This window comes from Saimiri boliviensis, chromosome 15 (assembly GCF_048565385.1).
Source record: "Saimiri boliviensis isolate mSaiBol1 chromosome 15, mSaiBol1.pri, whole genome shotgun sequence".
Classification (NCBI taxonomy): Eukaryota; Metazoa; Chordata; class Mammalia; order Primates; family Cebidae; genus Saimiri; species Saimiri boliviensis.
Window position 1 is genome coordinate 7,513,049 of NC_133463.1, and position 245,932 is coordinate 7,758,980.

Consider the following 245,932-nt stretch of genomic DNA (forward strand, 5'->3'; position numbering starts at 1 on the left):
TTCCTGCAAATTAAAACAGTTGGTCCCAATGTTAGCTTTCCTCTTTTCTATTCGGATAAACAGAAACAGCAGTTTTCCAAATGAGAGACAAACGTTAGAGACCTTTCTAATGAACCAAACACTGGGATAACAAAACCTCTAATCCTTAGGGCTCTCTTGGTGGTGATGACGGTAAGGCATTTGGAAAAAGACAAACCACTATATAAATGTACATTGCAGGAAGCTGTTTCTCCTGCGCTGCCCCCTGGAATGCTTTCCTTGCTGGTTCACTTGACTATCTTATCGTTTCAACATCTGCTTACATGTTAGACCCAGAGAGTTTTCTTCTACCCTGACCTCCAATCTAACACGTGATACTCCCTCCTTGAATTCTCATCACTGTTTGGATCATTCTTCTATGTTGACCTCCAGTCTCAGACGTGGTATTCCCTCCTTGAATTCTTGTCACTCTTTGGGTCACTGTCTGATATTTCCCTTCTGCATCAGTTCCCAGTTGCTGCCCTCACAGGCAGATCAGCAGGACGTGGTCCATTTCCATCACTGCTCAAACCCAGATCCGGAGAAGTTCACCGTAGATAATTGCTGGATGTTGCATAAGCCTATCAAAAAGCTGATATTTTAAAGATTTATTTCCAGGGCTCATGACTCCCTGGGCTTACTGATTTTTCAATAAATATTGATTGAGCATCTAGCCTGTAAGAACCATCCTACATATCAACAACACACTAGTAACAAACTAGAAAACCAAAATCCCTACTCCCATAGAGCTTGTGTTGTAGCACAGAGAGACAGATGAAAAGTCAACACAGTAGGTAATCGCAGGTTGTTAGATCTGGAAGAACAAGGTCGGGGTGCTGAGAGGGAGAATGAATGTCCATTCTAGATGTTTTAAGCTTATTTTATGTCTTGCTTTCAAGTTTCCAAAGAATCTTCAAAATGATCTCATTTGGACCTCACCATAACCCCATCCATATACATTCACGAAGACTAGAAGAACAGCTCTAAGTATCAGCATCCCTCATGCAGTTTCTTCATGGCTTTAACCAATTCCACGGATTTGGTGGAAAACTCTGTCTGGGCCTCGATTTCTTCCTTTGTAAAATGAGAGGGTGAAACTATACTCTAAAATTCTGTCCAGCCCTAAAAATACTATAATGACAATGTTAAACTTTGCTTGAGCCCTTCGATCCTGGGAAACAGAAAATGTTGAGAAATCCCACCCCACCACCCACCTCATCTCCACCTCCCACCTCCCACCCACCACCTCCCATCCCCACCCACCTCGTACCCCCCAACACCCCCCACCACTCACTCTCCACCCACCCCTCCCACCTGCAGCAGGAGGATAGATTGAACCCGGGATGAGGAGGCTGCAGTGAGCTGTGATTGCACCACTGCAATAATGCCACCCACCCCACCACCTTCCACCCTTCACCCCACCTGCCACCCACCCCACCACCACCCATCACCCACCACCACCACTCACCCCACCACCCACTTTAACCCAAGAGTTCAAGACCAGCTTGGGCAACATAATGAGATCCTGTCTCTACAGAAAATTTATAAACTTGCTAGGTGTGGTGGCACACACCTGCAGTCACAGTTCCTTGGGAGTCTGAGGCAGGAGAATCACTAAAGCCCAGGGACTCTATCTCCATACCTCCAGCCTGTAGAACAGTGCCAAGGATGCGCTCAAGAAATGTATTTTGAGGGAATTTACATGAGTGAATTTGCTTCATCAGCCTTCAGCTGGCTCTGCATGGAAGTGTCCTGACTGTGTAACACCTCCCCTCTCGATCTTACTCCACCATGTCACAATTCCACGACACCTTAGACAGTTATCTTCCAGGACACAAGGCTTTATTGGATGATTGGAATCTACCCCTCCAATTTCAGCAGTCCTTGCTCCGTTGCCACAGTTGGCAGCACCTCCTTCCAGGGACAATCAGCCTCCAAAGGGGTGGCCAAGCTCTGCAACTGTCATTGACAAAAAATGGTGACAATTCTGGGGAGTGGAGAAACAAATCAACAGACCCTCAGTATTGGCAGCATGTGAAACTGGGAAACTCTGCATGCTATACATGGATTTTAAGCAGCCCAACGCATCTTGATGGAGCCACAAGGGGGATTGTTGCCCTAAATCCTGTCAACACCAATGCCTGGTCAGGATGGAAACAGATGCTGCAGGTAAGTTGAAGGCACCATGGCTTTGGGGCTGCCCACACCTGCAAAACACTTTCTTTTCTTCTTTTTTTTTTTTTTTTTTGAGACAGTGTCTGCCTCTGTTGCCCAGGTTGGACTGCAGTGGCATGATCTCGGCTCACTGCAACCTCCGCTTCCCAGGCTCAAGCAATTCACCTGCCGCAGCCTCCCAAGTAGCTGGGACTACAGGCACCCACCACCACGACCTGGCTAATTTTTGTACTTTTAGTAGAGATGGGGTTTCACCATGTTGGCCAGGCTGGTCTCAAACTCCTGACCTCGTGATCCACCCCCCTCAGCCTCACAAAGTGCTGGGATGACAGGCGTGAGCCACCGCGCCTGGCCCTGCAAAACACTTCCTATGAATGACAGAATTCTCTATCACAAGGTTTTATAGTAAAATTATCCTGTGAAGTTATAGCATAGATAGAAGAAACAAAAGTATCACGCAGTTTTAGGGGAAGCAGTGGGTCCATGGCGCTCCCTGTTCTTTTGTTCCTGTTGCTAACACACTTGAGTCTGGATGTCTCATGCTACGTCATTCAGTGCAGCACTGCCCAGATCCCCACGTCCTTACAGGAAGGGGTGTGCCTCGCTGAGGGCCTGTCTGAGCTCCAGGAGCTCCCTGGTGAGAGACTGAATATGCAAATGATTCTTATGGGCTCCGTGGAAGCTTCAACCTGCAGCCAATTTGAACCTGTTCTTTTCTGTCACAGACTTTGCCTGTTGGAGGACACAGAGAAGAGGGCGACTGGGAGAAAGAAAGGTTTGCAGTAGGTCTTGTCAAGTGCTGCAAAGTCCTCATCAATCCTGTGGTTACTTCGCCTGTCAAACTGCCCGCACTGCTGGCTTGACAATTCTCCATCCAGGATTCTCGACTTGCATAAACATATAAATGTGCAAGATGTACATTAAGTGTTATTTAAAACAGAAAAAAAAAATAGAGAGACAACCTAAATGTTGGTTGTCATGGGGACGGTTAAATAAATGATGATATGCTCGCATTATGCTATACCATGCAGCCATTAATGTTTATGCTATAATATTGAAGGTTTTTTCTTTTCTTTAAAAAAAGAAACATAGTGCATATTCTGTGAGAGGAAAGGCTTGGCATGTAAGTGTGTGTATGGACAGACGAAGTGGTTCATTGTAGTTTCCTTGAGGGAGTGAAAAAATGGGGATCATGTTAAAACAGACAACGTCTGCCTTTTACTTTAAAAACATCTTTATTGTCTGATTTTTTTCTGTAAGAATTATCTCATTTTATAAATTAAAATAAAATTTCAAACTAAGCGGTAAGAGTTTTTAAATCTCTGAACTATAGATGATATAGAGAGAAAGATCTAGATTTGTTCATAGTTATTTCTAAGATAAATTTACTGAAAGTTGGCACCACCGGATTTGGCTGATGTGACAAGAAGAACTTGAAGAAAATATCCTTTTAGGATTAAAAGAAAAAAGCAGCTGATTTCGAGTCATCTAGGTAAAATGAATTAATACACCTTGATGGAAGTTCACATCAATTTCAGATTGGCTGGTCCTTCCTCTGCACTCTCTCCTTGCTAATTGGCAATTTGCTAGGGATGAACAAGGCACAAGATGCCTTTCATCAGCAGGAAATTTCGCCTACCCTTTTCAGGAACTGCCTCAAATACGGTTTCAACCAATTTAGCACTGCCCTCAAAGAAGCTTGAAGCTGGGAGTTCTGAGGATTTTGGACACACCAGCAAATACAAAGGGAGAGAAAATGGTCTCTAGTCACAGAACCCCGCCTTTGTTTAAGATCAAGTCTGAGCTGGCAAACTTAAAGGTTGGAACCTCAGGCCAAAGCTTTTATCAGCACAGAAATTTGTTCTTACCATGTCTAGCCTACTTCCTCGGAGACTCTGTTTCCACAGACCAGGAAAACAGCACTTGGTTTTAGGCTCTTCTTTTAGAAATGAAAGTAATACAGAATCGGAACAAAACTTCAGATGACGTAACGGTGTATAGAGGGACACACCTGCAAAACTCCCAGAAGATACAAATATGCCACTATTATTGGATATGTCTCCTTTTGCATATTTCCTGTGCTAAATATGGCCAGGTAAGTGTATAATTTATGTCCATAAAAGACGTTTACAAAATAATTATGGTATTCACCAGCCTGTCTTCTTTTAAATAATGCTTCATCCCAGATACTTTTTATCTTTATCAGTCTGTAAATATCATTTCCACCATTATTTTTAGCAGCCACATGGTATTTGCATGTATAGATAGATGATCATTTATTTAACCTATCCTCCATGGATTTATTACTTTTAACAGCAAAGACCACAATTACTTTAGTATCAACATAACACATTTAGGATTTTCCTGCTAGTGATTTACTGTACTGTAATGAGCATCCTTGTACCTTTTTAAAAATATATTTTCTCAGTAATTTCTTTCTTTCTTTTTTTTTTATTTTTATTTTTTATTTTAGACCGAGTCTCACTCTCACCCAGGCTAGAGTGCAGTGGTGAGATCTCCGATCACTGCAACCTCTGCCTCCCAGGTTCAAGCAATTCTCATGCCCCAGCCTTCCAAATAGCTGGGATTACAGACATACACCACCATGCCTGGCTAATTTTTGTATTTTTATTAGAGACAGAGTCTCACCATGTTGGCCAGGCTGGTCTCAAACTCCTGACTTCAAATGATCTCCCCACCTCGGCCTCCCAAAGTGCTGGGATTACAGGTGTGAGCCACCACGCCCGGGTCAGTAATTTCTTTCCGTTCTATTCATCGGAGTAGAATTGCAAGTATATTTTGTACTTTAGCGCACATCAAACTGCCTTCAAAAAAGATGTACCTGTTTACACTTTCATCATTTTATCTGTTTACATTCTTTTCAGATACTTATCCTACAACTTGGACTACTAAACAGTGGGTTCCAATAGTAAAAATGGTGACACGTTTTGTGGTCGTGCTAGCACTGATTAATTACTAAACCTTCTGTGCAGGCGCAGTGGCTCACGCCTGTGGTCTCAACACTTTGGGAGGCTGAGGTGGGCAGATCACCTGAGGTAGGGAGTTCAAGACCAGCCTGACCAACATGGAGAAACCCCGTCTCTATTAGAAATGCAAAATTAGCCAGGTGTGGTGGCGTATGGCTGTAATCCCAGCTACTTGGGAGGCTGAGGCGGGAGAATCATTTGAGGTTGCGGTGTGCTGGGATCCCACCATTGCACTCCAGGCTGGGCAACAAGACTGAAACTCTGTGTCAAAAAGAAAAAAATTAGTAAACCTTCCATGTTTTCCAGTCAGTATCCACGTGGCCTTCCGTTTATTTTCCTAACATCACTTTTCCTATCCCAGGCCCTTTCTCTTCTTGTCACACTTCCTCACGTTTCTTGTGAACCTCTGCATTCCTCCCTCATTAAACTTTAGTGTAATCATACATACATACAATCACACAATCACAAAAGCATCTCTAATCAATTAACACATCTCAGTCAAAGATTGATATGGGACTCTTATAAATAACCAATGATAGAAACTCTGTGTATTGAGAGAGTGAAGAAGAAGTGGCAGTAGAAAACTATTTAAATGACAGTTTTTAGCTCATGTTTAAAAAGAAAAATCCTAATTTGTGTTGCAAATAAAATAAGCTCGGAAATATTTGGATGTTTTGAAATTTAGAATGGAAATTATTTAGGGCATGGCGGCTTCCAGGAGAAATAAGAAAGTGAAATTGATGATGTTATTTCTATTTTATATTATGTGAAAGATGATATACTCTTATCGCAGTGGGGTATACATGACTGATAACAGCTTAAACTGTTACCTCCATCAAGTTATTTGGGCTTTTGCAGAGTGCATTATCTAAGAAATGACTCATGTGGAGGACAGCTGAGCTCCTTCAATGGCCTAAAATTGCTGCTCGTGCAAAGCAGCGAGCGACATATAGCACAATTGCGTATTGTCCACTCACTACATACTCAAGAGTCCCGTAATTCCCAATCCAACACATTTGTGGGGCCAGAGAAACGTGCCTGTAACTCTAACAATCACACTGTCAGTAATTCCAGGGACACTAGTGCCAGCAGCTTGGTGCCGTTGACACTTCCAGGTCACTAGTCTGTGGTCCTTGATCGTCCCACAGCTCTTGGCATGACCCAAGGATGTGTTGACATAGGTCAGACCCAGTCATTCACCCCAAAAGCTAGACTGTCTGGAACATTACTCATAAATTCCTTTTTCAAGATTCTCAACAGACAGCCAGCAGAGGTGGGGAGAAGATCCGCCGGGGAGGGATAAGGACAGGGAAGGAGCACACGCTGTGTGTCAGCTCAGGTCCTCAGAGAAGCGGGGGGCAAGGTGGCATGAGCCACGCCGCGCACAGGTGGGCGGAAATGGTTGCAAAGGGGAAGGAGGAGCAGCTGCGGGCAGGGAAAGCCTGCAGACAGCTAGCTGGCCTAAGGCCTGCGCAGGGAGCGGGGGCAGGAGGGAGGATGGGGAGGAAGCGCTCGGACCACAGCACAGTTCTCAGACAGCCTCAGCAGGGCCACAGTGGAGTCTCTGAGCAGTTTGCCTCTTAGAGGACCCCCAGGTAGAAATGAGCCTCCTCTAGAACCCTGCCACCTTGCCACTGACTGGGAGCCACCCAAGGGAGCAGGGGGCCCGGAGGCTCAGACACGGGGGGCTGCCAGCCAACTGTGCTCCCCTGTAAGGTCTCTTGGAGGGAGATGTGATGGGTGCATCTCACAGCTGCCACCCCATGTGTAAGTGATTGGGAGAACTTTCATGCGAGGGGAGCATCCCCATAGAGGTAGACGGAGGGCAATGAGGTGAAAAGAAATAGGTCTGCCCAATTGTACAGTCTTGCATGTCCCCCTAGAGATTGTGCATTTCACCCACTATCAGAGGCTTTAAGAAAACAGGGATGTGTGTACGAATTCATTTTAGAAACACGTTTTACATGATTTCCTGCCTGGAGATTCATAGAGCAGAGTAGCATATTAAAGGTTCTGAAACATCTTATGGGAAAGAAACCTATTTAACTTTTTTAAACTCAGTGTTTTCCAGACCCACCTAACACGACACTCACAGAATTCCAATGGAAGGTGCTTTAGCAACCCCGTGCTACAGACCACATGATCCCAGCAAGGTTTTCGATTAAAGGTGCAATTGATGTTCAGCTCCTCTGGTGGCAGCCTCCAGAAATAAACTGAGAGAAGAATATATTAGAAGCAAGAACAGCAAAGGCCCAGCCATCAATTTAAAAAGGGTCAGAACTAGGTGAGAAGCTGTAACAAAGCGCCAGAGGCTGGGCAGTCTACACAAGAGAAATGTACTTTCCTGTGGTTCTGAAGGCCAGAAGTACAAGGCTATGGTGACAGCAGGTTGCATCTGAGGGTTGTAAGGGAAGGGCTGTACCTGCCTCTCTCTGGAGAGCAGACGGCTGCCTTCTCATTGTCTTCACACAGTCTTTTTTCTCTGTTGCTCACATTCCTAGTGTCTCTCCCTGTAAGTCCTAATTTCTTCTCATAAAGACACCAGTCAGGCTGGGCACAGTGGCTCACGCCTGTAATCCCAGCACTTTGAGAGGCCGAGGCAGGCAGATCACCTGAGGTCAGGAGTTCAAGACCACCCTGGCCAACATGCCAAAATCCTATCTCTACTTTAAAAAAAAAAATACAAAATTAGCCAGGTATGGTAGCACCTGCCTATCATCCCACTACTTGGGAAGCTGAGGCAGGAGAATCACTTGAACCTGGGAGGCAGAGGTTGCAACCAAGATCACACCACTGCACTCCAGCCTGGGCAACAGAGCGAGACTCCATCTCAAAAAAAAAAAAAAAAAGAGAAGAGGGCACCAGTCAGCGTAGCTCAGGGCCCACCTTAATGACCTTGCTTTAACTTAACTACCTCTGTAAGGATCCTTTCTGGAGATACAGCCACATTTTAAAGGACAGAAGGTGAGGCTGGCAGCACATAAGCCTGACGTGGTGGAGGGCACAGTTCAGCCCTCAGGAGTGCAGTGGAGATCACTGCAGCCCGGAACACCTGCCTCTGCTCCCTCTCCTGATCCAAGGATGACTACGCTGCCCAACACCCCTGCAATTAGGAGGGATGATGTGACTTGTTCTGACCACAAGGCTGTGAGCACAAGCATCTGATGTCACATCCAGGCCCAGCACTGAACAGCCCTGCTCAATCCCTGGCATGGAAAATGCTGAGCCGTGTGCAGGGGAGATGGCCAGGTAAGGCAAGGGGGCCTCTTCAGCCTGAGTCCCCGAGGGACCACATGCAGCAGAGACCGTGCAGACCTGCCTCGGGTGCATCACAGAAGGGAGAAATGGACTTTCTCTGTAGTGAGCCGGTGAAATTTGGAGATTAACTTTATACTTCAGCGTAACCTAGACTACTCTTACTAAGTGATCGGAATGGAGAGAGTGCACTGCCAAAACAAGATCACGCTGTGAGCAACTCGCTTATCCTGGAAGAAAGAAGGAGAGGGTGATATTTCTGGGTATGTTGACCGAGTGGATAGCAACATCATTACAGAGAACAAAGGAGATGAGACAGCTTTGGAAATAAATTAAACTTGGGCCATGTTACGCGAGGGGTCCTCAACCAGCGATGTCCAGTAAACAAGTCAAACCTCACGTCTGCAATCCAAGAACAATGTCTAAGCTGGAAAGAATAATATTGGCATTCAGCTGTGGGCAGTGGCTCACGCCTGTAATCTCAGCACTTTGGGGGCCAAGGCGGGTGGATCATGAGGTCAGGAGTTCGAGACCGGTCTGACCAACAGGGTGAAACCCCGTCTCTACTAAAAATACAAAAGTTAGCCGGGCATGGTGGCGGGCACCTGTAATCCAAGCTACTCAGGAGTCTGAGGCAGGAGAATCACTGAAACCTGGGAGGCAGAGACTGCAGTGAGCTGAAATCATGCCACTGCACTCCAGCCTGGAGATAGCAAGACACCGTCTCAAAAAAAAGAAAAGAAAAGAAAAAAGAAAATCGGCATTCATCTGCATACAGTGACTGGTGGATGGGAGTGGACTGCACTGCCTGGAAAGAGTTGGTGGCGTGAGGAAAAAAAGAGCAAAAAAAATCTTGGCCATTAGGCAGCTCTAACTTGGCGAGAGGAAACGCAGGAAGTGAGGCTGACAGTGCTCAGAAGTCACTGGACTTATCCCCTTGCGTGACTGTCTCGCCTCAGGACCATAAGAAGTTGGCAGAAATGACACTTTCCACCCTCGTATGCCTGGTGCCAAGTCCAGAGGCTTGTACTTCGTGGCCTTTCCATGTATGCACCAGAAAAGTTTGGATCGTGGAAGGCCTGCCGGAGAGGGTGGGGGAAGGATGGAGAGTCACACGTGTCCCGAGCTGTGGACAGAAAGAGCACTGAGAAGAGAGCTCAGCCATGACAGGTGTGGGAGTCAGTCAGAGCCGACCTTTAAGACACGAGATTCAAAACGTCCTTCAAGACAAATGCCATGCTTCACACATTGGGGGGGTGCAAAAGGAAAGGTCAGAAGTGCAGACTGATTTTGTAGACTATTCTTTGAAGAAGCAAAGGAGAGAGATCAAGTGGTAACTCGGGAAGACAGCAAATTTAAAAACTCATGTTTTTGAAAGGACGACCCAAAAGCATGGCTATTGATAATAAACAAGGGGCCTATAGAGAAAGACTGAACACAGGCCAGAAGAGGAGAATGGTCTCCACAACAAGCCTGGAGGAGATACGGGAAGAATTGACCCAAAGGACAAGCTGAGCTGACAGACTTAACACGAAAATGAAATGACAAACTGACAAGGTAGGGAGTGCCCTGTGGGACAGCAGCTCTCTAGAGCTTCATCTTGCTCGGCTAAAACTATATGCCCACTGATGGGCAACTGCCATGACCCCTCTCCAGCCCCTGACAACCATCATGCCAGTCTTCACTGCATGATCGTTGACACGTTTATCTATATTATATTATATTATATTATATTATATTGTAGCACACTTAAAATTTGTTAAGAGGATGGATCTCATGTAAAGTGCTTTTACTACAATAAAATTTTTTTAAAGAAAGGATCAAAAAGTCTGGGTGCAGTAGCTCACGCCTATAATCCCAGCACTTTGGGAGGCTGAGATGGGTGGGTCATCTGAGCACGGGAGTTCGAGACCAGCCTAATCAACATGATGAAACTCTGTCTCTACTTAATACAAAAAATTAGTCAGGTGTGGTGGTGCGCACCTGTAATCCCAGCTACTCAGAAGTCTAAGAGAATCACTTGAACCCGGGAGGCGGAGGCTGCAGTGAGCCAAGATCGTGCCATTGCACTCCAGCCTGGGAGACAATAGCAAAACTCCGTCCCCCCGGCCCCCAAAAAGAAAGAAAGAAAGAAAGGACCAAAAATTAAAGGAATCATCCTTTCTTTGAGAGCGGAAAGAAGGGGATAATGGAGAAACACATGTGTCTAAGCCAGAAACCACCAAAAAAGGAAGTTCATGTCTGGGGATGTGTGTTTTTGCCAGGAAATGGGAGGAAGGGTCAAGTGAAGGAAGGGGAGAGTTGGGATGTAATTCAAAAGGTGGCAGTTAGGACTTAGAAGCATTGCTATGAGGAACAGCATCGGAGGCCAACTTAAAACACAAATTATAGGCTGGGTGCAGTGGCTCACACCTATAATCCCAGCACTTTGGGAGGCCGAGCCAGGTGGATCACAAGGTCAGGAGTTCAAGACCAGCCTGGCCAACATGGTAAAACCCCGTCTCTACTAAAAATACAAAAATTAGCTGGGTGTGGTGACAGATACCTGTAATCCCAGCTACTCGGGAAGCTGAGGCAGGATAATCACTTGAACTGGGACCCAAGAGGCAGAGGTTGCAGTGAGCTGAGATCGTGCCACTGCACTCCAGCCTGGGCAACACAGCAGGACTCCATTTCAAAAAAAAAAAATTATATATATATATTTCAGAACAGCGTTTAGAATCCTGCTGAGTTTTGTTTTTGTTTTGCTGCAGTTCTAAGGGATTTGGTACCATCTTTTGAAACTAATTTAGACTTTTAGAAAAATACTTTCAGCTGTGAAATCACATTTAAATAAATACACCATATATATTCTTCATAAAGCCTTGCTTCTGTGCAGGCAACACACAAACCTGCAAGAGGATTGTTTAGGGCTGAAATTTGTGTCCCTCTATGACATAAGCAATACGTGTTTGATCTCTGCCCTTGGTTCCTGATGCAGAGCTTCTAAACCCCTTAAAATTGCAAGGATAATATAGGTATCTTTATTCTAAGAGGTAACTCTCGGTGGCCTCCTGGATAGCTTCAGGATGGGGACTTTGCACCAGAGATAACAAGCCATGGTGAGAAGCTTGAAACATTCAGCCCTACCCCCTTATCTTCAGAGAGGGGAGAAGGACTGAAGACTGAGTTAATAATCCATGATACCTACGCAATGAAGGTGAAGATCCCTAAACCATGGGGTTTGCAGAGCTTCCTGGTTGGTGAGTGTGTCTATGTATCTGGAGGGCGGTGTTACCCAACTCCATGGGACAGAGCTCCTATGCTTGGGATCACCCTGGACCTCACCTTAGGTGTCTCTTCATCTGGCTGCTCACCAGTATTCTTTAAAATGTCCTTTATAATGGACCAGTAAATGTACGGAAGGTGTTTTCCTGAGTTCTGTAAACTATTATAGCAAATTGGTGAAACTTAGGAGGAGGTTGTGGGAACCACCAGTATGTAGCCAATCAGAGAGAAGTGTGGGCACCATGGGGACCAATTACTTGTGATCGGCATCTGAAGTGGAGCACAGTTTTGTGGCACTTACCTCATAACCTTGGAATCTGCACTCAGGGTGGTGTCAGAAGCAAATTAAATTGCAGCACGTTCACTAGTTTCTGCAGAGATTTGGCGAACTGCTTGATGTAGGAAAGTTGCTCATTCACTATTCACAATACCAAAGACAAGGAATCAACCCAAATGCCCACCAATGACATGGATTAAGCTGTTGAGCCATCATCCTCAGGAAACTAACACAGGAACAGAAAACCAAACACCGCATGTTCTCACTCATAGGTGGGAGCCGAACAATGAGAACACATGGACACAGGAAGGGGAACAACCCACACCAGGGCCTGTCAGGGTTGGATGGGAAGGGAGAGTAGCAGGGTAAATAGCTAATGCATGCTGGGCTTAATGCCCAAGCGATCAGTTTCTAGGTGCAGCAAACCACCATGGCACACGTTTACCTACGTAACAAACCTATGTGTTCTGCACATGTGTCCTGGAACTAAAAATTTTAATAACAAAGAAAAATAAAAGCTGCTCACTAATTTCACAAGTGTTGTAAGTAGAGAAATCATTTTTCTTTACCACTCCACCCAAATTCATGTGTTGAAATTCTAATTCCTAATTGACGGTAGTTGGAGGTGGGGTCTTTAGGGAGTGATTAGGTCATGAGGGCAGAGTCCTCATAAGTGGGATTAGGGACCTTATAAGAACAGAGGGGAGAACTTGTCCCCTCACTCTGTCTCTCTCTCCATCTCTCTGCTGGCTCCTTCGCTTTCTCCTCGCCTCTTTCTCTCTCTACTCTCTGCCATGTAAGGATACAATAATAAAAGGACTGCCTCACCAGACACTGAATATGTCAGTTCCCTAAACTTGAACTTCTCAGCCTCTGCAACTGTGAGAAGTACCTCTGTGCTGTTTAAGCTACCCATCTATGGGATTCTGTTAGGACAGCCCAAACTAGATAACATAAGGATCAGCCAAAGGAATTAGGAGCTATCTCATCCCTGAAATTCTTTATCACTGAATCCCCACCCACCCCCCCAAAAAAACATAAAATGTATCTAAGCAGTGATCAGCCTTCATCTTTTCTCTCCTTGGTCTACTTTTCTCTGCAGATCCTCTTGGATCAATGCCTACCCTTCAGTTTTCACCGAGCGGTCTCATTCCACACGTGACCCCACACACATCCTCTGCATCTCTCTTCACTTGCTTCTGAGATGACGCAGCACAGCGAGGGTCACAAATGAAGTAAAGAGACTTCCATCCCTCTCCTCCTTCCCAGCTCCTTTCTCAGCATACTGACACCTGCTGATCCATCAAGGTTTATGTCAGGTGCCACCTACCCAGTACCTGTCTGTGGTAGTCTAAATGTGTCCTCCTTTCAGGAGCAGTTTTTCCCACCCCGAAGGTCTTCATTGATGAATTTTCCCCCCAGGCATGTGTTTTCCCTCAAGCACAACCCTGTGTTGTAAACTTAATCCCCAATGCAACAGCGTTGGGAGGTGGGGTCTAATAAGAAATGGATCAGGGCGAGAGGGCTCTGCCCTGGTAAATGGATGAATGTCGTGTCTCAGGAATGGATCTGTCCTTTCAGTACTGGGTTCCTCGTAAGAGGATGAGTTCAGTTCCCATCAGCCTGTCCCTTAAGTCTCTTTGCCTTTGTGCCTTCTGCCATGGAACGAGGTACAACGAGGCCCTCATAAGATGCCAGCCACTTGCTCTTGGAGAAATAAATGTCCATCTTTATAAATTACTCAGTCTGTGGTACTCTGTTACAGCAGCACAAAACAGATCAAGACGCTCTCGTAGGGGCCAAGTCAGAAGTAACTGAAGCTCCCTGCTTTGGGTGGTTTTAGCATCTGTCTCCAACCCCAGATTGCAAACTCCTTGATGATGGAGAACACATATCCTTCCATCTCTGGAATCATAAATGCCTAGTCCTAGCACTGTGAATTCATTACATGTTCGACAAGTATTTCAAACAAGTTAATGTACTATTTATTCTAAAACCTTGGTTTTTGATCTGCTACTGCAAGAACCACAGATAACAAATTAAAACATCAACCAATGAGATGAAAGACACAGTACGATGCTCTCAAATCTCTGCTCTTCTTTCTCACTAGCAACCTCCCTGGAGGTGAGCCTCATCCCTGGCCCCATGGCATAGCTTATGCATAGCCGAGACTCAGATCCCCAGTCCACATGTGGATTTTCTGTGTGCCAGATGCCTTCACAGAACCCCAAGCTCATCAGCCCCTGATCTAGGGCGATACCAAATGTGACTCATGTTCCAGCTCCACATGATTGCTTCTTTCTTAACAGCATCCCCAAGTCAATGGCCACCTCTCCATTTCCCTGCTGTGTCAGGTCGTATGACCACTTTCAGGTCAGTTTCAGGTCTCCTGTCAGCACTAATAACCTTCAAAATGTTAGGGAACAATTAAGTCCTTGACATTAACTGTCTAGGCCAAGTGTCCCCAAACTACGGCCTGCGGGCCGCATGTGGCCCATGAGGCCATTTATCCGGCCCCTTGCTGCACTTCAGGAAGGGGCACCTCTTTCATTGGTGGTCAGTGAGAGGAGCACAGTATGTGGCGGCCCTCCAACGGTCTGAGGGACAGTGAACTGGCCCCTTGTGTAAAAAGTTTGGGGACGCCTGGTCTAGACTTTCAAGCAGAGGAGCAAAGGATGGAAAACAGATGTGCATTACATCATCTTGCAAGTGAAGTCCAGGGCCTTGTGGTAGAAAGGGCACCAGGCAATCATCAGGTGGGTTCCGCCTTTATTAGCTGTGACCACTGCCAGCTGTTGTAAGTTTAATCGTACGCCCCACAGATACATGTTACTGTCTTGGTGCTGGTTCCTGTGACATAATTTGGAAACAGGATCTTTGCACGTGTAATCAAGTTAAAGCCAAGTCATCGTGGATTACAATGCCCCAATCCGATGTGACTGGTGTCCTTGTAAGATGAGAAGAGACACAGAGAAGGTGGACACGTGAAGATGGAGGCAGAGGATGGAGCGCAAGGCAAGCAGCGCCAGGACTACCGGCGAACCACCAGAACCAGCAGCCAAAGCGGACCCTGCCGACACCTCGTGTTAGACTTCCAGCCTCCACGACTGTAAGAGAACAAGTTTGCTGCTTCAGGCCACCCAGTTGTGGTAGTTTGTGACACTAATATACCACCCTATTCGGCAGCATGCTTTTCTAGAGTTTCACTCATCCTCAGTACCTCACAGGGCAGGCATTCATACTCTGTTTTACAGAGGAAGTCATGAAGGATAAAGCACTCTCTCAGCATCACTCAGCCTGCTGAGAGGTACAGGTGTGCAAGACCTCAGGTGTGCTGATTCCTACCTTAGACCACTCTACCTCTGTGAACCTCTCTGGATCTATGTCTCCATGTAAAATGAGTGACTTGATGAAGTTCTCAGACCCCACCTCAGACCTGCCAAATCAGAAATCCTAGGAGTGGGTCCAGCAGTCTGTACTTTATCCAGCCTTCCAGGTGACCCTGATTGATGCTTCACCTTGAGAACCACTGTGCTAGGGGAGCTCAGACGAAGAAGCTTCACCTGTAGGTTTCATGGAAGGATAAGCCTTAAATGAGATTCTCAAAGGATAAGTAGAAGTTTAAAAGTCAAAGAAATGGGAAAAAAGGTTAGGCAGAGGAAACATTATATGCACACACAGAGAACACACAGTGCATTCAAAGAATTACAAAAGCTTGGGAGCAAAACGCAGTCCATGAAAATGGAAAGGGGCAGTACCTAGAGGGGTGTGGTGACCCAATTGCATCTTGTGGGTCAGTTTTGTCTTTTAAGGCTGACCTTTGAAAACGTTCATAGGTTCTCTGTGATGAAGAGGTTTTGTAAGAAATATGTTTGGGACACTGTACACTACATCAGTCTACACCTTTAGACTCATGGCACATAATAACACATTAAACACTTAGAATTCCTACAGGAAAATAATTGTTTAGACCAACATTTCTTAGACTAAATTAGAATACATTTTTCATGGGAAACCTATTAACATCTTGATGTGCAGTCTCTATGTACATTAGAGATCATGGAGAACTTCTGAAGTTTTTTTTTTTTTTGGAGACAGAGTCTCCCTCTGTCACCCAGGCTGGAGTGCAGTGGCACAATCTCAGCTCACTGCAACCTCCATCTCCCAGGTTCAAGCAATTCTCCTGACTCAGCCTCCCAAGTAGCTGAGATTACAGGCATGTGCCACCACACCCAGCTAATTTTTTTTTATTTTTAGTAGAGATGGGGTTTCACTATGTTGACCAGGCTGGTCTCAAATTCCTGACTTCAGATGACTCACCCACCTTGGCCTCTTAAAGAGCTGGGATTTCAGGCACGAGCCACCGCACCCAGCCTTCTCTAGTAATTTAACTAAAAAAGATATTTTTATTTTTAGAAGATTCTTGTCATGGATGTGTAGTGGGGAGATGGAAATATGGCAGAAACTGGACTCTCCATACTGGACCAGGGGTCACAGTGGATGAAGTCACAATTTCATGATTACACTATTTCTCCATTCAGATAAAATGATGCAGCCCATATTTGAATACAGAGAACTATGAAAAACATAAAGTAAATATCTGCTACAGACTTGCTTTATGGTCAGGATGAATTTCTGCCCAATAAACTACCCTGAATATTAAACTGATAATTATTTGCGCAAGTAACAGTTTTTGAAAGGCATGAGTTAATACACATATGATCTGAAATCTCCAAAATAACCAATAATGCTATAATGAGTTTTTCTTATTTTTCTAGGGTGTAAGAATATGCACATCCAGGCCGGGCACAGTGGCTCAAGCCTGTAATCCCAGCACTTTGGGAGGCCAAGGTGGGTGGATCACGAAGTCAAGAGATCGAGACTATCCTGGTCAACATGGTGAACCCCGTCTCTACTAAAAATACTAAAAATTAGCTGGGCATGGTGGCGTGTGCCTGTAATCCCAGCTACTCAGGAGGCTGAGGCAGGAGAATTGCCTGAACCCAGGAGGCGGAGGTTGTGGTGAGCCAAGATCACGCCATTGCACTCCAGCCTGGGTAACACGAGCGAAACTCCGTCTCAAAAAAAAAAAAAAAAAAGAATATGCACATCCCCTGAAAAGCCAGCTTTCCCTTTAAAACCATATTATGTGAATTGGTTTTTGATTTTGATCATGGTTTGTCTCACTTTCCTTGGATTTCTTCTTTCAAGTTTTCCAACAATAAAGTCTCCAATTTTCTAAAATTTGGAAGTCCTTTCTGCTAGGTGACAATGTTTTTGTCACCATCTGAGAGGCCAGAGATTAGAATGAGGATGGTGCCTGCTCTGCCCCCTTTGAGCCAGGGCATTTTCCCAGGAGGAAGAGTTGGAAGGTAACCAAGATCATGGGATTTTAGGACTTCTTCTTATCAAAAGCCTCAGACAATTTTAAGGGCAAGAAGTTTTGCATGTATATTTTTATTATAAAGTACAATTCATTAAAAGGATTCAGTTTGGCCAACACTTCAAATATTAGGATGTGCTCATCTAGGTCATTTTTCTTCTTTCGTTCTCAAAAAACAAAGTTTTGGCTCTATGCCTATCTAAAAGTGTGGGTATTTTTTGAAGAGTAACTGATGCCATCTCATTATTCCTTGTCATTCTCAAGCCAAAATCTTTCCGATGGATCTGCGCGTGCTGCCGATCTTCACAGTTACTCTACGGCACATAAGAGTGAGATCCACACCACAAAACAAGCCATTCAGTCATTCTCACAATATTTCAAACGTTTTATTATTACTATATCTGTGACGGTGATCTGTGGTCAGTAGCTTTTGACGTTACTATCAGAATTGTTTGGGAGAACTACAAACCACATCCATATAAGATGACAAACTTAATCAATAATGCCATGTGTGTTCTGACTGCTCTGCCTACCAGCCATTCCCCCATCTCTCTCCCCATCCTCAGGCCTCCCTATATCCTGAGACACAGCAATATTGGATTGAGGACAATTAGTAACCCTACAGTGGGCTCTAGGTCAAGTGAAAGGAAGAATCGCACGTCTCTCACTTCTAAATCATAAGCTCGAAGTGATGAAGCCTAGTGAGGAAGGCACGTAGAAAGCCAAGAGAGGCTGAAAGCTAGGTCTTTGCACCAAGAAACCAAGTTGTGAATGCAAAGGGAAAGTTCTTGAAGGAAATTAAACTTGCTACTCCAGTGAACACAGGAATGATAAGAAAGGAAAACAGCCTTATCGCTGATATGGAGCAAGTTTTAATGTTCTGGATAGAAGACTAAAGCAGCCACCATATTCCCTCAAACCGAAGCCTAACCCAGAGCCAGGCCCTAACTCTTTTCAATTCTATGAAAGCTGAGAGAGGTGAGGAAGCTGCAGAAGAAAAAACTGAAGCTAACAGATGTGTTATCCTCAATTTTTTTTTTTTTAATGGGATGTGGGGATTAAAAGTATTTGACAACCTCTAAGTTCAAGGCCCCAATCTGATCACTTGCGGATCCTAGTCCTAACCCTGGGCGGGGTCCTAGAAGGCCCCCTGCTGTCCCCTGCAGGAACCATGGAGGGAGTCCAGAAACAGCTCAAGAAAGGGCTTTTTTTTTTTTGAGACAGAGTCTCGCTCTGTTGCCCAGGCTGGAGTGCAGTGGCACGATCTCGGCTCACTGCAGCCTTTGCTTCCCAAGTTCAAGCGATTTCCAGCTAATGTTTGTATTTTTAGTAGAGATGGGGTTTCACCATGTTGGCCAGGCTGGTCTCGAACTCCTAACCTCAAGTTATCCACCTACCTCAGCCTCCCAAAATGCTAGGATTGTAGGCCTGAGTCACCTCGCCTGGCTAAGGAAGGGCTATTTACCGAAAAGGGTGGGGCACATTTCACATTAACGTCAGCCCAGGTCCCTCTGTGATTCACTCATATGTCCTTCTGTGGGGGCGTGTCTTTGAACACGCCTAAAACCATGTCCGAATCTATGGCATATCCTCATCCAAGGCATTGTCCTGGTTACGGGCTGACCCAGGCCCCACCACCCTGCTCTCGCCTCCATCCCACCCAGTCTAGTGAGGACTTGGGTCCCAGGGACAAGCAGATGACAGACTGTACGAAGCAACTATAGGAAAAGGCTGTATTGCAGGGGAGGTGGGAGGGGGCAGGCAGAACGCTCCTCCTTCTGGGTCTTGGGGCCCCGGAGCAGAGCCCAGGGACAGGCCGAGTGAGGGGCTTAGCACTCTGTGGAAGCTGCAGCTGAGAGAGCAGCAAAGCGTCAGCTTCACCTGCAGGAGAGCGCGGAGATAGCGTTGGACCAGTCTCCGAAGATGCCCCGGCGGTACTCCTCCAGGCGCGGGTAGGTGCCGGTGGAGAACTTGTGCGTCTTGCCCTCCTTGCCTTTCTGGGACCACACGGTGAGCTCGCAGCGCGGGGCCACCACGAGCGGGGAGGCGGTGCTGGCCCAGTTGGAGGGCAGGGAGGGCAGGTCGGCGCCCGGCTCCAGCGACAGCGCGGCGCCCCCGCAGCAGGTCTCATAGTAGGGGTCGCTCTTGTCGTAGAGCTTGGCGCACGTGCGCGTCCCGTCCGAGGGCTCGAGGTCGGCGGGCACCGGGCAGATGTGTTCATGAGGTGTAAGGAAAGAAACCATATCCATAACCTCAAAGTGCAAAGTGAGGCAGCAAGTGCTGATGGAGAAGTTGCAGCGAGTAATCCAGAAGATCTAGTAAAGCTAATCAATGAAGACTACCACTAAACCCCAAACAGCAGGCTTCCCAGCTAGAGGAAACAGCGTTATATTGGAAAAAGATGCCATGTGTGACTTTCGTAGCCAGAGAGAAGAATTCCATGCCTGGCTTCAAAACGTCAAAGGACAGGCTGACTCTCACGTTAGGGTTTAATGCAGCTGGTGACTTTGTGACTCCAATGCTCATTTATCATTCAAAAATATCGTAGAGTTCTTAATTATTACCCTAAGTATCCTCTGTCTGTGCTCTAGAAATGGAAAAACAAAGCTGGGATGATGGCACAGCTGTTTACAGCAAAGTTTGCCAAATCTTTTAAACCCACTGCTGAGACCTGTGACTCCAAAACAAAAGTCCCTTCAAAATATCACTGCTCATTGATAATGCACCTGGTCACTGGAGAGTCCTGACAGAGAGGCCTCCAAGCACAGCATCCCTTCTGCAGCCCATGGTTCAAGGACTAATTTCAACTTTCAAGTCGTGTTATTTAAGAAACAAATTCCAACACTATCGCTGGCATAGATGGTGATTCCTCTGATGGACTGGAAAAGGAAACTGAAAACCTTCTGGAAAGGATTCACTATTCTAGATGCCATTCTAGAACATTCATGATTCAGGAGGTCAAAGTATCAACATTAACTGTAGTGTGGAAGAAGTTGATTCCAACTTTCACGGATGACTTTGAAGGGGATCAGGGTTTCATTGGAGGAAGTAACAGCAGATGTGATAGTAATCACAAGAGAACTAGAAATGAAGCCTGAAGGCGGGACTGAATTTCTACAATCTCAGGATGAAACTTGAACAGAAGAGAAATTGTTTCTTGTGGAGGAGGAGCAAAGAAAATGATTTCTTAAGATAGAATCTACTCCTGGAGAAGGTGCTGTGAACATTGCCGTAGTAACAACAAAGGACTTAAATACTGCATAAACTTAGTTGATAAAGCAACAGCAGAGTTTGAGAGGACTGGCTCCGGTTTTGAAAGAAGTTCTATTTTAGGTAAAATGCTATCAAACAGCACTGCGTGCTACAGAGAAGTCTTTCACAAAAGGAAGAGTGTGGCAAATTCCACTGCTGTCTTATTCTAAGAAACTGCCGGTCAGGTGTGGTGGCTCATGCCTGTAATCCTAGCACTTTGGGAGGCCGAGGTGGGTGGATCACAAGGTCAAAAGATCGAGACCATCCTGGTCAACATGGTGAAACCCCATCTCTACTAAAAATACAAAACATTAGCTGGGCATGGTGGTGCGTGCCTGTAATCCCAGCTACTCAGGAGGCTGAGGCAGGAGAATTGCCTGAACCCAGAAAGCGGAGGTTGCAGTGAGCCGATATAGCACCATTGCACTCCAGCCTGGGTAACAAGAGCAAAACTCCATCTCAAAAAAAAAAAAAAAAACTGCTAAAGCCACCGCAACCTTCAGCAACCACCACCTTGATCATTCAGCAGCCGTCAACATCCAGGCAAGACCCTTCACCAGCAAAAAGATGATGGTTTGCTGAAGGCTCAGATCATCATTAGCATTTTTTAGCAATAAAATATTTTTAAATTAAGATGGGTACATTACTTTTTACACATAACACAACTGAACACTCAACAGATTATAGTTCAGTGTAAGCATAACTTTTATATACACTAAGAAAAATGTATGTGACTCGTTTTATTGCAATGTTTGCTTTACTGCAGTGGTCCAGAATGGGACCCACAAAATGCCTGTCACAATCTGTGCTTATATAGCACTTCATAGTTGTAATTTATTTCATTATTACAATAGCCTTATGATGTTAATGATGTTAGTATACTATTGTCCAACTTTCACAGATAAATACATTGATGCACAGACAGGCTAAACACATCACCCCTGAAAGTCACACAACTATTAAGAAACAGAGCTGATTTGGAACCCAGGATATCTGGCTTCAGACATCATGCACTTAACACCGTGCAAGGTGACATTTATTGACCAACAGCGGGTCCACCTCGTCATGCTTTGCGTAATTTCTCATTTGCTTTTAGAGTACTTCACAGCCTCCTGCAGGCACCTGCCCGCCTCTCCGTGGCGCTGTTGCCTGGGCTGGCTGGTCTGCATGAAGGCTCTAGGATCACATCATTAGTGACTGGCTAAGGAGCCCGTGGGATGTGGTCATTAAAACAAAACTTGGCTTCTGGTGCTGGCCTCATGATGTACTCTAGCTGCAAGCCAGACAAGTTTCTCTAGGGCCGGTTCCCCCTTACCTGTTATCCCCAGAATCTAGAGAGCTGCTCCCACTTCTCAGACCTTCCACAAATGCCACTAATGACTGGGTTCCCAAACACCTTTCAGGGGGTCAGGAGGATTAAAGGAGATGTGCTCATTAGAGCAGTTAAAAATCTGGAAATCACAAAGCAACTCTATGTTATTATAAAAGTTTTATGTTTTTATAAGCCTCCAAATAGAAAGCATGTGTTCATACAAACATTTATTAAATCATGAATCAATACATATATTCACCATGAGCTGAAAATGCTTCAAAACTTTTTAAAAATCTAAACCATAATCAAGGGCTTCTGATAGTAGCAACAGAGCTCTAATGTGATTTGGGTGACTTTGGAGTACCTATCTTTACTAACATTTACCAAACTCAGACTCACATCTTAAGAAATTAGAAAATAGGCCGGGGCGCGGTGGCTCATGCCTGTAATCCCAGCACTTTGGGAGGCCGAGGTGGGTGGAACACAAGGTCAAGAGATCGAGACCATCCTAGTCAATATGGTGAAACCCCGTCTCTACTAAAAACACAAAAAATTAGCTGGGCACGGTGGCGCGTGCCTGTAATCCCAGCTACTCAGGAGGCTGAGGCAGAATTGCCTGAACCCAGGAGGCGGAGGTAGCGGTGAGCCGAGATCGCGCCATTGCACTCCAGCCTGGGTAACAAGAGCGAAACTCCGCCTCAAAAAAAAAAAAAAAAAAAAAATACACTCCATCTTTGTTATTCGCTGATTCGAGGTTCGTGAATTCATCTACCTACTAAAATGTATTTGTCACTCCAAGGTCAATATTCACAGCGTTTGTACAGTCCGTGCAGACATGGACAGGGAGGCAAAACATTTGAGAAACGCAACGCACACGCCCAGCCGAGGTCAAACCCTCTGTCTTCTTGTCTCAGCTCTCATACTGCAAACGAGAATCCTCCCCACACTGTATTCGGTACCATGCTTTTTGCATTTTGTAGGGCTTTTTGTTGATGTTTCTGCTGTTTAACGTAACTCCCTAACTATAGTGCTATCTCGGGTTCCTACGCGCAAGAAAGCTGTGATGTTATTTGAGGGGGAAAATACGTGCATTAGACAAGCGTCATTTAGAGCTGTTCTCCACGACTTCCATGTTAATGAATCAATGATATGTATTAAGTAAGGTGCGTTTAAATAGAAACACACATAAAGCAAGCTCATGTATTGATTGGTGGACAAAAATGTTTTGACTACAGGCTTGCAGTGACCTAACCTTGTGTTTTTCCTGGGAGCAATGCTTCCGTATTTACTAATTCAGAGTACACAGCGACCTTATAGAATACAACTGACACGAATGGGAAGAAGCAATTGTATATTTCTAAGAAAATAATCACAGAACAGAAAACATTTATTTTTTTTTTAAATCCCAGTAGCTAGCAAGAATCCTTTTCTGGAAAAAATCTGTAGTTCAAGCATCTAAATCCCCGTATCATAATTTATCCCAGGGTTTATATCATCCACCCTCAAGCCAGCCCGAAAGCAACCTGCTCTACAGTGTTCTGCTGCTGATGCCCAGTTCATAAGAGTCCCTATTATACAGCTACTCAGAGCTGCGATTAGCCAGCCATGGTGTCTCAGGACTGTGGTCCAAGTCACAGGTCCAGGAGTTCAAGGCTGCAGTGAGCTATGAGTCAATGGCACCGTTGCACTCCAGCCTGGGTGACAAAGCATGACCCTGTCTTTTAAAAACTAAAATAAAATAGCTACAAAGAGTATTTTGTAATGTATCATCATCTCAAAGGTAGCGGGATAAGAAGTTAACATCTAATTCACAGCCCAATTAAAGGGCCATCTTTGATGAGGTGTTTTCTGGGTGGGACTTGGATTTTCAGACGCCTATTTCTCCTCTTCTCTTTCTACTCATCACCCCATAGGCCCGGAATCCTCTGAGTCCGTCTAACACTCAATCCACCTCTAAAGGCTGAGCTCAGGCTCCTCTTTCATCTTTCCTCCCTCCCTCTTTTCCTTCCTTCTCTGCTCAAACGAATGATTATTGAGCAGCTAATAGATGCCAAGCCCTGCTCTAAGCACTAAGGACACAGAAAGTGAGGCCCCTGAGCTCTTGGGCTTCATTCCCTGAAAGGCAGACAGTAAAAAGCAAGGGCCATAAAGGAAATGAACAGGAGCCGAAGCTGCAGGTGGGGATGGGAGGAGGGAGGACAGCAGGTGGCAGGACAGTCTGCGTGAGGAGGCAACGGAACAGGTCAGCTTTTGGGGCTGGATGAGGCCAGAGGCAGGAGATGGGCACTCCAGGAAACACCAAGTGTGAAACGTCAAGGTGGGCAGGAGCTCAGGGCGGCGGAGCACGTCCGTGAGGGAAAACCAGGCACGCAGTTCCGCAAAGGAAGCAACCGTCATCCCTGTCTCCATCCACACGTCCCATCCCATCCTGACCGCGACTGTGCAACCTAGAACTGGTTATGCTGCCCCAGAGTACTGGGGTGAAATGTCAGTTTTGACCGGTGTATATTTTGGTCACAGCTTCATTACCATGGAAACCTGCAGACACCGTTTTGGCCTTGAACCTGGCGGTGGGGGGGGGGGGGGGGGGAGGGTCTGCCTGGACGCCTGAAGATGGCCCTCGTTTTCAGCAAGGTTAACAGCTTTGTGAGGATTGAATTCAGGGTCAGCAATTCTTTATCTGCTTTTCCTTGAGCATAGTGTGATCTTTCCACCCACACACATGGCTCTTCATGGAGGAAATTTTGGTCTTATTTTATATTCACATGATTATTTTCCTGTCCCATTTGGTGAACTCTGTCCTCCTAGGACTCTACCGTTTAGTCGGATTATTTCGTCTTCTCTATCAATTCCTTTTTGCTCTGAATGAGTTCATCTTTTTCAGGTTCCTCTGGGTTCCCTTTGATTAGCTGAAGCCAGTTATTTATGATTTTGCGTTCAGCTGTGCCTATTTTCCTCTAAGCTTTTCTCAATATAGGTAATAGTTCTGGGAGAATGTAGTTTGGGTTCATAACCTGTTTCTTTAGTTCTGTGATATTCATCCAAGTTTTATCAACTTTTCTTTAAGGGCTTACCTTATTGAACGTAAGTTTTTTATAGTTTTCTATAATGTAAATTACTGGAGTGAACTTGTCCCTGTTTGGGGATTTTCCACATGATGTGCTGGCCCCTCACTGTCCTGGGGCATTTTTCTTCATGTTCAGAACCTATCTTGTGCTCAGGACCAGACCCTACCTGCTGACATACAGTGCAGGAGGTGTCTCTTTGTGTCCCCTCAGCACTATAGTTTGATGCCTAGGAAGACCTAGCTGTGCACTTTCCTCTAAGCTGAAGGCACAGGAGAGCAGATGGGCAAACCCAGCAGAGCCCCAAGGCAGGCTCTGTGGGGACGCCTGGGCTCCACTCTCTCTTCAGAGGATAACAGCAGGTGGTGGATCATGCCCCCACCTCAGGGTAGGGCCTGAGAATGTGCTTCTCCCATTTCCCCAACATTTCTGCTGCCCACCAGACAAAAGAGAGCAGAAACAACGATGCCCACATAGTTCACTTTTATCCTGAGTTTTGGATAGGAGTAGCCGACCCTTACCTAGGGGTACCACATGCACACGCTATCTTAATCACTTTAAATGTATTAACCAATTTTAACCCTTACAGCTTCGCTTTGAGGTGGGTACCATTCTCATCCCCACTTTACAGATGAGGAAGCTGAGTCACTGAGAAGTTAGGTGTTGCACCAAAAATCACATAACTAGAGGTAGAGGCTGTCTGGCTTCAAAATCTGTGCTTGCAGATACTGTCCTAGGCTGGGTCCCAGGTTTGGTCTTTCTCTTTCATCAGCCATCTTCACTGTGTGAAGCCTCACCCCCCCATCAGCCAGACTGCTCCTGGATCTTAGTCCAGACGCTTCTAGGAAGCAACTCCTCAGGAGGGTGGTAGCTGTGATGCCCTCCACTCCTTCATTTTTCAGACTAAATTCAATAATTCTTCCTCTACCTGCCACTAAACTTCCCCATCATCTGCATTCCCTAAGCTCAGTGGTTTCACCTGCTCCTCACTTAATGTCGAAACTAGAAACAATAGAATAATCTTTGATTCAGATTTCTACTATACCTTCCTGAATTAATCACCAAGTGACAAATATTTTACTTTCTAAAATTTTCTTAGACGTATCCCTTTCTCATCTCTCCATGCTTGATACAACTATGTTAGTAAAAACCTTCGTGAGTTCCCATTTGATTATTGTAACAGTTTTTCTGCCTCTTCTCATGTAACTTGCAAATCCTCTTTCACACAACAGCTGGTGCAATCTATTTCAATACAGTCTGAAGTCCCTTGACGAAAAGTCTTTGATGGTTTTCTATAGCTGGCACCTCCCCTAGTATGGCGTCTGCAAGGCAAGCTTGACTGTCTTCTGTATCTCTCTAACCTCATCTCCTTACTCGAGGGCTGGGCTTTGGGAACTCTGGAATAACTACAGTTGTTGTGGAGTTTTGGTTTTTGTTTTTGTTTAATCAGACAAGGTCTCGCTCTTTCACCCGAGCTGGAGAGCAGTGGTGCTATCACGGCTCACTGCAACCTGGAGCTGCCAGACTTAAGTGACTCTCCCTCAGAAGGATCTTCTTCCTTCCCCTGTTCATCACTTTCTGAAGTCAGTGGCATTCAATTTTGCTCATTGTCTGACTTCTAGTGGTAAAGTCGGGGGCAGGAAGGAAGACTGTTTAGAGAAGCTGAGCCTTTGGGGTTTATTTTACAGTAATGACCATTTTACTAGGTATTAAGCGACAGAGATTCTATAATCCATTTTTATTCTGCCATGTTTGCCCAGATGTTTCCAAGAGAAGTCTTTTTGTCTCTTTTGAGGGTATAATAGGGATGGATGGGATAAAACAGAAGCACACAGGCAGGGCTCCTACTCCCTCAGTTTTGTCTGATTAGGAAAGGCTTCTTACAAACGTGGCTCTTGAGTCGAGACTTGAAAGATACACAGGAATCAGATAGGTGAAACCATTGTAGGTATGTATTTGAGAATGATGTACAAGACAGAGAATCTAGAAAAGGCAATTGTATAAACGGAACAAGGCCAGGGATGGTGGCTCACAGCTGTCATCTCAGCACTTTGGAAGGCTGAAACAAGAGGACTGCTTGGGGCCAGGAGTTCAAGACCAGCCTGGGCAACATAGTGAGACCCCTCCCCACCACTCTACAAAAATATTTAAAAATTCACTGTGTTTGGTGGTATATGCCTATGGTCCCAGCTACTTGGGAGGCTTAGGTGGGAATATCACTTGAGTCCAGCAGTTCGAGGCTGCGCTGAACTGCAATGCTACCACTACGCTTCAGCCTGGGTGAAAAAGCAAGACCTTGTCTAATTAAAAGAAAAAACTGGCCTTTCAGCTGGAACTGCCATCTTCCAGTAATTCACCAAAATGACGAACACGAAAGGAAAGAGGAGAGGCACCCAACAGATGTTCTATAGGCCTTTCAGAAAACAGGTGTTGTTCCTTTGGCCACGTTCATGCAAATCTGTAAGAGAGGTGATAGTGTAGATATCAAGGGAAGGGGTGCTGTTCAATAAGGAATGTGCCACCAGGGTTACCATGGCAAAGCTGGAAGAGTCTACAGTGTTGCCCAGCATGCTGCTGGCATCGTTGTAACAAAGAAGTTAAGGCAAGATTCTTGCCAAGAGAATTAAAGTACATATTGAGCACATTAAGCACTCTAAGAGCCTAGATAGCTTCCTGAAACGCATGAAGGAAAATGATCAGAAAAAGAAAGAAGCCAAAGAGAAAGTACCTGGGTTCAGCTGAAGCACCAGCCTGCTCCACCCAGAGAAGCACACTGTGAGAACCAGTGGGAAGGAGCCTGAGCTGCTGGAACCTATTCCCTATGAATTCATGGCATGTTCAGTGTGAAAATAAAATAAAATAAAAGACCTCTGGACTATAAAGATGTTTCTTTTCATTAAGTAGAAGTCAGGTGTCTCTTCCTCCAAAGAAATATTTAAAGCAAATTTGAATTGTGTCCTAATTTATTCTGGAATGTCTTTGCTATTCAAGTGTAATGTATTTCTTCCTGAAAGATGTGAGGTGGCTTATTGTGCAACAAATTACTCAATTGGTTAGAAAACAGTCAGATATTAATTATGAAATATTTGAACTGATTTGAAGATAGTCAGTCCCTCTAAATCATCATGGAAGCAATAAAATAATTTACAAAAAGAAAAAAAATAGTTATTTCAAAGATTCTAAAGCCTAGCTCTTGAGTAAGAAGATGAGGCTAGAAAGATACAGAGAACAGGTCGAGGTTGGCTTTGCACACAACGTAGTAGGGAAGGCACCAGCTACAGGCAACCAACCATCGAAGACTTTTGATCAAGGGTCTTCGGATTTTATCTAGATATATCACACCAGCTGTTATGTGAGAGAAGATTTTTCAAGGCACAAGATAAGAGGCAGAAAAACTAGTTGATAAACTGTTGCAATAATCTAATGGATAAACTCATGAAAGTTTCTATCAAGATACTTGTGCCAAGTATGGCAAGAACTAAATAAATCCAAGAAAATTTTAGAAAGCAAAGTATTTATCACTTGGTGATTAATTCAGGTATAGTAGAAATCTGAATCAAGGATGGCTCTATTATTTCCAATTTCTAATTTAAGTGGGTAGCAGGTGAAACCACTGAATATGGGGAATGCAAATGATGGGAAAGTTTAGTGGCTGGTGAAGGAAGATTTAGTGAATTGAGTGGGAAATGTACAGATTATGTTGCCTATTGCATATGAGATATCTAAGAAGAAATATCAGCCTTTATTCAGAAGTGATTTCTTACTCCAATAACATTTTTACATGAATACTTTTCTGGTATTTATCAAAAACTTTCTTACATACACAGTGTATATTTGGGTCTAGTTTTTCTTGCTGGATTTCAAACTTGATTATAGGAGGCATATTGTGTAATTTATTTTTATAAGCCCCAGAGTGCCTGTGTAGCACAAAGGCTTGCATGTAATTGGTGCTTAATTTATGTAAAGAGTTAAAAGATGGCTAGAAGGATGGATGCAGGGATGGATGGATGGATGGTTGCATAGATGGATGGATGGATGCATGCATGCATGGATGGATGGATGCATGCATGGGTGGATGGATGGATGGATGGATGGATGGATAGTTGCATAGATGGATGGATGGATGCATGCATGCATGGATGGATGGATGGATGGATGGATGGATGCATGGATGGACTGATGGACTGACGGATCATGGATGATCATGGATGGATGGTTGGATGGATGGATGGATAAATGGATGGATGGATGGATGGATGGATGGATGGTTGCATGGATGGATGGATGGATGGATGGATGCATGCATGCATGGATGGATGGATAGATGGGTGGTTGCATGGATGGATGGATGGATGCATGCATGCATGGATGGATGGATGGATGCATGCATGGATGGATGGATGGATGGATGGATGGGTGGGTGGTTGCATGGATGGATGGATGGATGCATGCATGGATGGATGGATGGATGGATGGATAGTTGCATGGATGGATGGATGGATGCATGCATGCATGCATGGATGGATGGATGGATGGATGCATGCATGGATGGATTGATGGACTGATGGATCATGGATGATCATGGATGGATGGTTGGATGGATGGATGGATAAATGGATGGATGGATGGATGGATGGATGGTGGATCATGGATGGCTAGATGGGTGCATAGACAATGAAGTAATGGCTTCAAGCAGACTCTAGAAATACTAGTTGACATAAAAATATGAAAAATTGAACCCAAGTAATAGAATTCTAAACTGACATTTGCTACCAGAAAATATGAGTTTTGTTTTGTGTTTGTTTAAATTTATAGGCTGGGTGTCTTTCAGAGAATTTAATTTATCAAAGAATCAGAAAAAAGAGAAGTAGTCTTAAATCATAAAGTAAGATAGATTTATGTAGCTGCTAGGAAGCATTTATTCTTATGAAACACATTAAGGGTGAGGCAACATGATTAGCAGTGTTAATAGCACTGAAGGTGATTTCTATGGTAACTCAGTATATAAATTCTGTGCACATTATTATTTCAAAGATAATTTTTCAAACTACAATCTCATAGCCTGTAAAATTAAAATATCCATTCAACAGCTCAATTACCTCTCCCATTTAAAGGGTAGCTAGGTTTCCATTAAAGATTCATGTTCAGTTCGTTCTTGTTGATGATTTTCCTCTCGTACTTTTTCACCCTCCTTTAGCTTTGGATCACATTCGTGACAAGCTCCCTTTTTTGCATGAATATACATTGCATAATTATTATTATTACAGAAACTATGTTTGACCTGATTGCTCTGTAGGAAATGAACTGCTCACCTTCTAGAATCAATAGCCATTTAATACATCAGCAAAGTAATTAGCTAAATAGCAGCCCAATACCCTGAAGCTACCCATCCACCTCTGAAAGGTGGACAATTTATTGCCTCTCTACTAGTGAAGTGGGCCCTCCTATTACTTACAGAGAGAAATCCTTAGATTTCCAAGCAATTAAATTCAACTGCTGCCCTTTAGAGTCAAAGCTAGTATTTCAAGTGAAAGCGCATCCCACCCTCCTTCCCAACACAGCCACCTTTAGAACAACTTGGGCTTGAATTTTTCACACTTTTTGACCTTGAGCAAGTGTCCTAACATCTCTGAGACCATACTCGTATCCATAAAATAATCTTATAAGGTTATTGTGTGGTGCTCATGAGACAATATATGCAAAGACCAGCATATAGAAATGATCCATCAGTGTCACCTGGAATAATGGATTGTGAGATTAAATCTACATAGACAGACTCTCCCTCATGGAAGCAGTGCCATTCCACTGCCAAATTTAACTGATGTCATTTCCTGGTTTCTGATTTCAACCCGCAGCACAGACGAAGTCTTCTAGCCTGGTTTGGTTCTAGAAGGATCAACCAAAGCTCCCCATCAGATACAGACAGTCTACTTCCACCCCCATGCAATCCTCCCCTGCCCACCAAGAACACATCCACATTAAAAAAAAAAAAAAAAAGACCAGAATCGGGTCACAGTTATAAGGCGGCCAGGGCAGCAAAGCGAGAACCTCAGAGACCTGAGCTGACCCCGGGTCTGCCCCTGCCCCGCACTCTCTCGAGGAGTTAGAGAAGTCCGGTTGTATCGGAGTAAGACGGACGATACCTTTGGTTGCGAATGTGATGAGCTGCAGCCACCTGATCAGTAACAAAAGACATCTTCTGTTAACCAACAGCCCCCAGGGCTTCCCGTTGAAATATACAGCAACAAAGGAAGCAAAGAAACAAAACGGACGTAATCCCTATCAGCGCCTTAGAAGGATCCTGCTCAGGACCAGTCCAACACCGAAAGCATCTGTACTGTGACGAGAATGTTCATACAAGCCTGTTGTGTGCATACTTATTCACATGTTTGTTAAATGTTAAATCATTTAGCACAGTAATCTGAGTGCATAATATGTCATTTCATGCCGTTTGAGTTTCTTGAGTGTTTTCTTTTAATCTCTGCGGAGTTACTGCCCCTTTCTTGAACTATGAGTACTGCAATCTTTTTAATCCTCAATATGAGTAGAGCTTTTTGAGCTTTAAATCTACGGGAAATTCAACAGGACTGTTTGGCATATGCAGTGAACATCAAGAAACCATCTTGCTGTGGAAGCATAATTATTTTTCTTCTCCCTTTTTGAAAGATATTTCCTTTTGATGCCAGTTTTCTTGCTTGTTTACACAAATTCAACAATTCAAAAGGAAAAGGCAACAGTAAGGGTTTTCAGAATGGCAGAGAAATTTGGAAGTCTCATGAACATTCATGGTTTTGATCTGGGTTCCATATATATGGACTTAAAGCCATTGGGTTGTGGAGGCAATGGCTTGGTTTTTTCTGCTGCAGACAATGACTGTGAAAAAGAGTAGCCATCAAGAAAATTTTCTTTGTTGATCCCCAGAGTGTCAAACATGATGTACGTGAAATCAAAATTATTAGAAGACTTGATTGTGATAACGCTGTGAAAGTGTTTGAAATTCTTGGTCCCAGTGGAAGCCAATTAAGAGATGATGTGGGCTCTCTTACAAAATTAAACAGTGTTTACATTGCTCAGGAGACTTGGCTAATGTGCAGAGACAGGGCCCTTTACTGGAAGAGCATGCCAGGTTTTTCATGTATCAGCTGGGACTAAAGTATATTCACTCTGCAAATGTGCTGCACGGAGATCTCAAACCAGCTAATCTTTTCGTTAATACTGAAAACTTTGTGTTGAAGATAGGTGACTTTGGTCTTGCATGTATCATGGATACTCATTATTCCACTTTGTGAAGGGTCATCTTTCTTAAGGATTGGTTACTAAATGGTACAGATCTCCATGTCTTTTACTTTCTCCTAATAATTATACTTAAGCCCACGTTTGGGCTGCAGGCTGCATCTTTGCAAAATGCTAATTGGTAAAACCCTTTCTGCAGATGCACATGAACTTGAACAGATGCAGCTGATTTCAGAATCTATTCCTGTTGTACTTGAGGAAGATCATCAGGAGCTTCTTGGCATAATTTCAGTTTACATTAGAAATGACATAACCGAGCCACACAAACCTTTAACTCAGCTGTTGGCAAGAATTAATGGAGAAGCACTGGGTTTCCTGAAACAAAATTTGACATTTATCCCCATAGATCAGTTAACACCGGAAGTGCTCTCTCATCCTTACGTGAGCATATATCCTTTTCCAATGGATGAATGAATTTCAAGTCATCCTTTTCATATGGAAGATGAAGTTGATGATGTTTTGCTTATGGATGAAACTCACAGTCACATTTATAACTGAGAAAGGTACAGTGATTGTCAGTTTTCAGAGCATTGGCCTATACATAACAAATTTGATATTGATGAAGTTCAGTTTGATCTAAGATCTCTGTCTGATGTCACTGATGAAGAAGTACAATTTGATCCCTGAAAATGTTTGAAGGGAGATCAGCAAAAATATCTGGAGGATCCTGCTTTTGATACCAATTACTCTACTGAGCCTTGTAAGCCAGATCATCACGAAAACAAATATTATGATCTGGAGTGTAGCCATGTCTGCAACTACAAAATGACGTCATCATCATATTTAGATAACTTAGTATAGAAAGAGAGTGAAGTTAGCCATTACTATGAACCCAGGCTTATTATAGATCTTTCCAATTGGAAAGAGCAAAGCAAAGAAAAAAATCTGATAAGAAAGGCAAGTCAAAATGTGAAAAGAATGGATTGGTTAAACCCCATTTAGCACTAGAGGAAGCACCACACAACTGGCTGGAAAAGAAAGAGAAAAGAATCCGGGATTCGACTTTGATTCCTTTATCGCAGGAACCATTCAACTTAGTTCCCAACACGAGCCAACTGATGTTGTTGGTAAATTAAATAGCTTGAATAGCTCAGTGTCCCAAGTAGAATTGAAAAGTTTGATAACAAAGTTGGTAAGCCAAGAAAAACAGGGAAAAGGAATGGCAAATCTGGCTCAGTTGGAAGCCTTGTACCCATCTTCTTGGGACAGCCAGTTTGTGAGTGGAACGGAGGACTGTTTTCTCATCAGTTTTGTGAGGTAAGGGAGAACGAACAAGTTGAGAAGAAAAACACTTACACTAGTTGGATAAGTTCTTTAACAGGAAAGAAAATCCTGAAATGCAAGAAACTGAGCCAGCGAAGAATGGGAAGGTTGGAGAGAGAGGAAATGAGGAAGGATTTCTGATTCACAGTAGGGAGTTCCTCTTTAATAAGCAGCTTTGATACCATAGGCATCCCGCAGTTTCACAGTCCACTGAAGTCCATACAGGTCACATTAACACCTTCTGCCATGAAATCTTCCCCTCAAATTCCTCATAGAACATACAGCAGCGTTCTGAAACGCGCAAACTAAAACACTCAGCAGACATTTATCTTTGTATTCTTCATGAAATGTGATTTGTCTTTTCCTATTACTAGTATTTAAGTCATTTTTCACTTGAATCAGATGGTGTCATTTAGTGAGAATCTTATTCGTTGGTTTATTTTATTATTGGTTTTTAAAATGCAGACTCTCTTCTACATGTGAAATAGTTTTCATTTTAACTGGCATGTCATTTGCACACAAATTAAAGAATGGAGCAAAATAATGCAAGGCAGGAGGAGGCAAAAGAAATGCACTAAGACGTGTAAAGAACGTTCTCTCATAGAACGATGATTTGTTTTACAGGAAATAAACCTTCCCTTGAAATTTACACAGTGAGACTGTACATAATTGCATGAAAATATCTATTTTTTTCCCAAAACATTTTTCATTCATGAGTATTTTCAAGTTTTTCATACTGTACACATTTCTTAAAAGACATGATCCCAGCAGCAACTGAAAATGAATGCCGAATCTGGTACATGTGTTATCTACCTCAAGGTCACAAGAGTATGTAGCCAAACATACCACCCACAGGGCTTCACAATATCCACTTCTACTTAGCCAGCATTTATTGTAGTAAACTATTCTTACTGAGACTCATTTGTTATTTTTTTTATTGCATTTTAGGTTTTGGGGTACATGTGAAGAACATGCAAGATTGTTGCATAGGTACACACGTGGCAGTGTGGTTTGCTGCCTTCCTCCCCTTCACCTATATCTGGTTTTTCTCCCCATGCTATCCACCCCCCACTCCCCATCCCCCTCTGTCCCTCCTCTATTTCCCCCCAACAGACCCCAGTGTGTAGTGCTCCCCTCCCTGTGTCCACTTGTTCTCATTGTTCAACACCCACCTATGAGTGAGAACATGCGGTGTTTGATTTTCTGCTCTTGTGTCAGTTTGCTGAGAATGATGGTTTCCAGGTTCATCCATGTCCCTACAAAGGACACGAACTTATCGTTTTTGATGGCTGCATAATATTCCATGGTGTATATGTACCACATTTTTCCTGTCCACTCTATCATCAATGGGCATTTGGCAATCATTAAAAAATCCAGAGACAACAGATGCTGGAGAAGATGTGGAGAAATAGGAACACTTTTACACTGTTGGTGGGAGTGTAAATTAGTTCAACCATTGTGGAAGACAGTGTGGCGATTCCTTAAGGACCTAGAAATAGAAATTCCATTTGACCCAGCAATCGCATTACTGGGCATATATCCAAAGGATTATAAATCATTCTACTGTAAGGACACATGCACACGAATGTTCATTGCAGCACTGTTTACATAGCAAAGACCTGGAACCAACCCAAATGCCCACCATTTGTTATTTATAAATGTTTTGGTATGCATTCTTTATAGTGAGGTGTTAATACATTACATCTTATTTATTTTAGCATATCAGTATACTTTCTACATTTAATTATAAAAATAAACTTAGTTCTAAATATTTATTTGCAGGTACACGTGTTCCACTTGGCACTGTGCTTTGTCTACCTAGCTGTATAAGATCTACCTAAGGCTGTCCACATACTTAATTTGCTTAAGGGTTCGTTTTAAGTAAAGTGCTCACTGTGTATAGCAATTTGTATTTTGTAGGCGCTTGGTCTATCTACAAAAAATAATTAGGAATTACTTTATTATAAAATGATCCTAGAAGTCTTAATTGTGTTTATTTAAAAAATTCATGTTAGACTTGTGTGCATGGAAGTAATTAAAGTACATCATTATTGGAGTTTAAAAGTTGTATATAAGATATTTTGTTTTTACTGTATGTTTTTACTGAATGGTCTATTCCCCACCCCAAGGCAAGCATGAATAAAATTAGGTTAAACATAGCATGTGGCATTGCAGTCTCTTAGAATTTGTTTCGTTTATTTTGTTGTATTGCATACTGTCTGTATCTTCAGTTATTGTATTTGAAGAAAAAGGACAAATAAGACAAGGCCAGAAAAAAAATTTAAAAATAGAAGACCAGACTCGGTGAAAGAGAGAAACGCTAAGGATGATAGGGAGTGAAATGGGTCACCTTGCAGATTTGACTGCTGCCCACGCAGACCGTGCTTCTTCCTTAGCCCGATACAGAGTTGTTTCCTCTTCCCAGCTCTCTGCCTGAACCTGTTCTATTTCATTATTCTTTAATAGCCAGAACTTATCATTGACCTCAACTGATCCACCCGCCTCAGCCTCCCAAAGTGCTGGGATTACCAGCGTGAGCCACCGTGCCTGGCCTGTAGGTATTTTTTTAATGCATTATTTCTATGTCATATAATTGTCATTCTCATTTCTAAATGGATTTAATGAGTACATATTTTTAATCTTCTCGGTTTAATTTCTGACATGGGAAATATAGACATCACCCACATAAATGTAAGCTCTTTGTGCTCTCAGCAATTTTTAAAAATGAAGAGGATCTGAGACCAGGAGGCTTGAGAACTGCCATGCTGTGTGTCCCTGGCTTACCCCACCCGTGAGACATTGGTGGGAAACAAGCTTCAAGGGGAGCCCAAGGAACACTGCAATCTTTCAGTAGTCAGGGGAGGCATCATAAAGAAGGCCCCTTACGAGCTGCCACCCGAAGGATGTGCAAATTATCTAAGCAGTTTGTGTTCTCCTTCGATAGCTCGCTAAAAGAGTGTAATAATGCCTGCTGAGTTGTATGATGGAAGCACTCTGGACCAAGAGTCAGAAAATGGGATGTTGCTATTTTATAACGTAGAGCCATTGACTTATCATCTATGGGTTTCCTGACCTATAACATGCAGACATTTCTCAGCCTTCCTTGCACGTGGGCATGGTCACATGGCTGCTACTTAGCTAATAAAGGCAGGCGGTAAGTCACGTGCAACTTCTGTATCATCACATCAAGGAGCTGCTTACATCCACTTTCTCTTTCCCACTTTTCACTGGCTGGAAAATGGCAACTGCTGGAGAAGCCTGCCGGGACGCTGAGATAGCTACTTGTTGAGGATGGCAGCGCCACCTAAGGAGCCTGGTGACAAGGTGGCCTCATGGAACAATGACATTTAATTTACCCTGGGCTATCTGCCTGGCTCTGGGCTGTTATGTGAGAGAGAAATAAATGTCTAGATTATTGAAACAACTTTTCTATGTTTCTCTTTGTTGCCATTTTTGCTTCTACCAAGAGGGCTGCAAAGCTGAAGACAATTTCCTGATCCTCAACTAAGGAGCAAACATGTTGGTATTTCTGCATCCACAAAGTCAACTCTCAGAATTTCAGGAGCTAATTCATCATCAAGAGACAAAATCAATGCACATTATAACCCTGTCTAAGAGCACTGAGCATTGCTACTTAGTTGAGTATGATGTTCAGTCTCTTTTCTGCAAGCATTCAATTCCACCTTGACCAAGCACGCCAACGACCCCCTCAGGCTTATTTCCTTTGCTAGTAAAACATTTCGCTCAGTCATAACCACTTCTTTTCTCTTGATATCATTTATTCTTCTGAATTACTAGACTCTGAATTAATTGATGGGGTGGATGTCAAGTTGAAAGCCCAGATGGTTCAAAAGCAGGATAACAATTTTTCTTACAATTACGTAGTTTATGAACACAGAGGCTTTGGATCATGTGTCATATAAGGTCACTCCTGAGACCAATATAAACAGAAACAGCAAGAGAAATGAGACAGAGATGCAGAACACCATAATTTTTTAGAGTTCAGCATAGTAGAAAAGGGTTTGTAGGCTTTAAACTGGTTTGTCACAAAAGACAATCCTTTTAGAGTCTCTGAACTAGAGAAAGATTAGCAAGTAATGTAAAAGTTGAGTATGCCCACACAGTCCAAAATTAGAGAACTACCTGGTGCACTTGCTCCATAGAGACCTCTACGTGAGAACAAAATCTAAGGTTTTTCATATATATATTACTCTGTCACTCAGGCTGGAGTGTAGTGGTGCCATTTCGGCTCACTGCAACCTCCGCCTCCCGGGTTCAAGCGATTCTCCTACCTCAGCCTCCTGAGTAGCTGGGATTACAGATGCCCACCACCATGCCCAGCTAATTTTTTGTATTTTTAGCAGAGATGGGGATTCAACATGTTGACCGGGCTGACCTCAAGTGACCCAACCACTTTGTCTTCCCAAAGTGCTGGGATTACAGGGATGAGCCACCAAAAATCTAAGGTTTTTCTTAATCGATTTGGGAATATAATCATTTTCTGTTTTGACACTGGAATCAACCATGATATCTTGGTCTCAAATCTCAACTGTCTTATTCAGGATCTTCTCTTTATTCTGAAGTCCAACTAAACAGGTGGAAAGATGGAGAATTACTGCACATCGTGATGAGATAGTGCTACACTTCCCCGGGCTGCATTTGCATTTGTCATTGGGAGAGACGGGAGGGCACACAGCGACACAGCCGATCTCGGCTGTCTGTGCTTCTCCGTTTCCCCACGGCAGGTCACGCTACCCTGGTAACCTTCTCCACAGCAGCAGTTCCTTCCACTGGGGAAGCCAGGGAACCTCGGAGGACCCGCAAAAACCTTCCCTCACACGCCCCAGATCCTCGTGTACACTCTTTCTCGCACAATTTCAGGTGGCTTCTGACACCCATTCTCGCATCTTGAGCTTAGATGACTGCCAGGCCCCAGTCTCAGCGGGTGGAAACCCTCAGCCTTCAAGCATTAAATTACCCTGCTCAGGAAGTCCCTGGGGAGCCCAAAGGAGAAAAGTCGAGGCTCAGGGAGAGGCCTCCGAGTGCTACTGTGACTGCAGTAAGAAGTCACACATCATCACAGATCCCTTCAGACGAACTCATCCACTCAACAAACCGGGAGACCACCAGCAGGTCCAGGGAACGCCTGGGACCACATAGCAGACCCGAGCCTCTGAGTGGCCTGCCCAGAGCACTCTGCATCCTACCATACATGTGGACACGCGCGGGCGATGCCGGAGGGCAGAGGACAGCAAACAGCATTTCTTTCTTCTCCAGTGCCATTTGTAACCGTTGAGAAAGGGGACAACTGGACACCCACTAGATGGAGATCATAATAGCACCTTCATTACTGATGAGTTGGTGTGAGGGTGTGGGTGTATGTGTGAGTCCCAGGGTCCTGGGAGGAAATCAGGGGGTCACACAGCCGGGGTGCCCAGCCAGGGCTATGAGAAGAAAGAGGGGAACAACCTTCGGTGCTTTCAGATTGTTCAGAGATTAGCTACACCCACTCGGAGAGGAAGGTCAGTGGCCCATTGGGCGACTTGCTCTTTCACTGCAGAGGAAGGAGAAGGGGAAAGGAATGTCCCTGGAGCAGAGATCTCTGCACTTGGAAAAGCAAAGCCAGGTGTAAAGTGCACATGCATTTGAGTTATGTCTCTGAATCCCAGGGCTGACCACAGCTTTTTATCATACCAGTACATGACAGCAGTCACAGCTGGTGAGGGAGGATTGCACCATCTCATGAGGATGCATGTGATAGCGTGCCTAGCTTACATACACGGGAAACCTAGTACTACATGCACATAAGCAGGCACAGCATACACTAATCATATCTGAGATCAACATTGGGTTCATGTGGTATAAAAACACGGAACTTCCATAATTCGATGACGCTATGTTCCTGGCAGGTTGCTGGTCTCTCATGCTTCAGATCCAGTCTCTGCCCAGATGATAGGCCCTCACTCAGACACGTGCTCTTGCATGAGATTCATCTGACAGTGATGGTGCCCGCGGTCACCAGGAGAGGGAGTCTCTACACCCAGAGGGTGCCTCAGGGACCACTGAGGCCGACTCGCACCTAGATATTAGGGCCACAGCCTTCCATGCCTTGCCCAAGAGAACTCTGCGTATGACCAGCAAGCACATGAAAAGTACTCAATATCACTGATCATCAGAGAGACGCAAATTAAAACCGCAATGAGATACCACCTTACACTGGTCAGAATGGCTGGCTATTATCAAAAGGTCAAAGAAAAAATAGTAGATGTTGGTGTGGACATGCAGAAAATGGAATGTTTAAACACTGTTGATGGGAGTATAAATTAGTACAATTCTGTGGAAAACATTATGGAGATTTCTCAAAGAGCTGAAAACAGAACTACCATTTGACTCAGCAAACCCACCACAGGGTATCTGCTCCCTCCAAAAAAGAAATCATTATATCAAAAACATACCTGCACTCAAATGATTACTGCAACACTAGTCACAATTGCAAAGATACGAAACCAACCTAAATGCCCATCAGCCAATGATTGGATAAAGAAAATGTAATACTTATATACCACGGCACACTACACAGCCGCGAAAAAGAATGAAATTCTGTCTTTTGCAGCAGCATAAATGGAACTAGAGGCATTAAGTGAAATAACTCAAACAGAAAGTTACATCCACATATTTTTACTTATAAGTGGGAGCTAAATAATGTATACATATGGACATTGATTGTGAAATAATAGCCACTGGTGCTCCATTAAGTAATTTCTCCTCCTTCACTTCATTTCCACCCACTCACCTTCCCGAGTCTCCATTGGTTATTATGCTCAGCCATTTTAATGTAACTATTATCCAAATAGTGTAACTATTATCCAAATAGTGTATATGTCCATTAGAAATTACCTAATGCATGCATGCACTATTTGGATGATACTTATACTAAAAGCCCAGACTTCACCACTAGGCAATATATCCATGTAACAAAACTGCAATTGTACCCCCTAAATCTAAAAAAATAAAAATATACAAAAATATTTTCAAAGAACTCTGTGTGTGAGACAGAGAGAGGTGGGTATCCATAGGAAGCCCTAACTGAGATAGATGTAATAGTTATGCATTAGATAATCTTCTGTTTGTCAAGTCATTGTGCCATAAATAAAAGTAACTTCAGCAGGCAACCTCTAGTTGGTTTCTAAGTTTTCATATCTACCCCACTGGAGTGAAAGTACTGAGGTGCAGTATTGGACTTGGTATTCATTACATTTTCTTATTTTCCGTGTTCTTGATTCTTTAGCATTTGGGGCCTTGCTCACCTGGAGACACTGCCCCTCCCAGAGTTTGCTCTCCTAGAGAAAACAAGTAGCTCACCCAGGTTCATGCCTTTCAGACACAAAGAAACCAATCCAGAGCCCATTCCCAACATGTCCTCTATGTGGCTCTTACACTCTGGCTCCTGTCCCCCTGCTCTGGTCACCCAAGGCCAGGGGCAAGACAACAAGGAACAATTCCTAAGTCCCAGAGCCCACCGAATGATTCAAATCAGCCAATGCTAACCCGGCTGCCCCATTCCTTCCCAAGACAGCGCAGTAAAGGCTCCCACCGGCAGCCCCCTCTCCCTCTGCTCGTCTTGCCTCGGTTCTTCCCCATGTGGGACCCTATGGAGGGAGGGCCACCACACCCAGCTAATTTTTGTACAAAAGACTGACTGCATATCTTATCACACTTGATTAAAACAAATCCCAGGTATCATTAAAACAGATTTGAATTGCCTTCGACCCCCACCTCACTTACACCCCAGCCATACATAGCTTTAACACAGGGAAAGAATCCCTCCTTCTCCAAACCAGCCAGGCTGGGGAAACTTAGAAGCAGGAGATACTCCATGAAGAGATCAAACGCAGCATGGGGTCACAATGCCTCACAATGCTGGGCAGGTTTCCAGGGAGAGAGCACCAGCCGAGAAGAGAGGCCCCATGCTCACTGGGAACTGAGTTGTTTGGTCACACTATTTTAAAGATATAAGACAGAACATCAAGATAATGCATTCCAAAGATACCAGCCAGAAGCAAATACTGCCAGCAGATAGTACTGTCAGTAGTGAAGAACAATGGTTTGTGTTCTTCACTATGGACGGTAAGGGCAGGGGAAGAGAGAGAGAAGGCCTCCCAGCCAAGGTCCAGTTAAGTTGGAAGCATCATTAAATTAGGTTTTAACATGAACTTAAAACATCGCTTGGCCACGGGCAGTGGCTCACACTCATAATACCAGCACATTGGGAGGATGAGGTGGGCAGATCACTTGAGGTCAGGAGATCGAGACCAACCTGGGCAAAATGGTGAAACCCTGTCTCCACCAAAAATACAAAAATTAGCCAGGCGTGGTGACACACACCTGTAAGCCCAGCTACTTGGGTGGCTGAGGTGGGAGGATCACTTGAGCTCAGGATATTCAGGCTTCAATTAGCAGATTTCATGCTACTGCACTCCAGCCTGAGTGACAGAATAAGACTCTGTCTCAGAAAATAAATTATAAAAAATAACCATCATTCTCAGCAAACTGACACAAGAACAGACAGCCAAACACCGCATGTTCTCACCCATAGGTGGGTGTTGAACAATGAGAACACGTGGACTCAGGGAGAGGAGCATCACACACTGGGGGCAGTTGGGGGGGTAGGGGAGAGACAATGGGGGGATAGGGAGGGAGGGAAGGGTGGGAGGGATAACACAGGGGGAAATGCCAGGTATAGTATGCACCTAAAGTAAAATAAATAAATTTTAAAAATCAAAAAAATTAAAGATATTGAATTTAAAAAATAATAATAATCTCTTATCTGACTATCTGGAATTACAAATTAAAGGTATGGTTCCTTCCCATGAGCTTCTACAGCAAGAAATACAATGAAAATAAATATTTACACAATAATCTAGAGATTTCAGAACATTAGAATAAAGATTTTATATATTATTCTTAAATATAAATTTGTTTATAAAATGTATTCACTTTTATGTCAATTTCCCAGAAAATTATTTTTATACAAAGATAACCAAATAGTAAACTGCAAAGAATAGTTAGCATTTTCTACCTAATTGACATATGAAAAAGGCTAAGTTAAAGTGCATATCACACATGCTCTGACTTCACCAGAAAACAGATTATTACACTTCATAAAACACTGGTTAGTTTTTATTATAAATATAGTGAGTACTCATTAAAGACAATTTGAGGAATATCTTTAAAATGTAATAAATAAGACTTTATTCATATTTTCATTTTCAGTTACAACCAGTACTAAAATTTAGATGAATTTCTATAGTTTTATGCATAAATGTTTGCATCTCCTTCAATTTACCTAAACAAAATGTATTTAATTGTTTGTCTCACATGATACCGATAGCAGAGACGGGCAGCTTCTTCTATATCTCCAGCTTCTACATAGAAGAGATGTTGCTGAAAGTGATGACATGCTGTAGGGACTGCAGCATTCATGTGTCAAGGGATGCGATTCAGGCTTACAGGACATGGTGAAAGCGAAGATGCCACCTCCAGGTCTGGTCCAAATCAACCTCCCACGTGATCCTCTCAGGGTCTCCCTTCTCTCCCTTTTCCCTGTTAGACATCAGCACCAGGCCAGCCACAAATGCCATGCATTGAAACTTCAGAGCCTCACTCAGTCTAAGCTCCTGGATGCCAGCTACATGGAGCAAGCCCCTTGTCCTCATCTGCTTCAGGTGAGACTTGTGTGAAGGAAACAAGATTGGGGGTGTCACTCTTATGGTGGCTGATGTTAACACGTAGAACTGTCCCACCTCCAAAGGTATCTTGAAGATTAGCGCAAAATTAGCAAATGCCATTTAAGTTAATCTTTTCATGACAAGGTTCATTTGTGCAAGAATAAAATGAACAACACTTCATTTTAGACACTGACCTGCTCTTATGCACAGGAGAAATAATCACGATTGCATTGCTTTCAACTTGACCTATAACTTCAGGGATCACAGATATATAAACAGAAAGGGATGACAGAGCCAGGTCTGCCATGCTTGTATTGCTACAATAGCCTGTTTAAGTCATTTTAAAAAGGCATTTGTTATCAGAGATCTTTCTTTTTGCAAGTGAAACTGGGATTTGAAATAAAAAGCAATGTAAATACAATGGGCCCTCTTCAGATTGCTCCCTTTCTCTATCTTGAATGAAGTCATTCTCTGAATCACTCGTCATGAGCAATAGCTGAAGACATATGGCACCCCAACCAGATGCCGTCAAGCTGGAATGCAGAAACCTTGCCCCTTAGTTCATTTACAGCAATGGCATTTGTAGCACACTTTAAAATAGTCTGGGTCAAAGCACTCTGCAGGCTTTTGTGTGTTATTACAACACCCTCACTGTTTGTATTCCTGGCACCAGATGTTCCCAGCATCCCAATAGAACCCACATTACCTTGGTGAGAGTGACCTCTGTTATCTGCCTTAAATTCCCTCTGAGAAGTCCAAAGGAATAAATCTCATAGGAGTTCTCAGAAAGGCAACTTTAAAGTTTTTAAAGGGGGCCACCACCTGCCCCTCATTCTCTCAGACCCTCAAGAGCACATAGAGTCTCAGTCAATACACTGGGGCTGGTCTCCACCCTCAGACAAGCAGAACCACTCGGCCATAGAGCATCTGCCCTGCCCTTGACTTCATTATACACAGTAGAATCATGTATCTGAAATGTTCAAGACCTGCCATTCCAAGAGCAGATAACAGGGGCTAAGACCTCTTAACATGAAAAGAGCAGAAAGAAAGAAAGAGAGATAGAGAAAAAAAGGAAGGAAGGAAGAGAGGATGGAAGGAAGGAGGGAAGAAGGAAGGAAGAAAGAGAGCGGAAGGAAGGAAGGAAGGAAGGAAGGTAGGAAGGAGGGAGGGAGGAAGAGAGAGAGCGGAAGGAAGGAAGGAAGGAAGGAGGGAGGGAGGGAGGGAGGGAGGGAAGAAGGAAGGAAGGAGGGAAGGAGGGAAAGGAAGGAAAAAGTAAGTATGTTAGTTCAAAAAACCCATATAAACCTTTAGGATATGGTCTCACCCTTGCTTTGCCAGGGAGAACAGGTAGCAATTACCTGTCCTGGCCTCTGCCAGCTTGCATAAATGACTCAGTATTTGCCTGAAAAATACCTCCAATAATAAGAATCTTATACAAAGACCACAAATCATTTCCAATCGTTACAATATCATGTTTTATATTTATCCATTAAAATGATGTTACTTATAAATAATTACTATAATTCATTTAATTGATCCATCTAAACAGTTGTGATCAAATTTCTCAAAAGTGGATCCAAATCAGAGCTTCGAAAAAGCTCAATTTAAATGTGTGTGTGTGTGTATGTGTGTGCGTGTGTGTATGTGTGTATGTGTGTGTATGTGTGTGTGTGTATGTGTGTATGTGTGTGTGTATGTGTGTGTGTATGTGTGTGCGTGTGTGTATGTGTGTATGTGTGTGTGTATGTGTGTGCGTGTGTGTGTGTGTGTATGTGTGTGTGTGTATGTGTGTGTGTATGTGTGTGTATGTGTGTGTGTATATATGTGTGTGTATTGCCAAAACCTTTGTTACATCAACACCGAGATGGACTGTTGTGATGTTCAATGCATGAGTTCTAATTAAATGCTTTATTCTTTCCCAAAACTTTTAGTTTCCCCTTCCCGATGGTGAACAGGGCTCTCATTGACCAATCACTCAAGCCAGGAATGTAGCACTCAATCTCACTTCCTCCATTCTACTCTCATTCCAAAGCTGAATGATTTTGTTTATTCTGTCTCCTCCTTTAATATCCTTCTCTTCATTTGCACTACCATTCAGTCAACAAATACTAAATGTTTATTGAGCACCTAGTAATGTGGAAGGTAGGTACTATTCAAAAATGAATTAGATTTAGTCCCTACCTTCAAGGAGCTCACAGTCCACAAAGAGAGAAAAACACACAAAATATAAGCTCAAAGTTAATCATCATCATATTTAACATTTATTGAGTATTTACAATGTGTCAGACTCTTATCACATTAAATTCTTCAAATGACCCTAACAACTATGTGCTGTCATTATCATCCTAAATATGAAATCACTGGGGCTTAGACAAATCAGTTTGTCAAGGTTACAGAATGCAAGAGCAACAGACAAAAACCGATTTTGTTTCTGCATACTAATAACAGACTGTTAGAAATTAATCGTTAAGTGCCATTTACAATAGCATCAGAAGAATATGAACTGCTTTAGGATAAATATGTCACAGGTGTGAAAGACCTGTCTGTCACAGCAAGAGTCATTCTAAAATTATCCCCAATCAGCCATGACCTTGTATAATTCCCTCCCCTTGTGTGTGGGTGGGACCTTTAGCTGGCCTCTAATAAAATCACTCATAAGTTGACTAAATTAATCAAAAAGGAGAGTATCTTAAATGGGCCTGACCTACTCAGGTGAGTGATTGAAAAGCTGATCCGAAGCAGCAACCAAAGACTTTCTCTCTCTCCCTCCCTGTCCCTCTCTCTCTCTCTCTCTCTCTCTCTCTCTCTCTTTCGCGCCTCCCTCATATATATATATATATATATATATATATATATATATATATATATATATAAAGATATCTTGGTCTTAACACCAAGACAATATGTCTTAGTTATTTAAACTTTATATGAAGTCTTGATAGCAAACTGAATGAGTTCTCCAATTTTTTTAAAGTTGTTTCCATTATTTTAAGTCCTTGGAACTTCCCCATAAATTTTAGCATCGATTTGTCAATTTCTATACAAAAGCATGCTGGGATATATATATATATATATATGAGAGAGACATTATCAGACATCTTTCTTTTTGTAAGTGAAACTGGGATTTGAAATAAAAAGTGGCATAAGTATAATGGGCCCTCTTAAGATCACAAGCATTGGCCTACTATAAAAGCACGTGTCACTTCCTTGCTCCCTTTCTCTATCTTGAATGAAGCCATTCTTCGAATCATTATCAGATGCAGATATATATACATCTCCCTCTTCCTTGCTGGCCCTGAGAAGCAAGCCACCATGATTTCCACAGCTGCAAGAATAGAAACACAAAGACCAACCAGCTACGTTTGGAAGAGACACTAGAAGCTTCGGATGAGACTGCAGGCCAAACACACAGCCTTGGGAACCCCTGATCAGATTCCCCAACTAAACTGTACCTAGGTTTACCAGCTAATAAATGTGTGTTGTTTAAAGTTGTTAAGTTTGCAGTAATTTAATATGTGGCACAGAAAACAAATATGCTTGCATGGAAAACTATAAGCTATCATCAATAAAAAATGTTTAGAAGACCTTAATGAATGGAGAGATATACTAGGTTTATGGTTCAGAAGACGCATTATTAACATTTTAATTCTCCCTAAACTGATCGATAGATTTAATGCAATCACAGTCAACATCCCAGCATGCTTTTGTATAGAAATTTACAAACCGATGCTAAAATTTATGAGGAAGTTCCAATGACCTAAAATATGAAAATAACTTTAAAAAATTGGAGAACTAATTCAGTTTGCTATCAAGACTTCATATGAAGTTTAAATAACTAAGACATATTGTCTTGGTGTTAAGACCAATGTGTTGGTATCAAGGCCAATGGATGGATGCCTAGGTGAGCAAGTGGTTTTTGAGACGAATGCAGAGCAATTCAATAGAGAAGAGATCGTCTTTCCAACATACGGTGCTGAAAGAATTGGATGCTTTTATGCAAAAAAAAAAAAAAAGAAAGAAAGAAAAGAAAAAGAAAAAAGACTTCAATACATAATGCCCTCTATATACAAAAATTAACTCCAAATGGATCATGTATCGAAATGCAAATCTTAAAACTACATAAATGTAAAAGAAAACATGGGAGAAAATGTTATGGCCCAAGTAAACTTTTTAAATATAACACCACAAAATAACACATTGATAATTTGGGCATCATCAAAATTAAAACCACCTACTCATTGAAAAACACTGTTAAGAGGATGAAAAGACACCCTACAAACCAAGAGAAAATATTTTCAAATATTATCTGATATAAGATTTATAACAAGAAAAAATGTTTTAAAAAATGGGCATAGAATCTGAATAGGCATCACACCAAAGAAAATAGATGTATTTCCCAGAAGCACAAGAAAAGATGCTCAACGTCATCAGTTCAAAGGGAAATGCTAATAAAATTCACAGTGAGACACCACTATATGCCTATTAGAAAGACTAAAATTTAAAAGGCTGATCACATTAAATGTCTGGGAGTCTGTGGAAGAACTCAAACCCTCATCTCTGCTGGTGAGAATGTAAAATGTCACAGCTACTTAGTTAGTTTAAAAGTTGGGCACACACCTATCACATGGTTCAACCATTCCACTCCACTCATCGATACTTACCCAAGAGACATGAAACCATATGTCCCCTCAAAATATTGTAAAAAATACTCACAGCACCTTTATTTTTAAGAGCCAAACACAGTGAACAGCTCAAATGTCCATCTACTGGTAAAAGGGTAAACTGTCGCATAGCCGTACCACAGAATACTACCCAGCAACACAAAGAAATAACTATTGATGTATGCCACACGTGGATGTATCTCAAAATAGTCTTGCTTGGTGGAAGAGACCACACACGAAAGAGTACATTTCGTGTCATCCTCTTTATATAAAAAATTCTAGATACTGCACACTAAAGCAACAGAGAGCAGGTGAGCGGTTGGCTGTGGACAGAGCTGCCGGGAGAGGAAGTTAGAGGTACAAAGTGGTGGCAGATAAGTTCACTATCTTGGTTGTGGATTGTGATGTTGGTGTTACAGGCATATACATACGCTAAAATATATCGCATTGTGTCCTTTAAATATGTGCAGTGTGTTGTATTAAATTATACTTCAATAAAACGGTCTTTACAACTCTATAGTAACACCACATTCCGCTTGGAATAAAGTCCAATCTTCTTTACATGCTACAAAGAATTACACAATCTGGTTCTCAAAGCTCATCTCCACCTGCTGTTCCTTCTGCCCACTCGCTTGCAGACATATTGTCTTTCTTTCTATTCTTCAATAGATCCGATTTCTTCTCACTTCAAGGCCTTTTTTTGCATTTGATTTCCTTCTCCCTGGAACACTATTTCCCTGACACCGCTTCCTTTCAGATCTCAGTTCAGATGCCCACTCCTCATCCCGTCTAATTAGCACCCCAAACCACATATTACCGTTCTTTTTAACACTTAGCCCTACTTGTACCAGTGTCTATGACATTTGTCAATGAGAGTGTCTGGGAAAGGTGTGCATGGAGCTGGGTCTGTCGAGATTATTAGATTAATAGCAATAGAAGTGATAGGGAATGAAGAACTCATTTTAGGTAGAAAGAACACAGGCAGAGAAAGGGAGAAGAAAAACAGTGTGGTACATTCCGGAACTAAAAGCATTACCTGCATTTGTGAACTACACATGTCCACAGCAACAGAAATGGAGCAGCCATCAGGTCTGCAGAGCCTTATGTCCAGTGCTTGAGAACCAAGACTTCACACTGAAAAATTTTCAGTAGGATAGGGACAAGCTAACATTTTTGGTTTGGATTACGCACCCTGGTGGCAGAGACAAAATAGGAAACCCCGATGATAGAGAAAGAAAAAAAGTTGAAACTTTTGTGACATATATTTCAGAGATAACATACACAGCATTCGATGACTGAGTAATAAAACGGAAAGTCAACTGTGTTCTTTGTGCTGTGAAGGTGGCTTCACTAGGTAGAGGGTGAGACTACTTAACTGAGAGAGGGAACGCAGAGGCTCCTCCGCCCAGGGAAACGGTGAGTGAGTGGCAGACCCTGGGGACCCACACTCCCCCACAGACCTTCACAACCTTCAGGCCAGGAGACCCATTTGTGAACCTACTCCACCAGGGTTTCAATCTGACCTGCAGAGCTACAGGGAGATGGGCAGAACTGCCCGTCGGGCACCTGTAGGGTCCCGAGAGCCTTGAATCCCTGGGAATCCCAGCAATAGCAGCTGCAGCTCCAGGAAAGGAAGAAGTCAGACCCCTCACATGGCCCCAGAAAAGGGGGAAAGTCAGGCTCCCACATACTCCCCCAGGAAAGAAGGGCGATCAGGCCTCCAGGGAAGCGGGGAGTCAGGCTCCCTCACACACCCGGGAAAGGGGCTGAGTCCAGGGCTGAGCAGCGAAGGTCTGCAGGCCTCACTGCCCCTGCACCCCACGGGGTAAGACCACCGGCCTGGGACTCCAGCCACCCACGGCACACCTTCTCAGGCCTGGTCTCGGGCAGCAGCTCCAAGCCTCAGCTGAGGGGGGCTCCTGCAGGGAGGTGGGCCACCATCCTTGCGGACCCACAGCCTTTGTTCAAAAGTTCATCAGTAGAAGACTGCTTGAGTAAACGATACACATCCACACAAGGGAGTACTATGCAGCTGTGAAAGGAAAGAGAAATATTCCTATAAATACCACAATGTCACCCCACAGCCTGTTAAGTCAAGGAAAACAAGGTATAGACAAGTGCATATAGTGGGCTATCATTTTCTAGAAACTGGGAGAATATACATACACAGACACACACACACGCACACACACACACACAGACACACACACGCAGAGAGAGAGAGAAAGAGAAACCAGAAACTGAAAAACAACAACAACAACAACAACATTGTAACATTATCTAAAGGGGAAGAGGTAACAGGGTGGAGGCAACAGGAATACAGGGTAGTCTTATCTGAATATAATTTGCTTTGAAGATTTGACCTCAGAAATAGATGAATGTTTTTGCATAATGATGAAACAAAATTAGTGAATGCTGCTTCCAATAAAATGGAATGGACATAACTTTTTCTTATTCCTCCTGCTAATTACAACTTAAAATCCTGCACATTTACATAAATATAAGCAGGCTAAAAGATGGCAAGAAGGCAGACTAGCAAGAGACCCTGAGACCTGAAGAAGGACATAATAAAAATATTCTTTTTGCTTCAAATACCCATACTGAATACTGCAGAAACTGGCAACCTAGAAGTTCCAGAGAACACAGACAAAAAGATTCTCCAAGAAGAGCCTCTGGTTTTCAACTCAAAGGACCAGGAAAGGGACAGCCTAGCAAGAGAGAAAATATTTTGACAGTAACCACTCTACTCCAACCCAACACTACAGAACACAGCCCCACTCACACCCACCAGCAAAAGCCAACTGGAGTCCTAGACCTGTACCGGGCTATCATGAAGCACACATCTCCCCCTCCTCCAGGGAGTTGTTAGCAAAGGACGAATCAGGAACTGAGACTTTTGTCCCCGCTGCCTTCCCCATCCTCTAGTGTCAGTGGAAACCACATAGGGAGCCTGGACTCCAGCCCACACCAGTAGTAAAGAGGTTCCCACACTCTCTAGGTTGGGATTGGATCAGAGGAGTTTCAGTGGAGAGTCAAGACATTCACTCCTGCTCAACAGTAAAAAACACTGACCACCCACCACCACAGTGTTAGTGGCAACCACATGGGGAGATGCAACAAGTTGCCCCTCTTCCTCTCAGACATGGTGTTATCAAAAGAGATCCAGTGGGGAGCTTGAATCTTCAGCCCTACCCAGCAATGACAAGGATCCCCTTCTCCCCAGATGTCAACAGTGTCTGACTGGGGGACATAGACTTTCATCATCATTTAGCAATAAAGGGCAGTGTCCCCTCTCCTTAAACATGGAGCAATGTTACAAAGACCTAAAATGCAAGATTTTAATAATATTTAGAACCTTATAACACCCAACATTTCCAATTTTCAATTGAAAATCACTCATCATACCAAGAACCAGCAATTTCTTCAACAGGTGGCTCTCACCTGTAATCCCAGCACTTTAGGAGGCCAAGGCGGGTGGATCACCTGAGGTCGAGAGTTCAAGACCAGCCTGACCAACATGGAGAAACCCCATCTCTACTAAATATACAAAATTAGCAGGGCATGGTGGTGCATGCCTGTTATACCAGCTACTCGGGAGGCTGAGACAGGAGAATCACTTGAACCCAGGAGGCGGAGGTTGCGGTGAGCCAAGATCATACCATTGCACTCCTGGCTGGGCAACAAGAGCAAAACTCCATCTCAAAAAAAAAAAAAAAAAGACAATTGAAAGAGGCCACCAGTAAGATGACACAGACATTAGAATTATCTAACAAGGATTTTAAAGCAGTTGTCATAAATGTGCTTCAACAGCATATATAAAATCACTTAAATTAGAAATTATTAAGTCTCAGCAAAGAAATAGAAGATATAAATAAGAACCAAATGGACATTTTAGAATCAAAAATTGTGATAACCAAGATACAAAAAAAAAAAAAAAAAAAAAAAACTCGAAGAAGAGACTCAACAGCAGACTGGAAAAGATAAAGAAAATAATTAATTAACTAGAAGAAAGAGTGATAGAAATTAACCAGTCTTAACAACAGAGAAAATAGACTGAGAAAGATGAACAGTGGTTCAAGGACATGCAGGGTTACAGTAAAAGCTCTAATACTTTTGTCATGGAAGAGTCAGAAAAAGAAGAGAAAGAAGGTGAGGCTGAAAAGGTGCTCAAAGGAGTAATGGCTGAAATTGCCCCTTGGCAGAAAATATAAACCAACAGACTGAATAAAATAATTGAAACCCAAATGGGAAAAATGCTTTCCCCATAAGATCAGGAAAGAGGCAAGGATGTTCACTGTAACCATCGCTATTCAACATATTAGAAGTTGTAGCCAGAGCACTAAGGTAAGAAAAGGAAATAAAAGTTACACCGATTGGAAATGAAGAAATAAACTGGTCCATGTGCAGAAGACAGAGTTGTCTACATAGAGATTCCCGAGGAATCTACCAAAAAAAAAAAAAATGCCATATAGAACTCCTAAGTGAGTTCTGCAAAGTTGTGAGATGTAAGATCAATGTACAGAAAGCATTTGTATTTGTACACATCAGCAGTAAACATGGGGAACCAAAAGTAAAAGCACAATAGCCTTTACAATAGCTCAAGAAAAATAAAATGTAATAAAACACATTCAGAACTGTTATGCTGAAAACTAACAAAAGAGAAGATCTAAATAAGTGGAGAGGCATACCATATTGACTGTGTGATTTAAGACGTCAGTTCTCTCCAACATGAAATACTAGTTTAACACGACATCTGTCAAAATACTAGCAAGATTTTTATGGGGATACAGACAAGATTACACTTTTTAAAAAGTTTTTCGAGACATGGTTTTACTCTGTTGCCTAGGCGGAAGTGCAATTGGTGCAATCTCGATTCACTGCAGCCTCAACCTCCCAGACTCAAGCAATTCTCTGACCTCAGCTTCCCAAGTAGCTGAGAATACAGGCTTGCCCAACCACGTCTGACTAATCTTTCGGTTTCTTTGTTTTTTGGTTTGTTTGTTTGTTTGTTTGTTTGTTTGTTTTTAGAGATTGGTTTTGCCATGTTGCCCAGACTGGTCTTGAACTCTGGAGCTTGCCTCCCAAAGTGCTGTTCACCACCATGCTGAGCCTATTCTAAAATGTATATAGCAAAGCAAATTAATTAGAAGAGCTTAAACAATTCTGAAGAAAGAGAAATAAAGTGAGTAGTCATTCTCCATGACTTAAAGACTTATGTAGTCACAGCAATCAAACAGTGGGGTGTTGGCTGAGGATCATTTGATCCGCAGAGATGAATGGAACAGAATAGAAAACTCAGAAATAAAGCCATGCACTATAACCAACTGATTTTTTTTTTTTTTTCTGAGACGGAATTTCGCTCTTGTTACCCAGGCTGGAGTGCAATGGCACGATCTCGGCTCACCACAACCTCCACCTCCCGGGTTCAAGCAATTCTCCTGCCTCAGCCTCCCTAGTAGCTGGGACTACAGGCGTGCGCCACCATGCCCAGCTAATTTTTGTATTTTTAGTAGAGACGGGGTTTCACCATGTTGACCAGGATGGTCTCGATCTTTTGACCTCGTGATCCACCCGCCTCGGCCTTCCAAAGTGCTGGGATTACAAGCGTGAGCCACCGCGCCCAGCCACCAACTGATTTTTTACAAAGGTATAAAAGCAGTTTATGAAGGAAGGATAGGGTTTTCAACACATAGAATCACAGTAATTAGATATCTATGGTTAAAAAATGAACCTCTACCTGCACTTTATACCTTATCCAAAAATTAACTCAAAATTAATCACAAATCTAAGTGTAAAATGTACAGTCATAAAAAATATTAGAAGACAACTTAGGAGAACATCTTTAGGACCTAGGGTTTTGTTGAGCATTTTTAGACATGACACCAAAAGCATAATCCCTAAAACAAAAACTGAATAAATTAGACTTCAAATGAAAATGCTTTGCTCTAAGATGAAAAGGCAAGCTACATACTGGGAAAAAATATGTTCAAACTGCATCTATGACAAAGGGCTCATATGTATAAGTCTCAAAGCTCAACAACAACAACAATCCATTAGAAAATGAGCAAAAGACACAAGTAGATATGTCACCAAAGATAATATGCAGATGGTCAAAAAGCACATGAAAACATGTTCATCATCAGTAGCCATTAGGGAAAAACAAAGTAAGAGCAAAATGAGATATTGCTATACACTTATTAGAGTGGTTCAATAAAAAGTAATGACAACATCAAATGCTGGTGAGGATGCAGAAACATTGGATCTCTCATACATTGCCGGTAGGAGTTTAAAACGGTACAGCCACTCCAGGAAACAGTTTGGCAGGCTTCTTTTTTTTTTTTTTTTTTTTGAGACGGAGTTTCCCTTTTGTTACCCACGCTGGAGTGCAATGGCGCAATCATCTCGGCTCACCACAACCTCCGCCTCCTGGGTTCAGTCAATTGGTTCAGTCAATTCTCCTGCTTCAGCCTCCTGAGTAGCTGGGATTACAGGCACGTGCCACCATGCCCAGCTAATTTTTTGTATTTTTAGTAGAGACGGGGTTTCACCATGTTGACCAGGATGGTCTCGATCTCTTGACCTCGTGATCCACACGCCTCGGCCTCCTAAAGTGCTGGGATTACAGGTGTGAGCCACCACGCCTGGCCGGCCAGCTTCTTAAGACTAAACACGCACTTAGCATTGAATCCAGCCACTGCACTATTGAGTGTTTATCCCAGAGAAATGTAAACTCATGTCCACACAGAAGCCTGCACGCTATTGTTTATAGCTGCTTTACTCATGTAGTCAGAAGCTGGAAATAACCAAAATGACCTCGGCAGGTGAATGGTTAAACAAACTGTGGTGCTTTCATATCATGGAATAATATTCAGAAATAGAAACCAACTATTGATACACAGCTTGAATATATTTCAAGGACATTATCCTGTTTTTTAAGGCCAACCCAAAATATCATATGATATATAATTCCGTTTATATAACATTCTCAAAATGAACAGAATTATGGAGATGGAAAACAGATTGATGGTTGTCAGAGTCAGGCACGCTAGTGGGAGGGCATGGGCATAATTATAAAAGAGTAGCATTAGGGAGATCTTTGTGGATGGAAGAGTTCTGTATCTTGATTGTGATGTTGATTACACAAATGTATTTAATAGACAGAATAACATAAAACTATATGCACACATTTTATCAAATTCGAATCTCTGACTTTGATATTGTCCTAAAATAATGTAAGCTGAAACCATTAGAGAAACTGGGTAAAGGGTACTTACGACATCTCTACCCTATCTGTGAATTTCTGTGACTCCATGATTATTTCAAAATAAAAAAGTTAAAAAATACAAAATTAAAGGGAAAAGATAATTCCTAAAAACTTAAGCAAAATGAAATAAATGAACCTAACCGCATGTCAAGTTGGTGTCGTAACCACATGTAGAGATTATCTCAAGAAACTTTACAAGCACTAATTTGATCGCATATCCTTAGAGAGATATATCCTAAAGATAAAAAGATTGCCCAAAAGTAAATCTCCTACTTTCTTCAATAATTATATGGTTAGTAATAGCATTAATTTTCTGAGAAAGTTCCGTATATATTATGGAAAAAAGCAAATGCACTATTGTACTAATGTCATTGGTGACTGATATTTTCAGCATGAAAGAAGAGAAATAGACATTTGAGATCAATAAGGCTGAATGAGAACCTGTAGTTCCAAATTTCAGCTGGAAATATTGATGTAAACTAGATATACTTTTTCCTTGAAATTATGTCCAGTAAAAAAGTACAGAAACAATGAGCAAACCAGTAGCAGTGATCAGCTCTAGAACACAGAATACACTTCCTAAATACCTTTTCCCACACCAAGGAACCAAGACTCTTTGTAGAAGTGGAGTATAGTCATATACATCAACATAAATACATATCTTCATATACATGATAAATATAAATATACATGGTGAAGCTGAAATATCTTTACACCAGAAGCAAGAAAGCTATCAAGGACCATTGGGTCATGTCGAAAGGATTCAGAAGTGGCTCAGAATGGCCAAAGATAGAGTAATTTGAGCCTTTGATGATGAGGAGGATGATAATGATGATGATGATTATTATTGCAATGGATTGAAACACATCAAAATTCTTTAGATCTATGAAATTGATGATAATACTAAACATTCATGGGTCATCTTTTATGGATGTTAAGAAAGCAACTCATTATTTTTTAAAAGTAGTAAATTTGAAAAAGGAATTTTGCGTTTATTCACCTTTCCTGTATAATTTTACCACAGATCATCAAATAATTGATCAAATGGAGTTCTTTTACAGACTTGCTCTAGCTATTAATGAAGAAAGAATGATAGAATTAGAATATCACCATTTTGCAGCCCTTAATGGAATAATGAAACAAAGTAATGATTGTCAGTGAGCAGTAAAAGAGACAACTGGATAAAATAACCTAACATCACCTGGAAAATGTTCTTGGCTGAAGGGTTTCTGAATTATTACAAGTGTAAGGGACTGAAAAGTATCTTTACTTGAGAAAGTAATCAGCGAAATTCAGATTAAAGGAATCACTACCAGACAAATGCATCGTTTATTAGCAACAAATAAAGTGTGAAGAGAAAAGTAAGAACATATGGAATAAAGAAATTTGGGAGACATATGAACCAGTTGCAATGTATAGACATTTCAGAATCTGGATTCAATCTGCAGAGACTATGGGACTATTTGCACACTGACTGAATATTTTATATTACAGAGCATTACAAAATTGCTACAATTCTTAATGTAATAATGCTAGCATTGTTGCAGGACAGGCAGCCTCAAAAATTCCAGGCTTAGCCCAAAAGAATTCTTAGCTTTCTCCAGGAAAAGGCCAGGCAGGGTGGATCATGCCTATAATCCCAGCACTTTGGGAGTCTTAGGCAGGTGGATCGCCTGAGATCAGGAGTTTGAGACCAGCCTAGTCAACATACTGAAACCCCATCTCTACTAAAAATACAAAAATTAGCCCAGCATGGTGGCGGGCACCTGTAATCCCAGCCGCTTGGGAGGCTGAAGCAGGAGAATCGCTTGAACCCAGGAAGCGGAGACTGCAGTGAACCAAGATTGTATCACCGCACTCCAGCCTGGGTGACAGAGTGAGAATTTGTCTCAAATTAAAAACAACAGTTAAGAGCAAGCCCGTTGTGTGAGACAGTAATCTTTGATTGAAGGGTGCTGCTCCTTGTGGAACATGGCTGCCTCCCAGGCAGTGCACCAGGGTTGGCAAGGTCTGGATTCCTGGCAACTGTATCTGTACTTAGACTCACTTTCAGTTGCATGCAAATTAGGGGGTGGGTGAATGCAAACGACTGAGGAGGTTATTAAGATTTTTCTAGGAAAAAGGCAATAACTTCCAGGTTATTGTCATGGAAAGGGTGGTAACTTCCAGGTTGTTGCCATGACACCTGTAAACTGTCATGGCCTGGCGGGAGTGCCTAATGTCAACGAGCAAGGAAAGCAGCTGGGGATCACTTTTGTTTTGTGCAACAGCCATCTGCTGTTTCCCGAGGGTTTCTTCACTTTATCCTGTCTGGACCGTATCCTGTTTAGGTCAGCAGCGTTGTAACCAGAAAACAAGTACTGCTGGTTTCCTAACTCAGTATAGTTATGCATTTTTAGAGAGTCCTCTTTTTGGAGACATACTTTTAATTATTGATGGATAAAGTGATAGGATGTCTGAGATTTACTTCAAAAAATGCAGAGGAAAGAGGGTATGGGGAGAGATTGACCTCAAGGATTGATTGACCTCAAGTTATTGAGGATTGACCTTAAGTTATTGATTATTGAAGCTTGCTCTGGACACATGAGGGCTCGTTATGCTAATTTTTCTACTTTTCTATGTATTTTTAAATTTTCCATGATAAAAAACATTAAAAATAACTTGAGTTCATTTTAAAACTATCTGCTAAGAATAATATACATAGTACCTAAGTTCACAGCAAAAATCATGAAGATGGGTTTAACACAACAGGTTTGGAAAACAGCTATAAACACAGTCACGATATGATACTATGTTTATTGAACACTGTTTAACCCTAAGGCAATTTGGAGGCAGAATTATTGTCTTTGCTCTGATGCATATTTATATAGCAACAATTCTTCCAAAGAGCTCATCTCATCAACCCTCTCCAGATTCCCACAAAGTAGGTAGACAATCTGATCTCCATCCACGATAACTTAAAATGTCAGGCTCCATTAAGTTGCTGCTTTAAAATGCAGCCAGTGACTGTGTGCTCCAAACTTCTCATGAATCTGTGGACCATGGAAGATGTTGACTGATGAGACTTCTGAGGGTCTCAGCACTAACTTGAAGCTCAGGAAATAGTGGCAGTGATTCAGCAGGACAACTGGGACAGCATGAAAGCAATCGCAAACAATATGCCTTATTTTTGCATCGGCCAACATCTTTCAGAACTCAAGTCATGTGTCAGGGTGTTTAGCTCAGCTTAACTCCAGACAAAACAGAGTCCTCCAATCCCATTCATTATTTTCCAGCTCAATTTACCCCTTACTCCACGCCACTATCATCTATTTTTCAAAGACATCAAAATTACCTGCACTTTCACATAATTGTCACAGTGTTTCCAAAGATGCATTTACTTCTAGAGCCCAGTTTTCTCCAAATGCACCAAGCTTACTGCAGGATACATTGCTGATAAACTTTGGCGCCAGTCTAAGAATATGTTGTATTAATATTAACGTGATAAATACCTTACTCATGTAGCACACTTCATAACTTTCAAAGGACTTTTTCATTAAGTTACATTAAACATGATTATTACTGTTATTATGGTATACATACACACACAGAAATATATAAATATTACACACTATTCTTTAAAACGTACACTGGACACTTGCTTTTCTAATCGGAAGAGTTTAAACAACCATCTCGTGCACTGAAATTCATTTATCTCGTGCACTGAAATTCATTTATCTACCATGTCATTAATTCAGCATATACTCTATGCCAGAGGAAACAATGGTGCCTAGATTTACAAAGTCCCTGCTCTCGTACATCATGTATTTTGGTAATAAGAATAGAGACAATTATGTTAAACTCTATATTGGTAAAATACAATTTGACAGCCCTAAGTATGATTCTTAGTTCACAAACTAAAGTGTTTGAGAAATATCACACAGTTATATTACAATGAATGCAATCAATTTCTATTTGAGCCCTCACTCCTACCAGACAGGCAAAGCTATTGACCTCAGTCATGTAGGGAGTTTTTTTTACCATCCCTCTGCAGGCTCATGTCCTTAAAAAGAATCTTTCAAGCTCAGGAAAATCCTTCCCCCTTCATATTTTTGCCTAAACCGCTTTGTCTGTACCATGGAACTCTCTTCAACATTTTTACTTCCTTTGAAAGCCTTCCATATTCATGTCAAGAGTTGTGGTTTGGGAAAACAAAAGGCACAGGATCTTACATTTCTGATTTTCACTGTACCAAATAACTTCCCTCAGGCAACCAAGTACAGAGTCGGTTGCCCACTTAACCTTAGAGAAACGGATAAGAAAATAGTTGGAGAAAAACTAATATGCAAAAGGGTATCCTTGCACCTTCTCCAACTAGTCCATTTTTGCCCCTTCACTAAGAAAAAATTACTTCTAATACAGATCTCTTCCCCAATAAAAGGGCTCTGAATAAGATGCTTTAGCGTAAGAGTTACCCTGTCTTTATTTAAAATGTTGTATTTTGAAGACCATGGACTTTTTTTTGCATTGATTGATTTTAAACATTGTGTTGAAATACGATTGGTCTTGATGCCTTAGTTCTGCCTATTCTCTCTGCAGCTGTCCAGGGCAAAGCTTTGGACAATGCAAGACTTTTCCATCCTGTGGAAATAGAGTCTGGGAAGAAGCTCAGAGCCAACACCAGTGAGCTGTGAATGACAGTTTATTTTCACTTCTGATGAACGGCTAACTCTCCAATTAACTCCTTCCAGAAAGTGTGTTTTTTCCAAACTAAGCTAGCAGGACTTTCTGACAAGCAGTGAGAGTGTTAGACCTCTCAATTACACTGCTCGGGGTCACTGTTACTTGAAGTTTACATTTAAAAGACTCAGGGGGAAAAAATTATTCAAAAGGCAGTTCAGGCCATTAAATGTGTTCAAGCCCAAGAGTTCACTGCATTTTAATTATTCGGGCAACCGCTTTTCATGTAAAAGCTTTTAAAACTTAGAAAATAAACAAGGGGATGGGTAACATTGTGCCTAAATAGATTTTTTTATTTTAATTATATTTTTATAGAAGGAATTTTTAAACTGTACACTTCAAAGAAGAAATAACCTTAATGAAGCAAAGCTCTTTCTCCTAAAAGAGACTTTGGGGAGAATATTCTTATAACTATAAATCCCTCCTTCAGGGGTAGAAATATCCATAGCAGCAATACCATGTGGCTACACAATAAGATCAGGTTCAGAAATACAATAAATGAGGCCGTGTTTCAGCTCAGAGATATTAGGGGATCAATCAAGACTCCATGATACCACATATTTTAAAATGCATTCCTTGCTTTGTCCAGGAAGGATTTACGGTAACCTAAAAGGGCACACAAAATCCAACCAGATAATACAAGTCAAAACGGGACACAAAAAGGAAAGAAAAACAGCTTTCCAGACATAAAAGGAGCCAGGAAGGAAGGTAAAATGTGTCCTCGGAATACCTGGTCATGAGCAGAACCACATCTCATATACTCTGGCCTCATCACTGGCAGAAATGTTGAAACTGAAAGGGAAATTTAGAACAATCCTCTAGGGTTATCTGTTACTAAATCCTTAAGGTGTAGAAATGGAAACCCAGAGACAGGCACAGTCTCCCCGGCTGGGTAGAAAGTTGATCTTTCCTTCTAGCTTCACCTTCTTTCTACTTTTGTTGCTTTAACCCCAGGCTTCATCTCTCCTTTTGAGTGAAATCTCAATGGAAAATCAGTGCGGAGAAATAAAAAGATGGAGACTTAAAGGCAATATACTGATAGGTAGTGACAGAAGCTGGTTAATCATCAATTAATAAGGCCAGGCATGGTGGCTCACACCTATAATCCCAGCACTTTGGGAGGCCGAGGCAGGTGGATCACCTGAGGTCCGAGACAAGCCTGGCCAATGTGGCAAAACCCTGTGTCTACTAAAAATACAATAATAGCTGTGCATGGTGGTGGGCGCGTTTAATCCCAGCTGCTCAGCAGATAGAGACAGGAGAATCGCTTGAACCCGGGAGGCAGAGGTTGCAGTGAGCCAAGATCATGCCATTGCACTCCAGCCTGGGCGATAAGAGCAAAACTCCATCTCAAAAGCAAAAATAATAATAATAATTAATCAGCAAACACGTTAAGTACTGATTGCTCACCAGTCACCAAGCTAGTCATTGGCATGATGGGGAAAGCAACACAAAGGTGTGTCAACAAGACGTGACCGTGAGTGTCAGTCATGCCATCACTTCCCTGCTGATTCCTACATCATCAAAAAGACAGATTTCTAAATCTTTATGGATCTATTGGTGATTTTTAAGGGCTGTCATATTTTTCTTCTATGATCCTAAAAAGAAAATTACATTCTCAATCGAGCATTAAAACTTTACAGTCGCAGCTCTCACATTCCTAGTACATTCAGGAAGAGATGCACGGTGAATATGAAAGAGGAATGCAGATGCTATCATAATGTAACGCTGAAGCTGACCACCTGGCTGTACCATGTAATCCTCACCAGAAGGGAGGCCATGACAATATGTTTTTTGAAGTTTCTTACTTTTTCCTTTTAGAACATACTCAAGTAAAAATGAGGTGGACAAGACCATATATTATTATTTTGTGTGTTTATAGAAGGAGCAACTAGCCAGAAAAATAATCCCACTGTTGCCATGTGATCAGAAATTATGAAGCCATTCCACCAGAAACTTCATTCACTCAAAAATCGAAGTCCCTACGTGACAATAAGCTGAGAAACCTGTCCTATCAGTTGGATGAAGAAGACATCACAAAATCTAAGACACCAGAAAGCATGAGACAAGGAGTGAGTGCCTCAGTTCACTTTGCCTCGGTCCCAGGCAGGTGGATGCCCTCTCTGGAACCTCCCGTTAGAGATCAGATAACTTCCTCATCTGAAAGACACACCTGCCATTTTGTTTTTCTTTAACGTACTTTTGGGAAAGTGATGAAAGGAACAAGACGCAGTGGCAAGTTTGTCTTCCACAGAACTGACCTGCTTAATTAAGTGGTGTTACCTCCAAAGTGGAAGCGGTATCTTTAAGAAACTTATTTGTTATAGAGAACTCATTTAAACACCTACTGGCTCCAGATAAGGAGGAAAGGGCCAAGCATAGTGGCTCACACCTCTAATCTCAGCACTTTGGGAGGCCGAGGTGGGAGGATCACTTGAGGCCCAGAGTTCGAGACCAGGCTGGGCAACATAGTGAGACTTCGTCTCTACCGAATAAATACAATAATAAAATAAAGGGTGGGTGTTACTGTTGAGGCTACAGTCATGAGCCATGTGAACAGTGTTCCTTGGAGGCACCCCGAGAAGTGTGATAGGCTTCCTGCTGTGGTGTTGCTATTACATGATTCATACATGACTCATAACACTTCCTCATGCCCTGTTGATACCACATGACTCCCACCTCCTCTGCCAAGGATGAGGGCCTGTGGGTGAGGGCAAAAAAACGTGAGCATCACCATATGGCAGAGCAATAGCACACGGACTGAGAGCTGCTGGGGCCACCTTCCACCCATCCAATCAACTAAGGACAAGCGGAGGTCACCTACAGAGTGAGAACCCTGAAAAAGAAGCAGAAAGATAAGCAGGGAAGAGAGGAGAGAGCGCCCCACGAATTCCAGTAGCCTCCCAGCGCCCTGTCTCAGTCTCCCCTGAGGCCCAGCTGCCCACTGCCCTCAGGCCTGTAAGTCATACCCACATCTTACCGTCGATTCCCTGCTACACACACCAGCTGACCCTTGAAACAGGTTTATGCAACCAACTCCATTCACACAGCGATAAGGAAATTCTTCAGCCCTTGTGAGCTTCAACCTGTTATAATGTCACCATCTCTTTTCCCTTCTTCCTTTTTCCCTGAGGGGAGCGCGTTTGACAATGGCATTTTCTATTGCCTGGTCTCATCTCATGATACTGCCTGCCCAACAGAACTTAACGACGTTATTGCTCTTGGGGATTGTTCAGCTGGCTGTCTGGTTTAAGCTTTATTTCTTAGGGGCTAGTTGTGTCTACATCAACTTCCTGATGTCTCTCAGTAAGTAATAATTCATTTTTATTTTGAGCATTTACTATATGTGGCATCCTGTTCCAAGTAATGTATAATTATTAATTAATTCAATTAGTCTTCATAATAACCCTATTGGGTAGGTACCAGAATATCCCCATTTAACAGCCAGGGAAAGTGAAGTGAGTAGTCAAGCCGTTTTCCCAACCTCATACCACCAGTAGGTAATGGAATAAGTATTTGATTCCAGGAAGTCTGGCTCCAGAGCCTTAGCACACAGCCACCAGCCAGCAAGGCCTCCTCCTCAGGTTCAAATCCATCCGTGCACACTCACACACACACAATCCACACACATAAATATACAAAGACTAATGCACATGCAATCACACACACAAATACATACACAGAGACACATGTAATCACACACACAAATAAACAAACACATGAATGCAATAACTCACGTAAATATACAAACATATACACACACATGCACATATATACACAGAGCAATCACACACACATAGAAAAACACACATGCACCTACACACAAATATGTGTGTATGCAATCATGCAAATATGCAATCACATACACAAATATACATACACATGCAATCGTACACACAAATGTACACACACACATACACATACACACAACTATATGTGTGTATGCAATCACACATGCAAATATACACTCACATATGCAATCACACACACAAATATACAAACACACATGCAATTACACACAGAAATATACAAATACACACGTGCAATCACACACAAATATGCACACACACATGCAATCACACACAAATACACACACACACACACACACACACACACACACACACAGACCCCTCAACTCGTGGCTAAAACTGCATTGAAAGATGACATCAGCTCAAGGAAGCTGTTAAAGCTCTGAGTCTAGAGACCAAGACAAACACAGCCTGAGATAAAGCACACCCCAAACCTGCAGCACCAGGGAAACAGCCAGCTAGCAGCAGGCTCATCACTCTCACTACCCTTACTTATTCCTTTACTGTTAATTGAACTAATGAATACACTAGACCTTGGAGGGTTAACAGAACTTTGAGAGGGTTTATTTGTTTCCTTTTTCTTTTTGTTTTTAGTGGAAAACCAATCCCACTCCAGAAAACCCTCTTGCTTCCAGATTGGGGCTGCCAGTATTGAATGAACGTCATATCCACAGGAGAGAAAGGCAGCCCCCAGGGCACTGCACACATATAAAGCAGTATGCCTAGCTCCTCATGGGTAAATGGAATAGGTCTCAAACATACCAGATGTATAGAAATTGCAGGCTTATACAGAAAAAAATATGGTTTGTGACAAGAAATGTAAAATGCTTAGGAGGAAATTGAGCTCTTGACAAGGGAAACATTTTCTTAGAATTGTTGGAAACGAATAGTTTCCCACCTAATATAGCCTCTCTACCACTGTAGAAATGCATCCAATTTCTCTTTTATGTTAAAGCACTTGACATGCTAATTTTCACATCTTGTATAATCTTGAAAATAAAAACAAAATATTTACCATCCACAAAAGTACCTCATTTCCTTGGCCCTATATAATGAGAGTTAACGAAATGGAGTAAACACGAGTCATTCCTTGTCCTCAACTCTATACTGTTCAAACATAAACTTAAAGAGTTTAAGAAGTGACAAACCAATGATATGGAAATAATTTAGATGGAGAGTCAAGAAATGTGGACTTGATTTTGCGTTTAATGTTTAATTGGAAAGTAATTTCTCCAACCTGTACCTCAGTTTCCCAAATAGCAAAAAAGCCTTGGATTCTATCATCTCAGCCAAGTCCCAGCATTGGAATTCAGTGACTTGCTCCCAACACGTTACCTTGAACTGAACTTGTGACAGACAATAGCCATAGGGCTGGGAGTTTCAGACCCCCCAAGAATTCTACCTCTCCTGCTTACCAGCTACATTTATCTTGAGCATATTGGTCTTAGTTTCTTGCTCTATAAACTGAAAATAATGGTGCAAACATTGTGTAGATTGTTGTGAAAAGAAGAACGGAGAATGGAAAAACATCTGTGATAATGTCAGGCTAATGGTTGTCACACAGCAAAAACGGAAGAAAACTGTGTGAAAGTGATGAGTGGTTGAAACGGATGTTTCGCAGAGAGAGAGAGTGGAGGGAAGCCTTTGCGGGCTGGGTACACGGAGGGGAAGCTGAAATGGGCAGAGGGGGGGCGGGTACCACGGAGTGGAAAACCTGCTCACTTCAGAATTATACTCATATTCTTTCTTACATAAAAAATTCGAGTAGCAGAGAATTTGAATATCTCATTTAGTATAACCCAAAAATTTGGTCAAAATGAATAAATACATGAATACAAAATAAAAGCTACTCTAGAAAACCTGGAAAGCCCTAAATCATAAGCTGTGGCTCTATAACGAGACATTTGGCATATTGTTCTCTAGAGCCAGGGTTTCCCAGACAGTGATCTTCAGAAGAATCCTGCTGCAGACTCATCTGGAGTGCTTGTTAAATACGCCGAATGGCCAGGCGCGGTGGCTTACGCCTGTAATCCCAGCTCTTTGGGAGGCCGAAAAGGGCAGATCCCCTGAGGTTGGGAGTTTGAGACCAGCCTGACTAACACGGAGAAACCCCATCGCTACTAAAAATACAAAATTAGCCGGGTCTGGCGGTGCATGCCTATCAGCTACTCAGGAAGCTGAGGCAGGAGAATCGCTTGAAGCCGGGAGGCGGACATTGCAGTGAGCTGAGATCGAGCCACTGCACTCCAGCCTGGGCAACAAGAGCAAAACTCTGTCTCAAAAAAAAAAAAAAAAGGAGACCCAGACCTTTCAATGCTGAATTTCTAGGGTGGGCACGGGACTGTGCGTTTTCAATCAGCTTCTTAAGTGACTCGTGCGCACTCCACTCTGAGAATCACGATAGCACAGGATTAAGGAGCTCCTACTCATCAAGCAGAGAGTTCCAATAGGCGGCGTTGCCCTCATTGCCTGTCCCTTCTAGTACCAGAATAATGAAGGGTTTTCTAAGTATGCAATGCCTCAAAAGCTCCCTGTCCCTGGAAGTTTTATCTGCAAGCTTGTCCAGAATAACGTAACAGTTTTCCAGACCTTTAAAACCAAGTTTGCCCTCTTTCTCTCAGATTGACACATGAAAGCATTTAGGAATAAATCGTTAACAGAAAATCCAGAAATGCTAATCGCAGGAAGAAATAAATTATTCACATTATCTCTAAATGCAAGATAACAGAGATTCCTACAACTCTGCTGGCTTTGTGTGGGTTTTAAAGATAATCACACGTGGAGTTTTCGTTGGAAACCCAAAGAGATACTCATAGATCACAGCCCACATTTCCATCTCTGCCATCACGACAGAAAGCCAATGTTGCCCAGCAGGAAGCACTAAAGGAGGAAGCTCTAAAATCTCCAGAGAATGGTGAGTAATCTCTGACTGAACAGAGACTGACAGCAGCCACTTTAATAGGCTAATCTAAATGTATGAGCCTTCGCCCTTTGCCTGCTCTGAATGTCGATTCCAGAAGATGTGCGGTAGAGATGTGCCACCTGCGCTTCCTAGATGGGTGTGGAAAGGTCGAAGCATTTGTGGCAGAAAAGAACAACTCTTGGGATGAAGCCAATTTAGAAATTATAAGATGCTCTCTGACCCTCTTTTCCTTTAACTGGATGAATACCCTGGTTTGTTTTTCTATACCCCAGTTAATACTTCGTAGCCTTCAAAGGGCCTTGGGGGAATTATTTAAGTTCCCTATCAAGGGACTTCCCCTAAGAGTGAGTGGGGAGATCATTCTGGAAGAAGCACAGGAAGGAGTTTGCAGAAATTTAAGGTGAGTTTCGAAGGTAAGGTACTAAGGCCAGGCGCGGTGGCTCACACCTCTAATCTCAGCACTTTGGGAGGCTGAGGAGGCTGGATCATGAGGTCAAGAGATCGAGACCATCCTGGCCAACATGGTGAAACCTCGCCTCTTCTAAAAATACAAAAATAGCTGGGTGTGGTGGTGTGTGCCTGTAGTCCCAGCTACTCGGGGGGCTGAGGCAGGACAACGGCTTGAACCTGGGAGGTGGAGGTTGCGGTGAGCTAATGCCACTGCACTCCAGTCTGGTGACAGAGTGAGACTCCATCTCAAAATTTAAAGAAAAATAAAAATAAAAAAAAATGAGGTACTGGCAAGCCTGATAATTCTGGAATCGTTCACAGTAGGTAAGTAACCATGGGTAGCAACTGATGACGCAAAGCCATGCAGGTGAGAGGTTGGTGAACAGCACGTTCATGAATGGTGGCTCCTGTGAGGAAAGGATCCCCTTCCAACTGTATTTTCCATCTCATCACTGCAATTCTTCCTCCAAGCTTGAAGAGGAAAAACCTGCCCAGAATCACCAAGTCATTTCAAGTTTACAAATTCCAAAATGCCAAATAAATGTTTCTTAGAGAACAATAAAGTTCTGATTAATTTTTGATTACAAAATATTAAGAATCATCGTGATCATTTTAAGCCTATCTCTGAAAGGCTTAAAGATCATCAGTCATTACATGATGTCCTACTTTATCCTAATCTTATAGAAAATAATTAAGAAAACATTAATTCTTAAATATAGAGAAGTGACTTCAAATCAATTCTCGATAATCTAACTAATGGGATATAGATAATAACTTGGTAAATTCAAAAGAGCAGATAATTTTAAATCTATTTACCTTTGTATTTTTATGAGGATTCTTTTAAATCAGTGCATATAACACATGAAGTATAAAAGTTTTTAAATTACACATTATGCCCTTTATCAGATAGTTAGTAAGAAAATGTGAATAAATGAAGAAGGAAAAACTTCTCAACCTGGGAAGAAATGACACTGAAATGCTCTTCATTGTATTATCCAAAAATAAATGTGGGCAGCTGAATACTGCAGACTCTGAGGAGAAACTGCTGATTAAACAATGATCCGATAGTGATAGGAAATATTCTGGCAGCATTTCCAGAATTTTAGCAAATATACATATAGATATGTTTTATGAGCATAACACACAGACCACACAACCATCCTGAACAAAAGGCACACTGAGCATCACCATCTTCAAAGAGTTGGGGTGGTTGCTGCTAGGCTGAGACCACAGAGCTGGAAGTGCCTGGCCAAAACTTAGCACCAAAGTTCAGCCTGGGATCTGACACTCACTGCACTGCAGCGGGTGTGTTTACATTCTCATTACACCAAGAATATTATGATTCTCAACCAAGACATTCATGAGGAACATCAAGGACTGTGGAAAAGTTAAGGTGCTCCAATGTTGCATGTTTGTCCTGTGTGGCCATTGCTCCCTCTCCCATTCTGTCCCCAGGATGAGTGAAATGTGCCGCTGTCACCACAGGCCACTAAATAGACCTCTGTTCTTTGTCACATTGCCCAACTCTGCACAGGGGAGTGGCATGAGTGGCATTTGGGTTCTCATTCATTCTCACATGCCATTCTCCTGCCTCTGTGCTTGTGCTAATAAAAATAAATTGAGTGAACAGCTTTCACTGAAACTGTAGTGAGAAATAGCACGTCTGCAAGTCATTGATATTGTTTAAACTTTGGGTGCATTTCTTAAAGCTGTTAGTCACTTGAGAAGTAGATTGCAAAGTTTTTACTTCAGTTCCCCAAATCAGACGAGCTGGCAACGTGACTCTCTCTCCTAATAGGCTCTGTGTGGGGGCTGAGCTGGTGCTTACCCCCACTTCGCCTTGCTGAAACTACCAATTTCAGGCTTCTCTTCACATAGTTTCTCCTTGGATGAGCAAGGATGGAACAAAAGACTCACTAAGCAGATGGCACCAATCCCAGGATGCCAGGCAAAACTCGTGGCCGTTGCTTCCTCTCCCTTTCCGTCCCCAGGATGGGTGAAATGCGCAGCTGTCACTCACCACAGGCCACTAAGTCAACCTCTGTTCTTTGTCACCTTGGCCAACTCTGCACAGGCACAAAGGAAACAGGCACATGGCCTTCAAAACATCAGGACGGGCATTTGTCTCAACAGCCTAACAGCAAATGCCCATGGACAATCTGCTCCGCCACAGGGGCCTCTGGAGAGAGCTGGCAGAGTTTGTCGGAGATGAAGTCAGAGACAGGATGAGATGTTGCTCCAATTGGCTGGATCAGGTTGGGCTCCAATTCATTCTCAAATGCCACTCCCCTGCCCCAAAACTGAGCATAAACACCACACAGCATCACACCACACTCAATACCACAAGTCAGGAGCCTTTGAAGCAGGAGAGGAAGAGATGGCAAGAGATTCTTTATTATCTTGGGTAGGGAAAGAAGGATGGGAGATGGTTGATCTCCCTCACCTCCACTAACCCCAGTGCAAATACTACACTCACTGGCATATGCAGCTTGATATATAGATAGATAGATAGATAGATAGATAGATAGATAGATAGATAGATATTTTTTTTTTTTGAGATGGAGTCTCGCTCTGTCACCCAGGCTGGAGTGCAGTGGTCACAATCTCAGCTCACTGCAACCTATGCCTCCCAGATTCAAGAGATTCTCCTGCCTCCACCTCCTGAATAGCCGGGACTACACTGCACTCAACACCACAAGTCAGGAGCCTTTGAAGCAGGAGGAGAGGAGGGCCCGACACAATGCCCAGCTATTTTTCTTATTTTTAGTAGAGGCAGGGTTTGACCATATTGGTCAGGCCGATTTTGAACTCCTGACCTCATGATCCACCTGCCCCAGCCTCCCAAAGTGCTAGGATTACTCAAGTGAACCACCGCACTCTCAGCCTGTAGCTTGGTACTTCTTAAGAGCAGATAAAAGAGTGCACAGGATGGCTTGTTTCATAACGCAAATCTGCCAAGTTCAAGGCCTCAGCCTCCAGGAAATCTATTGTTTCAGAAAAAGCTTTCTCAGCTCTTGAGAGTGATAGTGGCTTCCTGTGTTGTATCCAGATATCTCTCTTTGTTACCTTGCGGCTTCCTGGTCCCTGGCTCAACCCTGTCTTTGGCCATCATTCGTCCTGTCCATAAATCAGCCTTAAACAAATAAAGCTCTACTTTCGAAGGATATTGCAGGAAAAATCTACCCAGTTGCTTTAAGAGGAAAATGCCAGCAAATAGCGATTTAGAGAAATTTCTTAAAATGGGATTGTAGACAATTTTGCACTCAAAATATGTTAGGGAAAGAGGGGTAATAGTGGCCAATGGGAAAATCTCTAGGAAAGGATTTTCACTGGCCAACCCCTCCAGGACCTCTGCGATTAAACGGACACCCAACTTAAGCTGTCACACAGACCCCCCGCCTCAACACCCCTGTGTTCCTCCGAGTACCTTCGGAACACAGGGTGCTACTGCAGGAAGCACATAGCAATGGCTTCATAAAATCACAGCCTTTGAAAGTGACTAGGGAATGTAAGACTGCCCATCCAAATCCTTCACGTAGCTGGTGGGGAAACAGGTCTAGAGAGGTAAAGAGACTCGCCCAAGGCCACAGAAGTAACTGAAACAGATCACAGATGTGTTTCATCTTGACCGTAGGGGTTGAAAGCTCTACCGAGCCACCTACACACTGCCAAACTCAATCCATTTCAGTTGCGCTTTAGCTCAGCTAGAGCTCCCGGCAGCAACTTGGTAGCACCCGGGAGAAACAGAGAGAAGCTGGCAGAGATTATCACCACCTCCCCCACCGCCACCTGCCAAGGTCAGCCAGACTCTCAGAACAGAGCCCAGAAGATTGCACCTGTTTTTTTAACTTTTTCTCCTTTTTTTTTTTTTTTTTTTTTTTTGGTTTTGTTACACATCCACTGTTTGACCTAATATTTTCTGAAATGGCTGTATGTTACCTCTGTCCTTTCTCATTCTCCACGGCAAAGTCACTGAAGCTGTCAGGTGGATCGCAGCACCTTTCTGTGAACACTTAGCACACAATATGGAAGAAAAAAGAAGTGCTTGTGACCCTGAGCCTCCCTAGCATATGGACGGTGCCCTAACTCAGGAGTCCAGAAATGAGTGAAATTTGAAGACCTCAGAAAGTGGCCCAAGGAGAAAGACAAACATAATGAGAAGGAAATGGGCCAGCTGAGAACAGTCGGAGAGAAAGGGGAGTGCTCTGTTCTCTATTGAAATATCAGGGCCTAGGAGGACTCCGATAAATGTCTCCAAGTTGCATTGGTAGTAACGGGAAGCTATTTCTCACTCCACTAAGAACGGAGATACAGATGTGAAAAGAAACAGGAACTGCAGCGAAGAGGGAGAGAGGACTGAAGGGAGCCACGTGTCTGTGTCTGCTGGAGTGGATTTAAAGCTGACTGCTACCGTGGATTTGACACTGCTGCCCTGGTTTCAGGAGTGAAGGAGGTCAAGCTCCAGGGCACACTGTTCTCACCTAGACTCACAGCCAGCCCTGGCTCGGCAACTCAGCACCCAAGGCTTTCTGGAATCTGTCAGCTGAACTTGTCCTGTTGGTCTGCGCTATGCACTTAGCCTCTGCCTCTTTCTCTCTCTCTCTTCCTCTCTCGCCCTTCACCCTCTGACACACACACACACACACACACACACACACACACACCCCATCCCTTAGAAACTATTGCATAAGAATAACAGAATAAATTCTATTTTTCTGAATTGTATTTTTAAAGACACAGGAATAAAGATAAGATTCAGGTACTTTTATATCCAACAAGTGATTTTATAAAGAGTCGAAATAAAAATGAAATGATTTTTGTTCAGGCGCAGTAGCTTACGCCTATAATCCTATCACTTTAGGATGCTGAGGCAGGCAGACCATGAGGTCAAGAGATCGAGACCATCCTGACCAACATGGCGAAACCCCATCTCTACTAAAAATACAAAAATTAGCTGGTCATGGTGATGCATGCCCGTAGTCCCAGCTATGTGGGAGGATGAGGCAGGAGAATTGCAATCCAGGAGGCAGAGGCTGCAGTGAGCTGAGATAGCACCACTGCACTCCCACCTGGCGACAGCGTAAAACTCGGTCTCAAAAAAAAAAAAAAAAAAAAAAAAAAAAGCGAGAGATCTGATGGAATGAATGAATTAGAAGTGAATTGCCAAAGGAAATCCTAATTAGAAAGATCCCCCAAATCCGGGAGCTGAAATAAGTAGCCAAGATAAAGAGTTGCGGTAGCTCCACCAGGAGATTCGCTTCACAGTCACGACAAAGGACACAGGGGTGGAAAGCTCAGTCTCAGCACCCAAGCTGGCATATTCTCGGAGACACGGAAAAGGTGGTGAGGAAACAAGGCTAGAAAATGTCAGATTTAGAAACAGAGTGTTGAGGAGGCAGTTGACATTTTCACTTTGATGACTAACTTGAGCCACGTGTCATGGGCAGGGCGGGCTGACAACACGTCTATCCGAAGGTTTGTTTTTAATATTTTCTTCAATCATTGCATAGAAGGCTGATCAGAAAGTAGTGTTTGATGAATATGACATTTCAGTAAAGATGCATATTTTCCTGGAGAAAACAGGACCCCAGTTGGTGTCAGTTCCCGTCTTGAACTGAGCCTGCCTCGGAGCTCACACGTGACGGGAAGGGCGCCAGCACGGAGCCCCATGTGCATGCTGCTCACTCGCCACGGCTGGAAGGACAGTGCACCAAACAGTGGTGCTATCTGGAACACTTTCCTTCCTTCACTCTGCTCGGCTAAATTAGACTCACCCTTCCAACTCCAAGAAAGTCCCACCTTTCTCAGAAGTGTTTCCACTCCGGCACATAGCAAACCTTCTTTCTGCAAACCCCTATAAACTTCTGAAACTCAGAATGCCCTGATAATGCTTAGCTGTGACGAATCTGATCTCTCCCTCAGTAAGCCCATTCTCTCAAAAGGCAGAAACCAGTTCTTACCGATTCTTATATCCCTTGAGTACTTCCCATGGGACATGGCCTGGTGCTGAGCCTGTGAATTCACAGTGAACACACTACCAGATATACACACAATACACACACAACACACAAGACACACCACATCACATACACACAATACACGCATACCACATACACACCATACATACACACAATACACACATACCACATACACACTATACATGCACATAGTACACACACAGCACATACTCAGTACACACACAATACACACACAACATATGACACACCACACCACATACACACAATACACTCACACCACATATACACTACACACACCACATACGCACACAATATACACACACCACATACACATAACATGCACAACACACCACCTACAAACCCACACAACACATACACACTATACAAAATACATGTGTCCACAGACATCACCCACACACATACGCGCCACACCCACAAACACAGCAATGCACCACCCACAGTGGCTGCGATGGTTCCTGTATTTCCCCTTCGCCCCCAGCAGCCCTGCAGCCGGTCCTGAGCGCTACCCAGCCCGGGGATGACAGACCTGGAGGCGGAGGCCCAGCCGCACCAGCCCCAGGCGAACTCCTCAGGCCCTGATCCTGCTCCAGGAGCCCGGCCCCAGCGAAGCCGCGTAACGCCGGAGGCCCAGCAGGTGCGGCACGGAGCCCCGCGGTGCTGTCTGCTTGGCCAGGCGCGGGTGCCCATCCTCCGTGGACCCCGGGGTTGGCATGGAGGGCCCCACCCGGCACCCTGGTTCCCCACAATCCCGCCCCGAGCCTAGTGGGGCCCTGTTCCTTCCCGGCCAGGAGCGCCATCCCCCGCCTTGCCCTGCAGCTCAGCGCCCCCAGGACGGCCCCGCGCCCCCAGGACTGCCCGGCTCCGACGCCCGGTCCGATGCTCGGGGCTCATCTTAGAGAAGTTACCCAACCAGCCCCACCCCATGCGGCCGGGAAATCAGGCACTGCGGCGGCGCGGCTGGTGGATGCCGCAGACGTGAAGGCGACGAGGCACAGGTGACCAGTGCCCTGGTGTGGGAGGGATGCTCAGCCGGGGGGGCTGTGCAGCGCCCTTGCAGCAGAGCTTCCCAGCCTGGGGGCTGCGGGGCTGCCTGCGATTGCCTCTGTCCACTCGGATCCTTCTCAAAGGCACACCTCGCCAGCACTGGAATCATCCTGGGCACGGCGGAGTAGGGGATGAGCCCAGCCAGGAAGTTTAGGACTCCCGGTGCCGCCTGACTGGGCTCCCCTGCTCACCTGCCTTCACTCTGGACAGGGAGGTCCCCAAAACTGGGGCCTGCCGCTCACCGCCTGTTTGACAGCTCAACCTGTGCTCTGAAGAATCACCCCATGCCGAGCATTTCCGGCCATCAGAGAGAGGAGCCACCCCTCAGGGCAGTGTGAACCCAGCCTCAACACCCCCATCCTGCCGCTGCCCACCCCACTTCCCTCCAGTGCAGAGCTCCTGAGCTGAACCCCTACCTGAATCAGGCCCCAGCCCCTCAGGCTTCTCCAACGCTGGTGGGTCCTGCCTTTTCTCCCATCCTCAGTGGCTGTGCCGCTGGGCCCCTCCTCAGCTATAAGAACCCAGGAGAGCAATATGGCTTGAGACTCTAGCTCTGGACTCAGACCTCTGGGGTACAAATCCTGGATCTACTAAATAATTCTCACTGTGTGGATTTGGGCAAACCATATAAACTCTCCAGATACTTGTATCCTGCAAGATGGAAGTATTAAAAGTACCAACTCCGTTGAGTTACTGCATAAATTAAACTGTAAAATCCGCATAGAGCATTCAGCTCTGATAACTGGTACGGTTATCAGCAGCTACATCTTGACTTGGGGCAAACGAATGTCTGTTTCTATTCCTTTCTCTCCCTTTCTTCACCTGCCTCTACGTCCCCATGGCCAGGTCTCCCTGTTAATGTCCCCATGCCCTTGATCTTTCAAGAAACCCACACCCACAGTAAAAATGACCTGCTCAGGACCTGACCCTCTCACATCCTGTTCCCTGTTGTTTTCTTATTAGCTGGTAAATGGACCTGCAATGGGGACATTGGTGGCTGATGACAGAATGCTCTGACCTGCAGTATTTGCAGCTAAAGAGGTGCCCGAATGAGCCATGACATCATCACACTGGCTGCATGTTGGCCTCAGCTGAAAACCCTTAAAGGCATGACTGGCTGAGTTGCAGCTGCAATTTTCAAGCTCATTTGTATGAATAGCAGTCAGGGTGCCAGGAATCTTAAAGATTCCTCAGGAGCTTCTAATACGCAACCAAAGTTGAGAACCTGTATCTTAGCTCAGAGGATGGATCACCTGGAAAAGAACTCTGAGCACAAGGGCAGCTGGGCAGGGTGATACGCCATCCAGGCCATGAGTGTGCAGGGGAAAGGTTTGGTGTCGGGAGACCTGGCTTTGAATCTGCTTCTGTTAATTATGAACAAGTTACTTCACCTATCCAAGCCTCAATGTTCTCATCTAGAAACAAGATAGTAGCACACACTTCATTCGAGTTTAAGGAGGTTGCATTGAGCTGATGAACATGAAGTGCCTGGCATAGTGTGTGGGCCTGAGTAGTCTCTGGAATACAGTATTTTTTTTTTTTTTTACTTTTTCTTTTTCCCCACAAGCCACATGATTGCAGAGATCCCATCTCTATGAAGGTTGCAAGAGCCAGTCCTCAAGATTTGAGGTCAAGTATGCCAATCCGTGGGGAAATAGACCTCACCCTTGTTTCTTGTCATTGGGCTCTCACTGCCTGCAGGATCATGCTGTGACTTTACTGTTCATGGCCATGCTCTCCCTCCCCACCTAATAAAACCAACTAATATTTCTCACACTAGCTCATATTCGTGTAAAGATGGTCCCTTGTCCACTGTCTACCACTGCACATCAATCATTCTTTTCCTTCATACAGTCCAAACATTCCCTCCCATGATGTATGGCACACTTTCTGACAAGCGCACTGTCAATCATGTGTCAAAACCCACAAAGACAGACAATCTGTGTCTTAGTCTGTTTGTGCTGCTATAACAAAACACCGGAGACTTAGTCATCCGTAAATAATAAAAATTTATTTCTCACAGTTTTGGAGGCTGCAAAATCTAAGAGTGAGGCACCAGAAGGTCCAGTGTTTGGTAAGGGCTGTTCTCTGCTTCCAAGAAGGTGCCCTGAATGTGGTGAACCCATTCCCTGAGTGAACCGATTCCCTCAAGCCCCCCCGCCCTTTTTTTTTCTGAAGACAGAGTCTCACTCTGTTATGCAGGCTGGAGTGCAGTGGTGCAGTCTCGGCTCACTGCAACCTCTGCCTCCCGGGTTCAAGTGATTCTCCTGCCTCAGCCTCCTGAGTAGCTGGGATTACAGGTGTGGGTCACCATGCCCCGTCAATGTTATGTATTTTAGTGGAGACAGGGTTTCACCGTATTGGCCAGGGTAGTCTCAAACTCCTGAGCTCAAGTGATCTGCCTGCCTCGGCCTCCTAAAGTGCTAGGATTACGGGCATGAGCCACCGCGCCCAGCCCCTCATGCCTTTTATAAAGGTGCTATTCCCATCATGAGGGCTCTGCCTTCATGATTTAATTATCTTCTAAATGTTCCACCTCTTAATACTATTATATTGAAGATTCAATTTCAACAATTTTGGAGGACACAGTCTGGGAAGAGAGTACTTGCATGGCTCATGGCAGCATCTACTAAGTGTCCTTTCTCTTGCCTTTCCCTGACTTTGCTTGTTACTTAGAAGAGAAACTGCCTCACCTAACCAATTCCCTGCGGCAAGATGGGAGGCTGACTTCCACTTTTGGGCATGAGGATCACCTGCTGACCTCCAGAATCCTGTCCCACTGTCACCTCCAATCTCTCCTGTCTCTGAGCTCTCTCTCCTGCTTTGAACCTTCCATCAAACTTCACACAAGTTCAATTTTCCACCATCCTCAAGATGCTTTCTCCTCATCCTCTCTGCTTTCTTCCCTTTGCTTTCAAATATCTGAAGGGCACAGTCTTTCTGCTCCCTCCCTCCTTTCTCACTTCCTAACCAGTTCTCTGTGCTTAGATTCAGGTATGTGTACCCACAAATGAAATTGTTTTTGAAAAATTCACTAAAAACCTTTCTAGCTGCCAAACCTGATGCATAATCCTGCATTTTGGCATTTGAGCTATGCTCGTGCAGATGAGCAGAACCTTCACAGTGGTTTTCTGTTGGATGGAATAAACCCTTACGGTAAGAAAAGCCAGACAGAGGCCACTGAAACTGCCCCCTCCCAGCCAAGATAATAAATCATAAGCAATACCCTGGTTGACGGTCCGCAGCCTATCCCTATTTAACTCACTTGCATGGCCCCTGCAAAAGCCAGAGAGAATGAGGTGAGAATGGTGCGTGTCTCAGTCTGTTCACGCTGCTATAACAAAATACCTGAGACTGGATAATCCATTTTCTAAGAAACAGAAATTCATCTCTCACAGTTCTGGAGGCTGGAAGTTCAAGATCACAGCACGAGCAGGTTTGCGCTCTGGCGGGGACTCAGTCTCTACTTGTTGCTGCGTCCTCTGGAGGGAATAAACTCTGTGTCCTCCCGTGGCAGAAAGACAGATGGGGCAGAAGGGGCCTGGCTGGTTCCTTCCAGCCCTTTTATAAGGTTGTGAATCCCATTCATGAGTGCTCTGCCCTCATGACTTAATCTCTTCCTAAGGGCCCCATGTCTTAAAATCATTGCTTTGGGGATTGAACTTCAACTGGAATTTTGGAGGAAACACAAACATTAAAACCATCACAGCACACTACTGTGAACTCAACCAGTAGCCCTCCTCATTGCTGCTGGGCCAGATACAGCATAGTTACTTGAACAAATAGCACAGCCTCTGGTAGTTGGTACACAGCCACGGTCCGGATTAATGTGGTCTTTTCAATCCCCATCACTAAAGGAGACCAAAGGTCATTGACATTCATGGTAATGGAGAAGTGCACATTCATTCTCTTGCCCCAAGTCTTGGGGAGCCCTCCTGGCCCATCCCAAAATACTTTACAGGGGCCTGTATAACCTGACGATCCACATAGCTTTGCAAGGTCCACTACATTGGCGAGATCATACTTACTGTACCTAGTGCACAGGAGTGGCAAAAACTGTAAGTGCAATGATAAGAAACATGCATGAAACGTGTGAAAGATAAACCTAATAATAACTCCGGGTCCTCCCACATCTGTGATGCTCTCTGGGGTCCAGTGGCCTAGAGAAAGGTCACACATAATACATTGCCTTCCACACCACTAAGAAAGAGGCCCAGCACTTGATTTAGATTTTTCAGGAAACATCTACCACACTTGAGCATTCAACTTCAGTCTCTACGTTAGGTGACCCCAAAAGGCTACCAAGCCATAGGGTTCTACAGAAGGTCCAGGCTCCAGGGCAAGCTTCCAAAGCAAGCCATGAGCTGACAAATCCAAATAGGCTAGAGATCTCCAAGGCAGATTAGGAGACCACATGGAATCTCTGGCAAACCCCAGTAGGAGACGCACGGCAGGGACCCCTAGGCATCTGGAATAGGGCTATGCAGAGGACTTCGAAAAGCAGCTCCTGTGCATGACTGGACCCTGCTAAGGAGTGAGCACGTATCCACACAATCAATTGCAGCTGACCGTCATGAGCTAGGTGTTGCTGGTATTCGTTACATCGCAATAGCCATGTTTTGGTTATCTATTGCTATGTAACAAACTCCCCCAGAAGTAAGTGGCTTAAAACAACAATTTTACTTCCTCACAATTTTGTGGGTCAGAGTCGTGATTGTCTCATTTGGAGGCTCAGGGTTCCCAAAAATACAAAAGTGGAAGCTGCTAAGCCTACTGTAGACCTTAACGATCCATGTTACAAATCTACTCCCAGCTCTCAGTGTGCCTAACGGTTTTGTTCCATTATAGAATCAGGCTCAGTCTTGAGGTTCCCCAGGTATGAGCCATTCCTCAGACCCAGAACCCATTGGCTTCATCTCAATCATCATCATCTCAATCAGGGCTGGAAGCAGCCCTCTGGGAGCAGCTCTTCCTGGTCAGAAGATCTGTGGACTCCAAAGACAAGGTATCCACCCCAGATGCACCCAAAATACAATGTCAAGTCCATGAGGGGAGAAGTACAGCAGACATTTCCAATCCAAAAGAAAGAAAACGGAAGACACAAAGTGGTCACTACACACCTATATCCATCATGAAACCCAGCTGGGCACATGGTCCTCAGTAAGAGCCCAGTTGCAGAGATGTGAGGATAGGCCTTTGGGACTTCAGGGCACACACAGGTGGGTCTTTCTCTCTCACATCAATGGCTACCGGAGAGCATGTGCCGTAGAGGAGACAACAAGGTAGACAGAGTACCTTATTCCGTCCTCAGCCGCCCAGTGCGCAGACAGTGGCCCACGAGTGGAGCCACCATGGTGGCGGTACAGGAGGAACACTGCTCATTGCCCCAGCCGCATAGCCTCCACCTACTATGGCCTACCCAGATGCCCCATAAGCCAGCAGCAGAGCATTGGAGCAGACAATCCAGCTACTGGTAATTAACCCGCTGCTAGGTTAACTGCTCTGAATATCTCCTACGCTGGAGGGAGCAGCAATTTATTGCCACAGAATTGACTCTATATTGATTTGTTTTCTCTGCATGCTGTGCTGCTGTGAGCACTATTATTTGAAGACTTAGAGTGCCTTTTTATCACTATGGGATCCTCCATATGGGACAGCATGATCCCTTATCGCCTCAGACTAAGGGACCCAGCTTATAGTGAAGGAGGTGTGATAAGGATCACATAATGCATCACTCTTAAGCAATTGGCTGGACCCATCTCTCTAATTCCATTCATTTTCTATACTGCTGTGTTTTGTTTTGTTTTTTTCCTTATTCAGGAAAAAATCTGATACCTGCCATCCCAGACTAAAACCCTCTGATCATTCCCCAAAGTCTGCAGGTTGTAGCCTGAGCCCCGCAGTACATGGTATGCCTTTTACAATCTGGTTCTAAACCCTTTCTCCATCCACATCTGATGTTACTCACACTTTTCACAAAAAGCCACAATGAACTTGCCCTGTTTCGTGACAGCACGTACTCCCTAAGGCCATGTCACTTTCATTTGCTGCTGCTTTTTCTAGAATATCTTTGCTTTAACTCTCCCCCATAACCTTCCTCAGCCCCTTTAAGATCTGTATTAGCAATCTACAGCTATGTAACCAATCATCAGAAATGTAACAGCTTGAAGGTGCACCCATTTATAATATTCCAGCACCTGTGGGATAGGGATCCAGATATGGCTCAGGTGCAGCCTCTGCCTCAGGGTCCTTCACTAGCTGCAATCAAGGTATTGGCTAAGGCTGCAGCCTCATCTCAAGGCTTAACCAGGGAAAGATCTGCTTCCAAGCTCCCGCAGTCGTTGGCAGAATTCAGTTCCTTACCTAATTTTTCTTTTTTTGCCAGCTATCAGCTAGAAGCCACCCTCAGCTCCTGAACACATGGGCCTCTCCATAGGGCACTCACAACGTGGCATCTTACCTCCGAAAAGCCAGCAAGAGAGAGAGTCTGCTGGCAGACACAAGTCATACTCTGATGTGACGTAATCACAGAAATACTATCCTATCACCTTTGCTATGTTCTATTCCTTAGAAGCAAGTCACAGGTTCTGCCTACATTCAAGAGGAAGGGACACACAGGTATGGACATCAAGAGCTAGGGGGCATTGAGATTCTCTTAGTGCCCCAAACCATAGGACCTGATTGTTCCATCACTGGGGTCTTGTTGAGCCACCGTGTCCTGCATCTTTACGGCACATGTCTCAGATGTAGTGTTATTTACGCACCCTCATGGCATTCCTGGTAAAAATCCTCAGCAGGTGTCTTTCTGCTCACTGTAGACATCCTGAACAGTGGCTCTTCATGTCGGGGCAGGGAGGACACTGTACAGTCACCCTCTTCCAGGTATGCCTTCACTTTCCAGAGCAGGAGAAGATGGGAGGTTTACAAAGGTGGATTCCTATAAATTTGCTTTTTTTTTTTTTACAGCTTTTTGCTTCTCATAAGGAAGATGCTCATAGATTAGACAATCCGACCAAAAACTTATTCTGTTTGAAACTGAAATCAAGGTTTAGGTTTTATCAGTACATGTTGTCAGCTAAGGTAACTTACATGCTAAAACAGTATCAGCCATTCTTTCTGCCAAAATTTTTAGCCAAGGGAAAACAGATGTCATGAGTTTATGCACACAATACTTCAAATCCTCATGAACTCCCTGTAGAATAAGCATTATTGTCTCTATTTTGAAGACGAGGAAATGGAAGCTCTGTTTAGGTGGTTTGTTCTTGATAGAATCAGAACTCAACATTTGGGTTCCAGATGCCTCCATCACTATACCTGCCTCCTACTCAGTGCCTGGTGGAGGCTCATGGTCAAGAGATGCATGCCCCCACCCTGCTTCCCAATAATGCATACTTAACTGCTGCCATTAACTGCAACACACTCTCCCATGGTCCCTCCAGCCACCATTGGAGTATTGTTGCCAGCAGACTGGGAACCTCTCAGCTCCTCCAGCACAACAGGTGCTTTACCTTGAAGGGCCAGAGAACAAAGCCATGGGCCTGTCCCAGCCCCTCAGAGTTAGAGTGTGCAGCGCAGAAGTGCTTAGCTAAGCCTTAGTCTCCTGAAGGCATCCAGAAACAAAACCAATCAACTAAAGACAGCTTATACCAGTCAAACCCTCAAGGGCATCAAAGAATATAAAAGCAAAAGGCCCCATCCAAAGGACAGCAACTTCAAAGATTAGAGAAATAGCATCCCACACAGATGAGAAAGAACTAGTGTAGGAATTCTGGAAACTCTAAAAGCCAGAGTGCCTTTTTACCTCCAAATGACCACACTAGCTCCCTTACAATTATTTTTAACGAGATTGAAATGGTCGAAACGGCAGACATAGAATTCAGAATTGAAATGACAAGAAAGCACAACGAGATACAGGAGAAGGATGAAATTCAATCCAAGGAAACCAGTAAAACAATCCAAGAGATGAAAGACAACATAGCCATTTTAAGGAAGAACAAAACTGAACTTCCGGAAATAAAAAATTTACTATAGGAATTTCATAATGCAACTGGAAGCATTAACAACACAATAGACCAAGCTGAGGAAATAACCTCAAAGCTCAAAGGCTACTCTTTCGAATCAAGACAGATAGGCAAAAATATAGAAAGAAGAATTTTTTTAAATGAACAAAACCTCAAAGAAACATGGAATTATGTAAAGAGACCAAACTTATAACTCATTGGCATACCTGAAAGAGATGGAGAGAGAGCAAGCAACTTGGAAAACATATTTGAGGATATTATCCACAAAAAATTTTCCAACTTCATTAACAGAAGTCAACATGCAAATTCAGAAAATTCAGAGAATCCCTGCAAGACACTATAAAAGATGACCATCTCCAAGACACACAGCCATCATATTCTCCAAGATCAACATGAAAGAAAATATCTTAAAGGCAGCTAGAAAAAAGGGACATGCAAAGGGAACCACTTCACACTAACAGAACCTTCAGAAACCCTACAAGCCAGAAGAGACTGGGGAACTATGTTTACCATTGCTAAAGAAAAGAAACTGCAACCAATAATTCCATATTCAGCCAAATTAGACTTCATATGAGAAGGAGAAATAAGATCCCTTTCAGACAAGCAATGCTAAGGGAATTTGTTACCACCAGACCTACCTTCCAAAAAGTCCTTAAGGGAGTGCTAAACCTAGAAATGAAAGACCAATACCTGCTACCACAGAAACACACTTAAGTACAGAATCTTCTGACACTATAAAGCAACTATACAATCAAGTCTATATAACAACCAAGTAACAACATGATGACAGAATCAAAGTCTCATATATCAATATTGATCTTGAACATAAACAAGTTAAATGCCACTTAAAGGCACAGAGTGGCAAGTTGGATAAAAAGCAAGATCCAACTGTATGCTGTCTTTAAGACACCCATCTCACATGAAATGATACCCACAGACTCAAAGTAAACAGATAGAGAAATATCTATGAAGCAAATGGAAAGCAAAAAAGAGCAGAGGTTGCTATTCTTACTTCAAACAAAACAGACTTTAAACCAACAATAATCAAAAGGGGCAAAGAAGAGCGTTACATTATGATAAAAAATTCAATTCAACATGAAGACTTAGCTATCCTAAATATACATGCACCCAACATTGAAGCACCCAGATTCATAAAACAAGTTCTTAGAGGTCTATGAAGAGACTTAGATAACCACACAATAATAGTGGGAGATTTCAACACCCCACTGACAATGTTAGATCATTAAGGCAGAAAACTAATGAACATGTTCAGGAGTTAAACTCAACAGTTGACCATTTGGACTTAACATATATCTACAGAATAGTCCACCCTACAACAACAGAATATACATTGTTCTCATCTACACACAGCACCTACTTTAAAATCAACCACATGCTCAGCCATAAAGCAATTATCAACAAATTCAACAAAACTGAAATCATACCAACCACATTCATGGACCACAGTGTATTAACAATCTGGAAACCATCATTCTCAGCAAACTGACACAGGAGCAGAAAATTAAACACCGCATGTTCTCACTCATAGGCAGGTGTTGAACATTAAGAACACATGGACACAGGGAGGGGAGCACTACACGCTGGGGCCTGTTGGAGGGAAATAGGGGAGGGACAGTGGGGGGTGGGGAGTTGGGGAGGATGGCATGGGGAGAAATGCCAGATACAGGTGATGGGGAGGAAGGCAGCAAATCACACTGCCACGTGTGTACCTATGCAACAATCTTGCATGTTCTTCACATGTACCCCAAAACCTAAAATGCAATACAAAAATAAATAAATAAAAATAAAAATCTAAATCAATACCAAGAAGACGTCTGAAAACCATATAATTACATAGAAATTAAACAACCTTAACCTGAATGACTTTTGAGTAAAGAATGAAATTAAGGCACAAATCAAAAACTTATTTTAAAATAATGAGAACAAAGATATAACATACCAGAATCTCTGGGACACATTAAAGCAGTATTAAGAGGAAAGATTATAGTACTAAATTTCTACATCAGAAATTTAGAAAGATTTCAAATTGACAACCTAACATCATGCCTAGAGAAACTAGAAAAGCAAGAGCAAACCAACTCCAAAACTAGCAGAAGAAAAGAAATGACCAAAATCAGAGCTGAGCAAAACTGAGACACAAAAATCCATACTAAAGATCGATGAAGCCAAAATCTTATTTTTAAAAAACAAACAAGATTGATAGACTGCTAGCTAGATTAATAAAGAGAAAAAATAAGCTCCAAATAAACATAATCAGAAATGACCAAGGTGACATTACCATCAATCCCACAGAAATGCAAAAAAAAAAACCCCTCAGAGACTTATGAACTGAACAACTTTGTGATTAAAAACTAGAAAACCTAGAAGAAATGGATAAATACCTGAAAACATACAACCTCACAAGATTGAACCAAAAAGAAATTAACATTCTGAACAGATCAGTAACAGATTCTGAAACTGAATCTATGACAAAACACCAGAAAAAGCCTTGGACCAGATGGATTCACGACCGTATTGTACCAAACATTCAAAGAAGAGCTGGGATCAATCCTACTGAAGTTATTCCAAAAAATTAAGAAGGAAGGACTCTTCCCTAACTTATTCTATTAGGCCAACATCAGTCTGATACCAAAGCCTGGCAGAGACACAATTAAAAGAAAGAAAACTTCAGGGCAATGTCCCTGATGAACATAGATGCAAAAATTCTCAACAAAATACTAGCAACCCAAATACAGCAGCACAAGCAAAAGCTAATCCACCAGGATCAAGTAGGCTTTATTCCTGGAGTACAGGTTGTCTCAACATATGCAAATCAGTAAATGGGATTCATCACAAAAACAGAACTAAAAACAAAAACCACATGATCATCTCAATATATTGAGAAAAAGCTTTCTATAAAATTCGACATCCCTTCTTGTTAAAAACCCTCAACAAACTAGGAACCAAAGGAATATACATCAAAATAATAAGAGCCATCTATAACAAACCAACAGCCAACATGGTACTGAACAGCAAAAGCTAGAAGCATTCCCCTTGAGAACCAGAGCAAGACAATGATACCCACTCTCACAGCTCCTATTCGACATGGTACTCTCTAAATTATATTCCTTCCAAATACCTGGCAAAAACACCAAATAATGACTGAGAACAGTGGCTAACTTGCAGAAGCACATTATATATTCTTGTATCAAGAATATATAATGAGAACTTGATACAAGTTCTTTCTCAGATAACATATGTCACAAATATCTTCTACTAGATGGCTTGTCTTTTCAGTCTCTTTAATGTATTGTTTTGATGAAATTTGCACTGAATTTTTGTGTATTTCTTTTATTTTTTGAGACAGGGTTTTGCTCCGTCACCCAGGCTGGATGCAGGGGTGCAATCATAGCTCACTGCAGCCTTGAACTCTGGTCTCAAGGGATCGTCCCACCTTGGCCTCCCAAGTAGCTGGGACTGCAGATCCACACTACGGTGCCTGGCTAATTTTTTAATGTTTTTGTAGAGACAGAATCTAGCTTTGTTGCCCAGGCTGGTCTCAAAATCCTGACCTCAAGCAATCCTCCTGCCTCAGCCTCCCAAAGTGCTGGCATTACAAATGTGAGCCACCACACCCAGCCTGTATTTAATTTTATTTATCAGTACTTTCCTTCATGGCTAGTGGATTTTGTGTCTTTTTATGAAATTATTCCCTCAGTCCTGGGTTATGAAGATTCTCACTTAAGATTATTTTTGACCTGCTTTTGTTCGCTTTTTTTTTATTTAGTTATTTACCCTACCCAGAATTTATTTTCAAATACGGTGTGACTTAGAGTCCACTGGGCTATCCAACTGCCCGACACCATTTACTAAAATGAATGTTCTTTCCCCTCTGCTGCGTAGTTCCAACTCTGTCATATATCAAGTGTCCATAGTGCCTTGGTCTCTTTCTGGAGCCCCTAGTCTCATTTTTACCCTGAGCCTGCCTCTGCACTGACACCTCCCTTCCCACTTACTGTGCCTTGATAATGTCCTAGCATCTGATAAGCCCAGTTACTCCATTTTCTCTGCTTCTCCTTGTGTGTCTTAGCCATTCTTGATCTTTGCATTTATTATGAACCTCAGAATCAGCTTGTCAAATTGAAAAAAAAAGAAAGAAAGAAACTTCTGCTAGATTTTTATTACAATTACTCAGACTCAGTATCAATATGGAGTCTTCCAATCCACAACTGTGGCCGCTTCCCACTGATCTAAGTCACTTTGAGCCATATCTCATGCTTTTCTGAATGGAGGTCTCCCACATCTGTTGCTAGATTTATTTAGTGCCTTCACACTCTTAATACTTTGATATGTGATACTCTTAGTTAATTTTCCAACTCTTTAATCTAGTAAAGAGAAGTTAATTGATCTTTAGAAGTGTGTTTAATATGCAGAAACCTTGAAAATCTTCTTTTTCTAATGATCATTGTTAGATAAAATGTTCTCTCATAAAGAAACACAATAAAGGTGTATGAACTGCTATATACATAATTTGTTTTTAATATTGATGGAAGGTGTAAGGGTAAGTGTCCTGATGCTCTCATGACGTCCAGGCCAACGTGCTACAATGCTAACTACTTTTGTGAAACTGTCAGCTTACACATACATATCACATCTTATACAATTTAGTTTTTCTTTATAATGAATGTGGCCTGCTAATCAGCTTTTTGTAATTATGCAGCATTTAAATCTTCCCCACCTGGCAACCATAGTTCGCTTGGAGGATTGGGGGAACAAGCACTGATTGAGAGGCTATGATGTGCCAGGGACATCGCATGCCTCCTCTCATTTAATTTTTACAACAATAAGATGAAATGCATTTACAGGTAAAGAAACTGAGACTCAAATTTAGAATATAACTTGTTTAACATCTCAAAGCTAGTAAGTGGCTGGGTAGGTTTTCAGCTACTGATAGCCCTAATCCTCTTCCAGCACCATGAGCCTCAGAGGAGAGAGCACCTATCAGCTCCTAGACCAAGGCAGAGCCTCAGGGTCCCGCTCCCTGAGCCACCTTCTGCATGCACTGCTGCATGTCAGTCTTCCCACATGAGCTAGTAAGGACATGCTAACTTGAATGACATTTCAATATCCTATCTCTTGTTACATATATATATGTGTACGATGCTTGACCTTGATTTAAGTGTAGGTTTCATTATTATTCAGGTATAGTGAGGTCAATAGACCAGGAGACAACTGTCATTGAAAAGACAGCTTATTACTTACGGATCCCAAGAAGAGGGGGAACACCACCATGGGGTGGGGAGGGGCCGCAGGAGGAAGCACCAGCGTGGGCCAGAAGGCAGAGGGAGAGAGAAATCGTGGGTAAGAGCCTTCACTGTGGTTTCCACAGGAAGGAATGAGAGAGGCAGGAGAAGCAGGCTCAAGATTGGCTGGCTGGAATGATTTCAGTGGACTCTGGGGCATAGAGGCTGTCCTTAGTTGTCTGTTACCTGGCACTGGGGTGATTAGGACAGGGGAATACTGGCCCAGAGTATAAAAGCTCAGTAAAGGTGTGGTTGGGGTGTGGGCTCTGGATTGGTTGGCTTGCATACGAAAGGTGAGCTTGCAGGTCAGTCCTTTTCTCTTTCTAGGAACTGGCCACCCCAGGAGCAGTCTCTCCAGGGTCAGCAAGACTCCAGATGTGTCAAAGCATCCAAGCCTCAGCCAGAAACAGAGGATTACTGCAGGCTTACATGCAGAAAAGGGTTAGCATAGCAGTTCTGACTGCTGTCCTCTACAAGATCTGCTTATGAGGTTCTCAGCTGGTTTCTGGGAACCTGCATTTCAGGGAGGTTGGGTTCCCACCACCCTAATTAATAAGGGATCACTGTGGACCACCATACATTGTGGTTTATGCTGAATACCTGCTTTACTTTTAGGAGTCTGGGATTTTGACACGTGCTAGACAGCACATAAACACCTTGGGCACCGAGTCCCTAGTGAGCTTCCCTGGTAGGCCACACTTTACATGTGTTGTCATAACAAATTGTTGAGGGGAATTAAATGCATCCCTCATGACTCCACTGGGACAGGATTCCTGGAAGTTCACACCTGCTTTTTCCAGCATGTTGCCCCATATGCCTTTTCCTTTTACTGATTTTACTTTGATTCTTTCACTGTGATACATTATAGCCACAAGTGTCACTGTATACGCTGTGAGTCCTCTTAGCGCATCAGAACCCAGGGATAATCTGGGAAACCCCCAACACAGCCTTTCCACCAAGGGAATGTGGAAGCACAATTATATTAGTCCATTTTCATACTGCTTTGAAGAAATACTCAAGGCTAGGTGATGTATAAAGAAAAAGGGCTTTAATGGACTCACAGTCCCACATGGCTAGGGAGGCCTCATCATGGAGAAAGGTAAAGGAAGAGAAAGGCACGTCTTACATGGCGGCAGGCAAGAGAGCATGCGCAGGGGAACTGCCCTTTATAAAACCATCAGATGTGTGAGACTTATTCACCATCACGAGAACAGCATGGGAAAAACCCGCCCCCATGATTCAATTACCTCCCACCCAGTACCTCCCACAACACTTGGGGATTATGGGAGCTACAATGCATGATGAGATTTGGGTGGGGACACAGCCAACCATGACACCAATCTATTTGTTAGTGTCCTTGTTTCTAAAGAATCAGGTTGTGTTTGTTTGTTTGTTTTTGTTTGTTTCTGAGACAAGGTCTCTCTTTCTGTCAGCCAGGCTGGAATGCAGTGATGCTATCACTGCAGCTTCAACCTCCCAGGCTTAAGCAATCCTCCTGCCTCAGCCTCCCAAGTAGCTGGGACTACAGGCACACGCCACCCCACCTGGCTAATTTTTAATTTTTTATGTAGAGATGAGGTCTCACTATGTTTCCCAGGCTGGTCTTGAACTCCTGAGCTCAAGGGATCCTGCTGCCTTGCCCTCCCAAAGTGCTGGGATTGCGGGGGGTGAGCCACCACTCCCTGCTCCTAGAATCAGGGTTTTTTAAAGAATAGCCACCATTAAATTTTTGACATACAAAATTAAGGTTACTATTCTGCCAGGCTAACGTGTGAGGGGCTGTAGTGCTTATTTCATACATGTTGCCTCCACATCCATTTCAAAGGCAGGTCAGCTTTCCTGTTTCAGAGGCAGGGCTCAAACACCCCCAACACAGTTCTCAGTTCTGCACCACACCCACATGGCCTTAGCCGGGGTCAGATATGAGAATGGCATGTCTTCCACCTAGTGGACTGGCTCCTGGCTTTCCCCACCACTCTCTTTAAAGGCTCCATTTGAGCATTTGCTCGTGAACTTAACATGACCCACACCCTGTATGTACTGCTACTTCCCACAGCTTTTTCCTCTGCCTTCCTGCCTGTGCTCCCAGAATGCCGTGTATGTCCCAGGGTCCATAAACATTGGGAACTCTTAAGCTTTCATATTGCTGTTGTGTCATTGAAGCTATTCCTGCCATGCAGGCCCTGCCGCTAAGACCACCCCAAAAGGGTTCATGCAGGTGGATCCCCTGCTGAGGCTCTTGAAGAGTTTCATTCAAAGCCACCGCATTTCATGATGAAGCTGCTGTCCAGCTCCCTGAAGCCTTAGCTTTGATCCTTCATTCAGCCTCTTAAGGGAGTTCCTTTCATGCCCCAACACTCACAGCCTCCTTTGCCCCAACACACTTTTCTCACGTCTCTGGACTTTGTAGAATGTTCGTTGACTTTTAAGTGTTTTTCTAGTTCTCTATTTCTTTTCAGATAACGATATATTCACATGCAATTCTGAGACATAATACAGAGAGGCCCCTTTTACACTTTATCCAGTTTCCCCCAGAAGTAACATTTTGCAAAACTGTAACACAATATTACAGCCAGTATCTTGACCCCGATAGAATCCACTGACCTTACTCAGATTTCCCTAGTTTAATTGGAACTCTGCGTGTATTAAATCCTATACATTTATATCACCAATATAGGCTTGTGCATCCACAGCTACCAACACAGTTCACACTCCACAGGGACCCCTCAGTTTGTCCTTTTATAACTACATCAATTTCAGTTTCTCTTCCCTGGTAACCATTAATCTGTTCTCCATTTGCAAACTGTTATACAGCATGGAACCTCGTACCATATATAATCGTTTTCGTTCAGCATACTTCATGAAGATTCATCCAGGTTGTTGCCTGTATCAATACTTTATGCTTTTCATTGCTAAATAGCATTTTATGGTACAGCTGGACCGCACCATTCACCTATGGAAGGACACGGGGCTCATTCCAATTTAGGCACTTACAAAGAAAACTGCTTTGAACCTTTGTGTGCAGACTTTTGTGTGAACACAAATTTCCATGTCTCTAGATAACTGCCCAGGAGTGCGATTGCTGGCTCAGTCAGAAGTCGCGGGTGTCATTTGCTGAGAAACCATCAGGCCGTTTTCCCAGTGGGGATGATCCGCTTACTCCTCCTGTTGACTTTTCGTCATCCCAGCTTTCCCTTTTAACTGACTATGGAGGTAGTTACAAGACACCCCAAAACCATGTGCCCCCTCTTGAAAACTTACCTGAGTGCTTCTAACTGGGTCTAAGATAAATATAGAACACAAGATACCATGGCCTCTCCCATGCCACTGTAAACATCACCTTCGTATTTCCTCTCTGCCTCCACAAAGCTTTGACCATTGCTTCCTACAGGGAACTCTCCAAGACCCCCTAGACCAGGTGAGATGTTTCAGCTGTGCCCCATCTGTCCTCACATAGCATTTCTTCTTCTATTGGGACTATTGGATTAATCGTCTTCTTTATCACACTTCAAATTCTCTGAAAGCAGGGACCGGGATGGTCTATCTGTTTGCTATCATACCCTCAACGTCTAACCTGGCACCTACACATAGTAGGTGCTCAGTTAATATTTTTGTGGCTGAATGTGCTGGTGCAATCTGAAAAGCCCATTTAATATAGTATTCCAGGTAGCCTTTACGAAGTAAAGTTGAAAGACTAAGTCCATGAGAAAGCAACACTCACTAATTATGATTGACATGAATCCATGTCTTCTAATATACGTTAGTGAATTAATCATTTCATCTAGAAGAGCAAATGGGCTTATCGTCTGCCTTGTTTTTCTTGCTGTAAGAAACTCAACCCTTTATTATGATTACAGATGCAGACAGAACCTGAATACATTCACACATTGACCTGCAATGCTCAGACCTCCACACGTGCTCTAATAACCTAATTTAAAAGTCCCTAGAATTAATCACTTCTAACACAACTGTTGCCTGGATTTTTCAAACTCCATTTTGTGTTATTAAATTCCTTTTAACACTAGGAGACATTCTCATATTTCCAAAGGAAGAATTCAGTATCACCCTAGAGATGTATAGAATTGAATGTATAATCTAATTTCTCCCCAGGGACTTGGACCTTCTCATTAGTCTGAGTGCCTAAACCCCAGGCCAATGGTTCATCCAAGGCAAGATCAGGCCAGGCTGCTCTTTACGCCTTCCAGAGAGGGCTGTGTCCTCCCTCTCTCCACTGATCCCAGAAGGTCTCAGATCCCTGTGAGGGTAAGATAAGCTAATAACCACAAAGTACTTAAAAAATGACTGGAAGATAGTAAGCGTGTGTATTCATCTGGGGTCCCCAGAGAATGAGAACCAACAGAATGTGAATATAAATAGGAAGATGAGTTTTAAATAACTGGCTCATGTAATTATTGGGCTGAGAAGTCTGAATCTGCAGGGTAGACCTGCTGGCTAGAGACCTAGGGAAGAGTAAATACTACAGCTCAAGTCTGGAGGCAGCATTTCCTGTTCCTCCTGGGACCTCGGTCTTTTCTCTTAAGGCTTTCACCTGATTAGACAAGGCCCACCCACACTAGGGAGGGTAATCTACTCAAAGTATACTAAGACGTTAATCACATCTTTAAAAATACCTTCACAGCAACATCTAGGCTGGTGTTTAACCTAACACTGAATACCATGGCCTAGCCGAGTTAACATCAAATTGTTCTACACACCATGGTATAGGTGTAAACAAGTGATATCAGTCCTGTGAGATTGTCTGGGCATAAGATTTGCTACAGGTCTCAAAGCCCTGAATTTTAATTTTTTTTTTTTTTTGGCACTAAGATATCTAGATTTGTAGTTAACTGTATAAATATGTACTATTTTGCTTATAAATTGAGGTTGGGTGCAAATCTTATTAACATGTATAGCCATCAAAAGCTTAGTTTCTAACACACATCATTGAAATAACTGTAATTCCCTTTTTTTTCTTCTTTTGCAATACTTTTTTTTAAAATATATTTTAAGTTCTGGGGTACATGTGCAGATCTTGCAGGATTGTTACATAGGTACACACACGCCTTGGTGGTTTGCTGCCTCCATCCCCCCGTCACCTACATTAGGTATTTCTCCTAATGTTATCCCTCCCCAATCTCCCCACCCCCTGCTATCCTTTCCCTAGTCCCCCATTCCCCAGCAGACCCCAGTGTGTTATGTTCCCCTCCCAGTGTTCATGTGTTCTCATTGTTAAACACCCACCTATGAGTGAGAACATGCAGTGTTTGGTTTTCTGTTCTTGTGTCAGTTTGCTGAGAATGATGGTTTCCAGGTTCATCCATGTCCCTGAAAAGCACATTAAATCATCCTTTTTCATGGCTGCGTAGTATTCCATGGTGTACATATGCCACATTTTCTTTATCCAGGTTCTGTCACCAGGACTGACCAGGAGGCTGGCATGACGTGAGAGGAAGAAAGAGCAGTGTGCTGTGGCAGCCCACCTGAGAGCCACACGGGGCAAGGGAACCACCAAAGGAGGCAGTGAGTGAGCAGAGACTCGGAACCAACCAAATGCCCATCAATGATAGACTGGATAAAGAAAATCATCGATGGACATTAGGGGTTGGTTCTAAGTCTTTGCTATTGTAAACAGTACTGCAATGAACATACATGTACATGTGTCTTTATAATAGAACAGTTTATAATCCTTTGGGTATATACCCAGTAATGGGATTACTGGGTCAAGTGGTATTTCTATTTCTAGATCCTTGGAATCACCACATTGTCTTCCACAATGGTTGAACGAATTTATAATTTATAATTTATAATCCTTTATAATTATAAATTTATAATTTATAATCCTTCGGGTATATACCCAGTAATGGGATTACTGGGTCAAGTGGTATTTCTATTTCTAGATCCTTGGAATCACCACACTGTCTTCCACAATGGTTGAACGAATTTACACTCCCACCAACAGTGTAAAAGTGTTCCTATTTCTCCACATCCTCTCCAGCATCTGTTGTCCCCATACTTTTTAATGATCACCATTCTAACTGGTGTGAGATGGTATCTCAATGTGGTTTTGATTTGCATTTCTCTAATGACCAGTGATGGTGAGCATTTTTTCATGTTTGTTGGCTGCATAAATGTCTTCTTTTGAAAAGTGTCTGTTCTTATCCTTTGCCCACTTTTTGATGGGTTTGTTTTTCTTTTTTCTTATAAATTGGATTTAGTTCTTTGCCAATACTTTTTTTTTTTTAAGCTTCAGGATACATGTGCAGAACGTGCAAATTAGTTACATAGGTATACGTGTGCCATGGTGGTTTGCTGCACCTATCAACCCATCACCTAGGTTTTAAGCCCTGCATGCACTAGGTATTTGTCCTGATGCTCTCCCTCCCCTCGCCTTCCTCCCTCCCACCCATCGACAGGCCCCAGTGTGTGTTGATCTCCTCCCTGTGTCCATATGTTTTCATTTTTTAACACCTACTTATAAGTAAGAACACGCGGTGTTTTATTTTCTGTTCCTGTGTTAGTTTGCTGAGAATGATGATTTCCAGCTTCATTCATGCCCCTGCAAAGGACATGAACTCATCCTTTTTCGTGGCTGCATAGTATTCCATGGTGTTTATGTGCCACATTTTCTTTATCCAGTCTATCATTGATAGGCATTTGGGTTGGTTCCGAGTCTCTGCTCACTCACTGCCTCCTTTGGGGGTTCCCTTGCCCCGTGTGGCTCTCAGGTGGGCTGCCACAGCACACTGCTCTTTCTTCCTCTCATGTCATGCCAGCCTCCTAGTCAGTCCTGGTGACAGAACCTGGATCCTCATTTTCCAGAGCAGGATTCACATGCTGTTTTGGATCTTTCCAATGGGAGTCTCCTTTCCCCGCCCCTCCTAGTTGGCCATCTTGGCCCTGCCCCTCAGCCCTGTGTTTTATACTCTTAACTCAACTTCCCTCTGCTCTCCTCTCTCCAAGGCCTTTCCACTAGCACCTACTGCAAAGCAAATAAAGACCAGTAAATCCATTGTCCAAAGTTTCCTGTCCCCTGCTTTTCTCCACTGAGTCCCAGCCCCCCAAGCGTCCCCCTGAAAGGCCTCTGAAGTCATCCTGTGTAGTGCAGGATGCCCGGGCCTCCTCCATCACTCCTCCCGCAGGCTGAGCCTCCTCCATCACTCCTCCCGCAGGCTGAGCCTCCTCCATCACTCCTCCCCTAGGCTGAGCCTCCTCCATCACTCCTCCCGCAGGCTGAGCCTCCTCCATCACTCCTCCCGCAGGCTGAGCCTCCTCCATCACTCCTCCCCCAGGCTGAGCCTCCTCCATCACTCCTCCCGCAGGCTGAGCCTCCTCCATCACTCCTCCCGCAGGCTGAGCCTCCTCCATCACTCCTCCCCCAGGCTGAGCCTCCTCCATCACTCCTCCCGCAGGCTGAGCCTCCTCCATCACTCCTCCCCCAGGCTGAGCCTCCTCCATCACTCCTCCCCCAGGCTGAGCCTCCTCCATCACTCCTCCCCCAGGCTGAGCCTCCTCCATCACTCCTCCCGCAGGCTGAGCCTCCTCCATCACTCCTCCCCCAGGCTGAGCCTCCTCCATCACTCCTCCCGCAGGCTGAGCCTCCTCCATCACTCCTCCCGCAGGCTGAGCCTCCTCCATCACTCCTCCCGCAGGCTGAGCCTCCTCCATCACTCCTCCCGCAGGCTGAGCCTCCTCCATCACTCCTCCCCCAGGCTGAGCCTCCTCCATCACTCCTCCCGCAGGCTGAGCCTCCTCCATCACTCCTCCCCCAGGCTGAGCCTCCTCCATCACTCCTCCCGCAGGCTGAGCCTCCTCCATCACTCCTCCCGCAGGCTGAGCCTCCTCCATCACTCCTCCCCCAGGCTGAGCCTCCTCCATCACTCCTCCCGCAGGCTGAGCCTCCTCCATCACTCCTTCCCCAGGCTGAGCCTCCTCCATCCTCAGCGAAAAGCCCTATTTCTTTTAAGTTCCTGCTGTTCACCTATATCACCTCCTCTCTCCACCACAAAGATTTTTTTTTCTTTAAATTCAAGCAGTGGCATATGCAGCATTCTTACGTAGGCATACGGTGTAGTGCTGAGGTTTGGCCTCCTAATTACCCCATTGTGCTAATAGGGAACATACTGTCAGGGAACACCTGACAGTTTTTCAGCCCTAGCCCGCTCCCCACCTCCCCTTTTTAGAGTCCCCAGTGTCCACTGTTTCCATCTTTGTGCCCATGTATAGCCATTTTTAGTTTTTAAGTGAGGATATGTGGTATTCGTTTTTCTGTTTCTGTGTTAATTTCCTCAGGATAACGGGCTCCCGCTGCATCCACATTGCTGCAGAGGACATGATTTTATTCTCTTTTAAGTCTGTGTAGTAGCCCATAGAGTATACATGCCACATTTTCTTTACAAAGATTGAGACACGAGCTCGGACCCTCTCTCCACCCCAGCCCCTCCATCCTGCTGTACCTCATGGTTTGATGTACAGCACGAGGCCAGCTGTCAGCAGGCTTCTCAGTACAGTCTAGCCTCCCAGCCCTTTCCTCTTCCGCCACTGCCACCCTCTTGCTCATGAAGACTCCTGAGAATTGTCAACACTTGAGACAATCCTCCTTTGAAACTGTAAATTGAAACATACTTCTCTCTGACTGTATGAACTTCATCTCCATTCTTTCCACAGCACCTCCAGGATGCTGACCCCTTTGATTTAATCCAGTCTGTGAATTCCCTGCCAGCTTTACCTGCTTCTCTGTCCAGCCACGTCCTTATTACAGCCCCTCTGCTGAAGCTCCACCGTCTCCCTCCTTCCCCGTTCTTAGCTGCCTGCCTTCCCCCACCTGCTGAGACACAGCCACCACAGGAACATCCCTTGCCTCACCTGGCCCTGCAGTCCTGCCCGGGAGAGCTTTGTGTGCCCTGTTTGCATAGGATGCAACCAGTTCGTTGTTCTCTTGCCCAGTCAACCATTTGCATAGATTATTTGTTGAGGTACTGTTTTTAAGCTCTGTTTCTCTCATTTATACAAGTTTTGTTTACCTGCTTATCACTGTTGATTGTTTATGAAATTTGGTGCCTAATAGAAACAAGCTGAATTCTCCCTAAGTCAATTACCAATTCCAGTGAGAAATGAAGAATGTCTGCCAGGCTCAGGGTCCGGGAGTTTCAATTTAACACATTATCATGTTACAATGTAGCCTTGGACGGGACATTTCTCTGGCTGACTCCACGTGTGGAAAATTTAACTTGGGGGCAGAAATTGGGAGGGAGAACCAGCCAAATGTGTTGCAATGTTACATACAAATATAAAGCTGCCAAGCTATCCAAAGCTGCTGTTGCCTCCCACTGTCCTGTCTGTAGAATCTGAGGAAATGATTAACCTTCAGAACTCTGAGACACGCCGGGTGCGGTGGCTCAAGCCTGTAATCCCAGCACTTTGGGAGGCCGAGGCGGGCGGATCACAAGGTTAAGACATCGAGACCATCCTGGTCAACATGGTGAAACCCCGTCTCTACTAAAAATACTAAAAATCAGCTGGGCATGGTGGTGCATGCCTGTAATCCCAGCTACTCAGGAGGCTGAAGCAGGAGAATTGCCTGAACCCAGGAGGCGGAGGTTGCGGTGAGCCGAGATCGCGCCATTGCACTCCAGCCTGGGTAGCAAGAGCGAAACTCCGTCTCAAAAACAAAAAAAAAAAAAAAAAAAAAAAAAAAAAAGAACTCTGAGACACTTGCAAAAGATGAAAAAGCTCACAGGCAATGTATCAGGGCTACATGAAAATTTGAAGATAAGTAGCGCCAGGACCACTGTAATTAGAGCAATCCAAGGAAACACTGTATCTGCAAGCAGAAAGAATTACCTTATGTGATTCCAGGGTACTGAAAATATCCAGCTGAAGTATTTTACAAGATTCTCTCTCTCTCTCTCTCTCTCTCTCTCTCTCTCTCTCTCTCTGTATATATATATATATATATTTTTTTTTCCAGGCAGAAATCACATCTGTTTTGGGCAGGAGCCAGCACCACACATCGTTCCTATACAATGGAAGTCCTTTACAGGCCTTCTCATGAAATGGGCACACAATGTGCTCTCAGCATAGGAAGTTGTGTTTCCTGAATCTAGAGGATGCCAATAGCAGGTGTAAATCCCACGTGGGTTAGTAAGCAGACACCAGACCTTCCGAGGGACTGTTAAGGAAAAAAAACTCCTCCTCCCGGGTCCACGAGGGGCGTGGCTTCAAAGGCGGGAGTTTCCCAGCACCGCGCCTCCATCCCTGCGCCTTCCGTGAAGGTAGAGTTCTTGGACTTGCCCCCCGTCCAGGGCTGGGTAGACAAATCCACGTGGGCAACTTTGTTCAAAAAAAAAAAAAAAAAAAAGCTCTGGGAGGAGGGGACTCTGTTGTTGCGGACGAAGCAGCCAATCCAGTATCAGAGTCAAAGATCAATCATCCAGAGGACGTTGGAAAGAACTCCTCTCATTGGACGAGAATATGAATGGGGCGGGAATAACTCCAGGGTTAAAACACCGCCGCGCTTACCTGCACGGATGTCCCCGCCCGCTTCCCCTCCCACGGCAGCGTGGGAACTCTTGCGCCAGTTCTCTGCCTAATAAATCTCTTTTCTGCAAAACTCTTTGGGTCCATCCTATTTATTCAAACAGTAAGCTCACACCGTGCCTCCGGGGCCCCTTTGCCCATTCTTCGGGGAACTGGGAGCTCTCCCGGACGCCCCCGCTCCCTCCCTGGGTTACACGTCCATGACCTTGCCCCCTCCAGCTGGGCTTCTCGAGCTACCCTTCTCCCAGCTCTGGATTCTGTCTCTACAGAGAATGAGTTCTTCTCACACTGTGGAAATGCCTCCCTTAGCCTATAGCACGGCAGACACCCGTGGGTGATATGAATATGACCTCCTGAATTATTTGTAAGTTATAGAAATGGACTTCGGCTAATTCAGAAGGAATTTAGCAAAGGATATTGAGATATCCAAAATATCTCTGAGCGGCTAGAAAGCCAGCAGCTGAGGTTACATAGCTGAGAAAAATTACACCACAAACTTGCCGTAGGGAGCCCTCCCCACTGCCATCTCTAACTCCAGACTGTGGACACTCTGCTCGAAGCCCTTCCCCCCACCAGCTGTCCCAAGAGCGGTCACCACCCTTGCTGCCATCCTCAGCAGTAAGGAGTCCCTGCAGCCCCTGCTTCTTTGGAACACCAGCTCCTGAGCCAAGGCAGCCCAGGTGCTTCTGACTAAGGGAGCTGGCTCACTGTGATGGACAAGTTTGGTGTGCACTTGGCCAGGTTACGGTACCCTTTTCGGTACCTGCTCAAACCCCACCAGATGTTGCCCTGAAGGTATTTTTTACATGTGATTAACATTTAACTCAGTGGAGTTTGAGTCAAACAAATGACCCTTAATATTGTGGACCGGCCTCATCCAACCAGCTGCAGACCTTCAAAGATGAAGCTTTCCTGAATAGGAAATAAATCTGTTTCCAGACTACAAAGTAAAAATTCTGCCTGAGTGTCCCGCCTCATACTCAAGATGGCATCCTCAGCTCTTACATGAATCTGCAGCTAGTGCAATCAGTAAATTAAATCTCAGTCTCTCTCTCTCTCTCCCTCCTTATCTTTCTCTCTCTCTCTCCGTCTTTCTCTCTTTCTCTTTCTCTCTCTCTCTCTCTCTCTCTCTCTCTCTCTCTCTCTCTCTCTCTCTCTCTCACCTATTGGTTCTGTTTCTCAGAAGAACTTTGACTAATACAGTCACTTTCCTGTACATAGCTGCAAAGAGGGTTGGTTTCCCTTATGTGATGGAGTCAGCCTCTCACCAAGATTTTAAGGTGAGAAGTGTGCTAGCAGCCAGAGATAATAGCCAACTCTACTACTTTTATTCTCATATACTTGTCATATGACAAAAGCTAACAATCTTTTACTTTGCAAGGTTTGCATGTACTGTTTTTGACAAAGTTCCTAGAGTGTTCAAAAATGAAGGATTGTCACCTCGCTCAAAGCACAGGTATGCACCACCTCCAGGCTGCAGGTCTGACTTGCACAGTGGGGAGCACATGCCAGCCAGGAAGCACATGTCACACCAGCCCATTGCTCTTTACCAATTGCCAGACCCAGTGACCCTTGTGAAGGAAAATTTGGTTTCTTTGTGAAATGACCATCAAAAGGAAATGAACTGTTGATTTCCAACTGTTGATGGAAAAGATGAAGTTTGGTAGTTAGATGATTCACAGGTTAGAGAAAATTGAAACTTCAAATAAACTAATTAAACAGGATTTTGGCATTGACCATGAGTGATCGTTCTCTCCTAAACATAGTCACCACATAGTCTAGAAAGACAAGAAAATAGAATTATTGAACCGGCTCCAGAAATCCTTGAGCCAAGGAAAAACCTACTTATCAAATGAAAGATTAAAACATCAGAGAAACTTGAAAAGGTCATCAGTTGGTGATGTAAGGAAAAGTGACTCCCAACCAAAGCGTGATTCTGCTGGAAGTCAACCATGTGTTATGAAATGTGGGATGAACAAGTGTGCTGGTGCATTATAATCAGAGATGCACACAAGACATAGTGCTAAGGGCTTCACTTGGATTCACCCACATCAGCCTCCCAACAGACATGGGACAAATATTACTGTCATCATCATCATCATTTCTGATAAGGGATCTGAGGCTCAGAGAAATTAAGTCATTTTCCCAAGATCGTGAAGCTCATCAATGTTAGAGCCTAGGTTTAAATTCAGCCAGTCTACACTCTGACCACCACACTATACAATCACTTTCAACACCAAGTATCTCTAGAGAATGTCAGTTGCAGCCAGCTTTCTGGCTCATTTTGTGTGTTGCTAGTTTATTTTATTAAGTGTAATTGTTTAATGACTACTGTCTAAGTCAACTTTGGTGTGTCAACTGTTTAAGTTTTGCTCCCAAGTTATCTGAAATTTCTACAACACTTCTCAAGGTATGCAAAATGACGCAACTATGAATGCATCTTGACACGCTGAAGTCAAAGATATCTACCATCATAGGTATGTCCTTATACATATATATGTAGCCATGCCTCCAACTATATGGATAGATAGGTCTGAAGGTAGAAAAGTAGGCAGAGGTAGGTAAGTAACCTCCTCACCTTATTTTTAAAACTCTATCCAGGTTAGATGGTGACATTTATCTATTGAAAAACCTTATCTCTGTCCCGAGAAGGGCCATTTTTAGAAGCAATTTTGTCCATACAGGTATAAACTTGTCTTTAACTTTGTTTTGTTTTGTTTTTTGGAGAGGGGATCTCTCTCTGTCATCCAGACTGGAGCACAGTGGCACGATGACAGCTCACTGCAGGCTCGACCTCCCAAGCTCAAGTGATTCTCTTGTCTGCCTCCTGACTAGCTGAGACTAGAGGATCACTCCACCACACCTGGCTACATTTTAATTTTTTGTAGAGATGAGGTCTCACTATGTTACCCAGGCTAGTCTCAAACTTCTAAGCTCCAGCAATCCTCCTGCCTCTACCTCCCAAAATGCTAGGATTACAGGTATGAGCCTTGTCTTGAACTTTGGTGAAATTCTCCAAATCCAGATGTTTCTACATTCATTTCATTATGATTACGTATGGGAAAAGTTTCCTCTATTATGGGTGAAATGTGTCTCTATTGGGATAATTATGAGGTAAGGGATTTGGGGTTTCCACTAACAGGCTTGCAATCATGAAATTTGGGGTCCTAGTGTTCTGTGGGAAGGAAAGACATGAGTCAGGAGCCACACAGCTCACCCCTGCACCCCCTAACAGCCCTGTCCCCCAGGAGATGCAAGTCAGTAATGTAACGAAAGGATACTGAAGAAAGCAGGAACTTGGTGTTACTGCTTTAGAGAAAATTTAATTCTAACACTCGCACTCTGCAGGGTGCAGGCAATGCCTAGGAGGCTAGCAAGGTGTAAGCTGTTTCCTGTTCTGGGTTCTAATTCTGCTCTCGCCTCCTGGCTTCCACACCAGCTTTGTGTTCATTTTCTCTGTTTTGTGAGCTAAGGGAATAGAGTTGTTTGAATATCTGAGTTGAGGATGAAATTCACAATAATAAGCAGAGTCAGTGACATCCTGTGTGGCCAGAGATGGCAAACAGCAGAAGCCACCTGAAGCAAGCAGAAAGAAGCAACAACCAGGGTCGGGACGGTGGGGGGTGGGGGACTAAGAAGAAACCAGGATCCTCAGAAGCACCCTTCGGGTCTCAAACTCCAAGACAGGGTCTCTCTCTGTCGCCCAGGCTGGTGTGCAGTAGCTGTATCGTACCTTACTGCATCCTGGAACTCCTGCACTCAAGGGATCCTCCTGCCTGAACCTCTCAAGCAGCTGGGACCACAAGTACCCACCACTATTCCCTGCTTAATTTCTTTACTTTGAATTTTTTGTACAGACAGAGTCTCCCTATGTCAACCTGGCTTGTCTCAAACTCCTGGCTTCAAGGGATTCTTCCACTTTGGCCTCCTGAGTAGCTGGGATTACAGGCCTGAGCCACCATGCCTGCCTAATCTTTTTATTTTGTAGAGACAGGGTCTCGCTGTATTGCCCAGGCTGGAAAGACACTCTGGTAAAGAGACTGATTTCCCACGATCATGGAATATAAGGCTCGTTATTTTGGGTAGATATTCAAGAGGAAGGTGACTCCCCAGGGCTGGAGAGTTCAAGGACAGAGACTCTGAGGTGCATAGAAAGGATCAGTTTTTAGGGAGAAAGCTAATGATTGTAGAAATTAAAAGTTGACAACCAACTGTTGAGAAAAAAACTGATAAGTCAACATATTTTCAGTTGTGCAAATGGGAAATGAGATTTTTAGAATTAAATTTTCTCTAAAGCAATAATACTAAGCCAAAACTCACAGCAAGAACAAAATTCCCCTAAGTTATTGCTTTATTAAAGTACAATGTAGATCCCTGAGGATCTCTACAATGGAATTATGGCTAAAATACCTATTTAGCCCTCATTTCCATTTCACATTAATGAGTAAGGCTATGAGATATATACTGCATAACATGAGAAGATTATGACTAGTCATTCTCAGTTGTTTTAGTAACATGTCAAGGCGCTATATGCAAATAAGAAATTGACTGACTTTTTCTCTCATCTCCTCTTTTTTTTTTTTTGAAACGGAGTTTCGCTCTCGTTACCCAGGCTGGAGTGCAATGGCGCGATCTCGGCTCACCGCAACCTCCGCCTCCTGGGTTCAGGCAATTCTCCTGCCTCAGCCTCCTGAGTAGCTGGGATTACAGGCACTCACCACCATGCCCAGCTGATTTTTCTTTTTTTTTTTTTTTTGTATTTTTAGTAGAGATGGGGTTTCACCATGTTGACCAGGATGGTCTCGATCTCTTGACCTCATGATCCACCCGCCTCGGCCTCCCAAAGTGCTGGGATTACAGGCTTGAGCCACCGCGCCCGGCCTTCTCTCATCTCCTCTTTACCCAGAATACCCAAGGCCTTTGACTTGGAGGGGTGACTTAACCAGTGGGTAGTTCACCCAATGTCCTTTTAAAGTGGGAAGCACAGTGGTTTCTAAAGCACACACACACACACACACACACACACAAAGAAAAGGAGAGAAAGGAGAAACAGGAAAGTGCATTTTCACAGCACGACATGCACACCTGTGTAAACCGACAAGCGTCCCCTGCATTGTTACTATGCGATCTTTAGGAAAGTTCTGCCTGTGATAGAGCTGCATTTGGAAAGGTCTTTGAAATGAGGACACGAAAAGCCATTGCAGAGTGAGTGATTTCGGAATTCAAATTTAAGAAGACAGCAACACAGTTTTTCTCATTTGCTGTTGAACACTTCTTCACCTCGTCTCCAAGGCTCCTGGTCTTCTTGTTTCTTTGGCGTGACCACCTGCCCTGTTTAAGGCTCTCGTGGTCAAGACACCTTTGCCCAATTTTTTACCCTGGCTTAAAATTTACCTCCAAACTGAGCTCCTAGGAGCACCAAGTCCTTTTCTTCCATGTCAATATTCCCTATTATCCCACTTTTTTAATGGGGTAGCCAAGATTGGAGACAGGAGCAGGGGCTGACCCAAGACTGTCGTGCAGCAAGTGTCTAAATGGCTTCCATTTTCCACCTCCTGAACTAAGTGTACAGGAAATATGCACTGATTGTGAATTAGTATCCATCATGCCTTAACTTCAGCTCCTAATTATTTGCTGAGGGCTCTCTGCAGGGCTGTCTGCACCCACTGTGAGCTACCAGAGATCTTTACACAGGCTTTTTCCACTTGATCCAGCACTCCCATTACTGGGAATATATCCAAAGGATTATAAATCATTCTACTATAAGGACACATGCACACATATGTTCATTGCAGCACTGTTTACAATAGCAAAGACTTGGAACCAACCCAAAGGCCCATCGATGATAGACTGGACAGGGAAAATGTGGTACATATATACCATGGAATACTATGCAGCCATAAAAAAAGATGATGAGTTTGTGTCCTTTGTAGGGACATGGATGAACCTGGAAACCATCATTCTCAGCAAACTGACACAGGAACAGAAAATCAAACACCACATGTTCTCACTCATAGGTGGATGTTGAACAATGAGAACACATGGACACAGGGAGGGGAGCACTACACACTGGGGTCTGTTGGGGGGAAATAGGGGAGGGACAGCAGGGGGTAGGGAGTTGGGGAGGGATAACATGGGGAGAAATGCCAGATACAGGTGAAGGGGAGGAAAGCAGTAAACCACATTGCCATGTATGTACCTATACAACAATCTTGCATGTTCTTCACATGTACACCAAAACCTAAAACGCAATAAAATATATATTTTTTTTAAAAGAGCGCTTAAGGTAGCTCTAACATGATTCCTTCTAATGCTTAGATACTGAAAAACAAATAGGGCTAGCTATCACCTGCAAAGTCATCCTCGGGAGAGAGATCCAAGATGGCTGACACTAACAGCTCGGGATTGTAGCTCCCACTGAAAACGCAAAGAAGGAGAGGACGCCATACCTTCACATGAATTCTTGTTGCTCATGCACCAGGAGATTCCCAGCGGAGGAGCCCCACGGGTCACCAGCGCGACTCTTGTGACCGGCCAGGCGGTTTTGCCGGCGCCTCGGAGCGTCGGTTCTTGCTGCAGAGTCAGAAAAGCACCGTCAATCTTAACGCCGCTGATTGAGTCGGCGCAGTGGGTTGCTCAGATTTCGGCGCCGAGAATCAATAAGTTGGACGTCCACTCAGAAACCTAATTACAAAGACGGTGAATACAAAGACCACAGATGGATAAATTTATAACGAAGGGAGGAAAACGGCCAAAAAATGCTGAGAATACCTGAGATCAGAACGCCTCTCCCTCAGCAGGGGATCCCAGTTCCTCATCAGCAACGAAACAAGGCTTGATGGAGAACGAGTGTGTTCCAATTACAGAAGCAGGCTTCAAAATGTGGATAATGAGAAACTTCTGTGAATTAAAAGAACTTGTTCTAACACAATCTAAAGTAACTAAGAACTTTGAAAAAAGATCTGACGAAATGTTAACAAGAATACACAATTTAGAGAGGAAAATAAGTGAATTGATGGAGCTGAAAAGCACAATACGAGAACTTCGTGAAGTATGCACAAGTTTTAACAGCCGAATTGATCAAGCAGAAGAAAGGATATCAGAGGTCGAAGACCAACTCAATGAAATAAAACTAGAAGACAAGATTAGAGACAAAAGGATAAAAAGGAACGAGCAAAGTCTCTAAGAAATATGGGACTATGTGAAAAGACCTAATCTACGCTTGATAGGTGTACCTGAATGTGACGAAGAGAATGAATCCAAGCTGGAAAATACGCTTCAGGACATTATTCAGGAAAATTTTCCCAACCTAGTAAGGCAGGATAATATTCAACTCCAGGTAATACAGAGAACACCACAGAGATATTCCTCAAGAAGAGCAAGTCCAAGGCACATAATCGTCAGATTCACCAGGGTTGAAATGAAGGAGAAAATACTAAGGACAGCCAGAGAGAAAGGTCAGGTTACCCACAAAGGGAAGCCTATCAGACTTACAGCAGATCTCTCAGCAGAAACCCTACAAGCCAGAAGAGAGTGGGGACCAATATTCAACATCCTTAAAGAAAAGAACTTTCAACCCAGAATTTCACATCCAGCCAAACTAAGCTTCACAAGTGAAGGAAAAATAAAGTTTTTTGTGAATAAGCAAGCACTCAGAGATTTCATCACCACCAGGCCTGCTTTACAAGAGCTCCTGAAAGAACCACTACACATAGAAAGGAACAAACAGTATCAGCCTTTCTTAAAAAATTATCAAAAAGAGCATCAATATAACAAAGAATTTACATCAACTAATGGACAAAATAGCCAGCTAATGGCAGTATTAAACTCACATATGTTATTATTAATTCTAAATTTAAATTGACTAAATCCCCCAATCCAAAGACAGACAGGCAATTTGAATAAAAAACTAAAACCCATCAGTATGCTGCATCCAGACCCATCTCACATTCAAGGATACACAAAGACTCCAAACAAGGGATGGAGAAAGATTTACCAACCAAACAGAGAGCTAAAATAAATAAATAAAAAGCAGAAGTTACAATTAAGCAACAAAGATCAAAAGAAGCAAAGAAGGACATTATATAATGATAAAAGGATCAATGCAACAACAAGAAGAGCTAAAGATCCTAAATATATACGCACCCAATACAGGAATACACAGACATACAAGACTTATAAAGAGACTTAGACTCCCATACAATAATAGTGGGAGACTTCAACATTAATATTAGACAGATCAATGAGACAGAAAATTAACAACGATATCCAGGACTTGAACTCAGATCTGGAACAAGTAAACGTAATTAACATTTATAGAACTCTCCACTTTAAATATACAAAATATACACTCTTATCAGTACCACATCATATCAACTTAGAAGTTTAAACGAAATGTTGGTTGGCTCCTTGTTTGTTACTCTCTTCCCTCATTTTCTTTCATGTCTCCATTATTAAGGACGATTATAGGCATACCCATATTTAGACTGCATTCTAGCCCGGGCAATAAAGCAATACCCCCATTCTCTCTCCCTCTTCCTCTTTCTCTTTCTTCCTCTTCTTTATTCTTTTTCTTATTAAAAAAAAAAGAGTATGTACTTTTTTTTAATTTTAATAGATATTGCCCAACTGCTTCCCATAAAGGTTATATACCATTTCACATTTTCCCCACAATCTAAGAGAGTCCACTTTCTCCACATCCCCCAAGACAGGCAGGGAATAAAAAAAAAAAAAAAAAGTCCTCCTCATGAGCGTACTTTGAGGTTTTTAAATCTATAATTCCTTTAATAAACGTAAATATGTTACAAACACTTCCTCTCTCCTCCCCTGGTTAAAAATCACTATATATTATTGGAATATTATAGACTTGAAAACTAAAAGGCACCCTAAAAGCATCCAAACAACTGATCCACCATCATCCATGTCTTGGCTCCCTGCCTCCCACTGTCTCGCAGAATGCTGGTTTCCACTCTGCTTCCTGTTAGCCTCTCCAGAGGAAAGAGGGAGACAGCTGCTTTATAGTAAGGTAAAAGGCAAAGAGCAGCTCACGTGGAAGACACCTCTCCTTCACACTGTGCTCTCCTCGAGTGCGGAGCGGCTTCCCAGACTTCACTGGCAATGTTCATTGTATCTTCTGAGTGGCCAAGAAAAACAAAATCCTAATACCAAATTATCTTGGCAGAAATCTTATGAGCAGCTCTTCTGTTCTTGGTTATATAGTTCCCAGATTTACTCATCATTTCTCTTTTTGCCTTTCTCAAGACAGCTCCCATGCAGCCAAAAAGACATTCAATCACAATTCAAAAGAAACCCAAATTAGCATCAGTGGATGCTTAAATACAGGTGCATGCAAAGCGTAACTGACCATTTTTTTGTTCAGTTACGCGTTACATGCACTCGTTTTGGGGCATCCAGTGAAGCTAACTAAAGCTAGGATGGAAGCCACAACTCTTTTTCTCACTCTCTTTTTGAGCATGAGGAAGATAAGTAAAGGGCTGGTTATGCCATATGTATAAATAAATGCTACCTCCTGGGTTCAAGCGATTCTCCTGCCTCAGCCTTCTGAGTAGCTGGGATTCCAAGCACCTGCCACCACACCCAGCTAATTTTTATATTTTTAGTAGAGATGGGGTTTCACCATGTTGGTCAGACTGGTCTCAAACTCCCGACCTCAGGTGATCCACCAGCCTCGGCCTCCCAAAGTGCTGGGATTACAGGAGTGAGCCACTGCACCCAGGCCGACCTATGATATTTTCAGTGTAGGACAAATTTATTGCAACATAACTTCACCGTAAGTTGAGGAGCATCTGTATTAACGTAGTAAGAAAACAGCTGAAATCAATTGAAATTAATGGTATCACTCCACTTTTTCAAGGAATAAATCAGTCTCCTCCCTGAAGTACTGTATAGCAGATAAAATACTGTGGGCATTAAACAAGTCAGAAAAATTTATAACAATTTGAAAGTCTACATACAAATAAATCCCAGCCAACATTCTGTTAGAAATCTGTGATAGCTCTTTTTTTTTTTTTTTTTTTTTTGACATAGAGGTTTGCTCTTGTCACTCAGGCTGGAGTGCAATGGCTCGATCTCAGCTCACTGCCACCTCCACCTCCTGGCCTCAAGCGATTCTCCTGCCTCAGCGTCTGGAGTAACTGGGATTACAGGTACCCGACACCACACTCAGCTAATTTTTGTACTTCTAGTAGAGACAGGGTTTCACCACGTTGGCCAGGCTAGTCTCAAACTCCCAACCTCAGGTGATCCACCCACCTCAGCCTCCCAAAGTGCTGGGATTACACACATGAGCCACAGCACCCAGCCCACTAACAGTCTTATCTAAAAAACAAATGTGTGTCTTCTTGTTTTTTTTCTCTTTTTCTTCCTAACCCCTCCTACACCTCAGTTTTCAGGTGTGAAAGGATAGTAACTACTCTCTAAGATTGTTGTAAAGATTCAGTAATAGAAAGTTCTGGTACTTAGTAAGCTCATTTATCTATAACAACACAATTATACAATTAACATGTTGTCTCCATTTATTGAGGTTTTCCTTAATGTATCTCAATAAGGTTTTAAATTTTTATCAAAAAATAAGCAATCAATGAATCAATACTAAATTTATTCTTCAATATGCTAGTTAGAACAGCACAAATTTAAGAAGAGATATGTGGCCAGGTGCTATGGCTTACACCTGTAACCCCAGCACTTTGGGAGTCTGAGGGGGGCGGATCACAGAAATCAGGAGTTTGAGACCAGCCTGGCCAACATAGTGAAACCCTGTCTCTACCAAAAATGTTTTAAAAGTTAGCTGGGTGTGGTGGTACATACCTATAATCCCAGCTACTCAGGAGGCTGAGGCAGGAGAATCCCTTGAACCCAGGAGGTTGCAGTGAGCCAAGATCATGCTATTGCAATCCAGCCTGAGCGACAGAGTGAGACTCCATCTCAAAAAAAATAGTAATAAGAAATTTTTTAAAAAAAAAAGAGATATGTGGCTGTACCAAGTTTAGGGAAGACAAAGACACCAGAATTCACACACTGCTGGTTTCAGTATAAATTGGTACATTCATTTTGGAAAACAGTTTGGCAGTATTTTGGAGGTTGAACACAAATACAACCTACAACCCAGCAGTTCCATTTCTAAGTTTGTACCCTAGAGGAGTGACTGTCGAAGTATGTTCTACAAAACTCTGGCGGCGGGGCAGCGGGGAGTGGGGGGTCCCTAGAGATATTTTTTGAATGGTCTACCAGGTCAAAACTATTTTCATAATAATACTAAGACATTATTTGCCTTTTACATTGTGCAGCCATTTGTACTGACGGTGCAAAAGCCGTTGTGGGTAAAATTGCTGGCGTTTAGCATGACCCAAGGCCATGGCACCATACCGCACTAGTAGTCCTGTGGCCACCACCACCAAGCATTTCCTTTAAAAAGTAAACAGCCAGTTTCACTTAACCATTTCGCTCCAATGAAATTAAAGTTGAATTGATTTTTATAAAACCTAAGGCCCTGATTACATGTCTTTCTAATATTCTGTGTGACTAGATAGGAAGCACAGGACACTCGTGTGTGCACAATGGTTAGACTGAAGAAAAGTGTCTGTGCAGCTGTTTGAGCTGTGAACTTAGGCAGGCTTTTTTTTAACTAACCATTTTTTCATGGAACAATATTTCAGTCGAAAGAATGCCTGATATCTTTTTAAAAACCACCCAGTGAGCTCTTCCCTTAAAAAAAAAAATGACTGGTGGCTGGGCAAGGCGGCTCACACCGATAATCTGAGCACTTTGTGAGGCTGAGACAGGTGGATCACCTGAGGTCAGGAGTTCAAGGCCAGCCTGGTCAACATGATGAAACCCCGTCTCTACTAAAAATACAAAAATTAGCTGAGCGTGGTGACGTGCACCTAAAATCCCAACTACTCAGGAGGCTGAAGCATGAAAATTGCTCGAACAAGGGAAGCGGAGGTTGTAGTGAGTCGAGATCACAAGATTACACTCCGGCCTGAGCAACAAGAGCAAAACTCCACCTCAAAAAAATTTTTAAAAAAAGCTGGTCATATTTGTTGTAAATAATTTTTAAAATTTAAGCTTTTTTTTTTTTTTCTGGTTAACAACATGCAGAATTTGAGCTTTCAAGCAAAAATCAGAACTCCAAAAAACTTGCAACTGGTACTATGAAGGCTTCAAAACTCCCAAAGACATAAAAGACTTTTCTAATGAGATTAGAAGTGATGTTTATTAATGTAACGCATTTTTGTATTGTTAAGGGAATGTGTCAATATTTAGAAGACTCACGTAACTCAGTGAGCTTTTTTTTTTTTTTTAGGGTTACAGATAGTAAAATATTTTTGCAACACTTCAAAAACTTTTAACCATAAACTAGAAGAATCATCTCTTCATTGTAAGAAAGGCCTAACAGAAAGACATTTAAACTGATGTTCAATCCTCTTAGAACAAACAAAATGAAAATAATGGTTGATTAGCTAAGCTCTGTGCTCTAATCAAACTAATATTTTCAAATGACTAATTCATGAAAACCATGCTTGGATGTGAGATCCACTCACAGAGTTATGGATTTTAATGCAACAGCAAAGCGTTTATTGAAATGTTTCAGATTCTTCATTAGAATGAACTTTTAGGAAACTATCTCTTATCTAGTTTTGATATAGTATCAAAGAATATCCACAATTCTTTAAAACGGTTATTAAAATGTTTCTCTCTTTCCAACTACATATCTGCATGAAGCTGGATATTCTTCATATATGTCAACCAAAACAACCAATTGCAGCAGACCAAACGCAGAAGTGGATATGAACCTGGTCATCTTCTATTAAGACAGACATTCAAAAGATTTGCTAAACTACAAAACAATTAACACTCTTCTCATTATTTGTTTTGAGAAATATATTTTCATTAAAATGCTATTTGTGATCACATGCAATTATTGTTTTTTCAATGAATTGATATTTCTTTTTTTTTTTTTTTTTTTTGAGACGGAGTTTCACTCTTGTTACCCAGGCTGGAGTGCAATGGCGCGATCTCGGCTCACCGCAACCTCCGCCTCCCGCGTTCAGGCAATTCTCCTGCCTCAGCCTCCTGAGTAGCTGGGATTACAGGCACGTGCCACCATGCCCAGCTGATTTTTTGTATTTTTAGTAGAGACGGGGTTTCACCATGTTGACCAGGATGGTCTCGATCTCTTGACCTCGTGATCCACCCGCTTTAGCCTCCCAAAGTGCTGGGATTACAGGCTTGAGCCACCGTGCCCAGTCAATGAATTGATATTTCTAAAATTATTCACTGTTAGTTTTCCATACAGCAAATGTTGACAGACATAACCTGCATAAACAAAAGTCCTTTTGTCAATAATTGTTAAGAGCATCAAAGAGTCTTGGAAGGTTAGGTGTAGCAGCTCAACACCTATAATACCAGCACTTTGGGAGGCCTAGGCAGGCAGATCACTTGACCCCCCAGAGCTTTAGACCAGCCTTGGCAACATGGTGAGAACCCGTCTCTACAAAAAAAATTAAAAAATTAGCCAGGCATGGTGGCAGCTATAGCCCCGGCTACTCGGGAGGCTGAGGTGGGAGAATCCCTCGAGCCACAGAGGAAAAGGTTGCAGTGAGTCAAGATCGAGGCACTGCTCTCCAGCCTGGGCACAGAGCAAGACTCCGTCTCAATAATAATAATAATTATAAGGTCCTGCGAACAAAACGTTTAAGAACTGCTGCCTTCTGCACAGGAACTCTGCGAGTGTGGCCAGGCCTACATTGGTTGGAGGAACAAGAAAATGGAGCCAACCCCGATAACCAACAGCAGCAGAACAGATGGGTAAACGCTGGTATATTCATTCCATAGATTAGGTTAAAGAAAAGAAGGAACCCAGTGTGGGTGAGAGACCCTGTGGGAGACCCTGCAAGGGCTGAGGCAAGGGTCTGAAGCCTCAGCCTGTTCCCATATGAATACAGAATTAGAAAAGAATTAGAGACATAGTTACACAGTTATTCCTATATATAATCATGAATAATCACATCGTTATTCATATGTAACCACAGAAATATATATATACTCAATATAACCTTTAATTTTCCTAATGACTGTCGGGTTATGAAGCATGAAACTGAGGTGACATTGTGAACAAAGTGATCCTAAGGCAAGATGCTCTAAGCCCTCTGTCACGCCCGCATGAAGACTGCTGGCAGGCATGTCAGCTGTGTGGCAGTGCCAACACTGGGAAAGTACCTGCTGGTTAGCCAGCCAGGGAAGGAGACGTCCAAAATGGTCGAGACATACCCTTTCTGGAGGAGTTAGGAGAAAACGCCACTCCTCCAAGCTCTTGCAGTTGGCCTGGCACCTGTCAGGGAGGCCCACAGACATCCGGGGGCTTAACTGTCCCTATGTGAGGCTGTGCTTCAGCGGTCACATTCCATGTCTATTTTCGTGTTGCACTTCTGCAACTGGTCCCTCCCTTTCTTAAAAGATAAAATCAGTAACAGTAACATAAATCTTAATGTCCTTGTTCTCTCTTGGCAACTATGAAAAAGTGCTGATGCATTAGGTTTTCTCCTCCCCTTGGCTACTTGAAAGACCTGGACCCCTGTCTCCAAGACGCTTGATTTACCTGACCCTATCACTGACCGCCATTACCTCACCTTGCCTACCCTGCCCCTGCTTTGTACTCAGTAAAAGTCAGAGTGTCCGGGCACTAGGGGCCACTGCCGGATTCCATGCTTCGGGTGGCAGTGGACCCCTGGGCCCAAACTCTGTTTTCTCTTTCTTGGTGTCTTGTGTCTTGTATTTCCACAGTTTCTCGTCTCCACACCTGGAGAGAGGGACTCACAGGACCCTGGAGGGCTGGACCCCACACCCAGCTATACTCATCAACATGGAATGGACCTTTGGAAAGTAATATTGACACTTTGGAAAACAGGTTGCAGAAAAATACTTAGTGTGGGTCTATTTATATAAAAATTAAAGGTATGCAAAATTGAATAATATATTCATTAATCACGGACCTGAAGTAAACCATAAAGAAAAGCAAGGCATGCTAAACGCAAACATTCAAGACAGCGTTTACTGGAAAGATGAGGGAGGGACAGGGATTACAGAGGGGCCAGGGAGCCTGGAAGGGCCTCACGTGAGCTTTTCCTTAAACAGGTGGGGAGAGAGAGAAGTGTCCAGGTATAGTCCTCATCATCACCATCGCCATTTTTGGTGGACTACAGTATTACCTAGATCTTTAAATATGTATGCAAATGTGTTTTAGTAGGTATCCAGTATTTGATAAACCAAAATGTTTAAAGTTGCAAAGCAAAGGCAGACAGAGACCGCAGGCTGGGGAAGAGGTTGTGTGGGCTCCCAGCGCTCTGGCTGCATCATTAGGAAGGCAGAAAACACTCGTGCCTTCTGCTTGGCTCCTTTGACAGCAGACGTCCTGGCCTCCTGTTTTGCAGACCAAGTGAGATAGGTCAGAGGTCGGGTCCTGCTCCATGCGCGAGGTCCTGCTCCACCCGCGGGGGGGAAGCAAACCCATCTGACTACCCCTCACGCTGCACCTGCGGGGGCTCCAGACCTCGGTCGGCTCTGTGCATTTGAGAAAACAAATACTAGAACAGTCGTGAACACTATCCGCTTCTTTCGACAGATAACGCGGTCCCGTGGGTGCTGCAGAAGGAGGGGCAGCGCCAAGGCGCGCCCTGCGGACCGCGCTGCAGCGTCGGAGAAGCGCGCAGGGACGACAGACTAAGGCAGGCTCAGCCTCGGGGATCCGCCGCGGCTGGGGCAGTTGGTGCAGAATCCGAAATAAAATGGTTGCCTTGCAGTTCTCAATTGTGTTAAGGCCACAACAGTTTCCGGGCTGAACACCTTTTCCACAAACACGTCAAAGGACCCTTCCCCGCACATCCTACCAGGCAGACTCGGGACTTCTGGGCTCAGGGCCACGCGGGCGGGGCGCCCGCCGCCGTCCCCCCGCCCTCACCCAGGCGGGGGCAGGAAAGGAGACCCTGAGAGAAGACGAGGCGAGAGGCTGATGGGGAAGGCGGGGGCAGCCCCCCACTCCGCAGCAGCCGCTGGGGCGCAGCTCCCACCCGGCCTCCCCTCCGCAGAGCCGGACCCTCCTCCCCACCCGCGCTCCGGGGGCGCCCCCCGCACTCCCGGCAGCGCGGGGCTCCGCGCGGTGTGGGGCCGGGACCTTTCGCTCCGCTTGGCTGCCTCCCTCCTTTGTCATTTGCCTTTGTTCGCTGTGTGTGCCTGGTTCAAAGGCGCTCCTTCTACCGAGCTGGATGGAGTAAAGGAAGAATCAGAAAGAGAAAGCTCTCGGCGCGCGTTGCTTAGCAGCACAGACTCAAAACAAGACAAAGCAATTCGAGAAAATTATCAATCACTGGCGGAAGGAGCCGATCGGTCCCCTGAGATCTTCAGATCGTCCGGACAGATTCCCCTTTGGAAATGGGCTGGAGACACACAGAACGGGGAGACACACAGAGCTGCATTCTGGGGCTGTGTGAAAAAAGAACATGGCTTTATCTCCCAGTGAGACTCAGATTTTCCGCCCAGGACGCTCACATGTCTTCTGCGCTGGAAGCGCCAGCTGTTACTGATGTTGTTGTCCGTTTGGTTCTACTTCAAACACTCCAAAACCTGGCGGGGACATTAGGCACTAATGGATGGGATGTATTTCACAACGTCTACAGCTTATTGTGTGCTGAGCCCTAAGGCCATATCTCACGCATTCCCAAAGCAGCCCTACGAGGTAGCTACTCTTGTTATCACCATTTTACAGAAGCAGAAACAGTGGCACAGAGAGGTCAAGTCGCTTGCCCAAAGCCTCAGAGCTGGTGAGTGAGGGGCAGAGCCAGGACTTGTGCTCAGGCCCTCTGTCTCCCTAGCCCAGGCTCTGATCACACCACAGAGCGTGATGATGCAGCTGAGGGGGAGGGCGGGAAGATGGTCCTGTCATGGCAAATGCTGGCCACCGGCAGGGCTGCGATTCGAAGGACATTAGGGATATTAGCTGCCTGAAGAGGCCCAGGAGCTCACGCCTCACTTTTGCGCATGCTCCTGAGTGCTTCTGAGTGGTTACAATGCGCACAAAGCAAGGAAAGCACGTCTAGGTGAGCCTCCCTTGGCTGCTCAGAAAGACCCTGGTCCTGAGCGTGCAGAATGTTTTGCGTCCCAGCTGCTGTGACCTTGGAAGGACCCCTGACCCCATCCTGGCCTTTTGATCACAGCCATGCCACTCACCCAAATCCCACAGCAGCCTCTGGGGCAAGTGCCCCACCCCAGGTGTCCCTTTTCTCCTCCCTAATTCTCAGCCTCTTGGCTTCAAAAGCTGAATTTCCTGGACATGTTTCCCTGACCCTTTAAAGACCCAGTTAGACACCATTCCCAGCTTTATGATTTCTGTTATCCCCTATGCCCACTCCCCTGCCAACACATACACACCAGCCTAATCCCTTGATTACTGTGGCACTGGGTCCACATCCCAGCCCTCCCCACCACTGGCCTGGGGACATCCGAGCTTACTAAAGGAGTAAATGAGACAACCTCGAAGATACCAGAGACGCCCCATAAACACTCCACAGCACTGAGGATGGGTGTGGCGGGCTGGATTTTATTTTGATGTTAGAAATTTTACGTGCTGCCCCGTAATTTGTCTTTATGAGTTGTTTGCTTATGGAGTTACAAGATCAATAGCTAAGAATCTCAAGCCAGAACAAGGGATTCGGCCAAGAACCTGCCATCTTTACCTCCACCTTCATCTGCCTCGTGCCTCTCACAGGAACATCTGAAGGGAATAGGAACACGACTCAGCCAGACCACGTCTTACATCGGTTTGCCGCAGTTTCCTATCTGCGCTGCTCACAATTTTCCTTCCTCTGCTGTGAAGATTGACTTCACAATTTGGATGACGTTTATCTTCAGTGCACCTTTGAAAATCGTAAGAAAGTAGTGCTTTTCCGCTCAGCTTTCAGCTGGTCCAGATGTGCACATACAAGCGAGAAAGCAAGAGCAGAGTGTCATCTCCACTGTCCTCTCTCACTGAAAGGAACTGCAGAGACGTCACTTGTGGGTCAAAGAAAAAAAAAACCAAGCTGCCATTGGAAATGACATTTCACGATGTCCACCCACGCATCGGTGACCAAAACAAGGCCATGATATTCAATTCCAAAAACCCATTTGCATTAATGGAAATGTTAAAAAGAATGCTGTTGTGTTTTGTTCACCTACATTAGCGTGGCAACAGTAATTGCCGAGGAGTATTTAAAAAGTGGATATTGGCAGGTAACTTGGAAAACACCCACTCCTTTTGAAAATTTAGGGCAAGAGGAAAGAATGGACAATTACGGGCCAGTCAGTGCTTCGAGAAAATGGCTCCAAAATTACAGCCCTGAGGATGGGTGTGGCGGGCTGGATTTTATTTTGATGTTAGAATTATTTTATGTGCTGCCTTATAATTTGTCTTTATGAATTGTTTGCTTATGGAGTTGCAAGAGCATTAGCTAAGAATCTCAAGCCAAGAACCTGCCATCTTTACCTCCACCTTTGTGTCAGAATTGTACAGCACAATTTTGACGTACCTTTCCATCCTGGGAAGCCTCTCTCTTGTAGGGAGATGATCCCACAGAATTTATTCCTGGTTACTGGAGTCAGTAAGCACCCACCATGTGTCAGGACCTGTAATAAGCCCGTAACTAAAACACACGATCTCATTTCATCTGCATACCCAAGCTGCCAAACAGGCACTATTAACACCATTTTATACATGGCAAAACTGAACCCCCAGTATGAGCCCTTCTTGTTTTGGTGGTGATTTGCATTGGAACCCCACGGCTCCAGTGTAAATCACCACTCTTTATCAGGAGGCACCCCGCCAGACTCTGGTACTGCCTCCAAGGCCCGCCGTGTGAGTGCACTCTGGAAGAAATCAAGCAACTCATTCCCACCTCTTACTTTTTCAAAAGGCTGACTTAGCCCCAAAGGGCCTCTCCCTGCTATGCTGTAGTCGCACTTTTCCATTCTTTTCCAGAGCCCAAGGGCCTTGGGGCACCGGAGCAGCGCCACTCAGCCTCCCTCACTCCCACCCAGCAGCCCAGGCACCAGCAAGGACTGCCTCCGCCCGGAACTCTGTGTTCCCACAAGGGGTCTGCCCAGAATCCTGGAATCCATCCTCCCTTTGCTGAAACCTCAGGGGGTGGGCGTTCTTTCCTTGGCCTGCCTTTTTTTAAGGCTTTTCTCTGATCTCAAAATTAATTAATTCTCATTGAGAAAAAAAATGCAAAATACATAAATGTATAGACAGGAAATTAAAATGAGTCCTGATCCAAGCCATCAGAGATCAACATTGTTGAACACGCTTGCCAAGGCCTCGCCGGAGCCTGTTTACTGGACAGTATTCCACTCCACGTGCACGTTGTTCGCACACACATTGAGCATCTTCTGCTCCGCGTGAGGAGCCGGGTGCAGGACAGTGACTCTGGCCTCCTCTGATTTGCAGTAGACCCAAATTGTAATTACAATGCGGAAATTTGTTATTTGTGATGGTGTGCAAACAAAGCATCCTCCACCCACAGTTTGCCAAGTGACCTGGCAACCATCTCTCTTCTTTATCTTTAAAATAAAGACATCCAGAAATCTTTCCTATTACTCTATTTTTTTTTTGAGGGGTGGGGGAGACAGAGGTTTGCTCTTGTTACCCAGGCTGCAGTGCAATGGCACAATCTTGGCTCACCACAACTTCTGCCTCCCGGGTTCAAGCGATTTTCCTGTCTCAGCCTCCCGAGTAGCTGGGATTACAGGCGTGCACCACCACGCCCGGCTAATTATGTATTTTTAGTAGAGACAGGGTTTCACTGTGTTGGTCAGGCTGGTCTTGAACTCCCGACCTCAGGTGATTCACCCACGTCAGCCTCCCAAAGTGCTGGGATTACAGGCGTGAGCCACCACACCCAGCCCTCCTGTAACTCTATTGTAATTACTCTGTGAGGCTACTGTATTGAACTTTCTTAGTATGTTCTATCCTAAAGGGTCTTTTGTGTTCTAGAAATTCAGGTAGTGAAATTTCTGTCTAATGCATGATCAAGAGCAGTGGTTAGCACCAGGGACATGAAATCCTTGGCTTCAAAAAGTTGACTGATATGGTGTGGATGTGTTTCCCTGCCCAAATCTCAAGTTGAATTGTAATTCCCAATGTTGGAGGTGGGGCCTGGTAGGCGGTGATTAGATCACGGGGCTGGATTTCTCATGAATGGGTTAGCACCATCCCCTTGGCGCTGTTCTGGTGATCATGAGTGAGTCTCCTAAGACCTGGTTGTTTAAAAGTAAATAGCCTCTACCCTCCCACCCCTCCTGCTCTCTCCATGTCATGTGGCTGCTCCCCTTCACCTCCCGCCATGACTGGAAGCTTCCTGAGGCCTCCACAGAGACCAAGCAGATGCCAGCACCATGCTTCCTGTACAGCCTGAGGAACCCCGAGCCAATTAATCCTCTTTTCTTTATAAATTACCCAGTCTCCAGTATTTCTTTATAGCAATGCAAGAATAGACTAATATATTGACAAATTCCCTGAAATAGTTCGTGTGTGTGTGTGTGTGTGTGTGTATGTGTGCGGCATTTTGGGGGAAACAGGATTCATGAAATCTATGCTATTTTCAAAGGGGTCTGTGACACCATAAAACTCAGAGATTCCCTGATTTAGACCCATCAGTTCTGTGTCTTTACTAAATGGGATGACTTGCCTGAAATAGGTGTGGCAGATAAACAACAAATTTAGGCAGCAGAGATGAACAGACAGAATTCAGAAAGTTTCTACATGCAAGGACCAGCAGCAGAGGGGAAGAGCTCAGAGGGCCCCACCTCCCACCCACCCACGGGAGAAGGGTTCAGCCCCAGCAGGGTGCACAGAGAGAGGAGGCTCGGAAGGGAAGAACCAGCCTCTCCACAGGCTTGTAGGATCAGAGAGAAAGTGTTGCTCATGAAGGGCTGCCAGGGGGTAGCAGGTTCACGGGGAAAGCTCTCTGCCCTCCTTTTGCCTAAAAGCAGGACAGAGCTTTACAAAGCTAAAGGCATCCCACCCTCTCCACCCTCCACCCTCCCACATCCCCAAGGAGATCAAAGCTTAACCACTGAGCGCAGCTTTGAACCTTCATTGTCTGCAGAGGGTAACAGAGGACTCTATATTAAGTAGCCTTTATCTGCCCTGTGGCTGCCTCCCCAGGCGTGGGGCAGCAGGACTGCCGTGGCAGGAAGGGACTGTGCGACCCAGGCATAACACGGAAAGCACCTAAGCGGCTCATTGCCCAGCAATGAAGAAAAAATGGGTACCAAAAATGGGACTCCTCTATGGTGACAGGGAGAGCCAGCAGGCTGGGGTGGCCGCATCTGAGGACCCTGAGTGAGCAGGACCACAGCCCCTCTCCACAGACACCAGCACAAGGTGGGAGATGACCACCACGGCCCAGGAGAGAGCAGCTCAGAGGGGAAGGAGAAAGGGGGTAGATCCCTGCACAACCCAGAAATTCTGAATGAATGGCCTGGACCTGAATTTTAATTTTCTGCCTTCAGTGGAAGAAAGGCTCAAAACAGAACTGAGTCGAGTTCTCTTAAGAGTACAGGATTTAGCTAGGCGCAATGGCTCATGCCTGTAATCCCCGCATTTTGGGAGGCCAAGATGGGTGGATCGTGAGGTCAGTAGTTCAAGACCAGCCTGGCCAGTATGGTGAAACCTCGTCTCTACTAAAAACACAAAAATTGACCAGGCGTGGTGGTGGGCGCCTGTAGTCCCAGCTACTCCGGAGGCTGAGGCAAAGAATTGCTTGAACCTAGGAGGCAGAGGTTGCAGTGAGCTGAGATCACACTACTGCACTCCATCCTGAGCGACAGAGCAAGACTCCATCTCAAAAACGAAAAAAAGAGTACAGGATTCACACCCCGAGTTTGTGGCCTGCAAGTGGCCAGCTTGGTCCAGACCCTCGCCACCGCTGCTTCCATACCACAGAGTGAAATAATTAGCAATCCACATCTGAATCCGAGATTCTCACCGTACCGGAGAAAAGTGAGTGCTGCGAATGTCAAATGATTTGCCCGAGGTACATTTAACGGCACAGCAAGCAGCTTTTACTTGGACACGAACAGCGTAATGCATGCTATCTGCAGGGCAGTGCACACCGATCATATCCCATCTCTTAATAATCCAGAGGCCCATCCTGTACCAAGCTCCTCTGAATGTCATTAAGACAACCCAGAACCTAACATCCACTTCAGTCTTCAGGCTCGATTCCAATTCGATTGTCTAACCAAAGTGTCTGGCATGTAACATTCACGACGTATCTTAAGGAATGAGTGAATGAATTTTATACAGTGTTTTACACTATAATTCTTTCTCTTTTTAGACCTTTATTCCATATACAACATTGATACCTGGGTGTCTGATGATCCTGCAAAGAGGCTGGGTTTCAAACGCATGCCTGGAAAAGCATCGGCTGACAGTGGCAAGGGCATCGCTGTGGAGAGCGCAGTGACAGCCACCCGCGCCCATGCTGTGCACTCACCTGAGGGTCACAGTCACCCCCTGAAGTCAGTACGATTATTATCCCCCACGTTCTAGGAGAGAAGACAAACATCCCTCAGAGTGAGGAGGCTTGCCCAAGGTCACAGCCTGGGAGTGGCCAAGCAGAGACTCTGCCCCGGGACAGTCGGTTTCTGAAGGCCGCCTCCAGGCTGCCATCCCAGTTAGAGCTCCTGAAATTACGTGGCCAAGCACGTTCTGACTTCATGCGCGATTCTGATGCTGCAGACTACCCGTCCTACACTGCAAGGCACCTTCAGTGGCCAACCTTCTGTTTCCAGCGGAGAGAAACTGTGCCCTCGTGAAGAGAGCGGGGGACCCGCTCCTGTTTTCAGCAATCTGTGCTGCGGTTCTGCGTCCTCAACACAAACAACCGAGAATCCACTGTATCGTATGAAAAGGATTACCAGCCGGGTTTTGTATTGTGACGTAATACACACAATGTGTAGCACTGTTATACCAGATCGAGTATAACAAATTAACACCAAGACGAAAGTATGCCAAATTGCAGGGTCTTTATTGCTGGCGGCCACAGAGGACTCATGTCTCTCCAACCCATGGCCCCGAGCTCAGGGGGAGCAGGGTTTTTAAACTGAAAAACCACATCCTGGTTTTAGGACCAAGCGGGTGAGGGGATGCAGGACAAGCAACTTTACAGCAAGCTAGCTGTTTTTATTTACGGAAGCCAAGGTCAGCAGTTATTGCAAGGAAAACGGGGCAGCAAACAGTTATCACAAAGGAAACGGGGCAGTAGTTACAATTTACTTTTGGAAAAAAACGGTTTTCTTGGTGCTTGCAAGGCACAGGGTTTAAGATGGCATTGCTTAGGTTCTAACTCTGGGTTAGCTATGGCACACCATCTTGACCACTTTTAAGTGTACCATTTAGTTTTGACTTTTACTAACAAATGCCTAAGTGAGGCTGATGCTTCGGGTCTGGAAGTCACACTACGAGACTTACCGGTATAGCGATTACCCTTTCAAAAACGTTAGTGGTGAGAAAATAAGAAAAACATTGTAGTCAGTGAATGGGAGGATTGACTTAAAATATTTACCTCTGTAAAACAGTCCTGAAATCTGTTACTCACTAGTTCAGTGGACTGAGGCAAATCATTTCATCCAGTCACTTTCGATGCTGCCTTACCTATCACCTGGGAAACTTTAGACATGCCTGTGTCCAGGCTTCACTTGCAGAGATTCTGATTTTCTGACCTGAATTAGGATCCAGGGTTTGATTTATTTTTTTTATTTTTGCCCAGGCTAGAGTGTCGTGGCTATTCACAGGTGCTATCATGGTGCACTCCAGCCTCACACTCCTGGGCTCAAGTGATCCTTCTGCCTCGGCCTCCCAAGTAAGTAGGATTTAGAGTCTCATGTCACCATGCCTGGCTGTGTTGGACATTTTTTAATGCTCATTAATTAAACTTCCCAGTCTCACTTTTCTTGCTGAATAATAAGAATCATATCACTGTGTGGTCAACGTTCTTATTAAAAAAACCAAAGCTAAATTATACTTAATGGTGAAAGATTGAATACATGCTCCCAAGAGTGGGAACAGGACAAGGACGTGTGCCATCACCACTCTTAACAGAATGCTTCACACTCTGGTTGTTGATACCAAAAAAGAAAATAAACAGCATATATATCAGGAAGGGAAAAATAAAATTGTGTCTATGTGCAGATGGTGTGACGTCTCCATCGAAAATCCCAGGAAGTCTTTTTGAAACTTAAAAATAGTAAGGGCTGGGTGTAGTGGCTCACACCTGTAATCCCAGTACTTTTGGAGGCCAAGGCAGGTGGATCACGGGGTCAGGAGATCAAGACCATCCTGGCTAACATGTCTCTACTAAAAATACAAAAAATTAGCTGGGTATGGTGGCATGTGCCTGTAGTCCCAGCTACTCAGGAGGCCGAGGCAGGAGAATCACTTCAACCCAGGAAGCGGAGGTTGCAGCGAGCCAGGATCACCCTACTGCACTCCAGTTGGCAACAGAGTGAGACTTACGTCTCAAAAAAAAAAAAAAATAGTAAGTGAGTTCAGCAGAACTGTAGGACACAAAATCAACAGTAATTATATTTCCACATACTAGCAATGAACATATGGAAACCGAAAATTAAAAACACAGTACCATATGCATTCACTCAAAGAAAGTGAAGTACATAGGTTGTATAAATCTAACAAAACATATATAGATTCTTATGCTAAAAATTACAAAATGCTGATAAAAAATAAGATCTGAACAAATGAAAATACAGATTATGTTTACAAATTGGAAGACTCAACATCATAGAGATGTCCATTTTCCCCAAACTGATAAACAGATTTAAAGCATTTTCTACCAAAATTTAAGCAAAAGTAGATGTTGACAAGAGTATCCCACAATTTATACAGAAAAGCAAAAAACAAAAACCCTAGAATCCCTACAATAATTTTGAAAAAGAAGAACAAAGTAAGGAGAGTAAGTTTATCCAATTTCAAGAATTATTATATAGTACTGATAATCAAGATTGTGTAGTATTGGTGTAAAGATAGACGAAGATCAATAAAATGTAATCTTTAAAAACCCAAAAAGTAAGCCTAAACAAATGCTCCAGTTTATTTTTGGAAAAGGTGCAAAAGCAAATCAATGAGAGGAAAGACAGTCTTTTAACAAATCATCCTGGAGGAGTTAGACATTTATAGACAAAAAAGAAATAAATAACCTCAATCTAAGTCTCACACATTACACAGAACTTAACTCCAACTGGATCATGGAGTGAAGTGTAAAATGTAAAACTATTATTTTCGGGGAAAAAATAGGACTGACATCACAGAAAATGGTGCAGTAGAGAGGATCAAGATTTAGTTATTTAGTTTCCTCACTGAAGCACCCATTAAATTGGGAAAAAAAAGAGAGAGAGAGAGAGAGAGAGAAACAACTTTTCAGAACTTGGTAAATCTAATTTTGAAAAGCCAGACTGGGTACAGTGGCTCACACCTGTAATCCCAGCAAGTTAGGAGGCCAAGGCGGGTGGATCACCTGAGGTCAGGAGTTCAAGTCCAGTCTGGTCAATATGGCAAAACCCTGTCTTTACTAAAAATACAAAAATTAGCTGGGCGTGGTGGGGTGTGACTCAAGAAGAAATAGAAGATCTCAACGCATCTATAAGAAATAAAGATACTGAGTCAGTCAAAAACCCTTCTGACAAAGAGAAGTGTAGGACCAGATGGCTTCTTGTGAATTCTACCAAATCTTTAAGGAGGAATTGATATTAATTCATCTCAAACTCTTCCAAAAAATAGAAGGAAGAATACTTTACAGCGGACTCTATAGTACCAGTATTACCTTTATATCAAAGGCAGGCAAACAGACCACAAGAAAAGAAAACTGAGACCAATATCCCTTATGAATATAGATGTAACAATCCACATCAAAATATCAGCAAACTAAATCCAGCAGCATATTAAAATGATTATACCATATGACTAAGTGAGATTTATCCCCAGAAAGCAAATACGATTCAGCATACTAAAATCAATCAATGTAATACACCACATTAATAGAATGAAAGTGTTTTTAAAAAAAAACAGATGATCATCTCAAATGACACAGAAAAGGCATTTGACAAGTTCAACAGTCTTTCATAATAAAAGCTCTCCAAAAACTGGAAATGTAAAAGAACTTTCTCACTATGATAAAGGGCATTTATGAAAACTAATAGTTAACATTGTACTCCAAAAAGAAAATTAATTCCATTTACTTTGCTTATACAGTATCAAAAATAAAATAAAATACCTAGGAATGAATTTAACCAAGGAAGTGCAAGCTTATACACTGAAAACTATAAAACACTGATAAAAGAAATGTTAAAAGACCAAAGTAAATAGAAAAACATCTTGAGTTCATGATTTGAGAGAATAAATACTGTTAAATTGACAATACTCTTCCAGAAAACAATCTCCTACAGATTCAACACAATCCTTTCCAAAATCTCAATAGTTCATTTTGTAGAAATGGAAAAGCTGATATTTAAATTTAAGTAAGTATGTAAGAAACTCTAAATATCCAAAAGAACCTTGAAAAAGGAACAAAGTTGAAGTTTTCACACTTCTCATTTTCAAAACTTACTACAAATCTACAATAATAAGACAATGTGGTACTCATATAGGAATAGATACATAGAACAATAGAATTTAGAGCCTAGAGACCAAACAACTGTGGTCAGTTGATTTTCAGCAAAGGTGCCAACACCATTTAATAGAGAAAGACAACTAGATATATCCACATGCAGAAGAATGAAGTTGGAGCCTTGTGTCATGTGATACACACAAAATAACTCAAAAAGTACCAAAGATCTAAATTATATTATAGGTTATATTTTAGACTCTTAGAAGAAAGCATTAGGCAAATCTTCATCACCTTGAATTTGCCAATGGTTTTTCAGATATAACATCAAAAGCACAAGAAACAAAAGTAAAAACAGATAAATTGGACTTCACTAAAATTTAAAACTGTTTTGCCCCAAAGGACACTTTCAAGAAAGTGAAAAGACAGCCTACAGAATGAAAGAAAATATCTGCAAACCATATGTCTGATAAGGACCTAGTATCAAATGTATAAAGAACCCTCACAACTCAGCAACAAAATAACCATCCAATTTAAAAATGGCAAAGGACTTGGATAGTCATTTCTCTGGAAAAGTTATAAAAATGGCCAGGATGCACATGAATTCTTTCAGGTGTTCAAATACTTGTACATAAAGTTCATAACAGTAGTATTCACATTAGCCAAACGTAGAAACAAAGCAAATGTCCATCAATTGATGAATAAAGAAAATGCGTTATATCCATACAATAAAATTGTAGTCATAAAAAGGAATTAAGTATGATACGTACATCAACATGGATAAATCTTGACAACATTATGCTAGGTGAAATCAACCAGACACAAAGGCCACATATTATATTATTCCAATTATATGAAGTATCTAGAGTTGGCAAATCCACAGAGACAGAAAAGAGACCAATGGTTGCCAGGGGCAGGGGGACATGATAGTGAAGAGTGACTGTTTCATGGGCATTGGGGTTCCTTTTGGGGCAATGAAAATGTTTTGGAACTAGATAGTGGTGACAGTTGCAAAACATTGTCAATGTACTAAACGTCACTGATAGTAAATTTTATATTATAAGTAGTTTAATCACACCCTAACTGCTGCCCCCTCAATAAAATAAGGGACAGCTTCAGGATCTAGGCCGAGGCAAAGTACTCTTAGATATGACACCAATCAAATAATTTAGAAAGGAAAAAGTGAGAAATTGGACTGCATCCCAATGTAAAACAGTTGCCCTGTGAAAGATCCTTTTAAGAGGATGAAAGGACATGCAGACCATATACCTGACAAAGGACTAGTATCTAGAATATATAAAGAACTCTGAAAACTCAAATCGTTTTTAAAAATCCAATTAGAAAATCAGTAAAAGACATGAAGACATTTCCTGGAGGGGCTATTCGGATGGCAAATAAGCACATGACAAATGTTCACCAACACTAGCAATTAAGGAAATGCAAATTAAAACTATGATGTGATACTACTTACCTACCTATTATTAAAGTGGCGAAATTCAAAAATAGTGACAATACCAAATGCTGATGAGGACGTGGACAAACTGGGTCATTCACACATTGCTGATGGGAATGTAAAATGGTGCAGCTACTCTGGGGGCCAGTTTGGCAGTTTCTTAAAAAGAAAAAAAAAAAAAAACTAAATAGGCAATAACCATTTGATCCAGCTATCAATTGCACACTCCTAGACAATTATCCCAGAGAAATGAAAACTTACGTTCATACAAAAATCTTTGCATGAATGTTTATAGCAGTTGTATTCAAAGTAGCCCTAAATTGGAAACAACTCAGATGCCTTTCAATGGGTAAACAGTTAAAGAAACAAAACGATTGATACATGCAACAACTTTTATGAATCTACAGAGGATGAAGCTGAGTTAAAAAAAAAAAAAAAAAAAAAAAAAAAAAAAAAAAGCCAATCCAGAAAGGTCACTTAGTGTTTGACTGTATGAAATGCAAAATAAAAGGAGTGGAGAACAGATTAGAGATTGCCACAGTTTAAGGAAGGAGACTGGAAGGAGGTGGGTGTGGGTACCTAAGGAGAGATCCTTCAATCATGGAAATATTCTTGACTGGATCAACGTCAATCTCCTGGTTTTAATATTGTACTAGAATTTTACAAGGTGCTATCCTTGGGGAAAACTGGGTAAACTGTACACAGAATCTCTGTATTCTTATAATTGCATGTGAATCCACAATCGCTTGGGAAAGAAGTTTAATTTTAAAAAAAGAAAAAAAAGAAAGAAAAAAAAAAAAGGTTTCAGCAGTCTGGGCCTTTGGGTTCTGACCTCAGCGGCTTTTCAACTTTCTCCACCTGAGTCCTCCTACGCCACTCCTCATGCCCATAAAAACCACAGGATTATGAAAAGTCACCTCATTCAGAAGTTTTTCAAACTTTGCAGGGTTAAGTCCTAAGGATGTTCAAAGGTGCTCGAGGTCCAGGCACCATGGGGGGCTGGGGAAGACAGTGCACTGTTCTATCCTCGTGTTAATACAGAGCAAGTCCACTATTGTCTGTGATAAATACTGGGATTCCATTCACAGTCAGGCTTCACTGCACTATAACCTTTGAAAGTTGCCTGTCCCACGAAATCTGATATTCATTTTGACTTTAGAACATCTTGGACATGTTGCTATTCCTGATTTTCCTGATCCCAACCAAGTAATTGCCAAAGCTAAATTCAAATCCCGTCAGCTTGGGTAAGTCACATCAGCTTGCTAAGACCCATTTCCTAATCTCTAAAAAGAACGTCAGCATCATATGCTCACAATACAGCTGCTCTGAGCTTGAAATGAGATAAGGCATTTAAAACATTTCCCACAGTGCCTCCCACAAAGTAGGACTCATCGTGTACTAGCTAATTTCAGAAATACTACCTTTCAGCAACATTTTATTCTGCACAACTCTAGTAGAAATTTCCTTCTTTGCATAGGACCAAAAATCTATGACCTGACAATACTGAGGAGTCCAACCTTTTCTAATTTTTTTTGTCCTCTTTTGTCTGACCCAGTTTTAAGGGCTGTTCTCACAACACTCAGCGTTCTCTGGTTTTCCAGTGTTTCTCACAAATCACGAGGCCCAAGCCTGAGGACAGGGTTCCCGATGTCACCACGCCAGTCCTTGGGATGCCAGTTGCCTCTCCTTCTGCGCCCCGCGTGCTCTACTGTACTCACATGGCACCGGCGTTGACAGCCACGTGCCACTGCCGATTCACAGCAGGAACGCTCTTCTTGAAAGTCCCCGAGCCTATTTCACACATCTCACTGTCAGGACACATCAGCCAAGGCCGGGTGTGGTGGCTCGCACCTGCAATCCCAGCATTTTGGGAGACCAAAGCAGGCGGGTCACCTGAGGTCAGGAGATCGAGACCATCTTGGCCAACATGGTGAAACCCCATCTCTACTAAGATACAAAAAAATTAGCCAGGCGTGGTGGCACACTCCTGTAGTCCCAGCTACTCGGGAGGCTGAGACAGGGGACTCGCTTGAACCCAGGAGGCGGAGGTTGCAGTGAGCCGAGATCTCGCCACTACACTCCAGCCTGGCGACAGAACTTTTTTTTTTTTTTTTTTTTTTTTGAAACAAAAAATGAGCTCTCTTTTCCGTCTCAGAACACACACACACACACACACACATTACTTAAGTCGCAGGGAATTCTTGGAAAATGAGTCTCAGGTGCGGGCCACAGCTGAATATAGAAAACAAAGCCCACCCTACACACTTACCTCTCCAGCCTCATCTTACATGTCCCCCAGTCCACTTCGCCTCTTAGGAAGTTTGCATTATTTGTTCCTCACACAAACAGAGCTGTTTCTTGACCCCTGGCCCTTACACAACAAGTTCTCTCAGGCAGCAAGAGTCCAGGTCTCCTCTCCTCGTAGCTGGTGAATCTCGGCTTATGTGTTAAGGTTCAGGACTGGTGATCATGCTTTAAAAAGCCTTCCCTAGCTGGGCGCGGTGGCTCAAGCCTGTAATCCCAGCACTTTGGGAGGCCGAGGCGGGTGGATCATGAGGTCAAGAGATCGAGACCATCTTGGTCAACATAGTGAAACCCCGTCTCTACTAAAAATACAAAAAATTAGCTGGGCATGGTGGCGTGTGCCTGTAATCCCAGCTACTCAGGAGGCTGAGGCAGGAGAATTGCCTGAACCCAGGAGGCGGAGGTTGCAGTGAGCCGAGATCGCGCCATTGCACTCCAGCCTGGGTAACAAGAGCGAAACTCCGTCTCAAAAAAAAATAAAAAATTGGCAGTGAAGCCATCATGTCCCAGGCCTTTCTTTGCTGGGAGACTTTTTATTATAGCTCCAATCTCATTACTTGTTATTGGTCTGTTCAGGTTTTGAATTTCTTGTTGATTCGATCTTGAAGATTGTGTCTGGGAGTTTATCCATTTTTCCAGGTTTTCTAATTTATTGGCATATAGTTGCTCATACTCATTTCTAATGATCCTTTGAATTTCTGTGGCATCCATTGCAATGTCTCATTTTTCATGTCTGATTTTATTTATTTGATTCTTCTCTCTTTTCTTAGTCTGCCTAAAGGTTTGTCAATTTTGCTTATCTTTTTAAAAAAAAAACCAGCCTTTCATTTTATTCATCTTTTGGGTTTATTTCATTTCAATTTCATTTATTTCTATTCTGATGTTTCTTATTTCCTTTCTTATGCTAGTTTGCGGTTCAATTTGCTCCTGCTTTTCTAGTTCTTTAAGATGCATCGTTAGGTTGTTTAAGTTTTTCTGCTTTCTGTTGTAGGCACTTACTGCTCTAAAATTTCCTCTTAGTACTGCTTTTGCTGTATCCCATAGGTTTTGGTATATTGTGTTTCCACTTTCATTTGTTTAAGAAATTTTGCAATTCCCTTCTGAATTTCTTTATTGATCCTTCAGTCATTCTGGAGCATATTGTTAAATTTGAATGTGTTTATGTACTTTCCCAACTTTCTTTTTTTACGGTTTCTACTTTTATTCCATTGTGGTCAGAGAAGATACTTGAGATAAACTTCAGTTTTTTCAAGACTTGCTTTGTGGCCTGACATGTGGGCTAGCATTGAGAATGGTCCATATGCTCAGTAGAAGAATGTGTATTCTGCAGTTATTAGAGGAAATGTTCTGTAAAGATCTATGAGGTCCATTTGGTCTAGAGTGCAGATGAAGAAACAGCATCTGATATATCTTCATCTGCACTATAGACCCAATGGATCTAATACTGCATATTAAGAAGCTGATGTTTCTTTGTTGATTTTCTCTAGAGCCAATCTGTCTAATGCTGAAAGTGGGGTGTTGAAGTCTCCGGCTATTGTACCGAGATCTAGCTCTCTCTTCATCTCTAATAGTATTCACCTCCATCTACCGTCCCCTCCTTCCCCAGGCTGTGCACACAGTGGTGCAAAACAAGCATTTCAGAATGGAATCCAAGCCAGTGAAGTCGGGATCATCCTCAAGGAAGCCATTGGAGTTGTACCTGCCAAGGACAATATGGGTCCTCTTTGCTAAAAGGATATTGAGAGCCCAGTCCAGTGAAACGTTTATCATTGATGGGTTATAGTCCCCTACCACTGAATAGCTTCCCAGAAAGCTAGGAATTGATTTTTCCCGGTATAAGTGCACTTTATAAAATAATTCAAAATTTCAGACTAGTATTTTAAAAAACAAAGCCTCCAGCCTGGGGACACACAGCCCCCCCGCCCGGCAGGGGCCTTCAGGGAGCACCCTTCTTGGGGCCGCCTGCTGGTGACAGACTTAGGAAAAGCAGGCAGCGCCTGTGTAATCCGCTTCTAGGGCACCAGCATCAGCTTCTGACTGTGCTCATGAGGGAACTCAGTCTTCCAAGGCCCGGGACGAGTGCAGTCATCTTCAGGGTGAGCTGATGTGCTGGACCCATGCCCACCATTGCAGGGCTCCCCTTCCAGATCCCCTTCCTCCTGCACACCCACACTTCACTCTCCTAACCCCTGGCTCCCCGAGAAGCCACCCCGACAGAGAAACGGAGGAGGAAGTACCTTAGGGGAGCTCAACACACCCAAGCCAGCAGACTCACATTGCAAATCCCATGGGATTTCTTGCCCAAGGTGAGTACAGTGTGTACTGAATGATTATAAGCATCACTACAGAATAGCGATTTCCTCTGACTTGCTGCCAGCGTAGCCTTGTTGGGGAGCTCAGTAACATTCCCTTTAAGTAAGGATTATTTTGGTGCTGCTTTTTTTTTTTTTTTTTTTTTGAGACGGAGTGTCGCTCTGACACCAGGCTGGAGTGCAGTGGCGGGATCTCGGCTCACTGCATCAACCGCCTCCCAGTTCAAATGACTTCCGCCTCACCCTCCTGGGAAGCTGGGACTACAGGCGCGTGCCATCGTGCCCGGTTAATTTTTGCATTTTTTTAGTAGAGATAGGGTTTCACCATTTTGGCCAGGATGGTCTCTATCTCTTGACCTTGACCTTGTGATCCACCTGCCTCGACCTCCCAAAGTGCTGGGACTACAGAGGTGAGCCACCACGCCTGGCCATTTTGGTGCTTTTCTTACACTGGCAAAGGTGTACATCACAATTCAGGCCTTGCTTCCTTCCAGTCCTCCAGGGTCTCTGGGAGGTCGCGCTTTGCACCATCCCAGAGTCAGAGGGGTTTCTGGATCCAGCTCTGCTGCCTTGGGCTTCTTTGCCAGTGAAACCCTGCTACCTTCAGGTACCTCCGCTCCGCCACCTGCTTCAGGGAAGGTGGTGCTTGGCCAGATCCCAACTTAAATGGTTTGAATGTGTGTCCCTCTCAAATCTCAAGTTGAAATGTGATCACCAATGTTGGAGGTGGGCCCAGTGGGAAGTGTCTGGGTTGGGGGAGTGGGTCCCTCATGAATGAATTGGTGCTAACCTCTTGGTAACAAGTGAGTTCTTGCTCTATTAGTTACCGCAGGAGCTGACTGTTAGAAGGAGCCTGGCACCTCCTCCTCTCTCTCTTGCTCCTGTCTTGCCATGTGACCCACCTGCTCCCCATTCGCCTTCCACCAGGAGTAAAAGCTTCCTGAGGCCTCACCAAAAGCTGAGCAGATGCTGGTGCCTGCAGAACTTGCCTGTACGGCCTACAGAACTCAGAGCCAAATAAAACTCTTCTCTTTATAAATTATCCAGCCTTAGATATTCCTTTACAGTAACACAAAATGGACAAATCCACCAACTGTAAAAGCAGGCAAGGCCACCCTGTTTAACCTCGCTGCCCTGCCATTGACGCTGCCCTGCCATTGACCATGCCCTGCTTTCAGCCCACGAGAAGCAAGTGGGTCACTGTAGGCACCTGTAGATAAAAGACACGGAGAGAGCTGAAGCCTGCTGTGTGGGCCAGAGGGGAGTCGGCTGAGCGTGCAGTCACAGGGCTGTGGGCCCAGCTGATAGTTCAGAGACTGACATACCTGAGCGTCTTGTAGGGGATTCAGTTATTGTCTGTAAGTTTGTTTCAGTCACGTTTCCTACTGCTCGCAACCAAAGGTATCTTAAAGGATACACTTATGTAAGACTTAGAGGATCAGGCCTCATCACTCATCACTAAATACACTGCAGAGCAAAGCTATTATAACAAACTCAAAATTTCAATTCTGTTTACTATAGCCTTACCAATAAGGAATTGTACAATAAAAAGTTAGATGAATCATAGAACTGAAGTTCTAACCTGAATGTTTGGATTCCTTTCATCTATTTATATGTTCATGGTCCGATCAGTATTTTAATCAACCACTTGGATAAGGACATAAACGTTATAGTTATTAAATGCAATGCAGATTGGCCAGGTGCAGTGACTCACGCCTGTAACCCCAGTGCTTTGGGAGGCTGTGGAAGGAGGACAAGCTTGAGGCCAGGAGTTTGAGGCCAGCCTGGGCAACACAGAAAGACCTCATTTCTACAACAAAATTTAAAAAAAATTAGCCAGGCATGGTGGCACACACCTGTAATCCTAGCTACTCAGAAAGCTGAGGCAGGAGGATTGGGTGAGCCCAAGAGTTTGAAATTGCAGTGAGCTCTAATTGTGCCACTGCACTCCAGCTTTGGCAACAGAGCAAGACCATGTCTCAAAAGGGTAAAAAATAAAATAAAATAAATGGGCAAGTGGCCAAAGCTGAGAGACATCGCTAATAAACTAATCATAGGTAAAGGATGTGAAAATATGAACAGAATTTATTTGTATATTATAATAATAATTTTCCATGAGAAAATGTGATTTATTCTACAACTGTAAAGGTATCTTAGTATTAGGAAATCCATAGATTAATCTGAAGGTCACCTTAGGAGATTACATCTATAAGTCAAATATGAACATCTACGGGATGATTTCAATAGCTGCCACAAGGGAATGGAGAGAATTCAACATCTGTCACTGATGGGGAGAAAACTCAAAATAGACCAGGAGCAGGTGTATCCCTCCTTCACATAAATATCTCAGATCGACAGCCATATCTTGCATAAGAGAGAAACCCCCTGGGCGTCAGCCTTAAAATTAAGCCCCGCTGAAGATGGCCCACTAAGCAGCAATGTCCTGTGAATTCAGACCAATACGATAACTAATAAGGAGCATTTTAAGTGCTTGTTATTTATGTACAGTGTCATAGGTACTGTCATTTTTCTATTTGACAGGCAACAAAGCTGAAGCCTAAACAAATCGCATAATATTGAATTCACAGTATGAGGCAAAGCGTACTGAGCCTAGATCTCTCTGTTACCGACATAAAACTGAAGTGAATTGCATTCCCATTGGAAAGGAAATAGAACTGTCATTACTTGTGGAATATGTAATTATATGCCCTGAAAAAAAAGACTAAAAACTGTTAAAGTTAATAATAATCTGGTAAAACAACTAGATATAGGATAACTAATTACCGCTAATTATAAATAATGTTCTTATATGCTAGCAATAGTGGTTAGAAAATATAACGGAAACTCCTTTTACAACAACAAAATTGAAATACAAGTAGAAATTGCTTTAAAACAATTTATGGAATTTATATGTTGAAACTCCAATAACTTCAGACGCATTGAGTAAAGGGAGAAACATTCAATTTTGGGGAATGAGAAAAGTTAGTACTATAAAAGTCTTCCCAAATTAATGCATGGACTAAAATAAATCACATCAAAATCTCAATGGAATGTTTTAAGACCTGAAAAAAATGATTTGAATCTCATCTTGAAAAAGAAACTGACAAAAAAATAATTCTAAAAAGTGTTAAGGGTAAAACAGTTATCAGAGCTGGGCCTAAGATCTTACAAGGAATCATAAAACATCAGCAATAAAGCCAGATGGACCCAGGCAGAGGCACACGGGAGCTCTTCTTCCTCTTCTTGCTGCTTTTCTGTATGTGTGAAATTACATCAAAATAAGGAGTGACCTTGTATTAAAGTCAATATGGCTGCCTACAGCACCTGAGTCTATTACACCAGGGGTTCCCAACGCCCCGGCCACAGACCGTGGCCTGTTAGAACCAGGCTGCCCCACAGGAGGTGAGCAGTGAGTGAGCGAAGCTTCATCTGTATTTACAACCACTTCCCATTGCTCACGTGACTGCCTGAGCCTCGCCTCCCGTCAGCTCAGTGGTGGCATTAGATTCTCACAGGACCGCGAACCCTACTGTGAACTGTGTAAGTGAGGGGTCTAGGTGGCATGCCTGCTCCTTATGAGAATCTAATGCCTGATGATCTGTCACTGTCTCCCATCACCCCCAGATAAGACTATCTAGTTGCAGGAAAACAAGCTCAGGGCTCCCACTGATTCTACATTATGGAGATCTGTACAATTATTTTATTATTTGTTACAATGTAATCATAATAGAAATAAAGTACACAACTTTAAGTGTAATGTGCTTGAATCACCCTGAAACCATCCCTTCCTGGCCAGTCCATGGAAAAACTGTCTTCCAGGAAACCAGTCCCTGCTGCCTAAAAGGTGGGGGACTGCTATATTACACCACAGAGACTTATATTTTTGAATGGATCCCAATTCCAAGTCCCTGGAAGAGACTCCACTGGGGTCCGGTCATTTCTGGGGAGGGTGGTAGGCCCTGGGGGGCCAAGGTTTCTGTCTGAGGTGGGGAGGGCCCCTGGAGAGAGGGACCCGGGGGTCTGTTCCCTCGTGCATTCGACCAGGCAAGGCTGATTGGAAACTCGCTAGGATGAAGCACTGTATTCAGGAGTTAGGTCAGAAAGTCCACCTTTGAATCAGCCTAAGAAGACTGGAGGCCAACAAGTTCATCTTCACAATCACGCTCAGGCCTCTGAAGCACTGAGGTCTCAGTAGCAATAAAACAGAACTGTGATAGATGATGCAAGGGAAGAATGAGTGAGCAGATGGGCAGATGGACCTGTAGACAGAAAGGTGGATCGATAAGGAATAAACCCACCTGGACGGCCAGGAAGGATTTGGAACTCTTTCTCCTCTGACCTTGCATAGTTCACTCTCCTTCATAACTGGCCCGACCCTTCCATTTGCAAGTAACAGAAATGCTTTTTCCCAGACAAGCTTGTCTCTTCTTTCATCATGCAAGCTTCACTGCAGCACCTGCTCCTCTGCCAGTGGGAATTAACTCCAAACAAAAGGCACTCCACGTGTATCTTTCAGCAGGCACCTGAGACGATGGTCAGCATCTCCTGTTTGCTGCCTGTGGGTCAGACCCTGACCCAGATCCAGCCAGCAGTGCCAGTGCAGAGTCACAGAGCAACCCGGGTGACATCGCCACACGAAGCCCAGCCAAGCCCACAACTTCAAGGGCAATGAAGAGCATGGCTGCCCCTCAAAGGGCTGGCCCCCAGAGGGTCACACAGATGTGCACACACATGTTGTATAGTATGATTGTTTTGCAGCAACCAGCCAACTCAAAACCTTACTTGGGCAATCATTTCTCCAAACACTTCAGGAGGCAGGTCATGGCCATACAGTCTGATTGACATCATACCTGGGAGGTAGAAGCTGCACTCAGCCGAGGTCACACCACCGCACTCCAGCCTGGGTAGAAAGAGCAAAATTCCATCTCAAAAACAAAAACAGCAAAAACAAAAACAAAAAAAATTACATTTGGGACTTCAGTTTAAACATGATGAACTAAACGCACATATTCATTTCTGCTTCCTTTGCGACCTCACTTGAAAGGCTAGAAGGGATTTTTAAAAAGGTGAGGGGGGTGGGGAAAAAACAAAAGAAAGTAAAAGGAATAAGCCCGTGAGGACAAGGAAAACAAAGAGATGACAGCAAACGCTATCAGGACCATTTCGGTAGCAGGAGAGTTGGTGGACAAACGCTAACTTAGGTTTCTGCTTTGTCTACTCTATTAGCAGCCTGCAAAGAGGTGAGGGTTTGGGAGTGGTGACAGAAATAAGTCACGTAGCATGCCAGAAAATATCACCTCCACAAACCTGAGCCCTAGAAGCAATGGGTTTCCTGGAGGTGGCCGTGCCGAAACACTTAAAATTCTGGATGGGTAAGGACAGGAGTCCCGGATCCTTGCCTGTTACCGTAGCTATTGTTATTTGTGGACTTAAAATCTACTTCCTTGCTACTCTTCTTTTTTCTTTTCTGTTCTTTTTTTGGAGACTGAGTCTCATTCTCCTGCCCAGGCTGGAGTGCAGTGGCATGATCTCGGCTCACTGCAACCTCTACTCCCAGGTTCAAGCAATTCTCCTGCCTCAGCCTCCCGAGTAGCTGGGATTACAGGCACGTGCCACCACACCTGGCTAAGTTCTGTATTTTTAGGAGACATGGGGTTTCATCCCATCGGCCAGGCTGGTCTCAAACTCCTGACCTCAGGTGATCCACCTGCCTCGGCCTCCCACAGTGCTGGGATTACAGACGTGAGCCACCGCACCCAGCCTCCTTGCTACTCGTTTTCTATTTTTCTCTCCCATGTTCTTCTCCTGCACTCTTTTGGAGTAATCCATTATTTTTTGTATTCGATTTTATCTCCACCAATGGCTCTTTAGCTAGCTATACCTTGTGATTGCAGTTTGGTGATCCAGTGGTTGCTCTAGGGAATTAACTATGTATCCTTAACTCATCAGTCTACTTCATAGCTAATGTAAGATATCACTTTATATCTCATGTAAGAACCTTACAAGAAAACTTCATTTCCTCCCTATGCAATCTTTGTGCTATCATTTCAAATATTTTATTTCTACATGTTACAAACATGATTACTTGGTGTTCTTTGTAGATTGGTTCTTTCAACCAACTGCCTAGATATATTTTTTCTTCCTCTGTAAAGGGGAAAAGACACAGGCCTACACAGTGCGGCAAGGTAAAAGCATCTCAGACTAACATTCATTCAATCAGGGAAATGTTTCTTCCACTTTTATCCCATTTTTGGAAGAATAATCAACACTTTTTTTTAAGGACTAAAAAAGAAGGGAACTTGTGTCAGATTTGCATACAATGGTGAAGGAATTTAAAATTATTTATAGCTTCTTCTTTCCAACTGACTTTTTCATTGGAAATTTGTTCAGAAAATTAAAGAAGGCACATCTCTGAACCAGAACAGAACATTTTGTACAGAAAAACAAGAGAGAAATTTCAAACTAAAAAGAGATTTCATCACAAGGTTCATATTTAGGAAATAACTTTGCCACCTACCAACTTTGAGTGGTTTCAAAATTTAGTCCAAAATCATCTTATTTTCAAAGAATGAGAACAAAGAACTTTTAAAATAATTTTCAGATAAATCTTGGGTGTGTGGTTTCCAAGATTTAAGAGCTAGAGATTAGAAATTATTTAAATTTTAATTATATGAAAATTAACCCAAATTACTCTGATACAGCAAAATAAAAAGAAGCACGTTTTACCTGGTGACGTTCTGTAAATTTAATATTTGTGCTTGGCTAGAACAATGTGTGGGAATGAGCTGCACCTGCCAATGGGAGGTGCATCTTTTTAAAACATGCATCCGTTTAAAAATTCCATGCAACAACACCCACTATAAGAGTTTTGTAAGAAAACAACATGTAATTAATTTGGTTCTCCCTTTAATATCTGTATGCTTCTCAAAATCTGAAAATCAGAAGTTTTTTTAAAAAATTACTAGGCAGAGGGATCCAGGACGGACAAATAGGAACAGCTCTGGAGTGCAATTCCCAGTGAGAAGAACACAGAGAGTGAGGGATCACCACATTTCCAAACGAGTTTTTACTGCCCACACACCAGGAGATTCCCAGGCTGAAAAGTGCCACAAGTTTCCAGCATGACTGTTTCAGCTGGTGCTGTGGGTCTCCACACAAAAACTCGCACAAATCTGGGTGGCCATTTCAACAAGTGCCCAGAACACCTGGGACACAGAGCCACCCATTCAACTGAAAAAAAAGGGGGGGCTGAAATAGGGAGCCAGGTGATCTGGCTCAGTGGGTCCCATCCCCCACAAAGACAAGCAATCTGAAACGCTCTGGATTGAGAGTTTCACAGCAAGTGCAGCTGGACCTGGGACAGTCCAGCTTGGTGGGGAAAGGGTGTCAGCCATTACTGAGGCAGTCCACCACTACTGAGGCAGTCTGCCATTACCGAGGCAGTCCACCATTACTGAAGCAGACCACCGTTACCGAGGCAGTTCTAACAGAAAGTTCACACAGCAGCTGGGCAGAGCCCACAGCACCTCAGTAATGCCTCTGCTGGCAGACTGTGGCTAGACTACCACCTTTCTGGGGAGGGCATCTCGGAAAAAAGGCAACAGCACATCAGGAACTTATAAATAAAGCCCCACCGTCCCAGGACAGAGCACCTGGGGGAAAAGGTGTCTATGAGTTCTGCTACAGCAGGCTTAAACGTACCTGCCCAGAAGCCCTAAACAGAACAACGGAGCTCCCAGCTCAGCACTTTAGCTCCTACAAAGGACACACTGTCTCCTCAAGCAGCTCCCCGACCCCTGTATATCCAAAGAGACACCTCATAAAGGAGAGCTTAGGTGGACATCTGGCAGGTACCTTTCTGGGACAAAGATAACAGTAGAAGAAACTGGCAGCAACCCTTACTGTTGTGCAGCCCCCGTGGGTGATCCCCAGGCAAGCAGGGCCTGGAGTGGACCTCCAGCAGGCCTACAGCAGAGAGGGGCCTGGTGGTTAGAAGGAAAACTAAAAAACAGAAAGAAATAATTTCAGCATCAACAAAAAGGATGTCCACTCAGAGACCCCATCCAAAAGTCACCAACTACAAAGACCACAGGCAGATAAATCCACAAAGATGAGAAGAAACCAGTGCAAACAGGATGAAAACACCAAAAACCAGAATGCCTCTCCTCCTCCAAGGATCACAACTCCACACCAGGAAGGGAACAAAGCCAGATAGAGAATGAGTCTGATGAATTGACAGAAACAGGCTTCAGAAGGTGAGTAATAACAAACATCTCTGAGCTAAAAGAACATGTTCTAAACCAATGGAAAGAAACTAAGAACCTTGAAAAAAGGTTAGACGAAGTGCTAACAAGAATAAACAGCTTAGAGAACAATATAAATGGCCTGATGGAGCTGAAAAACACAGCAGGAGAACTTCGCGAAGCATACACAAGTTTCAACAGCCAAATTGACCAAGCAGAAAAAAGGATATCAGAGATGGAAGATCAACTCAATGAAATAAAATGAGAAGGCAAGATTAGAGAAAAAAGAGTGAAAAGAAATGAACAAAGCCTCCAAGAAATACGGGATTATGTGAAAAGACCTAATCTACATTTGATATGTGTACCTAAATGTGACAGAGAATGAATCCAAGCTGGAAAATACTCTTCAGGATATTATCCAGGAGAACTTCCCCAAACTAACAAGGCAGGCCAATATTCAAGTCCAGGAAATACAGAGAGCACCACAAAGATATTCCTCAAGAAGAGCAACCCCAAGATTCGCGAGTGTTGAAATGAAGGAAAAAATGCTAACACCAGCCAGAGAGAAAAATCAGGTTACCCACAAAGGGAAGCCCAACAGACTCACAGTGGATCTCTCCACAGAAACCCTACAAGCCAGAAGAGTGGGGGCCAATATTCAACATCCTTAAAGAAAAGAACTTTTAACCTAGAATTTCAAATCCAACCAAACTAAGCTTCATAAGCGAAGGAGAAATAAAATCCTTTATGGACAAGCAATTGCTGAGAGATTTATCACCACCAGACCTGCCTTACAAGAGCTCCTGAAAGAAGCACTAAACATAGAAAGGAACAACCAGTACTAACCACTCCAAAAACATACCAAATGATAAACAGCATCAACACAATGAAGAAACTGCGTCAACTAACCAGCAAAACAACCAGTTAGCATCAAAATGGCAGGATCAAATTCACACGTAACAATATTAACCCTAAATATAACTGGGCTAAATGCCCCAATCAAAAGACACAGACTAGAAGGGCTAAATGCCCCAATCAAAAGACACAGACTAGAAAATTGAATAAAAAGTCAAAACCCATCAGTGTGCTGTATTCAGGAAACCCATCTCACATGCAAGGACATAGGCTCAAAATAAAGGGATGGAGGAAGATTTACCAAGCAAATGGCGAAAGAAAAAAAAAAAAAAAAAAAAAAGCAGGAGTTGCAATCCTAGTCTCTAATAAAATAAACTTAAACCAACAAAGATCAAAAGAGACAAAGAAGGCATTACATAATGGCAAAAGGATCAATGTAATAAGAAGAGCTAACGATCGTAAATAAATACGCACCCAATACAGGAGCACCTAGATACATAAAGCAAGTTCTTAATGACGTACAAAGAGACTTAGACTCCCACATGGTAATAGTGGGAGACTTTAACACTCCACTGTCAATATTAGATCAACGAGACAGAAAATTAACAAGGATATCAGGACTTGAACTCAGACCTGGACCAAGCAAATCTAATAGACATTTACAGAACTCTCCACCCCAACTCCACTGAATATACATTCTTCTCAGTGCCACATTGCACCTACTCTAAAACTGACCACATAATTGGAATTAAATCACTCCTCAGCAGCTTTGCGCAGTGGCAATATCGTAGCCAGTGAGGTTTATCCGAGGCGTGATTATTGCTAATTCAAAATCACTCCTCAGCAAATGCAAAAGAACAGAAATCATAACAAACAGTCTCTCAGACCACAGTGCAATCAAATTAGAACTCGGGATTAAGAAACTAACTCAGAACTGCACAACTTCATGGAAACTGAACAACTGGCTCTTGAATGTTGACTGGATAAACAATGAAATGAAGGGAGAAATAAAGATATTCTTTGAAACCAATGAGAACAAATACACAATGTACCAGAATCTCTGGGACATATTTAAAGCAGTGTCTAGAGGAAAATTTATAGCAATAAATACCCACATGAGAAATGAGGAAAGATCTAAAATAGACACCCTATCATAAAAATTGAAAGAGCTAGAGGAGCAAGATCAAAAACCTCAAAATCTAGCAGAAGACAAGAAATAACTAAGATCAGAGTAGAACTGAAGGAGATAGAGACACCAAAACACCCTTCAAAAAATCAGTAAATCCAGGAGCTAATTTCTTGAAAAGATCGACAAAATAGACTGCTAGCCAGATTAATAAAAAAGAGAGAAGAATCAAATAGATGCAATGAAAAATGATAAACGGGATATCACCACAGATTCCACAGAAATACAGACTACCATCAGAGATTACTACAAACAACTCTATGCACATACACCAGTATATCTGGAAGAAATGGAGAAATTCCTGGACACTTGCAACCTCCTAAGCCTAAACCAGGAAGAAGTTGAAACCTTGAACAGACCAGTAACAAGGGCTGAAGTTGAGGCAGCAGTTAATAGCATAACAACCAAAAAAAGCCCAGGCCCCGATGGGTTCACAGCCGAATTCTACCAGATGTACAGAGAGGAGCTGGTACCACTCCTTCTGAAACTATTCCAAACAACCCAAAAAGAGGGAATCCTTCCCAAATCATTTTATGAAACCCATTCAAAAGTGGGCAAAGGATATGAACAGACACTTTACAAAAGAAGACATATATGAGGCCAACAAATACATGAAAAAATGCTCCTCATCACTGGTCATGAGAGAAATGCAAATCAAAACCACATTGAGATACCATCTCACACCATTTAGCACGGCGTTCATTAAAAAATCTGGAGACAACAGACGCTGGAGAGGATGTGGAGAAATAGGAACACTTTTACACTGTTGGTGGGAGTGTAAATTAGTTCAACCATTGTGGAAGACAGTGTGGCGATTCCTCAAGGACCTAGAAATAGAAATTCCATTTGACCCAGCAATCCCATGACTGGGTATATATCCAAAGGATTTTAAATTGTTCTATTATAAAGACAGATGCACACATATGTTCACTGCAGCACTGTTTACAATAGCAAAGACCTGGAACCAACCCAAATGTCCATCAATAATAGACTGCACAAGGAAAATGTGGCACATACACACCATGGAATACTGTGCAGCCTAAAAAATGATGAGTTCCTGTCCTTTGTAGGGACATGGATGAATCTGGAAACCATCATTCTCAGGAAACTGACACAAGAACAGAAAATGAAACACCGCACGTTCTCACTCATAGGCGGGTGTTGAACAATGAGAACCCATGGACACAGGAAGGGGAGCATCACACAGTGGGGTTTGTTGGTGGGGGGGACTAGGGAAGGGACAGTGGGGGTAGGGAGGTTGGGGAGGGATAACATAGGGAGAAATGCTAGATGCAGGTGACAGGGGGATGGGGGCAGCAAGCCACATTGCCATGTATGTACCTATGCAACGATTCTGCATGATCTGCTCATGTACCCCAGAACCAAAAGTATAATAAAATATATATACAGCTAGTGCTCGACTTACCACCACAGTCAGGACCAAGGAACGGTCGTAACATGATTTGGTAGTAAGTTGAGTGGGCTATATGTACAGTTGAAATGGTGCACGCAGAGACGGTAGTGCTGCCAGAAGCTGGTCCGCACACTGTCGTACGCCCAGCTGGGCAACGTTTGCGCTGCCAGACGCGGAGCAGTCGTGGCTAGCGATTGTGGTCCTAAAGTCAAATGGTAAGTTACATAGGTCATAAGTCGATCAATACCTGTATGTAATTACTATGTATACCTGCTCAGATTGGGTATTTCAGCGATTGGTTTGTTTGGTTTCTGTTAAATTTTGTATAACCTATTATGATGTCAACAAAAAAATCCAATGAAACAATCCAACTCTAGGCTAAGTTCTTTTTCCCAGTGTTTTTTGACTTTCAATGAAATTATTCCTGACAAATTGACAACAGACCTCGGAGGGTCAACAAGACACAACAGGATTTGAAGCTAGAAAGGGGAGAAACGGCCTCCTATCGGAGAAGGCATACAACACTTAACTCAGTGTTGTATACATCATTGCCATGAGCCACATCCAAAAGCTTAGAAAGCCCCTCATACACAGGGTTGCAAAAAAGAGACATGTAGGTAACAACCCCGAACCCAGTGGAAGAGCATGGATTTTAAAAACTCAACTGACAAAGACAGGTGGTGGGGGTGGAGACTGAGCACAGAAAGAAATGTACCCCACCCGCATCCAGACTGTCACACCCAAGTTCTACGACTGCCAGTCTCAAGCTTTGTTTAGCCCCTGTGGCAGCCTCACATGTCACCACAAAGTGTCACCCACAGTTCTGTGATCCCTAACAGTTCTACTCCATTAACCGTGGCTGGCCTGAAATGCCCAGTCCTGGTCTTGCTTAGGTGAGGACGTATGAGACCAGGGAAAACATAAACATAAGTACAGAGAAAATAAAATTCAGCAATCCTATCATACTGATCACATTGTGTAAACCGTGTTTATACAGACGAAATAACACATTTTGTAATAACTGGGCTGTTTAAAGGAAGCTCAAAAATGCTTAACAGTCAGGGCGCAGTGGCTCACGCCTGTAATCCCAGCACTTTGGGAGGCCGAGGCAGGTGGATCACAAGGTCAAGAGATCAAGACCACCCTGGCCAACAAGGCGAAACGCTGTCTCTACTAAAAAATACAAAAATCAGCTGGGCATGCTGGCATGCGCCTGTAGTCCCAGGTACTCGGGAGGCTGAGGCAGAAGAATCGCCTGAACCTGGGAGGCGGAGGTTGCAGTGAGCTGAGATCGCACCACTGCACTCCAGCCTGGGTGACCAGAGCAAAACTGTCTTTTAAAAAAAAAAAAAAAATGCTTAACAGTATTTTTACTACCTATATCCCTAGATAGTTAACCTGTATTAGATTTATAAGCAATTTCCAAAATTTGGTTTGTCATATTTAGAAGTCTACTCCATTAGATACTTGCAGTTTAATTGAACATGTAGGTGGTATTACAGTTTAAGGAGGACTTAAGCACTGAGCATTAATCAAAAGCATTGATAGGGAAAAATCAGTGACTTTCATAATTGTTATATGCCCTGTAAGCTGAGTGTAAAGGTATAAGGAGGAAAAAAGGTGCCTCAAGGTAGTTAATTTTAATATACGAGATAATTAAAGCATGATTACATGAGAGTATTGCTTCCCATGTATAAAAGCGCTTCTTAGAACTAAAGCTCTAATAATTTCCACAAGAATGACTGTCACTGATTTCTACTTTAGAACTACGGAGCTGTGCAAAATGAAACTTAAATCAGAAACTATGACACTAAACCATCGATGTATTCTTATGAAATTCTGAAGATGGCTGTGTCTCTGGTTACTAGGACTTCTAGAAATTGAGTATCTTAAAATCCTCAATTTTACAGAGCATTAATATATCAACATGAAAAATGATCTTTTGCTAATGTAGGATCTGTAATTACTATGAAAAAAGCTCTAATGATCTTCCACGTTTCCAAAAGTAAAAAGAACTATGTATAAGCAATTTTTAAAATTTTAAACTTTTAGTAAAAAAAAAAATTGATTTGACCAGACTACCTCTATTCTGGCAAATATGAACCCCTTTAAGGAAAATCATTCAAGTCATATGAACCACAGACTAATTTATCCATCATTTTAACTAACTTCTCCCACAGGATTTCTATGTTGAAAATGAAACAATCTTTGATTCTTAAACAGTAGATGGATTCTATGAGTGTCGTTCCATAGGAGAAAAAACTTACTAGAATAAATGTTTTAATAGCCTTACCACATTTACTCAACATTCATAGAACTGCTAGGAATAATAAGTGAAAACAACATGAAAATGAATGAAAAATGAGAGACCAGCTGATGGGGTTAAAAAACAAGTCTCCCAGGGAGCCTGCATGCCGCGTATGTCCCACTAAAGGGCTGTGGTTCTAGAAATAAAAGGGAAGAGAATAAAATATCTATTGGCAACACTTAAGCCAAAACGTATTAAGACGAAACAAACTTAAGGCACTAAAAACCAAGGATAAAAGTAATAGCTGCAGAAAGAAAGAGAGAGAGAGAGAGAGAGAGAGAGAGAGAGAGAGAGAGAGAGAGAGAGAGAGAGAGAGTGTGTCTGTGTGTGTAGATACATAGATGATATACAGATAGATGAACAGAGGGATGGATAATAGAGACACAGATTAATAGATTTCAAAACATTTATTTGCTATTCACTACTTTGCAACAATTCTCCCAATTTGGTTTGAAAAGAGACAACAGGTGACTGACTTTTGTTCAAAGTCCAAGTAAAAAGAGAGGCCATGTTTGGAGTGAGAATCCTTTAATAACTATTTTTATTTCCAGAGAATAAATACAGAAATTGTAAGCAGTATATGCAACAGTAATATTTTCCTTAGATACAGAATCTTCTACTTTTATACGACTTAACAGGCAAACACTTTTTTGTTTGTTTGTTTATTTGTGGGAAATTAGCATTGGGGAAAGCCACGTAACAGAGGAAATTACAAGTAAAATCAAACAGTATTCATTTGTGACTCTAAACACCGGTGCTCCCACTCCTGGTGCTGCCGGAGGAGGTGAGGGCAAGGTCAGAGGGCAGGTTCAGCTCCGGGCGGCAGCGGTCTGCGGCTGCTCGGATTGGAGCTGCTTGCCAAGGTATTCCCTGAAAAGAAAGAATGAAATAAGGAGGATTCGAATTTCAGTAGCAAAGAATCACTTCCAAAATTGAAACATACTATGTACTGTCATATACACTTAAAACATTTAAAATTTTAAAATCCTAAAAAATTAAAATTTCGAAAGTGCTTGCACTGTATGAATGCTACTTCATGTATCATACACAAACAAGTCATGACAAACTAGTCACTCTCGTACTTCTATTAATAACTTATATAGCTATTTACAGTTACCCAAACAGGTGATTACAAGGAAGCATAATTCCCTCCTGGGGAAAAGCTACTTTCCTATTCAGATAAAGGTCTTGTTTACTGTTACTGCCACTTCAGCAATCTAAGTTGTTCAAAATCACCTCAATTACTATGCATTCGGAATGAACGACCTCATAAATGAAACACAAATGTCCTGCTGTTAGAGAATGTGCATACCTACACCTGGGATGACACAAGAGCACATGTAAATAACTCACTGGAAGTAGCATCGGAGTCCCCACACTGACAGGAGCTATTGGTCCGGGGCGCTCTCTGCATCAGCCTGGTCTAACACCTGCACAGAAACTGACAGGCTAGAGCCACAGAACAATCCCAGGAGCTGAGTAGCAGTACTGACTCCACAGATGAGGCAACTGGGGCTCAGAGCAGTGGTCCCCAATCCCTTTAGATCACCTCCTTCAGAAAATAAGTGTGTGCCCACAGTATGTGCATACTCGGCTCTAAAGTACACACAGGCACCACTGTGAATTCCAGGACAGAAAATGATCTTGTCCCTATTTTCCTGTGAAGCACTTGCCCAAACTTCTGTTTTACAACCAATCAGGAGGAAAAAGAGACTTAAAAAACAAACCAACCAAAAACAACTATTTAAAGTTTTCCTCTTCTAAAAAGAAAAAAAAGCATGAGTTCTGGAATACAGACGTGGGTTTACGTCCCATCTCCATCACCTCCCAGACACTCCCACAGAGACTCCAGGAGGCAGTGAATGTGGAGGTCCTGGCGGGGTTGCAAGTGGCAGGCACACTGTCAATGCCGTCCAACCACCTTTGGGGGCCACCACCATCCACAGGTAAATATGACTCCACCTGTCTCCCCAGAGGTCCAGAAGAAGGCAGGCATTTCACCTGCCCTGCTCTCCCCCTGCTACTATAAAGCAGCAAAGATTTTTAAGACAGAAGCACTGGGAATGAGGAGGAGGAGGAAAGCTCACACAGTAGTGGAGGAGCAGGGAGGAGGAACTGGTGGCCCAGCACATGCAAAGCATCACTCCCCACCCCCTCGAAGGCTGTTCACTTTCAAATACCGTGAGATTGAATGAAGCCTCCCAGGAAATCAAAATGGGTTAGGATCTTTTCCATCCTTCTAGGAAAGTTCCCTATAACTGACTCATTAATGTTGGATGTCACATTAAGGTGTCTAATATTCTTGTGCCACCAGGAACTGTGCTGACGTAATTTAGACAATGGGCTCTTATTTCCAACCAGGAGTTAAGTAAATAGTCACGTCTATTTCATGCAAAGGCTGAAAGGGAAGCCCTCCGATTAACTTTGTTAAACAGGAAACAAGAATTTATAGTCACTATTAATGCTGCTATTCTGAGAATGCCTGCAACTTAGGGGCATTTGTGGTCACACACAGATTGGTTTGCTTGGTGGCGGGGTGGGGTGGGAGGGAGTAATAATATTTATGGCAAATTTCCAGATTTTATAAATATATTTTTTCCTACATTTATCTGAGAAATTAAGCCTGAAGTGAGATATGCTTCATTTTAAGGAGGTCTTGAAATATTTCCATTTTAGACTATTTAGTGTGAAGCCTTAGAAAACATTTAAAAAGTATACTCAAAGACACTGTGCCACTCTTCAGTAACAGTAAGATGTGGTTCTCTCCCTAAAGGACTGGTGTCAAGGACCAAGTTCTAAATGGCAGTTTCCAAAAACAACTAGTAACAGTTCGGCAAAGCCTCCAGGAGCTCAGGCAGGAAACTGGTTAAGTTACCACCAAAGGGTCCTGTGCAGCTGGTCACAGCCAGGCTCCCATTTGCCCCATCCCTTCCAGAGGCCTGAGGGTAGTTCATTCCCCATACCAGACTTCACTTATATTTAGGAGACAAGAATTGGTGAAGATAATTGATTTCTTCACAAAAGAAACCGTTTTGAAGTAGGACGGTAAAACAGGGCACAGGTGAGCTGTTCCAGCAGAGAACATAAAGACACGTGCAGCCACGGCTTCCTCCCCACCATCTCCCACTCTTCGTTTTCCTGGTCAAAGAGACAATTACAAGTAACATCTTCTACACATTTTTGGGGGGGCAGGGGGAAGACAGAGTTTTGCGCTGTTGCCCAGGCTGGAGTACAGTGGTGCGATCACAGCTCACGGCAGCCTTCACCTGGGTTCAAGTCATCCTCCCACCCCCAGCCTCTTGAGTAGCTGGGACTACAGGTGCGCGCCCGGCTAATTTTTGTATTTTTTGTAGAGACAGGGTTTTGCTATGTTCCCCAGGCTGGTCGTGAATTCCTGGGCTTTCGCAATATGCCTGCCTTAGCCCCTAAAGTACTAGGGTTACAGGCATAAGCCACTGCGCCCAGGCAGGCTTTCACTCTCATTTTGCCCAGTGGCATCCACTTCTTCATGACCTAAGTATGTGACACATAGAAAAATCAGCACTTCAGCAGGGCGTGGTGGCTCATGCCTGTAATCCCAGCACTTTAGGGCCTAAGGGAAGCGGATCACGAGGTCCAGAGACCAAGACTATCTGGCAAACATGGTGAAACCCCATCTCTACTAAAAATACAAAAATTAGCTGGGCATGGGGGTGTGTGACTGTAATCCCAGCTACTGCGGCAGAAGAATCGCCCAGGAGGTGGAGGTTGCAGTATGCCGAGATCGCGCCACTGTACTCCAGCCTGGCAACAGAGTGAGACTTCAACTCAAAAAAAAAAAAAAGAAAATCAGCATTTTCCTTTCACCTCCATTCCTCCTCTGACTGCTATTTGAGGGTTTATGTAATTTGGATTTGGGGGAAGAACGAACAAGGACTCATATAGCTGAAAAGGGTTTCGACGAAGAACCTGCACATCAGGGGCCCCAGGTGGAACTTTGTGAGCCTGGCTTGAATAATGGAGGTCAGAATGGCAAAAGCCCAGCAAGAGAAGAACCCAGACAGGACTCACGAAAAGAATCCAATTTCCTCCTTGAGCTTTCTTGAAACTGCTGTTTGTTATGGCATGTGGGGTGTTAGGTGACTTGTTAACCTATCAGGAGGAACTGAACTGTGGCGAAATGGAAAAGACCATTGTACTACAGAAAAAGACCTCACCTATGGGAACTTGAGGGAAAATCTACTCCTTTAAACTTGGCCTATAAAGTATTATAGCTTGTGCCCCTGAGTGTCAAATGACCTTAAGTAATCAATGAAAACATTCCCAAGACTGGGGGACATGAGCCTGCCTCTGAATCCTCTGTGCCGGGCACAGGGGGTTCCTGGCATCAAGGGCCTAAAGCTGGGAACACAGGATGGCTGTTTCCATCTGCACTGCGTTCCGAGCCACCATGGAAGCTTTAGCACAGGTATGCCCATACATTCTCCCCTCTCATTTCAGAGCACCCTGTGAGCCAGGTATTATTAATATCTTCTCCATTTTATAAAAGAGGAAACAGGGCCTCAGAAAACTTCATTAACTTGCCCGAGGGCAAAGTGAGCAAAGCGCCTGCTCAGGGTTCTGGTTCTATTCTTACTGTGGGGCTGCCTGGCTTCCAGTAAGAGCCTGGAAAGGTAGGGAAGGCAGACACTTCCTATTTTTATACATTAGAAAACAAGAGGGTGTGAAAATTTCTTCAGGTTAAAGTTACACTACTGTCAGGCAAAAGGAAAAACTAGTATAGATTTAACCTCAGGGGATGATGATAATAATAATTATTATCTACAACAAAGGATGCCAGGATATCTTCTGTGAATTAATCCGAGTATTTAGTCAGTCTTTCTCTCTATACATGAAGATCAATACAATAAAATTTCAACTTATAATTCACTCAAAAGATGCCTGACTTGTACAAGCAATCTATAGGAATCTGACATTAAATCTTTGCTTCTGTTACCTAAGATGCAAAATTTGTGAAGTGCAATATTTTTCTTCTCTTTAAATTCATCCATACCTGAAATCTCCTGGGATCTCAACATCTCTGAAACTGAAAAAAGCATAGTCTGAAAACCTACTCCCCCTTTTAAAAGCCCAAGTACATAAACAGCTCACAAAAGAGATCAGACTGCTGCAAAAGAGTTTACATCTGATGAAGAAACAGTGAAAAACTAACTTCCACTTCCCACAAGGTACCACCGAGCTGGGTGACTCTTGACAGTGGCATTCTGACAGTGACTATCTATCTAGGTTCTATTCTGTTAGGAGACAGGGCGCCAGGAAGCACTTACTTAGGCTATAGGAACTCTTCAAACAACAGGAAGACCATTACCCATCCTAATCAAATGTCTTACCTTCACAGTATATTTAGTTACTTAAAGACTCAAACATTACAAATGTGCCTTTCTTTAAAACTGTAATTGAAGACACTGACTATAATAGTATTCCAAAATGCTAACTTCACCTATATAACTTGAAACACGTGGTAACTTCAGCTGTGTAATTTAGTGACAGAAAAAAACCTATTTTTCTACTGACAAATATATTAATCAATGAAAACTACTAAGTCTCTTTTATTTTCCTTTTTTGGCCTTGCCTGCCCACAAAGCCAAGTAGAAAACCCATTGTCAGCAGCATTTTCATACCGTTTTCTCTAGTCTTCCTATGGTGTGCAAAATTTTCATAACTATAGACATAATGCTGTTGGAATTTATAGCCTACTTCTTTCTGTGTGTCATAACAATCATTAAAACTTCAATCGAGACATAATTACATGTTCTTAACCTTTGCGTGTCCTGTTTTGGAAAACAACCTGGTATAATATAAATCATTAACAAACTATTTTTTTCTAAATATAGAAACGAAATTTATCTTAGAAATTGTAAACTTTATAGTTGTTTATAATACAGATTTATAATCGGTAAAGGAGAAAAATAAACCATCAATAATTTTATATAGTTCTACTTTCTTTAATGCTAACTCACTATAGTTTAGTTATAAATTTAGCGATTCCCCTGGCTTTTATCATAATTTTGAACATAAAGCAAACTTTGTTTTTATGAACTAAAAAAAACAAATTGTTTTTCCTATGTTACAACTGAACCACATAAAAACCACAGTGCTCTATCACCTGCATCTAATTTACAAAAACATTTAAATTCTAAGAGTAAATACAATATAGTTCAACCCTTTCTAGGGTATTTTGATTTCAGCCTAGGAAAAATAGTATTTAACATCACAACACATATCATTTTCTAGTGCCTGCTAGTTAACTAAGCACTGTACTGCTTGACATATACTTTATTATGCACTCTTCACAAGAATACCCAGAAAGGTACAGATGAGCCCCATTTATAGACGCATAACTCGAGTTTAGCAGTGGTAACTGAGACTCTGTAAGGTTAGGACAACTAGTTTAGTGTAGGGGAGTGTATTTGTACCAAGTATGATTTCAAAATTCAGTTTTAATAACTAATAGTATTGCCTCATGGTACCTTGTTCTACCTCTCACTGGCTGGGTACATATTATTGTATAGCTGTGAGAATAAAAAAGATTAAGAACATCACAGTACAAATCCTCAATTTATTTTCTCAAACATATTTTCATAAGCACTAGACACTTCACTAACAGCATCTAAACTCAAACACCAACAGATTAGCAGTCTCCCTAAAGAGGTGATCCATGAAATTAAAAAGGAAAAAAAAAAGAGTTCAGTGATTCCAAAAGTCTATACTAGAGTCTATTTATAGGAGTTGTAGTCCTAAGAAATAAAAATGTACATTTTAAAAGCAATTCCATTAAAAAGTACATTCTAAAAGCAATTTATGTAAAATTTGCAATAACAAAGTTATTTTTCCTACAGGAATTCCACTAATCAAAAAAATATTTTTTTAACCAGCTATAAAATCTAAATGCCACCAAACAAAACCTGCATTTATCTCTGGCTATGCTCAGAGTTGTCCTCTTCACCTGCTTCCACCAGCTCTGTCACAGATCAGTGTATCTTTCGTGCTTCATCGCTTTTCTAACGTGTGGTTCTGATAGGCAGGCAACACACTCAGCCACTCAAAGCACTGGAGTTGGCAGCACACACTCCTTAACCTTTTAAATACTGGTTCCTGATCAGCAAGTAGTTACAACCAAAAGCAACCTGCATAACACAGGGCACACCCCTAGCCAAGCACATACGAACCCAGTTACGCAACGCGCAGTGTGGGAGAAATGCCTACAGTTACAAGAACTTCTATTATTACAAAGATAGCATGTAAGCAAAGTCCCCATTTAAGGCTTATTGCAGACTCCTTTTTTCTTGCATTTTATTTAGAATGTAAGACTGAGAGCAGATGAGGGTGGAGACGGTGTCCCATTCATTGTCTTCCAGTTTTCAAATCAGTCCCTAGTACAAACTAAGAGATCAATCACTGTTGAATAAAACGTAGCTGAAGAGTCCTACAGGAGAGTTAGACCTGGAAAAGGATGCATCTTTCTCCTAAAGGAAAACGTGCTGCAACACCAGTAGAGACAAAGTCTTCAGAAGTTAAAGCTACCAACTACTCCATCACCTAACTGCAGAACTGCTCAAACAAAATTTAAAATTATTTTTAATTAGAATCTGCATATAAGAAAGCTCAGCCAAATCCACAGTACAGAAACAATATCTTAGAAGACTAGTTCAATGTTTCAATGATATGTAGTAGAAAGTGACTTAAATCAGCTTTATAATTATACTTGAAGGATCTCCTAGCCTCAAAACTATATTCTTTAGAGGATCAATTTTTCCACAAGATATGCAGAAACTAAAATAAACCAAAACACGTGGGCCAGATGTTTCTTCAATATGAATTATAATCACCTGAAATGGGTCTCAGAGTTATTTAAAGAATAAAGTAGATTAAGCAACTTTGGCGCACTACATAGAAGGTAACAGGTTTTTGATTTGTGTGTGTGATTTTGTTTAGTAACTAAGAATGTCAAAGATAAAACTGGGAAGTCACTGGCCTCCTCCTTCTGATTTCTCCTCCACATCCAACCGGTATCCAGGTCTCACAGCTCCTCTCTCCTCCATATACTGACTCTCCCATCCTCCTCACCCCCGTATCACCTCTCGCCATGGCCGGATTCGATTTGCAGCCTCCTTGCTGGTCTTTTTCCTCTAGTCTTTTGCAATTCAGAATCCAGTACCCTCCCTCCAACCACTGTTTCTAAAATGGTCTTGCTGAAATGACATTGTTATTTTACCCCTCAGTGGTTTTCCACATCATCCAGGAAGGAATTCAGAACATCAAAGCAGACACGGTTCGTTGTCATGTGGCCACCACGCATGTCTCCAACTTTATTTTGGCTTCATAACAGACTCCAGCTGTCTGGTAATTCCCCAGCTGGGTGGGGAGCTCTCTACCGGAATGTGTTCGCATGCACAGCTCTCTCCCTCACTTCCTCCTTCTGTTCCCGGTCCCCAACTCCTCTCTGCCCAGAACCCTCCTGGGCTGAAGCCTGAGTTCAACATGGTCACGTGGCCACACGTCCTTCCCATGGGGTCACAACGCAGCCTGCACCTACTGACTCACCGCGGGATGAACCATCTAGCTTTCCCTAAAACAGTAAATAAAGTTAGACTTGTTTAAATTTGTCAATCCAATATAAACTTGACAAGTGGGTGATGAATGGACCTACTATCAACAACCCTCTCTTGTCAAAAACCAGTTTTTAAATGAAATTAAAATAAATTTTGGCCAGGCACAGTGGCTCACGCCTGTAATCCCAACACTTTGGGAGTCTGAGGTGGGTGGATTACAGAGGTCAAGAGATTGAGACCATCCTGGCCAACATGGTGAAACCCTGTCTCTACTAAAAATCCAAAAATTAGCTGGGTGTGGTGGTGTGCGCCTGTAGCCCCAGCTACTCGAGAGGCTGAGGCAGGAGAATCGCTTGAACTTGGGAAATGGAAGTTGCAGTGAGCCAAGATCATGCCACTGCACTCCAGCCTGGCAACAGAGCAAGACTCCATCTCAAATACTAATACTAATACTAATAATAATATCATCTCATTTAAATATAATCTACAATTCACTATTTTTCTAAGTTAATAAGCCAACAGAAGTAGTATAACTACTTCAGTTGTTTTAATTTCTTACACATTTCAAACATGCAAACAAAAATTCTTGGCAATGCCTATGCCATGAGAATGACCAAATATTAACTTTCAAAAAACTACTAACAAGGGATTGCAAGACTTTTCTCAAACTCTGAAAGGAAGAGGGGCATTAAAAGGTCCCGAAACCCAAGCACAACCACAGCGTTCTGAATTATCTGCCAGTGGAGGTAGGCCGTATGACCCCACAAAACCTAAGAATTAAAATCAAAGCCAATTATTTATAATTTAATACAGACGAGTATAGATTTCTAACTCCAGGACATTGCTAATATCCTCTTTCTCTGCTTCTTCCTCAGTTTAACAGAACGCTTTCATCTTAGTAGGCCACATAGCCTCTCAGAGGATAAGATCTCATTTCCCAGTTCCTCTGCAGCTATGCCGCCAGAAGACTGGGTAAGGACCAACAGGGTATAAGGTGGAAGTGCTGAGGGGCAACTTCTAGGAGCCTCGCCAGGCCTGGAACATCTTCCCAACCCCCACAGCCAAGAGGACAAGGTCACGCCCCGGGGTGGCAGCGCGCTGAGCTGAAGAGGCCTGGATCCCTGTGCTCGCCTAGTTCCGGTCTGCCCAGCCCACGCCTGGATGTTTGATAAAACAAATGTCTCTGGTATTGAAGTCATGGTATTTGGGGGTTCTGTCACATCATTAGATGAGCCTATCCTTCTGATTACTGTTCTCTTGAGGGTAACTAACTATCCTTGAGACAAAACCTTGGCTGGAAAAAATCCACAGCAGCACCTATACCAGACATATACTTGCATTAAAGCCAGTGTATGTGACTAGATCGGTCAACTTGAGATTTAAAATATATTTAGGGAACAGCTTACTACAAACTTAAACAAATCTAGACACAGGACAATAGAACTAATATTTTCTCAAATATTGGAATTCTGAAACTTTCTTCTATGGTTTCAATATCTGCCCCCTTCTAAACTCATGTTGAAATTTAATCCCCAGGGTGGCAGTATTGAGAAGAGGGGCCTGAAAGAGGTGACTGGATCTTGAGAGCTCTGCCCTCATGAACGGATTAATCCATTCGTCAATTAACAGGTTAACGGGTTATCACAAGAGTAGGACTGAGGTTTCATGAGAGAGAGAGACCTGAGCTAGCACGAGCAGGTGCCCAGCCTCCAGACATGTGACGCCTGTGCCACTTCAGGACTCTGCAGAGACCTCACCAACAAGAAGGGCCTCAACAGACGCAGCCCCTCAACCCGGACTTCTCAAACTCCGTAACCGTAAGAAATAAATTCCGTTTCTTTAGACATTCCCCAGTTTCAGGTATTCCATTACAAGCATCGGGAAATGGACAAAGACACTTAGCTCAGTGGTCTGTCTCAGCATGCAGCAGTCTTGAAACGATTTCCAACTGACAGCCCGCCTGTCACCTATGGCGCCGTCTAATTCCCATACACAGAAGAGCAGAAAGGCAGATTCTGATATCAGGCCAGAACCAACAATATAAAGTTTATGACAGAGAAAATCTTGTGTACCCCAAAAAGATAGCAAGGTTAAAATACATTAGGACCATATCAAACTATCACCTACTGGCAGACTAGCACAATTTAAACAGAGAAAGAAGACAGGAGTGGAAGAGAGACCAAAACAGCTGAGGGAAGTACGATGACTTGCTCTCATGTTATCCTTTAGAAAGAGCTCTACGTTTCATATTGCATGTGAATGGTATTTCCAGAAGCATAATATATGAACAATTTGATCGGAAGGGCACTGACCATTGACAAGAAATCGTTTAATGGGGAAAAAACTAGGCAAAATTTTTAATCAGCAAAATACAAAATAAATCAAAACTCTGTTTTAAACATTTTAGAACACAACTTATACTCAAAACGATCTACAGATTATTCAATTAAAAAAACATTATTATAAGCCACTCTAATAGTTACCTGTTCTTTGAAAAAGTTGTTACTCTTTCTAGCGCTATGCTGCAAATAAGAACACTTTCAACAGTAAATTATCTGTTGTATAGACAACTCTATACATTTACTTTTATATTTGATGGTCAATCTTGATTATATATCCATATTTTATATTTGCTCTCATTTAACATTGATATAAGGGCAAAATAATTTCTAACAATATTTTCTAACTTGGAAGCTTTTCTCCCTTAGAGCTTCAAATTGAAAATTTCAGGAAACTATCTGTTCCTTAGTTGCCACCATATAAAAAGACTGTTCTTATACAGTAACGATTTTTTTAAAGTATACATTTAAAATCAAAGATACTTAAAATTTTTTATTTTGACAGAGATTTCAACAAGGTTTCAACAAGACTGAAGTAAATCATGACTACCAAGTTCTGAATAGATCCTATGCTGCCCTGCTACCCAGAGGAGCTTCAGAGTATTATTTAAAGAACAGAGATTCAAACAATAAAAATATTCTATCGCCGGCCAATTACTTCTGTTTATTTGAAACCCTAAGGCATAAAAAAGAGAAGTATGGGAAACACTACTTTCAAAGAGACTACAAATGGTAAAAAGGCATTTTTTTTAACGTATGATGATATATAATACAAATAATTCCAAATACAATTACTTGGGGGGAAAAAATAGGTTTCGAAATTGACAAGTTACAAATGACCACTTGCAAAAAAAATTCTTAAATGGATATTTCTAATATAGATTTAACAGAGGTTTTAGAATATTTTAAATGACTAATGTTATTTAATTCATTTTCTTGACTCTACAAATGGGGATAATAAAGTAATTAAATATAAGTCATGACTTGCAAAGTCAAGATATATCAGAAAAAGGAACAAAGAGTATTAACTTGATCTGTAAAATCTGAAGGCTAGACTGACAGCTATACTTACCTGATAAAAGCGCTTATACTTCATATTCTGTCTACGCCTAGGAAGACGTGGGAAGATGCTGAACTTAGGGCTTAGGAGCCAGGCAGAGTTCAGATGCCCTTAGAAGTCATTTCCTTAACACCCAGGAGGTAAGTCGCTTTCCCTTTCAGTGGCAACAGAATTCATTGCCCTGAACCTAAAGTGAAGTTGGGAAATGGAGGAAGAAAGATATCTCTTTCCATAATGAAGAGCCAGGAGAGGCAGGCAGTGACTACATGATGAAAAGGAAAGGGCAGTCAGGCAATCAACCGACTGGGGCCCATCTATTAGTCTCAGACTGTGGGACAGGAGCCTCCGATTGCTGGACAAGACCTGCACACAGCCAGCTTCACACAAAACTCGGGGTTGTCGGGGGAACAAAAGGAAAGATGAGACCCCCAAGCCTCCAAAAAAAATGAAATCACTCCCCCAACTGCAGACATGGTAGCTGCAATCAAGATAGAAATGGCAAGGGCTGGGGGCAAGGATACATATCTTGTTAGGAAGAACTGTCTCCAAGAGTGGGTAGGAGCAGCTGTAAGCCCATTCAGCTCCAAATATGCCTTACTGAAGTGCAGGATTAAAGAACAAATTTGGAATCTACACAGACCTGGGCTCAAATGTAACTCCATTAGGAAAAGAATCTGAGCAATTACTTAGCCCCCTTCTCCCCTGGACTTCCTGTCTCTAAACAGGAGAGCATCTACCCATCTACTGCAGAGATGTGTAAAGATTCAAAAGATTATCTTCTCTGTTAATGCCTCCTTAGTGCCTCAATAATGCTAATTGTCTTTGCTCCCATCACCTGGAAAAGGACTGTCTCCCTCCACTCCCCCACCTATCTGTGACACACACGATCACGGAGAAAGACCAGGGAATACTCTGACCATATTTAAAGAATGGTTCTGCTTCCTCCTCACTCTCTAGCCCTGCTTGCACTCCCAAATCACAAGTTTACACCATACAAGTTAAATCTTTAGCTATGAGGAAAACATTTATTTAGCATGTATTGACGCCTCACCCCAACCCTGAACTAGCAGTTCCTTTCAGTAAACATGTACTTGCTAAGTTAGTCGATGTGAGCTAGTCTAGACAGATGCTTTGGTCTCACTAGCAGAAGGCATAGCCGGCATGAAAGTTTTCTACACTTTTAATGGTAGACAGTCCCACCTGGCTACCTTCCCTAAGCAACCATCCCATCCTGGCTCCTCAGGGCCTTGCCTCCATCAATCACCTAGCCCAGGTGGCCAATGGCATTCTCGCTGCCACACCCATTGCACACTTTTCAGCCCTCCCCTTCCTTATCCTCTCGGCTTCTTTTACACTGCTCACCGCTACGCCATCCTTCCTGAAATACACTTGTTTTCCTTAGCTTCCCTAACAGCACATGTTCCTGGTTTTCACCTTATTTTCCAGCCAGTTCTCCTTAGGGTTAAGCGGTTAAGGTCTTAACTGCTACCACCCCACTTTCCCTGTGTAAAAACCACTCTTCTTCCATCAGCCTAGTCCATGTTTTGTCAGAGTCCACAGCGGCAAGTGATTCTTAGCCTTTCTTCGATCACACCGCTCTTTGACATTCCCGTGGAAAGCTTGGGCGCTTCCCCTACTGCGTACAATTTCAGGGAGTTCATCCAAAACCTCCCCAGTGAAGAGCCCCTGTTCTACACACCCTTCTTCAAGTAATCTTATCCCCTTCCATGACTTCCCCTCTCACTCCACTGATTATCTTAAATCTCTCACTCTAGCTTACATCTTGCTTCTGAACCCCGAACCTGTATTTCCAGCTTTTGAATGTCTCCTTGGCTAGAATGCAGAAACATCAAATTCAAAATTTCTAAAAAATGAACTCCTCAGTACCACCCTAACCCTGTTCCTCCATCCACATTCCTGCGTGACTCAATGGGACACGTCCGGCTGCAGGCTGGAAGCCTGGCTGTCAGTCTTGACGTGACTCACTCGCCACCAGCTCCATGCAATCATTAAGTCCTGTCACTTCCATGGTTTTAAGCACCGAAAAAACTGTCCTCTTTCCTCTGTCCTTGCTATCGCCATTATGACCTAGGGAATAACTGCCTCATCTCTAGAGTGATCTAACAGCTCCCACCTGGTTTCCTTGCCTCTAAACTTGCCACACAGCAGGAAGGGTGACGTCAAACACAAGCCTTCTCATGGCAGCCCCTACTACGTCAAACACGAGCCTTCTCACGGTAGTCCTCCAACTGCTTCCGTAATTCCAGGAAAATGTCCACACTCCTTAACGTGACAAGGAAGGCTCCCCTACTTCAGCAGCCGCATCTCTCCCAACTTGCCCCTTCAGCATCCGTCCTCGGCCTCAGAGGGGCCAAGAGCCACTCAGCATGGGTGGCTCCAGGAATGGGGCGCGTGCAGACTGAGCTGGGCCAGTGTGAAACACTGGCCAGATTTTTCAGACTCAGTGTGAAAAAAATGGAAAATACCTCATTAGAAACTTTTACATGTATTATTTGGTGAAATAGTGATGTAGATCTATTGGGTAAAATACATACATTTTTAAAATTAACTTCACTTTTAGCCTTTAAAAATATGGCTCCTTGAAATGTTCACGTTTCCCTGTGTGGCTCCCATTACGTTTTCACTGGGCCGTGCTCCTCCAGGCAACAATTCCAGGCCAGTCCCCTGCTCTGTCCCTTCTGGTGACACGATGCACTCAACAGTATTTGCTGTCCTGAGGTGGGCACCAAACGTGAGCTAACTTAGGGCCAGCAAAGCACAAGGCCCCGCCCTCCCCGCCTTGTCACCTGGGTCGGCTCCTGCGTAAGGCCTCAGCATAGGCCTCCAGCCTCCAAGGAAGACGGTCCTGATTTCACCAGGACCAAGACAAATGCCTCACTCATCCTTCCCCGAGGGATGCAGAGCTCGGTCCTAGCTAAGCATGCAACACACTGTGCCGTCACCTTCGGTAGTTGTCGGTTCTGCCACCAACAGTCGCTAGCTCCACGAGGGCAGAAACGTACATCACCATAGCCTAGAACGGGACCTGACACAAATCAGGTGCTCAACAAACCTTTAATGAACAAACTAATAACGCATACAATCAGTCTTGTGGTTCCAGGTCTGCTCTTGGCTGCTGACTGACAGCTGGAAGTTAAGAGGGCAGTGGCTGAAAACCTTTGGGCCAGAGCAGCTGCCCTCCTCAAACCTCCCCACACCAAACATAAAAAACTAGCACCACATTGTTTTTTTGTTTTCGGTTTTGTTTTTTGTTTTGTTTTGTTGGCCAGAACAGTTTTTTTTTTGTTTTGTTTTGTTTTTTAAAGTTAGACTTTGTGTCTTTAAAATTAGAACAACCAGACCAGAAAAAAGCTGGTATTTTGGAAGAGAGGAAGAAGAAAGTCTGAAACAGGTTCACTGTGCACTGGTTACTAATTCGGCTAAATTTGGAGAAACAGAAGACCCACGCACAGAGGCTACATGAAGCAGATTTACAGACAGGCAGCAAGGGACAACAGCGGCGTGGGATCCACAGCAAGCCAGGCCCCCAAGGCGCAAGAAAGCAGCCCAGGGTAGATGAAGTCTCATCTGCGCATGCCTCGCTTGCATGGCAGCTGAAGGACCTCAGGAAGCAGCCCACCCGGAGTTTTATGCCCTGGGGTCCACATGATGTGCCTGGCTAACATGCTAAAGCTCACCCTGTTTGGGGTAGGGAGGGAAGGGAGTGCAGAATGGAGCCTGGGCTGCTCCAGACAGTCTTTCCCTACCTCGGGATATTAAATTCCCAGCTATCTTGTTGCTATTCTTGTGAGAATAACAATAAGTGAGCAAGGGGAGAGAACTGGGTCTGTCCAAGGCCACCAGAACTGTCCTAGAGAGGGCAGAAAGTCTAGTCTCAGGTCTTCGGAAGTCCTTCAAAGCCCTCTGAGGAGCGGGCCTCAGGCACTGCACTAGTCTCAGCCATCCTCCACTCTGGCTTCACTCAGCAGGTAAAGGAGAGACAACCAGCCAATGAACAGGCCAGGCGAAATCAAGGGAGCTTCCTGCAGCCAGGAATTTGGAAGGGCACACCCAAACCACGCCGACGGGATATGGAAAGCTGGGCTAGAACATCACGATGACACAGCTCAGCCTGCTCCTCTAGACCAATTATGACAGGGTCTTGGGCAGGAAAAGCAGTCTACAGAGAAGTGAGCAGCCTGGCTATGACTGTAAGAAACCACGCAAGAATGGGGGGTAGAAGACACCGCTACCTGCCTTGCTTTCTGCTCTCCAGTTTCAGTGGACTGTGTGACTTCACTTCACTTAGATTCTGTGAGCTACCCAATATCCTTGTCACATATCTCCTTATATTTAAGCTAACTTGAGTAGGCATTTATTTCTCGTAAACGAACTATTCTTGGAGAAGAACAACAAAAACATGTAGTTAACTAAGGTACTCTCACTAGCAGAATCAATTACATTCCTGTTTTGTTCTGATGGACCTTCTACTGGCTAACTTGTTTCTATAATTTGATCGCTTACATTATTTCTTATAGTTTGTTGAATTTATTAAAACATTGCAACATTCTTTTAAATTATCATATAAAAAATCAATTTTACCTAAACCATGAGACTGAGTACACACTATATATTGCATCGATGTACCTCACTTACATAAGAGAACATCTCACTTCTGAGGAGATCCGTGCCCACACATTCAGGGCTACAGGGCCATAATGTCTGCCAATTACTCTCGAGCAGCTCAGAAAACGAGAGAAAGAACACACACAAATGCAGCACCATGTCAAAGCTGGCGACTACCGATGAAAGCAGCTTTTCAGTAGTTAAAATTCTTTCCAATTAAGAAAGTCAAAAACAAAGACTCATGAGAACATTTTTCTTTCCACACTTCCCTCTTCCACCTCAACCAGGGGCACGAAAGTGCCACATTGCAGGGAGGGGAGCAGTAGGGTGAGGGATCCTGGCTCTTTCGCGACTCCGTCAGGCTCCGAACTCAGCAACATGCACAGTCCACATGACATGAGAAAGATAAACCCCTCACTTACTAAAATCCAAAAAGAAGTAAAATGGCATTCAGATGACTGCAGTTTTACTAAGCCTTCACATAACTTCAAAGGATGCCGTTTGGTGTTAGTTCTGCTCCTGCTGGTCTCCCAGTTCTGCCTCCGACAAGACTGCTGTGACTCCACACACACAGCATGCTCACAGGGAGCCTTCGCCTTTAGGAAGTCCTCCAGGCACGCCAGCCACATCTCCACCAACTCGCTCCTTAACCCTTAAAACCTCTAGCCCTCCCTGCTCCTGGCTCTTCCCAGGATCCTGTGACACTGACATACACTCTGTCACAGCTCTCACCGCACTGCACTGAAAATGTGTGCTGTCTTTATTTCCAACTTTGTATTTCTCTACTTTAGCACAAATTGAATTTTCTAACAAGTATTCCTGTTCATAACTAAATTAGAGACAATTACAGAGATAAAGGTAAATACTCCCATAACTCTCTTCACTGAGAAAAGAGCTGAATACAAATGGAACAGCATAATATTCAAACCACTGAAATGTTTTCTCCGAATACATTTCTAGGATATTTAGCAAGGCAGGAAAAACTCATCCAAGAAGCTGTTTTCATTTCAGGCTTCTACAAATGCCTGGCTCTTAAGGAAAATAAGGCAAGAAGAGCACAGAGCATAGCTCCTACTAGTGTGAGAGGTGCCTCTAAGAGAATGGGGTAGAGCTTTTATACAGTGTGGTAGGAGACATGGTCTTTTAGGAAAACCTCTGGCCCTTGTATTAACACTCTGGCACCTTTATGCTGAACTCCTTTTTTAAAATATAAGTAAAAACAGATGATAAAATATAAATATTTAAACTATAAGTAAAAATCTGGTCTTTTAGGAAAACCTCTGGCCTTGTACTAACAACTTTGGCACCTTTATGCTGAATTCCTTTTTTAAAATATAAGTAAAAACAGATGATAAAATATAAATATTTCAAATTTAAGTAAAAACAGATGATAAACTTCATCTAATTCACCTAAGAGGATTTAGATTTTAAAATTTAACTGCCGCACTGCTGCACAATTCTTTTAAAATTTAATAAATTCATTTCCATTACCTATGAAATAATTTTCCCCCACCAAGACATAACATCTGGGCGACGCATATGAAGGGAAACTGAGAAAATAATTCAAAAACTCAAATCTCTTTGAGAGTGAATATAAGGTTTGCTTAATTATCATGAAATCTTTAGTATATTCTGCCAACCATTCTATTAAGGTTTACTGGATTTAAATGATGCATGCGCGTGCACACATATACAAAGCCCATGAAAGGAAATATGCCAAGTGACCACAAATGTAACTGCCTCACCCACAGAAGGACGACAGAGCAATGAAAACAAAGCAAGTTAATTCCTTTTCCTCTACCTCTCCTTACTAGACCAGTTTTTTCTTTCATCTATGCTTTATTGATCCTTTAAATCCCACTTCAAGTACCTGTTTCTCTAAGAAGCCAATCATAATCAAACAAAACCAAAACATGAACTGGATCCACAGATCCCCACACTTAGTCATGTGCACCTATGTGTGAAACCTGTAATTGATTTTTTTGTTTAATTACAAAGTGCATAGACTGTATTATCCATCAGGAGTTTTATTTTCTTTACTGTCAAAATGCTCATTTTCCAACTCTTCTGAATTTTTATTTATGCTGATACTTTGCAACGATCTGAGATTTATATTATGCAGGCATTTCCAAATCAACTGTAATTCAGTGGTACACAGTGTCCAGAAAAGTTAAAGTTAATACAGTCTTAGGAAATATTTCTAACTTACAAAGCAGCAGCAAGCAATCTTCAATTAGGAGACTGAATTACTCAGTTGATAGATAATAGCTGTAAAGAATTCCTCTTTACCTAGAATTGGTTTTCATATTTGAAAAAATCCAGTTATATTTGTTTTTTCCAAATACACAAAACATATGACATTAGAGACATTTTCAAATGTTCCTCCACTAAGAATGTCATAATAATGTGGAGAATTCCAGGTACCCAGAAAGAGATCAGGTACCCAGAAAATTTCAGGCACACAGAAAATTCCAGAGACCCAGAAGGAGAATTAATTTAGAAATCAGAATTCTAATTTAGAAATTAGAAATTAATTTCTAAATTAATTCTGGACAATGTTAAATCTAGAAATGTTATGTTTATTGAAAAATCATTTGGAATGTTTGGTAACTTGATTATTACCCTAAATGTTAGCTAAAACACGTAAGAGGTTTTTTTTTTCTTACCTATGAACTAGTTACTTTCAGTCACTGTATTTATGGCTCTGCACTTACAGAATAACTGGAACATCCGAAGCAGATAAAAACACCAGAGAACTAAGCAGTACCATCCACATCCTTGGCCTGCTGAGTTTTTCTATTATTATTAATTTAAAAAAAAAGAAATCTAGAGATGGTAACACTCTTATAACTTATTATGCTGCTTAAGAAAGGGTTGAATAAGAATCTAGAGATGCACATAGAAAATTCTACACGAGATCCTCTACCTACAAAAGTCAGGGTTTCTTTCCTGAAGTCCTGAGCTGTCCATACGCACATATTGTTGCTTCTGAATTAGAGGCTGATTACATTTAAAATCATTCTGTGGGAGAAAAACGATGATATTTTATGATGTGAAACGGATTCACTAGGTATATATACACAAGTTCTCTAAGTTGTCACTGTTTATATATTCTGCCAAGTTTATGAATATAAAAATTCAGCACTCCACAAAAGAACAAGGGACGCACCAGGAATGCCATGGTGGGCACAAAAAGATGAGACCCACACCTGTCACTAGCAGGGAGGCCCACGAGTAGGACTGGCCTGCTCAGGCATCCCAAGCGAGGGGACCCAGTGGGCGCCACTGTCCTCTCCTTCCCCACCAACTCTATTCTTCCCCATCATTCCTCGCCCACTGTCACTCAGGGTTACTCATAATCTATTATTGCATGAAAATACAGATGTGATGTGCAAGGGGAGAAACAGTGGTATTCTAAGACCTACAATTCAAGGAAATGGTTTTGAAATCAATCATAAAAATAATTATTTTCCAATTATATAACACTATATACTCCATCCACGTGATAGAAACTCAAATTTATCTCTATATTATCAAGAAACTTAGTATTTAACTCCTTATAACAGATTCAAAATCAAAATCCATCTGACCCAGTTCCATGATTTCATAAGTAACATAAATTACATTTAAAATGTAATTTTGAAATCATACTTAAAATTTTAATTCACAGAAGAAAGTAATAAATGTTAACTTTACTGTATCCAAAGTTGTGATTTAAGCTGATAAACAAAAACTTCAGCAATAATGCAGTATCAAAAACCTAAAAATCTTTCAAGGCAGAAAAGCCCAGGGACGCAGGCAAAGTGCTGCTGCTGCTGCCTGTCACACAGACCTTCGTGCTTTCATCCGTGCTTGCATCTTAATTATGTTCAAATAATTACTTCACTGGAGGGCTGAAACACACTACTTATAATAACTCGTTTCTATTTAAATCAAGCCAATGCTAAAACAAAAACTCTACTGTATTGTCAAGTTTTCACTTGGTATGAGAGAAAACAATTTAGGGAAATTTCTAAGATTCAATCAATAAACATCTTTAGAACACCAGTAGCATATTTTAGGTTAAAAAGCCCCTATTTTAGGCAAGTAGAAAGGTAGTCTTTATGAGTACAGTTTAGTATAGACAACTAGGTTACCTGAAAAAAGGTATTGATCCGAATCTCTTTTACATTTTGGAATATACTTTGCAAAAGATTATTTTCCAAATGGTATTCTATTTAGTATCATATTAAATTGGTATTGTAATAAATTATTACTCGAGCAAATTTCATTCTCTGGCACAGGGAGCCACAGAAATTTTTAAGTCACAACCAAATACTGAGATCACAGGTGAATTTTAATCTTCCTTCATACGAAAACTTCTCTATGAAGCAACTGTGGGAAAATACTAACAATAAGTTTCTCCATTAAATGCAAAGGAGCTTTATCATAGTTAAAACATTAAAATTTTTAAAATTTGGCATACAATTAGAAAGAGAGAGGAAAAAAAATTCTGTCATCAGTTAGTTAATGATAAAGAGCAAATAAACCAGTCCTTTCCTATAAAGACAGAATACAGAATCCTCTTCTACATGGAGAAATGTACTATGAGACTAACTCAAGTTCATAAATTCAAGAAAAAAGTCAAATTTTAAATATTTCATCTTCAATACATGATCATCTGAACAACAAAAATTCTCAACCAAAAAATTTCCTCCACTGGGAAAGGGAAAAGGTCAACATCCTATTTCATATGCATCTTGCCTTTCATATTAGGAATACACATTTTTTTAATTTAAAAAAAAAAACCCACTAAACCCAACAAGAAAGACTTCAAGAGAGATAAACTGATAAATAATTACATTTCAAGATCCCTAATTTTAACACGATGGCTTTCATAGAAACTTTAGAAAAACATCTGCCAACTATAAGCTCATTGGTTGCAATGGCCTCAGATTCTATTAAATGCCAACATCCTTTAAATTAATTTCCTGAAAGAGATAAAAACAAACTATAAGACAGGAAATTACTAAATTGATTTATGTTGAAAAATCTAGCTCAGGGTAACATGAAGTAGAGAGAGAAATCCAGTGGTATATTCTATGTTTTACTGACAGACTTGAAGTTTTTCCTCCTGCTAAAACCATTCTGGGGTTTTTGCCTTCTGTTTTGATCCCATTCTTCTTGTACTGAAGTTACAGAAAAAAGTGAAAGCATTTTCAGCCCATCAAGTGCTGCCAGCACTAGCTCTGAATGCACCCCAAGTCCATCTACTTCTTATCTCAACGTGTGTCACCTGGGCCAAGGCACCATCTGTCTCAGCCCTAGACCACCATGAGAACCAGCTAAAACACTCTTCATGCTTTCTCACTTACCGTTGAACAAACAACCCATTCTCCAGGGAGTGGCCTAAGTGACCATTTTAAAACATAAACCACACCCTGTCATTCCCCTATTTAATATCCTTGCAATGGTTTTCAACTCATCTTACAGGAGTCAAATGACAGCCTACAAGGCCCTACACAATCAGGTCCCCTCCACAGTCAGACACCTCCATCCCCGAGTGTCACAACCACGTAAGTCCCCGTACACTGCTTTAAACAGGCCAAGTTCGTTAGTACTTCACGGCCTTTTCATCTCTCATTCCCTCTACCTCAAATGCTTATTCGCCCCAGTAACTGAGCTGTATGGCTGGTTCCTTACCGTAATTGTCGACTTCGCTGTAGGACCTACTCAGCGAGGCCTTCTCTAATCGTCCTATGTAAAGTTGCACCCACTTCCATCATACCTAACGTTTCATTTAACTTATCAGGGTACAAAACTGTACACTTGACTTATCAGGGTTCAAAGCAAGTGCTCAAAAAGCAGTTGTAAGAATTTACACAGATGGCAGTATTTATAAGAAAAGTGCTTAAGTGGCAGAAAAATAATATTTAACACATGATACCACAGCAGCACTCCTGGATATTCTCCTACACCGCATTTGTTTGCAATTTCAAACACACCCATGCTCGTGAATCATCAATCCTCTCCTTTGGAAGTGCTGGTAGCATTATGTAAGTTACAAGCAATGTATATTTGTTCCTGATGCTTTAACAAAAACAGTCCAAAACAGAGCATCCTTCCAGAGGGTGGGGAATGGAGAGGCATCTGAACTGTTTAGGATAGTGTTGAAGGCAGTGAACACCCAACCTATAGCTAAAAGCAGCTATGCCAACGGGAGTCTTCACCTCTTCTATTACGTACACAAAGGGCTCACCATTATGTCTAAGTGGTTACGTTTCATCTTGTTTTAAGTGGGTACAAAAGTCAGTAATTTTTATTTTAAAAATAAAAACAACAAAGAAGCACAAATTTAGTTACTTCAAAAGCAAAAACTATAGCGAATGAAATGTGAGAGCTGAATCTGAGGTGATTAAATCAGCTTTTAATGTTTTTATGTGAATTGGTAAATTCACTCAGGTTACCATATGCTGAATAGTTAAGCCTTGCAAAATTGTGGCATTTCTAAAGGAATAAGCAGTACAAATGCATTCAACTCCAAAAAGGACTGACTGACGTATTTTACAGGGTCCTTTTAATTACTTCTGGAGTTGTTTCTGAAATTATCATTTTGAATATACATGCCTTGAGACCCTTAGTGCAGTTTGTCTTTTTAAAACTATTGTGTCATTGCTCTGAATTACTAAAATATATTTCTAAATTTTTCATCAAAATCACTGATGTTTACATAAGAACTTTTAGAATGGCGAGTGAGAGTCTTGAGACTGATGTACGAGTGTGAGAAAAAACCAGGGCATACCAGTTGTGCACCATGAGCTTCTGCACGGCCAGCAGAGCATTATAGCGGACCTGCTGGTCTTCGTGATGCATGTGGTTCATGACCAGCTGCTTCCCACCGAGCTGCTCGATGACCCTGCGAACAACAGAGACGTGATGAGAGATGCAATGACTCTCAAATTCATCTGCAAGCAGGCAGCTCAAATGCCAATACACTAAAAAGGAAAGTAACAATCTATGTAAATAAACCAAATATGTGTCTTTCTAAGCCACAGATATACAGTATTCAAATATTTTCTCTTTTGAATTCCTAATCATAAATCCAACAGTTGTTCTCATTTCTCATCTCTAATTCAGAAAAGTATCATCTGCCTAGACCCCACCCAGTCACTAGTATTTAAGATTATGGTTTTCTAAGTGGTTGAATATTAACATCTTTATTATTAGTATTTCTTGCTTGCCTAGTATCAGTATTGAATACCATCTAATTTTTATAACAATCTACAATCAATATCAAGCCTACCAGTGACTGTACTGCATGATACATACGGGCTCAGATGTAGGCAGCAGGGAACAGAGGGTTAAAGTGCACCCATACTAATTTCCTGGAAAAGACCACTGATTTTAAGATATCCACCTCTTTCTCACAACAATGTGATATGCCACGTGACCTGGGCATGAGACAGAGGGACATGCGTATCTTCCAGGGCACCGAGATGACTGACGACTGGCACTGCTTTCTAGCACCACACTTCCGACACCCTGAAAACTCACTTATTACATACATAAAGAAAGTGAAAAGGGCTATTTTCTTCATGCACAGAAACAGGTCCTCTGTTCCTCTGCAAAGGTGTGGTTACAGAGCTGTGGAGTCTCAACTATCACACAACAGTGTGGACCGCCCTGCCCATTCTTCAGCCACCAGTGCTGTCTAGTGGAGGATACCTACTACATAGTCAGTGGCAAGTGATGCCTTAATGCAGTATGGTGGTTGGTGGCTTAAGACAATCTAACAGATCAGTAAGGTTTCTGGGTTAGGAAGAACTAAGTAGATAGGGGTCAGAGTGAGAGGGAAGCTTTTACCTGCATACCTTTTCATATTTTATTTTTTAAAGCCTGTTTTTAAAAAAAATATACATTGAACTGAGGGGGAAAAAAAGAATATAATATAAGTAAAATCAAACATTAACTGAGTGCTTACTGCATGCCAGGCACTGTACTTTAAAACATTATCTAACATATCAGCTCAGCCATTCATCAAACATGTTAATTAGACAGGTCGTTTACCTGGTAAATTCCTCCCTGACAAATAGTGAGGAGAAGGACCTCTTTACAGCATTGCTGTGATGATTGAAGGCCATAAAGCCTACGTTCCTGCAGAACATTGAGCCCAGCTCTGCTGCTGCGATGATGATGATAATGATGATGATGATGATGATGATGATACAGGGCTGCTCTCCTGCCTCCTACTCTCACTGTAGTCAAAGGGATCTTAGCAAAAAACTCTGCATCTCATTTTTACTACTTAAAACAATTCAGTAGCTTCTGCTTCTCTTAACGAAAGGACTCAGGCCAGGCACGGTGGCTCATGCCTGTAAATCCTAGTACTTTGGGAGACCAAGCTGGGACAACTGCTTGAGCCCAGGAGTTCGAGACCAGCCTGGGCAACACAGTGAGATGCTGTTTCCACAAAAAACTAAAAATAAAAAATTAGTCAGCCACGGTGACGCGCACCTGTAGAACCCCAGCTACTCAAGAGGCTGAGACAGGAGGATCACTTGAGCCCAGTTCAAGGATATAGTGAGCTATGATCGCACCACTGCACACCAGCTGGACCAACAGAGTGAGCCAGTTTCTAAAAAATATAAATATAAATAAAACAAAAGGACCCAAATCCTTAAAATAGCTGACAAGATCCTTTCACAGATGGCTTTGGAACCCTTCTGAGCTTCACAGAGCACGGTCGCAGGCCGCTTGCCCTCTGCACTGCCCCTGAGGCCTCAGCTAGCAGCCAACAGCACCATAGCTGAAGGAAGCTTCTCTGACACACGAGCTTTCTCCATAGGCATATAAGAGCCTTCTGGCACTTAGGAACATTACAGCCATTTTAAACAGCAAAATCACCATACGTGCACACAAAACACCACAAAAATGCAAAAAAAAAAAAAAAAAAAAGTGGCACTAAGCAGACTGCATAAAGGATGCTTGTTTCTAGCATAAGAGAGAATACAAGATGCTAGCATGCTGCCTTGTTCCCCCACAGCTGGAAACGTGTCCATTAGCGACTCCAGTAATTCACCACTTTACGGATAACTGCAAAAGCATCTCCAGCATTGATACGGGTGTTGAAAATAAACCTTTTTAGGTGGGAAAATTTACAAATCTGGAATCTGTGAATAATCAGGATCAATATACAATCTCAGAAAACTGCCATGTGGTGAGCAAAATAGGACTGATTAAAAACATAGAGCTCACACACCATTTACAGTAATATCAAATGTGAGCACTCTCCCCCACGCTGGGCACTGTGCTGACATGTTCGTATTTTTCATCTCATAATTCTGACAACAAATACACTGCTTAGCAAAAGCAGTGTTTTTGACATTCTAAACCTTTGTTCCTTATTACCACCAGCCAATAAAATTTGGAAGAGCTTTTAATGATTGATATTATATTTATTTATTACGCATTTAGTAAACTATATTTTATTGCTCTCCACCCCAGAGCCTGGCAGGTCTCATACCAAGCGGATGATCTCACCCCACCGAAACTCACACTGCTATTGAAATAAACAGACATTTCTCATCTTCTCAACTTCAGATGCACTTGAAGTACCAATTATTTTCAGGTAATACAAATGCCCAATATCATGAATCCTTGAAAAAAGGCGTGAAAAGAATCTTTCTGGCTCAAAAGTACTCATATCATCTCACTAAATCTATTTGAAGAGGCCAGCAAATAACCAGAAATGTTTATACAGATATTAAGTCTGTTTTTATAATAATGAAAATTTAGAAACAAAGTACAAGCCAAGTAGTAAGAGTTGAGTAAACTAGAACATGTGTACCTATATATAGCATTAAACCTTATTTTTAAAACTTTGTAGATGGAAAATATCCGTGATAAATGAGGAAATGCAGGAAATAGGAGATGTCACATATCAGTTTCTGATAAAAAAAATACATACTATATATGCACAGGAAAAAACTAAAAAATAATTTTTATCCCATACTTTTAGTATTAAGGGTGTACTTTTTCTTCATTATTCTTTTCTGTATTTTAAATTTTTCTATAATGAGCATTTGTTACTTTTCATGATGACTATAAATTAAAAAATAAAAATCCATGAAATGTTTGTGTCACTATCAAACAATTAATTTGTATTTGCATGTGCTGTGCTAGGCTTTGTACGAAGGAACATAGAGATATTTACCAGATAAAAAAGTCTGTATTTTAAGAGAACAAGCATAATTCTTTTGATTGTTTTTTTCCCGTCAACAAATATACCCTACTGTGTGGTGAACACTGTCTAGGCCAGGCATCCCCAAACTTTTTACATAGGGGGCCAGGTCACTGTCCCTCAGACCCTTGGAGGGCCGCCACATACTGTGCTCCTCTCACTGACCACCAATGAAAGAGGTGCCCCTTCCTGAAGTGCGGCGGGGGGCCGGATAAATGGCCTCAGGGGGCTGCATGCGGCCCGTGGGGCCGTAGTTTGGGGACACCTGGTCTAGGCAAATACAGGTGGCTCTTCTGAGAAGTTCACAGTCTAGTGAGGTGAAAGAGACATCATCACATTGTCATTCTACAAAATGAAAAGTGTTACATAACAGAAGCATTAATATATTCAGAATCCTGTGAAAGCACAGAAAATTGGACATTTGTATTTGGATTCAAAGGCAATACAGTGGTTTGTCAGATTAAACAGAGTATCAGTCAGTATGTTAGGTTACAAGTAACAAAAACTTTGCCCTGCCTGATAATTCTGCAGCAAAAGTTTATTGAAAGGTAACTGTATATGGCTTGGAAGGCTGGACAATTGTACTCGAAGAATGGCCAGGCTGAATCACCATCAAAATCACATAGTCCAGTGAGGGTGCTGTTTCAGCTCAGCCCTTGACCCCACAGCTTACTTTGTTCACACCCAGGTGCCCCCTCCTCGCGGAGCTGGCTATCCCCACTTCCCCTCTATCTTTAGTTTCTGCTGGAGGTCTGGGGCAGCTATATTGGCTTACAACTGAGCTTTTAGGCCATGGGCATGTGACTAAATGCAAGAGAGGATAGCAAAGTGAATTTGTCATTTTAATCTTCTATAACAGGAGAGATCACATGTCTTGTAAAATGGGGAATTCCTAGAACACAGGAAAGTGGTTTAGATGCCAGACTCCTTTAAAAAAAAAAAAATGTAGCTGTACAAGCCCTGTAAGAGAGTTTGATACAGCTTTCCCAATGTCACAATGTTTTAATTGTTGAAACAATGTTCATTACATCAGTCTTGTGCTATTAAATCATATGTGCAAAGGGGACACATTCCCTAAGGATGAATGCTGGGCATTAATCATCATGGTGTGACTTCTCGCCTTCTATCAGGGGCCACAGGTGGTTTGTGCCTCCTGAAGAAAAAGCAATGGAACAGTGGTGCTCTCGTACATCGTGTATATTTGAAAAGTAAGATTAATGCTCAACTGTGTTTGATTCTCAGAATGTTACCATCTTAAAGGTTACAAGTCTGTTAAAAGAACTCAATTGGCCAGTACAGTTCATAACGTAAGTTCATTTATTTTTGTGTTATTTGCATTTATTAATAATTATTAAATTTGCAACTGGGGGACAATTAACTGTCATCTTATGCTCTGCACCCAAACTTATAAAAACAAGTAATTAGATCAAAAGTGTTTCTTTGAACTACAAAAACCATCATGAAAATAACACACACATAAAACAAGAGTGAAAAAGGGCTCCACATTAAGAAGTAGATGTAAATCTGCATACTGAGACACCCCTAACAGTGATCAAAGAAAAGCATGGACAGGAAATATGATTTCTGTATAGTAAATCCTCACTTAACATCAATAGGTTCTTGGAAACTGACTTCCAGTGAAATGACATAAAACAAGCAAAGGACAGTTCTCGAGAATCTGCTGTCACTTCAAGTCTCAGTTTCCAAGAACCTATGAAAGATGTTAAGAGAGTACTTCCTGTATCTAAAAATATATCAATGGACCAGCAAAACATTTGCTTGTAGTCTCCAGAATATTTCCGTTATAAAATTCTGTCAACTGACAAATGTTGTTTGAGATGGAGAAAAGGTCGAAACTCTGCCAGAGACAACATTTTGACACTTCATTCCTGAGAAACTTGTAAAAAAGAAAAAAAGTCCACCACGAAGTTAATAACAAACATAATGTTCTTGGAGAAGCAAAATTCAAGATGAAAAAAATCCCATGATATCAAAAAGCGTAGAACTGCCATTGCTTGAAGTAGCAGACAACTTTACTTGACAATTGAACTACTACTGATTTACTTGCTTCAACAAACACTTAAAGAGTGCTTACTATGTAGCAAGCATGACTTTAAGTGTTTTACATTATTATTAATGAGTATTAACTCACTCACTCCTCATTCGCAGAGGAGGAAACCAAGGAACAGAGAGGTTAAGGGACTTGCCCAATCTCACAGGGTCTAGGTGGGAGAGCTGGGATCTGAAGACCACGCAGGCAAGTTCAGTCTGGGCACTTACTCACTGCATGACTCTGCATTGGTGTCTGTTAGCTCCTTTGCTAACCTACTCCATTTTGGGTAAGTACATTACTTAGGATTCTACATTGAAGGTTTCAAGAAACCAGACGAAATGAATGGCTTTCTCTTACCGTTTGCCTCGTGGATAATGACGCACATATTCTCCAACATCATGAGCAGCAACAGCTAAGACCTGGGGATCATCTGACACCTCCAAAAGTTTTGTCAAGATTCTGAAATAAATTTTATCCAAAGAGAGATCAAGTTCTAATTTTTCTATGGCACACCACAGAGCACAGGTATAATGTAGATACCTTCCAGAAAACCAACATTAATATATTAATATTCTTCTAAGGATTTCACTATTACACATAAGTTTGCAGTTTTTCTTTTTTTTTTTTTTTCCTGTGAGAAAGAGTCTCAGTCTGTTGGCCAGGTTGGAGTGCAATGGCACGATCTTGGCTCATCACTGCAACTTTGCCTCTCAGGTTCAAGCAATTCTCCTGCCTCAGCCTCCTGAGTAGCTAGGACTACAGGCACATGCAACCATGCCCAGCTAATTTTTTTTTGTATTTTTAGTAGAGATGGGGTTTCACCGTGTTACCCAGGATATGCAACCATGCCCAGCTAATTTTTTTTTTGTATTTTTAGTAGAAATGGGGTTTCACCGTGTTACCCAGGATGGTCTCTATCTCTTGACCACCTCAGCCTCCCAAAGTGCTGGGATTACAGGTGTGAGCCACCACAACTGGCCCTAGTTTGCAGTTTTCAAACCTTTATACATATGTAACAAGTTCCTTTCACATTCACAATGTAGACCATGCACAATTTCCAAAATATCAGGGATAAAAAACTACTTTTTATCCAAAAAATAGATTTTCCCCCTCAAAAAAAGTAGAACATGAATAAAAGCTAAAATACAAAACTACAATAGATCTTTGCTAATTATATATATTTTAATAAGCCATTTGTAAACCCGAAGAACAGCAGTAGTGGGACAAGTGACTGTTGGTGTGCAATGATAAGAGGGTGTACTGGGCACGAAGCACATGTGTCTTCCCCTCTCTCTTGCCCCAGCTCTAACAGAACACTGGAATATATACTTTCTAAATAATAAAGCCCATAACAGCAAGGGAATGTTTCGTAGAAGATGGCAGCCCAAATCCACCATCCTGTCACCTTGCCCTTCTGGTACTTTCTCCAATGCAACCACATAGAATAAATTGCTATTGGAGCCTGACGGGTACTTCTGAGAAAAGGAGCCAGGAACCAGTAGCAAAGAAGTCTCCCCCTGCGCCGGCTTCTGCCGCCCTTCTCAAGGACCACCAGGGAGTGGGTGCAGCTACCCAAGATGTGCATATGCCCTTGGAAGTGAAAGGGAAGAGAGACAGCGCTGCTCAGAATCCAAGGAGCTTGGAAAGGACTAGCTTCCTCATGCGTGCAAGCAGAGATCATTCAAGGAATAGGTTGTTCCTCTGTTATTTTAATACTCAAGGGCCTAGAAATAGATGGAAAACTTCTCAATTCATTCTAAAAGCAGAGCATAACTGTGATAACCAGTCAGAATGAATATTTTTTAAATGGCCTGGTAGAAGACCAAACAACTCTTTCTAATAGTCCAATAACTCAGAAAGACACATAAAAACCTTAACAGATTAGCAAACTGAACCCACCAGTACACTGAGAGACAATATTCAGTTTTCAGCTCAAATGTCATCTCCTGCGTAAGAGCCCAGGATTACCCTAAGGCCGTATCCTCCCCATCATTCTTTTCCTACGCTACTTTTCTTCATAGTACTAATCACCACCTGCTATTTTAATATATATTAAGACAGTCATGTTAAATGACTTCAAGCCATAGGAAGAAAAAATAGACAGGTCACAGACTAATACATTTAGTCTGTGACATGTGCAAGTAATGGTATATGAAGATGTAGGTAAGGTATGTCTAGGCACTGAAAGAACACCAGAGACTATGGCCTGCTGACCCTGTTCCTTCTCAGGAGGAGTCTGAGATTGAACGGCAGTGAAGATACCTTTCTACTTCAGTTCTCTCTGCCTTTAAGATAAAACAGGACCATACATTCAGTTTTTCATGTATGTATCTGTATTTTTTTTTAACATTTCAAACTATGTATGTTTTTAAAAGGACAACTTGCAAATTATTCTAAAATTAAGTTAAATTTAATTAAACTGAAACATTTTGATCGTTTCAAAAAAATTACTTCTGTTTTTATTTTGATAATTTAAATAAGAATTTTTATGAAATTATATGCAAATTACATTAATAAAAATTCTTTAAAATATAACATTTGTTCTCAAAAAAAGAAAAATAGCTCAGAGCCATCAGAGCTATGTGAAACATATCAAAGTTATCACACCCAGAGACAAGAGTGTGGGCATTTGTCCACACTAAGGACAGAAGGCATTTGTCCCTGACTATCCCACTCATTACCCTCATGTTCCTGGAATTTGTGATACAAAGAACAATGAACAGCTATCCAACAGCTGTTGGACATGTCATTTTAATGTAAATTCTTGGCAAATGACTTAGGAACTGCCTCCTCCTTTTCCCTTAAAAGCCCACTTGTAACTGCTACTAACTGGAGTCTATGTATACTCAAGGCAACCTGAACCTATGCTCCCAGGCAGCCATCCTCAAAAGCTTTGAGCTCGAACTATCTCTGTATTTCATTTTATTATCTGAATTTTGTTATTTAAGACTGACATCTGAATACATCAAACCAGAAGTCAGGAAATAACAGCTCAAGTCCAAACCTGATGCCACCTGTTTCTGTAAATGCTTTACTGGAACACAGGCTCATTCGTTTACTTGTTGTCCATAGCTGGCAGTGCAACGGCAAAGTCAAGCAATTTGGGACAGAAACAAAATGGTTCAAAAAGTCTAAAATATTTATTTCCTGGGCAGTTACCGACTCACATTGCCAATCCCTGTGGATTTAAAGGATTAAGGTGCCAGGGGAAGATGTCTCCCAACAAACAGCAAACACCTGAAGCTGGTGATCAGCAGCTTCCCAACAGTATCTCACGAGTTGGGTGGGCTGGCTAAAGCATGTGCACTGAGGTGCAAGATGGCAGAGCTTAACCGGTATATGACTTTCCTCTAGGAATGCTCAACTGGAAAGGGAAAAATGCCTCAAGTGAGCACGTACACAACTTCAGTAAACATACTGTGCATACGGCCCCTCCAAAGTGCTAGCAAGCCACTGAACATGCAGACAGCCGAGCCCAAGGGAAAAATCTAGGGAGGAGAAATGGAAACCCCAGAACCATGCCAATGCACAAAAACCCCAAGTCAAGGGCAGAGCAGGGCACTTGGATCTCCCAAGTCACCCACTTGGCCCTCTTCCATTTCACTCCTGCTCTTATTTTTAATAAGCCTTCACTCCTGCTCTCAAACTTGCTCTTGTCTCTCACTTTGTCTTACATCTACTTCCGCCCCCAGCAGAATTACTTCCGCCAAGGAGGCGAGGATTGAGTTGCTGGAGATCCACACAGATTCACCACTGGTAACAACCCCACTGACAGAACAGATTTCCTTCTTGGCCAACAGGACCCCAGAGAAACCTCAAACTGAGTTTCAGGCTATGATGGCAAGAGGGGTCAGACACAACTCATTTTATACTAATAGTGGCCAGTTGTGCCTTCTCTTTTGGAGTTTAGGCATAACTGGCCACCATTAGTATAAAACAGAAATCAGGTGCCCTTTCTCAGGCCTCCTTAAGACTGTTTTTCCCAAGATAGTGGTTACTCATACTGGCTCAGAAGAAACCTTTTAAAGATACTTTATAGAGTTCGATTTTTCCATTAACAAGAATAAAAATGAAAGACAAGGCTGGACACGGTGGCTCACACCTGTAATTCCAGCACTTTGGAAGGCCGAGGTGGACAGATCACAAGGTCAAGAGTTCGAGACTAGCCTGGCCAATATGATGAAACCCCATCTCTACTAAAAAAATACAAAAAATTAACTGGGTATGGTGACATGTGCCTGTAGTCCCAGCTGCTGGGGAGGCTGAAGGAGGAGAATTGCTTGAACCCAGGAGGCAGAGGTTGCAGTGAGCCAAGATCACACACACCACTGCACTCCAGCCTGGGTGACAGAACAAGACTCTGTCTCAAAAAAAAAAAGAAAGAAGAAAAAAAAACTAAAGACAAACAATAATTTCAAATTTCTCATCATCATATAAACATAAAAGAAAAATAACTATACCATTGTTTCTTGTTATTCAGAAAAATCACAGTGTCATACAAAGGCAAAGGGAGTAATCTAAAGAAGCCATAAAAATGAAAACCTAACACCAGAAAATAGAATGTACCTTTTTAAAAAGGCTTAAGTGTATCATAAAATATATATATAATACTTTTTAATAATTTGTAAAACATTCCCCTCCATTATATTCAAGTTTTCTAAGAATTAGATTTAAAAATTATCCAAGCTCTTTTTGTTAAAACTCAAAGTCAAAAGGTAACACTGAAAAACTAATCCACTCTTATCCTCTTCCTATTCTGTCAGTTCTGCTGACATCATAAACCACACACTTTAATTTGCCACACTTTGTTTAAACGAGAATAATGTACAGGTTTTGGTAATACACAGAAAATGGAGTCTAAACAACAGAGATAGGTGGACCTAAAAATGCTACATCTGGATGCCTCATTTAAATGACACTAAGAGAATTTCTTAAAAGTATAAATCTCTAAGGAAGAACAAAATGGGAAATGAAACAAAAACAATAAAATATTGAAGTGGGAAGTCAGAACAAATGTTAAACATGAGAAAACCAAATACCAAGCTGGCAAAAAGGTAAGCCAAGAAGCAATCGATTTTACAACACAAAACTGTTTATACCAGTATTTTTAGATACCAGACTCAAACTGTGCTGCCTGACAACCACTAGCCACATGTGTATTTAAGTTAAACTGATTAAAATTTAAATTTAAAATTTAGTTTCTCAGTTACCAACATTTCAAGTGCTCTTTAGTGATACACTATTGTACTGAGCAGCACAGGTATAAACCACTTCTATCATCACACAAAGTTTCACTGAAACTGAAGTAGAAGGTGAAAAACTGTAATGCATGATCTATAGGAAAACTAACACACACACACACACACACACACACACACACACGAATAAACTTAATAAAAGACGGACAAAAGCATAACATTATCCAAAGGAAATCCTACATAAATGGATATACCACTATGTTCATGGATTGGAGGACCCTCCTTCCAAGTGAAAAAAATATCAATTCCCCCTCGAGTAAACTATCCCTTCAATCCCAACCAAAATACCACTCAAAATGTCTGCTTCACAGGCTGATTCTAAAATGCATACAGAAACTCAGGAGTCCAAAAAACACCAAGGCACCTTGGAAGAACAGGAATGCTGACACTATCAGACACCGAGACTTAAAATAATGAACAGCAATTAATAAAACACAGTATTGGAGTAAAAACAGACAAATAGATGATGGAATACAACAAATAATTCATAAAGACAACTGCATGGGAGAGGTTCTAGCCAGGGCAACTGGGCAAAAAACAAAAATTAAAGGCACCCAGCTTGAAAAAGTGAGAAGGAAAAGTCTCTATTGACAGAGGACATAATCTTGTGCAGCTGACCACGGAACAGCACAGGTCTGAACTGCACAGGCACACTTACACGTGGATTTTCTTACACCTTTGCCACCCCTGAGACGGCAACAGCAACATCTTCTCTTTCTCAGCCCACTCAACATGACAAGGAGGAAGATCTTTACCATGATCCACTTCCACTTAATGAACAGTAAATACATCTTCTCTTCCTTATGGTTTTCTTAATAACATTTTTTCTCTAGTTCACTTTATTGTAAGAATACAGTATATAATACATGTAACATTTAAAACATGTGTTTATCAATTGTTTGTTACCAGTGAGGCTTCTAGTCAACAGGAAGTTATTAGTAGTTAAGTTTTGGAGAAGCCAAAAGTTATATGTGGCTTTCTGACTGTCGGGGAGGAGGGTCAGCACCCCTAAATCCTGCATTGTTCAAAGGCCAACAGTAGACAGAAAATGCAAAGGAATCCAATAGAGAAAAACGTATTAGAAGTAACAAAAAGAGCTCAGAAAGATCAAAGACTATAAGGTCAAGCTACAAAACAACTGTTTTTTTATAAACATGCAATAAATAATTGAAAATGAAAAGAACGGCTTCGTTTACAACAGCATCAAAAGGACAAAATATTTAGAAATAAATTTAACAAAAGACATGCAAAACTTGCATTCTGAAATCTGTAAAACACTGTTGAAAGAAATTAAATATGATCTAAACAAATCAGAAAACATCCCAAGTTCATAGATCTGAATACTAACTTACTCCCCAAACTGATTTACAGCTTCAACAGAATCCCTATTAGAGTCCAGACTGGCGTCTTTGTAGATTTTAACAAGATGATTCTAAAATTCATATGAAATGCTAAGAAACCCAGAATAGCCAAAACCATCTTGGAAAAAAAAAAAGAGCAGACTTCCAGTTTCTGGTACAACATGTAAAGAGCTTGAAAGTCTTCACTCCAATCCTCACAACAAGAAAAACAAAAAGCTGAACAAAACTCTTCTTAGATCCAAGACAGAACTGAGGTGCCAGGACAAACCACCTCCCTGGAAGTTAGAGAAATGGGAGACAAAGAATCAAAGCTTATTGGGAGCAGAAACTACTGATGGATCTATCAACTGGTAGAAACACTTAAAGGGTAACAGACTAATTGCTAAAGATTGAACAAGGACTAGCTAGAGAAATAAAAATCTCAAGGAGTCCAATCTTAAGGGAGGTAGGTGGCCTTCACCGTGCTTACCTAAGGAGAAATGGATAATCTGAATAGGCCTACATCTATTAAAGAAATGAGTAATTAATAACCTTACAAAACAGAAAGCAACAGGCCCACATGTTCTCACTGGTAAACTATGTCAAACATTTAAGAAGGAAACACCACCAATTCTTTATAATCTCTTCCAGAAAATAGAAGCAGAGGGAACACCCTTTAACTCATTCATGAGATCAACATTACCATAATCCCAAAATCAGAAAAGGACATCACAAGAAAGGATAATTACAGAGCACTATCTGTCATGAACACAGATGCAAAAATCCTCAACAAAAATATTAGCAAATCAAATCAATAACATGTAAGACAAATTATAAACTATGACCAAACAGGATTGAGTCCAGGAATGCAAAGCTAGTGTTACATTTGAGAAATGTAACCCATCACATCAACAGGCTAAAGAAAAAAAATCACATCAATAGATGCAGGAAAATTATTTGACAAATTTAACATCCATTCATAATAAAAACTCTCAACAAATTAGGAATACAGGGAAACATTCTCAACTTGATAAAGACGATGTGCAAAAAAGAAAGAAAGAAAGAAAGAAATCTATAGTTAACATCATATTGAACAATGAGAAATTAGATCTTTTCCTCCCTAAGATCAGGAGCAAGGCAAGGATATACCCTCTCATCACTCTATTCACTATCACATTGGAAGTATATTAAGTGTAATAAGACAAAAAAGGAAATAAAAGAAATAATTACAGCAAAGTCACAGGATACAAGGTATATATATGAGTCAACTGCTTTCTCATACGCTATCCATGAACAATTGGAATTTCAAATTAAAAACACAGTACTAAGCCAAGCATGGTGGCTCGTGCCTACTCGCATTTTGGAAGGCAGAGACGGGAGGACTGCTTTGAGGCCAAGAGTTCGACACCAACCTAGGCAACAGAGTGACATCCCATCTCCACAAACATTAAAACAAACAAACAAAATAGCTGGTGCACGGTGATGTGTGCCTCTGGACGTAGCTGTCAGGAGGCTGAGATGGGAGGATCTCTTGAGCCCAGGAGTTTGATGTTACAGTTAGCTATGATCACATCACTTCACTCCAGCCTGGGTAACAGAGCTAGATCCTGCTTTCTTTTAGTGGGAAAAAGCCAGGCACGGTGGCTCATGCCTCTAATCTCAACACTTTGGGAAGCTGAGGAGGGCAGATCTTGAGGTCAGATGGAGGCCATCCTGGCTAACATGGTGCAAGCCTGTCTCTATTAAAAGTATTTCCAAATCACCTATCTGATCCGGGACCTGTACCCAGAATATATAGAGAACTCTTACAACTAAGTAATAAAAAGGCAACCCAATTTAAACATGAGCCAAGTATCTGAACAGATATTTCTCCAAAGAAGATATACAGATGATCAATAAGCACATGAAAAAAATGCTTGACATTATTAGTCATCAGGAAATACAAATAGATACCACAATGAGGTTATCACTGCACACTCAGGTGGCTAGAATCAAAAGATCAGGTTGTAACAAATGTTGGCAAAGATGTAGAGAAATCAAAACCCTCATTCATCATTGGTGAGAATAGGAAATTGTGTAGCCACTTTGGAAAACAGTCTCGTAGTTCCTCAAATGGTTAATCACAGAGTTAACACATGACTCAGCAACTTCACACCAAGTATCTAACAGCAAGACAAACGAAAACATATCCACACAACAACTTGTACCATAAGTATTACTGGTAATATTCGTAATAACCAAAAGGTAGAAACAACCCAGAAGTCCATGAACTGATCAGTGAATAAATAAAATGTGGTCTTAACCATATAATGGAAAATCATTGAACCATAAAAAAGGAATGAAGTAGTGATAAATTCCACAACATGGATGAATCTGAACACGTTACAGTACGTGAAAGAAGCCAGCCACAAAAAAATATGTATTACATGATTCCATTAACATGAAATTTCTGTAACAGGCAAATCCAGGTATCGGTGGCTGCTTAGGGTTAGACAGATGGGTGGATAAAGAGGTGGTGGCCAAAGATATGGGGTTCCATTTTGAAGCAATGAAAATGTTCTAAAACTGACTTTGTTGATGAGTACAAATATCTGAATACACTAAAATCCAATGCATTTTACAGTTTAAACAGATAAACTGTATGCTATAATTATATCTCACTAAAAAAGAAAGAAACCTACACATATTAATCATCTTATTATGACAAAGGTAAACCTGGAGAGTACTGAAGGAAATGTTTTCAATAAATGGAGCTGGTTCAATTAGATATTTATGTTAAAAAAAAAAAAAAAAAAAAAAAATCCTGTTCCCTACTTTACGCCTTAGCCAAAAATCAATTCCAGATGAACTGGATATATAAATGTAAAAAGTTAAACAATAAAGCTTCTAGGAGATATAAAGACATCTTCATGACCTGGAAGAGGCAAAAACTTCTTAACCAAGACACAGAAAAGCACTAGCCATACAGGGAAAGACTGATGAACTGAGCTACATCAAAATTTGCAGCATCTCTTAAGACACCATTACAAAGTAAAATGGCATGCAACAGAGTGGGGACAAAATGGTTGTGATGAATTTATATATATGAGACAACAAACTCAAGGTCAGAATACATGTAGAACTCCTGTAGAATGAAAGAAACCAGACTCGAACAGGCCCTTCTCCAAGAAAAGATGTCCAGATGGTCAAAAGGATAGGAAAAGGTATTCACCCCCATCAGTCAGCAAGAATACACAAATTAAAACCACAGAATATCTTAAATTTAGAGTGACAAAAACAAGTGCTGTTGAGGATTTGAGATAATGCGTATTAAGAGTGTAAAGTGAAACAAAAAACTTACTTCAAGAGTTCATAATTCTTCTCATTTAATCTCACGGCATTCTCTCGCCAAAATTTCTCAGATTTGTGCACAGGACTCCATTCCAACCTTCCAGATTTAAGTTCCGAACTGTACTCATCAAATGAACTACAAAAATGTATAAAGAATTTAAGATTTATAAGAATCTGACAATTACTCCAAAATTAAGCAAAATAAAATGTCTTCACTGATTATTTATAAAAGGAATGACCATCCTTTGTACATTAACAAATTACCATTAAGCGAAGTTTAAAGTTTAAATAATCTTTAATAAATCATGTGAAATTTTATTCAGTACAGTAAGGTCCAACCCTCCTGTCAAATTTGAATGCTGGGTATGAGACACAAAACTCAGCACTTGCTTTCAAAATCCTTACTCCAATATATACATGAATGTGTGTAAGTAAAAAAACTGAAAATCAGAATTTCTACCATGACACTTGAAATACTGTATTTCCCAGACCAATAGGCATATTAATGTAAAATAATATATTACGTAAAAGCATAGTACTTTAACATAAAACAATAAACTCATACTATTATAGTATAAATATCATAAACTATAAAAATACATCACAAAAACAAAATCACATGCATTGGCACAGTATTTTACAATGTGATTACCAAGAGTGTAGACATAATTAATTGAGCTAATCCATTATAGACCAAAGACAAAAGCCTCTGTACATATAACAAACTGCAATTCACCTTAATTTAAAAACCATTCACTGGAGAGTAACTTGATTATTCCAAGCTTTAAAGTATGAAAATTTTTAATGTGGTTAGCCAGTAGACAAATACACTGTCAGAACATACTTGGACTTTCTCTCAAGTAAAATTTAAAAAGATGTAACCATTCAAATTTTACTAGTAATTCAGTATAATCAGGATGTACTAGGTAAGTTGATCAGAGGGTCCCATTTGAATAAAGTAGTGAAATACTTTAATGTAGGGCTAGTTAGTATAAGAAGTATAACAGTGTTTTTAATATTCATATCCTAATCCTATAATAGCAAAAACAAAGCCAAGTCTCTTAGCTGTACCCATTACCCTATTAGCTTTATGTAAGTGGTATTTTTCAAATTACCAAATTCAAGGTGAAAAATCAATAATTAGCTAAAATGGATTAAATCATGTAAAAGCTATCACTAATCTTAGTTTTTACAAAAACAGGCCTTAAATGATTATTACAGAGAACCAGTCATAAGTTTTTAATAAACATAGTAAAGAATGCACAGCTGTAAAGCCTATTCCTGGTCTGCCTATTAGAATCAATGTATCCATATTTTAAATATTTGTAATCATAGAGCCATAAAAATCATTTTTCTTCCTCTGCAAAATCCATTACAAACCACTGATACAGGTAACACCTCCCACCTCTGGGAAATCTTCGAGCCTTGGGATTATGGCTGCATTGAATCATCTGGTAAATACATTTCTGGAGCACATACTTTGCTGAAGGCGCCTGCAGGGCAGACAGAACCTCACAACAAATACTGCAAGGTTAGCATTTTTATTACGATTTTACCAAAAGGAAAACAGACTTGAAAAAGTCAAGAAGCTTGTGTGAGGCCACACGTGGAAAAAAAAGCCAAACAATTTCAAGAATCAGCCTGGCTCCAAACCCCAATACATCTAAGAGAAGCATTTATTTTCAGAGACAAACTCTTTTAAAAACATGCCGATGGTGTAAAACAAAGAATACGAGTGTTAATGGCAAAGATCATCAAGATATTATGTATAAAACCGAAAAAGAACAAGATCCAAAAGAATCTGCAGAGCCCCATTTGTGGGTTGTCGGGGGCGGGCAGAGAGGGGCTAGAAGGCTTTTTGGAAGCAAACACATGACACCAGAACAGAGTGAGGTGAGTGAGGTAGGGAAGATGGTGGGAGTGGCATGCAGTCCCTTCCATATGGGCTAATTCTTTACTGTATATATTTATTTACATTATTTTTAATATAAAAACTGAGCCAACAGGCCTTCAAAAACCAGAAAAACAAATACTTTCTCCATATACAGACAAACCTCCTTCGTTAATTAATAAATCACCTTTATTGCTTAAAAAGCCTCTAACAGAAGACTCTCAAGGAACTCCAGGGTGGAGTCACATCCTAAGGGAGTAAAGCCGGTAAGATTTTAGACAGCAGAAAACAGTGGAAATCTCCCTATAAGAAGAGATAACACACAGCTCTGACCAGCTGTGGCCATCTGAGAATGATGTCTTCACAGCAGACATTAATGTATTTTAGTGAACTCTTGACTTACATAGGTGGCAACAAATTCAGGTTTTCTTGAACTTTCTTGCTAGTCAAACAAAGTCCAATATATCCAGCATATGAGAATTAAAAAGAATAACACACCTAAGGTCCTGGACACTCTCTCCAAGTTTTTCCAAAAGAAATTTGATATCTTCGCTGATATCTTCATCATCGTACTTCTGCTGTTCCAAGTTCTCCAACTGTTTCAGAACTTTGCACTGAATCATAGCCAGAGCATATTCTTGGCGAGTTTCTCTTTCAGTTGATTTTTCTAAGAAGTTCTGGGTTAGACAAAGTGATAGTGAGAAACTATATAATCTGTCATGTGATGTTCATAGACCTCTGCGCATTCATTTATGGTTTCTCTCCTCCTCCTATTCTCAAGTTTAACTTTCACCTTTAAGTGGATGACTGTATCTCAAATCCTTACTTTGCTCCTGATATCTGTCCTATATCAGAAGCCTACTTCCGATCACTTTTGAATTTCCTAGATTGCTAAATATCTTTAATTCTTGACCCAGACGGGCCCTACAACACTGAAAACATTTACAATGAAATCCGCCACAATCCTTTCTCATGGACTTCCTCTGGCTGTGAGCTCTTGGTTGTTGCTCACCTACAGCATATTAAGAAAGAGTGTTTCTTCAAGTTCTCAGTCACGTTCTCCAGTCTGTCACAATTTTCCCCCCTCTTATCAACCTGTAAGTGCACAAGGGAAAACAATTTTTAAAACTCCCTTGTTTGAACAATTATCAGAAAAGTTTTGCAACATTCAGGCAAATTCCCTAGTTCTCTTCTATGATTTTCTATTTGTAAGAGTACTTAACAAAACAGCAAAAGAATCCACAAATTTACACAATAAACTGTCATGGAATTAACTAACGTTTCTGAGTAAGGACCAGGCTAAGCTCTTAGAACAAGAAGCAACAAGACAGGCCTCTGTTTTCAAAAAGCTACTTTCACCAAGCTAGTTTAAAAAGCCTGTGGAATGAAAAAAAAAAAAATAGGAAGTAACAATTAACTCCAACTGTAACAAAATTTGAAATCTCTTTTTTCTTTTTTTTACAAGTTCTATCCCTAATAATGAAGCTGAACAAACGCAAAAAGTGATTTAGCTTAGCATGTGAAAGTCAGTGAGATCAATCTTCCCACCAATCTTCCCTTTAGTTTTCTACCAGATTTTAAGTACCTTGAGAGTAGTTTGTCTTATTTTTCAATCACAAGTGCTTGGCTCAGAGTTGATATTCAATAATAAAATATTTGTGAACCTAATATTCCTCCTTAGTGCTGACATCTATAGCTATCACAAATTGCTTGCAGTCCTCCTCATTATAATTAGATAATGATGAGTAAAGTAGCAGCAACAGTATAACTAAATTAATTTGCTTTTAGAATTACTTCAAAACTAAAACATGAACTTACACACAGGTATGATGGATTTAAGAACCTACTGAACCAACCTCTCTCTGGCGGAAAACAACTATACACCTTGGAAGTCCAAGGCGGGCAGATCACGAGGTCAAGAGATCAAGACCATCCTGGCTGACACAGTGAAACCCCATCTCTACTACAAATACCAAAAAAAATTAGCCAGGCATGGTAGCATGTGCCTGTAGTCCCAGCCACAGCCACTCGGGAGGCTGAGGCAAGAGAATCGCTTGATCGCAGGAGGTGGAGATTGTGGTAAGCTGAGATGGTGCTACTGAACTCCAGCCTGAGCAACACAGCAAGTCTCTCTCTCTCTCTCTCTCTCTCTCTCTCTCTCTCACACACACACACACACACACACACACACACACACACCCCTGAACAGACTGAAAAGGCGACTACTTAAAAGAACAGTAAATAGAAGCAGACAGAGTCTGGTATCAAGTATACTCACCTACAGTAGGAAAGTCAGGAACAATACAAGTACATTCCTGTCACTCCAATTTTTATCCTGAAACTAAGGCACAGTGGCAGAGAACCCACTGAAAAGCTGAAAATAGTCTTTCTGGCCTGAAGAACCAGAAAAGCAAAGCTGGAAAACCATGAACGCTGAAGTGGGTAAGACTCAGGAAGCCCCAGAAAGCAAAGAGCAAGAAAGGGGACCCAAATCCTATCTGAATACAGCTCCAGGATGAATCAGATACTGGAACTAACAGAAAAAGATTTCAAAGCAATTATCATAAAAATCCTCAATGAAATAAAGTGCTTTCAATAAACGAAAAATTTCATACAAAAAATCCATAAATTTTTAAAAAAGAAACAGAAATCCTAGAAGTAAAACTACAATTTCTGAAACAAAAAATCAGCTGATGGACTTAAGAACCAAGTGGAGATAAAACAGAAAAAAAAGTGAACTTGAAGATAGGTTAAAATTATCCAAGGAGAAAAATAGAGATAAAAGGTCTTTTATGAAATGAATGGAGGCCCAGGTCCTGTTATGTATTATCTAACAGTCCAACATATGTGCAATTGGAATACCAAAAGGAGAGGAGGAAGAGAATGGAGCTGAGATTTTATCTGAAGAAATAACGGCTGAAAGTTTTCCATTCAATGTCAGAGAAATTTTCAGACACAAGATGTCCAATGAACACCAAGTGCAAGCAAAGGCATAGCACTGTCAAGCTGACAAAAAGTTTGAAGAATGTTTTTGTTGCATACAGAATTTTGAATTTATAATTCATAGACAAAAAGACAAAACTAAAACGTAAGAACCAAAGTGACCCTGGTAAGTTCTTTGGGCCTATTTAAGTCAGCAAAGCTTCCATCTACTTAAAGTACAAAGTATTCATTTCAGAGACAGAGGACAGTTCAAAGCGAACTGTTACCTTACGTCAGAAAAACAAAACTACAATTTTGTGGTATTTTTCATCAGGTTACTTCTACCGAGACCAGCTCAGTCGTGGAGACCCCCGATCCATGTGGTGCTGAAGGTATTACAAAACAGACAGAGATAAGAGTGCAAAGGGGGACTATTAGGGGGCTAACAGCATTCCAAGCTGAGAGCGACAGAGGGCTGGCAGCCTCACCAGCGGAGAGCCTCAAGTAGACTCTGACCCACGTATTTATTCTCTGAAAAGGTGATTATTATCAACAAGCAGGTGTTCTGTTTTCTCACAGAACAAAGATAAACTAGGCAGGCAGCTGGTGCCTGCCCGCCACTGATCAAAGACAAACTAGAAAGCGTTCTCCAAGAGAAATCAGTGGGGGCAGGGTCACACATCCCATGCTTAAAGAACTAGCTTAACTGGCATATAATATACATATAGTGTTTACCACTTCAGAACTCCCTGAACAGTTTTCCACTTGGGGGCTGGCTCAGTTTCCCTTGCTGTCGTTCTCAGTAAACAATATAATTTATCACACACATTAAGAATGGTCCCAGCACTTCTGAATTTCTATTGTGTTACTGTTTTATCCTTTCAATTGTGAACAAAATGTATTTATTCACTGGTTCAATTTTAAACATATTCCAGAGACTCCATTTCCAGTAATGGTAAAATGGCTTCTATTGGATCAACCCTTTCATAGAAAGCAATGATAAAATCTAGATGATATATAAAAGATTATCCGAAAGAACAAAAGGCAGCAGAAACTAGAATGTAGTCTAGATATGAGAAGAAAAATAAAAGGAATGGCACTAGGAAAATTTCTAGTTTTGTATATGGCTCTCCTCCCAAGGACAGGTCCCACTCAGAAAAATTCAGGTAAAACTCACAAAGAACCCACAACCTCATCAGCCTGAGGACAGTTCAGAGTGACCAAAGCAGCTAGAAGTGAGAGGAGAAATCAGAGAAACATAAAGGAGCCCCAAATTCTGCGTACGAACTCTGCCCAAATCTCTAGCTGACAACTGACTTATACAATGTAAGGACAGAATGCCAGCAGCCCAGCTATGTCTAAAAGAACTGAAAAAAGATTTAAGCTGCTGCTCGCCACAGGAAGACAGAGTTGGAGTTAGAGCCCAGCCAAGCTAACTGCCTGCTAAACAACCTCAATGTCTTATGGAGAAATGTAACAGACACCAGTTCTAGGGTGTATTGCTTACAACATTCAGAATACACTCCCAAATTAATAAGCATATGAAGAAACAGGAAAATGGAACCAATACTCAAGAGAAAAGTCAATCAAGCAAGACCAACCCTGAGATGAATTAGATGTTGGAGTTAGCAGAAGAATATTTAAGGTACACATTATGACTATGCCCAAAGAAAAAGATGGTACCAATAAAAAAGCAAAAAAAGAAAGTTCATCTGAACGTGGTAAAAAGAAAAAGAAAAAAAAAAAGAAAAGAAAGTTCAGTGGAGACACAAACACTAAATTCCCAAATGGAAATCCTAGAAATAAAAATATTGATCATTTAAAATTTACAAATGAGCTCAAAAGGGGACTGGAAATGACAAAGGAATCAGTGAACATGAAGACAGACCAATAGAAATTATTCAATTTCAGAGGCAGATAGGAAAAATGCTCTTTATTCCTTCCCACAAAGTGAACAAAGGCTCCATGACCTGCAGTGCAGTATCAAAAGGTCTAATATAAGTGGAATCACAATGCCAGAAAGCAAGGATAAGTAAAAAGGTGCAAATGTATACCTAAAAATATAATAGCCAAAATTTTCCATCTTTAGTAAAAGACATAACTCTACAAACATGTAAGTTCTGTAAATACTAGGAAAGGTAGATACAAATAAAACTAAATCCAGACACATCACAGTCAATCTTCAGAAAACCAAATATATAATAAAATGTTCAAAGCAGCCAGAAAAAGACAACACATTATATACAGGGAAACAAAAATACAAAGGAAAGCTGACTTCTCATCAGAAACAATGGAAATGATTCTTCTGAGAGAGCAAAAAAAAAAAGAGGAAGACAAAGGAGAGAGGTTAGCAGAAAGTGGAATGGTATCTTGAAAGTACTGAAAGAAAAAAAGAACCACATCCAGCAAAAATATCCTTCCACAATAAAAAGTAAAATATCATTTTTATAAAACAAAACAGATCGGTCACCAGCAGACATGCACTGGAAGACAGGAAAAAGCAGGGATTGGCTGACTTTCTCTGTAAAAGGCCAAAGAGTAAATACTTTAGGCTTTGCAGTCTCTGTCACAACTGCACAATTCTACTATTATGGTGCAAAAGCATTCATTAAAAAATAAATGAGCAAAGCGGTGTTCCAGTAAAGCTTTATAAAAACAGGTAGGCCACATTGGCCCACAGGCTTCCATAGTTTGCTGATCCCTGGGCTAAAGAAAATTCTGCAGCTAATGGAAAGTGAAACCACAAGTGGAAAGCTGAGTGTCCAGAAAAGAAAGAAGAACTGCAGATATATTAATATGTAGCTGGATAAATATAAAACATGGTTTTTCCCTCTTTACTTCATAATATACATGAGACTGCTTAAAGCACAAGTTAAAACCCTGTATTGTATGGCTTATAATATGTAAATACAGTAATATGACAACCGTAGCATAAAAGATTACAACTGCTTACATTTTACGTAAGATAGTAAGATAGAGAGGATGTGTATTGTGACTCCAAGATCACCTGTAAGAAATAAAATAGTGCAAAAAGAAATAGTTAAAGACTCCAAAGAAATGTTACAATATTTTAAAAAATTTGTTAATATATAACAGATGTACCTCTTGGGGAGTACATATGATATTTTAATAGAATCACATATATGTTATAATTATGAAATCAAGGTAATTGGGACATCCACCACTTTAAACATTTATCTTTTCTTTATGTTGGGAGCATTTGAATTATTCTAACTATTCTGAAATATACAATAGATTACTGTTTACTATCAACCTACTGAATTGCACATTAGGTCTTATTTCTTCTATATAACTGTATTTTTGTACCCATTAACCAATCTCACTTCATCCTGTCCTACCACGGTACCTTTCTCAGCTTCTGATAGCCGAAGTTTATTCAGCCACGGAAAGGAATGAAATCCTGTCATCTGCAGCAACATGGACAGAACTGGAGGTCATTATGTTAAGTAAAATGAAGGTTTTTATAGGATGCACTTAATCCAAGAGAAAGCAAAAATGGAAGATGAAAGAACAAAAAAACAGATGAGCAAACAGAAAACAAAGAGTAAAATGGTAGGCCTAAATCTAATCAAACCAACAGTTCTTTAAATGCCAGTGAACCAAACACTCCAGTTAAGAGGCAGAAATTATTTTAATAGATAAAAATTCAAGACCCAAGAATGTGTTGCCTAAAAGAGACAAACTAAAGATGACACAGGTAAGTTGAAACTGAGAAGGAAAAAGATACAGCATGCAACCAGAAGCATAAGAAAGCTGGAGTGTGATACTAACTTCAAATAAAGTAAACCAAGAGCATTGCCAGTGATAAAGAAGGATATTTCACAATAATACAAAGACCAGTTCATCAGGAAAATGTAACATTTCTAAGTGTTTTAATTACAGAGCTTCAAAATTCATGAAGCAAAAACTGACAAAACTGAAGGGAGAAACAGACAAATCCACAACAATAGCTAGAGATTTTAACAGCTCTCTCAGCAATTGATAGAACCACTAAACAAAAGATCTAAATAACACTATCAACCACCCTGACCTAAATGACACAGACTACTCCACCTGCAAAATATACATTCTTTTAAAGTGCACTTGGTACAACCACTATGATAGATTGCAAGACAAGCCATAAAATGAGTCTCAAATTTCAAAGGATTGAAATCTTACAGAATATGTTCTTAACCATAATGTAGTTAAGCTAAAGACCAGTAACTTTCTAATTTCTATTTGGAAATTTCACAATGCACTCCTATGTAATCCATAGTCAAGGAAGAAATCATAATACACTAGTATTATTTACATGCTTGTCTCCTTTACTAAAATGTGAGATCCTAGTAAACATGACATACTAGATCCCCAGTTCCTCGTATGACTACTCCTACAAACTATTCTCTTTCAAAACACCTGTTATTTCTTTCTAAACCAATTATTTTCTGAGTCCTTCAACTATGGGAAGGCATAAATCTGTTAACTTCTTCCTCTTATAAAACTCTTCCCCTCTTCCTTTCCTTTTATGAGATTTTACTTACTTTTCTACTAAACTTTGTATGGTCTTTTCCAGTTACTTTTCCTATTACCCTCTCTTCTAACTTTAGAAATACATCAAAGCTTTTTTGTTTATATGGTTTTTTTGGTTAATTCCATATATTGTTGCCCAGAGAATTAAACTCCATGTTTACGATATTTATTGGCCAGGTGCTGTGGCTCATGCCTGCAATCCCAGCACTTTGAGAGGCCAAGGCAGGCAGATCACCTGAGGTCAGGGGTTCGAGGCCGGCCTGGCCAACATGGTAAAACCCCATCTCTACTAAAAATACAAATATTAGCCAAGCACAGTGGCACGTGCCTGTAATTCCAGCTACTCAGGAGGCTGAGGCAGGAGAATCACTTGAACACAGTAGGTAGAGGCTGCAGTGAGCTGAGATCACACCACTGCACTCCAGCCTTGGCGACAGAGTGAGATTCCACCTCAAAAAAAAAAAAAAAAAAAAAAAAAAAAGATATTATCATAACTAATGGCTTCAACTATTACTTCAATACATTCAATAACTAATACAGAACAGAACAGCCCTATGGTATTCTAAAACCAACTTCCCTCTCAATTGTCCAAGATAATGACATTTCAAAGATCAGTCATTTTTTATTCTCCCTTTTTCTTCAACTGTGCCAAATCAATCATTAAGCCTTATCTACTCTTCCTTAAATACATGTTCTCATTTCACTGCTTCATCTTACTATAAAAAATGAAAAGGAATGAATGAGTTATAAAAAGTAGTTTAGAAACTGAATCTGCCAGAAACAATCTACTTAATCTGACAGCAATATATTCTGTGAAATATGTTATTTTTTCTCTAAAAGTAAATGGTATCTTCACCTCAACACAATCAGAAGTGACTAATCTGGTATAAACATCCTTTTTGCCTTTGGCAAATTAATAGTGTAGAGGGGTGTTGACATATCCAAAAACAAGGTGGAATCAGGTGACAATTCCTACCTTTCTGTCCACAAAACTGAACTGCTGGCCTTGTGAAGCATACGTGAAAAGCGGTGCTTCAAAAACCGTTGGTGGCGAAGACCGGTTTTGCTAGTTTTTTGACTTTCAATCAGTCATGAGCAAATACTTTTATAAAACACAGTAAGAATGAATTTTAAGACATGTAAAATACAAGCTCAGTTTTCATATTATAATATTCAATAAATCATGATTCTGTCAAATTCCTACAAGTTTCTAAATGCTGGCTTTCACTTTCTGTACTTATCCATTGCAGGTTACTAACAAAGAGTTCACTGTACTGCACTGATAATGTGGACCACACTTTAAAAACTGCTGTATTAAATAACTCACCCCAAAATTTAAAAAGTCTGTCTTGCTAGACCTCATCCAAACCTGGTATCTACTAAGCAACATAAAGGTTAGGCAAAGAGATTGAGGCACAATTCCTTAAATAGGGAATAAGTGGCTAGACTCCAGAATAAAACTTCTTCATGGCAATACCTCCACGCCATAGCAGTGATCAAAACGGCCCCACACACTCGGACTAGAGCTAGCCTCTTTGAAAGAGTTATGACTATGAACTGCCTACATGGGAAAATGCATGTACATGCATGTGCATGTTTATGTCTGGTGAGTATACATGTGTATATGTGAACTAAACATCATCATTAATCTATCTAATAAAAAGAACAATGCAATTTGGCCGTAATTATTAAGGCTTTCTGATGAAAAGCATATCATTGTAAAAAAAAAAAAAAAAAAAAACAATTCACTTTATATGACAGATAACATAGGCTTTTGATTAAACAGAGCCCAAAAAAGAAATCAAATGCACAACAAAGGATGTAAAACTCTAGGCAACAAAGATGATCTTCAATGTCTTTATCAGTCACAGCCCCAAAATATCCTACTTCATTCAAGGACCTAAAGATTGACAAATCAATTTAACCAATAGCAGTAATATTTGCAGAGACCTGGAGTTCAGCACGTACTACAATTAAGTGAGATTGATATGCTCAAAATTAAAATTCATCCAGCCAAATGGAAAATAATAATAATAATAATTAGAAGCTGCTAGATTTGTTCATCTCACAGTAGCTCAACAAGCTTCCTAAAGCCTCTCACAAAAAAAACTCCAAGTTTTAGGATGTGACAAGACTATCTTCAAATAACCTCATCAGTAAAATCCTTTTTAAAGGCTACAGGAATTCGAAGTACTTTAAAAATCATCATTGTTAAAATCAGTTTGATGGTATAAATTAAATGGCTTTACTGTGTCTTTATCAATGGCTCAATTTTAGTTCCACTGTGCATATCAAAACTGTGGATGTCTAAAGATGTTCTTCTGACTTTCTGCTCTCAGCATATTCATGGCATGATAACACTACCCCAAATTTAGCACATGAGAATCTTAAAAAAAAAAAAAAAAAAACACCTAATATTTCTGTCATTGGACTGGGTCTATTTTAAATATTCTGAAAACCAAAATTAAGCAATAGAAGTCCATAAGTTATTAAATTCTATCCATTGTAGGTTAAAAAAATTGAAATTATATATTTTATATAAGATTTTTAAGTCTTGCTAAATATTAAAGTCACATATTCACCCTGCCTCTTTTAAATCAAACAAAACAGCACTAGATCTGTACCTGGGCTTAATATTAACTTAGCAAGAATCCAACTTACAGAGATAAAGAGGAAAACTTCTATTATTCCATGATTTTATGAAGAAAGAAGGCAGGAAAATAAACACGTATTATATATTTACTATTGCAGACACTTTAACTGTTATTTCATGGATTCCTTCTCTAACGTTTAAATGAGTTAAGTACCATATACCACCTTTCACCATAAAGAAACTAGCTCTGGGAGTCCAAGCCACTCTCCCAACACTAAACAATCAGGTGTTGGAATTCACATCTAGGTCTACCCACGCCAGAAAGATTCTTCTCTATCCTTCTACTGTACCATTACGAAAGAGCTACATGACTCTACTTCCCAAATTTCCATAAAAGTACATAATTAATTCAGAAAGCTCCCAAATGAGGTCAAAAGAAAAACCTAAGAATCTCAGGTGATTTTTTTTGAGCTTGTATATCCTAAACACAGTGACTTCATCAAGTTACTCTATCAAAACAAAGGCTTACGCCAAATACAAAGGCCCTGAGAAAACGTATCCTGTCTTACGCATCTTTCCACACCCTCAGTAACCAACGAATCGCACATGTTTGGTCTTCAATAAATATCTGATGCATTGATTGAGAGATGAATAAATAATCTACAAGAGGAAGAACAGGAGAGAAAGTGAAGGAAGAACTTAAAGGCAGGATTCAATTGATATCAACTAACATCTCTCTTCTGTGACATTACAGTATTAGATACCTGCTTCCAATAACCCTTTTATTTTGCTTAATGATTCAAAACGGAAAATAATGGAAGGGAGAAGGAACTGAGTGGGAACAAAAAATTAAGTAGGGTATGTGGGAAGCTTAGACAGAACGTCATACAATGATTAAAGCAGCTTTTGGGGGGCTTGAGATGAAACCTCAGCCCATCATTAAAAATTATTAGTACCTGGGCCAGGTGTGGTGGCTCACGCCCATAATCCTAGCACTTTGGGCGGCCGAGATGGGTGGATCACTTGAGGTCAGGAGTTCAAGACCAGCCTGGCCAACATGACAAAACCCCATCTCTACCAAAGATATAAATATTAGCCAGGCATGGTGGCACATGCCTGTAGTCCCAGCTACTCTGGAGGGCTGGGGCAGGAGAATTGCTTGAACCCGGAGGAGGAGGTTGCAGTGATGCACTGTAGCCTGGTCGACAGAGCAAGGCTCTGTCTCGAAAAGAAAAAAAAATTATTAGTACCTGATTTTTTCACAGAAACTTAAAGCACTTAAAATATTATCTAAATAATACCTTTAAACGCCACGTAGTTTCCTGAAACTGAGAGGAAAAGATACAAGGTAAAGATATATTCTTTGAAACAACAGGGCAGCTAAAATAAGACCCTGACTTCTACTATAGCTCTTTCCCATGCCTCTATTTTACCTTAAATAGACAAGTTATTAACAAATTATCAAAAGCCTACAACAAGAAATAATTATAAATTTTTATAGTCTTTAACATTTTTAAAAATAAGTATTTTAATTGCAAAAAATATATAACATACAGAAAAGAACAGATAGAGATAAATGGAAAAATAGTACTATTCACTTCCCCATGAACTACTTAGGAAACTGTTGACCTTTCTATTGCCCATAAGTGAAAGTCACACAAAAGATAATAAAAACAATAATAATTCATCTTTCTAGGATAATCTGATTGCAAAGACATCAAGTCAAAGGTAACCATCTTTCCTAACAGTTTAGCAATTACAAAATATATCTCCTTTTGTGAAAAAAAAGCTTTCCATACCAAGTTCATTAACAGCTCCCAATTTAGACAGAAGTCCATGCACTAACAGAAAACAGGGACCCCTCTCTCTCTAGTCTTGCTTTCTGTGACATGTTCATCAAATTAAGTAAACATGTTTTATTTCTCTCTTAATTTTTAAAATATGAATATTCAGTAACCAGACCAATCTCTACTTCCAGGTAACTTCTCCTTGGATCACAATTCCTTCGTAAATAGCTCACTTTTGTTCCAAAAGGCTTTTCACTATTCTTTCTGTGTAGGTAACATCCAAAGACAAACCCCACAGAGACAAGTATATGAACCCAGTGCTCACACAATCTGAAGTAAGTTCAGCACGACTGCTGTAGCCCTGGTGCCAACAACAACCCCACGACCAGCCCCTTACACAGTTACAAATATTTACTGAGGGTATATTAAGTGCCAGAGGTTCATTTAGCACACATTTTTCAAAGGCTGTTATCATGTGAGCATCCACAAAGTGATAGATTTAGGAGATTACTCTCACAGGACACATGAAAAAAGCTAAGGCACAGAGAGGCTAAGCAACTTGGCCAAAAGCCCGGAGGCCAGCGGAGGAGGCCAGCGGAGGAGGCCAGCGGAGGAGGCCGACGGACCTGACCACCACTGCACATGCCGGCACACTCACTGCCGGCCTGAGTGCACACATACTTTGTAGTGAGGAAGACCAAGCATGATTCACCCAAATCACGTGGAGAGATTTCAAAGACTCCTTCGGCTATTCAGTGCCTACCGCAATTCATCCACAGTTCAAGCCTAGCTGTAGTAAGGGAACAGAGATCATAAACTCCAGGTTTTAAAACGTCAAGGGGGCTCCATATGTGGGACAGATATTGTAGGTAATTTATAATTTTACTTACTATTTTTCTATCATGTCTTTTTAACCACATTATTTTTATAACAGTACAAGATCAAACTAGCTCCATTTTTCCAAAAGGTAGATGCTTAATTTACACTAGAAGATTCTGGCAAAATAAAGGCTCCTGTGACAATAATAGAATTTCAAAAAAGGAAAGACAAGGGAGAAAACTCAAAACTAAGGCAAATGGAACAGAAGGAGCATTAAGCCTTCAGAGCATGAAGTGATTGAGTTGAAAGATGCAATATCTATTTTGCCACAGTGAGTAAATTTAAAAGAGGAATCAGTCCTTATTCCACATTCTCTCAGAGCAGGAAAGTACAAAATAAAATGCTAAAAGTAGGTCTGACAAAAGATCTTATTTGACGGTGTCATGCTTTGGTGAGTGATGTCCAAGAGTGTGAAGACAAGTTAGTGTCAGCTCACAACCAAGATGACTGAAACATTCACGTTGGCCCCACTAGTTCTACGCACAGAATGGGACAGCCAAAAGATCCATTCACAGGGCAAGTCTGTGCCTTCAGAAACTCAACAGCCACAAGTACCAGGGTTGCATCTTCAAGAGCCAGATTTATGTGCTCCATTTACTCTCTCGGATTTCACCCTGGGTGGTAAAGAGGAATAATAAACCCTACAAGAACAAATTACTGATGATTCCAGAAGATTCTTTCTTCACGTGTTAACATTCAACTCTCCGCACCGTTGCACTTCCAAGGCAACTAAGCCTGGTGAGCCCTCTCTTCTCTTCACACCCACCTCCTCACACCATCCCCCTCTGGCTGTCCTCCTCCCTTCTACTGTTTTTCCTTCCTTCATCACTCATCACCACATTGCACCGGCATTGCTTATTCACGCTGTCTGTCTTCACCAAACCATAAGACCTCCAATGCCCAGCTCTATCTTAGTCATCTGTGTCCCCTAATAATCAGCATAGCCGCTGGCACAAACATGGAACCCACAACTGTTTTGTGATTTAGGAGAGACTGGCAAAAGGCTCCACTTCTGGAATTTTTTACTTTTACTAAATAAGAATATGGATAATGAAGTACTTAAGTAGAAGAAAAAAATACATTCAGTTTACCTACTAAAACACTTCAAAGTAAAGCCTCATTAATACAACCTACTCCGATTCAAGAACTGATAATTATTTTAGCTGGACTGAAATTCACCGTGACAACTCATATGGACAGAGTGTACAGGAAATGCAAAGAGCAGAGCCACCATGGTGAGGGAGGGAAGCAAGGAGGCTCGGCATTTGCCTGTTTCTCAAGAGTGAACTTCAAGGACCACAGAATGATTTTTACATGAAAAATAAACACAATCAAAAGAAAATCTAATGCCCAGTCCAACACCTGGCCAACAGCTGGTCAGCGTTTATCACACCCAGCAGGACACACTCAGATCTCACTGTCCAGCCTCTCCCAGAATCCACATTCAACACCACTCCTCCACGCTATCCCTCACTCACTCAGCCCTTGCCAGGCAGCCAGGGAATACACGGGGCTTAATACATCCAGCTGGCATTTCAAGCAAAGAAATCTTCCCCTGATGTTAGATTTGGTTTTCCTTTTCACGTTATCCCCCTTTTAATGCCAGTCTTAAGGATCCTGAGAAAATGCACTGAGGCAAGTGGCAGAGTGGTTAAGAGGACGGCTAGGGAGCTGGACAGCTCTCGCTGAAATGCCGATTCTTTCACTTACTGAGGAATTATCTCCTAGTCTTGGTGCCTTATCAATAAAATAAAAATAGTAATAGAATTTACAGGGTCATCATGAAGCTTAAATAAGGCAATGCATAAAAATCACTTAATAAATTTTAACGATCATTACTCTCTGCACCAAAGACAGGTTAGCATGACTGTTAAAAGCATGTTAAAAGCATGCGGCATACTGCCCGAGTTTAAATCTCTGCTCTGCCACTTCTTAGCTATTTTGGCAAATTATTTAACCTCTCGTGTCCTACTGACCACTAAATGGAGTTCCTGGGACAATTATATGTGTAATACATTTAAAATTAGAACAGTACCTGACACAGAATAAGCTCTCAATAAACATTAGCTATTAACTAGAGACATCTAAGAGTTCCTACACATCAAATTTTAAAATTGAGAAGGTGACAAATGCTACGAATAAGCAATTTGTAGGAAGAATGTAAATGGCCAATAATATTAAAAGATTCTCAGCCTCATTCATTATTAACAGAATGCAAATTTATAACAATGATTTAATTTTTCACCCAAGATTTTGTAAAAAAATAAAAGGGTAATATTAAATGCTAGTGAGAAGAAAAATATACACTCCCAATATATAGTTGATGGAAAGGTAAATTTGCACATTTTTGAAAAGTATATGATAAAAGTGTAGGCCAGGTGCTGTGGCTGACACCTGTAATCCCAGAATTTTGGGGAGGCTGAGGCGGGAAGATCACTTGAGCCCAGGAGATCAATATCACCTTGGGCAACAGAGCGAGATCCCGCCTCTACAAAATATTTTATTTTTTAAATTAGCCATGCTTGGTGGCATGCACCTATAGTGCCAGCTTCTTGGGAGGCTAAGGCAGGAGGATCCCTCAAGCTCAGGAGTCTGAGGTTGCAGTGAGCTATGATCACCTCACTCCACCCTAGCCTGGGTGACGGTAAAATCCTGTCTCAAAAAAAAAAAAAAAAATGGGGAGTGCAGTGGCTCATGCCTGTAAACCCAGTACTTTGGGAAGCCAAGGCAGGTGGATCACTTGAGGTCAGGAGTTTGAGACCAGCCTAGGAAACATGGTAAAACCTGTCTCTACTAAAAATACAAAAATTAGTTGGACATGGTGGTGCATGCCTGTGATCCCAGCTACTCAAGAGGCTGAGGCACGAGAATCACTTGAATCTGGGAGATGGAGGTTGCAGTGAGTTGAGATTGTGCTCCAGCCTGGGCAACAGAGCAAGACTCTGCCTAAAAAAAAAAAAAGTGTAAAAACACATTCTTTTGACTCAGAAGTTCCATCTCTAGAACTCAATCCGAAAGAAATATTCATCAAAGTGGGCAAACATACGTAAAAGAAAGCAGAAACACCACCACATGGCCATCAATAGAGCACTGGTTAAATAAATAGCTTTACACCAACACAGTGGAAAATAGCCTCTAAAAATACTGAATATCCACATATACAGAAATGAAAACATATTCCTAACATATTAAGAATAAAGATGTACAACAGTATTATACATCATTTTTATTTTTAAATACAAAACAAAATTACACATCTGTTGATTTATCTCTGTGCTTGGAAACATCTGAAAGATGCTAGTAACTACATTTGGCAAATGTGATAACGACATTATTTACATTTTGCAATACACCTGTATCGCTTTTTATTTTTTACCGTTTTTTTTTTTTTTTTTTTTGAGAAGTATAAAAACAAAAATGGTTAAAAGTACAGATTGTACAGTCAACATCCTGGATTTGCATGTCTGCTATCTATCAGCAATGTGACCTCCATGCCTCAGTAATCCCCATGTATAGCAATGACACCTGTATACTAACGGCAACAACAACAACTGTTATGTTATAGGGCTCTGGTGAACATTAAATGAGTTAAATGCTTAGAACAATGTATGGCAGAGGGTAAGCACTGTATGAGACATATCCACTATTATTAACCTTGAATAGCATTCTTAGACACATTACTTCAACCCAGCCACCCACAGAAGCCCATCTAAAGCGACCAATAAAATTATCAGTAGACAACTGGCACAGCAAATACACTGGCTCTTGATAACAATTAGCAATATCAAGTATTAAAACTGCTTGGCAACCTAGGATTTAGGTTCTAGCAAGGGTTTCTCTTGTCCTCAACTTCCTCATCTGTTCAAAGGAGGAAGCTGACTTAGATCTAACAAATCTAATATTCTAATAGGATAACTTTACCGTTTAAATAATTATAGATCTTTATAGTTGGCTCAAAAATGTACTGCAGTCCATAGATCCAGCATCTGAGGCACAACTCCATACTAAGAATACATGCTCCATAACAGGGAAACTCCTTCCAAAACAGTCTCTTGGAAAGTACGGCAGCAGAAAAGTTCAGTTCAGACTTCCTGCATCTGAACATAATCCAACTGCATTTCCTACAAGCGTGCTGTAACTCACACATTTCATTCACTTAGATGGTTTCCTCTACCAATCCCACTGCCCACAACACAAATACAAACTAGTGATACTTTATGTTCATCAAGATGCTATGGCAGGCATCCCCAAACTACGGCCCGCGGGCCGCATGCGGCCCCCTGAGGCCATTTATCCGGCCCCACGCCACACTTCAGGAAGGGGCACCTCTTTCATTGGTGGTCAGTGAGAGGAGCACAGTATGTGGCGGCCCTCCAACGGTCTGAGGGACAGTGAACTGGCCCCCTGTGTAAAAAGTTTGGGGACGCCTGTGCTATGGTTTCATGACCACATGAAGAACAAGTAATAACTTTTTCCCGCTTGCTAAAAACTTAAAATGTACTGCATGGTGGAAAATGACTCACGCACACACAAACCAACATAAAACACTTACACGAAATGCTGCAAGAATGATTCTTGTTACTTTCTCTTTGACAGATTCTTGAAGGATATCAGACAGAACCGGAATGATATTATAGCGCCGCAGGTGTTCACACATTTGAGGACTGAATGCCAGGAGCCATATCGAAAAAATCATTTGATACTGGAGCTGAAAGCCACACTTGTTACTCAACACTCCCATTATGCTGGAAAAAAAAACATACACACACATATTTAGAAAACATTTAATATGACAGCAGAAGAAAGAAGCAATTATTCTTTTTGCACTAATGGAATAAGTCTCTCTAAAATATGTCCTGTTCTTTTCTGCCAGCAGTAACAAGCAGCTAGACTGCTACTCACAGAGAACCACTTCCAGTTCAGCTCCACTTAACCCTCTCTCCAAAAGTCACAGGACCTCAGGAAGCAGAAGCTCTTGCAGTGTGGCAACAAGAAAGGGAACAAAGACTTGCAATATGGCAATGGGAATGGTAAGAAGCACCAGACAAACAACAGGGCCAAATGTGAATGGAGATTTGGAGTCTAGGAAACCAATAAGACCACTGATAGCTTTAATAAAGGAAACAGAGAAAAGAAGGGATGAGTTTGGTGAAAACCTGTGATGGGTTCAAATTTGACACAGTCAGTTACTGAATTTGTAGGTCAGGAAAAACCTCGGGAAGCTTCTAGCTTTATCTCTTACTTTACCAATAAGGAAACTAGGAAAATGCCATGGAAATGAAGTAGGTTACACCAAGAGAGACAATACAACAGAGGAAGAGCTAAGGACATTGCTGTGGGTAACGCCTACATTCAAACAATGCAGTTCAGAAATCATCTAATAAGACAATTTAAAAATGACCTTCATATTGGAGCAAAGCCTACCATTTAAAAAGAAAAATAAAAAGACCAGAGGGGTCAAGAGCTCGAAGACCACAGAATACATAACACAAAGAGTGAGCCCTAATGTAAGCTATGGGACTTATTAATAATATAAAAACCTCTTAGCATTGGTCATCGATTGGAATAGACCACACTAATGCAAGATGTTAATGATAAGGGAAACCTGTGGGGAAGAGGGGGAAGATGTAATGGGAACTCTCTGCACTTTGTTTTTCTGTAAAACTAAAGCCACTCTAATAATATAAATGTTTAAAATTCTAAGCCTGATTTTTACAATCTAAACCTACTGTAACTTACTGAAAGGCTTTTATCTGTGTCATTTCTCCATTTATTTGATTTGTATATAGCTCCATTCACTAATTGTTTTTAATTTTCTCACACATGGCTTCTGTCTTACCTCCTCTATTTTTGGTTGTTAGGCAACACTTACTTTTTAATTGATATTGGTATCAGTACATAAGCTGCCGTAAAATCATGTCATTTTATACTGTAAACACCCTCGTCCCTGGTTTCCCTTGCTCTCTGTTCCAGTTATGAAGCCGAGCCTTCTCCGCTTGGCTTTGTGATGCTGTGGCTCAGACCCTGAAAACTATATTTCTGTTCTACCAGCTGGCTCACTGTTAGGCTACACCAAGAACAGGAGCTAGAGGCTGACTTCAAGGAAGGAAGAAGGGACTTCCTCCTGTCGGCTTCCTGTTCCTGAGAGCATTACCCCAGGAACACTCCTTTAACCCGGCAGCACCAGTTCTTTTCCATGGCAGCAGCCAAATTCAGTTTGCAGTTTTTCCAGTTCTAGCAGAACAAGCCTCATCACATTTCCTCAGAGACACCAGCACTAGCCAACTGGCTTCCCCTCCCCAGAGTCCTGGTTTCCAGATCCATGAGGCTCTTCCTAGGAGTTCAGAGACACCAACATCAGCTGGGCAAACCTCCTCCTCAAATGTCTAAATTTCAACTGTACTCACCTCTCCTCCAAGCATGCAAATTTTAATGATTCCAATCTCTTACTGTTGCCCACCCTCTTTACCTCCCCTACCCCGCCTTACGGGTGCTATCTGCACTTGCTATCTTTCTGACACTCAAGAGTCATTTTTTGTTGTAGTCGTTTCATTTTAAACAAAATCAGTGGCTGGGTATGGTGGCTCAAGCCACTAATCCTAGCACTTTGGGAGGCCAGGGTGGGCTCATCTCTTGGCCGGGAGTTCAAGACTAGCCTGGGCAACATGGTAAAACCTCATCTCTATCAAAAGAACATAATAATACAAAAACATGTCCAAAACAATACAAAAAGAAATCAGTTAGCAAATGTACAACTGGTTAATGATTCTTGATATCAAATTGTCTGTTAGAAGAATGTGAATCGTAATTTAATGGGAACAGCACTGAATCTATAAATTACTTTGGGCAGCAGAGGCAATTACCCCTAGCAAAGGCCCACTTACACAGCTCCAATATTTAAGAAGTCAATGTTAACCTTCAGACTTTCTTGTGAAGCTACACTATATAACACAATGCAAAGTAAACTCTTTTTATCTTATATAGGTATACAAATACTCAGAAATAGTGTTGTATTATGTAGATGATAGGCTTTTTAACAAGAAAAAAAGTCAGCAAATTATATAGATTAAAATGTACTGGGTTTTTTTTTTTAAGACCTCCGTTATCTTCCTCTCTTCAAATGGGCTATACTTGAAATTTTTTCTCCTCACATTATTCCTATTTGCAATGTGAGAAACAAACACACACACAAATTCAATGCAAAGCAGACACTTGAAAAGTAGAAAGTACATTTTATTTCTGAAAAAATGAAAAGATTAAATGACTTTTTGAAATTGCTATACTTTCAGCAATTAAGATATTATACCTTTATTAATGCCTATTTCTCTACCTAAAGGTTTATCTGATTACTGCTAATCTTATTAGCGGTCATTAGCATATCAAAATATATTGTTGAACATGAAATAGCCTAGATCTTATTTATACCTGATCTTGTTGCTGCTGAATAGTTAACATTGCTGAATGTTCTCTAAAATGCTAAGTACTAGTCATTAGAAGAGCAGCATTTGTTATACCTCAGCATACCATGAGAGTTCAAGGGACCAAATTTTGGTATTTGAGTTTGTTTTATAAGCAATTTTAACTATTTGTAGAGATTGCTAATTCATGACTTTGATTGTTTCTTCCAGGTCCTCCATAGAGGAAAAAAAAAAATCTAATTTTTGTTTGGCAGGATTAAAATTCATTTTATCATACAATAACCCTAATTATAAGATAAAATGAATTTTAACTCTGCCAAACAATTCTACTGGGCTCTTTTATAAACTACAAAATTTTAGTTGTCTCAGGCTATTTTATCATCCTATATATTACTTTATCATTATTCATTGATTAAAACCAATTATACTAAGAAATGACAAACTAAACTAATAAAGTTAGAGACTGACCTAGGAAGATGATATAATAGTGAAATAAATAATTACCCTTTCTATTGCACTGCCCAAAATACAGCATTATCTTTTACAAAGGTAAAAAGACTGGTAACACCATTTTTGTCATTCACCTTTAGGTTTCTGTACAGAAAAGAGTTAACAGCAAAGTCCTGAGGTTGCTGGCCTCAGAAAGACCTGCGTACCAAGGTTGGCCCTTGACTGGCTTCTGGGAATTTGGCTGGTAGACAGTTTCCTACACTGATCAAACTAAACCATTTGTACAAACGCGTGGTTTATGCTGAATTCCTACTGCTATGGTCTAAATGTCTGTGTCCCTCCAAAATTCACATGTTGAAAGACTAACCCCAAGGTGACGGTATTAGGTGGTGGGGCCTTTGGGAGGTGATTAGGTCAGGGGGGCAGAGCCCTCATGAATGAGATTAGTACCCTTCTAAGAGGGTCCTGAGAAAGATCCCTGTCCCCTCTGCTATCTGAGTTTACAGTGAAAAGATGAGCATCTATGAATGAGGAAACAGGCCCTCAGCAGACACCAAATCTGCCAGTGCCTTGGTCTTGGACTTCCTAACCTCCCAAAATCTAAGAACTAAGTTCCCATTGTTTATAAGCCGCCCAGCATTTTGTTACAGCAGCGCAAAGGAATTCCGAAACCTACTTTGTTTCAGGAGCTTGAAATTTTGGTGTGTTTTACGTAGAGCCTGTCTGCATAACTAACCTCTAATAATATCTTAGGATCTGAGTCTCTGAATCTCACACAAATGTTGCTGCATTTTCGATGCTGATGCTGGGGGAAGACGCACTCTGCGTGACCCCTCTGGGGGAAAGAGAGCGTGAGGGAGCCTGCACATGGATTCCTCCACCTTCGGCCCCTCGCACCCACGCAGCTGTGCGTCCTGACTACATCTCTGTAATAAATCTTATCTGTGAATACAACTATATACTAAGTCCGTGAGTCTTTCTAATTAATATCCTGAGAGTGTGAACACAGCTGAGAATTCAGAATTTGATTTTCTGCCCATAATAATGACCAACAGAGGAAAGTGTTTCACAATCATTAGGTTATTCAGAAGATTAAAACAGACAGACTGCGCTCTATTCTCCAACAATAATGGTGAAATGGGTCAAATAAGTGAAATCTTAAAGTGTAAGTCTCTAGATAGCTATATCATAAGTGAATTTTTTCAAACTCAAGAACTGATAAGTAAGGAATATATTTCTAAGGACAAAAAAGAAATATAGTACTCTCACCTAGTTAGTCACTGAACATGAAAGACTTCCAGGCAGTATTTTGTGGCAAGAACCTAGACCATTTTGCTCAAGGACATGTGATGATTTTCTGTCATCTTTCATGATATTTGTGTATCAAAATGTACTTTTTACAAAAAGGTTTGCTATATTTTAATTTTTACTGAAATTTCTAATAGCTGTTTTTCACTCTTTATTCTTAGTTTGGTTAACATTTCACAAAATGACTAAAAATATATTTGAAAGGGTCTTTTGGACCCAGATGGCAAACTGTGATGGTTATTTTTACTAACTGAGGATTAAATAACCAAGAACAAGCAGAAATTTTATGGAGTAATAGAAAAATAACTAGTAAGTTGCTAAACTGATGGATATTGAATAGATGCAACAATGCAAATATAATTCCTAAGAAAGCCTATTTGCAGAAGTACCTCATTCTAAGAAATTGCATACAAATATTGACTGAGAAGATCTAGAATATTTGGGTCCGTTTCACAAGTATATCCTACACTGGAGATACAGGGTTAAGAGTCCAATGCTTGCTTTAAATCCTCATCCACCAAGTAACTTACTATTGATAACCTAACTTTCTCTGTAGATTTTCTAACAGAGAAACAATGCCTTGCTAACTGAAAAGAATATTTGGCTTAAGAGCAGTCAGAGCTTTCATTGTGAATAAATTGATTTTCTGATGGTAAAACAAGATTTCCATTGTTAGGTTTTCAGTTGCTTGTCTATATAAGCCTGAACAGGCAGCTCCTCAAAGTTTTTATACCCGCAAATTAGGATCCCACAAAGACTGGGCTAAATTATATGGCATTAGAAAGGTTTATATTCACTCTTTCCTGGGTACGAACTTTTCCTGTTGATTTTTGCCACATTCACCATAAAACATTTTTTAAATTTTTTTATATTCTGAGTACCTGGAATCTGTCCTGTTAAGCATTAGGTTCTTAAGAGGCCTTAATCTCCTATAAAAGCACAGATCAAGCAAAGAAAGGGGTTCGATAGTTCTCACTTCCAAGAAGGCTAGCATAGCCAACTGTTAAACAGGTATTTTTAAAAAATACCTCTTTTAGATTATTATGTATTTCTTTGAAAATGTCAAGGAGAGATGCTTATAAATGTTATTTTACATTAAAAGTAAAGGGCACTCACCAATTTACCCCGTCTGCTTCCACCCAAGCAAAGCGGTACTCATTGACCCGGAGCATCAGCTGCAAACACCCAGCCACGCACTGTACATACTGCGAACTCTGCACAAGAAGAAGAACACGCTTTTTAAATTGGAAAACATTTAAAATCATGCGATCAGACGCATTTCTAAATGAAAAGTCCAATTACCTACTGGAATTAGTATCCGAGCATCGAAAATTCCCTAACCTCTTTTCAAATTTTAATTCTCATGTTTGCTTTTATCTCTACCTCTTAGAAATAAACATGATTTTGTCTCCTGAATTAAATCTACACAAGTCAAGACTACTTAACACACAGTTGGGATAATCAGGAATGAAATACTTTATATTTGATATAATTTGATAGGCATATTGCCTTACAACGTTTCACATACCTCTGAATAAAGATACTATGTATACAGAATACTGTTTCACATAATTACAGACCTATCAAAGAGCAATAAAATTAACAAAAAGAAAAGTAAATAATTCAAGATAGGCCTGTATGTGAATGACCTCGGACAAGTTACTGAACTTTTTCAATATGCAATTTCTTCATCCTTACGAGAACACTGCCAAGCACCCTCAATATTGTTAGATTTAAGGAAAATAATTCAGGCTGGCTACAGTGGTTCAAGCCTGTAATCCGAGCACTTTGGGAGGTTGAGGTGGGTGGACTTCCTGAGCTCAGGAGTTCGAAGCCAGCCTGGGCAACATGGCGAAACCCATCTCTACTAAAATTACAAAAAATTAGCTGGACATAGTGGCACGTGCCTGTAATCCCAGCTACTTGGGAGGCTGAGGCATAAGAATTGCTTGCATCCAGGAGGCAGAGGTTGCAGTGCACCGAGACCACATGACTGCATTCCAGCCTGGGCAAAAGAGACTCTGTCTCAAAAAAAAAAGTAAATAAATAATTCATTTCACAACACAGCTAGACATACATAGGAACTCAATATAATTAAAACTTTAAAAAAAAAAATCCATGACATAAAAAGTCTAATTAAACACTTGAAAAAGACTATGATTTTTAAAACCATCAGTTCAATAACACTGTCCCTTAGAAATTATGCTTAAACCTGAAACTTAAATAGGAATAATAATCCCAGAAAGTTGCATGCCCCTTCATTTTACCAAAGTTAGTAGGAACATCTGAGCAGGACTTCTCCTTAAATATGTACAATAAGCCCTATAACTTTAAGAAGTAGAGAAAGGAGGCTGAGTATGATGGTTCACACCTGTAATCCCAGCACTTTAATCCTCAGGAGGCCGAGGCAGGCAGATCACCTGAGGTCAGGAGTTCAAAACCAGCCTGGCCAACATGGTAAAACCCCGCCTCTATTAAAAATACAAAAATCAGCTGGGCATGGTGGCAGGCACCTGTAATCCCAGCTACTCAGGAGGCTGAGGCAGGAGAATCACTTGCACCCAGGAGGCAGAGGTTGCAGTGAGCCAAGATCATGCCACTGCACTCCAGCCTGGACATCAAATTGAGACCCCATTTCAAAAAAACAAATAAAAGTAGAGAAAGGAAAGGAAATTTCAGAGAACAGCCTTTAAGATGAACATGCTAATTTCACACACACACACACACACACACACACACACACACAAACTTTTTAAGGAAAAAATCATGAGTGTTTATATAAATTCACAGAACCTAATATACATGATACTACTAAACCTTGTTCTAATTTAAATACTGTTCATAAAAGGCTAACACTTCAAAGAAATTCCAGGCACTCTAACACAAAAACACAACAATATAAGTACATCTGGTGGAATAGTCAAACATTATCAAGAAAAGGTTATCTTTGATTGTACCTAAAAAGCAGTTAATTTAGTTCCACAAAAACACAATGTATCTAGTAATACAATTCGCCTGAAAACTCAAAACATTAGCACAAATTAATGACAGTGAAATAGTGCATTTTCAGCTCTAAAACAGTATTTCATAATGAAAACAATACTTTTTTTTCCCAATTATCAGGTAGAAACTTTCTCTAAAGAAGACGAATCCCATCTTTCCTGTTTAGAGAGATGACCAAGCAAGATTTCTAGACGAATGAATGAAAAGGCAACCTTGAGCACCCTCTTCTCTTCCATTTATCATCAGTTTCCTCTCATCACAAAAATTCTTTGTTTCAGGGTAAGTCTTTCTTTTCTGTTGCACAAGGACGAATTCTTGGTTGTTATTTTAGCTTCAGTATTCCCGTTACAAATGAGCATATAAAAGGTGCTGGTCCTAAAGCTGACATACTCTCTCCTATTGCACACAATCAGGCAGTAGCCATACCATTCCAGAGATTACTTTCACAGTATAGACAGAAACAGCACTGGTAAATGATTAAACTATTGTCTTCAATTACACCAAGCAGACTGCATCACTTTCTTGTTTTTCACTTAAACCGAAGTTAAAGAGGAAATAAAAATGTCCACTTTTATGATACCAACAGCTTGTTATTGTGATACCCATTTTTTCAGAAGAGGAACCCAAGACATAAACAGGTGATATAATTTGCTGAAATGAAAATACTGAGTTGACCTGGCGCGGTGGCTCACACCTGTAACCCTGGCACTTTGGGAGGCCGAGGTGGGCAGATCACTTGAGGTCAGGAATTTGAGACCAGCCTGGCCAACATGGCAAAACCCTGTCTCTACTAAAAATACAAAAAATAGCTGGGCGTGGTGGCATGCACCTGTAGTCCCAGTTACTCAGGAGGCTGAGGCAGGAGAATCACTTGAACCCAGGAGGCGGAGTTTGCAGTGAGTAGAGACAGTGCTACTGAACTCCAGCCTGAGCAACACAGTGAGACCCTGTCTCAAAAAAAGGAAAACAGTTAGTTAATCTTAGACTGGCACTAGAAGTCAACTCTGCTCCTGCTTGAGGTGGTATTCTTTGTACTGTGCCAAGCATTCTGGGCTAAGAATTTGCCACAACATGCACTTTCTATGCAGCAAAGCTCGATGGTCAAGAGAAAAACACTATGTTCACTTTTCAACACATTAAAAAGAATATGATTTAGAAAAATTATCCAATGTTGCTGAAAATGCAAACTCTTACTGTATTACAGTGAAAGTCACAACACAGAGAAAATAGCAACTACAACATTCACCTTCTTGGTGAATGTGTCTCAGAGATCCCTACACTACAGAATCACAAATTCAGTAACTGAGGAACTGCAAAATAAGGAGGCAATAAAAGAAACATAAAAATATCAATGGTACTGTGTGTACAAAGTAAAACTAATGTTATAAAAATGTTGACAAATTTTCAATATTCATCTCCATAATACTAGGCTTTAAGTACAAACTAAGTGAAAAAGGATAAAAACAGTATTCATCTAAATTCTGAAATTGTCAGCAGTTGAGAAAACAAGTCTGCTTGCAGTAAAAGGCATCTGTTCCACAGAGACATGGTGAAAATGCACAGTACACTGTTATCAGTGAAGCACGGAGATAAACTTTTCGAACATAATTGACTAAAATATAGCCTAGAAGGCAGTTTTACGTGAAATGAAAAGATGCTGACCAAAGTTCTAAAAGTAATTATTATGTTTCATGACTATTAAACCACTCTCTTTCTCTTAAAAGTAAAAGGTGATTGTATGCATGTGTGTATGTGTGAGTTTTGCTTCTACAAAGACACTTAAAAAAATACAGGACAATATCAAGTGTCAGTAAAGAACTGACACAAGTGGAACTTTCATACTTTGTTGAAGGGCAAACAAACTGAAAAAACTGGCAAGACTCACTAAAATTAAATTTACATACACCCCATTAATCAGCAATTCTATTCTAAAATTAGGTGCTACAGACATAAAGGTATACATCTGCCAAACGATACGTACAAGAATGTTCACAGAAAGATTATTCACAAGAGTCAAAAAACTAGAAGCAACCCAAATACTCATAAGAGAATGAGTAATATTCCTATAATGAAATACTACACTGCAATGAAAAAGAATTACTGCTAAAGGCAATGAATGAATTTCAGAGGCACAATGTTAAGCAAGAGAGTTCAAACACATAAGAGCTTATACTGTATATGAGTCCATTAAATGGAGTTGAAGATCAGACGACACAACTCTATGGTAATAGATGTCATAATAATAACCTTCGTGCGAGTTGAGGTGAAGGCAGTAGGAGGAATTATGAGGTATAAATTCATCCCACTGAACATTTAACATTGGTACATTTTCCTTTATATAAGTTACGACATGATAGAAGAAAAAACAGAGAAAAAGGAAAAGCGGAATAGAGAGGAGAAGGACAGAATGAACACTGAAACAGGAATCAGAAGTTTTGTCACATAATGTTGGGCGAATCACTTAACTTCTTGAAAATTGTTTTCTTGTTAGCAAAGAAAAAGAAAAATAATATCAGCTCTACCAAAGTGGGAAAAGGGAAAAAAAAAAAACTGCTATGACACTGAAATCAATTTCTATAAAACACTAAATTGCAAAGTACTATTATCGTCAATATTCAGGAATAAAAATACATATATACCCCAAGAATTCTCTTGAAGTTGGCTGATTAAAAGAGATCCTCCAGTCAACAGTCATATCTAAATTAAGATACAGTTTTACCAAAAAAAAAAAAAAAAAAAAAATTTTCACTACTGGTTTACAAATTTATAAATCTTCAAAGTACTAATTTCAATCTGATGTGCTTAATCCAGTAATTCAATTACATGACTAGTGGGAATCTTTATTATAGAAAAAAATATGGGCCTAATTTTTAAAAAGTGATTTACTTTATAAATTATTGCTTTGTATGCAACTTCCGAGAACATAATAAATACACAGTATTAGGTTGGCTTATTTTTGTTATCAGTGCTATACTTTGAAAATGACATGTAAAAGGAATTCATAGCTAAATATTTTACCAGTTAATTTTCTTTTGCATTTCAGAATATATCTCCAGGCAATCCTTCCAAAATTCAATACAAAGCCCATTTTATAATAAAGTATTAAACAGCTCATGTAATTTACTGAATACTGTGCTGAAAGCAAAAAACATAATGGTTGTATGGATACTTGCTGAACTATTCCTATCAAATGTATATGGTTTTCGCACAACTGTAAGGTTGAAAAACCATTAAGTTGGACCATCATAGGTCAGGGACTATCTGTTATCTATAACTGTCTGCGAGTTACTCTAGGTCCCCACAAACTTCACAACTCACCAGCTCGAGCAGACTACAATTTAAGAACAGGCCTGCACCACATGAATTACTGATGTGGCCCACTGACTTCTGCTACTTACTCAGCACTTTTGATGGCCTTGCAGTCAAAGTAGTAAAGAACTAAAGGAAGTCCCCAACCTCTTCTGAAGGGGTGACAAGTATTACGTCAGCACAGCATTAAATTAAAAACAAAGTCCAAGCAGTGAAACTAGCCTCCATTAACAAGAATATTAGAACTGCCATAGAAAACAATTTAAGCAATCTGGTCAAAAGACAAAAAAAAAAAAAAAAACTAAGTTCTAGGCCAGGCACAGTGGCTCACACCTGTAATCCCAGCACTTTGGGAGGCTGAGGTGGGCAAATTACTTGAGATCAGGAGTTCGAGACAAGCCTGGCCAACGTGGCGAAACCCCCCATCTCAACTTAAAAAAAATAAAATAAAAAACCTAAGTCTTTTTTCCTCTCAATCTAAAATACTGTTACTGCATGCTAAAACACAGATGAATCTTGAAAACATTATGCTAAGCGAAAGAAAACTGTCACAGAAGACCATGTATGATATCATTTCTACGGAATGTCCAAAAGAGGTAAATCCCGAGACGGAAAGTAGGTTAGCGGTTGCCAGGGCTTGGAGGCAAGACCAGGAATGGGCAAGACTGTTAAATGTGCACAGGGTTGGTTGGTTGGTTTTTCTGAGATGTCGAAATGTTATGAAGTTAGGCTGTGGTAATGGTCGCACAATTCCGTAAATATATTAAAAATCACTGAACTGCAAGAGGATGCATTTTATGGCATGTGAAATATATTTCAATAAAGCTATTTTTAAAACTAAATAAAATTGAAAATTCGCTTCCTCACTCACACTTCCGAGGGCTCCAGAACCACATATGGCTAGGGGCTGCCATAATGGACGGGGCGGCTATAGTGACCATTTCTCCCATCACAGAAATTTCTACTGGACACGACCGCTCCGTTAAATCAAGAGGCAAGATGAAACAAGAGGCAAGATGAAACAAACAAGGAGTGCCTGGCAACTTAAGTCCCTAGCAGTGACACAGCATTCATCTAACAACTACTCAGGCCAGACTGATTCTGCAACAAAAATCACGGAGAACAGGACGCAGACACATGTGGGCTCTCTCATGTATCCTCCTCCTGCATATGCATACCGTACAAATGAAGCTCGGCAGAAGAAAAAGGAAAACAGAGAAAGAAACAAATCCCCAGGATCTTTCTAAACCTTCCAAAGTTTGTGAAGGAGTCACAGTATTCTTTCAGCAGGGCATCAGCATAACAATCCACTTCCTCCCTCTAGTGCCTTCCTCAGAAGAAAAGGCTTACAATTCACATTTAAGGATCAGTAGAGAACTCTAAAGTACATATAATCTGATGTCTACTTTCACAATTAGAAGACAACGTAACACACTTTAAGGAAATTCCAGTTCCGTATAAAAACATTGCACTGGGCATGGTGGCTCACGCCTATAATCCCAACACTTTGGAAGGCCAAAGCAGATGGATTGCCTGAGCTCAGGAGTTCGAGACCAGCCTGAACAACACAGTGAGACCTTGTCTCTACCAAAATACCAAAAAAAATTAGTGGGGCATGGTGGCACGTGCTTGTAGTCCCAGCTATTGAAGGGGGTATTGGGCTGAGGCAGGAGGATTGCTTGAGCCTGGGAGGCGGAAGTTGCAGTAAGCTGAGATCATGTCACTGCACTCCAACCTGGATGACAGAGTGAGACTCCATCTCAAAAAAAAAAAAAAAAAAAAAAAAAAAGTTTTTGATGATCCACTCGTAACTTAAAACGATGCTTCTGAAGCCGTTTTAAAAAGGTAAGACTGCTGAAGCATGTTAACATTTTGCAGTATAAAACTTGTTTTATACTGACATCAAGTGGCAATAATTTGTAATGCAGTTTATCAAACAGCTTTTTTCCACTCTGAAAACCTAAAGGGATTTAATGATATTGATACCTTAAGAAGTCTGAGTAAGCAATGTGACTTGAGGAATGCCTAAAGATCCAATTCCAGCTCAGCTGCCTCAAGAGTAATTCTCTAAGCAATTCATTTCTTCAGAGTCTCTGCGGCTCATCAGCTGTGTGACCCCAAGAATGCTGGTGTGTTTTTCTGTTCGGTCTTACTACTCATTCATAAAATGTGGCTAGTGATATGACCTACATTGAACAGGAAGTGTAAATATTCAAGGAGATGAAAATGTAAAATGAGTAAGTGTCCAGGACACAGTAAGTGCTCAATAAATATTAGCTGCTAGATTAAGACTCCCCTTTGGAAATACAAGCATGAAAGGAAGGGCCGACACTCTACTCTTAATACATGGAGGTCTGCTTTTCAAGTTGACAGGCATCTAAAAAAGTAAGAGCTTCAGGAATAGACCAAAAATATGTTTAGAGTTGAGAGGTACTAGAAGAAGATAAGAAACCAAAGGCCATCTTTTCCTAACTCACAATCACTCCTGATGTGAATTCCATTTGGGATGGATTCTTATACATCTACCAGATAAACCACTTTACACCAACACACCACCAATTCAGTTAATTTTGTTTTTCTAATGCATTGCACAGAAAATAGCAAAATAAGAATGTCATGTCAGCAGAGTTTGTACCTCCTTATTTAAACTCTAATAAATAAGTCTAAGTCTAAAACAAGATAAATAATTTTTCAAACTGGTAGAAATTCAAGTCACATGAAATAAAGATTTCCAATTGAAACAAAATAAAGATTGTCAATGTAAACATCTGCTTCTGACTGAGAAACAAGACTTCCTACTCACCATTTCCCCAACCCACCATTTTCTAACCCTACCAGGCCCCAGGATCACACTAGTTCTGTATCTTCTTCTGATTCCACTTCAGAAGGCTAATAGCCATTTTCTGGCCTAACACATGAGTCATCAAACACTTCAACCCATGCTCCAAAAGAAGCCCAGTTTCAAATTGGATTCTGCTGCCATCTATGATCTTAGAACATACATGCCCATAGCATTCATTCAGATAATGGAAGCGTCCGTAACCAATACGGATGAGCTCCTACAGAGCTCATTCAGGTCTATTGCAGGCAGGTTACAGAAACGACCCTTTTAAGATGCTTCCTAATTTCCTAGCCATATTGCCAACAAATGAACCTAGATGTACTTCTGTTTTTATCTCCTTTTTCCCTATCTTTCTCTCAAACGACTCTCATCGTGAACGTCGTTATCTGTCCAATCTTACTTCCAATTCCTGAGCTATTCCTAGAGCACAGCAAAGTTAAGTCATTCCCAAATGGGAACGGTAACTTTAGCCAAGAAAGGAACTTGAGGAGCCATAATTAGTTTTAACCTTTAACCTTTTGGCTCTCCAAAAATGTGGAAAGAGATTGGTCAAACAAGAAAAAAGGTCAGGCAAGGGGTTTGGCCACCATGTAGCCCCACACGAAGCCTGCAGCTTCACAGTGCAGCAGCCAGTTTTAGTGCCATCAAGTAACTGAATTTCTTGGCTGGGGGCAGTGGCTCACACCTGTAATCCCAGCACTTTGGGAAGCCAAGGCAGGCAGATCACTTGAAGCCAAGAGTTCTTGAGACCAGCCTGGCCAATGTGATGAAACTCTGTCTCTACTGAAAACACAAAAATCAGCCAAGCAGAGTGGTGCATGCTTGTAATCCCAGCTACTCAGGAGACAGGAGAATCACTTCAACCCAGCAAGCAGAGGTTGCAGTGAGCTGAGACTGTGCCACCGCACTCCAGCCTGGGGGACAGAGCAAGACTCTATCTCAAAAAAAAAAAAAAAAAAAAGTAACTGAATTTCTTTTAAATGTCTGACATTTTGATCACCTGTTGATTACACAGATACCAATTTAATCAGGTAACTGAAGTTTAAAGAGAAAAACTTTATGAATATTTGCTCCAGTTCTGAATTCAGATTTTTACTTTGATTCTCAGGTCTGAAACAATTAGTGGCCTGGAAAACAGAGCAATGGGGAAAAACAAGTCTTATGACTACCACAGAAAAGATGATCCTCACAGACCGCCAATATTTATATATAGTTATAATACTATCGCCTGGCTGGTGGTGACCATGGATTGATAGCTGGGGAACTAGTAAACACCTTCAAAATTTTAAGTTCTATAACTCAAAATAATTTATTTTTGGAGTGTTTAGGAGGCCAGTGAATTAAGAAGGAATATACTTACATCATTTGAAGAGACTGTTCCTGTTTCAACAGCAACACCGCTACCACGCAGTTTCTATTACAAAATAAATAACTCATTATTTAGTTTTGTTTTAATTTTATCCTAATTTATCAGCTTACAAAAGGAAGCTAAGCACATTTTCTCCATAATAACTTTTCCTCTATAATTTTATTCCTAATCCTCCTCAATAAAAAGCAAGGGGATGACATAAAAAGTTCTAAAGTTCGTTACACTCTTCTAGAGACAATATATTAACCAGTAAATAGCTAAAAATGGAACAATAATAAACTGACTACTAAGGTCAAGGTAAATTTCATGGGTGAAGCTAGTGCGAATTTCCAAGTCTTAAGATTTACTGAATTGTTTTTCCAATAAGATGACTGCCTTACACTGAACTATCCACACTATATTCTGTAGCAAAGCTTTGAAAAATAGGTGCCTGATGTCAGGAAGGTACAATATGCGATTTGGCTATGCACAGCAAAGCTAAAAAATTATAATGACAATCAAAATCTGAAATGTCATATAGAAATGACCAAAGAAAATTTAAGGCAGAAAGTGCGAGAGAAAAGCAATAATGAATTTCTGAAAGGAAATTTTTATTTTGTTTTATTCAATAACTACTATCTATGAAGTGCAGGCATGAGTCCCCATAACCCAAATGCAACACTCCAAACTACCCAAAAATGCTTTGAAGGCCACCATAAGGTCAAAGAACAAAACATCTAAACTTGCCACTAACTTGGACTTTTGAAAGTTTATTCCTATTAAAACTATGAAATTGTGGTACTTTTTGTGAGAGAGAAAAACACTTGTGATAGAGAAAAAAGAGACACTCCAGATGTGGCACTATCGCATGACAACTGAGCAAAGTGGCAGGTAGTATCAGAAATGACTGTTACTTTTTAAAATGAAGAGTCTGGATTTTAATCATGATAGAAGGCTATGAAGAAGCACCTGCCTGCAGCAAGAGAGACAGTGCAATGAGGGCCAAGCAGAAGCGGTAACCAGACTAGGAGGCAAGGCCAGGCTGCACCTGGGTGCCCGGATGAGGTCCCCCACAGCAGAAGGACTCGCAGAGCAGAGGCACTGCACAAGTCAAAGTCCACAACTTAAAGCCAAAGACTCTATGATAAAAAGAGTGCACAAAAAAGACACAGAAAATACTTGAAGAGCACTGATCTATAAAAACTCAATTCTAATGAAAACTATTCTAGACACTGACTATACCTGAAAGCTAACATTATAGCAGAATGAAGTTTTGTTTTTGTTTTTGAGACAAGAGTCTCACTCTGTCACTCAGGCTAGAGTACAGTGGCGTGAGCAGCCTCAACCTCCCCAAGCTCAGGTGATCCTCCTGCCTTGGCCTCCTGAGTAGCTGGAACTACAGATGTGCACCACCACGCCCAACTAATTTTTCTATTTTTTGTAAAGACAGGGTTTTGCCATGTTGTGCAGGCCGATCTCAAACTCCTGGGCTCAAACAATTGGCCTGCTTTGGCCTCCCAAAGTGCTAGGATTACAGACATTAAGTCACTGCACCAGGCCCGGAATGAAGTCTATTTAAGGGGAGCGATTATTTCAAAGTAGGAAAAAAGGGAGAGGTATATGCTATATAACTAAACATTCTGATGCCAAATGATATGCTACATTAAGAAATTTTAAATCTCACTTTCACAAGCTTGTTTCTTACATGCTTTAAATATCTTGTTTTTTTTTAAATATCTCACAAACTCAATGAAATCTGCAAATTGGTGGCTCTTATAAAAACACTTTTTAAAAACCAAGCCCCAAGCCAGTTAAAATTGATGCTATTAACATAAAAAGAATTTTGTTCAACAAACTCTAAAGTATCTCTACCCAAATATATAAATGGCAATTAGGCGCCCCCAAAAAAGGCAGGCAGCAATAAGACAGAAAGTAAATCTAAGCACAATATGGTGTCTTTCTTACGCCTCAAACTAAAATCTATTAAAATAATAAAGTCACCTGAAATCTGAATGACAACTTTCAAAAAATTTCAAATAGATATTTATTTGTAACCTAACAATATTGTTTCTCCTGGTCCCATTCCTCTGACAGGTCACCCTCACATCAAAAATCTCATTCCCTTCTACCTTTTCATCTCCAGAATCCTCCTTCCTGTCCACCTTCTGTTCTCTCCTCTTCTGAGTATCAATCCCACCAAACCTCTTCATACCTACACTTCATCCCTGTAAGCCTGAAACTAACACTCATACCCTGTCTTTTGCCCTGTTCTGAGGAAACATGAAGACAAAACTGAAAACTTGTCATTTTTCCAGTCATTACACCCAAGCTATTTTCCTCCAGAGACACAGAGCTAGGAAGGCCTACAAGCAACCAAGATGACCAGTAGGCAGTCTCCACGTTGTTCATTAGGCCTAACCAATCCCACCCTGAAACTGTGAAATTGTGAGAACAAGCCAGTGTGTGTGACAGCATCCTTTCACAGCTGGACTGGGCAGTTCCAGGCTCAGCCAGGGACAGCTGGAAGCATGGGAGGGACTCGGCCAGACAAGGACAAACAGATTCGCTAACAATGATCCAGAGCATGCTGTCTGCAGTTTGAAATGTACTCGGTTAGACAGCCTAGCATGGTTATGTAATCAAAAGGGCATAAAAGATCTCACTCGAAACTTTCAGAGAGCGCTCCCAAAACCAAGATTTCTCGCACAAATCTTGGTGGTTCACAATCCTGGGGCAGCCTAGGGAGCTGCGCCTGGAAGTCTCTCGGCCCGAGGCACGCTCTCTCCTGCTGCACCATTTCTTTTCCTTTACTGAAGCCTCACACGCGCGTGCTCTTTGGAGCTGTGCGGGTCCTTTCAAGTCTCCAGCCTCTGTCATCTTGGCAGCCACCTAGAAGAAAGGTACTCCCTGACCCCTGAAAAGCATGAATAAGAAACCCCAAGTGGCAGAAAAGACAGAAAGGATTGAAATGAAGCCAGTCAAAGAAAGAAAAAGCAAAGCACACTACCATATCTAAGAGTAGTTTGGTTTACTTGTCAAGTTCAAAATGGCATTATTTTAATAAAACATTTTTGTAATTCAACATATTTACTGTAAAAAGCTTAAAAGAACATGGATGTTACATTCTTTTCAAAGATACTTTAAAAAAAATTCTTTTACCTGTGAACTCAGCTGAGTTTTTATCCAGTTGAAATAGTAATTTAAGTCACTGCCTTCCATCAATTCTTTTCCCCAAGCTGCTAACTTGGCAATAATTCTTGCTGCCTGAAAACGAGTAAGAAATACATTTGAATGCAACATTAATTCTAAAAATCACATTATATACCTTAAAAATAGGATTTGTAACCATTTTGCTACACAATTTCTTAACACTCAACTCCTCTAAAAATAGTTTATATTTCATTTTTAAAAATATATTTTGAAACAAACATTTAAAATATATTTTTAAGTATTTCCATCAAAGTGAACCAAAATTAGCTGAGTCTTAGGAATGTCTTGACACTCCCTGCATTATTTTGAGTTTCAGAAGATTGGGATTCATTACATGACCACCAAAACAAAAAGAACACAAAAATCTTTCTTAGAAGCAGACTGTCACCAAACCACTTGCCAGAATTCTAAGCAATCTCTACAACAAATGGCCAACCTCTCCCACACTCATGCAAGCCCCCTGGGAGTTCTCATACTTAAAAGTCCATTTCTTGGGATAATATACATCCTAGGTATTAGTTATCTCTCCCAACATAAACAAATATCCTTTCTCCTCAAAGATTTCTCCATTTTCTTCACGCTATATAACCATCATTTTTTTAATTAAATAGGCAATATAAAGTACTACTTCTCCACACACAAACCAATTTCATATTCTATCAGTACTAAGAGCAACTCACTGTCTTAAAACTCCAAATCATTCAGCAATAATTCATCCTAGTAGAGAACGAAAGGCTACCTCAAAATAATTTCCTGTGCTAGTAGACTCATGTTGTTCTTATATTTGAATACAGCAAACCAGACTGACTGGTGCACTTCCAAGGTCAGAATGTCAGATACTTAAGCGTTCTGGTGTATTTAGAATTCTACAACATAGGGACTAACTGGAGTGCCTTTAGTCACTCATTGAGTTGTGACAGGCTGAGGTTTTCACATGCCCAGCTAAATGAACTTATAGATACATTATCTAGTTTAAACTCATCTTGCTGTCACAAAATAGGCAACTGACTTAAAAGAATTCCTGTTAGGAGGCCAAGGATTGAAAATATTACTAGCCGTGCATGCACAAGACCAAGAAACAAGAGACCTGACATTTATTCCTAGCATAAGCTCTTTATTAGCACATGGTAAACCAGTGGCAGTCTGCCCCTCAGAATGTGTAAGATTGGCCAAAAGTAAATGAAATCATCAAGAAGTTAACATGGGTTTGGCTGTGCAGTAATAATGAACCTTTCCCTAAGTGTGTATCTGTTTAATGTATTTGTCAGTTTTGTTACAGCATGAGGAGGACATTCAAACTGAACAGTGAAGATAAGCCTCTACAATTTTAAAGAGGGAAATACATTACTGAAATACATGACAGAAGAAAAAGTATTCTTTAAAATACAGTTTATTTCATCAGTCCTTAATTTCTCTTTTTAGATATTTCATAATGTACACAACACGTAAATATGCTATATGAATACAATATACTGTATGAATACATATACATGTGGAAGAGGGAAGGAGACCACACACATGCTCAGAGATGTTTCACTGCCGGTGGCCCTTGATTTGAAAACTTTAAAAACATCTACTGAAACAAGAGCCTCTGGGGCTACCACATGCCCCCAACCAGCTCCTGCCATCCCCATCCCCACAGCCCACTCCCCAGTGGGAACAGAGAAGGCCTGTTTGTACAAAAGTTTATTCTCTCAACCCTGCTTTCAGACTCCATGAAAGATTCTGCAGCACTAGGACTTCCAAACATAGCTTAAGTTTAAAACAAGAGTGTATTTAAGATACTGAAAAGCAATCAAGTAATTACATAAAATAAAAATGAAACACAGTAGCTGCTTCAAAGTGAAATTTAATTTATGTAGTAAAATGTGGTTAATCCCGCTACAAACACTGTAGAGCTATTTACATGTGAGAATTCTCCACAGGCTTTGATCAATTCCTTAGAGTCTACAAAACCTTAACTGTGTCAGAGCAACCCTATCTCCCTCCAACTACCGACGTCTGTCTCTACTGAACAATATTGAAAAGCAAATGTCATAGTAGTTCCCCTATGGGAACGGACGGGTTACTAAGTCATAAAAGGCCCAGATTTCTTTCTTACCTAAATGAGAATGTGATCACAGTTTTATCTGGCACATTTAAAAAAACATAAAAATTTTAAAATAAATCCCTTTCTTCTTGCATTTAAAAAGAAAAATCTGGCTGAGTGCAGTGACTCACACCTGTAATCGCAACACTTTGGGAGGCTGAGGCAGGTGGATTGCTTGAGCACAAAAGATTGAGAACATCCTGGGGAACACAGTAAGAGCCCCCTCTTTAAAAAAATTAAAAAGAAAAGAATCCAATGAATTCACAATTTACCATATGAACAGTAAAGGGATCCTGTCGATTCAGCATTGGCAGAAAGTAGGGCCACGCAGTGTTCTTGCTACGTCTTGCATAGTCAAAGAAAATGCTAACACGCTGATGATTTTCCTAAAAAAAAAGAAAAGAAAAGAAATGATATCACCAATCAGAACACATTTTGCTAAAGAATATAACGATTATGTACCACTTCTCAACATCCCATCAGTCTGTGTTCTTTTTTCAATGTATGTGTGTGTATATGTGTGATTTGTCACTCTGTCATTATCATTACAGGGCAGAGGGCGGGGATGGTGGTAGGCAAAGATATTTTACTAATAAAATCACCTTTGATGATTATTTTAAATCACAAATAAGACTGTAACTCACACGTCTCAGCCTGCACCTCTGACCTGCTACTCCCAATGCAGCAGGTCTACACCCACCACCGACACCCTAGTGGGAGCACCTGGCTACCACGTGAGGGAAATCAAAACCAGGAAGGAAGCAGGAAGAGTACCGGGGAAAAAAATGCACCTCAAACTACTAACAAACAGGCAAGGCAAATGGAATTAAATGAATTGCAAATGTTCAAGGTTACTTCTTAGCATATCATGGTAGAAAATTTGGGATAAACACGGCAGAAAACAGCAAATACTGCCAGTGGACGTAGGAGGGAATTCTTAGTTCCAATCATGAAAACTTCACCTCTCACCTCAATTTTCTTTACATATCACTGGCTGAGATCCACTTTCTGGTTCATTAAATGACTATAGCTGTTAAATAGCAATACTTCTTAAAAAAAATTTTTTTACGACACCACCATATCAGCAGTAATACTTTTTTTTCTGCTTAAACTTTTATTTATTTCCATAGGTTACTGGGGAACAGGTGGTATTTGGTTGCATGAGTAATTTCTTTAGTACTAGTGCATGAGTAGTAATACTTTTTTAAAAACACAAATAACTGCCTAAACAAAAATTCCTATTTTCAGATTAACATTTAATTACTTTTAAATTTAGTGCTTTTTGTTGGTTAATATTGGTCTACACTAATAATTACCTATTCGAGGATTACCCTACTGTCTCCTTAGGTAATGAGTCATTATTGCTCACAGTAACAATTGAAATAGTTGTAATAATGATTTTATCAAGGAACCCAAAATTCAGGTGAGCCATCATTGTTTCATTGGTAGAGGCACCCAGGCTACAAAGCTTTAAGAGAATAAGGATAAAGAAATCCTTCAGTTCAGGTAAACAGCAACTGCTGTTGATATCCAGGCATAGAAAAGAATTTAATCCTCAAAATCATGTGCTAAAAACTCAGCATGTGAGGAAATATAAGCAATTCTGTTCAAAAACATTTTGTTCAGAAGTGGGTGGGGTGGGGAGAAGCAGCAGCAGCATCTTTAAAAGATTGGGTGGCAAAAAGAAAAACAAAAGGGAAAACTAGGGTTCTGCGAGACAAAATAAGACCAAAAAAAAAACCTCCAAGGACACACAATCTACCTCCCACCAAAAGAAAGCTTGAAAAACACGGAGAGATCCAAGATGGCTGATCACTAGCAGCTCGGGATTGTAACTCCCAGTGAAAGCGCAAAGAACGAGAGGACGCCACACCTTCACACTAATTCTTGTTGCTCACGCACCAGGAGATTCCCAGCGGAGGAGCCCCACGGGTCGCCAGCGCAACTCTTGTGACCGGCCAGGCGGTTTTGCCCGCGCCTCGGAGCATTGGTTCTTGGTGCAGAGTCAGAAAAGCACCGTCAATCTTAACGCCGCTGATTTAGTCGGCGCAGTGGGTTGCTCAGATTTCGGCGTTGAGAATCAGTAAGCTGGACGTCCACTCAGAAACTCAATTACAAAGACGGTAAATACAAAGACCACAGATGGATAAATTTATAACTAAGGGAAGAAAACAGCCAAAAAAGGCTGAGAATACCCAAGATCAGAACGGCCTCTCCCTCAGCAGGGGATCACAGTTCCTCATCAGCAACGGAACAAGGCTTGATGGAGAACGAGTGTGTTCCAATTACAGAAGCAGGCTTCAAAACGTGGATAATGAGAAACTTCTGTGAATTAAAAGAACTTGTTTTAACCCAATCTAAAGTAACTAAGAACTTTGAAAAAAGATTTGACGAAATGTTAACAAGAATACACAATTTAGAGAGGAATATAAGTGAATTGATGGAGCTGAAAAACACAATAGGAGAACTTCGTGAAGTATGCACAAGTTTTAACAGCCGAATTGATCAAGCAGAAGAAAGGATATCAGAGGTCGAAGACCAACTCAATGAAATAAAACAAGAAGACAAGATTAGAGGAAAAAGGATAAAAAGGAATGAGCAAAGTCTCCAAGAAATACGGGACTATGTGAAAAGACCTAATCTACGCTTGATAGGTGTACCTGAATGTGACGAAGAGAATGAATCCAAGCTGGAAAATACGCTTCAGGACATTATTCAGGAAAATTTTCCCAACCTAGTAAGCCAGGATAATAATCAACTCCAGGTAATACAGAGAACACCGCAGAGATATTCCTCAAGAAGAGCAACTCCAAGGCACATAATCGTCAGATTCACCAGGGTTGAAATGAAGGAGAAAATACTACGGGCAGCCAGAGAGAAAGGTCAGGTTACCCACAAAGGGAAGCCTATCAGACTCACAGCAGATCTCTCAGCAGAAACCCTACAAGCCAGAAGAGAGTGGGGACCAATAGTCAACATCCTTAAAGAAAAGAACTTTCAACCCAGAATTTCACATCCAGCCAAACTAAGCTTCGTAAGTGAAGGAAAAATAAAGTTTTTTGTGAACAAGCAAGCACTCAGAGATTTCATCACCACCAGGCCTGCTTTATAAGAGCTTCTGAAAGATCCACTACACATAGAAAGGAACAAACAGTATCAGCCTTTCTAAAAAAATACCAAAAAGAGCATCAATATAATGAAGAATTTACATCAACTAATGAGCAAAATAGCCAGCTAATATTAAATGGCAGTATTAAACTCACATATATTATTAATTCTAAATTTAAATTGACTAAATCCCCCAATCCAAAGACAGACAGGCAATTTGAATAAAAAACTAAAACCCATCAGTATGCTGCATCCAGACCCATCTCACATTCAAGGATACACAAAGACTCAAAACAAGGGATGGAGAAGGATTTACCAACCAAACAGAGAGTTAAAATAAATAAATAAAAAGCAGAAGTTACAATTAAGCAACAAAGATCAAAAGAAGCAAAGAAGGACATTATATAATGATAAAAGGATCAATGCAACAACAAGAAGAGCTAAAGATCCTAAATATATACGCACCCAATACAGGAATACCCAGACATACAAGACTTATAAAGAGACTTAGACTCCCACATAATAATAATCGGAGACTTCAACATTAATATTAGACAAATCAGTGAGACAGAAAATTAACAACGATATCCAGGACTTGAACTCAGATCTGGAACAAGTAAATGTAATTAACATTTATAGAACTCTCCACTTTAAATATACAAAATATACACTCTCATCAGTACCACATCATATCAACTTAGAAGTTTAAACGAAATCTTGGTTGGCTCCTTGTTTGTTATTCTCTTCCCTCATTTTCTTTCATGTCTCCATTATTAAGGACAATTATAGGCATACCCATATTTAGATTGCATTCTAGCCCAGGCAATAAAGCAACACCCCCATCCTCTCTCCCTCTTCCTCTTTCTCTTTCTTCCTCTTCTTTATTCTTTTTTTTATAGAAAAAAAAAAAAAAAAAGAACAATGTGCTCCATAACCAGGAGAAAAGTCAGTCAATAAAGGGACCCAGAAAGTCAGAGATGATAGCATTGGCATCTAAGGGCTTTACAGGTCTTACAAATACACCAACATTTTTGGGGTTTTTGTTGTTTTGTTTTGTTTTAAGAAAAAAAAAAAAAGTCATCTATTAAAGAAACTGCCAGCCTTGGCATATAGTGAGAGCCTTATCTCTACAAATAAAAAATTTCAAAAATTAGCCAGGTGTGGTGGTGAGTGCCTGTATTTCCAGCTACTCAAGAGGCTGAAGTGGGAGGACTACTTGAGCCCGAGTTTGAGGTTGCAGTGAGCTATGGTGGCACCATTGCACTCCAGCCTGGTAGACAGAGTGAGATCTTGTCTCAAAAAAAGAAAACTAAAGAAAAGAAAAGGAGAAAAGGAAAAGAAGCTAAAAGGCCGGGCGCAGCGGCTCACGCCTGTAATCCCACCGCTTGGGAGGCCCCGGCAGGCAGATCACCTGAGGGCAGGAGTTCCAAGACCAACCTGGCCAATGTGGTGAAACCCTGTCTCTACTAAAAATATAAAAATTAGCCAGGTGTGGTGGCACACACTTGTAATCCCAGCTACTCAGGAGGCTGAGGCAGGAGGATCCCTTGAGTCCAGGAGGCAGAGGTTGCAGTGAGCCAAGATCATGCCATTGCATTTCAGCCTGGACAAGAGCGAAACTCCATCTCAATTAAAAAGAAAAAAAAAAGAAAGCAAGGAAGGGTTGGGGGCGAGAGAGAGAGAGAGAGAGAATAAAACAAACTGCATATCACAAGGAAAAAAAAAAAAGAAGTCAGGCACAGTAGCTCACACCTATAATTACAGCACTTTGGGAGGCCGAGGCAGGTGGATCATTTGAGGTCAGGAGATCTAGATCGGCCTGACCAACATGGTGAAACCCTGTCTCTACTAAAAATAAAACAGTTAGCCAGGCCGCGGTGGCACATGCCTGTAGTCCCAGCTACTCAGGAGGCAGGCAGGACACTCATTTGAACCCAGAATGTAGAGGTTGCAATGAGCCAAGATCATGCCACTGCACTCCAGCCTACACAATGGAATGAGACTCCATCTTGGGTACAATGGCTCACACCTGAATCCCAGAACTCTGGAAGGCCAAGCCTGGCGTGCATCACCATACCCAGCTAATTTTGTATTTTTAGTACACTGTATTTGTATTTTCACCATGTTGGCCAGGCTGGTCTCGAACTCTTGCACTCATGATCCACCCACCTCGGTCTCCCAAAATGCTGGAATTACAAGCATGAGCCACCATGCCCAGCCAATATTTATTTATTCTTAATTAAAGAATGGAAATTAAATTCCCAGTTCAAAATGCTAGAAAAGGTAAACAACAACAACAAAAAAGCAAGGGAGGAATATAATAAAGCCAAAAGCAGAAGCTAAGGTAGAGAACAGAAAAGCTATATAGAACAATTATTATGAAAATCCTGACTGAAAAAAATCAACAAAATGGGGGAGACACACTAGTAAATCAAGAAAAAAAAAGCAGAAAGCACAAATATACAAAATAAGAAATGACATGAGGGACATAATATGGAAATAGAGAAAAAAATTTGAAGCATAACATTTAGTAAGATTACATACAGTCTTCTGTGAAAATAAATGTAAAAGCTTCAATGTAATGATTTCCCAAAAAAATGCAGATTACCAAATTATCACCATTTGAGATAGAAAGCTTCAAATGACCAACTCCTGTAGAAGACATAGAGAAAGCTATCGAAGAACGGCAGGTTCAGATGTATTCGCAAGGGAATTTTACCAAAACTTGGCCTTTGTAGTCCTAATGCTACATAAATTATTACAAAGCACAAGCAAATAAAGAAAAATCTCCAAATTCTTTTTATAAAGCAACTATAATGCTAATACCTAAACCAAATCAAGAAAGCAAAAAATAAAATGAAATTATAAACCAGTAACACATATGAACACTGGGGCAAAAATCCTAAATAACAGAAAAGAGAATTTGATATCATATCAAGAAAACAAAGACATATAACCAAGTGGGATTTAACCTCAAATGCAAGGTTGGTTCAGTATCAGAAAAAACATTACTATAATTCACTATATTTATATACCTAAGGAGAGGGGGAAAAAAAGTCATTCTATTATCTATGTAGATGCCCGGAGAATAATAGCCTTTAACAAAATTCAACACCTATTCTTAATAATAGCACTCAAAAAATAAGAACTGACAAGTTCTTATAACCCACAAGAATTTTAAAAGAAGCAAAATCACCCGTTTAATAACCAGTAAGAACTGAAAAACAAGTCAAATAATCTGGTTTTGCAGAATGTACCTTTATAAATCAGAGGAAAATTCAATCGCAAAAGTAATTCAAATAAAAGAATTCACTAAGGCACCAAAACAGAAAACACACAGAGATCAATGACTTTCACATACATTAACAAAAGTTCAGCAGAGATAAAATGGAAAAGAAATGCTATTTTTAACAGTAATAGTAAGATAAAATACTAAGGCAAAAACTTAACAAGAAATGTTACAAAACCATTATGTGAAAATTACAACACTCCTGAAGACACAGACACATACATAACAAAAAGAAAGGCATACCTTGTCCTCGGACAGAAAAATTCAGTACAAGGGGAGAGGCATCCACCATTGCCGACAAATGACATCATTTCTCCCTAAGTTAACTTACAAATTTATTACCAGTTTTTTTAATAGAGACAGTGTCTCACTATGCTGCCCAGGCCGGTTTCAAACTCCTGCCTTCAAGTAAGCCTCCCACCTCAGCCTCCTTCTAGGTGTTCTAAGTACAAGCTTGAGCCAGTGCCAGGCCTTGCTTTGATATTGTTTTTTAATAGTAACTTACAGATTTAACACAACTTGGTAATAATACCAACAAACTTTTTCATAGATCATATAAGCTGACCCTTCATTTCATACAAGTAAAAAACCAACAATCGAGAATACCTAAGTAATACTGGGGGCAAAAAAAAAAACAAACTGTGAAGGGAACTAACCATAAGATCCTCTAATTAAAACTAGGTGGTATTGGAACATGCATTCCAGAAGCAAAGTATAAAAGGTACAGAAATAAACCCAGTTATACAGGGAGGTTTAATGTTAAAGGCAGCATTTCCAACACTATGGCAAAGACTGACATTTTAATAAATGGTGCTAGGACAACTGAATGGCCATTTGGAAATGAAATTAGGCACATGCCTTACACCATAGACAAGAACCAACTCTAAGCAGGCCAAACGTCTAACTAAACATGAAACTATACAAGTATTACAAAAAAACCTTGGTGAATTCCACTATAAACTCAGGTATAAGGAAGTTTTCTATTCCTCAAAATCTAGATTAAAAAAAAAAATCCTGATAAATTAGACCACATAAAAAATAAAAATAAAATTGTTTTACCCTGTGAAAAATGTTATAAGCTAAGACAAAGGTAAATAACAAACAGGGAAAAAATATTTGCACTTTCTATCAGAGATATACGCCCTACTGAGACCAGCTCGGCTGTAGAGATCCCCCCCCACACACACACACACAGGCGGCACTGAAGACATTAAGAAGCAGACACCAAGACAGAACAGCAAAGTGGGACTATCAGGGGGGCCAAAAGCGTTCTGAGCTGAGAGCCTCAGGGTGCTGACAGCATTCCAGGCTGAGGGCCTCGAGCAGATGCTGACCCACGTAGTTATTCTCTCTGAACAGCTGATTATTATTAACAAACAGGTGTTCTGTGTTTTCTCACAGAACCGAGATAAACTAGGCAGGCAGCTGGTACCTGCTTACCACTGATCACAGACAGACTAAAAAGTATTCTCCACGAGGGAGCCACGGGGGCAAGGGCACATAACCAGTGCTTAAAGACTCGTTTTAAATGGTGTATGATACACACATACTGTTTTACTATGTTAGAACGCCCCAAGCAGCTTTCCACTTGGCAGGGGGCCAGCCAGGTTTTCCTTGCCATCATTCTCAGCAAACAATATAATTTATCATACACTCAGCATTTCTCAACAATGCCCAACATATAAAGAACTCTTAAAACGGGCAAAGACATGAACAAACAATTCAGGCAAAAATGTAAAGGCAACCTTTAAGATCATCTGAAGATGTTCAACCTTGGATACCATTCTGATAGGCAAAAATGTAACAGCCTGACAATATCCTCTCTCGAGAACATTACAGGGAACCAGGCACTCACACACTGCTGATGAGAATGCAAAACGAAACATCTGGCAATATCTTAACAAACTACATATGAAGTTCCCTCTTACCCAGCAATCCGATTTCTAAGAATTTACCATGAAATACATACCCAACAACACAAAAATACATTTGCACAAGGTTATTCTTTGCTTCATGATTTCTACCCAACCACAACATCCATTATTATATCAGAGGCTGAGTGAACTATGGTACATCCACTAATGGGGTACCATGTAGCTGTCAAAAACAGAACAGGGAGGTGACATCTCTATGAACTGACAAGTAATGATTTCTGACATATTTGGTTAAGTGAAACAAGCAAAAAATAAGAGACTATATCTAGTAAGTGTTTTGTAGAAATAAGAGGGGGAAGTAAGAAAATATACATGTGTCTGCCTATCTATGTTCACGGAAAAAAAAATTATATTGCGCTGAGCACAGTGGCTCTTATCTGTAATACCAGCACTTTGGGAGGCCGAGGCGGGCAGATCACTTTAGGTCAGGAGTTCAAGACCACCTTTGCAAACACGGTGAAACCACATCTCAACTAAAAAAAAAAAAATACAAAAATGAGACAGGCGTGGTGGCAGGTGCATGTAACCCAGCTACTCAGGAGGCTGAGGCAGTAGAATTGCTTGAACCCAGGAGGCGGAGGTGGCAGTGAGCTGAGATTGCACCACTGCATTCCTGCCTGGGCAACAGAGCAAGACCCGATCTCAAAAAAATACATAAAAATGATAATAATAATAAAATACACAAGGATGAGGGAAAAACTAAAATAGAATACAACAGAAACAAATGAGTCTTACAGTAGTTCATGAAAAATAACCACTCTGAAACTTGAACACAACACTGTGACTACATATCCTCAATTTAAAACAAAAAAACTAAAAACAAACACTGAACTCTAGGTAAAAGGCTTGTTTTTTTATGTGTACATGTTTCTTTCAACTCTTATTTTAGGTTCAGGTGTACATGTGCTGGTGCGTTATATAGGTAAACTCATGTCAGGGGGTATGTTGTACAGATTATTTCATAAGCCAGGTACTAAGCCTAGTACCCAGTAGTTATTTTTTTCTAATCCTTTCCCTCCTCCCATCCCCCACCCTCAAGTAAACCCAGTGTCTGCTGTTCTCCTTTGTGTCCATGTGTTCTCATCATTTAGCTCCCACTTACAACTGACATCATGGGGTATTTGGTTTTCAGCTCCTGTGTTAGTTTACCAAGGATAATGACCTCCAGCTCCATCCATGTTCCTGCAAAGGACATGATCTTGTTCTGTTTTATGGCTGCATAGTATTCCATGGAGTATACGTATGTTATCTTTATCCAATCTGCCACTGATGAACATTTAGATTGATTCCATGTCTTTGCTAATGTGAACAGCGCTGCAATGAACATACATGTGCATGTGTCTTTATGGCTGCACGATTTATATTCCTTTGGGTATCTACCCAGCAATGGGACTGGTGGGTCAAACAGTAGTTCTGTCTTTAGGTCTTTGAAGACTCACCACACTGCTTTCCTGAGTGATTGAGTTGCATGAGCCCACAACTCTGAAACTATCTTCTGTGTATTATAGTGTAGAACAAACAAGTAAATACACTGAGGATAAGAGCAACTCACAATCTCACTGTTACAGAAGAGGAACACATATGGAAAAGAGAGACAAGAAAGAACCCTGTGGTGCTCAGCTGACATGTAATGGGAGCTACCAGCATGTCATGGTGTTAATTTACAGATAGGAACATGTGAACAGTCACTGGGGATATGAGCAACCAGGGTCTGCATCACGACTCACAACTCCCTCATTCTAGGCACAGTCCCATACAGTAACCAACATAACCATGGCAGATCATAACATGCACTTTTTTCTAAACCTTACTGTTTTAAATGAAAAAGTGCTCAGAGAGACCAAGGTCATTCTCAGACAGGCCTGATATTGATCCTTCCTCACGTTATAATATCACTAGATTCCTGTAAAGGACATGATGACCCCTAGGAAGACAGCACCACTCTGCCCAACGTTTGTATTCCCAATAATAGTACAGTGCTTGGTGAAAAGAAGGCCATTAGTAAATTTTTTCTTCCTTGTAGGTTAACAGAATCACCCTCCCTAGACATCCAGACTTTTTCTTTCAAGTATCTTGAGACATTCAGCAGCTGGAAGACCTATCTCATAAGAACTGCTCTACATACCAACAATCTAAGCCTAGATTATATTCTAGTGTAAAATATATAAACATAAATAAAGGAGTCCTCTATAATTGGGTTCAGGGATGGTAAAGCATAAAATAGGAACTGTACAAAACTGGAAAAGTTTCTGATGATAAGCAAAACTGTTCCCAAAAGGAACAAAAGCACCAAACCTCCACGGTCTCACAATGGCCTAGAACATATGAGCACTGAAACATGTTGACTGACTGAATAAGAAGGAGCCATAGCAGCTGTAAGTACACAGGGTATCCAGAAAGCCTCAGGTGATTCACCAAGCTTTGCTGGCATTCAACAAAACACTCTCAGGCATCTCAGAAAAATATAGATATTGATTACTTGGCATTCTGAAAAACAAAAATAGCTTGTGTGTGGGTATCTCTGTCTTTAGCTCTATTAGCAAATTACAACCCACATAAATGAGAAAAACATATTATCACACTCTAGAAGAGTACCAGTGGTATAAGAGAAACCTCACCAAAAATGTTGCTACTGAGAGGTACACAAAAAGATGAAGTCACCAAATGTGTTAAGTAAAGGATACACCCACCTGCAGCATATCATCCACCATCGTGAGTATATACTGAACGGTCTGTTCTTTGGAGATATGAGTCATCAGATTTATAAATGTTTTAGCACACTAAAAAAAAAATGAAATTAATGTTATTGTTTTTATTTGCAAACACAACATTTTAATGGAACTTCAGTGAAACATTGTTTCTCTTTCCATAAATTAGAATACAAATACTATTAACCAATACATTTTACTTAAAAACGTATACCTTTTACAAATATTATGATGAAGTATGGGAGGATCTTACTTTGACTTACATCGGCTGTGATCATTTCTAGTGATAATTTTTAGAATGTTTACTATTTTTCAATAGATATACCTAGCCACTAATAACTCTTGATTACCCATGACAGCATGAAGTGATATAGGCAAGCAAAATTACAATCAGTTTTGAGTATTTTATTTGTTGTACTTAAAGGAAACAGAACACTAGAGCAACAGGAGTGCTGAAGATTGGAATCAGAAGGCCCTGCCCTGCCTCCATTCTACAGCATATCAGCTGTATGACAACCTCTCCATAATTCAATAAACTGGGCCAACAATATATTACCTATTCTGTTTTTAGCTCTTTGAACTTCCCCAGGATTGCTGTGAGAATCAGACCAATTTGTACATGGGGCTCCTTCAGCCAACCATGCCCCTCTGATAGGCAGCAGAATTGGACCTTATTATGGGGCCAGGTTTAAACTCAGCATATAAATTAAACAGGGTACAAATCAAAACACTCTATAAAAATCCCTCAAATCACCCTCAAAAAACATGGTTTTAAGTATGCAACATCATTCAGTAACAGGTTTGGAGTCACACTTTGAAAAACTTCCCCACCCTAAGGATGTATAAAGTGAAGTATATTTCACTCAGTATCCATTCATTCAATAATTCCCCAATGTAACAAAGAGCATGTGATAAAAGCCGTGCTATAAAAAAATGGAGACCTTATCAAAATCATATTCATCCTAGAACTTATGCCTATCTATGAATCATGTCTTCCATGGATAGACAGTCCACTCACCATACTGAATGCAAAAAGTTAACAGTAACAAATAATTGGGTTTTTTAATCAAAACATTAAACACTTTAACCTCTTTAAGTAGAAGAAAAAAAAAAAAACACAAAGATACAAGCTACCCATGGTATTTCTGTCAGAACTCTTTGCAGATATACTGCCATTTTGTTTAGATAAAAAGTTTCCTGGCATCTGCCCCATAAAAGGCCCATGACACCAGACACTGCAATTAAGAAAGAACTGTTTTTGCACACTTAATAAGAAACAGGTTTTTAAAAAATGGAAAAAAAAAAAAAAGAAGAAGAAGAAAGGGCTACTTTAACTCCTAACTTAAGGGAAAAGTCTTATTAACACACATCCCCAGTGCCACCAGGCACATGGCAGGGACTCAGTGTGCATGTACTGAACGAATAGTGAATGAGCTGCATGCTCCATTGTACATGCAGCTGGGGTGGGGAAGCTTTTTCAAAGGTTTTTTTTTCAAAGCTTTTTCAACAGCAGACATCACAAAGAAAGGAAAGAACTAGATTTCATCACACAGCTTCAACTTCAATATGCCAAAGAGCCCCATAAACCAAGTCAAAAATTCAACAAACAATCTGGGAAACTATGGCACGCACAAAGCTGGTATACTTAAAACATAAAGGAATCTGACTAATCAATAAGATTAAAAACACTTCCACAGATAAGTAAATTAAAAACATACAGCCATGTGTCACTTAACAATGGGGATAGTTCTGAGAAATTCACCATTAGGCAATTTCCTTGTTGTGTGAGCATCCTAGAGTGTACTTAAACCCAGATAGTAGCACCTACTACATACCTAGGCTTTATGGTAGAGCCTATGGCTCCTAGGCTACACACCTGCACAGTCTGTAACTGTACCAAATACTGCAGGGAACTGTAACACAATGCTAAGTATTTGTGTGTCTAAACATAAACACAGAAAATGTACAGTAAAAACGCAGTAGTATAATCTTATAGGACCACCGTTGCATACGCAGTCCGACACCTACCAAAACATGTTTATGTAGTCAACGCATGACAGTATAGAAGCAATTGATATGGGTACAAAAGGTGCCAAAAACCATCTGACAATGCATAACACTATTACATTAAGATACTATCTTTCGGCCAGGCATGGTGGCTCATGCCTGTAATCAAAACACTTTGGAGGCCAAGACGGGCAGATCACCTGAGGTCGGGAGTTCAAGACCAGCCTGACCAACATGGTGAAACCCATCTTTAAAAAAAGAAAAAAGATACTATCTTTCACCTATCAAAATGACCAAAAGATGAATGGCTGGACCTAGAGTGGGTGCTGGAGCAGGGGAGCATGGGCCCTCTCATATACTGCTGGCAGGACCTGCAAACTGGTACAATCTAACAAGAGGGCATTCTCATTATATCCAAAACTCTCACATGCTCAAATAGTTTAATCAATAATTACACTTCATTTTTTTGTTTTTTGTATTTTTAGCAGAGATGGGGTTTCACCATATTGGCCAGGCTGGTCTCAAACTCCTGACCTCAAGTGATCTGCCCTCCTCAGCCTCCCAAAGTGATGGGATTACAGGTAATACAGATAACTGCATTTCTAAAATTTATTATGAGGAGATTACTAAATGTTCATCTCAAAACAGAAAAACTGGAAGTAGCCAAAATATGCAACAGTTTAGAATTAGCTTAGATCATTATGGTTCATCCATTAAATGGAAAATTACACAATGGAACTTTCCATAAATGGAAACTAATAATTATTTTAAATGCCACAGAAATATCTTTACAGGCATAGTAGGGGAGGGAAGAATATACAGTTAAACAAAGAAAACAAAGCTATATACATATCACCCCTTTTGTAAAAAGTTCACATTTGTAGAAATAAGTGTGTAAGTTACATGCACAGAAAAATATTTAGAGAGGTATACACTATGGGTTAACAAGTCATCTTGAACAGAGAAATATCAGGTAGACTAACTTTTCTTTTTTGCTTAATAGTATTTTATTTTTCTATAATAAATGTATCACAAAAGAAGGTAAAACGTCAACATATGTAACTAAACGTTTTAAACCACTGTATACAAAAAAAACCCACAACGCTTCAAAGATAAATAGTAAAGTTTGCTCTAAATGTGACAAACAGTAATAGATTTTGTATGTAAGAAGACTGTGTATCAAAAGGTGATAAAACCCCATAGATTAAAAAAAATAGAATGCTCCCAAAAAAATTTTTCAAAGATATAAATACTTAATGAATCAACAGGAAAATAATGTAATCCCATGTCATCAAAGTGATAAGACGTCCCTTTTAACTTAGCAAATTCAAAGATTTTCAATTATATTAGGTATTTCAAACATTACTAATAAGAATATCAAGTAGAAAAATTATCTTTAAAAAAGTTAAGCAACTTTTAAAACATAATATACTCTGAAACAGTAATTTCTTTTCCTGAAATTTGTCTTCTAGGAGCATATTCTAAGAAGATTATTTAGAAATGCAGAAAAGGATGAAGGTAAACATATTCAATATAACGTTTTTTCCAAATTAACAAGAAAACCAGAAGTCACTTATAATCACTAAGATTTTCCTAAACTTTTGGATGACACAGGCAAGTGTTCATTATACAATGTTTATCCATCACCTGGCTGCCTTCAGTTTGAAGCATCTCTTGCTTCTCTTCGGGACTTCGTTTCATTTCAAACCTCTGAATAAACTCACAATCTTCAGCAGAAATCATCTGTCCCCTAGAAAGTAAGAATAAGATGTTTTGTTCAGTAAGAGATGAATATGTAAGCAAGTGATAGAGGAATTTTGAGTCTTTCTCTTCTCTCCTTGGCAGCAAACCACAAGGGCTGATGCAAGGGACCTGGTATCAGAGAGACCTGAATTCAACCTGATCTAGTTTATCTGCAAAATGCAAATAATTATCACATTGTCACTAAGGGGCTGTATTGAGGATGAAATTAAATTTACATAAGGTGGTGAGTAGCACCTGGCAAACAGGAAGCATTCAGTAAAATGTCACCTCTCAGCACAACCCAGAGTCCCACCCTTATTCCCCTTTTTAAGCCAAACAATTCACATGACTTTCTAATTTATCAAGTCCAAAGCCACTTTATATGAATTTCTACGGCCATTTTTCTCTAGCATATTCTTTCCATCCAGACAAAAAGGAGGGAAAAGCTGATTTTCCTCCTCTCTGGAGACAACTGCCCATCCTGACCCCACAGTCTGTTATTTTCCTCCTTATCTTCCAGGGGTCGTTTCATCACTGGCTCTTCATCCTTCAAGCCTCCTCCCCAGCACTCGATCATTGAAATCTTGCTGGCCGGGCGCCGTGGCTCACGCCTGTAATCCAAGCACTTCGGAGGCCAAGGCGGGCGGATCACCTAAGGTCGGGAGTTCAAGACCAGCCTGACCAACATGGTGAAACCCCGCCTTTAAAAAATAAAAATAATAAATAAATAAAAAGAAATCTTGCTTTTGATTTCCAAACTACTTTCTGTGCGAGATTCAGTCAAGACTCCCACCTTCCTTCTCACTCAATCATCTCCACTGTCTTCTACCTCCAGAGATAGTCCCACCATTTTCTAAGTCAGTATCCTCACCACTGTTATCTTCCCCAGTGGTGAGGATGCTGACTTTGAAAATGGTGAGACTATCTCAGGAGGTAGAAGGCACGCAGCTCAACTTTCCCAACTTCCACCCTCCTCAGGGACTCCAACATCCCACAGCAAACCCCATCCTAATCTCTAAATACAGACCCTACCCATTCATTTATGTACTGTCTAGTTATTAAGAAAAAGCTTAATCAAATACAAATGCATGTTTCACATACCACATTTTCATAATAACACGTGAATTTGTGAGGGACGAAAGCATACTGAGCTCTCGACACTAGGGAGCTCTTCCACAGGTCTTACTATCTCAGTACGGAATGTGATAGAAGATTCCCCGATTCTTCACGTTGTGTCCAGCCTCCAGCAATCTGTAAGCTCTTTTATGAGAGGCACGTTTCACACTCACTAGTGCCCACACATGAACAGGCTCAACAGGCACGCAGTTAACATTTGGTGACCACTTGCCCACACACCTACAGAGTGGAAGGGTTTTATCAAAGAAATCTGTGAGACGGACAGCAGAACAAAGGACAGACAAATACAGGAAAACGGGGAATATATATCATAGGCCGTGGGTAGCGAAGAACAGAAACAAAGCAATGTTTAAAATTCCACGTAACTAAAAACACTCCAAACATCAATGTTAGGGGGAGCTCCGGCCAGACCGACAGTGCTTTATGATCAACATTATTCTATGTAGGCTATAAACAGATCCAGGCTTTATAAACATGAAACTCCCTGTCCTCTAGTCTAAATGCACTCTGGTCCAAGAAATTAGGAAACAGAGCTCAGAATCCCAATTTCACAAGGGATTTAAACAATTACACAGATGCTGACGAACAGAAAAAATATCAGCAAGCCTCCCCCGCTCCGGTCCTTCAGTCAGTGGCCCCACAATAACCCAGTTCCTTAAAGCAGGAATCCAGAAGTCATCCAAGACTTCTCTTTCACCCTCCCACACCAAATCAATCATTAAGAACTTTCTCAAATGTATCCAATTCTGTCTATTCCATACCTTAATTACTGCTATAGCCTCTCTCTACCTCTAGCCTTATCATCCACAAACCTGCCCTTTATGCTGCTGGTAGAACAATTCAGTCAAGAGACAGATTTAGTCCTTTAAGTCCCAGCTACAAGATTCATTAGTTTCCAACACCTACAGCTCCTTGGAAAACGGCGAATGGTCTCAAGAAGAGGACTCTAAGACACACACTCCCATCTCCACTCTATCATTTTCATCTGTTTTACATGCTGACTCCACATCAACCATTGTTTTCATGGCTTAAAAATCAGCTTGAAAAGCACTGACTGATAGGATCAAGTCCAAACTCCTTCCAACCACACACCCACACACAGCATCTTCACCATCAGCCCCTGGCTGCCTCTCCAGCCCCAGCTCTCTGCACTGTCTGTCTCCAAAACATGTACAGCTCTCACCCAGAGTGCTGATTTTGCTTCCCTGACTTTGCTCCTGCTATCTGTTCTATTCCCAAAGCTGCTCCTACTTGCCACATGGCTAAATACCCCTCATTCTCGAAAACTCAGTTCAGGGACCGGCCCCTTCAGGAAAACTTCCAGAGGGTAGAATTAGTTGTCTTTTTTATGTGCACCTGCCAGACCGTGTGCATCCTTCTGTTGCCACAGTTAGCATACTGAATTAAAACCATCTATTAATACATGTGACTTCCCTACTAGAGTATGAGTTGCTTTAGGGATAGTACTCTATATGGAATTTTTGTAGCCTCAAAGCCTGGAAAAATGCCTCAAACTTGGCAATCAATAAATGTTTGATGATAGATTAACAGAAATGACAGGATTGTTTTTGCATACTATATATTCCTCATACAACAACATAAACTATTAATACTAATATAAAATTAACACTAATATAAAACTACAGATTGGCCGGGTGCGGTGGCTCAAGCCTGTAATTCCAGCACTTTGAGAGGCCGAGGCTGGTGGATCATGAGGTCAAGAGATCAAGACCATCCTGGTCAACATGGTGAAACCCCGTCTCTACTAATAATACAAAAAAATTAACGGGGCACGGTGGCGCATGCCTGTAATCCCAGCTACTCAGGAGGCTAAGGCAGGAGAATTGCCTGAACCCAGGAGGCGGAGGTTGCGGTGAGCCGAGATCGCGGCATTGCACTCCAGCCTGGGTAACAAGAGTGAAACTCCATCTCAAAAAACAAAAAACAAAAAAAAATTGAGATTCCTCAATTTGTTTTTCAAAATGCATATGCAAATCAACTGAATTCTTTAATTACTCGGTTATAAATATACCAAAATAAATATGAACTCAATAAAATATGGTCAAGAATACACGAATGCTCCCTTTACAGACAAATACAGAATACTAAAACACCAGCACATTAAATATGAATACACACAAGAAAGAAGGGAGAACTAAAATTTATGGTATTTAACATACTAATGCTTGTATTCTACTGTGTGAATTCTTTAAAATACATTATTTCAGCAACAAGCCTGTGGGCTATGTCTCCCCATTTCACATTTTACTTTATTGAACCTCAGAGAGGTTAAATGATTGGCTTAAGATCACCAAACTAATTGCAAGAACCAAAACTCAAACCCAAGTCCCTCAACTCAAACATCTATGCTTCTTATTCGTTGTAAGCACTACTCTAGAAAGGCCATCTGCCCCCCTGCTGACTGCCAGGGCATATTAGACCCGTCTAGCAGGTTTTTCCCCCGCATCCCCTCCTCCCTTCCGAGCCCAAAGACATTCCTCCTATGTTTCCTGCTCATTCAAAAAGTACCTCCAGCCAGCCAGGGAAGGTCAAAAGTACTATGAGCAGCTCTGATTTCTCACTAGAGCACCAAGCTGTTTCCATCTCACTACACTTAACTCCCTAAGACAGCTAATTATTCTGAGGAGGAAGTGTTTCTTCCACATTTATCAATATTTTCCCAGTATTTCTCTCATAGAAGCATGACCATGAAAAAGTCTGAGGCAAAAGCACATGACTGTCCATGATTCACAGCAAATCGGTACTTACTGAAGATAAGATTGCCAGTTCACTTTGTTTGCACGAACTTCTGCAGCCTTGGCAGCAATAATGTTGGTTGGGACAGCAGCATCCACAGCACCTCGGATATCCATTTTGGTCATCTAAACTGTAACCTTGAATGTCTTTTAACAGATCTTCAATTTAGGTGCAAGGGGGGGAAAAAAAAAACAAACAGAATACTAGGTGTTTCTTTTACAAACTATTAATATCATAATCACGTTAATCTCCCCAGGTATTCGACTCAAATATTAAATGTTCTAGGTCTGAACGTATCATTATATTTCAAACTTTGTCCACCACTCCATAAAAGAGTTCTTTCTTTAGGCTTTTGCTTTTCTAGAAAAGATTTTTTCATTGTTGACACTAACACTGAAATAAGATTTTTAAAGCAATCGTTTAATATACTGAAATCAGAAATCATGATTAAATAGAATAGGTATAAATATGGAAAAATACTGTAACTGTATACAATTGTGGTTAACTTTTCTCTTCTCATAAACAATAAGAATATGGATAGTACAGATAAGGCTAGCTACCTTACAAACATTTACTAAGCATCATTTTGAAGTGGCAAATTAAAAATTGTTAAGTCCTTTCTAAAATTACTCAAAATACACAGTGGAAACCTAATTTCTCAGAAGACAGCGCTTTCCTTTGCAAACAAAATTCACAGTATTTGCAAAATCAATTCGGAGAGAAATTTTTGGAACAAATACCTACTACAATTTAGGTAATGGAGGTCTGGTCGGTCAAGAGGAACACACAATAATGAAATTCTACGTAATTCTCACTCCTAAACTTCCGGATACAAACGGCTGATTTTATCACAACACAAAATACAGGTTGCCATTTGCAAAATATAAATTTATGACCATGGCCACAAAGAAGCTAAAATCCTACCAAAAATGCTATTCCGGGTTCCCAGTGATCTTGGTCAATTCGGAACTTAAATCTCCGTATCGGAAGATCTGCTACCTAAACAAACGGGGCCCGCGCAGAAAGACCGAGACCAGGAAAAAACGGGCTTCCACCGGGCCAGGCTGGGACTCTGCAGCCAAGGGGGCTCAGCCCCAGCAGCCCGTCCTGGGGTAGTTCAAGGTGTCTCTGGACACCCAAGTCCCTGAACGACTCGCACCCCCAGCAAGCCAGGCCCACGGCCCAGTCCTGGGAAGTTGACCCTCTCCCTCCACTCTCCTGCCCTCCCTCAAGTTTCTTCTCCCTGCGAGAAAGGCTCCTGAGTCTCGTCAACCTGGTTGAGGCCTGGAAGAAAAGCAATCGGGCAACCGGGGGCCGAAGGAGGGCAGGAGGGGCCCGAGCGGCGAGACAGCAGCACGCAGCAGGCAAGCTGCAGAAACTGCAGGGGCGCCTGACCGGGTCTGGAGCCTGAGACCGAAAAACCCGAGGGTGGCCGTACCTCGCGAACCCTCGGGACCCCACAGGGCACCCAAAGCGGGCAGGGAGGGTGCGGCGGTCCGGGGCGCCCGGGCCACAGCCGGGCTGGGGCGCCGAGTCAGAGCCAAGTCGGCGTCTCCTGTCAGTCCCGGAGGTGTCAGCGGCGGTGAGAGACTCCGGGAGCGAAAGGTGAAGCGGGCCCCGCACCAAGGAGTCGTGGAGGGCAGCACAGGTAGAAGGAAGCCAGCGCGGCCGCAGTACGATGACAGACGCGTCGGTCACGTGATCGGAGGCACGTGACCGCTGCGGAAGCCGGAAGCCGGGAGAGTCCAAAGCAGCCGGAGGAGGGGCGGGCGCTGCGGCGGGAGCCCCGGAGTCCGTAACTTGGGTCCGGGAGCGACCCAGGGCTCGCCAGCCAGGGCAGGTGGGAGGCGGCGAGCGCGGCAGGCACGCGAGGACCCCCCCAGCCCCCAGACCCAGCGCCTCGCCCGGGGGAGGCCGAAGACCGCCCCCCCTACCCCGGAAGCAGCCAGCGAGGCCAAAACGCTCTTATTTTAACCGTCATTCTTTTTTTTTTTTTTTTTTTTTGAGAAGGAGTTTCGTTCTCGTTACCCAGGCTGGAGTGCAATGGCACGATCTCGGCTCACCGCAACCTCCGCCTCCTGGGCTCAGGCAATTCTCCTGCCTCAGCCTCCTGAGTAGCTGGGATTACAGGCACGTGCCACCATGCCCAGCTAATGTTTTGTATTTTTAGTAGAGACGGGGTTCATTATGTCCACCAGGATGGTCTCGATCTCTTGACCTCGCGATCCACCCGCCTCGGCCTCGCAAAGTGCTGGGATTACAGGCGTGAGCCACCGCGCCCGGCGCATTTTAACCGTCATTCTTTTGAAAAGTTTGATTTATTCTGTAGCTTCCTGCTGGTCACAGGCATTCCTGCCTATTGGATCATGGGTCTCTCACCGTAGGTATTTAGCGTGGATATCCGTGGGTAAAAAAAAAACAAAATAAAATAAATAATAAAGAAAAAGTTTTAGAAAGTTTGATTTAGCGCTTTCAAATTAATTTTCATTTGGATTTAACAGTTCCATGAAGCAGGCCTTCTTATTCCGATTTCAAATAGAAAACTAAGGCTAAGAAGTGGGTCAGAAAAGCTCTTTTGACCTAGGGTTGCATATTTAGCAAATAATAAATCCCATTGCAGTATTTACTTTTATACTAAAAAGTTATTCATTGTTTATCTAAAACTCAGATTTACTGGACGTCCTGTATTTTATCCGATACTCCCGTCTGGAGCCCAAATTTTCCCCTAGTCCAGGCCTCAGCTACTGTCTTTGCCTTAAAATCAGAATGCACCGCCCTGAAGCTGAGGTATATATGACTGTATGTTTTCCTTAAAAAGCACTGAGAAGGACCGGGGCTGGTGGCTCACACCTGTCATCCCAGCACTTTGGGAGGCCAAGGCGGGCAGATCACGAGGTCAGGAGTTCAAGACCAGCCTGACCAACAGTGAAATTCCATCTCTACTAAAAATACAAAAAGTAGTCGGGTACGGTGGTGTGTACCTGTAGTCTCAGCTACTCCGGAGGCTGAGGCAGAAGAATCGAACCCGGGAGTTAGAGGTTGCAGTGAGCTGAGATCATACCACTGCACTCCAACTCTGGGCAACAGTGAGACTCTGACTCAAAAGAAGAAAAAAAAATTGAAAGGAATTTATAACTATAACCACATGTTTACTAAAAATGTTAATTTTTATTAAAATTACCTAAAGTCAGAATAATCGAAATCATGCATTGATTACGAATAAAGATGTAACAGTGTTGAAGATTGTACTAGGCCACTCATTCTATCTTAGCCAGAAGTAAAAGTCTGAGTGTTGTTTTGAAAGCAAATCTAAGGGGGAAAACTTTCATAAAGGAGAAACAGAAACCGATCATGTACTAATAAACTCCTAAAAGCTGAAACAGCGTGTTTTCTGCTTAACTAACTAAGCAAAGCTGGCAAGGAGGCCTGATCTTCACATTTCTTTTCTGTATCACCTCAGCCACAGACTGGTGTGATACAGCGAGTCTCATGAGTTTTCGGAAGGCTCCCCCACTTCCCCTCTTTTCCGGGAGGCACAAAGATATGGAACAAAATCAGGAACTGCTCAGTGAGCAGATGGGGGCTGCTTCACAGGTCACCTGGGCTGGTGTTCTCCGAGCATCACAGCATTACCAATTTGTCTGGCATAGGGAGAAAGAAGAGGCAGGTACTCCTGTTATTATCTCTCCTAACATTATTTCTTTAACACTTGTATAGGAGACTTTTCTTGATCCATTCAGGCTCCTATAACCAAGTGCCATAGACTGGGTGGCTTATGAACAACAGAAATTCATTTTCTCACAGTTCTGGAGGCTGGAAGTCCATCCGGCGAGCTAGCATGCTCAGGTTCTGGTGGAGGATTCTCCCAGGTTGCAGACTGCTGACCTCTCATTGTCGCTTCACATGGTGGAGAGAAAGTGAGAGAGCTCTCTGGGGTCTCTTTCATAAGGACATGAATTTCATTCATGAGAACTCCACCCTCATGACTTGATCATCTCCCAAAGCTCCCGCCTCCTAATACCATCACCTTGGGAGTTCGGATTTCAACACAGGAATTTTGAGGAGACACAGACATCCAGACCACAGCAGTGAAGTCAACTGCC

General features: G+C 41.6%; 1 protein-coding gene and 3 pseudogenes across 3 annotated transcripts; 2 read left to right on the top strand and 2 right to left on the bottom strand.

The window, feature by feature from the left end:
* Positions 1-19,239: 19,239 nt before the first annotated feature.
* On the bottom strand, positions 19,240-19,605 carry LOC101027630 (syncollin pseudogene; annotated as a pseudogene).
* Positions 19,606-31,742: 12,137 nt separating this feature from the next.
* On the top strand, positions 31,743-33,856 carry LOC101054463 (mitogen-activated protein kinase 6 pseudogene; annotated as a pseudogene).
* A 106,752-nt stretch (positions 33,857-140,608) lies between these two features.
* On the top strand, positions 140,609-140,689 carry LOC120362363 (U4 spliceosomal RNA; annotated as a pseudogene).
* A 4,573-nt stretch (positions 140,690-145,262) lies between these two features.
* ATP6V1H (ATPase H+ transporting V1 subunit H) lies at positions 145,263-243,544 on the bottom strand. 3 transcript variants are annotated; one of them, XM_003940850.3, is made up of 14 exons: positions 243,268-243,544; positions 241,842-241,987; positions 237,840-237,942; positions 234,168-234,257; positions 223,419-223,532; positions 221,007-221,111; positions 217,860-217,913; positions 208,462-208,559; positions 202,722-202,914; positions 185,957-186,135; positions 183,578-183,703; positions 173,997-174,098; positions 168,149-168,262; positions 145,263-145,621 (listed from the first exon to the last, which is right to left on the bottom strand). In XM_003940850.3, the coding sequence occupies exons 2-14, from the start codon at positions 241,952-241,954 to the stop codon at positions 145,561-145,563; spliced, it is 1,452 nt and encodes a 483-aa protein (XP_003940899.1). In that variant the 5' UTR covers positions 241,955-241,987; positions 243,268-243,544; the 3' UTR covers positions 145,263-145,560. The 3 variants fall into 3 exon arrangements, with proteins under 3 accessions (XP_003940899.1, XP_074242755.1, XP_003940900.1); XM_074386654.1 differs by lacking the exon at positions 243,268-243,544 and adding an exon at positions 242,754-243,185; XM_003940851.3 differs by lacking the exon at positions 217,860-217,913 and having other exon boundaries at positions 243,268-243,543.
* Positions 243,545-245,932: the final 2,388 nt, after the last annotated feature.

Bases quoted from the DNA above. Each gene is read 5' to 3' on its own strand.
- ATP6V1H (XM_003940850.3), bottom strand. From the start codon at position 241,954: ATGACCAAAATGGATATCCGAGGTGCTGTGGATGCTGCTGTCCCAACC. The intron at 221,112-223,418 runs GTAAATTGTGAA...ACTCGTTTTCAG, and splicing joins ATCCCTTTACTGTTCATATG to GCAGCAAGAATTATTGCCAA. The intron at 217,914-221,006 runs GTAAAAGAATTT...ATTTTGTAATAG, and splicing joins AAACTCAGCTGAGTTCACAG to AAACTGCGTGGTAGCGGTGT.